This window comes from Chironomus tepperi, unplaced genomic scaffold (genome assembly GCF_022539635.2).
Source record: "Chironomus tepperi strain 1889 unplaced genomic scaffold, CSIRO-AGI_Ctep_v1 contig_364, whole genome shotgun sequence".
NCBI lineage: Eukaryota > Metazoa > Arthropoda > Insecta > Diptera > Chironomidae > Chironomus > Chironomus tepperi.
In genome coordinates this window covers 4,457,490-4,745,847 of record NW_027226486.1, presented here as the reverse complement: position 1 = coordinate 4,745,847, position 288,358 = coordinate 4,457,490, and the positions used below count along the sequence as shown (strand labels likewise).

General features: G+C 32.5%; 26 protein-coding genes and 4 long non-coding RNA genes across 39 annotated transcripts; 16 read left to right on the top strand and 14 right to left on the bottom strand.

Moving 5' to 3' along the window:
- The first annotated feature begins 4,997 nt into the window (after window positions 1–4,997).
- Window positions 4,998–10,957, top strand: LOC139095303 (ras-related C3 botulinum toxin substrate 1-like). Its single transcript, XM_070646625.1, has 7 exons — window positions 4,998–5,148; window positions 5,211–5,275; window positions 5,334–5,397; window positions 5,528–5,615; window positions 5,737–5,897; window positions 9,114–9,181; window positions 10,266–10,957. Exons 1-7 carry the CDS (start codon window positions 5,103–5,105, stop codon window positions 10,356–10,358), a joined length of 585 nt encoding a protein of 194 aa, XP_070502726.1. The 5' UTR covers window positions 4,998–5,102; the 3' UTR covers window positions 10,359–10,957.
- A 4,402-nt stretch (window positions 10,958–15,359) lies between these two features.
- On the bottom strand, window positions 15,360–33,053 carry LOC139095475 (transcription factor SPT20 homolog; the record flags this gene model as incomplete). The annotated part of the gene is made up of 11 exons (XM_070646830.1): window positions 15,360–16,116; window positions 23,665–23,820; window positions 24,113–24,139; window positions 25,694–25,710; window positions 26,510–26,605; window positions 26,693–26,765; window positions 27,310–27,417; window positions 28,209–28,306; window positions 28,436–28,604; window positions 29,719–29,762; window positions 31,529–33,053. Coding segments are annotated over 11 exons (2,499 nt in total), but the record flags the coding sequence as incomplete, so codon positions are not given.
- A 28,797-nt stretch (window positions 33,054–61,850) lies between these two features.
- On the top strand, window positions 61,851–65,197 carry LOC139095486 (uncharacterized). Its single transcript, XR_011544873.1, has 3 exons — window positions 61,851–61,962; window positions 64,731–64,985; window positions 65,062–65,197. It is a non-coding gene; the product is annotated as an uncharacterized lncRNA (long non-coding RNA).
- Window positions 62,030–71,880, bottom strand: LOC139095485 (regulator of G-protein signaling 7-like). 2 transcript variants are annotated; one of them, XM_070646839.1, is made up of 10 exons: window positions 71,866–71,880; window positions 69,590–69,938; window positions 68,838–69,041; window positions 68,543–68,777; window positions 67,648–67,871; window positions 66,460–66,521; window positions 65,776–65,880; window positions 65,627–65,708; window positions 65,145–65,188; window positions 62,030–65,083 (listed from the first exon to the last, which is right to left on the bottom strand). In XM_070646839.1, exons 2-10 carry the CDS (start codon window positions 69,788–69,790, stop codon window positions 64,759–64,761), a joined length of 1,482 nt encoding a protein of 493 aa, XP_070502940.1. In that variant the 5' UTR covers window positions 69,791–69,938; window positions 71,866–71,880; the 3' UTR covers window positions 62,030–64,758. The 2 variants fall into 2 exon arrangements, with proteins under 2 accessions (XP_070502940.1, XP_070502941.1); XM_070646840.1 differs by having other exon boundaries at window positions 69,590–69,851; window positions 71,866–71,874.
- A 4,864-nt stretch (window positions 71,881–76,744) lies between these two features.
- LOC139095474 (homeobox protein unplugged-like) lies at window positions 76,745–81,973 on the top strand. The gene is made up of 6 exons (XM_070646829.1): window positions 76,745–77,301; window positions 77,379–77,596; window positions 80,803–81,041; window positions 81,483–81,494; window positions 81,589–81,610; window positions 81,673–81,973. Exons 1-6 carry the CDS (start codon window positions 76,745–76,747, stop codon window positions 81,918–81,920), a joined length of 1,296 nt encoding a protein of 431 aa, XP_070502930.1. The 3' UTR covers window positions 81,921–81,973.
- Window positions 81,974–88,831: 6,858 nt separating this feature from the next.
- On the top strand, window positions 88,832–89,824 carry LOC139095473 (CLIP domain-containing serine protease B9-like). Its single transcript, XM_070646828.1, has one exon. The coding sequence runs from the start codon at window positions 88,832–88,834 to the stop codon at window positions 89,822–89,824; it is 993 nt and encodes a 330-aa protein (XP_070502929.1).
- Window positions 89,825–100,623: 10,799 nt separating this feature from the next.
- Window positions 100,624–127,364, bottom strand: ced-6 (PTB domain-containing adapter protein ced-6). 2 transcript variants are annotated; one of them, XM_070646531.1, is made up of 7 exons: window positions 127,089–127,364; window positions 104,341–104,864; window positions 103,581–104,097; window positions 102,926–103,273; window positions 102,294–102,394; window positions 101,683–102,144; window positions 100,624–100,700 (listed from the first exon to the last, which is right to left on the bottom strand). In XM_070646531.1, exons 2-7 carry the CDS (start codon window positions 104,647–104,649, stop codon window positions 100,638–100,640), a joined length of 1,800 nt encoding a protein of 599 aa, XP_070502632.1. In that variant the 5' UTR covers window positions 104,650–104,864; window positions 127,089–127,364; the 3' UTR covers window positions 100,624–100,637. The 2 variants fall into 2 exon arrangements, with proteins under 2 accessions (XP_070502632.1, XP_070502633.1); XM_070646532.1 differs by lacking the exon at window positions 101,683–102,144.
- LOC139095362 (uncharacterized) lies at window positions 118,297–120,067 on the top strand. Its single transcript, XR_011544863.1, has 3 exons — window positions 118,297–118,493; window positions 118,940–119,396; window positions 119,480–120,067. It is a non-coding gene; the product is annotated as an uncharacterized lncRNA (long non-coding RNA).
- A 293-nt stretch (window positions 127,365–127,657) lies between the features above and the next one.
- Window positions 127,658–129,890, top strand: LOC139095397 (protein LZIC-like). Its single transcript, XM_070646730.1, has 2 exons — window positions 127,658–127,810; window positions 127,873–129,890. The coding sequence occupies exons 1-2, from the start codon at window positions 127,725–127,727 to the stop codon at window positions 128,279–128,281; spliced, it is 495 nt and encodes a 164-aa protein (XP_070502831.1). The 5' UTR covers window positions 127,658–127,724; the 3' UTR covers window positions 128,282–129,890.
- A 45-nt stretch (window positions 129,891–129,935) lies between these two features.
- LOC139095396 (acylcarnitine hydrolase) lies at window positions 129,936–139,127 on the top strand. The gene is made up of 5 exons (XM_070646729.1): window positions 129,936–130,350; window positions 135,750–136,030; window positions 136,093–136,384; window positions 136,442–136,604; window positions 136,721–139,127. The coding sequence occupies exons 1-5, from the start codon at window positions 129,936–129,938 to the stop codon at window positions 137,457–137,459; spliced, it is 1,890 nt and encodes a 629-aa protein (XP_070502830.1). The 3' UTR covers window positions 137,460–139,127.
- LOC139095398 (uncharacterized) lies at window positions 131,340–131,834 on the bottom strand. Its single transcript, XR_011544867.1, has 3 exons — window positions 131,788–131,834; window positions 131,613–131,689; window positions 131,340–131,541 (listed from the first exon to the last, which is right to left on the bottom strand). It is a non-coding gene; the product is annotated as an uncharacterized lncRNA (long non-coding RNA).
- A 1,576-nt stretch (window positions 139,128–140,703) lies between the features above and the next one.
- On the top strand, window positions 140,704–141,808 carry 140up (RPII140-upstream gene protein). Its single transcript, XM_070646535.1, has 3 exons — window positions 140,704–141,016; window positions 141,070–141,338; window positions 141,399–141,808. The coding sequence occupies exons 1-3, from the start codon at window positions 140,746–140,748 to the stop codon at window positions 141,738–141,740; spliced, it is 882 nt and encodes a 293-aa protein (XP_070502636.1). The 5' UTR covers window positions 140,704–140,745; the 3' UTR covers window positions 141,741–141,808.
- An 87-nt stretch (window positions 141,809–141,895) lies between these two features.
- On the top strand, window positions 141,896–146,803 carry Sara (Smad anchor for receptor activation). 2 transcript variants are annotated; one of them, XM_070646534.1, is made up of 9 exons: window positions 141,896–142,241; window positions 142,534–144,375; window positions 144,737–144,970; window positions 145,034–145,142; window positions 145,208–145,242; window positions 145,304–145,372; window positions 145,469–145,607; window positions 145,736–146,399; window positions 146,529–146,803. In XM_070646534.1, exons 1-9 carry the CDS (start codon window positions 141,983–141,985, stop codon window positions 146,685–146,687), a joined length of 3,510 nt encoding a protein of 1,169 aa, XP_070502635.1. In that variant the 5' UTR covers window positions 141,896–141,982; the 3' UTR covers window positions 146,688–146,803. The 2 variants fall into 2 exon arrangements, with proteins under 2 accessions (XP_070502635.1, XP_070502634.1); XM_070646533.1 differs by having other exon boundaries at window positions 145,445–145,607.
- A 268-nt stretch (window positions 146,804–147,071) lies between these two features.
- htt (huntingtin) lies at window positions 147,072–156,847 on the bottom strand. Its single transcript, XM_070646560.1, has 7 exons — window positions 156,722–156,847; window positions 156,408–156,662; window positions 154,874–156,345; window positions 153,995–154,743; window positions 148,201–153,060; window positions 147,651–148,064; window positions 147,072–147,593 (listed from the first exon to the last, which is right to left on the bottom strand). Exons 1-7 carry the CDS (start codon window positions 156,775–156,777, stop codon window positions 147,225–147,227), a joined length of 8,175 nt encoding a protein of 2,724 aa, XP_070502661.1. The 5' UTR covers window positions 156,778–156,847; the 3' UTR covers window positions 147,072–147,224.
- A 188-nt stretch (window positions 156,848–157,035) lies between these two features.
- LOC139095387 (exosome complex component RRP43-like) lies at window positions 157,036–158,016 on the top strand. Its single transcript, XM_070646718.1, has 2 exons — window positions 157,036–157,142; window positions 157,194–158,016. The coding sequence occupies exons 1-2, from the start codon at window positions 157,120–157,122 to the stop codon at window positions 157,978–157,980; spliced, it is 810 nt and encodes a 269-aa protein (XP_070502819.1). The 5' UTR covers window positions 157,036–157,119; the 3' UTR covers window positions 157,981–158,016.
- Window positions 158,017–158,058: 42 nt separating this feature from the next.
- Window positions 158,059–159,173, top strand: LOC139095394 (mitochondrial GTPase 1). The gene is made up of 2 exons (XM_070646726.1): window positions 158,059–158,179; window positions 158,243–159,173. Exons 1-2 carry the CDS (start codon window positions 158,101–158,103, stop codon window positions 159,130–159,132), a joined length of 969 nt encoding a protein of 322 aa, XP_070502827.1. The 5' UTR covers window positions 158,059–158,100; the 3' UTR covers window positions 159,133–159,173.
- A 146-nt stretch (window positions 159,174–159,319) lies between these two features.
- RIOK1 (RIO kinase 1) lies at window positions 159,320–161,009 on the bottom strand. The gene is made up of 2 exons (XM_070646670.1): window positions 160,873–161,009; window positions 159,320–160,813 (listed from the first exon to the last, which is right to left on the bottom strand). The coding sequence occupies exons 1-2, from the start codon at window positions 160,954–160,956 to the stop codon at window positions 159,350–159,352; spliced, it is 1,548 nt and encodes a 515-aa protein (XP_070502771.1). The 5' UTR covers window positions 160,957–161,009; the 3' UTR covers window positions 159,320–159,349.
- A 104-nt stretch (window positions 161,010–161,113) lies between these two features.
- Window positions 161,114–161,882, bottom strand: LOC139095424 (uncharacterized). Its single transcript, XR_011544869.1, has 4 exons — window positions 161,750–161,882; window positions 161,597–161,680; window positions 161,403–161,529; window positions 161,114–161,321 (listed from the first exon to the last, which is right to left on the bottom strand). It is a non-coding gene; the product is annotated as an uncharacterized lncRNA (long non-coding RNA).
- An 853-nt stretch (window positions 161,883–162,735) lies between these two features.
- Window positions 162,736–193,094, bottom strand: LOC139095292 (uncharacterized). Its single transcript, XM_070646596.1, has 5 exons — window positions 192,914–193,094; window positions 166,671–166,837; window positions 165,939–166,155; window positions 165,524–165,865; window positions 162,736–165,463 (listed from the first exon to the last, which is right to left on the bottom strand). The coding sequence occupies exons 1-5, from the start codon at window positions 192,942–192,944 to the stop codon at window positions 163,218–163,220; spliced, it is 3,003 nt and encodes a 1,000-aa protein (XP_070502697.1). The 5' UTR covers window positions 192,945–193,094; the 3' UTR covers window positions 162,736–163,217.
- Window positions 166,997–169,498, bottom strand: dtr (defective transmitter release). Its single transcript, XM_070646777.1, has one exon. It carries the CDS (start codon window positions 169,496–169,498, stop codon window positions 166,997–166,999), a length of 2,502 nt encoding a protein of 833 aa, XP_070502878.1.
- A 21,686-nt stretch (window positions 193,095–214,780) lies between the features above and the next one.
- LOC139095403 (inactive CLIP domain-containing serine protease A3-like) lies at window positions 214,781–217,364 on the bottom strand. The gene is made up of 11 exons (XM_070646742.1): window positions 217,200–217,364; window positions 217,020–217,123; window positions 216,654–216,720; window positions 216,499–216,591; window positions 216,407–216,433; window positions 216,223–216,349; window positions 215,954–216,165; window positions 215,785–215,820; window positions 215,540–215,681; window positions 215,229–215,341; window positions 214,781–215,169 (listed from the first exon to the last, which is right to left on the bottom strand). The coding sequence occupies exons 1-11, from the start codon at window positions 217,327–217,329 to the stop codon at window positions 215,078–215,080; spliced, it is 1,143 nt and encodes a 380-aa protein (XP_070502843.1). The 5' UTR covers window positions 217,330–217,364; the 3' UTR covers window positions 214,781–215,077.
- A 916-nt stretch (window positions 217,365–218,280) lies between these two features.
- LOC139095480 (probable pseudouridine-5'-phosphatase) lies at window positions 218,281–221,671 on the bottom strand. The gene is made up of 2 exons (XM_070646835.1): window positions 221,317–221,671; window positions 218,281–219,058 (listed from the first exon to the last, which is right to left on the bottom strand). Exons 1-2 carry the CDS (start codon window positions 221,465–221,467, stop codon window positions 218,415–218,417), a joined length of 795 nt encoding a protein of 264 aa, XP_070502936.1. The 5' UTR covers window positions 221,468–221,671; the 3' UTR covers window positions 218,281–218,414.
- An 857-nt stretch (window positions 221,672–222,528) lies between these two features.
- LOC139095477 (protein sine oculis-like) lies at window positions 222,529–231,457 on the top strand. Its single transcript, XM_070646833.1, has 7 exons — window positions 222,529–223,335; window positions 223,416–223,504; window positions 223,573–223,729; window positions 224,907–224,982; window positions 225,058–225,116; window positions 229,916–230,064; window positions 230,128–231,457. The coding sequence occupies exons 1-7, from the start codon at window positions 223,058–223,060 to the stop codon at window positions 230,220–230,222; spliced, it is 903 nt and encodes a 300-aa protein (XP_070502934.1). The 5' UTR covers window positions 222,529–223,057; the 3' UTR covers window positions 230,223–231,457.
- On the bottom strand, window positions 231,446–233,024 carry LOC139095476 (zinc finger protein 81-like). The gene is made up of 3 exons (XM_070646832.1): window positions 232,841–233,024; window positions 232,193–232,775; window positions 231,446–231,886 (listed from the first exon to the last, which is right to left on the bottom strand). The coding sequence occupies exons 1-3, from the start codon at window positions 232,977–232,979 to the stop codon at window positions 231,475–231,477; spliced, it is 1,134 nt and encodes a 377-aa protein (XP_070502933.1). The 5' UTR covers window positions 232,980–233,024; the 3' UTR covers window positions 231,446–231,474.
- Window positions 233,025–233,164: 140 nt separating this feature from the next.
- Window positions 233,165–234,226, bottom strand: RpL18A (ribosomal protein L18A). Its single transcript, XM_070646546.1, has 3 exons — window positions 234,148–234,226; window positions 233,519–233,875; window positions 233,165–233,454 (listed from the first exon to the last, which is right to left on the bottom strand). The coding sequence occupies exons 1-3, from the start codon at window positions 234,163–234,165 to the stop codon at window positions 233,296–233,298; spliced, it is 534 nt and encodes a 177-aa protein (XP_070502647.1). The 5' UTR covers window positions 234,166–234,226; the 3' UTR covers window positions 233,165–233,295.
- Window positions 234,227–237,870: 3,644 nt separating this feature from the next.
- Window positions 237,871–272,770, bottom strand: cora (erythrocyte membrane protein band 4.1 like coracle). Of its 5 annotated transcripts, none has more exons than XM_070646735.1 (14): window positions 272,643–272,770; window positions 252,525–253,363; window positions 251,512–251,870; window positions 251,094–251,227; window positions 250,590–250,685; window positions 245,472–245,562; window positions 245,317–245,408; window positions 242,682–245,066; window positions 241,883–242,242; window positions 240,919–241,140; window positions 240,584–240,697; window positions 240,029–240,157; window positions 239,834–239,944; window positions 237,871–238,644 (listed from the first exon to the last, which is right to left on the bottom strand). In XM_070646735.1, exons 2-14 carry the CDS (start codon window positions 253,259–253,261, stop codon window positions 238,579–238,581), a joined length of 4,896 nt encoding a protein of 1,631 aa, XP_070502836.1. In that variant the 5' UTR covers window positions 253,262–253,363; window positions 272,643–272,770; the 3' UTR covers window positions 237,871–238,578. The 5 variants fall into 5 exon arrangements, with proteins under 5 accessions (XP_070502836.1, XP_070502834.1, XP_070502838.1 ...); XM_070646733.1 differs by lacking the exon at window positions 272,643–272,770 and adding an exon at window positions 271,990–272,243; XM_070646737.1 differs by lacking the exons at window positions 240,584–240,697; window positions 272,643–272,770 and adding an exon at window positions 271,990–272,243.
- On the top strand, window positions 260,223–276,124 carry LOC139095402 (SCY1-like protein 2). 3 transcript variants are annotated; one of them, XM_070646740.1, is made up of 4 exons: window positions 260,223–260,241; window positions 272,924–273,063; window positions 273,448–274,280; window positions 274,379–276,124. In XM_070646740.1, the coding sequence occupies exons 2-4, from the start codon at window positions 272,928–272,930 to the stop codon at window positions 275,942–275,944; spliced, it is 2,535 nt and encodes an 844-aa protein (XP_070502841.1). In that variant the 5' UTR covers window positions 260,223–260,241; window positions 272,924–272,927; the 3' UTR covers window positions 275,945–276,124. The 3 variants fall into 3 exon arrangements, with proteins under 3 accessions (XP_070502841.1, XP_070502840.1, XP_070502842.1); XM_070646739.1 differs by lacking the exon at window positions 260,223–260,241 and adding an exon at window positions 270,394–270,840; XM_070646741.1 differs by lacking the exon at window positions 260,223–260,241 and adding an exon at window positions 272,851–272,863.
- Window positions 276,125–277,030: 906 nt separating this feature from the next.
- LOC139095484 (uncharacterized) lies at window positions 277,031–278,342 on the top strand. The gene is made up of 2 exons (XM_070646838.1): window positions 277,031–278,039; window positions 278,095–278,342. Exons 1-2 carry the CDS (start codon window positions 277,041–277,043, stop codon window positions 278,314–278,316), a joined length of 1,221 nt encoding a protein of 406 aa, XP_070502939.1. The 5' UTR covers window positions 277,031–277,040; the 3' UTR covers window positions 278,317–278,342.
- An 847-nt stretch (window positions 278,343–279,189) lies between these two features.
- On the top strand, window positions 279,190–281,533 carry LOC139095487 (cyclin-dependent kinase 20). The gene is made up of 7 exons (XM_070646841.1): window positions 279,190–279,334; window positions 279,398–279,456; window positions 279,520–279,711; window positions 280,060–280,299; window positions 280,948–281,051; window positions 281,163–281,286; window positions 281,405–281,533. Exons 1-7 carry the CDS (start codon window positions 279,190–279,192, stop codon window positions 281,429–281,431), a joined length of 891 nt encoding a protein of 296 aa, XP_070502942.1. The 3' UTR covers window positions 281,432–281,533.
- A 2,490-nt stretch (window positions 281,534–284,023) lies between these two features.
- On the top strand, window positions 284,024–284,773 carry LOC139095488 (late cornified envelope protein 5A-like). Its single transcript, XM_070646842.1, has 2 exons — window positions 284,024–284,339; window positions 284,463–284,773. The coding sequence occupies exons 1-2, from the start codon at window positions 284,097–284,099 to the stop codon at window positions 284,745–284,747; spliced, it is 528 nt and encodes a 175-aa protein (XP_070502943.1). The 5' UTR covers window positions 284,024–284,096; the 3' UTR covers window positions 284,748–284,773.
- The last annotated feature ends 3,585 nt before the right edge of the window (window positions 284,774–288,358 follow it).

The following is a 288,358-nucleotide window of genomic DNA, read 5'->3' as shown; positions in this document are numbered from 1 at the left end:
AATATACATGAGAAATTATATTATTCTTGATGAAAATGAGGAAAATCTTAAATTTAAAAATAAGAATGAGGAAAAATTGTATTTTGAGTATGGAACAAAAAATCGGGAGGTTGATGACACCTAAGGCGAATTTACTTACATGTAAGGCATTGATTTGTTTTAAATTGAGAACAAATGTGTTGATTTTTAGGTTAAAATATGCTTTTGTAGAGTAATCAGGAACGAGCTTGACTCAAATTTAGAGTGGTAACTCAAAGGTTGACGGTTCGAAACCTACAATTCCAGGTTTGTACTTTTTAAGAATATTAGATGCTTTGACTGCATATTTTACAAAGATCACGATGAAATTGGAGCTGTAAGTAACGTTAAATTAAGAAATGGAGCGGAAACTTGTAGTGTAATGTGTAGAATCCGGAACAAGAGCTTCAGGTTCATCTTACCAAATTAGTATTGATAGAAATTGAATAGAACTGATCTAAAGATATCACGTTATGCCAATCGAAGAGCAAAATTGACACTGTCTCTATGGACAGCTTAAATTGGATTGAAATATTTAGTTTGAGATTTTAAGCACTATCCCTATAGGTCTGATGCCTCAATACTTAAAGTGACATCTGGTAACTTTCTGGATGGAAAGAGATCTCGAAGTAGACTAAAAAGCTCATGGGATTGCTGTGTGAGCAACGATGTAAAAGAGCTGGGAATTGGAAACTGGCAGAAGTTATCTAAAGACAGATCAAGCTTTCGAAAAATTCTAATTGTGACAATGGGCCCCCGTGCGCATTTAGGAAGTAAGTAAGTAATCCCTGTAGGTAGTTCATGGTTATCTCCTAAATATTATTAAATTTCATTTATTCAAACATTCAGTACTCGAAGTCGACTGATATTCTACATTGAAAAATGGTCAAAATTTGATTTAAGAATCAATAATTGCATGCAGGATGGCTAAAGAATTCTTGGAAGGAAGCTGTTGATAGACACAGTGTAGCACATGTTATTTACAATTGGCCAAGAGCAGCCAGCAATAGAGCCAGCCAGTTTTAGACTTCAATTCAGAAATGCCATAGATCACAAATGAATCTACTCTAAATTCTCCATACATTCCATACCATCCAGACTAATTGAAACTCCTGGAAAAAACTCATTAAATAAACCTCCGCTAAAAAGGAACACACAAAGTGTATAGAATTACATGCGGCTTAATATTCTGCTCTTTTCATATTTTTCTTTTTACATAAACGCATTAAAAGGATTCACTGAATGAATAAGAAGAGACTTTTATCACATCATAAAGAGGTGACAAGCAGATTAATTACACATGTACTTGACAAATTTTCGACTTGTGTCTTTTGTATGAACAGATTTATGCCTTGATATCAAAAAAGATTAAGATGATGTTCTTAAAAATTAATTCAAGCATTAAATTTATGATATGTGAACGTAAGATGTGTCACGTGGAGTACTTTCTCTCAATCTTATCGTATTATTAAGTGTAAATCTCATTTTCAAATTAATCGAATTGAAGGTATTAGTTGGAAGTTAGAAACAATTTTGTGAGTTGAAGTGGATTGTTCATGCAGTTGGTAACTGATTGTGTTTTTGAGTTGATGATTGATGACTATTTACTGGTAGTCGAAGGTTCGAATCCCATCAAATGTGTTTTCGTGTGATAAAATATTGGCAGTAATGAGTTCGAATCTCATATTGAGTGTGTTTTCGTTCTGATAAGATAACATATCGTATGATTTTACTCAAGCAATATGCCAGTGAATATCATTTGAAGGTTAGACAGAGCTCGAAGCATATGAATCCTAATATGGGTGATTGTGTTGTGGACTGTAGGATACTGGATTAGGGTTTCTGAAAAACGGCATTTTTAAAAGACGGCCGTTTCCGTTTTTTCCGAAAAACGGCCGTTAACGGATCCGTTTTTTTAATGGTAGCGAAACAATACGTTGCATTCAAATTGAAGTTCTTTTTGATTTGCACATGAAAAATTTACTTCTAAAAGTGTTCGGTAGGCCAAAAAATTGACGAACCTTAATTTTCTTAGTTTAAATTATAAATTAAAAAATTTTTTTTAAGACAAAAGATTAATTAAATTTTTGAAAAATTTCATAAAATTTCAAAAAATTCAGAAAAAAGTCATATAAAAAACGGAAAAACGGTTAGCAAAAAACGGACGTTTTCCGTTTTTATTTTTTAAAAAAAACGGCCCGTTTTCCGTTTTCGTTAACTGTCGTTAACGATCGTTAGCCTAGAAGTTAGTATCGATAGAACTAGAGTTGTAAAACAGGCACCTGTGACAGACAAAAGAACCGTACAATTTCTTGATTATTTGTATGAATTTGTAATAAAACCCATACAAATTATTCAGAATTTGTACCTGTTTTGCAATTCTGGATAGAACTATGAAACACACTAGAATCCAAATGAGTCATTTGAACTCAGGTTGCTTCCGCTGAAGACCCAAACCTTAGCAAATACACATTACTGTGTATTACAAACAAGTTAATAAACAATATAATGATATAATGAATTTTCCTTAGAAAATCCACAAGCCTAGTCAAAAAATCTGAAAAGTTCATTAATAATTACAACCACGAAATATATCTATAGAAACACTTTTTATCTCAATTATTTTGCCAACTTCCCATCAATAAATAAAATAAGAAGATATGAAAGATGTGATGAAGTATAAAGGCATATATTGGAGGTAGCATATGAAGCATATATGTAGGAGGGGTTGGAAAAATGACAAATGTGTGAAAATTCATTCGTTAAAATGCGATAAGGCATGAAAAGAAATCCCTCAAATATGTTTTGAGTAAAACATCTTAATATAATAATATACATCCCGTAATTTATATCATCATCATCATCAAAATAATACCTAACATTAATCGAGGCATGAAATTTGTTCCTCCTTATATCCTTGCTTCCTATATCAATTTCAATTTTCTTTACCTCGTGAATTTCATGAGTGATGAAAAAGTGCTTAAAGGAACATAAAAAAAAAAATCTTTTACTATGACAACAATTTTCATTCGTCAGTGATTTAGACTTTTCATAATCTCTTTGCCTGTGAATTTTTCGTCACTTATTTAAAGCTATAAAACATTTCTTTTTATGCTCAATCGAATGTGCCACTTAACATGAAGAATTTTTCACTTCTTGGTACAGTAATTTTTGCTTCCTTTTCTTATGCTTGCTCGATTTTTTGAGCATTCGGGGTTGAGGCTGTTGAGTGAGCTGATTTGATACTTAATAATCTTGTAATTGTATTCATTTGTAACTTTTGGTATGAGAAATATTCGGATTTTTGCCTCTTTTTTACTGAAGTCACTTTTGATGCGAAATTTTTTTGCATCTTTTTCTTACTGAAGTCACCAAGGATGCAGAATTTTTTTTTTGCATCCTTTTTTACTGAAGTCACTTTTGATGCGAAATTTATTTGCATCTATTGTAACTTTTGATGCAAAAATTTGTTTGCATCTTTTTTCACAGAAGTCACTTTTGAAGCAAAAAATCTTTTGCCTCAATTCTCAATCACTTCCATATAAACTCCAAACACTCTCTGATTAAGCATGTTCCTCTTACAAACCTACAACATTATTCCTTCCCCTAAATTTATCCAATAATAAAAATAATGACATACATTGTTGCACTTGTTAATGTGAATTGACATAAAAATAACTTTTAAGGACGGATATTTACATAATCTAAATAAATTATGGAGTGGATTTATTTTTAAATGATGAAAAATTCTGCATAATTTTGAATCATTATTATTTTTTAACAAAAAAATTCAAGATTATAAGTACAACATTTAAAAAACAAATGATATGAACATCTTTAATGATTATTGTATCTAAATTTCTGTTGCTAAGATATATATGCCAAGTGATTTGAGCTATGAAAAATACACTTGAAGGATTTCTTGTAAATCAAATAAAGCAGAAATACAAATATATATGTAGATTAAATTATTTGAAAAGATACTGGTGGTAATTACTTAAAGTTGGAAAGATAATTTGAAGAATGAAGATGAAAAGGTCAGCAGATGAATTATTGGTATAGCTTGGATCAGTGTTTTCCAAACTTTAGTTCTGTGTTGCACCACAGCACATCTTGGTGGTAAGCCACGACTAAATACTGCACAACAAATACAGTTTATGACATTTATACATAGTAAAGATGAATACTATTGTGTCGCGGCACACAGCTTGGACAGTACAAGCTTAAACTGTCGAGATAAGGATTAAGCATGAGAATATGTTCAAATCCGTAGCCAGAAAGGTTTTTTTCATTTTTCAGAAAATCATTCAAATTTTTGTAATAAATTTACTTTTGAGTTTTTGGATCAAAACCCAAGAAAATCCTCCCATTTATAGGAGGGTACAAAAACCCAAAATCTCCAAACCATTATATATTTCCTTCTATCACCTTGTGTTTCCGTGAATACTGAGCGTCAATAATATGCATATAGCTTAATAAGCCTTGCTAGAAAAGCACTCAACATTGAAAAGACAGAAAAAAGTGCCCCCAAGACGGATTGATTCTAACATCGAGTCTGATTTGCCAATATATGACCCCACGCTAGAGTCACGCTTGTCTGTGGACACTTTCTCATGCCATGTGTCTTTTATATTGATTCTCTTATTTGTCAAGCAAAATTATTGGAAATGGGATCTATTCTTTCTAAATATGCCTATTACATACTTCATGCCTAGCTCCTAATTATGAGCGAATTTCACTCAAATTGAACAAATTTCATGATTCTTACGAACTCCAATAAGAATCTCATCATCGCCAATACATCCAATAAGAATCCCTCCACAACTCATATCACCGTCCCATTCCAATTTCCAGTACTGCACACAATCCAATTCACTAACGCATAACATCCAAATCTGTTTATGTTTTCATTCCATCTCGCTCGCACACAGCCGTTTTCCCACGGATCATGCATCACAAAACCGAACTGAATTGAATCGAACAATATTTCTGACTAGTCACAAATAAAGGAGTAGCTAAAAAAGAAGTTTTTTACAATATTTTATTGAAATTTTGTATTTTTTGTCAAATAGTAAATTATCCAAATGTCCGGTAGGCCAATTAAATGTGTAGTTGTTGGTGATGGAACAGGTAAATGATGAATAAAGCATCAAAATAGCATTTAAAATTGATAATTTTATTGGTTCCTACAGTTGGAAAAACATGTATGCTAATATCACTCACAACTGATAGTTTTCCATCGGAATATGTGCCGACAGTAAGTCATAATCATTAAAATTCCCAAATTTTCTAATACCTAACATGTGAATCCTTAGGTCTTTGACAATTATAGTCTACCAACAGTCGTGGATGGCGTTCAAGTTAGCATAGGATTATGGGGTAAAAAAATTACTTTTTTTTCTAATACTTTATGACTCACAGTCGAGAAAAAAAATCACTTCCAATTTTTTTTTTCCATTCCATCATCGCTGCAAAAATAAAAACAACAATACCTTATGAATCAAAACAGACACAGCAGGTCAAGAGGACTACGATCGATTAAGACCTTTGAGTTATCCCCAAACAGACGTTTTTCTCATTTGTTTCTCCGTTGCAAGGTACGGATATGATATACATTAGACCAAAATATGATGAAAAACATGAAAAAAATGTTTATATTTAGATGAAGATAAAAGTGACTTATGCCGCATTTCCATATCCATTAATTTCATTTTTTAGCCCTTCCTCATTCGAGAATGTTACATCAAAATGGTATCCAGAACTGAAACATCATTGTCCAGAAGCACCAATTATTCTCGTTGGTACCAAAATAGATTTAAGAGATGATAGGGAAACGTTAAGTGCATTGGCTGAGCAGGGACTGTCGCCTTGTAAAAGAGGTATGTATGATAGTGTCGTGGGGCGGGGATGTGTACCTGCAGTGTTGAATAATGAACATAGAGGCCTTTAGAGTGTGTTTTATTGGTAGACACCCAACCATGCATCTACATTTATGGGTGCATATCCTAGTGCAGTGTTGTGCAACCTAAGTGTCGCGGCACACCTTGTTGGTGAACCATGATCGAAACCGCACGTCCAGAAAATGTGCCGTGGCTCACAGTTTGGACAGCATTTGTGCAACCTCAGTGCCACGGCACACCTTGGTGGTAAGCCACGATCAAAACCGCACGTCCAGAAAATTTGCCGTGGCTCACAGTTTGGACAGCACTGCTCTAAGGTAGATGTTGATAAAGGTGGTAAGGGTGGGTGTATACCAAGAATTCGGACCCAGGCGTACTTATCAACAGTGTGTATCTAAGTGAAAAATCCATACCCGAGCAGCACAATTCAGTCGCTAGAGTGCCACATCTACGGCAAGCCTTACGGGTGCCCAGACTACTGCATAATTAAAAACGAGTATTGGGAGATTTCCTCAATATACTGCTCGGTCCAACAACTGTCCATATACCCACACCTAGCTACAACACTGCATGTATCATCAATTATAACTCTACAGGAAGTGACAATTTATTCTGTGAAATCTTTTGTGTATAAAAAGTGACTCAATCTTCACATCTGAATGAGAAAATACAAAATTGTTAAGTGATTACTGTGAAATAGACTATAAATAATCAGCAATAGTATCTGACAGAACCAGAATTATTATGAAAATATTTACATCACAAGTTTTATTGAAATTTTTAAATAAGAATCTGATTACGTGATGAAGATTTTAATCATTTTTAGCGCATATTTGTCTATAAAATGGCAATGAAAATTAATATGGATTGATAGCTGGAATGGCTCATGGGGAGGTATCAACATTCATAACTACAAAAACAACAACACGTTTTTGGGATATAATTGGTAGACAATTTGGCTTTGATGTGAAAAGGTGAAGACATAAAAATGGATTTATTTTTGGGTTGTGTTGAAGGTGGAGTGATTTGGTATGGATTCCATATTGTGTTTTGACTACTGGATTGTTTTGAAAGAATGACCTAAATCCTACTGGAATATTGTAGTTTTGAAGCTGAAAATGTGGAAATAATTTCAAAGTTGGTCTGAAAATGTTTAAAAATTCAAGAATTTTAATTAGCATGTTCGAGACATTGAAATGTTTACTTTGAAATGGCAATGAGTAAATCTGGCATTTTTTTGAAGATGGACCGAATCAACACAGTACATTATTGGAATATACATACTTATTTCGCTGGCTGTGACTGATCATCTGTGATCCATGACCTCTCTAGGTTGGCTTTTAAGGTGGACTGACTCTATTGCTGGTTTTGACCTTTTGCCAATTACCTTTACAAATTAAATGGATGACACACGACGTAAAAAGTCAAATAATCTGAACTAGACTTTGAATCATGAGTCTTGTCTTAGAATACCAGAATTCACAGTAATCTGGATCCAGATCATAAGACAAGTTAGGGCCTGGAGCCAGATTTTCAGTCGAGTCATGGCAAAAAGCTTTCCGAAATTGGAATTTGATTAGGATAAATACAGTCAGACTCATAATTAGAACCAAAATTGCAATCAACTGGATCCAACCAACTCGAGAAATTTTGAAGCTTTTTTTTCAATTCCTCAAATTTTTCATGTCGATTATGACCAAATTGAGGGTTCCCTAAACCGAGATCGAGACCGAGACTTCCTGGGTAGTCTCGTTCTAGATGTCGATCCCGTGGTAGTCTCAGTCTAGGTCGGTCTCGGTTTGAGGTCAGACTCGGATTAGGTCAGTCTCGGTCAAGGTCACTCATGTCTCGAGAATTTGTTGACACATAAACTTCGGGAAACTTTAAGTCATCGAACTTTATAAATGCTCATCACTTCATCAGCCAGAAATTCACTCATTTCTTTCACTAAGGTCATTCATTGCTCGGCAACAAAAAAAGTGAAGCTTCATCAAAATTTTGAAAATATCACACAATTTTCTCATGCCATTCAAATACCCCAAAAGTCGACTCCGAATTATTAAGTCAAACAAGACACAAATAATCTATAAATGCTCATCATTCACCAATTCATCAGCTTCAATAAAAAAGATTGATGACATAAACTTCTAAGCTTACATTTCCTCAGACAGGTTCTATAAATTATCATCAGAATGTAAATTAATATTCCATCTATAGATTTGCAACAAAAAAAGTGAAGCTTTGTAGACGTTGAGTCATAGTGAATAAAAATTGAAATGAAAATATTGAAGTTTAGTGTTTTTGAGTCGAGTCGAGTCGACTCAAGTCGACTTCAACCATATCGACTTCGAGCTCTGGAAAATATTGCTTGTAAAATATCAGCAAACTCATTCATGGCTGAATAAGAATGAAATTTATGCGTAAAAAGATTTTGAAAAGGAACTGAAGCGTTGAGTATTGAATTGTTTTGTTATGGAATGACAGTTTTTGTGGCTTGAAGGAAGTAGTGGATGAGATGGAAACAGATGGAAATATTTTGACAAAATTAAAATTTCTTTTGAAACTTTAAAATTTCAAAATTTGTTGAAAATCTCAAAATTTGTTGAAAAGTTCAAAATTTGTTGATAAATCTCAAATTTTGTTTAAAATTTCAAAATTTGTTGAAAATTTCAAAATTTGTTAAAAATCTCAAATTTTGTTGAAAATTTCAAAATCTGTTTAGAATTTCAAAATTTGTTAAAAATCTTAAAAATTTTTATAAATCTTAAAAAATTTGAAAATTCTTAAAAAAATTTTAAAAGTCAAAAAAATTGAAAATCAACTTTAATTTAAAAATAGAAAACCAGAAACTCAAATCAATTTCCAAAAAAATCTTCCAACTCAAAAAGCATTTCCAGAAACCTCAAAAATTCTCAATTTGACTACCCGCAGCTTCCACATTCAATCCACAATGTATAAAAAATAAAGAAAATATTTCTTGATAAGACTATAAAAAGAAAACGAATTAATTAAACATGAGCAGTCGTGATGTTAATTAGTTTCAATTAAATTTATAACCCACTCTATCAACTCTGTAGCTAGAAAGTAATCACTTGATGTTTTCATTCACAGTCATACATTATTGACTTTAAAATATCATCCACACTATCAGTTTCTAATCAATTTGTGCTGTTTTTCTTCTTTATTTACTTCCAGAACAAGGACAAAAATTAGCTAATAAAATTCGTGCTGTAAAATATATGGAATGTTCAGCGTTGACTCAAGTAAGTTTTGCATTCAATTCATAAAATGGAATGAAGTTTTTTAAAAAGGAAGTCGTTTATTAAAAGTAATATTTGCAATTCTTAATTTAAGTAGTACAAGTTATGTCGTTTCTTATTATGCTCTAATTGTTGAGATGGTCTTGGGTATCCATACAATGAGATTCATGCAAGTTTTATGTCATGAGAATATGATTTGACTTTAGTTATTTCGTTGACTATACAGATCAATTGTGATCTATGGCCACCTTAGATGGCAGTTGAATCTAGCTCTATAGCAGATTATCACTTAAGCTACCCGGAATACACTATCTTACCCTGCCGTGGGTTGACAGGGCTATCCTTGGATACCCTACCTATACCTTTTCGGATTGAGTAGAATAGATATGTGCTACACCCGTAGCGTCATATGCAATTTACGAACATACCTTAAAATAGTAGAATAATAAATCAGTCATGACTCTACTCACTGTATCCTTTACAAACTAACATCAGTATCACATGGTTGCATCACTTAGGAATATTTTCAATTCAATTATTTTCATCCCAAGCTTATCCAATCAAGGTTGATTAAATAAATCAACAAAAATTTAATTTCTTCATTTTCAATGATATGGGCAGGTATATGCGCAACTACATAATACTCAAATTTGTAATAATACAAATTCAACCCTTTTCTTTTGCAAAATTACCTGAATGTTTATCACATTCCGGAATCTCTCATGCTTTCTTCAAGAAAAACAATGTATGTGACCCCATATTATTTTAATCCATCATAACAATAGAAAAACATTCCGTCTTTAGGTCGTCAGATCAATATCACAACCCCTTAAAATAGTGGTGTGCAACCTGCGTGCCACGGCACATTTTAATTGAATTCCATGTTCAAAACTGCACACAGCATATGATTTATGGTTTTACAAAGATATTTGGTGACTCACTTGTGTGACGCTGCACAAAGGTTGCGCAACACTGACTTAAAATAAAACAGTCGTCTACATCGAGACCCTCATATTATATCCAACAAACTACTTAACATTATTCTTACAACATTTTCTCATAAAATTACCATTTTTTTGTATTTTAGAGAGGACTTAAGCAAGTATTTGACGAAGCAGTTCGAGCCGTTCTTCGACCAGAGCCCATAAAGAGAAGACAAAGAAAATGCATTGTTATGTAAAAAAAAGAAACAAAAAAAGAAAGAAAGAAATTCTTTAAGTCAAAGCCAAGTCCCAAATAGAATCATCAAATGAATACTCATCGTAGAAATTATTCAGCATATTCAGCATAAAAGGCATTCAAACAACCAAAAAAAAAAAAACTAAATGGATGAATAAGAATCTCCAATTTTGATATAAAAATGAAGTCTTTTTTTATATATACCAAGAAAGAACCTACAGCAGTAACATTTTATACACTTACTATATAATTTAGTTAGCTTTTTTAGACAGCGACTTTTTTAGGACAAGAAAGGAATGATTTTTTTTTTGTTAGATATTAAAAAAATTTTATATAGTCAGCAATATTGCATATTTTATTGATTAACAAGTTTTTTTTAATGATTATCATTATTACCGAGCAAACTTGATGCCATAAGCCATTGAACATTTAATCAAAATGCATTTCAGACAGTGTTTTTTAATTAAGCTCAAAAGATATAAGGTCTGGGATGTCCTTTTAATGGTATGGAAATAGGAGAGACTTTTTTGTTGGAATATCTATCAAGTTTAAAGATCTGATCAATCACAATTTGAACAATGTTGATCATTTGGATACTCTTGGAATGTGATGAATGCTTGTAGATGCACAGATGCTATCTTGCTAGTGACCTTCAATATAGAGACATGAATAACACATCTACCACATCTGGATCGTCTGTTTCTAGGCTGTAAATTAACTATCAAACTAAGATAGTCCGGGTTGCACAAGTTTGAGACAATTTTGAATGGATATCTTGCTTTGTTGAACTTAGACACATAGGCTGATCTCGAAGTCGACTCGAACAAGGTTCGAGTCGACTAAATAAATTTTGTGCTTATCCATACAAAATCCACAGTTTGAGACAAAAGTACACAGTTTAAACATTCTGTCAGAATTGACAGAACTGTTGCCAAGTTGTTCAGGTTACACATCCAATAATGACTGTGGAGCAAATGATTGTCATACTAACCAAGGATCGAATTAGGCTCGGATTTTGAATAAGAAGTCGATTTGATTTTCTCGATATTCATGGACACCCATGAAGGATGTAAGAACATGTAAGGACAAACACATGACATTTTGATAGAGTCCGTGGATTATCGACAATATACCCAAATAATCTCAAATTATTCACTATAATCTGCAAAATCAGATCGAAAATCACTCACAAAAAATACTCAAATTATAAATCATCACTAAATAAATTACAATACTCGGTTCGTAAATTGATCTGTTAATCCACAGGACTCATAAAATCTCATCCCAAAAATCCTCTCATTATTTCCATATCCACATCACTTAAAGGACATACCAGAGCAAAAAAATTATTATCATCACTATTAAAACATAATTATGTATTGACTATCATTAATTAATCATTAATTAGCTTAATAATTTAAAAATTTTATGTTTTTCTCATAAAAACATTTTTTATCATTTATACACTGAGAGAAAAATTTCAAAAAGAAAGACATTGTAAGGAATTGTAAAGGAATTGTAGAGGAATTTTTAAGACATATAAAATGAATTTTTTGAGTTTTTATAAAATTGTGAAAAAAATAAATTGGCAACGAAGAAAATTTTTGAAATTTAATTTAAATCGAAGTAAAAATTGAGATTTAAACAAAACCTTTTTAATGAAAAATTCCAATTTTTTTATTTGAAAAGATTGTAAAAGTTCTAATTTTTACGAATTTTAATTTAAAAAAATTAAAAAAATTGAAAAAATTTGTGAAAATTTCAATTTTTACAAAATTTTATTACCTTACAGTTGAATTTTATAAAAATTGAAATCTGAAAAATTGTACTAAAAAATTTAAATTAAGTAATTTGTATCAATTAAATTGTATATTTTCCTCTTTTTCCTCCAATATTGTCTAACAAGGAACCTACCTGTGACAAGCTATCCTTTATAGACTATTATAAAATTGATTAAAATTATATGTCGATCTTAAAAGAAAGTTTTGATACCAATGAATTGCTCTCGGTGTATAGGAATTGAAATAAAAGAAGAAAAAAGATTGTTTTGCTTAGAAAAAAAAACATCGCATATCGTCAAAAAGGCCATAATTAGAAGTTATTCATATTAGATAAGACAAAGAAATTGTAAAAAAAATACTGAAAAAAACTTTGAGTTTTTAAAAATGAAGAATTTTTTGTCATTTTATAAAAATTTAAAATTTGACAATTCAAGAACTTCCAAAACTCAAAGCAAAAGAAAAGTGAAAATCTGAAAAAGTGAAAAAAAGATTTTTAAAAAGAGATATAAAAATTTCGATTAAGTACCAATCCTGTTACCACAAAGACACCCAAAAGTAAAAAAATGAATTTTCATATTTTTTTCTGAGATTAAATTTTTATGTACTTCGGAATGATTAACAAGTTCTTATGAATTATTCTACATATTTCAAATGAAACATTTTCTCAATTACGTATGATGTGAAGGCTCAATTAACAAAATTATTTTTAATCATTAACATCATCTTTTATCATATTAATTTTTAAACAAAATAAAAATGGAAGCTATTAATCAAATAATTATATTAATACGTATGGAATTTGTGAATTTTTGAAGTTGAAGTTTGAAATTTTTTTAAAGTTTTCTTAAAATTTTGAAAATATTAAACTTTTTTAAATTTTTTAAAGTTTTAAATAAAAAATTAAATTTTTAAATCTTCAAAAACTGAAAATTTTTAAATATCAAAACTTAAATTTTTAAAATGAAATTAAATTTTAAAATTTAAAAAATTAAATTTTGAAATTCAAAAAATTAGAAATTTTCAAATTTTATTCCTAAAATTTAAATTTTCAAATTTCAAAAGAATCTTTAAACCGAACTCAAATTCAAATCACAAATTCCACCTCTTCAAGACTTTTCTTGACTTTTTTATCACTATCATTTAATAATTTAAATTAAAAAGTGAAATTATCATATTTTTGTGTCATGAACTAAAAAAAAGATTTTTTGGAAAGAAAATTTTTAAAGAAATTTTTAAAAACATATTTATTATTTTATAAAAAACTTAAAAGCAGCTATGAATGTTGACTTTATTCTTTTATGAGGCATTTAAATAGGCTTTCGGCTGTTTTTTTATGAAAATTTTAATTTCTTCTAGTGCCATTTTCTAAATTTTTCATGCCATAATCTTTAAATTCAACTCATTTAAATTCTAATTGAGGTTCAGGTTTAGTGTGCAAAAATTCAAATTGAACAAAAATTTGACGAAAATTTCTTCTTTATAATTTTTAAAAGTTTGAAATTTCTAAATTTAAAAAATTTGAATTTAACAATTTATTAACCTGCAAACTCAAAAAGCCAACAAATTCAAAGATTTTTCGACCAAAATTCATTTAATTCTTAAGCCATAAACTCATTCAATCATCTTTTCAACTTCCAGACTTTGTAAACTTAGGGATTTTTTTAAACTATACATTTTCCCCAAAACTTTCCAAGTCTGAATTATTGAAATACAAAAGAACAATAACTAACTTAGTTTCTTACATACTAATACTCTCTTTCGCTATTAATGCATTTACAATCTGTTATTAATTACTTTTTTTTATTACATTTTAACTTTTTCTTTTTGAATAAGAAATGCTTTGTATCAATCCTATTATAATGAAAATGATGAAAAAAAGATGAAATCTAAATTAAAATATGACAAAAAAATACTAACAACTGCTATCTAATTAGAATGTTTATTGTGAAATAGAAAGAAAAAAGTGGAATGGAAAAAAATTAAAGGACGAAAAAGTACGTTTTTAACAAAAATAAAAAAAATATATAAAAAAATTGAGATTTTTATTTTAAAATGCTTTCTTTTCAGATTTGTGAATTTTTATATAAAATAAATTCAACATTTTAAAAAAATTGATTTAAAAGTGTAGAAAAAAATTTTCCTTTAAAAAAAAGTAAGAAAATTAGAAATTTGTGAAACAAAAATTCGAATTTTTACAATTACAATTTTTTAATTTAAATTTATATTTTTAAGGTTTTTAAAAAAATTTTTCGATTTTTAAAATTTTTTGAAATTTAAATTTTTCAATTTTTAAATCTCTTTTTATTATAATTTTTGATTTCCTATCATTTTTACAAAAGTGAAAATCATCACTAATCAAAGAATAAGGTTAGAAGCATAAATATTATTTCAACATTCGACAAAAAAAACCTATCAATAAATGTATCAAAGCATTCAAACCCTCAATCAATCAAGATCATCTAAATTTTGATTTCAAATTTATATATTTTATATTTTTATTTCATGAAAAAATGCAAATTTATTTATTCATTTTTTCAACATTTTAAATTTTTAATAATTCTAGATTTCATATTTTTACTTTTTATTTGTAGAACTAAATTCATAAGAATTAATCAACCATTTCCTTTTATAATAATCCAAGTTTATTTTCAATAATATCTACAGCATACATCTTAAATATTTAAATTATTAAATGCAAGTAAATGAAGAGATTTTTCAGGGGATTTGTAACTTGGATTGGTTTACTTGAGAATCAATCTTTGTTTAGAATCTAAGTAGACTTCAACTTTAAATTACTTAAAATCCAATCCAAATTTTAGTTAATGATTTCCCTTATTCAAACTACACAATCTTGGAAACCATAAAGTCAGGCCAGTGTGAATGTGGCTTTAGGTCAGATTTAATGAAATCCAGCCTTTAACCAGAATCAAGCCGGCCCTAGGTCAACTTAAATCTGTTCTAAGATTGAATTTCATTGGATCTAGCCTAAATTCAAAGTCACGCTGGCCAGAATGTATAATTCCGAATAATAAATCTTGAATGGGACTCGAACTGGCATGTCCTACGATTTCTAGTCACATTTTTTAAATCCTCCTATCACTGAGCAATCGAGGATTGTTCGACCATATGACAAAATGTCATATATAAATCACATCTTCTGTATCCCTTTCTACTGCTTCCAAGAATATTTAAAACTAATTATATGCTGCCTAACATTCACCTAAAATCCAAAATATGTTACAAATCCCCTCAAAAAAATTCCTTCATCATTATTCAAGCTGATTTTTCAATAATTATTTTCAAGCATTTTAGCCTCAATAAATTTTTATCATCTAATATTTTCATATCAGAACAACAAAAAGTTCTTAGCAAAAATTATCAATTGTATACTTCATTACTACACATCAACTCATCTATTAATTTAAACTTTCCTGATCTAATTCATAATCTTCTGTCAAATCAAATAAATCATCAAGACTTTTCACTGCCGGAAAAGTTGAAAATTATTTTGTCCATTTATGTCCTCATCAAATAAAAGCAATAAAATTGTAGAAATTGGAAGGGCTGTTAATGACGATGGAACTTAATATTCAGCTGAAGTGAGCTTTTTCCTACCAAAAAAGCCGTTCAACATATTTCCTTCCAATTGATTCGCGCTGCTGACTCAATCGACGTTTCCTTGAACAAATTTTAATCTGGATAATGCGTCGTGTCATGAACATCTGAAAGATTTGTGTTAGGTATGCAGGGAAAGAGAAATTGCACAGAAATAGAAACAAGAATTAAGTAAGTTTAGAAGCATCTAAATGGTATTGGATGGAAGGCTTTTCCACTATAGGCAATGATACGTTTCTTCTTAGCAGGAGAGCATACGGACATGATGATGCATTCCGATGGAAGGGATAAGGATGTGGTCAACGTGTAGGGCTTGGAGCGCCAATTTAAGGTTTTTGACTTATAGTATCCGCTTGAAAACATCTGCTGGATTTATGATGATGTGGTGATGGAAAGATGGAGAAGATAAGATGGAAAGTTAGTGGAAAATTAATGGGGAACTAAAGAAATGAGAAAGATGTAGAGGAAGAAGATTTATTTGTGAGATATAATTAATATTATTTAGTTTGAACTGACAAGGAGTATGAATAATTATATTGATTGAGTATACTCAGATCCGTAAACTTTGAGTATACTCAGATCCGTATACTCAGATCCGTATACTCAAATCTGTATACTCAGATCAGTATACTCAGATCAGTATACTCAGAAAACTCAGATCACTAGATACTCCAATCCGTATACTCAGATCAGCATACTCAGATCCGTATACTCAGTCTACTCTGAGTATCCTCAGACAGTATAATAGCAGATTAAGGTAGTGAAACCACTTTAATAATGAAACACTTTAGCGACTAAATTGTGCTCCTCGGACAAAGTATTTACTAAGCTGCTGTTAAATTTAATTTATTACTCAATAATACCTAATAATACAGCATTAATGCTTCTAATGACCAACTTTTAGGAACTTCAACTGGTAAAACTCTATCTATTAAGCTTTAGTGTAGCCTTACTAAGTACAAATCATCTAGAATTAGTCCGAGTGGCACACGACGACAAGTTTCAATCTTTCGCCGCCAAGATAGGTCAAAGGCAGTCGACACTGTGTTGTCAGAATACCTCTAAGTCATTTCAGCCAGCTGCCGTCAACTCAGCGACCTGTCTGTGCTCTAGCGACTCCACTGCATGACTCAGACCTGTTCAAACTTCAAACTATCCTCAATACTCACAAATCCATCCTCCCTCACTCCATCTCATAGAATAAAGGTCTTCAAAAAGTTCTTCAAACAAAATATAAAAGCACTCAAGTACAATTTTTTTTGTCCTAATTAATTAAACTAAAAACTTCATACTATGTGGCTGCGAGCCGCCAAAAGTTTTATTAATCGACTTACGTGACAATAAGGGTTTATTATTCATACTTTTAAAGAAAAAGTTAATGTAAGCGAGCGATGTGTCGAGAATTTTATTTTTTTATTATACTTTATACTTTTTTTAAATTATTGCTCTGTGTCACTCAACACTATGAAGTAGGAACGATGAGTATTCTAAAGCAGCATTACGACACACAAAATACTAAAATTATTCTCCTTATAAATAATTAAAAATTATTAAAAGTAATTTTTATCACATGCATGTCGAAATATAGGTATGGTGTGCGACGGTGTTGTGGATGGCAGGGGTGACATGTTGTAGGCATTACTTCTTGGCACATATTTCTGTATTACTGTCTTAAATAGCCATCTACATAATGTAGTGGTGGGCAACCTGTGTGACGCCGCTCAGCTTTGTTGCACATGACGGCACACAGTGCATGACAATCACACAGTGCATGACATTCACACAGTGCATGACAGTCACACAGTGCATGACAGTCACACAGTGCATGACAGTCACACAGTGCATGACAGTCACACAGTACATGACAGTCACACAGTGCATGACAGTCACACAGTGCATGACAGTCACACAGTGCATGACAGTCACACAGTGCATGACAGTCACACAGTGCATGACAGTCACACAGTGCATGACAGTCACACAGTACATGACAGTCACACAGTGCATGACAGTCACACAGTGCATGACAGTCACACAATGCATGACAGTCAAACAATGCATGACAGTCACACAGTGTTTGACAGTCACACAGTGCATGACAGTCACACAGTGCATGACAGTCACACAGTGCATGACGTCACACAGTGCATGACAGTCAACAACACTCGTGCCGCATCACGCTGATTACCCACCACTGACATAATGTATAGCACTAAGACTTTTTGGATTTCATGTGTAGCGTGATTAAGCCAAATCCAATTTTCAGCTAGCTCTGATTTTTAGTTCTGTTTGTTTTTTTGTATTTTGTGTATAAATAAGAAGCGGAAAATTTTTGTTTGCTGACTTTCAAGTGCTGTAATAACTGAAATTGACTGTTTTGACTACATTACTGTCATGGTGCAAACACTTTTGAGCATTTTGCACCTTGACGACTACAAAAAATAATAATAAAATGCGGTTCCTTATTTGAAATTTTTTCTGCAATTTTTTTTATTCATTTTTGAACATTTTTATGACGTTTTTTGTGTGACAATTAAAGTTTTTTCATTTTTTATAGGTTTATGTATTATTAATTATAATATATTGTGTGTTTGCTATGTGTATGATGTTCAGATACATGCTTCTATTATTATTTTCGAACAAGTTTTCATTTTTTCGTATAAATTTTTCAATTCTTTTCAGTAAATAATTTTATATTTTAAATTTTTTATCGTTTATTTGTATTATACTTCAATGGACACTTTTGTTTTCTTTATGTTTAAGTTTAGGTATGTTGAGAACTTTTTTATTTAATTTTTTTTCTTGGTACTTTTGTGTATGAAGAAACAGTTTTTCACGTGTATTAGGAGTAAAGCATGTGTATTTGGGGAAGTTTTCATTGACGATTCGAGTCTCAGTTTCGAGATTGAGACCAAAACCGAGACTCAAAGAAAATTCTTCTCAGTCTTGGTACCGAAAACCCTTAGAAAATTGTTGATCGGACAGTGATTCAATATAGTTAGTGGACCATTTTGTGAACTCATGACGTGCTCTTTTTGTTTGTTAGGCACATCCTAGTGCCAAGGTTTAGCGATGTATACATCAGAACATGAATCAACAGTCAATAGCCTTGGAATTGTTTGGCCTATCAGACTATGGCTTAATAGGAATCAGAGCTGTTCTAGAGTATAGTTTGAAATTAATGGGTTCCCTTGTATTGGTATCCTAAGGCCATCTTCTCATTAATCTTAGTCTTTGACGAATTGATCTTCCGCGGCCGAGATCAAGACAGAGATCGACACCGTCAACATGAATTCTTCGAATCCTCGATTTCTATAAATTTCGAGACAGAGAATGGGATGTCTTGGTTTTGATCATACACTAACAGGCAAAAAGATCGATTTTAGATACAATTATGGTGTTTGTCTAACATGAAAGGAAACTCTTTGTCTGATAGGGATATTGTCAGCCTAATCATTTTTCAATCATCAATAAAACTTTATAGTCTTCCATAAAATATTCCCAAACACACACGCCTTGATATAGAATTGTTAAATTTGAAGCATTAAATTGGTCGAAAAAAGAGATTACCAAAATATTCACTGATTCTGCTGTGTTTGTGACAGAGAAAACTAACTGGGACAAGACACAAATCTATCTATACTTTTAAGAAATACTTTACTCACTTTGACTCTACAATTTATTTTTTTAAAAAAGTTCAACAAAACATGTGGATATGGTATCAAATTTATGATGATGAAGAGAAATGAGCAAAAATGAGTTAAATGACCCTTTGGGTACCAATGAGTATTCCTTAATTTATTGAATAAAATTTAACCCTAAAATTAAATACACTCAATAGAAAATAACAACTGATGCTCTTAAATTTTTTTAAACATTTTCATCAATTTTATTGGAAAAAACAACACATTTTAATAGAACTGATCAGCTCAGCTTCTACAACAAAAAAGCAGAATTTTTTATAAAATTTAAGCTAGTTGAGAACAAATTTAATTGAATTTAATCCAATTTTATTCATTGCATAATGTGTCATTGTGCTGTAATTTACTTCCTTTTTATCAAAACATTCTCATTTTATAGTCAAAAACACACAAAATCTACAAGTAAGTAATTCCTTTTTACTTCTTCTAAATTGTTTTATGTGAATTTTTCATCATTTTTAATAAGTTTAAATGTGTTTTGCATCCTAGCCTAATTTTTTATGATAATTTGGAGTGATTTTTGAAGTTTTGTAGGTTTTTGAACTCATTTTGAAGATTTTTTTCAAATCATTAACTTCAAAATGTTTGAAAAAAATCAAAATTCAAAAAATCACAAAAAAGTCAAAATTTTTTCCCAAAACGACCGATCCAAGAAGTTTTGACTCAACAAATCTTCAAATTCACCCAAAATCAACCAGAAAATCTTTATTCACATTTTATTTTATTCATCAAATTTTGAGGTGTGAAAATTTTTTAAAAATATTTTATTGGATAGATTTTGATAGACAAAATTGAATAAAATTTGAAAAAATTGATTTTTGAACTTGTTTATAATTTCATTGTATGAAAATTGTTTTAAAATTTATTTGATTTTTGTGAATAGATCGACATGGAAAAATAAGGAATCAACAAATTTGTTCAATTGAAAAATTATTGATTGAAAATCAATTTGCTAGATTTATTGACAATTTAGTTGCAAATATTAGAAAATTGTCACATTTTGAAAGGACAAAATAAAAAAAAAAATAGATTTGAAATCTTAAAATTATTGAAACTTTTTTCAAATTTTTGAATTTTTTAAATTTTTAAAAAAAAAATTTTCAAATTTCTTCAAATTTTTGAATTTATTCAAATTTTTAATTTTTGAATTTTATTCCAATTTTTCAAAATTTTCAAAACAAATTTTTCCAAATCTTTTTTTTGAATTTTTGAAATCTTCAAACTTTTGAAATTTAAACTTTTGAAATTTTTGAATTTTTAATCAAATTTTCACATCTCATTTGGAATGCATTAATTATGGTCACCAACATTTCCGTCGCTACTTTATTGTTCATCATAGTTTTTGAACTTTTTATATTCATTATTATAATGTTTTCGTTAATATCTCATTTAAAAAATCAAAATAAAAATCTTCAACTTTTCTCTAATTTTACTTTATCTTTGAAACTTTCATATCGATTTGATTCCATTTGCTTATTTCAATTTGTATCTTTAAGGTATGTAGTATGTGAACATATGTACTTTTTTACGTAGATTTGAAAATGTTTTTGTGGACACTTTTGAAGTGATTGGAAAACTTTTTGAATTAAAATAAATTAATTTTCTTCAAATTTAAAATAAATTTTAAATTTCAATTTCTTTTAAATTTTAAAATTTTAAATTTTAAATTCTTTTAAATCTCAAATCTCAAATCTTTTTTTTAAATTTGAAAATTTCAAAGTTTTTTTTTTCAATTTTTAAATTTAAATTCAAAAATCTCTCAAACTCTTCAAAAATGCTTTGTTTTTAATTATTTTTATTGAATTTCTTTGTTTTTACTCTTTTTTAAAAAATTTCAATATATTTTTTAAATTTTTGTCTCTCTTTTAATAATAATGGCAAGTATAAATGTTTTATTATTCAAATTTCATATTATCTCATCATCATAATCATAACTACAATTATCATTATAATAATCATCATGTGCTGTGTCTGTGTAAATAAGTGCTTAATAATTATATATGCAAATTATTAGAATTAAGATATAGAGAGTTAATTAAGGAGATATTTGCAGTTGTTTTTTGATTCTTATTTCAATTATCAATTTTTTATTATTTTTTCAAATATTTTCTATAAATTTTTTACTTTTATGCTTGCATGAAAAATAATTAATTATTGTAAATTTATGCAAAAAATAAAGATTTTTTTTAGAAGTGTTGCTCACTACCTAAACTGTTTGCTGCTATAGCTAGATTACCAGTGGATTCGCCAGTTGGAAGTGGACTCTGTGGATATTAATTTTAAAATTTTTTTTTTTTTTTTTTTCTTTTTTATACAACAAAATTTCAACAAAAGTTTCTCGAGAATACAAAGGCTGATTAAAAAAATCCAATCAAATTATAAATAAAATTGAAAATTTATTAAAAAATCTACAAAAAATAAAAAAAAAGTCAAAAAGAGGAAAACAGAGAAAGAAAAATCAAGAAAAGAAGAGAAAGTAAAGTCAGTAAAATTTTTCTACAAAAATTATTCTCAGTTTCAAAAGTTGAGGATGAAATTTTTTGGATTATTATTCAGAGCTGGTATCAAAAAGATGTTAGATTATGAAAAAACACTCATAGAAAAATTATTGGAATTTGTATGGTTTTGTGAAAAATCGTGGAATTTTGCAAGAAAATTGACAAATTTACTCGTTTGAATTTTTGATATTATTTAAAAAAATTCAAATTATTTCTATGAGTGTATGGAATTGGTAATGACATGGGATCATTACACTGGTTCGGTATTAATCAAACTTGCAAACTTTCAGACTAAACAAAACTTCTACTTCAAAAACATTTAGTTTACTTAGTATCAAGCTTAAATGATCAATTATGAGAAATTTATGAATTTCATTAAAGATTTGATGAAGTTAATCAAAATCGAATTTTTCAAGTTGTCAAATATTGTCGAATTTTTCAAGTTACCTAATTCAAAATTTTCAAATTTATTTCCCTATTTTCAAAATTAATTTCGAAATTATCCCCGAATTTAGTTTCAAATCTTGGAATTTTCAAACTTAATTTCGAAATTAGTTTTGAATTTTCGAAAAAATTTTCAAACTATTCAAATTTTTGAATTTTTGAATTTAGTTTTAAACTTTTGAATTATCGAATTTAATTTCAAATTTTTGATCTAATTTTAAATTTTAGAATTTTAGAAATTTCAAACTTATTTTTGAAATTTTCGAAATTATTTTCAGAGATTTTTAAAATTTCTTTTGAAAGCGAATTGATGCAAATTAGCTTCAAATGTCAATGAATTCACAAGAAAACTTCACTAATAGCTCATGCAGCCAGCTCTGTTAATCCAACACAAAAACCCTTTTCACATCCTCATCCAAAAAATGAGTATCAAACATAAGCCAAACTAATCAAAAAACATAAAAATCCATCTAGAGAAAAAAAATCCACACAGAAATGCTCAACTTAATATTTCAACTTACAAATAAAAAATATTCATAAATGAATAAACCAAATTGAACTTAAGTTAAGAAAAATATTGAAATTCTCAATAGAACGTATAAAGATATTCCTACAAGAAAATCATAAAATAATTAAAAGAAGAAAGAAAAAAGGAAAGAAAAATTATAAAAAATAAATAAAAAGTTTTTTTTTAATTTTCTTGTGATTTTTTTTTCTTTTGTTCAAATTCAAATTCATAATTAATTTCAAAGCGGAAGCTTTAAAAGCTCAAATTAATTTAATATTTTTTTGTTTTATTTTCAAAATGCCAAGAAAATTTGAAGCTGAGAGACATGAAAATGTCAAATGTGTCTTCAATTTTGAATATAGAATAGACAAAATTTGGATTTATGGACCTTAGTTCCTCAAATTATCCTCAAGACAAACTCTTGAATTTGTAAAATTTCTTCCTAGAAAATTTAAAGAATTTGTTAAAAATTTTCAATTTTTTGAAAAATCTTGTAGAAATTTAAGTTGCCCCCCCAAACCCCAATTTTCATACCCCTCAGCTCAGCAATATTTATAAGTTTTTTTTTGCATAATTTTAATATATATTTTGATCATGCGAATAATGAATAAGTAAAAAAAAATTATTATCTAAATCTAATGGTGTGAGATATGGAAGTACAACAGTAGTAGAGTAGATTTTAATTAATTTTGGGATATAGGAGGAGAAGTAGAAGGCAAAAAAAAATTTATTTGTTTTCTCAAAACTCGTTGATGTTTACCTGACTTGGTGGCGTTATTGGAACCGGATGTTCAATATTCTTCAAATATTCTTTATCATCAAAGATTTTCTTGTCGCCACCGCCTGGCCTATGCTTCACATTATCTAATGATCCAATTTTTGGCTCTGCCTTCACGTCGATCTTTTGATTAACAATCTGAAAAATTAGAAGAAAATTTGTTAATATTGAGGAAATTTCAGTCACGAAAAACTTTTTGGATATGCTGCAAAAATTCAAGTTTTTTTCACTTTTGTCGTGCTTAAAATTTTGATAGTGCTCAAAACTATTCAAAAATGTGATGTGCAAAGTGCAAAGAATTTAATTTTAATGCTCAATTATGCAAAGTTCTTCAAGTGCTGAATTTGAAAAACAAACTTCCGTTCTTTCACCAAACTTTAAAAAATTTGTTTTAAGTGTTTTTCATGCTTTTCAACTTTTTTTTACTTACGCTCGATTTTGCTCGTTCTTCACGTGCCTTAAATTATATGAATTTTTCATATGTTAAAGTTATGAATAAGAAACTAAATGATTATTAAATATTATAAGAATATTATAAGAAAATTATGAGAAAATAATGAACGATATTGTGTCATATGATGGAATTGAAAGTTAGGGAATATCCAATATTTTGATTACATTTTGAATATTATTTTGAGTAGTTAAAGATTAGTTTGCGACTAGATTTGAAAAGTTTTTAGTTAAAACAAACAAAATGATTTCATTTTTGTGTTTAATGCTTCTAAAGATCACTTAAACAGGAAATTTCAGTATTTATAGATTTATCAAGTTTATGCAGCTTTTTCGGAAACATAATCAGAGAGAAGATTCCAATGATAAGCTTTCTTGAAGTATTCACACTAAACTAAGTTTTATGTAACGGGGTTCCACTTTTGAAACGCACACGGAGTGAGGAATAGGAAAATAGTGTCTTTGGGCAGGCCTTGACTCTGGCATCGAGACTAATTTGACAAAATCCAGTTTATGCTAATATTACGCTGACCTAAAGATACTATTTTCTGATTTTTTCAAGTCGTTTGCTTTTCTGAAATGGGTTTACCAGTGATTGAAGTCAACTGGACATTAATGTGGAATCAAGTCGACTTTTCCATACAAAAAAGATGATTTAGTTCAGAAGCAGATGTTATAGATCTAAATTTGTTTGGAAAAATGTCCTGTAATTTTTTGAGCACACCAAAGGTAGGGGTGAGGAAAATATTAGTTTCCAATTATTCAGGCTATAGGATCGGTCAAACCACAGGGTAACACAATAAAAATTATCAAAAATCATTCAAAAAATTCAAGAATATGAGAATTTGATTGTTTTAGTCCATACTACAGTTGAAGATAAGCTTAAAGATGAGTAAAGAAATTCCAACAATCATTTGAGGAGCTCTGGGATTTTTTGAGAGTTTTGAGAGTTTCCACGACTTGGTTTGTATGAAGGTTCTCAAATTTTTTTTATATGACACAGTTTTGAGTTAATAAAAATCAAATAATTTCATCATATGACACATTAGTTAAAACAAAAGATTATTATAACAAATGAGATAATAACGCAAATATAAACAGAAGCACTTGAAAGTAGAAGCAATCATTTTCAGCCAAAATAATTAATATTACGGAAAATTTTCTGGATATTTTTGAGATGGCAAAGAATGAGAATTTACAAATCATGTTAAGTTAAGACATCTAGTAGATCTAGCTTGCCATCATCAAAAAAGTCCTCATCATGCACGAATCAAATCAAATAAAAATAATTTTCAGCTCTCATCTACGAACATGCTTCTTAGACTTAATTTTCATCAATGTTAGTTTACACATGAATGTTTTTTGGATTATCAAGCATACAAAAGTAGTTTTTGGCATTGACTTTTCAAATTTTTATTTCATGCTAATTAGGCATAAACAATATTCAATTGTTTAGTTCTTCTTGATTTTCTTGATTAAATATGATATTTTCATATGCAACAATTTATGGCAATTGAGTCGATTTATGTCATGAAATGAAATTTTATAATAATTTACTTACTTTAATGTCTCCTCCACCTGCAGAAAAGAAGGAAATTAAAGACAAAAAATAAAATGGGTTAACATCCGTTCGTGGTAAATGAAGTTCCGAGCGAAACAAATGAAGAAGCATTTGTCACAGATTCAATAATGCTTAGCAAGAGTTCGTTGTAGGCACCAAATAGAAGTTGCTTCAATTTTGCATTTATATGAATAAAACACCGAGCCACATGAATGCCACGAAGTAACCATATGGAGCCACATCAATGCCACAAGATTGCCATATCCATGCCACATGAATCCATGTATTTGTTAAATGGATGCCACATTATTGCCTTATTCATGGTACACGGATGTCATAAGTAACACACGGAGCCATGTGGATTCCACATGTTTGCCATATAAATGGCACATGGAACCAGATAAATGACACATGGAACCACATGAGTAACACATGAAACCACATGGACACCACACGGATGACAAACAGAGCCATAAGGTTACCGTTAGCATGACACAATGAGCTACGTGGATGTCACTTTGATACCACATGAATGACACTTGGAGCCACATGGTTTCCATAAGGATGACACACGAAGTCACATGCTTTCATGGTTTCCATAAGGATGACAATTGGAGCCACGTAGGTGCCACATGAATCCATATGGAAGAGCCACTTGGTTGTCACATCAAGCCATTTGGATGCTAGACCGAGCCACTTGGATGTCACACCGATTCACTTGGATGTCACATTGATGCCACTAAGATGTCACATGAATCCAACACTCAGCCTTCTTCTTTTCTGTGTCACTCGGAACGATAAATCAATTAATCATACCTGGCACGTATCCCAAATTGTCTTTTGATCCCACTTTTGGTTTTGCCTTTTCCTTGAAATCTGTTTTAATCTCAACGATGCGCTTGTCGCCTCCGCCTTTATATCAAAATGTTGGGTATTTTTCAAGGGAAATTAAAGGCAATTAATTAATTCATATCAAGAACACCATTTTTGTGCACGTACCTGGCTTATGAGCAGCATTTTCTAAAGAACCAATTTTTGATTTTGCATTCCATTGTAGTTTCTGGCTGACAATCTTAAAAATGAAGAAGAAATAAATACATAAAAATTTATAGCAAATTTCTTGTGATTGACATGCCCACATTTTTTTATACAGCTTGTGTTCTTATTTGCAATAAATCTCGTCATAAATTGACTTATTCATGCGTAACGAGCTTCATTTTTGGATTCAAATTTATGAGTAAATTGTGATCGGTTGTTTGGGGATTATTGGCAGTTTGGAACTGATTTATTGGAGTTAAGGTAGGAATTTGAAGGTTTATGAGGGAAATTTGATGAATTTTTGAAAAATAATTTGAAGAAAATCATCTTAAATTAGTCGTTACGGTGCTTTTGGGGTACCTTCATGTCTTGTCGACAATGAGACTACATAGCAGTACCCAACCGACTCATTGTGCTGCTCGGGACATCAATAATTCCCAAAAAAGTCAACTTGTAGACCAATTAAGGCAAATAATCACATTACATATTCTTAATCATCAGGCACTACCGTAAGATTGTGAGAATTACAATTTATCGTTACTACCTGACCTTAAGTGCTATTCCTATCAATTCCTTACCTTTTTATCGCCGCCTCGAGGTGTATAGGTGTCATTCTTTGCTTCAATTCTAGGTCCTGCTTTGAAGTCCAATTTCTTTGATTCAATTTTAATTTGACCACCACCTAGGTAAGATAAGATAAGGAGAAAGTTTATACAGAAGCTTGAAATGTCAAGTTTGGTATCTACACTCGTAAAAATGATAAATTACTGCTGTATGTACATGCTTACAAACTGCAATATTTTGTTTTTATCAAAACAATAAATTTTGGTATGATTATATAACTTCTGAGTATTAAAACATTTACGGACTTGTAGTGTCGGAACAGTGAGGAAATCTGGGATATCGAGCCATATCTAGGCGAATCTGCCAATACAAGAGTAAGGGCTCTGTGGCTGAGTGGTTAGGTAACAGACCAAAAATCTGTATCACTCTTTTGTAAGTACGTGGGTTTGATTCCCACCTAGCTTTAGTGATAGTCGTTGCGAAGTGCCTCAAGTTTTATGTAGACTTGCTGGACGTTGTTGATAGCTTGGAATTTTTGATGGTGATGTTTGGAGAATGTCCATATGAATTTTTGGAATATTCAAGATTATGACATTTTTTTGGGATTTGAAGTCAATGAATTTTGACATTAATCAGGTTATCAAAACCTGGAAGGCACACGACAAAAACTCGTTCATGCGATTTGAGTTGACCTCAGGCAGAATTTTATAAATTTGGCACAAAAAGTCATGAAGGCAAATGCCGGAGGTTTGATCATCACGTGTTCTATTCGGGAAAGTCTCTCGTTTTTTTACAATTTTTAAAGTTATTCCAATTAAAACTTGTGAGATAGATTTCAACTTGTCTGAGCTTTGCAATTTTAAGCTTATTTTAAGCACCTACATAAACTAGAATCACTCACCATAGCTAGGAGTTTGTGTTGGGCATTTTCCAAAGATCGAATTTTGGATGTAACCTTCTTGAGGTTTGGTGATGGTGCATTTCCAACTTCAATTTTGTTCATTGGAATTTCTGTTGATCACAAGAATAAGTTCACAATTAATCACTCATAATCCATAATCGACAAAAATACGTTATAACTAGTTAATATCTAGTTCCAACGCATTTTCATCCACTTCACATTAAAATTTCAAAACATACTTTTAATTAGAGGCTCTGGTGGCTCCTCTGGACTAGCTTTCAGTGATAGTCGTTGCTTAGAAGTGCTTCTCGATCTAGTTTTAGGTGTAATACTTGCTGGACGTTGTTGATAGCTTGGAATTTTTGATGGTGATTTCAATGGGGAGTTTGGAGAATGTCCATTTTTATCCTGAGTTTTTGGATGAAATTTGAAGTAAGTAATGGCATTTTTGGGGTTGAAAGGAGTTGAATTTTAAAGATTAATCAAAAAGATGAATTTAAATGCTTTCAAAAAATCAATTTTTGCTTGTCAAAGCACACTAGGGTAATCTTACGAACCCGAAAGTTACAAAGCGTAAAAAAGGCCAAAAATCCGATATCAAGTCTACTTAAATCTGGCCTCAGACCGAATTTTATAGAATCTGACCTGAGACCAGAGTCAAACTAGCTTTATATAGGATTCTTGGTCATTTCTAAGTCGTGCACTTTTCGGAGAAGTCACCGTCGAAAATTTCATAATTTTTATAGTTCTTCCAATTAAAATTTGTATGATTTAGAGTGAAAATTTTCAACTTTTTTTCAATCTCCAAAAAACTCTAAAAACTTCCACTCAAAAATCTCACTTTAAATTTTGAAAAATTCCAAAAAGTCCGCACCTTTTTCCAGAAACTTGAAACTTTAACAAATAATTTTGAATTTCCAATAATATTCCACTTAACAATAAACAATTTTTTTGTGCCTTAATTTCAGAACCTTTTTATTCTTTTTAAATGAAAATTTCACTTCTTTTTTCGATTGCTTGGATTTTCTCTTTCTATGAGTTTCTTTAAGCATTTAAAATGACAAATTGTAAGCAATCACGACAACTTTCTATGCTTAATATTATTATTTTGTGGATATAATAATTTTTTGTGACTTGCTCGATCAATAAATACAAATAAACTGACAAAATTAAGTTCCATCCAATAATAAGATCATAAAAAAAAGGTTCTCGATCATTTATGGATGGAATTATCGAGCAGTTTCGTGACTAAGTCTATTGCTGAATCTTACATTAAATTCAAATTCAGACAATTGATGGATGTTCCTCAAAAAAAAATTTTTTTCAACCACACCCGACTATGTGTGCCTTTGCGACGCAAGTAAATTAAGCAGAACAATTCAAGCGTCAAATTACACTCAAAATTATTATTTTTTTTTCTACTCGATAGTCTTGAAGATCACTTTTTTTTGTTGATGTGATGAATGTCAAATGCAGACTGAATGAGCAGTCACAAAAAAATTATTATTATTATTTCACTCACCTTCTCTTGTGTACTCTCATCTACACCACTATCGTTATCACCTTCTAGAAAATAAATAAAAACATTGTTGTTAATGTGCAATCTAGTTGTAGATGTTATATATCTAGGGGCTATTTGGATGTTATGTAGCTTTGAGTTATGTTGCTGTTTAACATGCTATTTGATGATTCGAGGTAGCAATGCTGATGTACGATTTAATACATTTTAGTACGGATAATTTCGGGAAAAAATGGAAAATTTTGCATCATGAGTTCATCGGCAAACCTTGAATACTCTTCTCCCTGGCGTGATTCTGACGTGAAACTGGATTTCACTGAATCCACTAGAGAATCATTGTGTGTCGTGAAGTCAGTGAAATTCGGCTCCACGACAGCATCACGCCGACTTTTACTATGATTATAGATACTATGATTTGTCTTTTCTACGTTGTGAATCATTCGAGTGGCTTAGTAACATCCACGAAAAAATCAAATGTCTGTGTTGCTTTGTATCAGACACTTGAAATAGCAACTGAGACCATGACATTGTAGCGTAGGTAAACTGCATAGATGAAACATGTGCTAGAGCACCCTTTTTAAATACACCTAAGGCGACTGCCTATGCTACAACTGCATAACCTTACTACTGCCAACAAATCGATCGGCACATTCTGAAATGTTGCCACAATTGACTGCCACTTGATTAAAAGTATACTGCCGCCTCGTCACCGTGGTGACAACATTTCAATATATGCTGATCGGGAAATGATCATCATGGAAAAGACACAGCAGTTTAACGTTATCATGATGATTTGTCGTCAATCAGCAACGACGTTGCAAAGCGCTAGGGATTATGTTGCACTATTTGAGTAAGTCAACATTCTAATTGGTGACTAGTTATATTTTGGTATGCAACAAAGGATAGTCTAGGGATTTCTTGGTCTAACTCAGTGATAAACAGCCATGAACAACCATGAACATCTTCGAACATCTATGAACAACCATTTTTGATGCCATGGCACGCTTTAGACTTCAAAATTTTCCGTAATTTACAGATTGCTCAACATAGACTCTAGTTGCCTACATAAATGGTAAAAGCTGTCCATTATACAGTTAAGCACCTTCCCAAAGGTATCTAGACAACTCTAACCCTCCCCCATTCATTAACCGCTACTTAACATCCAAACTACCTCCAAAACAAGATAAGATATCTCCAAAAAAAAAATATTTCGTTGTATGATAAACTCTTGTTGCAGTCTTGTTGTTATTTGCTGAAAACATAAATCGATTACATTATGTTTTAATGGTTCGTAAAATCGGACGATAAAGAACGAATACAATAAAAAGATAAAAGAATTAACGAGAAATTTTTTCGTATCATTTAGTGACCGACATTTAAATATGAAAAATGCTTTTTTTATTCACACGCAAATAAAATTTGTTGAATTTTTATTTGCTCAGCAAATTTGCATGCCGATTTATGGCTTGTTTATTGTTTGTCAAGGTTAAATATGGGAGGATTTTGGTTGAAAAATGTTTAGAGAAGGTGTCTAGATTTGTTGATATAGTTCTGAGAACTTAATGGAAATAATTGAGTTTGTTCTTAGTGACCAGGTCAAGATTTGGACACTCTAGGCCAAGGCATTTGAGGCTGAGTCACAATTGCACCACTAGACAATAGAGTAGTCAGGTAGAATGACCATACAACAGTTGTGAGCAACCTATGTGCCGCGACACACTAGTGTGACACAAAATCATTTGAAAATGTCATGAACCTTATGCCGTACCCGGCTTATGACTCTACCTAGCCCACTTCCCATACCCAAACTTACTTGCTGATCGACTATCCTTAATTCCAACTTTCATACTCGAATTTTTACTCAGATCCAAATCAATTGACTTCTTCTTCTCGTCCATAACATTCTTCACACTTTCATTTTCAATTCTCTTTTCAGGCACTTTCTGTGGAGCAGGAGCTGCAATCAAATTAGGCTTCATAAATGGCAAATGATCCTGAATACTCGGTTGAATGTGACCGTCTTGATTAGGTCGATGTACATTTTGTTGTTGTTGTTGTTGTACATGCTGCTGATGTTGTTGCTTGATATTTTGTGATGGCATTTGTACAGGTGGTGGAGACGGTTGATGTTGTTGCTGTACGGGTGGTGGAGGCATTTTTGGTCTATGCATATCCTCGGGCGATTGACGTTGATGTGCAGACGGTGGTGGAACATTACTCATTGGCCGTTGACCTCTATCATAATCATTTGTGTCACGCACATAATCATTGTGTTGTCGATTACTATCGGCTTGTGAAGGCGGTCGATAAGGCTGTTGCTGTGGTGGATTTGGTGACATTCTTGGTTCAGGCGAGACTGATTGATTTGAGCCCAGTGCTGATTGTGGACGGGATGGAATTGATTGGACACTTTCACGTCTTTTCATGTCTGCTTGCTGTTGATGATGTACTTGTTGAGGAACTGGAACTGGAGCTGGGACGGGCTGTTGGACTGGAACTGTTTGTGGAGCTGGAGCTGCTTGTGGAACTGGCTGTGGTCTCATTTGTGGCTGTACATTCTCTTTACCACTCATTGGTCTTGTGTCATATGTCTCGACTGGTTTATGTCCATTTTTACTCTGTGGAGTTGTCATTCGTCCCACAACGACATCATCGTCATCATCATCCATAGACAATGAATGTGGCTCATTATTATTATTATTTGTGGCTGTTGTGAATGTCTTTTCTCGATTTATTTCAGCCATCATGTTTGTCGGTGGATGTGACATTGGCTGATTTTGATGTTGTGGATTTCTTTGCTGCTGAATCTTCTGTTCAGGCACAACAGCTGGTCTCTGAGGAGGCTGTTGACGATATTGTTGCTGTTGTGGTGGCTGTTGCTGTTCCAAAGACGATTGACTTACAAATGTCTGTCTGGGTGGCTGTTGATAGCCTTGCTGAGCGCCAGGAGGTGGCGCAGGACGATATTGTTGTTGTTGTTGCTGCTGCTGCTGTCCCTGTTGTGATTGTATATGTGATGGTGGCAAATTACGAATATTTGATTGCTGTTGTGGATGTTGTGGCTGTTGATTATTCAACGGTCTAATGTTTGGTACTAATGGCGGTCTAATTCCAGGTGGTTGATTTGGATAATTTGATTGCGATTGCGGTTGCTGACCAGATGATGGTCGATAATTTTGTTGTTGCTGTTGCTGTGGCTGATAATTAGGTGCTTGTTGGATATTTTGTTTATTTATGTTAGGAGGATTTTGTGGACGGATATTTTGATGCTGTCCGGTGACTCCTTGATTATTTGGATTTTTTGGTATTCCCGGATCAGGTTGAGAACGTGTCTGTATGATTTTTATTTGGTTTGGATTATTGGATTGATTATTTTATTAAAAATTTAACAGCATAAAATCGATCTAATTGAATTACAGCCTAGCCTATACAGTAAGTTTTATGTGCAAAGTTGATGAATATTTCAAGACATGGAAATGCTTTCTGACATTCAATGCCTCAATTATTTACAGGAAATTTACAAAATATCTATTAAATTGGAATTGTACTAAGGAATAGTCATGCTACATAGTGAATTGAGGATCATAAATCTGATTTAGATGCTTCAGAGTAGCATGAGCCGGTCAATTTATGTCAGAGTTTCCACTCCTTCGATATATTCTCTTAATATGATGTATATTGCGTGATTCAAGCTAATTACAAGCTTTAAAGCAAAACGTGCTGGATAGTATATAAAATGAAAGTGATTATTAAAAAAAAACTTAGATCAGAGTTGCTATTTGGATTGATTTGTGTAGTTGATCTGCTTAGAATTAGAAGCTTCATCCTAGATTCATACTAGATATTTATACCTTGATTATCAGGCAGACTGCATTAGTAAATCAGGCTTTAGTTATGAACTTGGAATTTGTGATGAAATTGTAATTATAATCAGATAAACAGTCTGACTAATTGCAGCATCTTCTACCTGACGATACTAGGTTCTGCATGTATCAGACTTTATGTTTTGAATCGCATTGTCTAATGCACTGAAATTCTATGTGCCGTATTTCAGTCTTAGAACTGTATTTCTGGTCTGAAGTTAGGTTTACCAAAACTGCAGACAAAAGATCAGCAGCATTTGACGAACTATAAGAACCGGCGAAAAATACAGGCCTGTCATCTAAAATGTGGAAAATGCAAGCTTCGGTACTTGGCCAAACCTCCATGAAGTAAAAAAGGCAACGTTACAATACCTTAGCGACTCCATTATGATGCTCGAGTATGAAAATATAAATTTTGAGATATCTACACTCAAATTGTCCCAATATAATCAAAGACACTTCCACCAAATCAAAATAATCATTCCAAATAGCAACCCTGACCTTCAAATTAAATCTCTAAAAAAAATTTAATTTTCCATAAAACTAATTTATGTAGTCCACAATAGATTTTATCAAATTATTAATTAAAATCTAGAGCGAAAAAAATGTTTGTCGAACTATAAATTTTAGCAAATTGAGCTGAATAAAAATGTTGTTTAAGGATCATTAACTGCGATTGTTTCTGAATTGAGTAATATAATAAAGTTGTATGCATGTTAGAGTCGAGAATTTAATGTAAAAATGAGAAAAGAATTTTAAGCTGAGTTTTTTATGTGTTTTTGAAAAGTTTCGAGTGTAAAGTTGATGGAATTATTGGAAATGAAGGGTTTTTGTGGAGGTTTTTGGATAAATTGGAGGAAAATTCAAGAACCAAGTAGATTTTAATAAGTTTTTTAAGGCAGATGATGATTAAAGCCACAATAATAAGACCTAACCTCAAAATCCATTAAAATCTGCACTTCATTCGATCAGAAAACTCAAATTTCCATCGATTCACATCAATTAATGATCAATTAAGTGAAAGTAAACAGCCTTACCAAAGTTCTTCGACCTTTTTTCATGATAAATGAACAAAATTGCAGTTCTTCTTTCTCTGCCATTAATTAACTTAATCCGTCAATAGAATTTCCTAGGCTTTTAGGCCATTCACCCATAAAGTCATCAATGGACTATTTCAATAAGTTCAATAACAGCCACAATTCCACATACAAAGTATTTCACATACAAAGAATACCATAAACAATGAAAAAGTACTAAAGAAGTCAAATTAGTATTCAAAATGATAGCTTAATGCATTAGAATTATACTTTATGTATGGCAGAATAATTAATTGCATGTCATGCTATTGACACCAAGTTTGTTGCGCTGAATCATTGAACAATGAATTGGCATAAATTATTTAGGATGTGAAAATTTGTTTTTTTTTTAATATTTGAGGATGTTTAAGAGTTTATTGGGGAATTTAGTGAGAATCATGCTTTACACCCTTAATCAAAACTGTTGAATTTAAGTTAAATCTAGTCAAAAGTTGACTGTAGCTTGAATCCGAAGCGACAAAAAGGAAAACGAATCTATATGGATTTCATTCGGGTTCTTAATATGCTCTGAACTCAAAATGGTTGCTGAATTGGCAGTATTGGCCCATGCATGGGCTTATAGCAAAAGGAATAAGAAGGATTTAAGGGCTGTATATCATTAAGAGTGTAGTAATATAAGGAATAAAGAAGGTTTATAATTTAAATAGATCACTTTGTATTATAGTTTGGTATCGAAAACTCAAGTCCAGAATACAGCGATAGAACCCTAACAGACAATGGCATGTTCATGGTCATGCTCACAACTGATCTATACCCAGCGAAGTAAATAAGTAAGTACTTTGTCATATTGTCGAGTATCCCTCGATAATTCAGCGGTAGGCTAATCGGAAACTTCATGGCTAGTTCAGGTCCCACTCTGATTGATTCGGATCATACTTTTTCTATCAGATTTTTTTCAAATCAATAATTTAGATTCTAGAAAAACTTTGCATATTAAAGCTCTGACTACTGTTAATTTCCTGGAATCACTCCTAAAATCGTCATGATTCAACCTTTAAGAGATTTCTTAAATCTTATGCAAGAATAATCTATAAATTACTAGCTTTCATTCAATTTTCATTAATTTAAATTTAAAGTTTTCAATTTCACAAAAATAAGGAACCTAAAATATGTAAAATTGTCCATAAATCTTCAAGAATAACTGCTTCTTCCTCAGCAAAGTTTGCAGCATTTATAGTAATTCACATTTATAAGTGGTTCAAGAACTTTCTGCAATTGTTCACCCCAAAACTTTATCTACAAAAACTTCATTTCCAGCAATTTATCAACCTTAAAACAAAATATATTCTCAAGCTTCTCAGCAAAAGCTCTCAAATGATTATTTAGCCTATAGAAAATGAAAATTCAATCAAATTCAACTGGTTCCGTTATAAATAAACCAAGTTGTTGTACATGTGTTTTCAATTATTGCTCTCAAGAGTCCTCACAGTTCCAATTATCGAGAGCAAAATTAGAAGCAGAATAAAGAATAATAAAATTTTGAAAAAATGCCAAAAAAGGTTTCATCTTACCGTTAATGGATCCATTTTTATTTAATTTATTTTTATCGATTTTTTGGGGATTTTTTTTTAAAAAGTTCAATAACTTTTTTGTGTTCCTACGTTGAGGATTGATTTTTTTTATGCCTAATTTTCAGAGATTTTATTATTAATCGATGGATTATCGATGTATAGGATATAAAATGTGCTAAACTAATGTCTACAATTATCGTAAATTTATCAACATTTATTACATTCAGACAGTAATGCACACACGATATAAATCATATTCATACACAACATTGCAGGTCGGCAATAAAAAAATTCTTATTTTTTATGATTCCAGCACTAAATTTGAGCTTTTTTTTTATTTTCTCTCCCACTTGTGCCACTTGAATATTTCACACTGCATTAAATGAGCATGTTTAAGCTACAAATATGCATTCTCATGTTTATGAATATGATGATGGCAGCTAGCTTGCTTATGTTAAATGACTATTATTATCTGTAAATTGAAAGCACTATTCCGTTAGTCATTCAATTTTATTTGATTTCAGGATGTGATTAGGTTGATGACTTGATTTGTGGACGTATTTAAAAGATTGAGGAAAAATGGAAAGGTCCGTGTCATAGGCATATTTAGAAATTTCAAATTTTCAAAGCATTTTCTTCTGGTTGCAAAGTGGTTGAAGGCTTAAGCTAGATGGATAAGTCAATAGCCAAGCTTCACTTGCATTAGTTTGAAGATTTAAGCTAGCAGATAGGCTCACTTTTCCACTGTTCTTCAACTCAAATGTGACAGTCAGTGTTACGTCTATGAGTCAATATCAAGTAAGGTTTCCAGAAGTCTCAGTTTTGAGAAATCTAGAGACCGAAACCAAGAGCGACCCAGAAATTTTCGAAAGATGGATTTTATGCATTCCATATATCTAGGGAAGTTTTAAGATCTTTCTCGAAAAACCCCAGGAAATTGTATGATTTTTTCCAAAAAGGAGATGTTTTTGATCTTCAAAAAACACACCTGAGCCCATAATATGCCCTTGTCTTGAAAATCGAGACATCATGAATCAATGATGGCGATTGGTTCAAAAAAATTGTCAAAAAATTTGTTTTCTTACTTTTTGATCGTAGATCTTAATTAGACAAGTAGAAAAGGCAACTATAAAGGCAACAAAGTCTTTAAATCCGATTTTGTAGATAGCAAAACTAGTATGAGTGAAAAATTTGAAGGTTGGCCACCACTGGCAAAGGTGCAACGATGAAGCCAAGTTTTAGACGCCAACTGTAAGAAGCCATGGATATACAGATGATCTGTCCGGCCAGCTATTTTAGAAATAAGTTAATAAGATGTCCATAAGAACATTTTGTAAGAAAAAGAGTTTAAAAATTATAGTAATGAGGTTCGAGCTTTCGAACACCCCATCACCTTAGGTCTCTGTTACATGCCTGTCCGATGTAACATATCATTGAAACTTCCACATCATTATTCCAAATTAACAAAAGTGTCCACAATTCAAGTCACCAACCTACATACACAATATTTTAATTCACATTAGACATTAACACTGAAAATTATTTTTAAGCCTGTCTGATTTTATCAAGCTCTTCCGTAAAACTTTCAATAAAATCCGCAAAAAACTTTTCCGTCCGCTTCACAGCTTATTCAACACTAAAAAATTTTTAATATTTTTTTCGCGCGCGAATTTTCGGTTATCAGTTTCTTTTCATCCAACCACTCCGGTGTGCTTTCAAAGTAAATCTGTGCTACTCACACAAAAAGTTTTTCTTTCCAAACAAATTATTAATGCATACTGCTTATTTTTGTGGTTTTGAGAGTCCCCATTGATCAAGCATAATTTGGCATGAAAAAGACAAGGCATTATTAACTGAAGGAACTAAAAGAGGCAATGCTATATTATGACCTATTTTGTAAAGCAAGCTATGATAATACTCATAACATAATGCTTTTCAATATGTTTGATCAATGACTGAATGTGGATGAAAAGGAATATAAACTATTTATTTATTACTTTCGTTTCTGTGCCTCTTTTTTTTTGGTTTCGGTTTAGGCAAATTTTTGTTGCTTGTTGTGGAAAATGTTTTGAGCATGAATTTTTTTGAAAGGAAATTGTGTCGTGGAAAGATGGGTGAGTAGGCTGACTTGTAACTTGACTGGAATAACTGAAGTGGGAGAAAAAGTTGATGAAGTTTTAACAAGTTTCAGTGTTTTGATGAATTAATGTCGTTTTAGCAGGAATCATGGATTTTTAAGTGACTTTGAGGATTGCATTTGAATTGGGGTATTGGAAATGTAATTCTTAAATCCTCAAAATTTGTTGCTTGATAGGGTTGACTATTCAGGGAGTAATTCTCCCTAATTGTTTATAAACCTATTAAAACTTCTCGTCTGGATCTCACAAATATGCAAGGTATAGTAGATTTACAACCTGCTGTATCTCCGAAATTAAACTGTACAAACAAACGTCCATCAGGACTGGATTAACGATAATATGACAGGATTGGTCACCAGCTTTGGAAAATAAATGCCAGAGCTCAAAGTCGGCACGGAATTTGTATGAAAAAGTCGATTTTAATGGGCTTGACTCCAAAAAAAGTTAAAGTCGAATTTGATCTCTGAATATTAAAGATAATGACGTAAACGGGATGGAAGCACAAACTTATTTCGGTGCCCTTAGTTGGAATCCACATGGAAAACTCAACCTTGACTAGGAATCCCACAAAAAATCGCCATATTCACTCAATTTCCCATACATGTCACTAACTTTATCTTCTTTTCTTTCTATTCTTCATTCTCCTATCAAGTGATAGCTATTATGTCAACCAATCATGTCGTTGTCATCGACTTTGACTTATTGTTGAAATATTATTCGTAACTAAGTCTATTTGCATGAAAACAAGAAGCTCATTTGACATTGAATAAAGTAGATAGATGGAAGGTAAGGTAAGGAACTGATAGCAAATTTGTGTATTTTAAAATGAAATTTCGTTTCATTTCATTTTCGGCAGTGAGCTTTTTCGAAAAGGAAATGATGGCGCATTGTGAAGATTTGGGTTGGAAAAGCTTGGGAAAGGCTTTAAATTGCGTTTTTTGAGGAAAAGTCATTAAAAAAGTCTTTGTTTAGTTTTAAATTGAGAATGAATATGTTGGATTGTTGCTGTAAGTTAGACATTGTTGTTTTGATTCGAATTCCCGAGAGGCACTAATGGCACTATTGGATTTATTAAAGAGCTACCAAATTGCTTTTGGCTTTAAAATGCCTTTAAAAATGTCAGAAGCTTTGTAAAGTCAAGGGCAATATCCTGAAAAGCATACTGTGTTAGCTAGGGCACAACTGCGGCTCCTTGTGAACAATAAGACGTGAAGCTGCCCTGACAGCTTGATTTTTACGAATATGCGGTTTGCTGCATTGCACTATGGGCCAGAATTAAAAATTCTTTCAAAAATTATTTCTGTTGCTTTTATGATAGTCCCTATATTACTCTATATAATGGTAGTCAAAATAGTTTCCAACTCAACAGCATGTAGGAGAAATAGCACTTTGAATTTAGTATGTCGCCCATTTTCAAGTATCATTCAAATTGATCTCACCGATTACTGTTTTGATGAATCTTTTGAAACTTTTTTGTTTATTAGCTTAATATAGATACTTAATTTTGAGATATAAAAATTTTTCCCAGGTATCGGAAAATTATGTGAAAAACTTAATTTTTCTTGAAAACCACGTGGTCACAATACTTCCGTTTGTCTAGCTCATTCCTTGTGGAATTTTATATTCCTAATTGTTCTTTATATTAAAGATGTTATAATAATCTACAACTTTTGTCAACATATTGCATAGTTTTGTCCAAGTTCTGATAGTGAAAAAATAGCTTTTTCCCAAAAAAACTTCAATTTTTGGACAAAAATCGCTCTAGCGCTTCAGCGCTATAGATGGTAGTGGAATTTTATTTCAGATTTTGAAAGCTCTCTATTACTACTATCAAACAAAGCAATAAAATAAGAGTGCGTTCTCTTGGCAAAAGGCACTTTTTTGGCTCTGAAAGTCACATGTCACGCACTTCTCATATAGAAAAAAATTCATAAAAATTTTGAATTCAAATTAAATTTATTAATTATAGTCTAGATCGATAGATTTATTCAAGGCGCATATTTTGAGTATAAATATGTTATGTTTTGGTCCAGTTTTATGGGCAAAATTTCAAAATTTCGATTTTTACTAAAATTTTTGAGAAAAAAATAACTTTTTTTCTCGAACTCAATGAAACTTGTTCAAATTTTTTTTAAAAGTTGTATTTTTATGTGTATAACAACTTTTGTTCTGCAAGTTCTTATAAATATTTGATTTTCGGCCTGAAATTTTGAAAAAGACTTAAAAAAATCCAAATTTTTGGGTATTTTTTGAACAAATGTTACGAAATCTTATCAAATATCAATTTTTAAGATGACATTATTGACTAACTTTATGTTTTCGAGGATGATCTTTCATTTAAAATACTATCATATAACTATCCATTACTACCACAACTAGCAATAAATTAGTTAATACTACAATAATAAATGAATTCAGAAAGTTTTAAAGTCATCTGAATAGTCTTAGCTATTTAAAAGTGAATTTGAATATTTTGATCTTCTTGCTCGAACTACTTAATGTCATTTTTTAGAACATTTTTATAAAAACCTATATGTTTCTCATCGGAAAATGAAAGATCATCCTCGAAAACATAAAGTTAGTCAATAATGTCATCTTAAAAATTGATATTTGATAAGATTTCGTAACATTTGTTCAAAAAATACCCAAAAATTTGGATTTTTTTTAGTTTTTTCAAAATTTCAGGCCGAAAATCAAATATTTATAAGAACTTGCAGAACAAAAGTTGTTATACACATAAAAATACAACTTTTAAAAAAAATTTGAACAAGTTTCATTGAGTTCGAAAAAAAAGTTATTTTTTTCTCAAAAATTTTAGTAAAAATCGAAATTTTGAAATTTTGCCCATAAAACTGGACCAAAACATAACATATTTATACTCAAAATATGCGCCTTGAATAAATCTATCGATCTAGACTATAATTAATAAATTTAATTTGAATCCAAAATTTTTATGAATATTTTTCTATATATGACATGTGACTTTCAGAGCCAAAAAAGTGCCTTTTGCCAAGAGAACGCACTCTTATTTTATTGCTTTGTTTGATAGTAGTAATAGAGAGCTTTCAAAATCTGAAATAAAATTCCACACCATCTATAGCGCTGAAGCGCTAGAGCGATTTTTGTCCAAAAATTGAAGTTTTTTTGGGAAAAAGCTATTTTTTCTATCAGAACTTGGACAAAACTATGCAATATGTTGACAAAAGTTGTAGATTATTATAACATCTTTAATATAAAGAACAATTAGGAATATAAAATTCCACACAATGAGCTAGACAAACGGAAGTATTGTGACCACGTGGTTTTCAAGAAAAATTTTTTCACATAATTTTCCGATACCTGGGAAAAATTTTTATATCTCAAAATTAAGTATCTATATTAAGCTAATAAACAAAAAAGTTTCAAAAAGATTCATCAAAACAGTAATCGGTGAGATCAATTTGAATGATACTTGAAAATGGGCGACATACTAAATTCAAAGTGCTATTTCTCCTACATGCTGTTGAGTTGGAAACTATTTTGACTACCATTATATAGAGTAATATAGGGACTATCATAAAAGCAACAGAAATAATTTTTGAAAGAATTTTTAATTCTGGCCCATAGTGCATTGTACTGCTTGAGTACATTTGTCAAAAGCGGGGAATTCTTCATTTGTGTTGCTCGGAATTGTAGAATTGCAATTTAGTTTTTAGAAAATTACAGGATATCATGTCTAACCCTACCTATTACTACACGAAACTATTATGACATCGGAAGTACTATTGTTCTTGCTTCTTTAAACATTATTATGCAAAAACCTTCAAATTACCATCAATTTGGTCACAGACATAAACAAATATAGTCATTTTTTTACGAATTTTTGCGGACATAAAGCCAAAGTATTCATTAAAATTAAGGCATCAAAGCAACTCTATAACCCAAAATTTTTGTAACAACAAACACGAGGATCACCATCAATCAAAATGTGATAAAAGTAATCACGAAACTGATAGTTTCTTAAAATAATATTATTCAACTTTCTATAAAAGCAGCTATAATAACAGTAACTTACTAGTCTGCCTTTATATTCTTATTTTCCCAAGCAAAAGTATTACGTTTTAGAAAATTTTCGGCTATTCTTCGTTGTCACAAGCTATGGATTTATATTTTTATTCAATCATTATACATCGATTATTATACAGAATAGGAAAAAGTTTCGTCAGTATTTATATCCTTCTATTTATATTCTTTATTCATTCAACAATGAATATTAATGCACCATCCAATTAGCAATAGAAAAAGGGAAATGAGCAACAAGAAGAAATTAAACAATTTGAATGTAAATTGGGTTTGGAGGAGGAAGAGAAATTTGATGTTGATGCTACTGAAGGTTGAGGGCAGGCAATAACAGATTGGAAAGTTCTAGAGTGATTCAAGTGAAGAAGGGTCTGTTAGGGAGGTTCTCTTTTTTAACCACAAATGGAAGCAGGCTCCATGTGGATGCCAATTAGCGGCCATATGAATGTCACATAAAAAGTAAATTGCAGCCATATGAAACCGACTCCAAGTGGCATCCAATTGATACCAAATGGGACTTTATTTCACATGATTCAAAGGTCGTAATTTGTTATATATTGGACATCACATGGAGGTAGCAAAGCTTCTAAAGCTTCGTGTCGGAGCCTTTTTCATTTTTTGTCGCTCGGATAAAGCTCCGCTACTTTTTTGTTTTAACGGCAAGACATGTAGCCTGGATGGCAATGACGGCTAATATCGACCTATTTTTATGACAATAAATGCTCTGATTCAGTGGGGCCGAAGGCTTTCAATTCCTGTATTTAAATACGTAGATTGTCAGTTTTGTACATATCTTCCAAAGCTGAATGCCTGGATTATATCTCTGTGGATCTACAATTTTAGACAAACACAAAAAACTACGGATAACCACATTGAGTCACTCGGTATAGCCATTGACCTTACTAAACAACTTCCATTGAGCTTCTTCGTAAAAAAATCACCAAAATATGCCCCACAAAAAAATCTAAAGGCTATCATTAGCATAAACGAAATGTCAGCACCTTGAAATTTCTTGCCTTCGTTTCGTCCAATCCTTCCTTTCCTTGCCTTCAACGACACCAAAAATTATTTCATTTCTTCTATTTTGTTTTTTGCCGTCAACAAAACAAAAAAGTTTCTTTTTCAAGGTTTTTTATGACAAAAGAAATAGAAATGTCATAAATTTGAAGACTTTACTTGTGCCTTCAATCCATACATGTAAAGTCATACGATGAATGAATATTTCCATATGCTGGCACATGCCGAAAAACAAGGAAAATTTCAATATATTTTGCATATCCATGTATGACTTGCCTATTGTACGTAAAATTAAGGCATCTAATTTAAATCAGACAGCTAGCAGGGACAACGATATTCCTAACTTTCACAAACTTTTACTTTTCTTTAGTTTTACTCTTTATTTTTGACTCTAATAATGTTTAATGTTTTATTCCTAATAATGTTCCTACTTAGCAAAAGATAACACGCATGATTTATTGTTAAGTTGAATGAAATAAAGAAATTTCTCGTGACACGTAAATCAATATTAAGTATGCCCATAAAAAAAAACATACAACAAACAAGAAAGGGTTTTTCCGTTTACTCGCATATTTGTTTTTCTGGTTCCATTTAAGGAATATCATAATTATAATTATGCGGACTAAACATTGCAAGGTGAGGATACTTTTTGGGATGGAGATTGAGATTTGGTTCAAGTCGGGCCGAAGTGGACTTGAATTTTAAATTGAATAAATTGGATTTTCCATAAAAATTTGAATCGATTTCTAGTTCTGGTCCAGACAATTGGAATATCAGAGTGAAATTTGGAGTATCTCATATATATGCGATTCAGCCAAAGTGAGAGAAAGAACACAATGGTCAAATTGCTAAGCATTTGAAAAAATTTACGAAATTACGATTCATCATAAGACATTCTCTAAAACTTAATACTTGCTGACCAAAAAAGTGGGTTGTATGTAAGACCAATAAACTGAGATTTTCACAATCATGAATAGCAAGATGTGGTATTCCACACTTATCTATAACGCTACTGATCTATGTCAACTTATCAGTACCAAAAGTTCATGTTCATTCTACAATCTCGGAATTAAATTACGGTTCCAATCTCGGAGGCCTTTCAAGAATAGACTTCAAAAAAGCTTACCCGAAAGTTGTTGAAAAGGCGAGAAATGTCTATGTCGGATGGACTCTAAGATTGGATTCATTGATTTTCAAAAAACGCCATTATCTGGACCTCATTTTTCACCTTTTGTGACTTTTAGGTTATTCAGGTTATTAAGGATGTTTACTAAATATTATTGCAGACTGGCATTTACTGCCAAAAAATAGGTCAAAGCAGCTATTGTTGTGCCATAAAGAAACACTTTCATTGTTTTGACGTTCAGCCATCAACTCGTCAACATAAGAATGCTATTACAACTACATTTTGCAGCTCATAGCCATAATTACCCCTAAATACCCCAAATCTCCTCAAAGTACATCCACCTTGCAACAATTTGTTTATTTCTTCCTTTACACATCTCCATTAATACCACATTACAACTAGGTAGTTGTAACAATAAATTGTCCTAATATCACAAACACAGCACATTATAACGACTTCATATTCCATTCAAGTTAATTAAAAATGCCAACTAACGCCATCATCATCCATTCAGTTTTTGAGGCCTCTTCTTATTAATAAATTAAACATCATGACACGTTCTATGTGTCATTCTCAGTTTTTTGACGGAATGGCACCGTGACATGAAAATGAAAAGCTCTTCTTTGTACTTAAAAAAAAGCTCAAAAAAGCTATAAAATTTAATAAAATTTCTTTATAGCTTGTATGTCGGGGTTATTAACGAGTGCAAGAACCTGACGATAATTAAAACTATAAATTGTGTATGAGAGGACATGCAATAATGTAAGCGTGAAAAATCCCCACAAATATGACTTTTAATTTTAATCCACAATTCGTGATTTATACTGCAAAACATGCTTATCATAATGTCTGGCTTGATAGATGAATCAAAGTCAACAATTTAAGGTCTGAATGGCTAAATAGCAATTAAAGCTTCTAAAATATTTCGTCAATGACCGAGATATTGTCATGCAGATTTCATCGCATTCATTCATAAAGGTCATGATCGGGTGTCTGATGAATATTTATATAATTTGGTCTGTCGGCGCACACAGTGCCTTAAAATCCGAATAAAAAAGCTCAAATTTCTTCTTTTTTACAAAAAAGCTGCGGCGGTTCTTTTTCGGGTGGCAAACAAAACACATGAAACAATAGCAACAACAGCAGTGTACGACGGTGAAAGAAGAAGAAGGAAGGAAGGGAAATGAAAACGGCAGGCAAAGGAAAGATTGAATTTAGTTGAAAAGAGGGAAAAATCAATAAAATGTAATTATTGTGACGTTGTTTATTTCTTTTGATGTGAATTTATATATATTTTTTATTTTGTTTTAAAACGCATTGGCACTGCATGAAGTTGATGGTGGAGTTTTTGTTCGCTGGTTGTTAGAAAATTTGTTTTTAGTGCATCAAGATTGAGTGTTCATGTGTCAACACTAATGTAGCCCTGAATGAAGGTTTTTGTTGTAGATTGAAGTGACTAGACACAGTAAATCGTAGAATTTGTAGGAATCGAACCACACGACTTGCCTGCAACCTTAAAGAATTGAATTCAAGTAACTTAAAAACAGAGATTTAAGAGAATTTTATTGAATTGACAGATCTAGACATTGGCTGGTATTTTATCAGAATCACTCTGTTTCGAATGAAAAACTGTCAGAAATTATTTAAAGACAGATCCAGTTTCCAACGAACTCTACGTTGTGGTAATGGGACCTCGTGCGCCTTTACCAAGAAATCAAAATTAATCTTTTTCGACACATCGGCAAGCTTTAAGAGGCACACGTTGTACATAGAAAAGGAAAAATATCTGGAGTTCAGCCTGGTGTGCCGGTGATCTCGACCGAATATCAAAGTCACCTGGATACATTGAAATTTAAACTCAAGCCAAAGTCGGACATACCTTAAACCAAATTTTTGGTTTTTTCTTTATCGTGTTCATACGTCCTATGTACTACGATACCAGAGTGGACGACTTGGCATAATCATTAGTAGACCGTAAGATCGGGTGGGTACGACAAAGTCCTTTAAAAGTAGAGCAACATCAAAATCACTTTTTCCATGCAATTCATGGAATCCATAATAATTGGACTGAGTACCATATCAACTCCAGATATTTAATGAAATGTTGAACCTCTTTCTCAAGTTCAACGATCTCCGAATCAGTCTTCACTCTCCTAATTCTTGACATTGATTCCTTTTATCTTCCCCTGCCTATCCATTTCAACAATCTCAAAAACCGTCTACATCAAAGTACATCAACAAATGTCAAGAATCATAAGAACTTTGTCGCCTTCCTTCCTTCCTTCCTTTATTTCTAGACATTTTATTATTATTCCTCAAAAACACGTCTACGTCTGTGAAAATTCAACTTTAGAAGCTCGTAAATTTCTGATGACATTTTATACTAAAATGTTAATTAATTCTTACTTTGTACCTAATTTTAATATCCAATTGTAGGAAAGTTCAAATAATTTCTAGCACACGCTTGTGTGATGTTTAACTTCCCGTGGCTATTAAAAAATACACCCTAACAATCCAAATGTCATCACAATTTTTAAAATATTCATCAGCATGTCTTTATTATGAAATTTCAAAGTAATTAAGGCATTACTTCCAACTTTAGAATTCGTAAAATGTCAAAATGCATTTAGTCTTCAATCAAAGTCAATGCATCATGTATTTTTTGCGTAGTGAATCGATTTTTATCTATGAATTATTAATCATTTTATCAAGGTTAAAAGCAACGTGCCACCATGTTGACAAACAATTTCGTTTACATTCGAGAAAGAACCGCTGAGTTAATTATAGCCACCGAAAAATGAATTAAAAGGAAAATGATTTAAATTAAATATTTAGGGGACAAGACAGTTAAATTTGGAGGGAAGAAGGTGTTAATTCCTTGAAAATTTGAAATTAGGAATGAAGTGTGTGGTAATTTATGTATGGTAATTGGCTAAATGGCCTCTAAATTTGTTCAATACTTGAATGGCTTGGTTATTTTCTTCCTTATGCCTTGAATATGATTCAGTTGGTTAAATATGGTCGAAAATCAATAGAATGTAGGTTCAAATCCCATTGTTGAGAATTCAATCTAGCAAGCATGTTCTCAAGACCAGAGTAAGGTAATAGAAACACTCACAAGCATGCTCATCTAGTGCTTTTAAGGTGAGCAAGCTCTTTGTCTGTTAGGGATTCGAACTTTAATTAGAATTATAATTGATGTACACGCATTACTAGTCCAACTGCAGTTTCTCGATGATTAACGAAGCCGGGTGAATGATCTGTTAAATGTCACTTGCATGAATTGAAGGCTTATTCAAGTGGACTCGATTCCATTCTCGGTCACGTTTCCGATTTCCGAAAATTTAATTTCCTGACCCGGTTCTTGAGTACGAGAACATTTGACAACATTTGACTGTCCGGATCATTATCTATCAGTATGTACAATAACATAACGACAATATTGCACTTGATATTGAAAATTGACACAATAAAGCCAGTTTTAATTTCCATCTATAGGATATCCAGGATTACAATTAATCTATCAAGCCATTATGTTAAGTAACTAAATGAGAACCACATCACATGACCCCATTATAAATAATTCATAATAAATTTTCCACTTTCAATCCTTTTACGTTCCGTCTCTATTCTCCCTGAATGAATTACGATATTTTGCCCATAAAATCACCATCACCAAAACATTTTGTTGATAAGCAATTAACATAACACTCAAAAAAACATAGTTACAAGTTAAAAGCGCCATTAACGATTTTTGATTTTTTTCTAATGTGTGCTAGCGAAACTAAAGGATTTTTCATACATAAAAGGCAAAATGTGTTGGAACTAAAGGAAAATAAAAAATGAATAATAGATTGAGGTCAGTTATCGACATGGTCTTGAATCACAGCCCGGTGTACATTATTATTCACATATAAAATTCACAATTGCACATATTTTCACATTATTAAAGGAACAGAGAGGAACAAATACCTTAATTTAAGTCACTTGACACTTAACTTGCGGTGCTCTTATAGAAACACAACAAAACGATTCAACGAGCTAGAAGGAACTGCTTTTGAGTAGCAATGCTTTCCTTTTTTTGAGGACAATGACAGGAAACTACTGACTCTAACGTATTTTTATGAAAAAAAAGCTCTGTCGCATGCGCATGTGCTGTATAACCATCCTGATGACTCATAGAATTTTCGAGATTTCCCCAACTTTAGTTTTTGTTTACAAAATGTAAAATGTAAACAGAAATTTGACACGAGGGTTGATTTTAGAGTTTATCATACAGCAGTTGGAGGTACTTTCTATTGTTCCTGTAACATTAAGCCTGCACATCCAAAAACTCACCTAAAAAGAGACAAAAAAGAAAATTTTCATTCAATAATTTCCCATAAAAATCACAAAATAAATATTTTCATGTCACACACATAGTAAACAGAGAGAGCGCAACATGAGTGCAACATAGAGACAACGCAACATGTCATTGACTAACTCTCACGCATGCGCAATATGTATTGTGTAAGCAATAAGCTACGATAGCATAATCAGTTGCTCCATAGATGGAAACACCATCCGACAACAACAAAATAAATATTTTTAAATACTTCCTTATAAGTCACAGAATTTATAGACACAACATAATATACATTTTTTTATTGATTTCTTCTCTTTCTCTTCGACGGCAGCGATGATGGAAATCCATTTTGGCAATATCATATTTCAAGCTCGCATTCGAATGTCTTTGAGGCTTTAGACGATGAAAAAGTGAAAGTCTTAATAGAATTAATATGGAAACTTGTAATTCCTTGTGCCAGTCGTGAATTTTCACTGCTTTCATTTTCAGCATTCAGCATAGCAAAAATGAAAAACGAAGAAATTGATTCGATTAATTTTTCGCATTTCTTTCTGACTTGAATAAAATTCATTTCTTATTTATTGACTTTAATGCTTGCTTCCAACGCATTTGTCGATTAGTTGTGGCAATAAAGTATGAATGTTGTTTTTCATGTTCAGAGATGTGATTTTGTTGAGGTAATTTGATGCTTTAGATGGAGATGTGGATGCATTTATAGTTAATAAGTGGAGAGTAGCGGCATTATTTGCTGGTTAGAGAGACTTTAATTGATTGTTACTGGGTGGCAGACTGGCTGCTTTTTCAGATTAATGGATTGTAGCTTGATGTTTTTGAATTTTAACGGTTTTCTAATTTTTGAATTAGGTATAACGGTTTTTGAGATTCTTCAATATTTCTTTGAATTGTAAAGATTTTCAAAGTTTTGAATTTTAACGGTTTTCGAAATTTTGAATTTTAATGGATTTTGACATTTTTGAACAATTTTATGAATTCTGACTGGTTTTCAAAATTTTGAATTCTAACGGTTTTTGAAATTTTTTAACAATTTTGCGAATTTTGGCTGATTTTCAAAATTTTGAATTCTAACGGTTTTTGTTATTTTAGAACAATTTTGCGAATTTTGGCTGATTTTCAAAATTTTGAATTTTAACGGATATTGACATTTTTGAACAATTTTGCAAATTTTGACTGATTTTCAAAATTTTGAATTTTAACGGATTTTGACATTTTTAAACAATTTTATGAATTTTGACTGATTTTCAAAATTTGAATTTTAACCGATTTTGAAATTTTGAATATTTTTATGAATTTCAGTCAATTTTTCAAATTTTAAATTTTAACGGTTTTCAAAAATTTGAATTTTAACGGTTTTTTTACATTTTGAATTATTCTAATCCAAATCTACAACCCTGTCAGCTCCCATTCATTCAACATTCGTCACTATCTTTTATGTGCGTATATTATGATTTCCATTTTCAAAGCTCTCAAAAACTTTGTGTATGTTTTTTTCTTTTTTGTTCGAGTGACTGCAGCCACAAATATACATTTATTTACCAATCGATCTATACTCATCGACATTCGGCATTACAAAAGACACGTTATCTAATTTGAAAAACGATCAATGGATTTTTACTTAATATTATTTTTTTAGCTCTCACTCCCTAAAATGTATGTCTATAAATAAATCACGCAAACACAACAAAGTTCTGCATGAGAATTATTTTATTTTTTATTTTTGTTTCTTTTACTCGTCATTCGAAATAAAATGATCAGCCTTGACCTTTGTTGTATTCCCGGTTGGTGCCATGAGGAACTGTGTGTTTTCGATATTGTAAGCATTTAGTGAGTCATCTCATGGGAAATGTATCAATTTGGATGAGTTATGGTGTGGGTTAGTTACTTGAAGAGTCAGAAGGGATTTGAGAGGCCAAAGTTGGACTTGGAAGGTGACATGGAGCTTCAGAGTAAGTCAAAATGACAATTTGTCAGAACAAAATTTGGAACAAAAAATGAAGGAATGGCGTAGAGGTTAGAGGGTCGGACAACCAATCCTAACAACCCGGGTTCGATTCCCAAGAAAAGTCAAGTCGGAATTTTGAGTTCAAAAGTTTTTCTGCTGTTTTAGTCGCATCAAATGCACGATTATAGAGTTCGATTCCAACGAATGTCAAGTTGATTTTTGGATGCTTTTTCGCTGTTTTAAAGTTACGAGCAACCGATCCCTACGACCAGAGTTCGATCCCAGAGAAAGCTCAAGTTGAGCATTGGATGCTTTTTCAGCTGTTCTACCCACATCAACTGCAGTATGTGTGCTTCGCAATCCACACATTGTGGCTATGCACATGCCCTGTCTCATGCAATTATGAGAATATCAATTTATTCATCTTCTTTAAAAGACAACCCAAACAACGTCATAAAAAAATTACATAATCTTGTTTATGTCATTTCCATTTACTGTAAATTTTCTTGTTCCTAATAAATTATATCATCAAGTTTTTCTTCTTTAAAGCAATCAATGCTTGTTATGAACTTTTAATGTAATATTTATGAACTTTCACGAGACATATTTTGCAATCTATTTTATGTATGTATTCTGCATTAATCATCATAAATTGACACGAAAGTCGGCAATCATAATTAAGGTTGGAATGGAAGTTTGCAAGGTTTTAGCTTTTATGTTGCTTTTTATTGAGAAAATTTAGGAAAATCTCTCTATTTAGCATTAAAATTGAGTTTGGAAATTCCGACAGCAGGCCGGTATGACTCTGGCATGGTGCCGAATTCGGTTTAACTGGCCAAGTCAGAGTCATGCCTGACTAAGATCGGAATTTGGTTGATTAACCGATTTATGCTATTTCAAGTCATGAACTAGACTTCAACTTGCTTAAGAATTTTTGTACACTCGTGCTAGAAGCTCGTGCCATTCTGAGGACGTTGTGCTACTCAAAATAAAATTCAATGAATCAATCATTCATTATCCTACTTGAAGAACACAATTAATTGAGGAACTTTTCCACGAAATTGATTGTGGAATATTAGAACAGATAAGCGTGTGGCAATTAATTTTTTGGTTCTGTCAATCTTTTAAAAAGTCAGTGGTCATCTAGATGACTTACACGTTAAAATGATCAAGCATTCATGCCTGTGACCAAAATATGATTTGCTCAGACCAGAAACTCTCACTTAGTACAACGCTCTAATCACTTGAGGATTGCCGGAATTTCGCTGCATGCTCTCACTCAGTGTCCAATTTAGTTTAAACCCGATACCATGCCAGATTCACACCGTCCTGATGCCGGATTTTTGATCGATTACCTAACTTTTGCTATTTGGGTCTGGAACTTCTTATTCGAATTCGACAAAATTCAGCTCAATTTAGAATTATGATTCTCTAGGGACATGTCGTTTGCTTTTCAAATGGAGCTTACATTTTCAGACAACATCAAGTTTATCTCAAATCTGACAATGGGTATGATTTGGAATATGCTTTCACGATATCCAGGTCCCACAAAATTTTCGGAACGGAAGGCACGTCGAGAAATTTCCCACAAATTCCCGTTTTTATTTTCTGGACAGTAAAAGTTTACTTGATAGTTCATGGAACTCCCAATTTTGTCCAAACTTTCCCTTACAGAGTTTGCAGAATCTTATAAGTTTCTTTGATTTCTAAGCTATAAAATCCCAATTTCCCATTCATTCACGTCTAACAAGTCAGACAAATTTAACAAAATTATACAAATAATCACTTCTTATCCAAAACAAAAGTCCTGATCACATGATATATTCTTAGCACATGTACAAATTCTAAAGTGCGATAACTTGATATTTTAAAGAAGTCATTAAAAGTTTTTGAACCTCAAAGGCGGTGGCGGTATTTTCTTAAGTACTCGACAATTTATTAATGATCAATTACTGTGTTTTAGGTATATCCAAACAAATATAAGAATTAAGGCTTCAGATTAATATAGTCATTTGGAGGATTGAGTTGATTTTGGATAGATTCTCGACATTTGTGTCACAAAACGAACAAAATGTCTAAATATCCATCATATTTCGACAATTTCACAAAAGTTCCATTTTACTTAATGGAATTCCTTCAAATTGAAGTCCAAATCACCTCAAAAGACAGCCTAACATTAAAGGAACGGACACAAAAAATCTGCAAAAAAATCTACTACTGGACATTAGTAATCAGCATGATATTTTCAATCACATTAAGTGCTAAAGCATTAATATTCTGTGACCCATATGACATGCAAAAATTCACGCTAGGCATCAATTTGTCAATATCTATGACGACGGTTATGGTAAAGGCAATTATGCTCTATACCAATGCAAGTCATATTATTGAAATTGCAGACGATCTCAAACGAGGCTATACGAATCAGGAACAACTTAAATATGACATAGAAAAATATACAAATAAGGTCAAAATATTCAATAAAATTTATTCTGGATTTTGGGCAACGCCATTTATCATCCAATTCACATTAGTGCTTGTGATACTTGCCGTGACTGGACAGAAGACATTTCCATTTTTCATCGAATTTCCTAGATTTTTTCAGTCACAAAATAACTTTGTGTATCCAATTTTGTATATTTTTGTGGTCTGGTCACTGTCGTCGCCAGCACTGATCATGGTGTCCTTTGACTTGGCATTTTTTAATATTTTAACAGCCATTTCAATGGAATTTGACATTCTGACGGAAGATGCAAGGAACTTGAAGAATTTATTGAAGTCTGAGATTTTTAATCAGCTACAGAAGATCATCGACAGGCAGAATCGACTTTTTGAGATCGCATTAAGGCTTGAGGACTCCTTTACATTCTCAAATCTTTATTATTTCCTTATGGCATCGATCATCATTTGCCTGTTTGCCTTTATTGTCTCAACATCCAATGACATTACACAAGTCATTTTAATGGGAAGCATGTGTGTATCCACAATTTATCAGCTGTATCTACAATGTAGCTATGGACAGCTTTTGACAGATGCGAGTGGTGGATTTTGGATGGGATATACGATTGTGGATGGGAGGATTTTGAGGATGCAAAGTTGAGACGAATGATTATATTAATATTGATGAGGACAAGAAAGCCAGCAAGTGTTACTTATATGAAGTTTGGACATTTGACTAAGCAGCAGTTTACTAATGTGAGTATTTAAGATTGTTAATTGAGTCAAGAGTATGAAAATTATCATAACTGGTCTACAGGCATCATTTTTATGCTCTAAATTGCACAGTAATGTATTTTATTGTTTTATTTTTACAGGCGATATGGCGTGCATATTCATACTTTACGTTGTGTCAACAGATTTATTCTAAAGTTTGAATATTTTAAGAAATTTTGAAGACTGTCTTATGAGATAAAGGAAATTTTTGCATTTTGGATGAATTTGTGAATTTTTGGTATGAAATCAACTTCTTAATATGCGGAACCGACATTGGAATATGATTTTTTATATGAAATTATGTACCCTTTTGAATTTAGTATTGTTATTGAGTACTATGCATATCATGCCTAACTTGACGGCTTTTGTGAACCCTTTCTATCAAAGCTCGATGTCTACTCAGATTTTGTATAGATTTTGAAGTCGAGTTCAAGCTTTAATTTAATAATAAATTAAGCTTTAGATCTTTAGTATCTGGGCCCTAAAGAACTTGTCAAAGTCAAGAACCCTTTATACCCAGCATCAAGTCAGAGTAACGCTGAAGTGAAGTCAGATTTTTGACTGATTAATCGATTTGGGTTTACTTAAAATTTTGACTGACACGTAAACAGACTGAAGAGAAATGGTACAATTTAGCATGTCCTCAATTACTATAATCATCTCATAATTAATATTGCTGGTTGATGAAAAGTCATGAAAAATGATTTCATTAGAATTAATTTTTGTTTGCATGCAAAAGACAAACAAAAAAAAGTCATTAAAATTCTCGCATCTATCCTGGTAATTCGATATTCATAGCTTTGACCCAATGAATATTTAAATGCAATTTTCATTTTTAAAAATGGGACATAAGATAAATATTATTGTCAAATTGCTTTCTGGATCCAGTTTAAGGTGTGACATAATTTTGGTGGATTTAGCTTAAAGGCAGGGGGCTGATTTGTTCGGTTATGGAACGGTACAGTACAAGTATATCACCCGTATGGTATTTTGGTTGGGCACCTGGTATGGCAAAGAGGTACACTTGTTCTTTGTCATTTAAGCTATTTGAATCCTGTAAATTTTTGGATTGAAGTGGAACAGAAACAACTTAAAAAATTGCCATTTGAGAATGTACCAAGTATGGTTCAATAATGATCCATACTCTTACATACAAGAAAAGTTCTAGATTCAATCAATTAGTTGCCTTTTAAAGCCCAAGTTCGCTATTCCACTTCTGCCACTAATAAATATTAAATATCATACATTTCATCCAAAACTCATCAACAAGTCCCATCAACTCACTCATAAATTACACATCCATTTGAGCTCTAATCTTTCATTCATTAATTGTGAAAATATTTTTTTTTATGTGACCAAAAACTAAAAATTGTCATGAGCGAATGTGCCTCGAGTCAACAAAGTATTTGATATCAACAAAAATAAAGTGTATGTGGGCATTCGCACACGATAAACAGAAGCTTGAATTGAATTGTTCTTTATTGACTTTGATCGATGAAATGAGGGGAAGTTGATAATTGAGAAATTGTTGTCTGTGAGGGGGGTCGTGGGTCAGTGATGTCTAATTGTGTTATGGAGCTGCAGGAGGCTTAATCTGGGGGGACCTCTTATAATGGGGTTTTAAGCTTGTCTTTTGACAGGGATGAATCCAGATACTGGAAATATGGGAATGGGGACCGTTTACTTATTACGTAACACTCTAGGAGAGATAGGACGAGACTAGAATGGACAAAAGTCAATTTTGCACGTTACATAAACGAACCCCAAAAGAGCTTGTAGACTTAAAAACTCGTAGCATGATAATGCCCAAAATGGGGTCAATTGACCCCGGACATTCACTTTGATTACTCCCCTGCACTATGACATACCAGAAGAATGGACCCTGTGTCTCTGTATAGCTCTACATACAGACCCAGATGACATAAAACATTAACAGTCCTAAATTCTCAATATTGGACATACCGACATACGTCATTTATGCACTCTCCCCACTTTATTTTTGTGACCATTTCTATTTATGTCATGATGCGCTCAAATCGTCATTCCTACTCTCAATTTCTCTTTTAAGCACATTTTGATTGTTTTATTTATTTCTACTTCTACAAAATTTCTGTACAGTATACAATCTATGTCTGTGAACTATTTGGCATGCGAATATATTTTTTTTGAAATGTCATGTTGCAATAATTCATAAATTATGTAACATGCTGAATTTTTTATGATTTATTTTCACAAAAAAGGGTTGACACACAATAAAAAAAATAATCATTTCCCATTGCTTCCATTTATCGATTTTATTCCTGAAATGAGGTTCATTATACCGGCAATTTTTCATTTCTACTGTAAACAGCTGTTCATAATGTGCATGCAGATAATTGCTGATTTTTAGCTACTGATATGGATTGTTTTGAATTATTAATTAAATGAGCGGGATCGTCGTTAAACAAAAGGTATTTTTATGGTAAACAATGTCATTTGGTCATTTGTTGAATGGTCGAGGGTGAGCTTCAACTTAATGAGGATTTGTAATTAGAGGGTTTGTGGTGAAGGAAGTGATTTTTGGGGATATGACCAGGAAGAGAATTTGAAGCAGGAGCGTACTTAGAAGTGGGTCTATCTCCATCTTCCTCTATGGACCTACTGGCTCCCCTTTAAAGCTAAGCCCTCAATTTAAAGCCAAGTCAATTCTCAAGTTTTCTCATCAAGTTTTATGCTGAATATCGTAATTGATTCAAATCGACTTAACCTCCGAGTCATATCGGCCTTAAGCTGAATTTTGATCGATCAACTGATTTGTGTTAGTCGGGACTATTTTGAACTATTCGAGGATTTTCCTATATGCTTCATATTTTGCTCTTTCTAGTATTTACATCCGAATTTCCCTTAAATTCTGCATATTAACATCACATACAAACTTATCCAATCCATAAAAGTTTACATTAAAAAACATAAAAAGCAATTTATTCTCGTTTAGTTAAATAAAAAAAGTAAAAATGGAAATAATTTAAAAACTTTGTTTATTCTTCTGTTGACTTCTTTTCAACTTCATTAGTTTCTTCTTTTTGCAACAATTTGTGTGACAATTTCTTAGTTTTTGTTGTGTTGCGGGGATTTTCCCTTGTGGAAGAATTTTCGTGGTTTTTTTAAAAGTTGCATTCGAAATTTGACTTATAGGAATGTAGGGTTCATCCAAGATACAAATTGTAAACCTGCAGTCTTGGACGAACTTTAAGGTACAGTCGAACACTGCAGGCCTGACTTGCTAAGAAGTGCCGGCCAGTGGTTCTTGGTTAAACCCTTCACAAATGTAAGACAGACTGTAAATCAGGCTGTCAGTGGATCATCATAGTCAATAGAGATTTTAATACAATTTTCTGGATTTATTTAGGCAATTCCTTGAAAATCTCTAATTCAGCAGAAGCCAGAATATATACATGGGTAACTAAGCATGTGCATTTATATTTACATGTTGCCATTAATAAGTGAGTTGATTACCTTTTGTTACCACTACAACGGGTACAATTTGAGAATTTATAGGTTTCGTCAAACTTTGGGTTGTCCCCATGTTAGTTTAAAAATCGGAATAGGAAATTCAAGGCTTCTTGGGATTATAAATTTTGAAAAAATCCTGAAAGAGTAATAGTAAGAATGTCATCTTCATGATGATGAAGATTGTTAAGCCTTAAAAAAATAAAAATCGTAATTTGTGTATTTTTTTCAGAAAAAGTGTTGGTTGAATAGGTATGAATGCATAGCCAAACATGTGACTTGGCAGAGAGCCATACTGTATCAGAGTAATAACCTTCCCCGAGCAGCACAATATGATGAACTGCGTGTCCTAACGAATACATTGTGCTGTTCGGGTTCTTTTACCGTCTAAAAAGTACCTAGCCACTATTTGCGTGTAGCAAACTAGAAACAGCGAAAAAGCAACCGAATCCGACTAGACTTTTCCTTGGATCGAACCCGGGTCGTAAGAATGATAGCCCAACGCTCTTACTACAACGCTGCTGCTGCTTTTTTGCTGTCAAGCTTCATGTAGCCTAATTAAACAAAATTAAAGATATCTTATCCTAATTTCGACCCGCATATCATGACCGTCATCAAGACGTCCTGACGAGTCTCTTCAACTCCATTCCCATGACTTGTCGCTACAAAAAATTTACCCAAAATTCCCCATAAGGATTCTCACATTCGTCCTTAGTAACTTAATGACATACAAAAGAATGAGCACATTAAATAACAACACAACGACGAGAATCCTCACTCATTCCTCATTCGTTCACAGAAAGAAATTTTTCATATTAAAAGTGAAGAATAAAATATTGAAATTATCACTGGATATTGATCAAACAATCTTCTTTTTTTTGCGGTATAGTTTTGAAAATAATAAACAAATTTTAAGCAACATTTTACATGATCATCCATAACAATTACTATATCCTACCCATCAATAGTCATGAGTGAGAAATAAAAAAAGGCAAACACGAATAGAATGGAAGTAAAATTCAGATTTTTATGTTAGTGGAGCTCACATGTGAAATTTAGTCATATATTTTATGAATGGCAGGTATTATAGCATTACAACTGGCACGTGCTAAGGTTGGATGGAAGTGTTGAGCATTTGTATGGAAATGAAAAATGGAAATTGATGGATATTACTAGATAATGAATGGATTCTTATTCTAAAAATAAGGAAGAAGGTTCTGCCATGTCACGGGAATTAAAGATTGGTGCTGATTGATAAGATCCGGAATTGAAAATTAAAATGTAATTTTTTTGAGCTTATTGGTTATTGATTTGCTGTAAATGATGTGGGAGTTGATGGAATTCAAATCAATTGTTTTCAATAAGAGACACAAGCGATATTGCACATAAGTGGCACTAGTGATTGAATCCAAATTGTAATTTGTGATTTTATTGCTTATAGCGAGTCTTATTGAGTTATGGGAGACAAATTCAGTAATTCAAGGGTGAATTTATGGAAATAATTCAGGAAGACTGTTTTATGGCTTGATCAAATGGTATTTCAAGTGTTATTTAAGGATAGTTTCCCTGAAGGCTTCCCTGCCACTTACTCTTATGAACAAATATCCCTAAGGAGCTTAACCGACTGAGTATTAATGATACTTTTACGGAATTGTGACGGTTGTTGCAACTAACAACAAAAACATCTAACAATCCGAGTAGCAAGGTGCAGCGAGACTCTTTAAGTGCCATAAAATTTCATAAACAATACCAAACATCACGATGCGGCATACCGATGAGGATACCGTTACGTGTTGCCATCAGAAGCAATATTAGAGCATCCGAACGACATAACAGCGCCCTAGTGACGTAGTGGCATCCTAGTGACATCCTAGCGACAACCCTGTGCTGCTCGCGTACCATTAAGTTGCCGGTAGACATTTTAACGTCAAGACGATGATCTGTTGACTAAACATTGACTCAAGAGCCATCACATTGCCGTCAGGGACCACCAACAACATTTTTAACTTTTTTCGGTTTAATTTCACGACGGAAAAGTTTTGGAGTGACTATCTTGTGCCTCTCAAAAATTACATAACAATAATTCAACCTAATAAATCCAAAATATCCAGCCATCACCTCAAAAAATTCAATTCAAATAAATGCACAAAAATTTCCATAAATTCAATCTCATCCCAAACATATGTCCCATAAATTTCTCACAACAAAAATCTAATTGAGTCAATTTATGCAGTCCCCTAATTCAATCTCTGGCAACCTTCACATATAAATAAATGAATAATTTTTTTTAATGTTCTCATTTCATCTAATTTTCTCTTCGTGATATTCATCTTTTATTGCAAATAATAAGAAAAATCGCAGTACACATTCAAAAAATAATTTTTCATTTTGGCAAAACCACTTCAGAGTCAACAGTGAGAAATGAAATGAAGGGGTTCAATTTAAATGATGTCTTTTGATGTTTGACTTTGGGGATCATTTGCTTGCTTTAATGTTAGATTAGATTGAAGCAAACTACGATTGTTATTAAATTATGAGTATTCCTATTCCTTCATAGTCTGGTATAACCCTATTCCAGTGTAAACAAAGTCTGAGATAGCCTTAATCTGGTGCAACTGTAGTCTATATCTCCCGTAATCTGGACTTCTCCTAATGCAGATCAAACATATTCTTAACTATCATTAGTCTAGAGTGTACTAAGGCTAGGGTATTCCTGAACTGGTGCAACTAAAGTCTGATGTACCACCTATCTAGATCAATCACTTTTAAGTTGGTCTAAACCCAGTTTAAGGCAAAACTGCAACACTGGTTTAGAGTCCCTCTAATCGAGTAGATTAAAGTTGCTTTAATCTAGAGTTCTCAATAGCCAGAAGCAAACCTATTTTTGAGTACCTATATTCATGGGTAATTCTAATATTAGTCTGCCCAAACATGCTTGGGGAATCAATCAATCTTATTGATTGAGTATACTCAAGAGCAAGCTAATTTTGTTGAGTGTACTCATTGTCTATTAGGGCTTACTTCTAGAACCTAAGCCCCTGAACCCTTACTTACCAAAACTATCACTAATTTAATTCATTTGATAGTCTGGAATCTTGGATTTTTCAACCATTTTGCTATTAAATTGTCAAATCTATCAAGCATCTCACATCATTCATATCCGACCCCCAAAAAAAGATTAAATCCTTCTTATTTTCACGTTTTTGTATGTAAATAAATAGATACACGCTCTCAATTGAAACAAAAACTGTAACGAAATTTCGGTGAACGCGGGACGATAATGATGACTAATATTAGAATCGAAAAGTAAGAAAAAAAATTTTGTCGTCTGACGATCGTCGTGAGAGTTTTATAATTATAAATATCGCAAAAAAAAGAGAAATGTAAATATAGAAAAAATAAAAATAATAAATAAGTGACTTTTCCTTCAAAGTAATTGAACCATTTGACATTTTTTTGTGTTGTTTTTGTTGTTGTTATTTTTGGGATGTTAATAGTCGTCGTTGTGTGTGACTTGGAAATAATTAATAAAATTCATCATTGAAATTCAATGAGGGAAGGAAATCAAGTTTATATGTAAATAAAGGAATTAAAGCTTAGCTTAGAGGTGGGGCTCGGAAGCTTCACGAAGAAGGAAAAATTCCTAATCTCAATTGAATTTCAAAGACTTTTTCTGTACAAACCTGGAAAATTCTTCGGTCTTGGACAGCTCTGAGCTCTTGCTTTATGCTGATACGTAGATTCAAATGACGACGCCATATTTTTATCTCACAGAGATGCAGAAAAAAAAACTTTTTACGGAACTTTTGGAAGATTTCCTCTCAAATTATTTAAATCTTTATTTTCCCAAACTTTTGAGCTTTTTTCCTTCTCAATAATCCACTTCACTGTCTATCTTTTATGTCCTTTAAATTTTTCTGTTATCAATTTAATGATAAAATATATTTTTAATGCACAACAATCTTCTCCGATGCTGCACGCTGCTTAATTTTTCACACCGAACTAATTTTCGCTTTGGCAAAAAATAAGAAACTTTTTTTTTCTTTTCTACTGTTATCGCCAGCACACATAGAGTATGTGATGTGTAAGAGAGGAAATGAGATGAGAGCAACTGTTGTGTGATTGTTGTGTGACATCAACTGTTGCTCTGTTGACATGTGGCATTAAAAGCTGTTTATATTGAGTGAGTGAGAGAAAATTTTATGTGTATGGAATATTGAGGAAGCTTTATGGGATTTCTATGACGACCGATGGTGTTGGTGATGCAGGGTTGGATAACCTGTGTGCTGCGGAACGCTAGAGTGGCCACAAAAAATGAGAAAATTCCATAAAGCGTTTATTGTGTGCGGTTTCGGCCTAGACTTATGACTAAGATGTGGCGCGACGACAAAAGGTTGTGCACCCCTGCAGTAAAGGCTGTAAAGTTAAGGTTCGCATAAAAAAGAAAATATTTTTATAACATTTTATCATTTTTCATCAATTTTTTTTTTGTATCTTGATTTATTCCTTCATCTAGAATAATATATAACATCAAATGTTTCATTTATTCATTCTCAATTTTTTTTTTTTTTTGTCTTATTAACTTACTATCTCTTTTATGTCATTTTTTAAAATTTGTAAATTATCAACCATTTTTATCGCGACTTTATTTTTCATGGAATTTTTTTTATTTATTTTCTTTAAATTTATCTCAATATATTTCATGTTTTTATTCTTTGTTGCCTCTCATTCATTTCATCAAATTTGTTCAGGAAAATTGTACTTGGGTCGATGATATTGAGAGCTTTTTGAGGTGATTTGCAGTTTTGTTGAAGATATTTTGGAATTTTTTGAAACTAACCGGAAGGGATATGAAGAATAAATAGCTGAAAATCCGATTTCAAGCAAGAGTGAAGTCAGGGCCTGAAGACTTGATTTTCAGCCAATTCCTCACCGTACTAAGCTACAAACAGAGCTCGAAGTCGAGTCGAGTCGATCAGAAAAAAAAGAGTCGACTTCAACCATATCGACATCAAGCAACTAAAAAAATTGTTAAGAAACCACATTCAGTATTATTAGAGAATTATTGTTCTGATAAGGACTTTTTTGGGTGGGGATTTTTTTGAGTTAAACTCAATTTTTTTATCACAAATTTTTATTTTGCACTGTTATTTTAATGCAAAGGGTTCATGTAGAGTAGTGTTTCTCTATATTTTCAAAGCTTAATAAAGGAAACCCCTCTTTAAGAGTAATTTTGGTAATGCCACCATGATTTTCACGGCACAAATGAAGGTTTTAATCATATACTGAGGTCAGTATCTCATTTTCCCCTGGATACACTAGGATAAGCCACTTACCCTTGCTCCAGCCCTATCACACCTTATTCTAACTTCTATAAATTACCTAGGGCTGGAACACAGGTAGAGTAAGTAGGATAGTCCTCCATACCCGGAAATCGTAGGATAACCTGGATGTGAAACAATATCCCGGGTAGGATAAGAACTCGACCCCAGGAATTTGAGAAGCTCTGACACTTGATTAGACTTGGCACAATCTCAGTGAGAATTGTCTCCAAAAGGGTTAATAGTTAGAATTCATTAAAAAAATTTCAATTTTTCAATTTTATTCCACTTCAACATGATAGAATAATTCCTGTCTCCTTGACACCATCACCGATAGCTCCCAGCCCAAAGCTCTCAATCATCATCAAGGTACAATTTATACTTTCAAAAAATTCAGCCACAAATCAACCAGTTAAAGCTGCTATTTTTCTCTATTATTATTATCTACATACATTCAAAAAATCTTTTTTTTTGTGTGTGTATTTTTTAACTTTTTTTAATAAGTTTTTTTTTGTCTGTTTTTGTTTCAACTTTATGTTTTATTGATGGGATTCCTTTCGATTTTTTTTTTTTGTTTATTTTTGAAGATTTAATACCTTTTTTTTGTTCCATGGACTTTTTGTTTATCGAGGGTGTTGGAACTAAGGGGATTATTGATGACTCTTTTGGAACTTAATATTAAGCAGGCAAAAAGCGTGATCTTAAGAGCAAACTAACAAGCAGAGCTTGAACAACGCTCAAGAGCATGCTTATTTAGTATATTCAAGGTGAGCTCTCGACAAAATGCTTTTTGCCTGCTAGGAAATGGAATTGGAAGGAGATTGAATAGTTAACCTCCCACCAGGAGCGTACTCAGGAGGAGAAGCAGGAGAAATTCTTCAATTTTCTAGGGTCTTTTGGTGGAAAAATAAAAACCCTACTTAATTTTGTCGATCACCCCTTCAACTAATTCCTAGCCCCTGCCTCCACCATGGGTGGGGAGAATGGAATGGTATAATATGGGGGAATAGAAATCATCAATCCATTCTCATTTTGAAAATAAATTAAATTTCCGAAACCAATCGACATTCGGTTTATAAAGAAAGCATAAAGAGTGGTTATGTCATTTGTGTCATATTTCCACGGGGCGCCAAGTAGCTTTGCTAAGCCACAATTTACAGAATTCTAAGGTCTAAATTTTAGTTCTTATGACTTTGGGGTTTGTTTATAAAGAGTATTCATTATACCAACTAGAAATGCATTTTGAGTATCTAGAAATTGTCATAACTTTGGCTTTATATAGGTTGGGATCTTTAAGTTCCTACTCCTGGATGTTGTAGTTTAGACAAAAATGAGATCAAAGCAGTTAATTTTTGCAATTTTCTTCAATTTTGTCAAAATAGTCAAAATTTAGTCCATAAGCACATTTAACCATGGAATTCATAAGTATTTGACTATGGAGTTATCATATCATAAAAAGAATGGCATTAATAATTTGCTGAATGGAATTAAACAATTTTTTTGAAAAATCCCATTTTTAAATTCAAAAAACTATAAAAAATTCTCCAACTTGCCATTTGTAATCTCAAAATATTCTAATCATTCCCTCAAAATCATCCATGATTTATAATATCATTTTTAAACTTCCGCGTGGAATACGGAATGTCTTTTTTTGTAAATTGTAAATTGTCATTTTAAAAATTTGAAATTCTTTTAAAAATTATAACTAAAAGTATGACTTGATTGAAATTCTTCATAAATTGTATGCGTTCAAAATTTGTGTGTGTGTATGTGTGTTTTGAATGTGTTGATGTATCATATTTACTAAATTTTTAATGTATGCAATATGATTTATTTTATTTTTATTTTTTTCATTGATTTTACCCGTGACACAAAGTGGATCTCATAAATTTACGATCGACATTTTATCGTTGAATTTTCCCAAAGAGATTTGGAATTGATTTGACTTTTTTCTTCGATCCGTTTAAGCATTCCTTATAAATATCAGATCTTAAATATCGTGGATAGCTGTCATTTTTCATTAATAAATAAATATGCTCAGCGGCAACATCAAAACAGAAGAAACTCGGTCCATTTGTGAGTGCTGCTTTTGCTAATTCAACGGATTTTGAATCAACATTTACGGGACATGGTGAGTCTTGTGCTAAAAATTCATCAAATATCTTCTTGGCTGCTTCCTTTACTTGTGATTGTGGTAATGATTTTAGGTTTTGTATCGCCTCCCAGAATCTACAAATTGAGGAAATTTGTAAGGATTTAAATTGATGAAAATAGAAAATTCTTGACTTACTTCAAATTTTCTCCGCTAAATTCTTTATCCAAAAACTTTGCAAACTGTGTATCGAATGGGAAAATGAGATTATATTAAGTATGAGTGTCATATCCAATTATTAATATGGTAGAAAATTGAAGAAGACACAACTTGGTTAGCTAGTAACAACTGCTCCATAAGCCGACTATGTGACCAGGCTCAACAAACTCTCACGGAGCTGCTTATGACGTAATCTTACTGTTTGAAGCATTCAAGGGTGTTTTGAGCATCATTTCCAGTGCATATGACTCGAAAAAGGACAAGTAAAAATTCACCCATGCCGAGTCTCGAACCCATGACTGCTGGGTCGGTCTAAAGCAGTGAAATCCAAAATTACGAATCCACTACGCTATTGACCCACTTCTCCTCATATTCCCCAATCTAACCAAATCTCTACTTATTCAATTCTAACCAAGTTGCCCTTTCCTCTCAAAATCATCCTCAATCTCAACAAATCTTACCTGTTCCCTTCCCGCAGGATCCTTCAACAACTCACGTAAGCTAAAGCCCCAACGTTTGACTCGTTTCAACGAAATCTCTTTGCTGTAATAAATTTATTCATAAATATTGAATTAGTTTGAAGTCTAATAAAATATGTAAATCAACTCACTTCATTTCCCAGAATTCTGTACTATCGGTCGTCCATGGATTTGGATATTCAGGTGGCGTTAAGAAGGGATCATATTCCCGATATTGTTCGAAGTATGAAATGTAACTAAAAGGAGAGGAAGAAAGGAAAGATTGTTAGAAATGTTGAGATGGGTTTGGGTGATTCCTTAGCAGCACAACGGAGGTTGTAAGGGTGCTGCTATGTTGTCGTGTGTAGGCAAGACGTGGACACAACCCGATCGGCACAAGTTCTTCATTATAGCCAAGTGACGGACATATGACATTCAAATGGCAAGGTTTATGGCAACTATCATGGAAATTGCCACTTGGAGCTATATACAGCCACTTGGTTGCCATTAATGATTTGTGCTGATCGGGAATGATCCAGCAATTAACCACATCGTGCTGCTCGGTATTTGAATTATTTTTGGGAGGCTTAGACACTTTGGGAACTGATTGACATTGTACCACAGTGTTGTTCAAACTATGTGCCGCGACACATGTCGTGTTACGTTTGTGGCTTACTACCAAGACGTGCCGTGATACAACCACGCTTCCACAACACTGTTTAAGCTGAAGAAGTAAATGGAATTGCCTCCAAAATTCTCCATCACTTCTCAACATTCTTAAATAATGAAAATCATTCTTCCCAGAAGTATCTAAGCCTCAATCCTCCATAACTTACGATTCAGCAACTTTGGATATTTTTATAGTCCGACGTTCAAGTTTCAATTTCAGCATTTGAACCTAAAATTAGAATAGAATAGTCAAGGGTTTTAGTTTTATGATGACAAAAAATTTACTTTTTATGTGCGTTAACAAAACATTAAAAAAGCAAGAACTTTAAGGCAGAATGAATAAATTAAAATTTCATGTGCTATACAGGTTTGTGTGGGGCTTAATATCATGTAGAGAAATGGCATGTTTATCAATTTTTTTTTTGAGCTCTTATTTTAGCTGAGGAAAAAAAATACCAAGAAGTTGTCTTGTTAATAAGTTATTGACATTTTCGTAATTAGAGTGTGGGAGCACAAAAGGCTGGGCATTTATTTCTATAGAATAAAGCATAAAGCATTTGATACTGAAAAAATAATAGAAGGATTTCGAGGAAGGATGTATTAATATGGAAATAATGTGAACTATGCACATGAGCTATGACTTGGCTATGACATAATGCTTTGGGTATTGTTAGAATTGTTCTAGAATGCAATGGATGTCACCTTAGTGACCAGATTGGAAGATGTTTGAGTATTTGAGATCGAATATTGATGGAATCACAGTTAAATTGGTCATAAATATCTATAACATGCTTAAATAAGGGTCAGACACTTCAAAAGTACGGTACTTGAATTACTGGACCTTGATGGAACATTGGAGTGTCTATAGTGACTGATCATTGTGCTAGACATAGAGCATGTTAGTTCAGATGTGACTTGGCATCATATTCAGAAGTTAGTGCAATGTAATCCAAACTGTGTGTCACGGCACACTAGTGTGATGCCAAAATTTCTTATTCCGTGTGGTTCCGGACGCGGCTGACCACATAAGTATGCTGTGACATAGAAAAGTTTGGACAACACTGGTTTAGTGCATCAAGTTCCGAATTCTCTAAAGCATAATGGCACAAATCTGTTAAAAATCCGAAATTCGGCAACAGACTGGCGTGACTGACTTGATTCCGTTGATAAAATCTGACTTTACCTTTGACAGAGTCACGCAATCCTGTTGCCAAATTTTGGATCGATTAACCATCCTGTGCTGTTCGGGCAAGTATATACACACATCACCTCTTACTTCCATTCAACTTCCACACAACTTGCAAGCAACAACAGCACACAACATGTGCATCTCAACAAATACACAAAATACTTACATGACGAGTTAATTGCTCGACGGATAGATTATTATGAACACGTGTTGAACCCGAACTGCCCGAACCAAGCGATGATCCACCTTTCCTGTATGCTTTTTTAATATCAACTTCAGTCGTATTAATACTATTGGGCATTGGTCGGAAGACATCCCAAAATGCCCGCTCCTGTGAGTCTAATACTTTACGTTCTAATTTATCACGTTTCTTATCAACTTTACTTTGTGCTGCAAAAGGAGGAGAGAATTGAAATATGACAATTAATAAAATATGATTGGCAATTTACACATAATTAATATTTATGGGCACACAAAAATTATAAAAGCCATTAAGTTGTGAATTTTACACCTTTGATGATGCCAAAATTACTGTCAAATAATGACTTTAATGATGTATCAAGTGACAATTAGGGGAAGTGGTGGGCAACCTGTGTGATGTGGCATGCCGTTTCTGGGTGTTAAGTGCCATGAGTCGCATGTCGTGGCTTACTATCATGATATGCCGTTGCACAGACAATTAGGCTACTTCCTGTGTGCCGCGGCATGCCGTGTGCTGGATGCTGGAAATGTCTGAGACGCATGTGTGGCTGCGGCACAGACAATTAGAGCACTCGTGTGCTGCGGCATGTCAAAAGTGCCATGATTTGCATGTCGTGTGTAGCGTCGGTCGTAACCTACTATCAAGGTGTGTAGTTGCACAAAACAGGTTGCCTATCACTGCCGTTAGGGAATCATTAAGGCAGTGGTGCGCAACATGTGTGCCGCGACATACCATATGATGTTGAAAGTGTCACAAGCTACATGCCCTGTGTTTTTTAATCCATGGCTTATTATCAAGGTGTGCCATGACACATCATAGGTCGCCCACCACTGCATTAACCAAATCAAGTCACACATACCTTCTGCCTGCATAAATATAAATTCCCACTTTCGACTAAACATTTTCTGTAATTTTGCGAGATTTTCAGCCTCATAATCAGCCAATTCCAAACGAGTTTTATTTTGCATTGTACGTTTACAAAGATAGACAGCATAATCGGTGTTTTCTGGTTCGAAGCAATTTGATGGCCAGAAATAAGGTGTTTGAAATCGATAGAATGTATTGTCATTTTTGACCGTCAGATAGTGATCGTCCTACATTAATGTCATGTTAATTACATTATCATGATATAAAAATAAGAAGTCACGACTTACGATTGGAAATAAATAACCATGTGATGCTAATAAGTATGCGAGATGTAATGCTTCTTGGGCGTCATCAACATCAAGATTTTTTAATATCCAACTTATTAGGTCAGCACCACTGAAAACTGATGGGATTTTTGACATAAATGCCTTAACGGTTCGTACAGTCACACCGCCATTTTCCGCTTGCATTCTCTCAATGATTGCTTCCATCTAAAAATAAAATATTCATGTTAATTACATTCATGATTTGTCGTAATTATGATATTTCCTTTTTTTGGGGAATCGTTCATAAATGATGTGTGTTGATGAATGGGATTTTTAAGGGATTTAGTCATAAAAATGGGCCTAAATCAGCCACTGCGTAGCTGTCAAAATCGCCATTGCGTCACGACGTCAATGCGACCACATAGCGACGTCATGCCGTCAACGTGACTACGTAGCAACGTCATGCCGTCAACGCGACTACGTAGCAACGTCATGCCGTCAACGCGACTACGTAGCAACGTCATCCCGTCATTGCAACCACGTAGCGACGTCATGCCATCATTGCGACCAGGTAGCGACGTCATGCCGTCAACATGACGACGTAGCGACACCTTAGCAACAACATTGTGTTGCTCATGAATTTCACAACACTTTACAACATTACACATCATTCGTGAACAATCCCACGTCATTTTTTATATTCCATGTACTGTGTCTATAAATAAAACACCATGAATATTTATGGAAACGGATGACGATTCCATTTGACTTACTTTCTTATATACTAATATATTCGGTGCCATTTGGTCAGAATTATTCTCAGTATTTGATGATGATGATGATGTACTATTACCCGCTACCGTACCCGATGATGTCGACGTTTGATTTGATGTTGTCGATGCCATTTGTTTCTTCTTCGGAGTCGCTACACAATTTGATGTCTTATCCTCCGAAGTGGTCGAAATTGTGACCATTTTCTTCGTGTTTTCTGTTTTACTGTCACCCAGCTCGATATGATTGTCGCTTCGTTCTAAACTTTTAGTTAAAATTTTTATAACAAATAAAAATATGTTTTTTTTTTGCTTCTATTTCTAGTCTATTTTATGTGATTTTTATGTTGTTCTGGATGTTAGATTATAGGGGGTATAAAAAAAGTTGTTAGCAGGAAGAAAGAAGAAAGAAAATTTTTGTAGAATGAGTTAGGAAAAGTTTATTGAGAGGTGAGAGATAGATTGTGAATGCATTTTTATGGATTGGATTGATTCTTATGGAATAGTGGAAGATTAAACTGGTTATGGATCGTTCTTTATTACGGTATAGAATAATGAACTGTTTTTAAAATGAGGAATGGAATTTTCAGAATTTCCACTGTGTAAATCAGGTCAACCATCCCTAACCATCAGGTTTAAGAGGAGAGTCCTGAAATATTAACAGAACAGCTCCTATATAAGTGTGGATATAAACAAACTGCAAGCTAATACAATCAAGAAATAGAATCCAAGTCACATTATTCATTTCAGTAAAACTTGAAATCGACTCGGATTTTGTATGAAAGACTTGATTTGAATCGACTCGATTCCATATAATACAGTAATTGATCTGGATCTCTGATTTCTAGTATTGACTGTAGAGCAAATTTTGAGTAGATTGGCCTGAAAGCAATGATCGAGGTCATTTTGATGATTTTGTTTAGTAAAAAAGGCTGATACAGCAAAAGATGTGTATAGAATCCTGAGAACTCGGTTGGTACTCTAGTTAATAACCCTTGTTCGAATCTCATTAAGTCGAACTTTAGCTTATAAACTTGTTAATCTAAATGGTATGAATCCCATTCTAACGGCCTGATGGGGCCTATTTCTTTCATTTTTTGTCTTTAAAATGGTCCAAAAACAGTCATTAAGTTGCTTTCAGGGTAAATTTGGTGTATTGCCATACATTTTGAAACAGACCTGAAGATTCTGGCACATGACACATTAGTATAGTGATGGGAAACCTGTAGTCGTGGCCTGTGGAGCTGCAATGGCTAATATGCCATCTTTGATACAAAAATTTGCATTAGTATGTCGCAGAGCATAGGTTGAGAAGTACAGCATATGAAGTACCTTACTCAAGAATTGAGAATCATTGAAGGATACTCGACAATAATTTATGTGTAGTCTTGCATCAAAACGAAATATTTTGACTACCCTTTCATGTCTACAGCACTCAAAAATACATAATATAGTCAAAGCACCAATAACTATGACTCACAACAGGCTTAAAACTAATAAAAATCCACCAAACATAGCAACATGACCACCATTAAGTAGACATCAACCCATGTTATAAAGTTTCATGTCTTTAACTGATGTGCTGTACGAATGCCCAACCCAATTTCTATTCCATCCATGAAAGGTGAACTAAGGTTCAAGGCCGAGCCAATACATTTAATGACATTTTGATTTCCAATGCTATTAAATTTTTTTATATCGAAAATTTGTCGAATTGTCGAATTTGACAAAGTGACGTATATCCACTGAGAATCAATCCAAAAAAAAATTGTGCAAAATTTAAGACATGATAAAAAAAAGGCAGGAAGTTTAAAAGAAAGTCTCATGAGATGAATATTTTATGTCACATCCACATTTTAGATTTTGTGTGTATTTTTACACCTGACTGACTATCGTAGATAAGAAGATTATTCGCACTATGGATATAGACTAATGTAGTTTCAAGTGTAATTGACCCTAATCTCTAAACTGAATCTAAAGCTATGAATTGCAATTAAATTGTGAAAAAAAAAACTGGGAAAAAAAACTTTTTTTTTCTCCTTGCTGTGTCGTCTTTTTTCCTTCCTTTCCTGATTTATCGATTTTTTTTTCAACTTCGCCACAAATGAACAAAAAAAAATTTTCTTTTTTTATGGCACTTAGTCATCCATTACATTAATCCACTGATAATCTTCTCATCGTTTTAATCCATCAATTAAAAATTTTAATAGACTTAATTAAGTGGCTAAACTATATCCGAACACAAAAAATGATGAAATTTCAGTTTTCACTATCTGTACCTGCTTCGTCGAGCTTTTTTCACTTTATGAGAAAAAAAGTTTTTTGCTTCTGCTTCTTACGAATTGAGGCTTTTTTTCTGTTCATTTCCAATTTTTCTCTCACATCGCGAGCAAAAAACAATGTTTTTGAGAGAAAATTGTGGAAAATTGGATATTGCGCATGTCACGTGATGTACAGTGCTGGACTATAACAAGTGATAACTCAATTGACTGGAATTTCTATGGAAAAATGTATCACATAAAGTGATATTCAATTTTTTTTTTTGTATTTATTTTGATATATATGAAATGTTCAGCATACACAACAACATTCACATGTGCTTGTTGGATGAAAAAAATTTTGAGGCGGCAAACTGTGACATGTCAAAAGGGAATTGGAAATGATGAATATCTTGCAATTTTTAAATGTTGTGGAATTTTTATGATTTTTTATTATTAAATATAGAGCTAGAGTTGGAAGTATTTCTACTAATTATGCTTCACAGAATAAGGGTTCTTGACAAATGTATCTAATTATGAGTTTTTAAAAGACGGAAAAACATCAAGTAAGGATTGTTTGGTCGGTATTGGGATGCAAATAATGATTAATGGACTGGATGTGTGCTAATGAATTATTCATTAGTTTTTGGAGTTTTAAAGGGATTTTTGGCAAAAAATGGGCAATAGAGCTCGAAGTCGATCAAATTTTATATGAAGTGAAGTCATTTTTAACTTCTGAAAAGCTATAGACTAGATTAACTCAATAATTTTTGTGCCAAATTGGCACTTTACTTACTTACTTCAGCTGATACATGTACAGATCAATTTTGATCCAAAAAATTCGTTATCAGATCCAGAGCTGTACGATATTTGCGTTACAAGACTGTTAATAATTATCTAGGCAAGTTAGAGTTCAGTTAAGCCACCGCACTATGATTTTCAATCCCGGAACTGATTTGCATGTAATCCCAAGATCGATCTCGGGATTCTGTCACTGTAACTCCAAGACTAATGATCATGTCCACTTAACCAACCAACAAACAGAGAAACTCAATAAAAAGCATTTAAAAACCCTACACGGCACTCAGACCTAGATCTTCAGTTTATGGTACCACTTCTTCAAAGATATTACTGTCTGTAGCCTACGAAGGGAAGCTATGAGCTGTGTTTCCCTACCTGTAATTCAAAAGGACAAATTAATAATTTTTCTAAGTTGAGATTCGAACACATGAACGATAAGAGTTCAATTATTAAGTCACAAAGGACGAAACCATCAACGCAAATCAAGCAAGGGATTTTTGCCAACAAATAGTCAAAAGAGCTCAAAATCGAGTCATTTTAAATGAATTCGAGCTGATTTAAATCGCTTTTTCCATAAAAATCTAAGTCACACTTCGAGCTCTGATTACAAGTTAACGACTTCTGACTGATATTTAATGGGATGCTTCCACAAATTTAGAATGGTTATTTGTAAAGATCCTTATTGCTAGAGTTCGACTCTAAATTTAACTCGTGGTACACAGAGTAACTTGCCCCAAAAATGTCAAGACTGCATGTTTTTGAAGTATATAAAGTACGACCAGTGCGACCAAAAAATCAAATTTAATCCACAAATCTACAAATTCTCAACAAACTTGAACCTGAATTATTCCACTCAAGAACTGCCAGCCACATGATTCCATCTCAACTCAGCTTTTCCGATAATCCCCATTTTATCCACAAGTACTCTTCACTTCCTTCTTTTCACCTCTATTTGTCATATTTAATGTTCTTCTTTCATGTTTTTATTCATCCTCACACATACTTTTCTGTCTTCTTCTTGATCCAGCTATTAAACAAGCCTTCTATGTAGCAAATATGATACATTTCTTTTTTTTCTCTTTAACGGCAAATTATAAAGTCTTTAATTTATTCACAAATTTGCGACCATATGAAAATGAGAGGATTTTTATGCAGTTTACTGCCATTAATTTTCGCACAACAAAATTTACTTTGAAGCGTAAATTTCTCTTTCCACACATGTTTCAGTTTGCATTCCTTACTCTTTTTTTTTTTCATGCGGTACGGAAAGTCAAAGTGAATCTGGATGAAGGAACTAAAATTATTATTTCTTATTTTTCACTCATCACATGCATGTGTCATCGATATCATTAATGTCTTGAAAATCATAATTTCTTGTGCTGGTTTTTATTAATTTTTTTTTTTTTTTGATGATGTTGTTGTGGGGGCTGTAAATGAGACCACACACAGAATAATTGTGTGAGAAATGGTGATGGAATCATAATTCACATTAATTACAAAGTATCAATTTTCATGACTTTTTAAGAGGATTTTTTGCTTGGAATGAAATTTTTGAGGTTATGATACTCATTTTTGAGGTTATGTTTGCATATTTTTAGGTTATATCTTCAAATTTTGAAGTTGTATTAAAGAATTTTAAGGTTATACTGTTGAATTTTGATAGGGCCTCTAAAATTTTGACATGTGTTGAGGTTATACTAAAAAATCAGATTGAAAATTTATGAATTACTTATTAAAATTTGAGGTTATGGAGCTTATTATGGAAGTAAGTTTTAAAATTTACTGTAATTTTGACAATTTTTGTGGTTATGCTATTATATTTTGAGGTTATGTTGACATATTTGTTGGTTATATGTCTAAATTTGAAGGTTATACTACTGAATTTTCATATTGTCCCTAAAATTTACTTCAATTTTGATAAAATTTGAGGTTATACTACTAAATTGTGAGGTTAAGTTGATATATTTACTGGTTACATGACTATACTGCTTAGCATTGGCATTTTCACTGAAATTTATAGGTTATGTTGTCTAAAATTGAAGATTATGTTACTGAATTTTGAGGTTATGATATATTAGAGGTAATGCTACTAAAATTGAAGGTTATGTGTCAAATTCAGAGGTTATGTCTCCAAATGTAGAGTTTATGCTACATGACTATGAGATTTATCATCTAACTTTCAGGTTATGTTGCTAAATTTTAGATTTTTACCCCAAATTTTGAAGATAAGTTTGGAAAATTTGAGGTTATGTTCCAGAACTTTAAAATCTTTATGCCCAAATACAATGAAATCCTCACAATCTACATCTTACACCACCAAAAAAAACCCACAATCAACATTGTATATCACCAATAAATAAAAAGCGATAAATTTTTTATTCACAAAAAAAACTTTAATTAAATATTCAATCCAGCAACAAATGCAATAAATTTATATTCAGACAAACACATAAATACAGTCATAAAAAGGTCAAGAAAATGTGCATAGCTTAGCACTAAATCTTAAACTCAATTAAGAAAATTTTCCTTCTTTTTCTTGCGTTTCCACTAAAACCTTTCTTCATATCATTAAATTGTTGCCAGAATAATTGCTAGAAAGTCACAAAAAACGAGTATTCGATAAACAGAAGAAGTGAAGAAGAAGGAAACAAAATCTTTTTTCGTCATGAATCTTCTTCAAACTTGCTGTGTAATAGAGACTTTTACACACAGTCGCAGATCGACCAATCATGAACAGAGAGGAGGAGCCAAAGCAGTTCTGGTCGATGGTTGATGTTCAGGGGTTGCAGAAAATTTTTTTGTAATTTGAGGATGTTCTTTGAAATGTTATGTCGGTGTTGGAAAATTGGATTATTTTATTAATCGTAAGGAATTGAACCCTAATAGGTCTCTTATCGCAAATTGTGCAACCAATAATACTGGCAATAATATAAGGATTTCTAACATTACTTATGCTTCGGAATTTCAAATTTTTTGATTACCAGGACTAGTAAGTAGGCAGTTCTAATAAGTGACTTACGTTTGACTTCTATCTTGAGTAGCACAGTAGTCGCTAGGACACTGCTAAGTTATTGCGTTGACGACGAGAACATGGAGGTCCCTTGTGGCATCGTTAAGACCATTTTTGACTCATTTTAAGGCAAAGAATGTCCGTTTAACGTTTGTACTTAGAATTTTTACAAACTAGGTGACAGAGCCGTCAATAAAGTCAGATGGAATATCTTTTGTGAAACCTAAGCTCAGATATGAACATGGTGGTAGGGGTTGCAGTAAATAAGTCAGTCAGCAAGCGCATATCCGATAATCAATCCCCTTGCGAACTTTATTTTGACCTGAGATCAGATTTCATCAAATCTAATCTGGATCTTGAGTCATTCTAGCCTGATTCTGGATATTTGGTATTTTCTTCTTCGTTTGCCTTCCAAAATAGTGCAATAGACTCCACGGACAGTCAGCATTTTTGTGCATATTGCTACGACCACCGAAGTAAGTAAGTAAGTAAGTTTATATTGCTCATGGCTTCGTGATTGTACATTGCATCACTTTAGCGGTTCCTTATTACTTATATAGTATCCTAAAGCTACTAACCGTCACTAGTAAAGTAGCAAATTCTCAAATATTTAAGCAATATTACATTAAAATCCATCCACAAAAATTCATTAATCTACTTGCTCTTTTTCATTTCAATTCAATTCATCAATCCTTATTTAAAATTCCCATTCCGACATCCCTGAATCACGCATGCTGAGCATAATAAAAGTTTATGGGCTGGCAAGCATAATGCATGTCATTTTTGTTAAATACATCGCCCGTTGTGGAAGTTTCTTTCTATTTTGTCTCTCTCTCTTCTATATTCCCTCCGTTATATTATTTTTTTTTTTTTTGACTATAATTGTTTCATATTTGCTTCTTCAGTATAATTTCGGTAGTCATCGATAGCACTCGCATTTCTAACACGTATTAGAAGAATAGAAGGAATAAAGGAAAGACACAAAAAGTATTGAATTTAATTAAATTACGAGTCGCGTGGATCAAAATATTGTGAAAAAAATAATTATTTATGTGATTTTTGGCACTAAAAAAAATTGGAACTAAAAAAATGGATGAAAATTGTGAAAAGTCAAGTGACAAAACGACATCACCGGATACGCTAATTGAGGCAAAATTATCAAGAATTCCAAAAGCATTTTCAATTGAAAATTTAATAGCAAAAAAGTCAAACCATCCCGAATTAGAAAATGACTGTCCATCGGCACCGGACGTAAATTATCAACAACATCGAATCCCACCAATAGCATTTCCGCAAAATTTTCCATTCTATAATCCATGGGCGGCTAATTACTTAATGTCACACACAAATGTATCGCAACAAAATTTATTACTCAATGCCAGTGCCTGCGTTGTCAATTCTCAACAGTTGTATCAACTTCAAAATGATAAATTGGTCAATTTTGTGGACAATGCACAGTCACAGTCGCAGTCGAAAGAAAAATTTACGGAAATGCTCTTTAATCCATTGACTAATTTACCACATGACCAAAATAATCTTGCAACATATCAACAATTACTTCATCAACATCCCGACCATGCAAACATATTTAGCAGTAAACTTAAGGATGCTAATTTCATTAATGAATTTTATACAAATTATTTCATGTTGGAAAATAATCGAATTATGAATTTAACAATTAATAGTGATAATAATAATGTGGTAATGAAAAGGACCAAAAAAGTTTAAGTAATGAGAACTGTGGAAGTAATAATAATAATAATTTAAGTGGAAATAATGATAATTCAAATAATAGTGATTATGATAATAATGTCAATGATAGTCATAATAAAATGATGATGATGGATAGGAATGGATTGTATTATGAGGAAGATTCATCATATAGTGATTTAAGTGTAACAATGTCACCTGAACAGATACAAAATAGTGGACAAGATAAAGGTAATGAGAGACTTAGATTGATAGATAGAATAAAGATAAGATCGGTCTCTTTGAAATGTTGCAATTACTGCGACGAGGTAGCAGTATACTAAGAACCAAGTAGAAAAATTTGGCGAAAACAACTGGTTCTATTTGCCTTGGTGGCTACATTTCAAAGAGTGTCGATCGGGTTGAAATCCGTCGAAGACGAAAAGATACTGTGATCTATGATTTGTTGTAATCCTTTTAAATTTTAGAATCTAAAAGTGATTTTTTAAATTTAAAGCTTGTGGGAAGGTCCTTCGAGTTGATTAGTTGCTTTACTACAAAGATGTTAACATCTGTTATCCATCTCCGCTCTCAAATCGTGTCTAAAAAGGTGGCTCTAACGCTGGCTATTTTTTGTCAAATTTAAATATAAATTACCCGAAAAGCACAATCGATCCAATTGGGAAATGGATCCAAAATTCGACACCAATTTGGCGTGATTCTGACAAAGTTTCAGAGCAATGGACACTTCATGCAGTGGTACTTCAGTCACAAGTTTCAAATGTTTTCCTTCAATTCTTCTCGTCTCTCAAGCATATAAAAAAGCATAAGAAATCTGAATTTTTGCGACAGAAAAAACACCGACGAAGATTTTACAATTGTGAATTCAATTAAGAAATTGCATTAAAACTTTAATTTTGATGCAAAAAGTTCTTATTTGGTCCGTATAGAATCAGATTGGATTTCTCAACTGGTGGCAGCGGTAAAAGAATTTTGTACACAAAAGTGATAGTCGACTATCAATGTTAAGATTTTTGAAATCCAAGCTCGTCTTCAAGCTCTGTTTAGAATTGAAAAGTTAATTTTGTACGCATAAAAACTATCCATATTTACTCAACAATTTGAAATTAACGTAATTGATTACTAATTTACTAATTTGCTTATTGTCTCTTAAGAATTCATATAACTAAATGCAATGATATTGAAATCCTTAGAACTGTGATTTTCGAAATTACCAAAAAAGGAAAAATTTCATGAAAATTTGGATTTTAAATTCTAAAACTTGATCAGATCTGGAATTATTTTACAGATTCTGGTAATCAATTTTCCCACATTCTGTTCCAAAGATTGAAACTCATCCTGACTGAATTTTTTCTTCCTGACTAAAACTTAAATTCAGCATCAAGATCACATCTCATAGAATCCATAAAAACCCCTTTTAAAAATCCCAAAATCCCATAAATCTCAAAATCCAGCTTACTACATTAAAAACTGTTAACAAGCACAAGAAAGACATTAAACCCCAAAGATATAAAAAAGCCTTTATTTACAATGACGCAATGAATTGACACAAAAAAAGATGCTCATTGGAAGACTGGAATTGAATTTTATTTTTTTGGGCTTGCTAGACAAGATTTTAATCAACCTAAATATTTTTTTCTTCAATTCTTCTCGTCTCTCAAGCATCAGAGAACATTATTAGACATAAAAAGATCGTTTCTTGTCTTTCCATTAAACGAGCCTGTTGACATGAAAAGGGATGGAATTGGTTAAAAAAGGCGATGAAAATTGAAATAAAAACAAGAAACATAATTTGATGAATCTACAAAAAAATAAGCTGTAATTGTGAAATATCATCCATTCATGTACTTTACCAGCTCATTCATTCATGTATGACTGACGATGATATTGCTAATGTTACTACATTTACAATTGTTGAAAGCTGGATCAGCATAATTATCATTTTATTTTTTTAATTCATCATTTTCACACGCCATTCAGCAGTTTGGCTCGTGATTCGTTGTCTCTCTGTTTTCTTTGTTGTTACTGGATGTAGAGTTATTGAATGTAATTAATTTTTGACATGATATATTGAAATGTTGTAGATGAATAATTGATATGAAATTAATTTAATTTGTTGCGATATGTTGTTTTGGGGATGATCATCGATGATGCAAATTAAGAAAGTGATGGATGGTAGTTATCTTGGACGAAAGTGATTATTATCATGTTTTGATTCATGGATCAGATAATCGTCAGCATAATCTATTGATTTAGCCCTAGACCGGCATGATTCTGGAATCTTATCAATTCCGACTCTAGGTCTGAGGAAACTGACCTCAGTTCAGTCATGTTGCCTTATTGTGTTGACAATCTAGTCACGAATAGGGATTCCCTTAAATTGCACCCGAGTCCTTAACTTAGACAGCAGATATCTTTATAAAAGCTACGCAACTACTGTATTTCCAACTTCTAATATACCTCCGAATAGCACAATGCGATGAACTGCATTTATTGCAGTAAAATTCAGTCGCTATCCCTAACAGACAAAGAGCATTCTCTCATGGTTCAGAAATACAACTAGGGTACCTAAAAGCAGTCTCTTTGCCTGTTAGAGTATTAAGTCGTTTGGGCAACTTGGTGTCTTACCATTAAAATGACGGCATAGCGGTGCTTTTGGGAACACGGTGTACTGTTCGGATAAAGCATCAAAGAATTTAAACCGAGTAGAACAGGCTACAATTAGTCTACTGTATGTCTAGTTGTAACCTTGATATTTCATAGCAAGTTGCAGCACTGCTAAGTCAATGACCAAACATAACGTCGAATAATCGCAGCCTGTTTCACTCGGGTTATTAACAATTTGTTATAATTATAGTTAAAGTATGGAACATCCTGAAGATTCAATCCTCTTATCTAGTAACTTGCTATTTGCTTGCAATGCCCTAAAATTCAAAATCATCCAATATTCAAAAACAAACATTTGCCAAACTACTTACCGACAGTACCAACTTTAATTGCAATCAATTTCCGTGGGAAAGTGAGAATAATCCTCAAACTAGCTAATAAACCAGCATGATAACTCCGAAGATTGACTCCCTGCTTCTTCATTCAGTTACATAACTCTTTATAATCCTCACTAAATCTCTCTCTTTGCATTTTTCAACTTCCTTGTGTCAAAAAAAAAAAAAAACAATTTCTCTTCCTTGACTTTTGTACATCCTGTAATCATAACAATAGCAACAAAGGGATGATGATGCGAAAAAAAAAAATTAATCCTTATTTAATCTCTCAATTTATTGCAACCACATAATTGCTACAACACCAATCGGTTACCCTAACAATCACAAAGTCATTTAAGTCCATAAAGCAGCTTAGCTTAAAATATGAAATATTTGATGTTGGTGGGAAAATCAATTAATTTATGCAATTGCATGTTCAATTCCTTTATATCCTAGATTTATGTAATACGGAATCAGAATGCTCTGATAACGACGAGACATGTGATGATGACGAGGAAAATATGGAAAATTCGAGTGAAAATGGACAAAAGTCAGGAGCTAAATCAAGAAGACGACGAACGGCATTTACGAGTGAACAGCTGTTGGAATTAGAAAGAGAATTTCATGCTAAAAAGTATTTGAGTTTAACGGAACGAAGTCAGATTGCGACAAGCTTGAAATTGAGTGAAGTGCAGGTGAGGAATTGATTTTTTTGACTGTTTTGGGGATTGAATTTCCTGAAAGGCATACGGCGTAGATCGAGAAGCAGGAAATGCGTTTCTGGTTTGACGTGACTCTGGCTCTGGCTCAGGCTCAGGCTCTGGCTCTGGCTCTGGCTCTGGCTCTGGCTCTGGCTCTGGCTCTGGCTCTGGCTCTGGCTCTGGCTCTGGCTCTGGCTCTGGCTCTGGCTCTGGCTCTGGCTCTGGCTCTGGCTCTGGCTCTGGCTCTGGCTCTGGCTCTGGCTGGCTCTGGCTCTGGCTCTGGCTCTGGCTCTAGATTCGATAAATTCGATCACATACCAGAGTCATGTCGGTCTGAATCTATGCGTTTGTCTTCCGAATTTGTATTTTATGTCCCAAATTATATATATCCTGTACTAATGTCAACATCTTTCCATTTTTTCCTTTTAATTCCAGATCAAAATTTGGGTAAGTTCAATAATCATTTCCTAATTCCTTCTCATTCTCAATCTCATAACCTCAATTATTTTATCTCTTTTCATTCTTCATTCAACCACATCAGTTCCAAAACAGACGAGCAAAATGTAAGTTCAAATCCCAAACTTCACCAATTCCTCAAAATTAACCTCAATTTCTCCAATTACAGGGAAGCGAGTAAAAGCCGGTCTCACATCACACAACATGGGAAATCGAGGAACACAATCGACGGGAAATAAAATTGTTGTGCCTATTCCTGTTCATGTTAATCGATTTGCGATACGCCATCAGCATCAAACAATGGAAAAGTTGAGTTTGTGTGGACCAAAGCCGGAATTGAGGAAGGCATCAAATGTTGATAGCAGTTGCTTTGAGAGTTTTAAGATACAGAAGGCGACAGCGAAGCAGTTTTCGTAGAATTAAGAGTTGGTTGGTGTTTGGTTAGAGAGGAAGCTGGAGTGTTGGACTATATAAAGGGGATTCTGTCAATGTGAGAGTAAGGTCTGATGTGGCGAGTGGATATTAAGCTGTATCACTCTCTTTATGAGGTCATTGGTTCATTCCCATCAGAAGTCAATCTCTGTCATGTTCAGGATTCCCACAGTGTCTGATTACCCAAAAAGCATAAGTCGGTTAATCGATACAAAATTCCAGACTGGCGTGGCTGTGAGTGGTGCCGAATTCAATCCGTATCCGGCACAAAGCCAGAGTTAAGCCGACCAAGAGCCGGAATTTGGGTCTATTAACCGATTTATGCATTTTGGAATACAAAGAGGTTCTTACCCAGAGTGGCAAAACAGCCACCTGTGACAGACAAAAATATACAAGAAATTTGTATGGTTTTGTGAGAAAAATCACTCAAATTATCAAGAATTTCAACAATTTTTGCCTGTCACAAGTGCCTGTTTTGCAACTCTGTTCTTACCTAACCTCAAAAAAATTCAAATTTTCTTTAATTTCTCAAAAAAATTGTCAATTTAAGTATAAAATTCAGAATCTATAAATTGAATTTGATGTGTCTTTATTGTGTAAATTACATACAAATTAATTAAATTAAATGCAACATCAAAGCAATAACAAGAAACACTTTAATTTACGGATGGAAGATTTAGGAATAAAATTTATATTTTAAAATAATAAAAATTAGACTGTAAAAAATTGTAAAAATTCTTCACACTTTCACTTTCTGTAAAAATTCATTATATCCTTCATAAAAAGTGTTTTTAAGGAATAAAAAGGACAAAAAAATTCTATATTTCTGAAGTACAACATGGAAAGAATCATAAGTGTGTCCGATTTTATTTTCTGTGTTTTTAACTTTTCGTTCTCACCCCTCAATTTGTCTTCATCAATTGCAATTTGCTGTTGTTAAAGGAAACAATAATTATCCAATTGGATTCGCTTCTTGAAAAATGCGATTGCCTTTTTTTTTGTATGTTTTGTATGCACAAGGGTGACAATTCATGTATCGTTAATCTAATTTTTAAAATGTGCTAACAATTTTTGATTTCTTGACACTTTTTACAGGGTGATTGAGTTGATTTGATTGACATTTTGGCAGCAGTTAAGTGAGTTGTCCTTCAAAATTTGTCATTGCGATGTTCAGAATAGGAAAACATGATATTTATAGAATTGCGATGATATGTTATGTTTATACTAGACATACTTACTTTTACGCTGGTCATACAGTTCAATTGCAATCCATTTACCTTCCTTTAAGGACAGTTCACTTCCATTCCATAATTCCCAATCTTTTTTCAAATTGAGTCAATGAGTATTATCGAAATTTCTATTGTTTGAATCCGATTAATCTCCTCCCTGAATAATAAGTGAACAGCGCCTTAGATGTTTCTTCTAATGCTGGCTCTTTCGCCTGATTCTTCTGTCAATACCATATTTCGGATGACAAATGCAATGTACTGCTAAACCTTGGTTCTCGTTAATCAGTTTTGCATGTTCCTTTTTTTTCCTTAGGTTGTCGTTGATAGTTTTAATCCGGTTCTTACTTATGTATAGGTACAGCCTTTAGATTCTTATGCAATTAAGTGATTGGGGGCTTGCTACCTCCAACGCACCCTATATGATAAAACCAAGAGCTTCATTAGATTTTGTGCAACTATGTAACTTAAATTGACGGCCTACACCGCTAACTTTTTGAAGAAGCTAGGATGGATCTAGGTTTCAAGGTTTGCCCATAGTCCATAGTCTATAATGTAACAGTCGAAGTTGTATACGTCGTAAGTTGACATAAAGTCCGTAGCCAGTCGACGTAGTTTTAGTTTCTAGCGACTATATTGTGCCACTATAGAACATTAAAGTGAAACTTAGATAGAATTGTTTAACTATAGAACAAAATTTAACAAATGCGCCTTATGTACTCATACCTTAACCTCAAAAAATTCAACAAACAAAATTCTTCACACACAGATTCCTCGATTACAAGCAATTTCATGCCATCTCAATTGTAACTGTAACGTGTGTATGGACGCTCATTTATTTCCTTAAATGAATGAGACTTCATGACACATTCAGTAAAAGGTGCAATTAGAAACGCATTTTTAACAATTTTTGTGTGCATAGAAAGTCTCTTTGACACATAAAATTCTTGTCTTCTTCCGCAAAAGCAGGCAACAAACGAGACAGACGAGAATAATTTTTCAAAAAAAAAGGCCCATTTAAAGGATTTGTCTTTGTAATAATTTTTCAAAGGTGCTACACGCCCAGAAATTTTTATTTTTTCGACTGCCTTAAAATTTAAATTCTTTATTTTTATGCTGTTCATCACCCTTTAAATCAGATGGCAACAAAAAGAGACTTTTAATTTGTTTTTATTCAATTTAATGCAATTAACCCTCATAATAATAAAAATGGATGTGATTTAAATCTTTTTGTCATTATTCATAATTTTTTGTTCCTGCATATGTGCAATAAAAATGTTATGTTAACATTTATGATCAACTTTTTTGGGTGTGAATGATCAATTTTAAGTTTAAATGTTTTATAAATTAATGATATTAATATTTTTGTTTGTAATTTTTATTGAATTTTGTGGATGGAGAAATTTTGATGATTTTGCAATTTTTGAAATGTTATTGTAATGAGACATGGGAATTTGATGGGATTTCCGAGTAAATATTTAGTCGTTTAATTTGTTTAAATAATTTATGATTCTTTTGGCATTAAAGTTTAATTGAAAAAGAGATTATTGAACAATTTCTTAAAATGTCAATATAAACTTGAAGGTTTTAGTTATTTTACTCATTTTTAAAAGATTCTACTAGATTTACGCATGCAAAATTCAACAACCCTGATCAGAAAATGTGGAATTTAACAGCTCCGAACGGCACAATGCCGTAAACCGCTTTTTTCATCATAAAAGTAGGTCTAAAATTGCCAGGCTAATTTGCGTCTTGCAATTAATAAGTCGACACCGCTGCGCCCTAGCGAGAACGGTGTGCTGTTTGAGAACATCAAGCTCTTCTTCAAAATAGGCAGCTAGCCCGAACAGTACGATGCTGTATTTTCCGTTTTGCTTTAAAAATAAGTCATAATCAGCCATCACAATGCCGCCAGGGACACTTCACGTGTGAGCGTTAATAAGTCAACGCAGCGGTGTCTTAGCAAAGTCAGTCTGTTGTTCGGGAGCAGTATAAAGTTAACCAAAGAGCAACACAATGGTACTTCTAACAAAGACCACAATGCTAGTCGTCATGTACCATAAAAATAAGTATGGCTAACCTAACGAGCAGTATTCGCACGGTAGATTTCATTTCGCTTAGACAAATGAATATTAGGAATCAGCCGTCATTTACAGTCATGATATTCTTCCATTTTGTCGTCAATAAGGCAACTTAGCGGTGAACTGTCGACTCCATTGTGCTGCTTGAGATAAGTTTCAATCAATATGTTGCAGACTGGAAGTCTATTCAAACATGACATATTTTCATTGGATCACACCGTGACAAAGCAACATAAAGTATACAAAACAACAAAATCCTTTTTATACTTCCTATCTTCAAGCTCCGAGAGACTTCTAAAACAGACTCCCAGAGTAAATCCTTTATGTAACTCAAACAATAAACCCCGCAATCCCTTTAAAAAATCACAATTTTAATTAAAACTTTCATAAATCTCACTTTACAGTGTGCATTATCCCTGAAAAATCCCATGAGATTTTCAAAAGCATCACCGAAATCCCCGTAGATAAACCTCATTAGACTCACCATGAAATGAAAAACCAACAAACAAATTTTCCTCTCAATATGTTCAATTAAGGAACACAAGATCATGCAGCACACACAGAGAGTTTATTTTTATTTTTATGACACCATAATTTGCTGACTTTTTAAAATAAGAATCTCGTCTATAAATTTTCCCCTAATTGCATTCAATCACCCTTCACGTATATCCACATACATACACAGAATATTCAGGCTGAATAAGGACGTTAATTTCTTGTCATTTAATTTTTTACAATAACTAATGACTTCTGTATGAATTTTTATTTCTATTCTCTGTTGTTACTGCTGTTTGAAACACGCCCATGACTTTTTTTTCATTTCATTTTTAATTTCTCACTTTAACTGTTCTGCTTGCCGTACTGAAAGAGATTTTTATGTGATCCGTTTTTCTGCTGATGGTGATGATTGTGATGAGAAGTAAGTAAAAAAAGTCAAAAGAATAAGTTTTCTTTTTATGATTCTTGTTCTGCTACCCTTCAATCTTTATGAAGTTCTGAAAGAAAGCCAACACATGTTTTTAGACATTATCTTCTTTTTGTTAAGATTTCTTTTGATCGATGCTCATTAGGATGATGGAAATATTTCAACAAATTAGCCTTTATAATTTTTGTGCTGATAATTTTAGATCAATTTTTTTGGATGTATTTTGAAAAAATTGTTGACATTGTTTATTTTTAGGAATTGACAGAGTTGGTTTTTAGGTTTCCATAATATGAAGATTCAATGATTGGTTGCGTAAAGATCATCTGTACCCAAGAAACACAAACTATGAATAAAATGCTATTAATAAAAGAGGTTTAGCAGGAGCCTTAAAAAATTCATGGTGAAGGCTTTTTTATTTGTGTCGCTCAATAATTCATGGCTTCTTTCAGTTAATGTCTAATACTGGCTCCATCGCTGACTATCCCTTTTCAATTACTAATACCAAATGCTTCATTGTCTCTATAAACAGCTTCTGTTCAAGAATTCTTTAGCAACCCTCGTGCTTTTTTGCAATCTACAAAATCCAATCCGGTATGCTTTAGGTTCTTACTTTGGAACTTAAAGCTGACGGCTTGATAAGCATGCTAGACAACCGTATGTGAAGATGGGTATCACGGCTAGCTTGTATTCGTAGGCAAGCAACCTTCCATACTAGGATTTTGAAATCAAGATTTGAAAATTAATAGGTTTCGAACTGACGACCTTCAAGTTTTGAGTCTGATCAAATTTGTATCAAACGCCTTGCCGATTACTTTCACGGAGACACTTAACTGCTTACAGACTAAAGTAGCGCTTCTCAAACTATGTCTTTAAAGCATCTAAACTTCTGAAATAGTTATATGGCTTGCTGTATTGCACTAACTTATTCACACCAACCAATCGCCTTTCCACTTGGAGCACTTAGTTGCTTACAAACTAAAGCTCGTCCTTACTAGATTCTTGCAGCTTATTGTTGTATTATTGCACAGGCTATTGCATCTATATCTTACTTCACTTATAGCATCAACTCTGTCATTTCATTCAACTTTCTATCTTTCACTCTTCTCAGATTTATTTTTGGTAATTGGCAATCAATCATATTTATCCATAAACAATTTGTCATTATGACAAACACCCGTATTACGGGCTAACAAGGAATTAGGAGAAGTACTTGAGACCTTTTAATTACCCAATCCATCAAAAGTCAAAAAGTATTTTTTGACAATTTCTTTTGTCCAAAAAATTTTTGGATGTAATCAAATTCTAGGAACGGTAATTTCAATTTATTTTGTCTCTTAACAACTTCATCAATATGCATTCATTCATGAATAAAACTAACAGAATTGTTATATGAAAAATGTCCAAATATTGACGCAGCCTGAATGTATAATTTCGATTGATCAATTCGAGACTCGAGTGAGAGAGTCACAATTAAAATGTTGAAGTCCGGTAGTGTCGGAAAAAGATGAATTAACAATCGAATATTTTGAATAAATCATAGATGGAGGTCTGAATTCGACGAAAATTATCATTTATTGTTATTAGATTGTTGTCGCGAGCATTTTAAGTCAATCGATTTTAATTCAATAGAAAATCGTCTGGAGACAAATTTCCTAGAACAATCGCTGTCGGAATTGCTTTTAGGAATAAGAAGGAAATTTGAGAATATTATTGCTGGTTTGCAGGTCATTAATATGCTAATGATTAATGTTATTAATGAATTTTTGTCAATTTTATGAATGAGTTTTGTGGGTGGGTCAGTTGTTAATGTGTACACATGTTTGCTGAGACGTCTAGCAGGCAAAGCGATTGCTTTTAAGAATGAGCATGCTTTTCCAGTACATTTTAGGTGAGCAAGCTCTCAAGAGCATGCTTTTTCATGTTAGGGGACGCTGTTATTGTCCAGTGTTGCTCTGAGACATTATTCTACATAACAACTTACTTACTTACTTGACTGACCATCTAGATCAACTGTGATCTATGGCAGATCTCAGATGACGTGTTAAGCTGGCTTCCATCTGCTAATCAACAATATGTAACAACTATGTGCTTAAACAACGTTCACGGTGTCATCAGGATGCCTTAACGTCTTGTCGTCAACAAGCCCAACGTCTACTTTAATTCTAGAGACTGCATTGTGCTGCGCGGATTGTCCAAAAGTAAGGCCATCAATACTAAGTTACCAAAAGTTTGAGAACTAAGCCTTAAAAGCGACAACAACATATTTGCGATCTTTGCTCGGTTGTAGTTGATGCAGAGTTGCAAAACAGGCATCTGTGACAGGCAAAAACCGTAAAAATTTTGATAATTTGTATGGTTTTGTTAGAATATTCATACAAATTATCAAGAATTTGTACGGTTTTTGCATGTCAGAGGTGCCTATTTTGCAACTCTGAGTTGACGACTAATTGTATTATAGATCCTCAATTATACCTCATGACTCATCTGATAATCTAGGGAATTACGTATATATTAATTCATTGAGCCTTAATCTCTCATTCTCTTCAACTCTCAATAAACTGTTTAGTCTGCGATTTAATTAAGTTTAAATCTATAGAGCAACTCAATCATCTTATCAGTTCCATTCAATACTTACTGCAGTTCGTAAACAGCATCTCGTTAGTCATGTTATTTAAAATATTATTCCTTATCGCTTTGAGTTCCAAAATCGTCTTTAGTGCTCAAATTGCGTCAATAATCATTCAAGAACATTTCGATCAATGTGGTGTCATGAGTGCATCAGCTGGTCTGATACAAGGTGGATATTACTCAAAACAGGATCAATTTCCATGGATTGCAATTATTTCTATCAAAAATGAGTCTAATGATAGCTGGGATCAAAATGGATCAGGAAGTTTAATATCAAGACGGCATGTGCTAGTTAAATCTCGTTATATTTCGACACTTGATGAAAATGAGCAGTATGTGCCTATATCCACAGAAAATATTCAAATTCTCCTTGGAACTACAAAATACGATGATTTGAGTCAGGAAGGATCTGTTAAGGTTGGAGTATCAAAGATCAGATTATATCCACATGCCAGAAGAATCGCAAGAGGCTTCAGTGTCTTTAATTTTGCAATTCTTACTTTAGCTGACGATGTGACCTTCAGTGACTTTATCAAGCCAGTCTGCTTATGGAATAATCAACTTAATTCCAAAATGCATCCTGGACAACAAATGATGGCTGTTGGATATGGAAGGGATTTAACAGGACAAATCAGTAAGACAAGGAAGCACGTGCCAGTTCAAGTAACAAGCTCTAACGAATGCGCAACAGAATATGAAGATGTGTTAACTCAAACCAAGGAATCGAGATTCTTCTGTGTTAAGGAAATTATGAAGGATCATGGACCATGCAAATTTGACACTCAACTTTACGTAAAAATTGAAGCAACTTGGTATTTGAGAGGAGAAATGATTTCATCAAGGATAGATGTTGATACTCTGCAGTGTTATACTTCATATCCAATTGCTGTTGAGGATGTTGCACCTTATTTTGATTGGATTGGTGAGGAAATTAAAGATGAACTTACAGAAATTTTCGTCGGATCTCAAAAGAATGAAATTATTGAATTAATTGATGTAGAAAATGTTGTTAAATATGAAGTTAATTGATACTTTGAGGAGATGTATTTTGGAACAGAATGCTTGTTAGTTACTGATAAGTTTAATTAAAGAACTTCCAAAAGGATTTGATTATTTATAATGTTGTTTATTCTTTGGAATTTAAAAACAGAGTAATGTTTGTAGGAAAGGGCTAACAACTATGAAAGGGGAAAATCAACTAATTGTTGTTGTTATCAATATTATTTGAATTTTAAATGACGGTTGATATATTTTCTACAATAAATTGGGATTTTTTGAATAAATTTTACAAAAACTAAGGTTGCTGATTAATTTTTGCAGATTAATGCTTTGTGGAATACACGGCCGATTTCACTAAAGTGGTTTATCCTCATTTTCAGATAATCCACTCCAGTTTTTTGGAAATATCTCCAACATTTTAAGAGTTTTCAAAGATATACTATGTGATACTTGTAGAGCATACTTAAGCCTATATTTTCGTATATTTGGAATTTGGGGTTCTCAATTTTTGACAAATTTATCGCAATGATTCCGATAAATCTACTAGATTTGACTGAAAAATTGAATAATTAATACATGTTAAGGATCAACGAAATTCAAAATATGTAGAATTGTCACGGCTGGGTCACATTATTATAAACTAAAAACAAAATTAAAGTAACTCTTAAATTGCTTGAGATATTTCCAAAAAACTGAAGTGGATAATCCAAAATCGAGGATAATCCACTTTAGTGAAACAGGCCGACAGATTTTCGATCAAAATCTGGTCAAATCTAGCAAAATACTCACAGTGGACTAACTAAAATATTATTATGGCTACATAAAGCCTAATAACCCAGATTCCACTCTGAAACGTATTATTATTTGTTTTATTCATCAAAAAATCCCCAAACTGATAAGTAACAACTCAATATTATTCACCGCTCTAGTTAAAAAACAAACTAATTAATCATCCCATGTTTTTTTATACTGCATCGATTCACACCATACTCTATCAACTAATTGCAATTAATTCACATCACACAACCTAGTCGCATCAAAATTCATTAATTCAATCGTTTCACGCTTTTTTACTTCTTCTCAGTTCAGTAAATCAATTTCCATCCAACACATAAAGTGATTTCACTTGAATGCCGCTTGTATTTTTTTATAAGCAAAAAAGAAGAGAATTTTGCCGCTAATTAATTATGCAATCCAAGTGACATTATGATGAAGAGATCTTTTAAGTTGAAATGAATTAACATCCTGAACATATGCAAATAAAAAGATTTTCTGCTTCTTATTTAGCTACATCTTTATTATTCTTTTGTGTCTTGATTATTATTTTGTGGTTGTTTAGAGTTTTGAGTGTGATAAAGATTGAGTATGAAATGAGATTCATGTCTTTTGGTCTAAAACGCTTGTTATAAGGTGTGGTGTCGAAGTGGAATCTGGAACAAAGTTGCAAAACAGGCTGTGACAGGCAAAAACCGAACAAATTCTTGATAATTTGTGTGGTTTTTTTGACAAAATAATTCGTACAGTTCTGCCAGTCACAGGTGCCTGTTTTGCAACTCTGATCTGGGATATCGAGCCATATGAAGCAGAAACGTAGCCCGAACTTTGACATATCGAGCAAGGTTGCTCATCAAACTCTCCCATCATCTGATATGGAGATGAACCTATCATTTAGAGGAGAAGCCCCCCAATGTGTGAGAGTAGTTAGCTAACAGACTACTTATCTGCTGTCCTATAAATTGTGAGGACATGAGTTTGGTTACCATCAGAATCGTTAAAATTAGGCATCGCTCCGCGAGTCACGTAGCATATTTCGAGTAGCACTTTGTGACGGCATTGTGCGCCTCGGGGAGTTGTCCGCACCTACATCAAACAGTAATTATCAAGCACAAAAAGGTGTTAATAACAGAATTACCATTCAGTCTTCTTACTTGTCAATTTTCAGCACCAAAATCAATTCCAACTTCCAAATTCTTAAGTAAATCCACAAAACATCTCATTTTGACACTCCACAATCACATCATAATTCTCTCCAAAAATAAGATGTGCCAAAAAAGAATAAGAAGCAATTGTTTATTCATTTTGTTACGCAAAATAATTAAGACTTGAAAATAATGCAAGGAAAAGTTTTTCGATGTGGAAAATTTCCTTTTGTTCAGCTGAAATAACAACAAAAGAGAACTAAAAAGAAATCAGAAGCGAGCTGATGTTTGTGATTGTAACAAAGCATGAAATGACACTAAACTAACTGAAACTTTATGCTTGTTTGGAATGCAAACAAATAATTAAAATGTAATGTGGAAATTTGCAGATTCTGAGGAACTGGATGTCTACTGGATGTAGATTTTCGGAAACTTTGCAGCCTTAAATTCCAAATTCCAGCATCTTTAAGTCCACAAGCACTCAAATTCACATCAATTTTCATGACCAAAATATCCACATCCCTAAAAACCTTAATTTATCCACAAATTGCCACATTTTCACAAACATTCACTGCTTAACGTTCCTTAAATCCACTCGACAAAAATGGGAATCTGCTTTGCTGTACATATTTTTGTATCATGTTTCTGATTTTTCTCATTTTCATCTTTCGACGCCCACAATTTTCACAACATAAAACTTCCACTCAATGGATGGATGCTGAAAGCAAACGGACGGAATTCTCTTTTTTATGAGACTCTCGTGGTGACTAAAAATGGAAACAAATTAAGTGAAATTTTCTGTATTTAGGGAGAATGAGATTAAAAAATATTTGTTTGAGCTGATTTTAGGGATTTTGGATGGCAGGATGGGTGTTTTTGGGTGACTGGGAATCTTAACTCTAACATATACCATAGACCTTAACCGTAAAGGTGTCATGGTAGGAAACATGCTCTTGGTACGTGTCTTAGTGAGGTTAACTAAGACCAATATTTGCAAAAAGCTTCAAATCTGCTCCTGGAAGGAAGCATTCGTTAGAACAGTATTGCATTTGGTATTGACAATTGGCAGGCGGAAGCCGGCGATAGAACCAGCTTTAGGCAACATCTGAGAAGAGCAAAGTGTAACAAAACTTCATCCCGGACCACACTCAGAATGCTCAATCTTATTGGTAGAGTTTAGTCATGAGTACATTCATTTAGTTCAGCATTCTATTGTCTGTTAGGGTACTTTGTAACTAGATCGGTAAAAGGACCAAAAAAACCAAGTAAATATCACAGGCTATCCAATACATTGAGATCAAGAGCTGCGTAAAGGCCTTTTGCTTCTAATAATTGTTTAAGGCGTAAGAATGCGACAAACAACTTGTGACGTGACCAAAAAATATCTAACTAACTCAATCTGAGATTGAACTTAGAATCAATGATTCAATGTGCTTTAAGAGTAATGCTGTAGCCTGGTGTTGTCCAAACTATGTGCATCGATACCATATAAATGCAATAAATCGCATGTCGTGTGCAGTTTCGTGTGTCGTGATGTAAAACAGTTTGGACAATACTGCCATACCCGGCACAAGTTCCTCACTAGTTGATAAATGAGTAAAATCGCACAACTTAAGAACTTCTACAAATGCGCTTCAATCCACCCTAACCTCAATTTCTATATCCACTAAAACAATTTTCCCAGCAACAACATCACAATAAAGCAATGATAATGATGATGATAAAAATGATCTTGCCAAAAAAGAGAAAGTGAAATAAATAAAAAAATAAAAAAGTCATTCAGTCATCGACCAAAGTTCCTCGCACTTTAACACCACCCACAAATAAAAAAAATATTATAGCAGAATTTTTTGTAGTTTTTTATTACTTTATACTTAGTCATTTGCTTTAAGGGATATGATGGAAAGTGACGATGCCAAGGGAATATGCTAGATGACATTGAGGTCAATATTGAGCACAATAGTAACTTGTACATGATTTTTTTATCGATTGTGGTGACTTTTTTATGACTTTTAATGCTGAGCATGCAGTTCCAATGTATATACAATTTAAAAGCCATAAATCATTGAGAGGATGAGACACAATGAGCTGTGCACATTGAAGATTCTTGGTGAGCGTATGTGGTTGCAGAATTTTATTAATAACTTCCTTAGAACCACACCCAGAAAATAGTGAATAAATTATAAAGGAATTAGATTTTCATTTCTCCTTTCTTCTTTTTTTGTTGTTGTGTGTCATTCAATGGATAGAATGTCATTTTATCGAGATTTTTAAAAAATAAGCATTAATAAGAAGAAGAAGTTCTTAATGGATAAATCTATTGTGAATTTAGTCAATGATACTTATTCATGAATGAATTAATTTATGAATACAGATGACATCAGAAAATTGGTTGATTCTCGGTGGAGTTTGTTTGACATGTATCATGGGATTTTGGGTATAATGAAGAGCAATTTGCAGATGTAGAATAATTTCTTCAATTTTAAAGACTAAAAGGAAAGTGACATAGACAACACAAGACTTGATTTAACTGTCATTTGGAAGCCACACGCAGTTTAGGGTCTGTTAGGAGTTTAGCAGCTTTAAATCCGTCCTTTCGTCTATTACTTGTCGCTCGAATTGCCTTAAAAACAACTATCAGGTTTTATGAGCGATAAACAGATTCATTATTCAGTAAATCATAATATATTCAGGTCCTTTTCAGTAAAAACCCACTCCACGGTGAGAATTTACAGCTCTAGTGTCTTTCTATTTTGCAGGAAACATCATTCATGATCCGTTCTTACATCTCAAGTTGCCTAATTCTTGGTTTCCGTTATTAAATTGCACTTAAGAAGCCAAAGTATCTAAACTTCCGAAAAATCACTAGACTGATGGCAGACGAATATGCTATCGAGAGCTTGCTGTCCTATAAATATGCTAGCTAAGCATGCTAGTGAGCGTTATCTCACTTTGCTCTGCTCATGAGAGTACGCTCTTTGCCTGCTAGGGTGAGATTTGAACCCGGGAGTTTAAATTCAATATTAAGTTTCGTGATCCACACCTTGCTAAGTGAGCTATCAATGCACTGTTGTTTCTTATTATTGAGTAACTTTTTAATGGTTTTGGTTAATGAGGTAATAGACTGGCAGAAGGTTTCGAAGAATAGAGCCAGTTTTAGATAAGCTGAATTGACTCAATTGAAGCCAAGCAAAAAAGTGGAGTAAATAAAGAAGGAGAATTCTAGGACCTGCCTAAGATGAAGAATTGTCAACAATCTCATGCACAGGGCTCAATGTCGTCTCGGATTCTTTCAGGAATTTTGTGTGAAAAAGTCGACTTGACTCCATAATAGGAAATTCTTAGGTTGTAAAGTAGCCTAAGTCACGTATGAACATTTCGTGAGATGCTTGGACCTAGATTTGAGCGTGAAGCTATGAATTATAAGATTTGAGCTGCAAATGTCAAAAAATCTCAAAAACGCAAATATCCAAGCGACAGCGTCTAACAAAGCATGTCCAAAATGTTTATGAAAATTTATGAGACAATAGAGATCACAAATCAAAATTCAGTTACAGATTTCGCTCAAATTAAGCATTTAATCCTTGAAAAAAGAAGTATTCCTCACCCTTCCTATGCCATCCAGTTCCTCTCTATGTCATTCGCTTTCATGATTTAATTTTCAATTCACTAAAAATCATTTCAGTTACGCCTCTCATAAAATCATTTCCAAAAAAAATAAAATGACATGGAAATAACATTTAACAAACACATTTCATAATTCCTCTCTATTGCTGCTCATACTGATGTCTATTGTTGTGAAAATTAATATTTCATCTCTAAAAATTTTGTTACTGCATGTTACTTTATGATTGCTATATGTTTTTATGTCGCACGAGACTTATGAATAAATTTTCAATGCAATTTTTTTGGGTTTTGCGTTTTGAGGGTTGAATTTTGTGACAAGATTCTTCATTATTCACCCCTACTTTTAACTTCTTGGGATATGGATATGAATATCTACATCATAAATGTATTTCAATTGTTGTGAATCTAAAAGGATGTGGAAAATCAAAAGCAAATTAATTTTTAAGTAAAGTGAGCATTAAGTTTGGAATAAAAATTGTTATCGTTGATGTGGCTTTTGTATTATGAATGACTAAATGAGTAAGTAAACAATATGAACGGTGGCTAGGGGTGGTGATTTTTAGGTTTAGTGAAGTGAGGATGAGTTGGGATTTTGTTATTAATAGTTAGTAAATTTGGAGATTATTGTCAATTTGGATGAAAATTGAATTGAGATATTTAACGGTTAAAATAGATTTGAATTTTTTTAAGATGCGAAAAATTCAAAAATTTTGTGATTTAAAAGCCGCAAAAATTCAAAATTCAACAGCGTTTTGCTTCCAAAAGATGCAAAAATTCAAACTTTAACAGATTTTTCTATTCTAAAGACGCAAAAATCCAAATTTTAATGATTTTTTTTTCTGAAGATGCAAAAATTGAAACTTCAACGACTTTTCTTTTGCTGAAGATGCAAAAATCCAGAATTTAACGACTTTTTTAAAGATGCAAAAATTTCAAAATTCAACTATGCAACGAAAGATGCAAGATTTTTAAAGATGCAAAAATTCAAAAAGATGCGAAAATTTCAAACCCTCAAAAAATCCGCTAAATTCCCAAAAAGTTTCAATCCCCTGAATATTTCCATAATTGATTCTAAACGATGACAATGTCGTTAAATTTTCTTCCGAATAATCATTGACAAAAAAAGGAAATAAATGGAAAATTTTCCTCGCTAATGCTTCAATCACTGACAATAAAGAAAGAAACAATTTTTAAAGTCCATACAACAGCATTAAAAATGGAAATTAATGAATATCTATGAAGTATAATTTACCAAAATGATAAAATATAAATGATGTTTACAGAATTATCAAATTAGAGGGTTTTCGTTACACAATAGCGCATGAAATGTAGCACAACATGATACTTAAACCGCAGATAATGAAGGGGAAATTTTTATTCAGCAGAAATTGTCAACCTTCTCTAAAAAAAAAACTATCAAATTAATGACAACAGTCGTAACTTAACAACTTAAATTATGAATTTTGAGGTTGTTTAATTAAACTACAGCAGTCGTTTAGTGTACACGCTTCATGGCAAGCTTTTTAATGACCGGTAATTTAAAAATAATTTCAATTAATAATTCAATACTCAATAAGATGGTTTTAAATGTCTTTTTTGTAGACCTGAAATCAATATCTGTCGATTATTAGTTAGTTGTGTAATTGCGTGCGTCAATTGGATGTAATGATGATGGGTAATGAGATTTGTGTTTATGGCTGACTCATTAGGGGGCGTTCACTTATTTAATTACGTTAAAAAATTGTTAAAAAAGCTAGTTTTTAGTTTGTTGTGTTTCAAAATTTCCATTTAGAATTTAACAAGTGTAGAGGATTAAGGAAGCCAAAGTCTGAATCCGAAGCTGACCAAATGCCAAGTCCATATCAGTTAATACCTTCTCGGGGTACCATGTTATCATTAAATAAACCAATGACAACCCTAGATTAAAAGTCTGTCCAAACTCTGCCTGAAGAATGGCAACACCACAATCAGGATAGGAAGGGTAAGATTTCAAAGCTACCACCTCGGAACACAACATGCTCAAAGCAAGCAACAGAATGCAAACAGGGATGAACTAACAACAACGACGCCTTTATATCCTAAAATCACTAGACTCGCCGAGAAACCAAAAATTCTTGATTCCTAGACCAAAACATCCAGGTCAAAATTTGTTTAGACGAGGGATTCTCTTGCAATCATGGGCCAGGTCTCGAAATCAGGACTTCAGGAAGCCCTACGAAGAATATTCTTCATTACAATATTCAGTAGCAGTTGAATAAAATTCAAAAATCTATCAACTGTCAAAAAATGTTTGAATTTTTATGAAGACATTTCTCAAAAAATAACGAGAATGTTTTTACTGACAGCATTTGGCTTTATACTTTGACTGAATTGGATGATCCCTATGGAAAATTAATCATTTATCTTAGTTAACAATAAGATGCTCTTCCTGCAACATTAAAATAAATGTTTAAAAGCTAATATTGGACAAGTTGTTTAGAACTTTATGAAGTCCATGTATGTGAAAGGTTCAAATCCTATTAAATGATTCAAATTATGCGAGTATTAGAGATTCCAAATGAATTTTTGTATTTTTATAGACATTTTTTTATTAACTTTTTTTTTGTAAATTATTCAAAAAATATATATATTTATATAAATTACATTTCTTTTTCATTTTCATGGAATTTTTCACTTTTCTATTTCAGATTTATACACAGAAGAATTCTTTTTTTATTTTCTGCAAAAAATGTACAGAAATTAATAAAAAAAAATCGTATTTTTCATATCGCATTTGTTGTCTTATAAGCAGCACCATTCTTAATTACACATGAATTTTGATTCTTATTTTATTTTTTGTTGCTTATTCTATTACTGATTTTCTACCTCTTTTTTTTTTTGTTTTGATAATAGATGATTAATTAGAAGAATCAATAGAATTATTTACAAGAGTAATGTTATGTACAGGAGATGTGAAGTGTTGACTTGTTGATATGCAGGAATTGATTTATTGATGGGTTATATTGATGTAGGAATCTCAAGTAGCACGATGTGACTCAGTGTGAAATGGTCCATTATAACAGCAATTAAAGCACTTTCCCGTCAATTTGAAGTTTTGTCATCAACATAGGGATATGTCATTACCCTGGCGAATGTTTTGTGCCACTTGAGAATGTCTGGGAACTAAGTTGAGTTTTGAGGTTAGATTGTCTCATTGTTATTAAAATTAAGATTTGTTCGAAAATTGAGATTGATTCTGTCTTAAATCATTCGAGAATTATTGAATTCAAGCTTTATACTTCAAAAAAAGTATACATTCGAGTCAAAAGTGAGGTTATGTTCATTGAAACTCCAAAAACCACGAAGATCCTCAAGCCTTAAGTCAACAAACCTTCTCACCTCCTGCACTTGTCCCTAACAATATAATTTTTTCTTACAAAATCGTCCCTACAGACGAAATGAACATTCTAATTAGAAATTACGAAAAAATGGAACAAAATACATAAATTGCATTAAAAATAACTTTCTACAAGCAATAATAGAAATATGAATAAGTAGCTATCAATAGACAAACTCTAAAAGTCATCTCATCTGTAGGAAAACTGTCTTAAATTTACAATAAACTTTTTTTTTAACTTCCACTTCTCATAAAATTTAATAATTGTGTATAAAAATATTGTTTTTTTTTTCAGCAATAATAATTGTCAATAATGTATAATAATAATCATAAAAATAATAACGAAGTATAATTCATTTTTTTTATATCACCATTCATTTAATTATATTTTCTCATTTCATAAATGTAGATTAGAATTTTTTGGGGAGGCTGTTCGTAAGTTAGGTAGTATTTTAGGGTTTTCGACCAGATGTGGGCATTCCTGCGTTGTACACGGGACACATTGCAAGCCTAGATTGGAACCGTACATGACATAAGGTTCACGACACACCTTTGTGGTAAGCTGGATCAAAACCATAAAAGATATACGGCTCACGGCATATCTTGATGGTAAGTTGGATCAGAACCATACAAGACATACGGTTCACAACACACCATGGTGGCAAACTGGATCAGAACCATACAAGATATACGGTTCATGGAACATCTTGGTTGCAAGCCTTGATCGGAACCTTACACAGCATGCGGTTATCGGGACACCTTGGTGACAAGACCCGACGTTAGTGTACCGCGACACAAAGGATGCCTTGCACTGGTCAAAACCATTTCTATACCACATAACCTACAATCATCTCCTCCTCCTTTTTCGAAAGAAGTAAATAGATGCAAAAATTACATAAAAATTATTAACTTAATTAATAAGGAAATATGTGACATTCGTTATGACTTCTATGTAATGTTGTGGATTATGCATTTTTGTTTGAGGATATTTCGCGATTGACAGATAACAGAAAAATTGTTTATTTAACAACACATAATATTAACAGAATTTAAAGATCAGCAAGTGCCAATGACCTTTTGAGATTAAAAAACATTCGAGACATGTTGGATATAATGAATCTTATCAGCTGGATTTGAATAGTCTGGAAACTTCTGAGCAGTTGCTAATTGAATAAGCAGCAACTTCCACTATATTTTAAAGACCTCAATTTAGCAATTATAATGCAAGCTTTAGTTCCAAAATTCATGACTAAACTGTCATTCATCGTTATTACAAGGCCATACCAATTAGTAACTAGATATCGGCATGAATAATAAAGCTTGTAATTTATTATTGCCAAAAAGGGATCTCCAAAATCAGACGTTAAATTGGAAAATGTGCTAATTTCGTAACTACTCAATTCAATGAACATACTAAACAGCTTTTGACAAATATCAAAAATTGTACACCTTTAGCATTAAAATAATTCGATTTATGCAGAGATGGATATTGATGAGGACATAGAGCATGCTCTGAGCATATTCACAAGATTTCTACAATTTTGCTATAAAATTTCAAATTTTACAAAACCGTTATTTTTTAAATTTCAAAAATACGTTAAAATTTCACGAAAAATTCCATCAATTTCCACCTCTGCTCACCTTATGCTCCATTTAATTATGCATTTTATATCCATTACTGTTTACAATAACTTTATATACTCTGTATTCATAAGACTTTTCATCAAAAAATCTTATTTAAATTCATATTTTTTAACAACAATGACAAAAGAAATTTAAAAAAAAAGACAAAAAAAATGGCATTTGTAATGCATTGCAGTTTAACAATTTTTCTTATTTTTTGCATATAAAAAGAGAGAATTTTCTTACTATATTGATTAATCAATTTATAAGAATTTTTGTGGAAGATCTCAGACTTCGTTTATTTGGCTAATGGATCGAAGCTTTCAATACTGAAATCGTCAATATTGATGCCATTCTTCATCTAGAAAGGAAAATAAGAAAAAAGAAGAATTTTATTAGTTGAATGTCATCAAAATAATATTTGAGGATTTAATTAACATTAGTTGAGTAAAGAATCTGTTGTTTAAGTGATTTTAAGTGCTGATTAGTTGATGATGATATTTAAAGTTAATTATATTTCATAATTTTTAGTCAAAATATTTTGTTGCTTTTAAATTTTTTTAACGGATTTTGAAATTTCAAATATTACAAATTTTGTTATAAAAATTTCAAATCTTCTAAAATCGTTAGAAATTGCTATAAAAATTTAAATCTTACAAAATTGCCAAAATTTGCTATAAAAGTTCAAATCAAATCTTACAAAACCGTTAATTTTCTAAAAAAAATTGAAAATTTTACTAAACAGTTGATTTACTATAAAATTTCAAATCCGTAAATTTGCTACAAATTTTTCAAATCTTACAAAACCGTTAAAACTTGCTATAAAAATTTGAAATCCTACAAAATTATTAAATTTTACTATAAAAAGTTCAAATCTTATAAATCCGTTAATTTGCTATTAAATTTTCAAATCTTACAAAACCGTTAATTGACAAAAAAATTACAAATCTAACAAAGCTGCTCTAAAATTTCAAACTTTACAAAGCCGTTACTATTCAAATTCCGAAAATACGTTAAAATTACACTTTTTCAAAAATCATTAAAATTCAACAGATTCTTTACCCCAGCAACAGTAAAGCAAAAAGCAATTATTTAGATCTATTTAACAGACATAAAAAAGCCAAATGTACAATCAAATACAAGCGAGGACACACAAAACAAAAAAAAAATCTAATACACAACATTTATGACAGACAATAAAAAAACGACGGTGATGGTTAGACTGCAATTGTGTGTGAATTTGAGTTGAATGGTTAGTTAGCCCGATACATAAAAAAATAGAGTTACACGTAATGGAAATGACTGTTTTTTTTGATGCTTGATTGTGGTTTTTTTTAGTTTACCTTCATCGATCTCGACTGCTGACTACTTAAGTGCTCTGTATCCTTTTGATGGCCGTTTTGAAAAAGTTTATTCGAAAATTCATGAATTGATGATGATTTATCAATTTTAAATTCACTAAATGCAGCAATTGCAAAGTCTTGAAATGGATCATTCATTGACATTTCAGTCTTTTTCTCTACTTTCTCAATAGCTTCATGTCCATTTGATGGAAAATCATTTTTAAATACATCATAACGATTATTTTTGCTTGACATAAACATTTCAGTTGGCTTTTGGAATAATTTTGTTGTCGACGGAGCTTTTTTGGGTGAGTCAAGGAATGGATTTTTTGCCGAGTCTGTCTCACACTCAAAGTTATTTGAAATACTTTCTTGATTAATTGTCGCATCAAAATGATCCATTCTAAATGCTGATAAATCCTTAACAATATTACGAGATTCTTCATTCATTCCATTACAGTCCTGATTTATATATTTTTTATCACAATTTCAATATCGAATTTTATATATTTATTTTGTGTATTTGAGAGCATGTAGATATATGGTGGGTATAGAGTAAGAAGTTACTTATAATTTAGTTATACAATTTTTAATTAAATTATTATACTTACACTCAATGGCTTTGATGAAATTGGTGCGAATGGATCTGAACCGAATAAATCATGTGCTCCATTTGTTCGTCTTGGTGTTGCTACCTTCGGTGGTGGTGCCACTAAAATTATAATAATAATAAAAATTCAATTATTAATGTTTTGTTACAAATATGTCAGGAGTGGTGTGTTGTACACGACTTTTGACTGCAAGGTCTCAAGTATCAGGGAGTCTACTCATAACGACACAAAAGTCGTATAATATGCACGACTATTGACAACATAGTCTCAATTATCAAAGGTTATATGCTCATATAATACTTTTTTAATACGAATCCAGCAAGAATTTAATGACGCAATAGACAATTTCCTAATATCACTTGCTTATTGCGTCATTTAAATCAAGAATCACGAAAAAAACACTGCTTGATCTTTAAAGGTCAATAAACAAGTCGTATGATGCGTATAGCCATTAAAAACCAGATTAAACTGGAAATGCATTCCATAATTTGATTTCAAAACCTTTTGTATTTTTTGAGCACTCAAGAAACACTTTCTGACTCATGAACTATGAGTCATATGCAGTCTAATACCAAAACAAGAGCTTCATGCTGTTCAAAAATGCCGAATAATAAAAGAAAAAGTTTTCTTACATAAAGGTGGCGGTGATGTTGGATCATTTGTCATTGTTTTCGTCGTACCATCAGTAAAATGTCCCGAACTAAACAACTGCTGTACATTTCCATTCATTTTTGGTTCGAAACCAAATAAATCATTTGATACTTTTGATCCATTCGTTGTTATTACATTCTCTTCAGCACGTGGATCAAATTCTGAATCGGAATCGGAATCAAGTAAATTGAGTCCTTCAAGTTTTGTTCCAATTGTTGGTTTGAGAGCATCATTGGTAATTTGATTACGCGGTGGCACAATTGGTGCAAATGTATTTTTCGGTGATGTTTCAATGAGTAATTGATCATCGTTCTGCGATACGTCAATGCCTAAAAAGAAAAGAAGAATTTAAATTGATTAAAGCGTATTTTCCCAAAAATATTGTCCGGAAATAGCTGACGAAGAAATCAAATTTGGAAAAATAACCGTCAAAAAATATTTAAAAAAATAACCGTCAAAAAATATTTGAAAATAAAAAATCAAATTTTTTGAAAAATAGCGGTTGAAAAACAAATGCTTTGGACTGCTTTGGACATTATGCAGGCATACCGTCATCATTCTCGCCAGCATTGCTCTTGAAAATATTCCATCACATTTGTTTTTATTTTTAACAACAAAAAAATTCTTATCACATACCAAGGTCTGGCGTTTTATTTCCGTCGCTAGCTGTTGTTTCTGTGACCTGCACTTCGCATATATCTCGTACGCCTAAACGTAACAGCAATTTATCCAGATCTGGCTTCGATAGAATTTCAGACACCTCACGTAATCGCTTACGATAAGTATCAACAGTTCCCTCAAGTATCTTATTGTGTGATTGAAGCTTCGAGATTTCAAATTGCTTTCCACTATCACTCATATAGCGACGATAAGCTAAATCAAATGCCTGTCCAATCGTCAATGTAATGTCGGATGCGAGTTTATTCGAGATGAATACAAAACATTCATGAGATTCTTCCGCTGTTCCAGTCACGCTTCCAACTGATGACGATGATGATGTATTTATGCTCGTTGAATCGCCGTTTGTGTTTGCTTGTACTGATGTGCCCATTTTGGCAATGAAACTGAAAAATTTCTTAACTCCTTTCTCGTCAGCACAGTAGCTGATTTTGTGGAGTGGAAATTGATGTAGGATGTTGTTTGTTCTCGGCTCCTAAAAATTCAAATGAGAGAATTAAAATTTGAAATTTAAAAAAATTTAAAAATTTAACGGAAATTTCAAATTCAAAAACTTAACGGAAATTCAAAATTTGAAAATTTAATATCCAGGAAACAACATTCAAATTCAAAATGACCGTTATTTACGACCAGATATTAGCTTCCTCAATTTCAAGAGACTGCAGTTACATCTGTCTGCCGACAGCTGCATATAATTATTTAATTACATTATAATTACCTGAATTGCAACACCATCAATACTGATCGTGATTTCAACTTTCTTCATCTTAACATTATTTCCGCCTTCGGCTTTCTTAATTTGTTGCGTAAATTGTAATCTCCTAATTGCCTCCTTAACAACTTCAATCCCTTTCGGCTGATCAACGGGCGTATTACCCAAAAACTTGACTAGATATGCGACATGTCCATTTGTTAACGAGTCAGGTGCATGCAACCAATTACGTTGTCCATTCTTTGCATTTTTCGTCTCCGTCTTTGTGTCACTACTCTCACTATTGCTCTTATTCCAAAACTTTAATGTTGACATTTTTTCGTCTTACTTTTCACTTTTCGTAGCTTTTTATGCTAATTTTACTTATTTGTATGTGACTTGCTAATTTTATATTTATTTATTTACAAAAAAGTTGTGAAAAAAAATTGCAAATTTTAAAAATAATAATTCAGTTGAGTTTCTCCGTTCTTGAAAAAATTAATTAATTATTGCTGTGCTCTTTCCACGTCTTAACTGTGATGAATACAAATCTATAATGAGAAAGAAATTTCATTGAGTTAGTTGAGAATGTAAAATAAAAAAACTCCCACAAAAAAAATAGGCACAATAAAGATTGCAAAGTAAATAATAAAAAAAAAATGAGAATTAAAAATAGCCCAACAGCCTACATATTATTTACAAGTTCTAGAATTAACCAGCATATAAGAAAAAATAAATTATATACGCAGTGATAAGACAATATAGCTGCAGACAGAAGCGGCTGTGTGAAATTGACAGCAGACATGCTGATAATGTCATTGTGTGTATTGAAGTTCTTTGTTAGAAAAATGAATGTTGAATGAAATTAATGAATTGAGTTTTGGAGGAATTAAACGCTGTTTATAAATATATATGCTAATTTAGAATTTGAATTCTTGCAATTCTGTAAATTGCAAATTTTATTAGTTTTGTAAAATTTGAATTTTAACGGCTTTGTAAAATTTGAATTTTTTTATTTTGTAGAATTTGAATTCTAGCAATCTAGTAAGATTTGAATTTTAGCGGTTTTGTTAAATTTGAATTCAAAGATTTTGTAAACTTTGAATCTGAGCAATTTTATAAAATTGAATTTTAACAGTTTTGAAAGATTTAAAATTCAGTGATTTTGTAGAATTTGAATCTAAGCAGTTTTGTAAAATTTAAATTTTGACGACTTTGTAGAATTTGAATCTAAGCAGCATATTTAAATGTGGTCATACAGAAAACTTCGAAACAAAACTAACACCATCAATTTTTCCATTGTTGTAAAATACTAATGATGGTTTGAAATTTCAAAAATTTAACGGTCACTTTTTCATATGAATATATATATATTGCTAAGCAGTTTTGTTAAATTTGAATTTTAGCCATTTTGTAAAATTTGAATTTCAACTGTTCTGTAAAATTTGAATTCACTGATTTTGTAGAATTTGAATTCAAGCAGGTTAGTAGAGTTTGAGTTTTACCAGTTTTGTTAAACCTGATTTACAGCAATTTTGCATTAATTAACTAAATTAGGTATATTTAATACAAACAACTTGAACTTGAATGACGACATCAACAAAACAGAATTTAAGTCACATTTTTGGGGGTTTCCAATCAACAACGCAAACAATACGACAATTCCATTCTCAAACCTTATCAAAACAATTCATTGTAACTTAAACCTTATATTAGCAGATTTACAATTCATTGAGAAATATAAGGGAGGAATTCCTACTTCCTGCCAAACCGCAAACAAAGTCCCGACCAGATTAGATAGCCTAACCTTCCGAGACTTATAATGCTAATTTGCATTTTTTGCAACAACGCAATAATCATCAAGATTATTAATTGCTTCGTGGCACTGTTATGACTTGACTGGAAATATGATACAGATAAGATGCACTGGCACTGACACTAAAAATATTAACTACGTAATTTACTCTTTTTACATATTTTGCGATTTTACTCAAAACAGCTGTTTCTGAATAATTTTTGAGTCATCATCATCTGGACCTTATCAAAAGAAGTTCATTCCGACGAAATTTGAACGCGCAATTAAAATATTCGGAAATTGCTCATTAAAAAGATCCCCAAAAGACTATTTTTTTATGTGTTTTGTGACGCCTACGCATGGATTATTATTGTTATTATGATTGAGTGATTCACTGTTTTAAAAACAGATGATTTAAAAGCATGAATGAATTTTTATGGGAATTTTGACTTCATTCTTTCAAAAAAAGGAATTTTTAAATGGCAATTCTGATGTTTGAATACTTATTAATTGCTGTATATTTTCAAGCAAAATATAATTACGCAGAAACAATGCATTGATGAATAGTAATTGTTTTTATAAACTGTTAATCAACTAGCTTAGAGCTGTCTACTAACGTCAAAATATATTCAGTAGTTTTAGATATTAGAACTAGAAGCAGAGTTGCAGAACAGACACCTGTGACAGTCAAAAACCGTACAAATTCTTCCTACTTAATATCAGTTGAAAAACAGGCACCTTTGAAATTTTAGAACCGTACAAATTCTTTATATTTAATATCAGGCATCTGAGACAGGCAAAAACCATACAAAATTCTTGATATTAAGTACATAAGTATTAATATTAAGTACGACGAATTTGTACGGTTTTTGTATGTCCCAAGTGCCTGTTTTGCAACTCTTTAGATTAGAAGAAGCTTTACAGGCACACGTGAAGGCGCAAATGTAATTTCTAATGGAATGTTTTGTTAAGTGCCAATAAATTTAAATGATGATTTTCTTTATTACTGACTTTTAGTGTGCCTGAATATTCAGTAATTTCAATAATTCAGTAATTTGATTAAGTAGATACATGATTTATTTTCTTTGTTCGATTATGTATTGAGAGAGATATTCATAGATTCTGAAACGGAGCTGGAATTGAGCTTGGATTTGGTTTGGGATATTCGATTCGACTCTCGGAGGTTCCTAGTCACAAAAACACTTTGGAAAAGCACAGGATGTTCACTAGGAGCCAGGACATCGCTGTTTTAAGGAAAAGGTGCGAATTTGGCTTGCTTCACCGTAAAAATGGGTCGAAATGATTATGGTGTTATCAGGAAAACTTCGCAGCTTACCGTTAATATGACGAAATAGTAGACGAAATGATGCCGACATAAACATGCTGAACTCTTCGAGTCCCATGCTTTCTTTTTAATAATTCCATACGAATTAATAATATTTTACGCAGCATCTGTTTAGTACAACATGACTCAAACTATGCATTGTGACCAGTATTACGTATGTTATTGTAAATTTGCAATATTGATAGCATGCGATAGAATCAGGCGCTTTCTGAAGGAGGTCATGAATCACAATTGATGTGTACGGTCAGCGTATCAAGTTTGGTTTGAGATACTCTACTCAATCTCAAATGTGTCTCCAGAAGTCTAGTATACAAAGTAGAAGTCTAGGTCAAGTTTGTGGCCTACTGAAACATTTAAGAACCACTGACTTAGTATCTTCATTATGGCTGATTATAGCTTCTATAAACCCAATAAAATGACTATTAATATTCAGCATTAGAATGATAAGCTAACCCTTGGAAATATGCACTTGTTCACTGTTGTTCACTACGAAACCGGAACCTTATCACTTCTCAATATTGCACACACGTGTTGACACACATAGCCATCCACTATCTTTCCCCTAAACAGTCCAGTTAATCGATCAATCTTCACATTATGTAATAGCTGTTAACTTACTCCACGAAAATGCACCGAATATCGGAAAAATACCGACTATTCGGAAATGATTCTTCACATTCTGCCTGCTTCCTCTATGTAACGTTTATTACCCACATATATTGGTATGTAAAGTATATAATTTTTTTCATTGAGAAAGTTTTTATCAAAGTTATCTAATCATGGACGTTGACCCTTTATTTCTTTTCAATTTCATTTCTTCTTCTCTTTCTTTAAAATCACGACACAAACGTTATGCTGCTTTTATTTTCAATAATACCCGACACACCGACAAAAACAAAAAATTGCTTGTTTTTATTATTATAGGCGCAAAAAAACGCAATAGAAAGTTTCTGTGCCTCAATATTTCTTCTCTGTGGCGTTTGTTTCATGTGTTGATTTATTTTTATTTCGTCGTCTCTTTTAATGCCTTTTCCGTCTTTTTTTATGTGTTGAGTAGCACTACCCGAGATACTATGGGGATGTCATTTGGTTGTGGTGTAGTAATAATGTGACAAAAATGTGTTTTATGGCTGGAAGGTGAAATTGGAAGAAATGTTATGAAATTTTGGGTAGATGCGGAACTGGTTCATCACATGGACTACTTAAGAGTCGCATGGATATCCAAAATTGCCATTTTAGACCAAAATATACCAAAATCTCATTTTTAATGGACGTCACTAGTGGCATACCCTTGTGATCACTCCTTATCTTGAGCAATTGCCATCAGAAAGTTATCCACCATTCTCACACGCAACCTATCCAACACCCATCAACATCATAACCATCTCGGGACAATAACATACTTTATTCAAGATTAAGTAATACCATAATGAATGAGATCTATATTGAAGGATGTTTGAGGACGTTTGGATTGGATTATTCTTATTATACTCGATTATTCCATAAAAGCAAACATAAAGCAAATCTCCAAATTGAAAAAGATTGTTAAAGACAAACAAAAAGTAAACTTTTAATGCACATTTGTACAGCATGACTTTATTTTCTTAGCATTTGAAAGAAGCAAAAAAATCAGGGATTGGCAATGACTTATCGACATTTCAATATATCCATCGATATTTACTTGAGAATCTACATTATTACAGTCAATAATTCCAGGAACTTTTAACGACAACTGCTGAATATGAAAAGTTATTGAATTTCCTTGAAAACAACAATCTTGTCTTTTACTGCTGACACTTTTAGCACATTTTCTCTTAAAACAACTACTTAAATACTGTTTTATAGCCGACAATACTGGATATGTGTGAGATTACTTAATCTCCATGCTTAAATATTATCGAAGTTTCTCTCTTTAATGCCTGTGTATTTTGATTTTAATCATTATACGGATTTTATTCATTATTTAGCAATTATTTGGCTAAATTGGCAACAAAAAAACGTTTTTTTGTAATGTGAAACCTCGTCAGTGAAGCTTATTAGCTAAATTTCTAATTGAGATTGAAGAAGTTGTGGAAAATTAAGCTTGAATTTTTAATTTATTTGACGGTCGGCGTCAAGTTTTTAATCAAAATTTGTGGTACTTTTGAGGGTCTTTAGCTAGCGATTTGGATACTTCCTTGGATGTGCTGATGAACTGTGATCCATGACCTCTCATTAAAGCAATTAGTATAAATGATATTCTAAAGCTATTAGAACTTCTATTTAAGCATCCTATGATCGTAAAGTTTATGGATTTCTTGAATTTTCGAGAATGCTTCAGTTCTGTACAATTGAATTTCTAGCTAGGCTCTTGCTGTATTTCATGATTTAGCTTTTTTAAGAATTCTAGTCAGAGATAATTACAACTTAAATTTAGATATTATTCAGACATTATTGAAACTGATGAGATATTCATTAAGGAAGCTTGTTATTGCTTTTTGTAGACGGTCAATTCCCAAATTCGGGTCTTTACTTGAGTCAGAGTATATCAATGCAAAGTACCTAACCACAATTTGAGTATCGCGAATCACACAAGCAGTTGACGTAGCCAGAACAGTGAAAATGCACTCAAATTCAACTATACCTTCTCTGGGATTGAATCCGGGTCGTTAAAATCGATTGGCCTACACTCTAGACACTCTTACCCCAACAGGCAGAGGACATGCTCTCATGGTACAAAAATACCACTACGGTACCTTAAAGCAGACTACGGTATCTAACAGCATGGTACCTAACAGCAGACTATGGTACCTAACAGCAGTCTCTTTGCATGTTAGGGTACCACACTGCTGCTTCTACGCCCTTGCATACTACATACTTTGAGATTTCTAATATCAGTTGTTATCCACTAAAGTCTCTTCAATCTTCAATAACAAACAAAAATCTCATTAATTTCCTACATATAACATTTAATTTACCCAAGAAACTAGTTTATAGTCAATCCAATTTAATGATTCAGACTTTGCTTATAATAAACATCAATTAATGATGGATAATACCAACACATGGTCAAATTAGTCAGCCGGTGCTGATGAAAGGCAAACTTTCTTGAAGCTTAAGCTTAATGGCTTAAATATTTAGAGTAAGCAAAAGCTGCTGTTTGCCTAAGAAATATGTAAATTGGACTTTATCCATCCATTATTTGTGATAAAATGCGCTTAACCGGCTGATATTTGGATTGGACTGGATTTTGGAATTGAATTTATACATAATTAAAGAATGGATGATGGAGTGCAAGCTGTAAACATTTCAATACATCAAAAATTTTGTATTTTATGCTCAACATTTGAAAGTTTTATGATGTTGAATTATCCACATATCAAAACATTACGTCATCAATTGCATCTGGTATTTTATTATAGCTTCATTGGAATCAAGCAGTAAATCATATACATCACGTATATTGCATCTGTAACATAATTTTCTTCTAATGCTACTTAGGATGAAAATGTTATGTATTCACAACATTATACAATATTGGATAGATAATAGAAGTAATATTAGCTTAAGTGATGAAACAATCGGAGTGGAAATATTATTCATAGACCAAATATATTTCTTAATATCCACAAAACCATTTTAATGTGTCTCAATATTGTGAACTGAATAATTTACAATTTATTTATCTGTATTTCCCAGGCATTGCATATTATTTTGAGTATCAAAAAAAAAAATGGTTATTTTTATGCTTTTTGCTGTTGTTATGCTAGTTACTAGTGACTTAACTAGTTTGTGGTCAACAGTGACTAACGATAGCGCATTTCTGCTTCGACAGCATGAGGTTGAGTTGCATGTAATGTTGCACAGCCTTGTATAGACGAACAATAGGAGTATAGACAGACAAGAAAGCAAATAAGACAGATAGACTGACCTATGGGCAGACAGACATTCAACGAGACAGTTTAAAAAAGCGAATTTCTGCTTCTATAGCTTGTTTTTGATTTAGATTCATGCTGCACAGCCTTGTACATACGAACAATACGATTATAAACAGACTAACATGCAAGACAGATAGTCTGACCCATGGACATACAGACACTCAAAGTAACGACTTATAGGACAGCATTTCTGCATCAACAGCTTGAGTTTAAATTAGATTCATGCTGCACAGCCTTGTACAGATGAACACTAGGACTAAGACAGACTAGCATGGAAGACAGTCTGACCCATGGACATACAGACACTCAAAGTAACGACTTATAGGACAGCATTTCTGCATCAACAGCTTGAGTTTAAATTAGATTCATGCTGCACAGCCTTGCGCAGACTAACAATAGGACATACAGGCTAGCATCCATGACTGCTACCTGACAGATACCCAAAGTGACGCCAACAAACTCATTTGCCCCATGAGAATCAGCACAAACAACGACCAGCAACAATAAGCAGTAAATAAAATGAAATAAAATAAAATTAAAAATGCAATACTTTTGTGAATTGCGAGAATTGAGGTTTGTTTCCATGAGATAAAAAATAAGCAAGGCAAATAACCAGAAAGAGCAAAACAGCAGCAGTAACAAGAAAATGCAATAAAATGAGAAGAGAAGAAAAATGCGAGCCAGTATTGACACACGAGAATCCAAAAGTGACGTAAACATTAATGAATTTTTTTTTATCTTTTTTATAAACGCTATTTCGCTTAGCATTTTTTACATGAATGTATGTGCTTAACACTTAAACAGTAACCAGCTGTAGCAGCAAGTCACATTCTAAAAGTTGATTTTCTTTGTGTTTTATTTATTTTTTTTACTTCTCGCGTCTTTTCACTTCAACAAAAAAAAATATTTGGCTTATTGAACACTGCATGAACCATGAAAACATTCAGTGCCAATCTTTTTGTGTCATCCACAAAGTCGAGTAGATGCCATTTGTCGCACAATACACGAGTATATGAATGGACAATCATGTAAGAATAGGAAAATGAGTTATGAAGTAAATTAAAATTCTTGTTGAGAAAAGATCGAGGAAGTGATGGAACTTTTGTTCGATGATATGTGGGACGCATATGAAATTTTTGAGACCTTCTAGAATAGCTTTGAGTAATTACAATGTTTGAGATTTTTGAATAGTTTGGAATAATTTAAAAATATTAATCTAATGTCTGCCTGAACAGCACAAGTCGATTCGAAATCCCGGTACCAGGTCGGTGTGACTCTGGCATGATGCCAGATTCATACCGAATCCAGCACAATGTCATGATTCAATTTGAATCCAGCACCATGCCATCATTCAGTTTCAATCCAGCTTCATGCCATGATTCAGTTTCAATCCAGCTCCAAGCTATGATTCAGTTTGAATCCACGATGCGTTGATTCAGTTTGAATACAACATGCATATAAGAGTCACACCTGATTGATGTTGGATTTTTGATCGATAAACCTATTTGTGCTATTCGGGTTAAGGCATGCAACGTCTAATTGCTTAAATACTAAAGTGATCATCAAGTGACACAGCCGGACAAAATGCAAACTTAGAATCATCTGCGACAAGAGTAAATCTAGTATGACACACTACATGTAGTTACCAATCTGAGACTGATTATCAATTTCCAACGATATTTATAAATATTTCACCATAATGCGCCATAGATTAATTAAAATCAATATAAATATTATTGAAAAAATCTTCCAAGAAACCTTATCGCACAAGCTGTCATAATTCATTAAAATTACAATGCCTGGACATTAATCCTAACAATATTAATCATCGACAATTAAGCCAATTATTGTAATACAAAATTCCAGCTACTAAACAAGTTTAATCGTCGAAAAAACCCAAACCTTAAAAAAAATCTCGTAGAATTTCCCAAAGGGGACAATTGCACATATTCAATGTCAATTTGTAGGTTATTCTTATCTCATTCAATCAATGCCTATCCATTTGATAACACGAAAAAAAGCTTGTATGATAATAACATGATGTGAACAAAAAGGAACAATTTCAACAAAATTGACGTAAACTTAATGAGAATGAGAAAAAAATGGCACATCAATTTAAAAAGTGAATAAACTAAGCTTGCTGTGTGCCTCAATTAAATGAATGTCATTCCAACTGGTTAGCTAGAAAAGATTTTTTCGTGTGATTATGTAACGCATAGCTGTTGAGAATAAAGAGATCGTTAGTGAATGAGAAAGATTTCTCATATAACAAGTTACTGACTGAATAGGAAGGTGTTTTGCTGATTTGAGCATTTTCTAAATATAATTAAGACTCATTTTGAAGTGTTAATTTTTTGGGAGACGGGAATTTATAATTTGAAGTAGGAATTACCCATGGATGCTAAGTGTGCATGTTTATCTGAGAACGAGATCTCTTAATTTAATAAAGGATGTTCTAAATGAGAGGTTGAAGACTTATCAAGTGGCTAAAGATCTAAACCCATCCACTTGCCTGCCGTACTGATCAATTGTGATCTATGACCTCCCTCAGATGACGCCTTAAGCTGACTCTATCGCTGGAATACCAAATACAACACTGTTTCTATCGACAACTTCCTTCCAGAAGCTCTTTGGTCTACCAAAAGCTAAAATCCCTCAACCAAACCAAAAAAAGACCCCAAGAACCCAATTACTTGACACTGACAGCAACAAAGACTCAAAAATGAATTTTAAATTACCTCTTTTGACATCCATTTACACACAAATTAGTGGAAACAGCATTAACTGCCCCGTTCAATTTAACCAAGCCCCCAAAACTATAAATAAGCAGCCTTCAATTAAGCAACTTTTTTTTCGCTACATTTTATGGGAAAAAATGCATAAAAATCTCATCCTATTTATCCAAAAACGTTTGAGCTGCTTAAGGTTACCATGCAAAAAAAAGTCAAAAACAACTGCTGTTTTTCTTTCAATTTCATTCCGTGCATTAAATGTCAAACCTAATCGTGATAGCAAATGTGTTTATCTAAAAAATAAATAATGTTGTGTATACAAAATAGAAGTAATTATTATGAAACATCATGCATTATAAAAGCTTACTTGTGCACATTACAGTAAAATGCGATAAGCATCTTTCGTCTGTTGCTTCATTCTAATTGCAAATAATCACATAGGTAAGCAAAATTAATATTAAGCGAAATTGTTTATTTTTTTTTTTTGCATTATAAATTTAGCATTTCAAGTGGAGACAAAATATATATTGCGCTTAAATTCCTCCATAGTCATTACTATTCTTTGTATCGTGCATCTTTACTGGGATCGTTTAGGTATGATGTCATCTATTGAAATCGATAATTATATACGAGAGCTGGAAGTCGAGTCGAATTTTTGAAATAGACTCGACTATAGTCAACTAGAGTCGATTAGATCGACTATAGTCAACTAGAGTCGATTAGAGAGCTTACTAAAGTCGACTAGAGCCAACTACAGTCGACTAGAGCCAACTACAGTCGACTAGAGCCAACTACAGTCGACTAGAGCCAACCAGAGTCAACTAGAACCAACTAGAGTCGAATAGAATCAACCAAAGTCGACTAGAGCCAACTAGAGTCGACTAGAGTCAACCAAAGTCGACTAGAGCCAACTAGAGTCGACTAGAGTCAACTAAACTCTTAAATTGAGCAACAGTGTTTCTAGAACTTTTAATTGCAACGATTTTATCCTTAACAATAAATCTTAAATCTATATTATGTATCTATTACGCCTGCATAGCTAACAGTTTAAGTACCTCATTTAAGATCAACCCTAATACCTAGTTTCATTATTATTTTCGATAGAAAAATAAAAATTTAAATATTTTTTTTATGAATATCAATTTGTAAGGGAGAATCTGTTGGGAATGCATTAAAACATCACGTAATTTAAAAGACCTGTTTTGTACTTAGTCAAGAGAGAGAAAAAAAGCATATAAAATATAATCAATTTAAATACATTTAGAAGTAAAAAGAGTATTTGAACTGCCAATATCACACACTAGAGCGTGCAATAATGAAGGTCACATTTTGCGATTCGAATGCATGCCTTCAATCATTTCATTTGTTTAACATCAAGCGGTGACTGCAAATTTATTGGCGTATTAAATCTTTTTTAATTAGTGGAATTGACAATTGACAATCAATTGAAGAATTATAAATGAACCGATAAGCCATAACATACATAATTGCGAACCAATTAATCTGTTTCCACTTTACTGTTAGCTTTATGGTCTAGTAGGTGTGGGGAATTTGATTTTTTATTATGCAGCTATTCATAATGGTCTAAATATGCACAATGATGACACAACAACAATGTTTCATAGTTTATGACCTGCTGACTTTGAAGATTAGAGGTTTTGCGTAGGTAATCACATATTCTGATCAGCATAATCACGTAGTAGATATGTTGAAACAGGAAGGAGTCTTATCTGAATGATCATGTGGATGTGACAATGTCTGGATGAAGAATAGAATTGGATTTTTGGTCAGCGGTGTTGCATGGGTTTCGGGTGACTAGACTCCTATGTACATCAAGCCAGGAAGTTTGTAATTCAATATGAACCACATCCTCTCTTACAAACTGTTATTTCATTCTAAACCATACACAGCAATAGAACATCATCAATAGAAGAACCACGACAAAGTCAAGTTACCTCAAAGTAATCCATGAGTTTGCAAATATTCTTTTTCAAGATTTATCCAGAACTAAAAAGCAATGAAGTCATCAACTTTACATAAAATGAAGCTAATTTACCTTCAATTCTTTATTCATACATCTTTTTGCGGTTTCTCAAACTTGAATGTATTAAGTCGTAAGCATCTCAATATGGACGGTCGTTTTTGTATAACTTTATTATGTCATTGGGACTCGAACCCGGATTTTCCATATGTAGAGAGAAAATATAACATTTTTATTAGCATGTCAACCGCATACAGCATATCCCAACAGACTTACATAATTATAAGCCATATGTCACTGACACCGCAATGCAATTTAATTGACATTTTGTTATAAATTTCTTGGATTAAATGTTGATGTGCTAATTACTTTTACAGACATTTTCACCGAAATTACGTCTCGCCCCAATAAGCAAACACCAAAATTCTACCAAAAACATTCACTAAACCATTAACTGACCATGGATATTTGTGTCTCTTTCTATTATATCGGTGAATAGCCGGAAATTGAAATGTCCATATTTGTACAGTGTACACAGACACACAAGGTACTCATATTAATATGAAGAAAGTGAAATTTTTTTATTTTCCATCGTCTTCCTCTTGCCTTCATGTCATAGCATATGTTAATTTACCGATTAAGGCATTTCTATGTTTTATTTCTGTCTCTGTCTAGCTTGATGACCATACTCGGTACACAAATATTGGATGTGTTGATTTGTCATTTCGCATATATTGACCATAACATCAGTTACAACAACAAAATGCGTGTAAAATTATAGAAAACAAAACTGCGCGATGAGAAGTGACTCTTTTAAATCCAAAACGAGTTTTGATCTTCTAAATAAAAATATTAAATGAGAGACTTAATGGATTGACTCGATTTAACTAGATACATTTACATATGTTTACAGATTTGAAATGTTTTAGCGCATTTTGTGTTAATTAAATTACAATTGCGGAAGTTTAAAGCTTTATTATGTATTTTATGATAAAGAATTTTAAGGACAAAGGCCTCTGCTAATTTACGGAATATTTTTCTCAATTATTCAATTAAACAATAAGAAAAACCTTACCGCTTCGTAAAAATCAAAGAAATTTTAAACAGGAAATTGTTATTAAGACACATATGAATCAAAAAAAATGCCGATATTACCACTCATACAGTTCAAATTATTTACGACCTGAGTCATTAACAAATTTTCATCATTTGGCAGACATAATGCCTCAATTGATGGCATTCAATAGCTTTAAAATGCTGCTAAGTAAACAACATAACTCTGAGAACAATAACATCTAGAAAAATGTCAACTTTGGAATCGGGGGATGATGATAAGTGATGATTATTTGAGTATTTCTGGTCTGTAACTTATTAAACCCAATAATTGAAAAATTAGAATAGAATATAATGTAGGATTTGGTTATAGTAAAATCGGCACTGATCAAATTGATCAACCGTGGGATCGTCAAGATCAGATTCGGATATGAAACTAACAATGCCCAAATAGCGCTGTTTGTGTATTGAAGACTTACATAGCTTTACATCCTGGTTCTGAACCACACCGATCTACTAATGCAGTGGTCAAGACTCATCCTCATTTGTTAAGATCAATACGCTGATCAAAGAACTCTTGGAAAGAAGCTGTCGATAGAGATAGTGTCAGACTTGGAATTGGTAATTGGCAAGCGGTAGTCAGCAATAGAGCAAACTTCAAGCGTTGACTAAGGGAGGCCATGGATCACACTTGATATGTATTACCATCGAAGTAAGTAAGTAAGTAAGCAGCGATACGCCCTAGCATAGATCTGAATCTCAATGATCTGAATTAGAAGGTTTTTCAAGTTCATCCTTGCATTAAACCTCACAAGTGAACGACCCCGGCTTAAGTAATTTAAATATATTTTTATTAATATTCGCAAAAAAAAAAAATAAAGCTGAGATAAATATTGAAAAGTTGTGTCGAGAAAGAACTCATCATTAGTTATAAATACTAACAAAAAACAGGTTTTTTTCTTCTTTTTTTACATAATGACCGGTAATTTAGTGAAAAGAAGAAAATTTCTTTTTAATTCCTCTACATTCCCACCTCACATGGGTTTTTACAAACTGTTGATAAATAAATTACATTAATTATAGTTCTATTTGTTATTACTGTATGCGCATATAACCCACGTAATTGTCATGATGATAAAGGTTGTTGTTGTTGATACATGTTTACCTGTATCTTTGGATGTATATGTGTGCGTGTATTAAGAGAAATTTCATAATCACTTTTCTTCAATTTCATGATTTCCAAATGACATTCAACTTTACAGAAACGTGTATGCTCCGGACCGCAAAACGATATCCTAATGTAATTTTCAACATCCAACAAGATATTCAAGTCAAATTTATTAAACAAAAGTTGCAGGTGAGAAATTCATTAAAATGCCTGATCCAGAGTTGCAAAAACCGTACAAATTCTTTATAATTTGTATTGTTTTGTGAAAAAAGACCTGTGCCTGTTTTGCAACTCTGATCTAATCCGATGTCAGGTTTGTTTAATTGTTTGTATAAGAAGAAATTGCAATAAATTATAAATCATTAGCTGACAATGCCGAAGCTTCATATTGTGTTAATTTTTCGTTTGAAAAACTAATAAAAAGCCCCGATTTCTTCTTCATCTTATACATTTGTTATTGTCAGCATTTTATTGATCAAAAAATTAACTCATTTCTCAGAATTCACGGATCAAAAGAAGTCAGTGAATGTAAAGATATGGGGGACTGTATAGAAGTCTGGGCAAAACCCAGACACGAATAATAAATTGAATCATATATTAATTTTTTTAAAATACATTTTCAAATCTTGTTTTAGTTCACGTTGAGTCTTCACATGCTACTATCAAAAAATAAACAAAGAAGAATTGAGTATCAGGACCTTTTAATACTTTTAAATACATAAATTGCTTAGTCAATATTTTTTTTAAGAATAATATACAATAATATAATCATCACAAATCAATCTTCGTTTCGTCCACATCATCATCATAATAGCGAACATGTAAGATCATTTTGAAAGTCAAATACAGTTCATAATGTAAGGTACAAGCCATTCAACGGTCGTTAATTGTATGTATTCATAAAATTTAGAAGCAATAAGCACACCTTTCAATACCCCAATGCTGACTATTATTATTCATATGCTTAAGCAGTTACCAACAATAATAATGGACATACGCTGTGATGTAATTTTTCTTTAACTAAATTTTAGGTTGTTAAAATGAGAATGGCACTGGAATTGAGATGAATGATACGAGATATCAGTTTTATTGGTGAGTAATTTTGTTTTTTACTGGGTTAGTGGCTCGTGGAGTGATCAGGAGTTGTGGACTAACTTAATTTCTTTGAATTGTAGGAGAATTTTGGATTTTGAATCTTATGAGTCATTGTATATTGTATGAAATTGAGCTAAAGACATCTACCCGAGCGGCACTATGCAGCAAACCGGATTAGAGGACATAAAAATGGATCGGAATTAGTCAAAAGAGTACCTTCAGGACAGAATTTCGTCTAGCCTTTAATTTAGTGACGTGGTAATTGCCTGGCGCAAACAGTGTGCTGTTCGGGCTAAGAGTTGACTGATTTAGACTCTCGACTAGTGGTGGGCAACCTGTTTGATGCCAAATTATTTTGGAAATGCAATAAACCATATGCCGTGTGAGGTTTTGGTCGGATTTACCAACAGAGTGTGCCGCGAACTTTAAAAGGTCGTCTCCAATGCTCTAGACTAGTACCAGTTCAAATCCTAACCTCAAAACAAATCATAGTTCGATTCCTATTCATCATAGCTTCATCTCAACTTAATTTTCTCAAAACAAAATCTAATTTTTAGCCTAGAAATTTCCATTGAGTCATCGAGATCCATTTTATTACCACAAAAATTCAATGTTAAACCGCTTCTGAATTAATAAACGAACGGCAAAAATAACATTCATTGAGAAAACTAGTAGTTTTTTTGTTATCTCAGCAGAAACCTCTGATATTAAACATACATAAAATATTTACAATAAATCGTAAACAGAAAAAAGATCAGCGGTGTTTCCTTCAAGGTTAATAATATGTTCTTATACTCGTACAGACTTAAAAATAGTTGGAGAACTAAACAAAAAAGGCACAAGAGAATCTATAAGAATTAGGTACTGTAAAATAAAGTCATGAACAAGAAGAAAACAAATAAAGATGAAAAGAAGTCAGCAATAAGGAAGATTGTTCTCGTCTGTTGCAAAAAAAGAAGACCAAAGTCTGCGCGAAGGTGATAATGTGCGATTTGAGATTTCAATAAAAAAAAGTGGAATCAACAGTTATGTTCTATTCAAAAAAATAAGAAAATCGAGAACAAACTAGTATAGACGTGGCCAGTAGTGACCGAAGGTAGCGCATTTTACTCGCACAGAACCAAAACATTGAATATTATGATTTAGTAACACAATTCTATCATAAAACATCATGAATTATCAAAAAAGTATGAAAAAGAATCAAAAAAGCACGAGAAATTCGAAATCTCTTTCAGGGTTACGTAATTACGTACGTAAAACGTAAGGAAATATTTGAAAAAAGTTATATTAATTAACCTTCCGGTGCAGCAATCAATTTGGTCTTTTGGCAGTCGTCTATCTAGACCAAATCACACATATTAACCAAAAAACCGCATCAAAATAGCTTAATTGGAGGAGGAGTTGAGAATCAGATGGACAGACAGACAAAAGTGGACAATAGCTTCATTTCTCTTTGGAAAAATGCTATAAAAATTATAGAAATTACCGTTCTGATTCGTCACAATCAACAGTTTAATGTAAAATTGCAAAAGATGATGATAATAATGAGATTCCAACAATCTTTTATATGTAAAGTGTCGATTGTTTGTCATGGAAATAAAAGAGTTTTTTCTTCATAAGTTAAAGAATGACATTGGCACCAAATTAATGTGTCTTTTATGTCACATAGTAATAATAATTATGTGTGTGTACCTTTTTAAGTCCATTCAGTCGTCATTGTGTAATTCAAACAATACCCAAAAGAAAAAGAAAAAAACATTCTATGAATATAAAAAAAAAAAACACTTGAATCATGATAAACTTGAGACTGAAAGTATCATGTACATAGGTTCAATTACAATATAAAAGACAAAACGTGTGCTTCAAACAATCTCAAAATGTAAGTTCTCATTATTATTATGCACGGTGCTATTATCAACAATAAACAATCATATTTTTTTTTCCTGACATACTATTCAAAATTTAACACAATTTTTTGGCATCAATTTTAAGTTGAGAAATGAAGTTTTTTAAGCTGTTTATGATTGGAAGGCTTTATGAGCTATGTAGAAGTCATTGTATGTAACATGGATTATAATTGGTATCAAGCCTAACCTTCATTGATTAACTAGTATGAATCTTAGCACTAACTTGTCTAGGGATTCCAGAAGTCTCGGTATCTACGAATTTTTGAGAACAAGACCGAGACAACAAGGAAATTCTTCGGATTCTAGGTCTCGAAGACCAAAAATTGGAACTCTAGAACTCTACAAATCTCGAAATCGACACATAGAAGTCTTAGACTGGACGAGTATCGAGACCGACAATTGGAAGTATTGGTCTCGGTCTAGAGACTCAATTACAAGATCAAAGTCATTGAGGATCCCGAAATACCAATCTTAACTAATATTATAAAGAGAATGCAGATATAGTGACATTTCTACGAGCTAATCTCTTGAGACTGGCAGGTCAAATATGCAGAAGACCAAGAGATGCAACAGTTCTTAAAGTAACAACTGCAGACTTTGTGGATGGCAAGAATTAGGAGGAAAACCGACGAATTCTTGGATTGTGTGTCGCAAAGGAAGGTTGAGTCATTAATATCCCGAATGGCCACAAGTTTTCGTACGATAGACCTGTCTTTAGATATTCCCTACGCGCGGCAATGAGCCCTCTTGTGCCTTAGCCATGGATGTGAGTTAGTAATTCTATGAAGAACTGATAATAGCAATTTAGTCAAAGTAAGTCGAATCTAATTGAAGATTTAAGTCTCGAAGTCATTTTCAAACAGTTTATTTAGTCTCTGAGTTCACAACGCTCTAAGTTCTGTTACTGTTACAGAGATTAACCAGATAATCCCTTGAAAATCAAGACATCATAACTGAACAACTCCCAATTCCCATTGTCTTGGAACATTACAATCTGGAACTAATTCGTAAGCCCATTTATATTGACTATCCCTTTCTTTTGTGCCTTTACACATTTCACAACGTGCTAATGCATATTATTAAAAAATATTTCATGATAACTACAATTGTGTGTATTTTCATTACACCTCCTATTAAAGCTTTCTTTTCTCTCGATTTGAACTAAATTGAACCGTACATTTTCATAGTAAATACGCGAGCAGAATATTAAATTTGTTCGTCTTCTTAATATAAATAAAAATAAAAATGAAATAAATTAAAAAAAATATATAAAATTGTCTCATGCGAATTTAATTGTTTTTTATGGCTCATTATGTGTGCCGCACAAACAAATAATCACTTTATGGTGAGTATTTTGAAAGTGATTATTGCACGATGCTTTTATTGACCCTCGTGACACATTTATATTTAAATTTATAGCAAAATATATGCAAAAAAAAAAAACAATTTAATCTGATGAAATAAGTCGAGAATCACGGAGAAAAAGGTTGCATCTAGGTACAGGGGCGGAGCTTGACCGTTTTTTTTTGATTTTTTTTAAAAAAGCAAACAAAAAATTTAAAATTTTAAAATACGTTACAAAATTAATAGATTTCTAATCATCGTAGGGAGGCCCCCCTGGCTACACCCCTGTCTAGGTATGTACTTTCCATCAAATTATCAATTGATGATTTTGTCTATAATGCAATGTAATTGAACTTTCAAATCAGATAGAACATGTAGTTGTGGATTTCACATGAATAAATTGAATAAAAAATATGGAAATTTTTGGTTTATATTTTAATGCAATTTATGAGATGGAATTGAGCTGTCTTATTGAAATTTACATGCGGTATATTCTCACAGTATGTAGATAAAAATTACTGTGATTTATGTAGTTCCGAGAAATCTGTTAACTCTTTTTATTTATCTTATCTTGACACTGTAATTTGGTATGAATTGTGATGCTGTAAACGCTTTCATATTTGAGGTTGTGGATGTCACTTGAAGTAAGTGAAATGTTAGACAATAGAGATTATTTTGGGCCTGGCAGCGAAATAGAAAACAGTCAGGAATTTTAAATTGTGAAATTTAAATTTTTGACAGCCGTTAAAGTTTAACTTTGAAAAAAATTCGAATTTGAATGTTTTTAAATGGTTATATTTAAATTTTTTGGAGCCGTTACAGTTTATATTTAAAAAAATCTTTAAATTCGAATTGTTGTAAACCGTTGAAATTCGAATTTCAAAAAATATTTAAATTTGAATTTTAAAACACCGTTAAGATTCAAATTTTCGAAAATTGCAGAAATTCGAAATTTTGAAATCGTTTTCAATTTTAAAATTTTTGAGAAATTTTTAAAAATGCAAATTTTTTAATGAAGTTAATATCAGAGCTAGAAGTCAACTTCATTCAAAAATCCAAGCCAACTTCGAGCTCTAAAAAATATTTGTAGTACTTTACATGCCTCAAAGATTAGAGTTCAAGTAATTCAATAATATCAGTTCAATACTTTAATACACCAAGCTATTTTAAATAACTAATACATAAATCAACTCGAAAATGCCTCAAGTTTTCACTTTTAAACTACAAATCAAACCTATCATCACTGGAATTTCATCATGACATGCCAAGATTGTCTATCATTACTTTTTTTTCCATCTTAAACATTATTTCCGTATATTTTACACAGAAATTTTTAGTATATAACGCAAAATTGTTGCCATCATTATGCTCTACACTAAAGCCTACTTAAAATTTTTATTAAAGTACAATATGAAGCGACATTCATGAAGTAGAAAAACATATATTGACACTGATTACAGCACATAATATACAGTGCAAAAAGGAACGAAAACAATCTCCATTAAATGGACCGTCATATATATTCATCAAGTTAATTCAATAAATAAGAAAATTATGTTTATTCAATGGCATGAAATTTGTACAAAAAAGTATGAAATAGAAGTAAACAAGTAAAGATCCACCGTAGGCGAATATGCAGGTATTGGTCACCACAGCTATGAACTGTATGTGGCTCAAGGTTACTACAATATTATTGCAATGTCATTAGGATGATCAGTCATGGGAAAGCTTTATCAATCAGATTAGAATTTTTACAGCTTTTTTAACTGTGTCAATAAAGTTGTTTTTAATCAGCGCTTACTTTCCACAACAATACAAAAAGCAAAGCTAGCTGTTCCCACAGAAAATGCCAGAAATTTTCGTATAACTGCAATGCATGGTCGAATTGGAAGTAAATAACTTTTTTTTTTTTTTTGCTAATATGCAAAATGTAAATGCCTGACTGCAAACTTCCGTATTTACTTCACATGCAAGCCACTCTTTTTTTTGGACTATTTATTTTTCCTATATAGCAGTTCATTTGTCTTGACTTTGTCGTTGCTGACATTCCGGAGTTCCATTCCTCTAAATTCATAGCTGGACGAGAGACACAAGCTTGCTATACTGCTGTTGGCTGGAATTCACAAGATAAAATACGTCTTGGTGCCCTAAGACCAAAATGGCACAGGACAGTAACGAAGGAATGCCAGTTAGATGTCAAAACTGAGAATTTGTACAAGCTTTTGGATTCGGCCAGCAAAAGAGTCAGATGGAAAGCATTTTGCAGCAACCTAGGCTTCAAGTCAAAACATGTTTCCGACCAGAGTTGCAGAACAGGCACCTGAGATAGGCAAAAACCGTACAAATTATAGTTGACTGATTTGCAACTCTGCATACGACCCTCAACTTGACCGTCAACATTCTCGCAATCAATTAAATGACTTTTACGACTTTTAGAACGTTTATCAACAGAATCAGCCGAGGTTGTTGATATGAGACATGTAAACATCAAGTCTCTATACCCAAAATGGTAAAAAGACAATCAAAATGTGCACGTACAGAAGTAAAATTACTTATTGTTATGATGACGAACAATAAAACCATAAAAAAGATATATTTCGTCCGTTATCAAACCATGAAATTATTGTCATAGCAAGAGTCTTCTCTCTTTTTTTTTTGTGTACATTATTTTCCATGTCATACAGTATCTGATTATCATTATTATTATTTATCATCATTACATACATGAGTGTATATGAATGGATGGATGTGCTCTGTGTACGTTGATGTATATAGACATGTACGTATGTAGATGACGAGGCTGATCTTTAAGGTTTTCATTGACGGAAATGTAAAATTTATGAAAATTAATGTTACAATATCGTTATTTACATTTTGAATGGCTATATATGTACAAGCCAGCACTTATCTAATGAATGAAATTCAAGATAAGATCGAAAAAATTACTTTTTTTTTTTGTTTGTGCACTCCACAGATGTTTTAACTCACAGATCTACTTTGCTCTATTTTTTTCAATAGCAATTTAAACTTGTTCCCATTTTCCCTTTGCATTATTTTACTTAGAAGTGAAGGTAATGAACTATTTCAATCACATTGGAATGTGCAGTTTAATATCTCGACTTTGTATTTAATCTTAATTACCGTTAAATTTCATGCAAAAATTTAAATTAATATTGTTTACTAATCTGGTGTTTAATTCGATGTGCAGTTTGTATTGAATGTCATTAAATAATGTGCAGTTGAAATCTTAATTACCGTTAAATTTCAAAAAATTTTATTAAAGTTTTAATTCGATGTGCAGTTTGTATTGAATGTCATTAAATAATGTTGAAAGGTGTCATTAAAGTCGTTAAAATTTCAAATTAATAGCTTAGAAAATTTGAATTTTACAAAACCGTTAAAATTTACATGAACTTTACAGAGCCATTAAGATTTAAATTTTACAATACCGTTAAAATTCAAATCTTATAAAACCATTAAAAATTCAAACTAAATTCAAATATTACAAAACCGTTAAGATTTGAATCTTAATTAACCGTAAAAAATTCATGACCAGCTGCAATGTACAGAGCATTAATTACAGTACTTCCTCTGCAAGTTCACGTTGTTCTCTCATTAAGAGTCAGAGTGATTCAACATGCTTTGACTTGACCAAACGACTTGAATAAGCAAATACATAGCAAAACTTTCTAATCTAAATTTCCATGACTGTAAACTTTTTTTTTTGTTCATTCATTTTCTTCTTTCGTATTTTGAGGAACAATTATGTTTTTCGCATTTTTATGCCATTTTCGATTTATTGTCACTTTGTGTGAAATGTAGAGTCAGTGAAATCTTAATGACAATTTTTTCTTCAACATTGTGTCACATTTTTTCATATTGCAAAATTTCTACTCGGTATGGATGAATTAAGGCCACGTGTGTGCAATTTCATGAGAACCTTTATATTCAATTCAGTGTACTTATCATTACTACTTTTTTGCTTGCTTGCCTGATGATCATCTGCCTTGCAATTAATTAAATATTTTTTTTATAGGCCTAAATTGTGCTGTATTCTGTTTAAAATATTAGATTGTTAACTTTCATAAGTACCGGTGCAACTTTCCGTTCAAATCTACTCGAAAAATGTATATAAAATTATATCCACAATAAAAAAAATACACAGCTAAATGCCATAAACTCTTTTTTTGTTGTGTAGATCGACTAGCTACGATCGACGAGGAAAAAAAAAATAACAAACATCCAGCAACAACACAAAATTGCTATGAAATCAACTTTGGAGATTTGCTACTAATACACACATGGCTATAACACTATCACGACACATCGAAAATTGCCATCAAAAGCCAGCTTTTTTTTCCTTTCTCATCTTAATTAACAATGTTACGGGATTGTCGTTTAAATATTATTGTGGATGAAATTTACATTCATTACTCACCGTCGGTACAATAGCTGCGAAATATATCTGCTCAATTTTTTTATATGTTAATTTTCCTTCTTTTTTTTAATATTCACGATAAGAATTTTTTGTTAAGTTCTCTTGCGAAATAATATTGAATTAATGTAAAATAAAACTGATCTCAAAAATGCAAGAAACAGCACAATAACACTAACACATTTATGCCTTGTTTTTTTCTTCTCTTGATTCTTCTATTTAACAATATACTTTTTTTTATAGAAACAGAAAATTCCACGAACGTTTTAACCGAGCTCAGAAGACTGACTGAAAATGTAAAGTGAATTGCGAGAGATACAGAATACATACCTTAATTTCAGGGGGAATTTTGATTTAGTGAAAAATGTCTCTGTGGATCTTCCTTCTTTTACTTCTTTTCCAAAGCTGTTCACTTCTATTGCACTTAATTCACAGCACTAACAACTTATTTATCACTAATTAATGTAATTAACATATTTTTTCAAAATTATTTTTAAGGTTCAGTTTGTTGACAAACAATTTACTAACGGTTTTTAAAAATTCAAATTTCCAAGAAAAAATTACCGAATTTCGCGACAAACAAGAAGTAAACAAAACAATTTTGCCGACAGAAAAATAATCCAATTAACGTTATTAGCGATGGATCAAGAAGCTCTATTGATTAAAAACCTTGAAAATCAGCTTAAGCGATTGATAAACGAGATTGCAGACTTGGAAGAGACAAAGTAAGCGTTGAATTTAAAATTAACATAAAATCTAAAAATAATTAATTTAATAAAATCAACAGGAATGAAATGGAACTATTAGAGTATCAGGAGATGAAAGCAGAGTTTTTAGACCAAAGCAAGGAATTCACAGAGACATTAGAACGAATGAATAAGGGAGATTTAAGTGTTAATAGTAAAGTTACAGTACTTAAGTATGAACTTCGAAATATTATTGCCAAATCCTTCAATACATTAGAGATAATTAAGATTTTTGGATATAAACTTGAAGATGAGCTTGAGAAGCAACTGTATTCATTAAACGAGGACTATAAGCTCAAGAGAATCGGCAAAGATGAAATGGAAGTAAAAAGACTAGAAATTTTGAATAAATTAAAGCATCAAAATGAGCATAAACTTACTAAGGAAGACTTAGACTTCTTGGAATCCAAATCACGACAGGAATTATCCCAACTTGATTCCCTTGAATAAATCAACTTGACATGCATCTTTCCAAAAAAATATCCATACAGAGGCGATTATTTTACTACAATTAACTATCTTGATTTTCTAAATGTTAAATAAATTATGTGATTTATGCTGTAATTTACAAGAACTAAAGGCACACATTAATTGAATCCAATTTTGTAAATTCAAAAATAATTGCTCTTTCAAAAAGCACAGCATGCCTTGATTAATGGCTTTTTAAAGACTTGGCAGCTTTCCTTTCACACCTTCAAAGCTTTTTTATGTTTTTGAGACATTTGAGGAAAAACTTTAAAGTGGCATATAAAATATGTGGAAATTCCCATCGTCATGCTTTCATTCCATTTTTTTAAAATATTTTTTTATATCAAACACAACAAAACACTAATATTAAGAAAAATCGAAATGAAAACTATCACCAAACATATAAAACAAGGAAAGGTTGGTGTGCAGGATAGAATTGATATGTGCCATAACGCATTTGAGAATTTATATAAGCTATGAGAGACATATTTTTATTATATTTAACTGAGAAGATTTTCATATGTAATTGTAAATTTAATTTATAAATTTTATGCTTAATACTGACTATTTAGTGGCAATAATGTTCACAAAATCAATGATCTTGCTGTAAATATGAACATTTCTCGAGCAACATAATGCGACGAACCTCATTTTTTGTCGTAATTAGCTGTCACGCAACAGTCACGGCAACTTCGTATCCTGTCGTTAATACAGCGACGCAAAGATGTCCAGCGAACATGCTGTGCTGTTCGGATTAGCAATCAAAGCTTCTTACTGATGGTGACTGTCGATTTAATTCAAACAAGAAGCTTCTGTCTATCAAGCACATGACAGCAAAGACAAACTATATCGAAGACGTCGTAATCAGCTGTCTCGGAGCAATCAGAGCAACTTGACGTCCGATCGTGAATATGGCGGCATAGCAGTGCCCAGCGAACATGATGTGCTGTTTGGATTCGCATTACATGCTTCTTACTGATTGTGATCGTCGATCTAACCCAAACGAAGAGCTTGTATGTTCAGCGAACATGTTGTGCTGTTCGGATTCACAACCAGACCTTTTTACTAATCGTAACTATCGATGAAACCTAAACAACCAGCTTCTATCTTTCTAAACACATGCTTAGACACATCAAAGACAAACTGCATCCAAAGAAAACCCAAACTTGAAGCTCAAAAGAATATATCACATCGACTACAGCAAAAGGAATTGAGAGGGTTGTTTATGAATTGGAATAATTTGCATAATTCGCTTGTATAGCTCAGCTAAAAAAGGAAAAGAAAAGAAAATCTACTCAAACAACAAAACGATGGAAATGAACAGAGAACATAAAGTTATGTTGGAGGGTTTTTCCAAGCAGCACAGCAAAAAAAAAAACATTTTTTTGTGGTGAATTTTTTCAAAACACCACCAGTTCATTTCGAGCGCAAACATTGAGGAGAGATGTCGAGAAAGAAAGTTTGCTGTTTAATAAATATTTTATTATTAATAATTTGAGAAAAGGAATTTTTGTGATTATAAGGATATACCCAAATATAAGAAAGAAAATAAAGCAAGCAAGAAATTTTGTGTGATGTATTCAGTTAATAAGTTATTTTAATTCGTACCAAAGGAAATAAGTAATTTGTGGAAAAAATGATATTTTCGCGAATATTATGGTGTTGCTGTATTTTAATTTTCCAAGTGATGTGTCGAGATCCACCAACGGTAAAGATTCCGAATCAAGGAATGATATCCGGAATGCTTATGAAAATGTATCGAACTCAAAGGATTGTGGCATATATGGGAATTCCATATGCACATCCACCAATTTTAGGATTAAGATTTGCACCGCCAGTCGTCGAACAATTACCCAGTTGGGATGGTGTTAAAAATGGCTCAATGGGCCCACCAAATTGTTATCAAAATACAAATAATCCACAACCAAAGCACACTCAAGTGCTGAATAAATTACTTAATAAAGTTATGGACATGGATGATATGATGAGTGATATTGCTAGTGATCAGTTCAGTGAGGATTGTTTATATTTAAATATTTTTGTACCAGATGGTAAGTAGACTCTCTTCGGGGAAAAAAATCAATGCTCGGATCTATTTATTTGTCAAAAAATGAACTTTCTTTGTCTGTCTTGAATTTTGCGCGTATTTTGAGATTTTGATCTAATAGAGCTTTTGTAATCAGTTTGTCTGATTGTAGATGTAGCTCGTACTCTGAAGATCTTCTTGATTTATAGAATAAATCACTTTACAATGTAAAAGATGTTTATTGTTTGACAATTGAAAACAGACTAAATATTTCAAAAAAGGGGTTTGAAACTATGAAAGCGGAATAAATACAATTTAAATATTAAACGACCGTTGGAATATTTTCATCAAATTTGGGAGATTTTATTTCTGAACCTGAAGTTCTATTGGACCCTGTATTTTGGATATCCTTTAACCAAGTAACCTGAAATTAGGAATGCAATGCTCACTTAAATCAGAGAATGCGCTTCAAATCTCCTAATTGCCGGTTCTTCGCTGCTATTCATTTCTTCGATACCATTTTTGACTGCCAACTGGATTCTCGACTTCCATTCACTAAAAAAATTTATATCCAACGAAAAAAAATAAGGGAATGAATAATTTTACATTGGTATGTACATAATATAAATAAAAATACGAAAAGCAGTAGTAGAACTTTGGCATAAAAACAATAAAGCATTCACATTTACTAAAACAGGGAAGGTAAAAAAAAGAAGGAACAATTTCGGTGTATATAGCGTGCACTTTAAATACACAATTGTATCCAGAAAATCCTGAACGGAAAATATAGTGCATATAATATTTTCATTCAATTTTTTTGTTCCTTTACATAACCCAATGCCTTAGTTAACGCTCTGTGATTTGAAGCCACCCAAAACAGAATACAATGAAAAATATTCTAATTGTTTTTGTATTTAAATTTATTTTCATGCCTTGCTTCAAAAAAAATATTTTATGGAAAAATCGATTTGGTTAAAGTTTTTTCGTTAGGAACAAGAAATGTATATCTGTCAATGGTGCTGAAAATCAGACAAAAGTTCTTCATTATTTCGTGATTATTTTATTTTCACATTGAAGCACAAAATAAGGAACATTGAACGATGAAAGTAAAAGTTTCTCTCCTATTTTCCATAAAAGAATAGCTGCATGCATGAACTTTTCTCTCATTTACTCGTCAGCAATGAAAAGGACATATGTCATAGACGGTCGTTTAGTTCTTATGTGTGGAATATAAATTGGAATCAGAAAAATGTACATTAATGAACAGATTGATATATAGTTACTTACTTCGCTGGTCGGACGGATCAATTGATCCATGATCTGTCGAGACGTCTCTTAAAGCTGATTCTATTGATGGGTTCCGTCTGCCAATTAAGATTGATATATTTTGGAGGTTATTTAGGATTTTTGATGAATTGGAAATTTGATCCGGTAGATTTTCTGTTGATCCTTGCTTACTTACTAAAACTATGCTCCGACTTCAAGTCTAGGTTGCTACAAAATGCTTTTAAATATCCAATAAACTTTATTGCTATTCCTGAAGACCGAATCATGTCAAAGCTTGTTCAAATTTTCAGTTTTGATAGTATCTAAAAGGGATTCCTTCATAATATCGTCCATGTTTCACTGTAGAGGCTCAGACAAACGGAAACACAACATGCAGTTGTAAATGAGCTCTATTCTATAATTAAGCTCCTATACATAGCTATCAAACAAAAAAAATTCAAAAGTTTTTATCAAACCAGTGACTGGTGATGATAGCACTTCACGTCAGTTTAACGTTTTGCAGTCAGTAAGCAGTTCCATAAATGGGATATTAGGGACTATCAACGATGAAAATAATTTTTGTTTCATTTCTGTCCCATAGTGCCAGTTCTATCGATTATGTTCCAGAAGTTTTCCCAACTAATATCCACCTCAACCAAACCTCAAAACAATCACTTCCATCCAACACAAACTCAAAAAATTGTTCAGATTCCAAAAGAAATTCCCCAGCCAACCTCTAATTCTGACTTCAAGGATATTCCTCAAATCAACATTGATTGATTGAAATGTATCGTGAAAAGTAGCTGCAGATCAAAGTCAAGATAATATCATACTTTACTGCCACTTTAGCATTAGAATCTTACAGAGTCTAGAGGTATTTCAGCAGTAGCTTAATACTTCATCATTCAAATTTGCTTGATTAATATAACTCGAGTATAATTTCCTCTGTGATTTATTATCGAATGGTCGATAATAAGCCATTGCTTCTTACACTACAGAAAGGAAACGAAATTTTTTTTTTGAGGAAAAGTGGATTTTGAAGGATATTCCGAATTGTTTTTCCATACTATATTGCTTAATATTCACCTTCACAGAGCCTGCTTCACACATTCCTATCGTAAATCATGAAAAATATAAAAATTCGATATTTATAATATAAATATGAATTTCGGGTATTGCTGGGTGTAACTTAAAAAGGATTCATAAAAATTTGAATATCGAACATAACAAACTGAAAAATGCAAGTATATTGACTTAGTTACACTCAGACGTTCGTGAAAAATGACAGTTAATGGAAAGTTCGGTGCATGAAATGAGGGAGGATAGCTACTAATTGTGTATTTTTTGGAGGTATAACCTTAGATTGTTAGAATTTAATTGTAATTTTGGGTTGATTCAGTTATGATGTTTTGGGGGTAAGGATGGATAGATGATCCGAGTAAAACAATGCGGCGAATTGGACTCTTTGCCGTAAATTGGACAGTGTCGTCAGGGCATCCTCGTGTTTTCCCGTTAATGCAGCAACTTAGTGGTACCCTTCCGAAAACCTTGAGCTTTTCGAATGCGAATCTAACATTTGACCATCCGTCACACCCACATTCCCTATCCCAGCTACCCAAAATCCATACCTACACCTCCCATACCCAATAAATCACAACGCACAACTTGACGTCACTTTAGAAATTGATTTTTATTCCATGCTCGTCTTTTTTTCCTCACCATGCTTTCATTTATTGCTCCCTCCTATCTCAGGCTCAAACTATATACATAAACTTGTATGTCTGTATTGTTTTATATTCATTCCTTTTTTTTTGTCAATGAACTCAATTTTACCGAACTTTTTATTTCCATAGTTTGAGTCAAGAATGAAATAGAAAATCGCGATAAAGAAGGATAGAACTTCTAAATTGATTTTATATCATAGCTGCACATCGCGACCACATAGTGAATAGAAAAATTTTAGATTGTTGAATGCTATCTACAAACAAAAATCAGGAAAAAGGAATGGAAAGAAAAAAAACTTTATTGCTTTAGTACTTCTTATTGATGCACTTTCGCGTGTCGAATGGTATAGTGTGTAAATTATATGTTTTTAAAAATTCACATTTACATTTTAATGGTGCACTGTGATCGATCTTTGATGCTAGTGAGAATTGCGTCACATAAAAGCGAAATTAGTAATTAAACAATTTTTTCGCTGGAAATTGTAATTGTTTTCTTTGTGACTTTTGCTATTTGGACTTATTTTTATGCAGCAAATACGTAATTTGTGATAAGAAAAACAATTGGATTGACTATGTCTGGCGCCTTATATCAATCTAATTTGTTCGATTGATTACTGGGGGTCATTGTTATTAAACCAGCTGATTTGTTATTTATATAGTTTGATTGATAGGCAATCAGCTGAGGAGATAAGAGTTTTGACGCATAATCATGTAAATAAGACATAAAAATCAATTTGTTGATTCAAGCAAGCTTACAAAATTGTTAAAATTTGTTCTTCAAAGATTCAAATTTTAAAAATCCGTTAAATTTTTAAACTCTCTTAAATACAATCAAAATTGCTTTTTAATGAATTCTTCAGAATTCTTATCAACATCTGCATATGAATGTGAACCAGTAACCCACATTAATATCACCAATGACTTCTCAAACTATTTACTTTATAATTTTCACTGTTTTAAAACTATCGCAACAACAACAACGCGGGACACCATAAAAAGGGTAATAGAAGGAACACACAGCGTGGCAAGTTCAAAGAAAAAATAAGCAAGGATTTTTCCTTTACCTTTGCGTGTTTCTCGTGTTTTCTCAAACTTAAAGTCGTAATAATGTTCTTTCTTTTCTTTTTCTTCAATTTCTTACATTAAACGGTCAAGTAAAGACTTTAAACGAGTGAACATTCCAATGTGTGCTATAGCCAATGTGGTAGGAACATAAAAGGTTCATTAACCGTTAATATCGTAACATTGTAGCATGCCAAGGAGTCTATTTATATAAAAGTTTTCTTCTTTGTCGTCTCACGATTGAGTTTTTAAGTTGTGCTTTATGTGGCTTTTTATGGTCCCAATAACTGTGAAATTTCGACCATTAATCCTTAAAATTTCTTCACATTACTCATTTTATTTGTGTCTTGAATGCCAGAGCTTGGCTAATTAAACCATATATTCAAGTTCTAAATTGCTCAGTTTCTGTACGATGGAATAATTGGCTCAACGAAATCATGACACGCACTTGATATTTGCCGTTGAGTTGCTAACTTCTTAATTGCTATGGAATAGACTATTTTTTATTATTGTTACTTGCCACTCGACCGCCTTCCTTCTTCTCCATAATTTTTGTTCACTTCAAAGCATTGGATATAGGGTAGGAAAGTTGTGCATGTATCGTGTGTCGTATATATGTCACTGGGCCATAAATTTTCAAAAACGTGGAACTAATTTAAGTTTTAGCAAAGTTTCTTGTTTTGTTAGAAAAGGAAATGATTATTGGGGGGGTTCAGATTGTCTGGGCAGTTGAGTTTGAGTGGCTGACAGGAGCTTGTATCAAAGGATATAAAGGAAATACTGAAATTAACTAAAATAATGAATTTTTGAAAAGATTTTCTGTTTTTCTTAAAAAGTTACAAAAATATAGCTTTTACTAATGCAGTAACATCTGATTGAGATCACTTATCATCTTAGATAAGCCATAAACTTATTACCGAATCAATTCCTATTAGATTTGATGATAAATTCTTAAAAATTCAAATTTAACCTAAATCATCAAAACATCCAGTTGAACTTTTAAATGTTCAATTATTTTAATCAACCATTTATCTCTAACCTTAACACAGTAACTCTTGAAGTACATTTAATAGCCCTAAATAATCGCTTGAGTCACCAAAACAAAATCCCAACAAAAAATGACTCATTAACTTGAAACACACCACAATTAAGTTTTAACTCTTACACTCGAATAACTGTAGCAGTTAAAATATAAAGTGGAACAAACGGAAGTTAAGAAAATTACAAATGTCCTTTCCTAACTTTTGTTTTGTTTTTTTTTTTTTTCTACAAAATATATAGAGTCGAGAGCAGAACTTTTAATTACTAATAAATAGCTATAACTGGGTGAAATTAAATGACTAATAAACACAAATATGCTTGGTCATTTCAGCCTCTCCACCTTCAGATGGTTTTGCCGTTATTGCATACCTTCATTCCGGTGATTTCTCAAATGGAAGTCCATTTGAAATTAATCCATTTCAGTTAGTTTTTAAGCAGAAAGTTATTGTTGTTACTATTGCATTTCGGTTGAATATTCTTGGATTCTTTACGACACTTGATGGTGAATCACCTGGAAATTATGGCCTTATGGATCAGTCAGCAGCTCTCCTATGGATCAAGCGGAACATTAAGGCATTTGGTGGAAATGAAGACAACATCACATTGATGGGGGTAAGTTTTGATCACAATTTGGAATTTGAACTATTTCCTAACATATTTATGTCTATATCCAGCATGGATCAGGTGCCACATCCGTTTGCGCTCATCTAACATCCAAAGAATGGTCAAAAGATCTCTTTCATAAAGCAGTCATTATGAGTGGAACATCACTTCTATATGATAATGACTACAGCACTTCTGTTAGACCGGCAATGTATTACTCAAGAGCTGTCGATAAAGTATCGCACGCATTCTCTTGTTTTCGTCGACCGACATCATCGTTAATGGATTGTTTAAGACGTGTTGATGCAAAGATTCTTGTTGAGAATACACAAGATCAAAGATGGGGACCAATTGTTGATGAGGGTATGTCATGTAGCTACTTCAGCATCAATAATACTAAAATGACCTCCCATTTTACAGGCTTGAGCAACCAAACAATGTCATTCATAGCTGATCGGCCAGAAAATCTAATTGAGCAAGGATTTTTGCGTAAAATTCCAATTTTAATTGGATTTACTGACATGGAAGATGCGTACGATTTATTTGCTGAAGACATGGTTACAAAAGGAATTGACTTGGATATGTATGTAGACCTCAATGCATAAATTAGATTTACTTTATTCAAATTAATTAGATTTTTAATGCTGATAATTTATATCCATTTCCCTTATTTCCTTTTTTTGCACGCATGTATATTAGGTATAACACGATGATTAATGATGTTGTTGCAAGTGACTTCTCAAAATACGAGAATAATGAAACGATGTGTGCTGGAAACAATCAAATCGTTGTGGAAGCTGTCAATTTTTTATATCGACCATATCCACCGACAGAAGATAAAATAACATTAAGGAATTTGTATTTGACGTTCTTAAATGATCGAAAGTATTATGCACCTTCAATCTTAATGGCTGCACAAATGTCAAGATTAACTGACACATATGTCTACAGATTTGATTTAAAACCACGTACAATGATTGATATACCCGATGATGTTGGTGTGCCACACGGTTTTGAGCAAATTTTCCTTTGGGGCTTGCCGTATTGGACATCAAATAATGACGTTCATTGGGATAATGCTGATAAACGTGTCTCAGACATCATCATGACACTATGGGCTAATTTTTGTAAATTTACAAATCCAACACAAGTTGGTGTGTACATAAAATGGGATAAATTTACACAAGAGGATCCCGGTATTCTTATTATCGATAAGTCATTCAATATGAGTGACTTCAAATCACTTAATTATCGTGCTGTTCAATTTTGGAATGATTATTATCCAACTGTATTGAATTTTGCTGCTGGTTGTTGTAATATGAGTGATTCAGCAAATTATTTGAATATACCATCATTCTATAATCCAACTGCCTTTACAATATGCCTTTTAGGACAATTGTTTATTGTCATTCATTTAAGCATATCGATAGCTGTTTGAATAAGTTGTTAACTCTTTTAAATGTTTATATTATTTTTTAATGTGATTGTGTTTTGGGGAAGTTGAGGTTAATTCATAATTTCCCGTGAAATTCTTCATTAATCCTCAATCTCCCCCAAATTTATCATATTAAAATTGATTAATGTATAAATAATTCGATTTAGTCTAATCATTGAGTCACTAACAATCAAAATAAATAAAACGAAATGCCTTAAGTTCGTAGATAATAGACAGAAATTGATTAATACGTCAAAGAAACGAGTGATCATGATGATAATGTATAAAAGAGCTGTAAGAGAGCATGAAAAGTTTATATTCTGATGTTTTTCAAGGTAAGCGATAGAATGTGTATGTAAATATATAGAAATGGTCTTGAATACTTAAGAGGGTTGTATTCTATGATAAGATAATAGATGTAATAAAGTTTTCAGTGTCCTTTTGATACTCAAGAAAGGAATAATAGTAAATAATAATAATAAAGTAAAGCATAAATGTTAATATAATACTCCTCAAAATAAATCAGCGGATTCCATAAAAATTAGCGTAATATTTTTAAGTAAAGTTGTGAAAATTGGCATATAATGGACAAAAGTAAGAGAAACAACAAAATTTTCATTTCTAAAAAGGAAATGTACATAATACTAGCGTGATAAATTTCTTTTTGTGCTTGATAATTTACTGCGAAATTTAGGTCATTACACCGGTTCTTTTTTATATGTATATCGCACTCTTTTCCCTTTATTTTTCTTTCTTTTGAGTAGCAAAAAAATTATAATGAAAAACTATTTGTATATGTATAAAATATATTTATATGAAGAAAAAATGTATAGCTAAAGTAAAGATGAAGTTGACAAAGCGCATTATTAAAGCTTAGAATCAGTAAATTTGTTTTTATGAAAGATCCAGAAAATATTTTCAAAAAATCTTAGCTTTTCCTCAATTTTGACTTTTTTCTACTAGTTTCCATGTTCTACATTTTAAAACTTCTAACTTTACCTCAATTACTACTCCAGATGTCTGGTTTTTAAATGCTTTCAATACAGTCTTCAGATTTAATTACAATTTTTCCCAAATTTGTAAATTTTTGAAATTTTCAGTGAATTATTAGTGTTTTTGAGTTTTCTCCATATTGTTACTGTTTAACTAACTTTGCTAATGACTTTTCACCAGTTTAATGCTGGTTACCACATTTAAAAACCTAAAAATTTCAAAAAACTATTTTTTGTACTTTCACAATGTTTACTAAGTCAACAAAATTGCGACTCAGCCAGCCAGTCAAACTCAAAACTGATCAAACTAGACCTAATTCACACATAAACTACCAGATTTAAAATGTGAAGCATGAACTACCCTGAAAATATTTAGTATGTTAACACGACACGTAAAATGGAATAAAGGAACGGAAAAGAAAATTGTTTAAGGAATGAGTGAACGATATCATTCGCTAAGATACGACAAAAAAACAACTTTGATATAAAGGCAAGGGTGGAAATGAAATTCTTTTAATATTAAAAGTAGTTAGAGTCAAATATAAAAATGCTCTAATTTATATTTTCAATAAAAAGAGTTATTTCTTGATAATGGAGCATTTCCATTTTAAGAAAATATAAAAATTGTAGCTTATTAAAAGAAATTATATATATTTCATAGAATTAATTGAATTTTATCCTGTCGTTATTTTTTATGTTTATGTCATTAAGTCATTAGCTTATAAGTTGCACTTAATTGTAAACTTTACATTTTAAAAAAAGCTCTCTTATAATAAATACCTAAATCTAATGTGTAAATAAATGAAAGAAAAGTAATTTGATGAAAGATTTCGTGTTGAAAATTATTTTTTCATTTCTATTTTCAGAATTAAAAGCTTCGAAATTGAGGTTTACATTTGAGTGGAAATGTTATTACTCTTGATTGACACTTGCATTTTAGATTTGCTGCAATAAGTTAAAAAGTTGTATAAAACCGTTAAAATTTAAAAATTCAAATTCAATTTCAACTGTCAAAATTCAAATTTGTTCAATCTAAAGTGAGTTTGAATGGTTTTCAAACACTTCTATGATTTTCATCAATAAAATTTCAACGATTTTTAAATTCAAAAAACCATACAATTCCAGATCAATTTAAATTTTAACCGTTAAAACCTTACAACAGCTAATTTTACAGAAATTAAATTTTCCAATTTTCTAGCAATTTCCAGAAGCAAGGCAACAACAAAATTTCTCTGCAGTTCTATTTTCATCCGAATGACTTCACCCAACTTCCAGCTCTGTCACGCAACATTCACTCTTTCATTAAGCTAGTTAATAACACTTTATGTAAATTTCTTCGCGATTATTTGAATTAAATAAATGTTCAGTATGAAGGTATGACGCCATTTACTTTATTAACAACGTCGGTATTAATTAAATCATCTGGTTCGATATTGTTCGCAGAAAATTTCGTGGGTCGATGTGAATGTCAAGTAAAAATCCTTGGAATTTATTATAATATAACTAAATAAGCACTTGTGGACAACGGAATTCTGACGCAAATTGTTTCTGTTCTATATTCAAGGCTGAATGTCCTATATCGTTATTTAGAAAATCTTGAAAATAATATTATTATTAAATAACAATTTTTGGTCGTTATAAAAGAAAATGCTCGTGCCGTTTTTATACAAATAGCTTCCTAAATTTATTAAGACTTTCTAGTGCCACTTCTTATGAATCTAATTTGATAAAGTTTCTTCTTGAGTTGCCTGTTCCTTTCGCAGTATTTTCTCGATTTCCTTTTGCTGTTGGAGATTGTATGTGTTGATAGTCTTGTTCATTTCTTTCCTCACAGCTTGTCTCTCAATGTCTCGGTAAACGCCTTCCTTAAGTTTCGCTCTGGAAGTACAATTTGATAGAATTATGTAATTAATGATTTTAATCCTTTTTGACAGATAGTTAAGGTTAGAATATGTTTTATTCAAGGTTCTTCACACAGCAATCATGTAATTTTCATTAATTATACCGGCTTACAGTTAAATTACTCAAATTTCACAAAAAATTTTGTCAAATTCCTTCAATTTAACTTTTTGACTTACCTATCCATGCTTTGTCGAAAATGCACGAATCCTATGATAGAAACACTTGCTATACAGCATGCAGCAAATGAAGCTTTTGCTGTCATAGACATTTTAACTATTAATTTAATAAAAATTCGTGGAGCAAAAAATTCCTTTTGTTTGTAAACAAACTCTCTTTACGGCGCTTACCAAACCCTGAACGTGCGGCTGTTCTGGATCTTAAAAAAGTGAATTTAAATGTTTTCTAAAGTACTGAGATACGTGAGATTTCCAGCGTATGGATTGGCAATCGCGGGACCCATTGATGCTGTAATTGATCAAGATGTCATCGATCCAGAGATTAAAACATCCAAAAGTTTTCAAAGATATAAGGAAATCGACACAGAAACTGGATTAGACAGATTAAAGATGATGTTTCAATTAGATGAGTATGACAGCATATCTCCTGAGCTTCATTCAATTTATAATGCTGGATTCTTAGGATTATTCACTGGAATGTGTTATGGAGGTAATTTAATTAATTTTTTATTGAAACTTTTAACTGGAAGTTGTTCCTTTTAGGATTTCTTGGATCCAAAAATGCATACATGGAGTTTATGGAAAGGAATCAAGCAACAGCATTTGCTTCTCATATAGACGCTAAAAAGAAGATCCAGGAATCAGTAGTGATGAATTTCTTTAAAGGCGGCTGGAAGTTTGGTTGGAGGATGGGAGTTTTTGCTACTATGTATGTCGGCATTTCCACAACTATATCCGTTTATAGAAATAAATTCACAATCTTTGAGTATATTATCGGTGGAATGGCCACTGGAGCCATATATAAATGGAAGGTAGGCACAGACTATAACTATTTACTGATATCTTGTAATGTACTGTACAATATTTTCCAGATGGGTCCAAAAGGAATGGTTGCAGGAGGTGCAGTTGGAGGTGGTTTAGGCTTAATTGCAGGAGCATTTTCAATTGGTCTTTTAAAAATGACAGGAACGACGATGGAGGAAGTGAGATATTGGCAATATAAATGGAAAAATGAACGTACCAATGCATATAAAGAAGGTTTTCATATGCAACTTGAAGGAACTGATTTATCATTCAAACACAAAATGTTAGAGGAGCATGATCAAAAAGTAGGCACAACAAGGATAAACCTAGCTGATTTTGAAAAGGATGCCGAGGAATCAAAGGAACCAGAATCAAAAGACCCAAAAACAGAAGTGAAAGTAGCCAAATAGAATAATTAATTAAAGTAGAATGTTGAATAAAATAAATTAAATTAATTTATAGAAATTCTGAAAAATAACGATCAAAATATTTTTAAATCAAAGTTTTTCAAGTTACTCATAACGGTCGTTTAAAATTTAAATCTCTATTTTCAGTATACCCCGTTTGTAAAATCGCGAAAATTTTATAAAAAAATCTTTATAATCAAATGTCTAGTTTAGTGCTTTAATTAATTATTTAAAATATCCTTGAGATGGGAGATAATAAACAGCTATATATATTTGATATTGATAGTGCATTAGATAGGCTAGAAAATGAGGAAAATGAGAATCAAGAAACTTTTCCAATTATTAATACAGAAACACAAAGTCAAATACAAAATAATGAAATTACAAAGCAACAACAAGAGCATAATCAAGACAGTGTATTACAGCAGGAGAGCGAAAAGGAGGAGAACGGGAATGTATCGACGTCAACAATAATTTATGAAGATTTATCAATCGACAATAAAGGTAAGTTGTTTTTGTGCAGTAATTCTTAATGTTAAAGTACACATCAAGTCAACAAAAAACACCCAGAGATTGACGTCTGCTGTAATCAATCACTGGATGATGTTCGTATGTACTCTTCAGAACCATACAAATTATTTCAATATTGAAAACATTTATATGGTTTTGAGACACTTAATTTGTATGGTTCTGAGAATCGATTAATGAAATTTAACGTCAATCTCCGGCAGTGACTAGAGATGATTTTCGACACAACATATTTACTTCTTTTGTTTCCTCAATTGCGTCGTTACAGAGTTATCGGAATCAACTTTGTTATCGTCAAAAAATGAAAGTAAAGTTAATGATGAAACTAGCACAGCAAAATATCAAATAAATGATGAAATGGAGAGCAGATCATTTAATCTTCTTGAAAATTATCAATCAATTAGTATGGATGATAAAATCACGGCAACATCGAGTATAATATTGACAAGTTCATCAGCAACAGACACAACGAGCAGCAGTAGTAATAGTAATGATATTCAAAGCGAAGATGATGAGATAAGAAAAAGTGATCAAATTCCTCTTAATGTTTCTCAATTCGACACAGATGACTCATCGAAACGACTAATTAGTGAGGAATCGTCAAATCGTCATGAATGTGAATTTGATAATGATGATGAAGATGGACCGGATCAGCCAGTTACGTCAGATTTAACACTAACTAAAACTGTTGAACCAACTGAATACGATCCTGAACCTGAAGAATTGGAACTGGATAAACCAGAACTGGAAGTAAAAGAAATTAAGGAAAATGAGGAAGTGAATGTAGTGCACGAGCCTGTCGTACAAGAAAAAATTGTAGAAGAGCCAATTGACATTAAAGAAATGTCACATAATTTTGAATCAACTATGGACGATATTTCCGACGCAGAACTTGAATCTTTAGAACAGGAATTGGACGACCTATTAGCAGCTTCCTTAATTGATGGAAGTTTAGAAAAAATTCAGGAAGAAGAAGTTGTCGTGAAACTTGCGGAATCTGTTGAAAAAACTCTTGAAATTCAGGAGAAAAAGAGCCCAGATGTTGTTGAGGAAGTTGACAATAAGCAAGCCGAAAAGCCAACAGAAATTATTGAGGTTCAGGAAGATAGTAAGGAAGTAGAAATTGAGACTAAAGAAAATATCAAAGAAACTGACGACGGTGCCAAAGTCATTGAAACTGACGAAATTATTCAGCCTACAAATGATCCACAAGAACCAATCGAAATTGAACATCAAGACTCAGAAATATCGGAAGCACAAGAAGCTGTAGAAAAAGCTCCGAAAGTAGAAATTGTCGATCCAGATCCAGTACTGTCAACAAGTTCTACAGACGAGTCAGCATCAATTCAATGCTTACCATCACAATCAAATGAAGACTTTTCCGTAAATGAATCAAATTCAACAGGAAGTTTAACATCGCAACCAGATTTAGGAAAAGTTCCACCATATTGGATACCTGATAATATGACAAATCAGTGCATGCAATGTGACCAAAAGTTCTCGTTAATTAAAAGGCGACATCATTGTCGAGCTTGTGGCTTACTTTTATGTTCGGCATGTTGCAATGAAAAGTTTTTCCTTCATTATTTACAATCAGAAGGCAGGATATGTAGTCCATGTCATGAAATTCTCCTTAAAGCCCAACAAAACCAACAAAGTCAACCAAAACATCCAAATCCAGCTAATCCAAGTGAATATTGTAGTACATTACCCGTACAGCAGCAAATTGATGCAAGTTCACCGCCATTGACTGTTATGGTACCTAGAAGTGGTGTACTTAAACGTCCAACAGGCAATCCACGATCATCAGCTGAACGTAAAAGTGTTATGTTTAGTGACGGAATCAGACCGGGAACTGATTTAGATGAAGAATTCGGTACATCTGCATCACGCTCATCTTATGAAAAACCAAAATTTAATTTACCATCCATTAATGAGAAGAACAATAGCTATATACCTGAACCGGCAAATGAATTACCACCAATTTTAATAAAAGAAAGTGAATACAAGTACGTTGACAATAATTTGTTACTACTTCAACGTCTCAGGCAAGAGGAATTAAAATTTGCAATTACAAAAAACTTTTATGTTACTGTTAAAATTGTCACATGTAAGTATAGGCTTGGTTTTATGCTTCAGATGTTGAGAAAATTGATTATTGTTCTAACGTATTTTTCAAATTTGAATGTTTAACGGTAATTTGGAATTTGAATTTTAAAACCGTACAAATTTTCAACGAAACTGTTATAAGGTTTTGAGCAATTTTTAATCTTCAAATCTAAATCAGTACAAATTCATACTCAAGAAAGCTAACTGTTGAAAGGTTTTGAAGTGAAAATAGAAGCTTCAAATTAAATTTACCACAAAATCATCCAACCCACATTTTTCTCAGTAATCTTCAAACAAACGATAAAGCTACTTCATGTTCTACTAATCATATTTTCTCTTTACATTCATTCTCGTTTTCATAGTAATTTGTTGTACCAACAAAACTGTTATAAATTTTTCAACATCAGGCTTATTGGCCGTACGACAGGATGAGATAATGATTTTATTGGAACTTAATGATGACATGAAATGTTTACCGAAGGAAGTATTTTTACATTTGAATGAAATTTACAGCAAAGCTGATAAGAGTAATGTGATTATTAAAGAGTATGGTTATAGTCAGGCAATATCTAACAATTTCTTGGGAGCTTTTGGAGGTAAAAATTTTTTGATATTGCGTGGGAAGCTCTTAATTTAATTATATTTACTTATGTCCGCAGGTTTTCTTTACATCAGACCGACATTTCAGTGTTTGCAGAGTTTAACGCTACCTGAAAGTCCGTACTTGATAGGATTGCTTGTTCATAAGTGGGAAGTTCCGTGGATGAGGTATTAAATTGTTAAAATTATTAATTAATTTAATTATAAATTTTGTTACTGATTATTTTTTGCAGACTGTTTCCACTTAGATTAATTTTACGATTAGGAGGTAATAATGATAAGGATTTAATGTATTTTGCCATGATTTCTAATGCGTTGACTATTTACAGCACTTTACCGTTATTATCCAACACCAATTTTATCAAATATCAACCGTGAACCTGTTTTTGCGGAAATCGGTAAATCTTGATTAATTTAATTTAATTCTTTAGTCCTAAAGCTAATTGTGTCATTTTATTCCTCACTTGCAGGAAATACGATTATGAACTTTTTAGTCGATTTTAGAAATTTTTCTTATACAATTGAAATTACAAAGGGTCTTAACATACATATGGAAGAGAAAAAGACCTCAGTTTTTATTCCACGTAACCGATTTGATCAAATCATGAAGGTTTTAAATAATTCAACAGATCAGTAAGTATTTTTATTAAATAACGGTCAATTTTTATTTGAATATTTCAAAAATTTAGTTTTGAATTTCAAAACACCGTTAAAATTTGAATTCCAAATTACCGTTAATAAACCTTTCTATTTATTTCCAGTCTTTTAGCATTTGGAGCTGATTTTAGCAGACAAGCCGACGGTCACTTAGTGTGCATACAGAATATCGACGCTGGTTCATCAGAATCGCTATCATATTCAACACAAGCAATTAATATTCAAGGTCAAAGTAGAATTAGAACTGGAGCTAGTTTCCTCATTCTTAATGGTGCATTAAAGCAAAGTAGCGGCTTAAAGGGCAAATGTAGTATTGTTGAGGACGGTTTAATGATACAAATCTTTTCAACAAAAATGCAAAGTATTCGCGATGCACTGAAAAATATGAAAAATATTGAGATTCCTTGCGGACCGATAGATGACGATCAAAAGGAGGTCGAGGAAATTGTATCAATTGAATGGGTTGATGATGATTTAAGTTTTAATCTCGGTGTAACGTCGCCAATTGATGACTTATCATTTGAGGGAAAGGAGAGTATACGAACGAGACTTGACATAACGAGTCAAAGTCATACAAAAGTATTGAGATGGTGTGAAGTATTCTTATTGGAATCGGATGATGCTCCTGTTACTGACGATCATTTAAATTATTCAAAATTGTCTGAACCTATTGCTAAAGCTTGTGGAAATGCTTTGCTTCCATTCTTAGATTTAATGGCTGTCAATCAATTAAGAAGAATTGGTATTCGTGTCACATTAGGTGAAAATGTAAGTTCCTATAAATTTCTAACGGTTTATTTAATTTTGAAATTTAAATCTGCGATAAAAATTTGAATTTTTGAAAACCGTTAAAATTTAAATTTTAAAAATATAATTTAATTTCCATTCAATTTCCAGATTAAGTACTTGGCTGGATCTAACAAGCTTTTATTCTCGCCAATCTATATGAACGCATTAGATAATGAACTGATTTCTGTTATTCATCGACAAGCTAGTAATTTATCTCGTGACTCTAACATAACAATGGAATTAATATTTTATATTCTGAACAAATAGTCTACTATTTACTCTCATCTGGTATTCATTCAATTGTTGCTAGCTAAAATTATCCTATAATAAAAAAAAGTATATATCTATTGAAAATGTGAAAATTGATGGCGTTTATAATCAAATTAAGGTTTTTTTTTTACTTTAGGAAATTTAATAATTTTCTAGCAAATTGTAGAAAAAAGTCAAGCAGGCAGCTTTACTGTACAATCTGTGTTTTCAAACTTAACAGCCGTGGAATTTTCAAAAAAAAAAATTGACTGTTTACTTTTAAATTATTTTTGACCGTTAATTTTTCAAATATTTTTTGGCCGTTAAACTGAACGAAGTTTTTCTGTAATTTACTGAACTGTACCGGACTACCAAAATAAGCACAGCAATGCTTTTGAAGATAATAAAATAAACTTCATTTATTTAAATAAATTTTGTCACATTTTAATCTGTGACGGAATAATATTATTAAAATTATTATAACGACTGTATAATTCAAAGCATAGTCATAATCCGCATAATATAAAGGTATAACTTTAATTAAATATCAATACTTTATAGATTTTTCAATAAACCTTGGAATAAACTTTCATTAAACATTTTTGTTGGCGAGGATGATGACTGCATACGAGAAAGTCTAAAAGCGTCACGAAAAGCTACTTGCTGTTTATTCGATAAACGTCCATAAAAGTCTTTAGCACTAACAATAAATAGTCGATTTAATTGTGTAATTGAAATGTCGTCGTCGAGGATGATTGGGAAGAGTTTAAGGAGGTGCTGATTTAAGGTTGATGACATGAAGATTAGAGACAGGAACTGCATGGATTTCTTATGGTGTGGATAGTTGAGGAAGTTTGGAAGTGAACAGATCAGCCATTCTTGAAGAAGTGGAAGGAATGATGAGTCGATTGCTGTTCTGAAAACCTGGAAGTAGATAAATTTGTTAATCAAGGAATTGATGGATTTATGTCCATAACTTACTTGATGAATAATAATTGCGATTGTATTCGTATTCGACTGATTCAAAATCAGCAGTTCCTTAATAATTTTCGTCAAAATTTCATTCGGTGATAGCAAGTCTTTCAGGATCTGCCCTAATACCCTTCCAAAGATCTCAGCTTCATCTTGCGTTGAGTTTCTAATTTTTCCAAATAATATATCAATTTTTTCTGTGTATTGCATCACAATTTCCGGCTCATCTTGCACAATTCCATTTGATTTTTCGGTATTTTCAAGTTGCTCTAAAGATCCAATATACATGCAGGTGACTAAAAGCTTCAAGCCACCCAAAGCGAAGTTTTTGTTCTCATTTTTAATCAAATCAATTGAAAGCTTCTCAATCTTTTCTCTGAAGAGTCTGTTTTCGGGGTCTACTATGATGATACGCTCGAGACCCTATGACATATGAATGAAAATTTAACGGTTAAAATAAATTTAAAATTTAGCGGTCAAAAAAAATTTGAATTTTAATAGGAGAATAAAATTCAAAATAAAAATAACCGTTACAAGCATAAAAACCAGTAATACTTACATTAATGATCGTGTAATATAAATCGATGTCATTTGACCTTTTCAGCACGTTATTAGCTGATATAATTGTGTCTATTAAAAGCTCATTACAGTCGCCGAACTTGAGAGTATTTTCAATAACATAAAAGTTCAAAGACCAGACAAGCTTATCATGCTTAGGTGTCGATGACGTAGCTGAACACTCATAAACAATTCCATTTTTATTCGTATAATTCACAATTGCTGTTCGCAATAGCTTAATCTCATCATTAATACCCCCAATTGTTGTATTTGTTTTATGTAAAGCTTCAAACAGGCACAAAAGTCCATGCAATGTCGCGTTCCTTACAAACATGTGATTACATCCAAGATACTTATTAATAATAGCAATCAGCTGCTGGATTTCACTAAGTGAAGGAACCAGCACAGCAGATGATCGACATAAAAGGTAGACAATGTATTGATGAGATATCGTATCCTCAGTACAGATGGACTCATGCATAGCCAACATCTTCTTATTAATCCAACGGAATTGATCATTATTGTCAAGCACATCAATCAATTTAGCAAGTTGTGGTAAAATTAAAGCTGAATGTTCATCAATCATTTGCGTCATGATATCATAAACTAAATGTAAAGCACTTTTGTAGTCAATGCCAAACTTTTCAGCATGTACGTATGTAAGATTCTTAATAAGGTAGCTAGTCTTCTTCAATGGAACTTCATTTGTCATATTCCATGTATAATTTAATGAGAACTGATTCATGTCGTAAGAATCAGTCATGATTACGTTGTTATGTCCATCGACTCTCTCCAGGTTCGGCTGATAAAAGACATTCAATTTTGAGCTTAAAAGCTCCTGGATGTGATGAAGCTTTTTGACCCCAATGACATCAATTTTAGACCAATTTTCAGGATGTCGATTAATATGTGCGAAATTGGACCTGCTTATAATATCATTGGATGTATGTCGATAGCATGTCAGTAGTAAATCAATGTTCGTCTGCAGGCACAGCTGTTTAATATAAAACTGTTCCTCAGCTTCCTGCATGTCATTAAACTGATTCAGCATCACCAAAAGTGTCATAAAAATCTCCTCAAATTCCTGCCGCTGCGTAAATCCATAACGATTAATTCTCCTTACGTATCGTTCGAGTAAGTCACTGTCACTAAGATATTCTATTGGAATCTGCTTCAGCTTAAGTTTCGTCTTATCCAGCAAGTCATCACCCGATCGATAACTCAAAAGTATCTCATATGGAGTCACGGTAAATTGATAAAATTTATTCATCCGCAGGACATAGCGTGACATGTCGAGTGACAATTCTATTAAATATTTAGCATGTGACGAAATGAAAATCGATCGAAATTCACCGTCTGTGTACGATTCCTGAAGTTTGGCTATGAAAATTGCCTGCTTGAATACTTCAATTTGAGATTTTGTTGCTTCATTTTCAAGCTCATCGAATAACTGCGGATGTTGATATCTAGCTTTGAAGTCTGTGTTGATTAGGGATGTCTGCAATAGATTGTAGATCCAAGTGATCAAGTTGTCATCGACTTCCTTAACATTTACTATTTCATTCATAATTATTGACTGAATGGCCATAACAAGGATGTCCTTATGTTCTACGTCATTAAGCTTGTTGATCATAACTTGAAGGAATTTCAGCAGTGCTTCACAAATTGATGGTTTAAGGACATTATCAGTGATGAACTTTTCGACGTATTTAGCTTCGACATAGATTAATGCTGTGTCATGTAGAGTCCTTATTGAGTCCATAAGCTTAAGCAGTATTTTGGCTACCTGAACAACCTTCTCATTGTCCAAATTCTCATCCAACAGACTTCCAATGTAATTTACAGCAACTCTCAGCAAAGGCGATACTTTCATGTAATTAAGGTGTGGATTAATTTGGATGCAATCAATTCTGAAGTTTTTTAGCATTTTCTCAAAGCTGACTTGGATGATTGACGACAGTAAGTCAATATTAAAGCTTTCATGGCTGAATAGTGCTGATAACTTTGATTCTGACTTAATTTCATACAAAACTTCCGCAATTCTTAATGATTTTCCAGAATTTGAGGCTAAAGTTCCTTCAACTTCCTTTAACAGCCAATTTTCGTCGATAATCTTGGTCATTTCTGCAAAATCGACATCAATTTTCTCATCCTTCTTCAAAAACTTAATTAAGTCATTAATCGTGACCATAAGAATCATAAACTTCTTGTCCAACTTAAAGTCGACCAGCTTTGCCTTCATCCTTTCCAGCTCATCTGTTGATATTTTGGGATTTTCATCAGCATTAATTATCATTTTATTCTTAATCAGACTAAGTTTCTTGACAATCACAAATTGAAGAACTTTTGACTCATTGTTCGATGCAAATGAGATCAGGAAGATTAAGGAATCAATAAGGCAGCTATCATGAACATTTTCGAGTATAAATTTGAGTCTATTTGTTGATATTTTTACGACTGTAAGTTTACGTATAACAATTCTTGACATTTCTTCGTCCTCAAGTAGGCTTTGCAGTAATCCATCATGTGAATATTTAAGTAGAATCTCAATTTTGTGCGTATCCTTAAAGAATTTCATGATTTCATTGCTTTCCCAGTCGCTGACTTGTTTACGTTCATCGAAGAGATTTTTATGGAACTGACTAAGCATTTTGGGTTTGTTGATAGGAATTGTGGAAGTACCAAGTGACTCGTCAATGTCAATCGATGTTATATCCAGCAATAGGAAGAAATGCATCACTGACTTTAAGGTTATGTCACGTGAACTTTCGAGAGTTAATTTGATATCCAGCAGCTCCGTCAATTGATGCTTTAAGGTTGCATATTTGTCGAATTTCAGGAATTGAATGAATTTGTTCAATTTCTGGATGTTGACATTCTCACTTCCGACAAGACAGTTGATGAAGTTTAAATGAGAATTAAGGAACTTCATGATTGCATCCCCGCCATTTTCCTGCTTCTGATGATACAGCCTTATATGATTAATTAAGTAAATTTCCTCAGCTATATTAATGACGTTATTTTGCAGGCAAATCAGCACATCCAATGAATTATCATTCTGAGAATCCAGCAACTTCCAGTAATGTCCAATTATTGTCTTAAAGTTCTTGCTTTCTAACAGAATATTCCTAGCTATTGAGGATATAAAAGAACTTTCAATAGCTGAGTCTTCCTTTAGATTTTGGACCAAATTTTGATACAGCTCATTCTGATCAATCTGTATGTCTGACTCTACAACCTTAATTTTCATCATAATCCACTCAAAACAGACTTGAATTTCACTGAAATGGATGAACTTCATCAACATGCTTATTGCCACTTCCCTTTGTGCATTAATGTCCTTAAAATATGCTTCAATTATTTCTGGTTCACAATTTGCAGGAATCTTGTTGCTGTGAAAGAATAAGTCAATAATTAAGACTTTTAAGGCATTCACGCCACTTTTCTTAGTGACTTTATTCGCAGATGCAAGCATGTTGTCGATAATGTTGATAACTTTTGGCATGGTCAATATTTTCTTGTCCTTTAGCTTTGTCAAATGAATTAAAAATTCGACAATTTTTGGTGCCAGAATTTCACTGTCAACTACACATCCATCCTCAATGTAGTCAACCTGCTTCATCACAATGTCCACAAAAACCTTTTTTGCATCCAATTTCATGTAATTTATGTTAAATTCTAATAATTGGCATAGCATGTCGAGAACTTTTGTCTGCAGAACTGCATTAGACTTAGTGAACAGCCTCAGTGACTGAATGACCAAAGGATCAAAAAGTTTAATTAAATTATCAGAATTTTGTGTCACCAAAACGGAATCGAATGTTGAAAAAGTCTCAAACTTCTCAAAAACAGTTTTTGTGTCCGAAATGACAGCAGCATTGGACAGCTCATCGATATCACTTTTTCTGTTGTGGTAGTTCCTTTGGAATAAGAATTTCAACAGCACTTTAGTTGTCATGATAGAATCTTCAGGCTGGAATCCAATAAGATGATTTAAATATCCAACAATTTCCTCAATCAGCTCATTATCACTTTTAGCCATCATCCTTGATTCCAATAAAATTTGCAGATTAATCATTGCAAAATGCAGCAACTGTCTAAGCTTAATTTCAGCATCAGGATTAATAGTCATTCGATATGATTCATATGAACTTTTCAGCACTAAGTAGAATTTAAGATAAAAATGATCACTGCTGAAATGTCCATAATTATTAACAAATGGATGTTCCTTAGATGATATGAAGAGATCGCCCATAGTCTTAGGAATTATCACTAATTTCATGTTACTAATTAAATGCGTATATATGTTGAGAATTTTCATTAAATGTTTAAGAAATTCGTTGTTGTTGTCCTTAACTTTGCCTGTATTTAAGCACTCATGTGCTATTAAGGCCGATATGATTTCCAGCATATCACATTGACATGAAATGTCGAGTGCCATACCTGGATTTTTATTAATAAAGCTCAATAAGATATTCAGGATATTAAATTCCTTCCATACACCAGCATAACTTGATGGACCAAATTTTCTTATAAGAATTTTAATTGCATGAATTGTTCCAAATTGCTGATTTTTGTCCTTTAAATCCATCAACATGTTACTCAGTTCATAAAGTATCGTCGACAGCTTCAACTCAATGTACGGTTTATGTCCATTCGATAAATCAATGCTTAAAGCTTCAGATTTGATTAAATTTTCCTCAATAAACTTCTTTATTGAACTCTTATCCTCATTTTGATGACTATTTTGGTTGTGTGAATTCAGATATGAAATCCAATCTGACAATGACTCACTTGAATGATTTCTTACGCGAAAATCATTATCCTTGATCAGAATAAACAATTGTTGACGAATTAGTCTCTGTGGAAGATAAATAGAATGGAAGATAATATTAGCATATTTAAGTAAGTAATGGCTTTGCTGATAAAGCAGCAATAATGTCTAAATTTGATAAAAATCAATAAATTAATTTGAATTTTTAACGGTTAAAATAATTTTGAATTTTACAAGAATTTGGTGATTTTCGTTAAAAGTTCAAAATATTTTTAACCGTTTAAACTTCAGTAACCATTGCATTTTTCCATTCATCAAAAAATTCCTCAAAAAAAGCAAAAATGTTATCAGACATTCCAAATTTTAAGTGCATTGTCATTGGAGATGTCCGTACAGGCAAAAGCTCACTAATTCGCAACTTTGTCTCAAAAATGACGCACGAAATCAACACCGACAATTCATACAATGTCTTATTTTCATCAAATTTTGGATCAATTGCATTTAACATCCGTGACACAGATGGTGAGGAAGCAACTGGAAATGTCAGAGATTCATTCTTCAAAAATATAGACTGTGCATTAATATTATTTGACGTAACAACACCAAACAGTTATGACAATGTATTCCATTGGTACCGTCGGATAAATGCATTTAATGGGAAAATACCAATCGTGCTATGCGGAAACAATGCACAGTCAAAGTCAAGAAGAATTTCCTGCGACAAGTCAAAACAAGATTGGGAGCCAAGAATGAAGTATTTCGAGATCAACAAGGAAGAGTCGTCGGTAAATGAAGTCTTTCAATTCCTAGCTCAAAAGCTGTTCAGAGAAGGAACAATGTTAAAATTATCAAAAGTAGAATCGGAAGCAGATATAAGCTTGAATTCTTTACATAATTTGATGGAAAAGACATTGGAAAATCAAACGGAAGTAACTGAATAAAGGATGTTTGTGTTGCTATGATTAAAGTATTAAATAAATCTCAGGATTAAAATTAATCTCGAGATTAAAATAAATCTCACCTCATACGAATCAGCTCGATCACCACCAATAATACTACCCAGCATCTCAATATTTATTTTAGTTATCACATCACAGTACTTGCATTGCACCAACCAATATTTGTTGCATGAAATCATCAATAATTTATTTAGTACGTTCTCAATTTCTGATTCATTCATCACAGGCAGCATGAGATTTATGCAATTTTCCCATGCAACGAGAGTCTGCTTTACAACCGAATTAATCTCATCTCTAGTTCCATTTAATAAATGGTCGATAAGTGTGCTAAATGCTAAAGAATTTCTCACATGTTCATTTCTGTCAATGACTTTGTCATAGTCGAGATTTCGTTCCAAAACAGATTTAATAAAAGTGCCAATAATTGTGTAGACATTAGCTCTCAATACTGGATCTCCATGTGAAGCATATAACAGCACATCAACGACATATTGACAATCTTTATCATCTGGCATTTTTAAAGTTGTTTCCATCTTTGGAGCTAATCTCTTTGAGTCACTTCCTTCAGATCTTGACAGTAACTGACATAATTCTCGATTTATCTTCTTGGTGCTTTCATCACGATCCTTAGTCTTTTCTTCATACATTCGGTTCTTTAGTGAAATTAGTCCTTGATCATCTAAATTATTATTTAATGGTGAAAAATAATCCAGGAATGTAGCGGTTGTGCATTCACCAAAGTGGTCATCTTTGATTTCTAGGAAATTTTGAGGGTCAGTGGATGTCGACTGTACTGCTTCCGGTTGAATACCTAGATGAGAGAAAATAATTTTAAAAAGCCGTTAGAATTCAAATTTTACAAAACTTTTAAAATTCAAATTTTACAAAAACGTTCAAAATTCAAATTTTTGAAAACCGTTAAAAACTCCTTCTTTACTCACCACTTTTCTTCTTTTTATCTTCTTCCTCCAATCGTATATCCTCATCTATTAAAAAACTTAACAAGCTCTCAACCATCATTGACTCGTCAGTAAAGTCTTTTGATAATTTCATTAACAGCACATCCTTTCTAAGTTCAACACATACACTAATCACAGATAATGCGAGATTTTTAATTGAAACTCGAATAATTTGGTCACTAATTAATGACTTTGGAGTTCCATCAAGTAGGAACTTTGATGATATTAATCGAACAATATAGTCAATCACACATTGATCATATAATGAGCCAATATAAAGCTCTTTTGAGTCAATAATAGCTGTTTCTGTTGTATCGACTGTCAGTTCCAGTGTATCATCTTCAATTGCCATTTCTCCAGTTTCTGGCAATGTTTGAGAATCAAAGACATCGATGCTGTCATCTTTCATATTAGTTAAGGAAAGATCCAATGACTTTTCATCAGCACTTTCGCTTATTTTTGATTGATGAACTGGCGAGTCTGTCGATGACTTTCTGAAGAACTTTGTGACTGCATCTGTATTCGAATGTGTCAAAATTGTATTGAAAAATGAATTAATCGAGTCTGTTGACTTTATAGACATTGTTTCCGCAGCTCCAATGACATTTTGAAAAGCATTTGGTGACGATGATGTAGGAACACTTGCATCAAAGTCTGTGGATTTAAAGGAATCACCTTCAACGTCACTAAAATCTCCAATTGACTTGTTAGGCGTAGAATGCATAGAGTAATGAGGAACTTGAAGGAAGCTATCTTGCATTTTAATGGTTTCAGCACTTGACTTTCTCGAGTCATAGGATGAACTTAAAATTGCTGTATGTCTTGATAAAAGCATCTCTTTGTGGACCATTTTGTCATCATCACAAAGAATATCTTTCATTTCACTGTTGGATATACTTGAAACTAGAATTGAATTGACAACTTCCAAATTAGCATTAATTAAGGAATGATTTGTTTCATTTTTAAGGAAGTTTAGACACGTTTCGAGGATTTCAATAACTTTCTGATGTTGATCATTTGATTCAACTAAATGAGGCACAAGAAGTCGCAATAATCCCAAAGTTCCTAGTACTGGATTATGATTTTCGTGATTTTTTGATAAATTCTCCTGTGCTCTAATTATGACTGTTTTAATCACAAACACCTTTTTGCTTGAATATTCCAAGATGGTCACAATACATTGTGCGGCACACCTTCTTTTAATTGCACATTCAACAGACAAATTGTCAATAAAAAGTTCCGTTAGTTTTATGACTTCATAGTCGCTAAGACAATTAAGAAGATTCATTGAGAATGCCTTAATAAATTCCACAAATGTTTCAATCACTAATGCTTCTCTCCTCTTTCCTATCTCAAGCATACATGGAACTAAGTTTTGTGCATAAACTTTCCTCTTCCTATGCTTAATATGATGACAATAATGTGAAAATAAATTCAGACATATCCTCAGCGATCTAAATAATAAATTTACATAATTAATCATTCATGAGTCATAATGATATGCAATTTATGTTACCGTTCATTTCCGTTTTTCTTTATTTCATGATACAGTTCAATCATTATTATCGTCAATTGATGATTTTTCTCGCAATATCTGATGATTCTGTTAAGATTCTCTTCAGCACTAATTCTGACATTTGAGTCATTATCCTCACAGAATAAAAGTAATACTTGTATTGCATTCTTTAGATACGTACAGTAATTTGAGTTGTTGACTAATGAGCTTAATGATTGATAAATTTGATCAAATTTCTGAATTTTCTCCTTAGAACTGGAAAAATCATTAAAAAACATAAAAATCGAGTTAACTCAAGTGATTCTTCAACATACCTGCATTCGGTGTTTTTTAATTTATCAATTGCTTTCTGAAATGTTAGCTTATCCATTGCTTAACATGAAATAATTAATAAATTTTATATTTTGAAAATTCAGTGCTCGATGTAAACAAAAAAACTCAGGGCTTACGACTATCAAGTATGACAGCCTGATGTATTCAACATTGCTGAATGGCGCATTGAATACCAATGATCGAATCTCATCAACTGTGGCTTAATTATACTGCAAATTGTCACATAAACAATATTAAAAATATAACGGTTTTGAGAAATTTAAAAAATGTTGCTTCGATAATTGACAGACCGACAAAAAAAGAACAAAACTCACACATAGAAAAGTGCAAAAAACATCAACAAAACAAATTTGTAGGCTAATATTCAATTTAATTAAAAATGTCGCAAGAAGAACTGTACAAGTAAGTCACAATTCATCTTGCCTAATACCTTAACTAACAATCTATTTGTAGAGCTATAAATCCAGTAAAATTCTTGAAGAATCACCTCGAAAAAGGCATAAGACCGGATGGACGAGATTTATTGGAATTTCGATCAACTATAATTAACAAGAATTCAATTAAGAATACGGAAGGATCAGCTTTGGTAAAAATTGGAAATACGACAGTCATTTGTGGCATTAAAGCAGAACTAGCTGAACCAGATAATATTGATCCAAATATTGGATATATTGTGCCAAATATTGAATTAAACAAATTATGTTCACCAAAATATCGTGCAATTGGCGTATCCAATGATTCTCAAGTTCTCAGTCAAACACTCTTCAACATATTCGTTAGTTCCGAATGTCTCGATCCTAATGATTTGTGTATAGCAAAAGGACGACTTGTCTGGATCCTTTATTGCGATTTAATATGCCTTGATGACAGTGGATCTGTGCTGGATGTTGCTGTCCTTGCTCTAAGCAGTGCATTAAAGACAGTCCGATTACCAAAAGTTGAATATGACATGGACACAAAAATAATCAAAGTAGATGACAAAATCAGAACTCCATTAAATCTTAAATGCATGCCTGTTGCCAGTACCTTTATGAGTTTTGAGGAATATTTAACAGCAGATCCTACAGACGATGAGGAACAAATTGCTAATTCCTTAATAACAATATCAACGTGCGATGGAAAGTTTAATTATATTCATCAGCCTGGCGGTAATATCCTTGAACCAGGAAAGTTCGACAATTTAGTTAAGCATGCCACAAACAGAGAGAAATACATAAAATCCCTTCTTAATGCTATTTAAGAGCTTATTAAAATAAACGTATTTTTGGAATTTAAATTTCTGTTTATTTATTCAATGAGTTTATTTCAGTTCAGTTTAGTTTGATTCATTTCAGTTTATTTATAAGTTCAAGTCAGAAATATGGCTCATAAATTTAGGCAAAGTTATCAGATAATTAATAAACAATTAATACAATGGTATCCAGGACATATGGCAAAAGGTACGATGTAATTACTAGCATTAATATGAACAATTGTCAGCACTAAATTAATTAACTTTTCAGGTGCAAAACAAATGCAGCAGAAGTTAAAAGGCGTTGATTGCATTATTGAAGTCCATGACGCAAGAATACCGATATCCGGAAGAAATAATGACTTACATTATTCATTACTAACAGCAAAACCTAGTATTTTAGTGCTTAATAAGAAGGATCATATCCCAGAAGACTTAAAACCAAAGATACTCGATACCCTAAAAATACAGCGTAACATCCCAACACAGCCGACATATTTCACAAATTGTAAAGATCAGAGATGTTCTGGAATCAAGAAAATCATCCCTAAAGCTATACAGCTGATTCAAGATTCTAATAGATTTAATCGGCAAACTGTAAAAGAGCATTCAATAATGATAATGGGAGTTCCGAATGTTGGAAAATCTTCACTAATTAATGTCCTTAGAAATCGACATTTGAATAAGAAAGCAGCATCGCGAGTTGGTGCTGTTGCTGGAATAACTCGAAGTGTTTTAACAAAAATTAAAATTTGCGAAGATCCATTAATTTATTTATTGGATACGCCAGGAATTCTCATGCCTAATATTAAGAACATAGAAATGGGTATGAAATTAGCACTTTGTTCATGCTTTCAAGATCACTTAGTTGGAGAAGAGAATATTGCTGATTATCTGCTTTATTGGCTAAATAAAAATCAAAATTTTAGTTATTTAGAAACAATGGGATTGGAGGAACCGACAGACGATATCACATATGCCTTACTGTCGTGTGCTCGAAAGTATGATAAGAAAATAGCACTAAAGAATTATAGTGACAATGTTGTTGAGGAAAGACCAAATTTACTGGCTGCTGCCAATCATTTTATTAAAGCATTTAGGACTGGTGAATTTGGGAAGGTATTATTGGACAATAATTACTTGAAATATGGTGAAGATTGAGGAACAAGATAAAATAGAATTTATTAAATGACAAATTAAAACATTTGAATGGTTTTAACGGTTTGAAATTTGAATTTGAGAGCCCTACAAATTCTGGAAAAAAAATCAAATTTTAACCGTTAAAACAATACAACAGCAATTTCTTAAAATTCATGAAAAATAATTCATAATATTTTTATTACAGGATAGCACTTGGACATAAATTAATTTAAATAATTTACTTCTTCTTATTTAATCTCTCCTTCCTTTTCTTTACATGCTTAGGAACTTTATTTTCCCTTTTTGTTGCTTTATCATCACGAAGTGCCTTCTTTCGTGCCTTTTTCTCTTCAGCTGTCTCGTTCTTGTTCCTTCCACTGGATTTTGTTTTATTTTCCTCACTTGGTTCCTCCTCGTCGCTATTGTCCTCACTTTCTGAACCTTCATTTTCGCTATTTTCTTCAAGAATTTCTGGATTTTCAGCTACTTTTAAGTTTGAGTCCAGCCCAGTTACTTTTGAGTAGATTAATTCTTCACGATTTTCCGGTTGATCCTTTTTCTTTCCAAAAACATCACGTTCGACGTCATAGACATCACTCAATGTCTTAGGAATGAAGGACTTTTTGAATACTTCCTCATCAATCTTTTCCTGTTCTGTTAATTCATCGATATTACGATTAGCTATTTTCTCTGAAATAGCTTCTAAGCATGTTTCCATATTATCTTCTTTTATCGTTGGATCTGTAACAAAATCAAACAGTTCCTTCACAGTCATTGTTGATACGCCTTTTCGTCTAAAGAAATCTGAGATGTTTGTGCAATCTTTTCTTAAGAAATCAAATGAATGTGGATGCTCTTGCTCGACTGATTGTGACACATCAATGATAACAACTGAGTCATTGTGATAAAGGATATTAAATTCTGATAAATCAGCATGAACTAATTTCACAATATTGTATAAACGCCAGATTAAAATCACGCAATCTCTGTACAGTTCACGAGCTTTTGATGTTGACAAGTCGACATCCTTTAGTTTTGGTGCTGGATATCCATCTTTACCCATAAAAGTCATTACTAGAACGTGAGATTTGAGTAGAACTGGTTCAGGAACTGGAAGTCCATTTTTATGCATACGGAATAAATTTCTCATTTCCTTTTCAGCCCATGTACGGACCATTTTTCGTGGATTACTTTTGCAGTAGCCGTGTCTGAATCTAAATTCTCCTGTCACGTACTTATCACGATCTTTGAACACTAAGATTGATGTTTTGTAGATCTTAATAGCAAATTCATCACCGAATTTATTGGTACAATGATAAACATTAGCTTCCTTTCCTGTTGAAATACATCCATTGATTTCATTGATAAATCCACGATTGAGTAATTTGAACAAAATCATTCTAGTTCTGGGATCCATGACTTGTTCAGCAGTTGCTCTGTCCTGCTTATCTTTAATTCGATTTTTATCGCTGTTTGATTTTCCTTCATATTTATCTACGCTGATTTTATTGGAATATTTTCTAAAGAGATTTGTGGACGACTGGAACTTTGATGTATTTGTAGAATTTGATGAATTTTGTGCATTAGCACTTTGGCCAATTGTGTTAATCTTATTTCTAGCTTCATCGTAATCAAATTTACAGTAATCATAATCTTCGTCGTCGCTATAATCATCCTCCAAATACATTTGATCCTCAAAATCCTGAAAAATTTGTGAATTTACTTGTAAATTGACTTTTTGCACAATTACTGACATTTTACCTCAATTAACTCATTGGTTCCATTTCCTTCATGCTCTTGCTTAAAATTTTTAAGCTGGCTTGGATGTAGCTCCTCGATTTCCATTTTAACTCTGTAAAATATTATTCACTTTGACTATTTTGTTTATTTTTTGCAAACACGTGTATGGACTGTAACTTTTCATGAAAAATTTGAATTTCAAGAAACCGTTAAAGAAATGTTAAATTTGTTGGATTTCCAAAAACTCATTATTTATGTTCCATATTAACTGATTTTATTTAGAGTACATTTAACAATAAACAGAACTTTTATAATACATTTCTAATCATTTATTCAAGAGACTGTTGACTGTTTCCGCATCGTCAATTTACAAGATTCTGAACCAGTAAAAACCAGTAAATAATCATGGTGCAGGCCGGCTGTTATATCCAAATGATGATGTATGTCTGAGATTTGAGTTCCCAACGCGTCTGGAAGTTATAATGAAGAGAAATTGAGAATAAAAGGCTTAATTCTGAAAAATAGGAAGGTTAAGAAGAACTGGATCTTACACTCTGGATCCAGGATACGCTAACAGGTCTCGTTTCTTGCCAGACGCAACTCTCGGAATATAGTAAATCTGCTCGTCCCGTGCCTCATCATCAAACCTTTCCGGCTGGTCCTTATTTATCATAAAGTCTAAATTTTATACACAAAAAGTCAAAATTAATCATCAACTTCCAATAAAACCTAGCCTGATCCTTACTTTTAAACCTGTTGACATTATTTCTTTTATCATAAGCTGAGTCCTCTACAACAATTAATGACAGCGGCTGAGAATCAGTGTCAACTAAAAAAGATCCAGAAAATTCAAAATTTTTAAGAATTTTCATAAGCATCGTTTTAAAAGTAGTAGAACCTATATTAATTTCATGAGGCACCCCACTGTTCACAACATCACCGAATGAGCAATTGACAATCACCAATACTACAAGTAATTGTACTAGAATTAATCTATTTCTCTCCGTGTTAGTCATCTTGACTGGATATCAAACAATACTAACGATTATCTCAAGAATCCAGTGCATTTTATACAGAAATTCCAAAGGATGCTGAGTAGATACGATATGTCAAGTGCATGCATGACAATTGAGATAAAGGAAAGGATTCAATGTGATGTGATTCATCTGTAATTGCGCAATAGAACTCGAATAATGTTACAAGACTGGTTTTAAGAAAAATAATCATTTTTATTCATATAATATCATTTAAATTTGATACATTTATTCCATTAGAGTACAAAAGGCAGAGTCTGGGTTTTTTTTTGTTTAAGGATTGATTAATTGTGGAAAATAAATACGGATATTTGATAGGTAATCAGGATTTGAGAGTAAAATTTGTGTGCAAATTATTGTTTTGAACTTAATATTAAGTGCGTGAGTTGGATTTAATTTATTTAAGTCATTCTTTACGGCAGTGTAAATTTACATTCATTTTTAGGTTATAAAATTCTAAATATTTTATTTTTTATGTTGAAGTTCCTGGATATTTGATTCTTATGGATTTTAAATATGATTTAATGCAATATTTATTGTCATTATACTAAAATTTAAGGATGAATTTTATAGATTTCTTTCTTTTAATTTCTAACATATTTTTAAATTTCAAAATGTGGGGAAAAAATTGTCAAATTTCTTTCAATTCAAATTTTTAACGTATATTTTGTGTTCAAAAAAAAAATTCCATTCAAATTTTTAACGTATTCAAAATGTACCAAAACGTTTATTCAAATTTTTAACGTATTTTTTGTATTCATAATGTGACCAAAAAACTATTCAAAATTTCTCAAATTCAAATTTTTAACGTATTTTCTTATTTTAAAATTTATTATGAATTTCTAAGGTTTCTAACGTATTTTTCGTTCAAAAAGTACCAAATTTGAATTTTTAACGAACCTTTTTCGTTCAAAAGATTTAAATTTGAATTTCCAACGTATATTTTCATTGCAATCTGTTCTTAAAATTCAAATTTTATCAATTTTACATTGCTTCTTCCACAAAAATTAAAACGATATAGATTATTAAGTCATATTATATTTGAAACTATATACAAAAGTTGAATTAAGATAAAAAAGATTTATTTTGAGTAAATAAAGTCCTACGGCAAGATATATTATTAATAATAATAATTATAAGCTGGCATCTTAGAAGAAATAAAAAAATTTATAAAAAAAATGTTGATAGATAGAGGACAAAATCCCTTTGATAAGACACAAAAAATATGTTAAATTCTATCACATTGCAGTCGCACATACTCATTCACATTCGCAGAGACATTAAATGCATACACATAATTTCTAAGTTTTTTTTTGACATAAATTCACACAATTAAGTGTTGGACTTCTTTACTGTTCTGCCGAAATCCTCAATTGCTTCTACTTCCGGGTATTCATGATCGCCATTTGTGTCATAATATTGATAGTCATAGCTTACATCTTTATCTTCTTTTTTTGGCTTTGCCGTTGATGTTGATTTAGGTATTGATCTTGTCGTTGTTCTAACTGTTGTTGTTGTTGTTGTCTGTTGAGTTGTTGATGGTGGAAGTGTTGGCTTTGAGAATGGACGCGGACTTGATGTCTCTGAATATTGTTCGTATGATTTACCAAAAATCTTCTGTTTCTCCTTTTCAGCTCTAAGTTGATTGCCACTAGCGAAAATATTTTGTGAATGTTCAGTTTTAAGGAACTCATCTTCATCACTATTCTGGATGTAATTCCTGACTGTTGGTGCGAATGTCGTTGATGTCAGATAGAATTGGAACAGTGTATTCTTCACAAGTGTTGATGACAATGCGGAAGTTCTCACAGGTGCTGATGGTTGAACTGAAGTTCTTGCAGGTGTTGATGGTTGAGCTGATGTTCTCACAGGTGCTGATGATGTTCTTGCAGGTGCTGATGGTTGAGCTGATGTTCTCACAGGTGCTGCCGATGGAGCTGACGTTCTCACAGGTGCTGATGACGTAACTGATGTTTTTGTTGTTCTTGCTTTATTTTTAAATAAATCTTTTTCATATAAATCAGGTCTATAGAGTCCATCATCTTCTTCGCCAAGAGCTAATGGTCTCGGTGTGGTGCTTGTTGAGAAATAATTGGCGTATCTCGAGGTGGTCGTTTGACTGTTAAAATGATTATTGTTATATTGCTGTGGAATTGGAGTTAATGTTGTTGCTGCGGTTCTCGCCTGACTGTTAAATTGATTATTATTGTTGTATTGCTGTTGAATTGGTGCTGATGTTGTTGTTGTTGTTCCAACTGTTGGAGCATTAGTGATAATTTGTGAATAATATTTATTTGGATTTGAAATTTTTTCAATTTTCGTGTCTAAAGGTTTCTTGCTGTATGTGTTTGGCTTAAATGTTGTTGGATTGTAATTTTCTTTTGGTACGAGTGTTGAGAACTTCTTATGATTTCGTGACTCTGATCTTGATGTGATTTGTGGACGGATTTCTGGTGCTGGTGTCTTTTTCTGTTGCTGTTGTGCTGCTAATGAGAAGCCACGTGGAGATAAGTTTTGGTTTTGATATTGATCGGATTGGTAATATTGTTGTGGATTGAATGTTGTTGGCTTATTTTCATCAAATCCAGTCGTTGTCTGTCTTGATGCATATGTTTTGTTGTTTTGCTTCACGAAGTTGCTTCGTGTTGGTTCCAAATTAATGTTTTCAATACCAGATTGATCTGAACCCTTTGTCTCGTATTTTGGATTGTAGAATTGTGTCGTTGGATTCTGTGGTTCAACGAACTCATACTTCTGTGTCTTAAAATTGAATTTTTGTTGTGAGACTTTTGTCTTTTGTTCATTTCCCAATTGATTAGCTCTGTTAAATTGTTGAGGCGTGACAGGTGTCGTTGTCGAGGGCGTCTGAGTTGTTGCCGCTGTTGGTTGGAAATTATTTAAGTTTCCATTTGAAGCTTGTAACGCGAGTCTCTGTTCTGGGCTCAATTGACTGGGAATAATAACACGTTGTGGAATTGCACCGAAATTATTTTGCGAGAATGAATCGAAATTGTATTGTGGAACGGCTGGTGGAGGTGCAAATGTTGATGAAGTTGTAGTTGTAGATGATGCCAATGGAACGACATTAAGCGGTTGTGAAGCACTCTTCAATTTTGTGGTTTGAACTTTCTGTTTGATTTTTGGTACATCAAAGAATGTCTCGTCTGTGGTTCTTGCCAAATTTGGAGCATTTGTTGATGAATATGTAGTCGTTTGCCTTGATTGCTGTGATTGATAGTTATTTGATGCTTGCAATTGTGTCACATTTTGTCTCTGACTAACAATTGGCTGTACAACAATTGGAGTATTTGTGAATGTCGTTCTTGTGTTTTGTTCCAATGGCACTCGTTGTGTAGTCGTTGACGGTGACTGGAAATTGTTATTACGTACAGGTGCCGAGGTTACTGCGTTTACATTATTTGAGCCACGGAACTTGCTTCTGCCACGTTGACGTCCACGCACTTTTTGTTTGGCTGGTGACTTTGTTGCTTTCTCAAATTCATCTTCGAAATCTTCTTTGCCATTATTTTTATTGTTATAAAAGTGTGAGCTTTGTGACTGCTTAAATATTTCGTCATCTATTTATAATTGAAAATAAAGGTTATAAAATACCTTATGTAAGCCATAAAAATTGTTACCATTTGATGAGGCTCTTGCCCTATTAAAGTAATCGTTAGCATTTTGTGGTCGATACGTTGATATTACTGCCTTATCATCGATAAAATGTTTTGGCTGGAAAGTTGGCTTATAAGTTGACACGAATTCTCGTGTTGTACTACTTTCATAATAGCTTCGTGGCGCGGAAGTGCTTGTTGGTCTGACAGTTGTAGAAGTTGTAGTGGAAGTTGTTGTTGGGAAGGTATAAGGAGTAGTACGTTGAGTTGTTCTGAATGTTGTTGTTTGAACAGTTGTTGTAGGTTTAGGCTGATTCTGAATTGAATTCTGATTTGACACATACTGCTTGCTTCTGCGTGCATCACCTGAAAAAGTACAAAATTCAATTAGATTTATTCATATATTTACCATACAAAAATCATTGAAGCTAATGCAAACTTGATTCAGCATGTTGTAGATGGAATATTGATTCATCCTCATCAGCACGATTTGATTTCTTGCTTTCAAAATTTGCTCCTATACGATAAAGGTCAAAATTGTCTGCTCCATAGAAGATTGTTGCTGCCTCACAATCTACATCGCCCCAGTCTGCACAAATTTGAGCTTCCTGATCAAATGCTGTTCCATTTGGACACAAGAAGCGGAAATCTTGGATCTAGATAAGATAAATTATTGATTGTTTAATGGTTCCTTGACTAATTTCAATTGTTTTGAAAGTTTGTAGGCAAAAGACGCAAAAATAAATCGAAAAGATGCGAAAATTTCAAATTTAAAGTGACAGTTAATTTGCAATTAAGCAAATATCAAATCCATTCCGGAATATTCATCAGCATTTATCCTCTCCGTATGTACTTTACATTGAATAGATTAAAAATGTCAAGCATCAAATGAAATATAACAAATAAAAAGTAAATAGCTAAAAGATTGAGATTGAAAAGGTCATAAAACAAGAGGGGAACTCTTCTTCTTTTTTTCTATTTAAATCCACATCAAGTAAAAGTGGATCTGCTGATGACATTAAACATGTGACATAAAATGGGCGTCTATTGTTCGAATTGAAGACGTTATAAAAGTTACATAAACATTCAGTTAACGTCGTCATCAATTCTCATTGTTTCCTATATGTTATTCAATGTCTTCCTTATTACTTTTTAAATCAATTTTACTTACTCCAACTCCTGCAACTTTCACACAAATATGAAACATTTGACAATTTGTCTCAGGATCAGCATAATATCCGCCAAGAATTTTATCGCGACATGAGAAGCTAGTGTGAGGCATATGTTGTAGACTGTACTTCGGTTGACCTTGACATAATGCCAAATTACTGAAGTGTCCTGTAATGGATATAAAAAAAATGATGATTGCTAATTGATTAATTGTCCATATAAAATTGAAATGTCAAGTGATCAAGCATGATATGAGAAATAAATGACCATAAAATCGTTAATTTAACATCTCAAATATAATTTATTTATGTCAATCACAAGGAGAAACTACAAAGGCATATTAATTTCTTCAAGAGACTTAATGACCCCATCAATTAAATTTTCAGCATTTTTATGAACTTCAGATATCTCAATATGTGAGAATTGGAGGACTTCAACGTCATTGTCATCATCAACTGATGATTGTTCCTGTAAATCTAATCTCGTCACGGTTAATATTCCATCAAGATTTGGTAACACTTCAAGACTATCATCTTTTTCAACTTCTTCTCTACACAGTGCCTCAATCTCTTTTAATTGACGTACGTCACTCTCATTCACCAATTTTCGATCAACAGCTTCATCATACAGTTGCATTAATTTATCATTTTCATTTATGAAGCATAATTGCATTGCATCTGTCTTCTGCTCATTACATAATTCCAAAACTTTAGTAAAATCACCAGAATGTTGGCATGTATCATCTTCAGCGAAAGTTTCAGTGATACAATCAGATAATTGTGGTAATTGATAATCAATGGAATCGTAATTTTGCTGCGATACATCCTCATCGAACCATAACATACTTTCCATTTCATTTGAGTCATTTATCGTAATATCACGAACTGAAATTTCTTCGATTCTCGTTTGCTTTATTAATGGATTCGTTTTTGTTGTCTTTTTTGGAGGCTCTTCGATTTTTGGTGTGACTTCGTCGGGTTTTGGAGGAATTGACTCAGAATTCGATGAAATCTCTTCGATTTTTGGTGAAACTTGTTCAGAATTCGATGAATTCTCCTCAATTTTTGGAGAGATTTCCTCAGATGTTGATGATATTTCTATGATTTTCGGTGGACCAGCCTTTTCAGGTTCATCAACTATTATAGGATAGTCTACAAACTCTTCAGAACAATTGACAATTTTCAGAGAGATTTGACCAAGTTTAGGTCTGAACTGTTCGAATTTTGGAACAGTTTGCTGACATATCTCTTCAACTTTAGAGTCACTTTCAGGATTAATTTCTTCAATCTTTGGAGCACTTTTGTCAGTTTCCACATTATCAAATTTAGAATCGAACTTGTAAGCAAATTCATAGATTTTTGGAGCTTCATCGTTTAACTTCAAGGCAATCGGTTCTATTTTGGGCGTAAATTTGTTAATTGCTGTAGCGACGTCTTGGATGCTTGGTGCTGAATCAACAGACATATCTTCAGCATTATCAGCTATATCTATACTTTGTTCATCAGATTTTGCAGCAACTTCATCAACTTTTGAGGCTGATTCATCATTTTGTGGACTTAATTCCTCAATTAAAGCAGAACCTTCTTTAATATTTGAGTCCATATTTTCATCATTTTGATTCTCATCAGGTTTGATTTCTTCAATCAACATCTTCTTAACAGTATCCTTCTTAGCCCCAAAGCCGTTTCCATCAATTCCTTTACCCATTTGCAGAATATTCAGCAGCTTATCTTGATCAGTACTAATATTGAGCATTTTTGTCATTTCGTCTTTCTTTTGTTTGATTTTTTCATCCTTAATCACTTCCTCAATCATTTTCTTCGGGTCATTGAGGAATTGAGGTCTTATCATCTTTGCATCCCCAGCTGCATTTGTATTATTGTAATACAAATCAAGTTCATTCTGCTGCTGATCATACAAATCTATCAATTCTTTTTGATTGCCTTCATATATATCCATTACACTTTCCTCACTCCTTCCGACGACATTGTCTGTTCCCTCATTGTTGTTATTTTCGTCATTTCCATTCTCTTCTTTTTCGTCATCACTAGAATCGACCATTATCGTTTCACCTCGTGTCATACAAAGTAGAGCATTTACCGACTTCCTAACTTTTCGTCTCTCCTCACGATTCCATTGTTCATGTTCACGCTTTTCAGCTGCAAAACCTCCACGTTTCCATGCCTCGGCACATGCACGATCTCGTGGAAAGACAGGACGAGAATCTAAGTATGTTAATGACTTACATTCAAGAATCATTGTTTTACGATAATTTGTAACGTTACTAAGGACCGGATTTCCAGTCATTGTAAGGACATGTAAGGATGGCATTTCACTTAGAATCTTAATGACCATCATGTCATCGATTTTATTGAACGAAAGGTCGAGTATCGATAAATGTTCACATTTCTTCAAAACTTCGAGGCCATCAATGTTTCGTAGCTGGTTGTGGGATATATTGAGGGTGTTCAAAACAGGCAAGACATTCGAACAGCAATTCTCTAAAGTCTTGATGTAATTATGTGAAAGCACAAGCGTATCCAATTCACGGCAATTTTCTAAATTCTCAATTTTTGAAATTAAATTATTTTGCAAGAACAGCGATTTTAAGTTCGGTTGATTACTTAAACCTTCAATTTTACTTATGGCATTACTTTCCAACCATAAGCACTTTAATCCCGTATATTCATCAAGATTTTCAATTTTTGGATATCCTTGAAAATGCAAATAGAGAACATCATTCAATCTCGGTGTCGTATATAATTTATTTCTCTTGCATTGATCCAATATTGCCTTCTTGGTCATTCGACGATCCTCACGATCACTCATTTTTTGCGTATAATTGTTATTGACTCTAATTCCTCTTAATGTTCACTTTTTGTTTTTTCGATTTTTTTTGTGTGGAATCTTTCAGTAATGACTTGAAAGAACGTTTAATTGAAACTAAAACAAATATTGAAATGCACGAAATAATGTCTTTTAGAGAAGTGAAGAGAAGTTGATGAAGGAAATCGATAGAATATGTTTTAAATGGAATGGTTTGTAAGTGATGTGAATGGGAAGTTGTTATTGGGTTGTTGATTTAAGGTTTAGAGTGCTTGGGAAGGATATTCCTAATTTATAGCTAAGAATGAAGATTTGTAAACTGAATTGATCACTTTGATCCTTTCTGAAGTCAATTAAATTGTTGAATTGTCTAAAATTGACTTAAAATTGACTCAAAATGCATAAAGTTCAAAATTCAAAATTTTGAGTTCCAAATCAAATTCAATTTCAAAACTTTAAGTTAAATTACTTAAAATTTAGAAGCTGAATATCATTCTTATACTTTTTTGCCACTCTTTTAAATGACATTGCAGATAAAACTGTTAAAGAAATGCTTATGGCAGTGCAAAATTATCAAAAAACTTTTCTAAGTGAGGAAATTTTTGTAAAGAACCAACCCGAGTGGACAAAAAATAATTAAAACTAGTTATTGGTTAGGCATTGACTTGCCACTAACTAGTTATAAAGTACTTTTGTCCACTCGCGCAACAAATTTTTGGAATTTTAAATTTTTTGGAAGAAAACAACTAAAATTGATTCAATTCCACCCAACTTAATCATAAATCAAACAGCCAAGCCAACCCGAACCCTTCAATACCAATCTAAACCGTCACATCACTTACAAATTCCCAAAAACTTACGATGCACAAAATAAATTTCTTCGATCAAACAAATTATTTTTTCTTTTAAAAATTCCTTCCTATTGTCATGACAATCTATGATTATTATTATTATTATTCGTATGTTATTTCACATAAAGAAATGTATGCATAAAGTGTGAATCAACACTAAGGTGTGTTGGTATTGAAAAACAAATTGTTTGTGATATTTATAACGAGCAGCACGTATCCTGGTTCGATGGAGACCTTTAGCATTAAATAGAATTGTCTATTAAACGAAGAATGCAGTTTTGAGAAAGGAATTTGAATAATTAATATAAAATTAGATCCGCATCGTGGCTCATATTTATTTCACGATCTCATGCTTCATCTTCCTCAATATGGCTTAAATTTATTAAGCAATTAAGACTTCTTCTGACATATTTGGATGCTATTATGTCGTGTCTGTGATTGATTTAGCTTTGCAAATAACTGATTTACTGCAAAATGGTTAATTACTTTAGCGTGAAATTCTAAGCAGGTCGGTCAATGTTCTCATTATTTCACATCATACTAAATGCCTTTTAAAAGCTCATTTAAAAGTTTAAACATCAACAACAATTAACAACATTATTGTGTATGAAAACCTTTAACATAAATCATCAATGAACCGCATGTCGACCAAAAACCAACACTTAATATTGTGTTGCTGTTTGTTGCTTCATATTTCACACGCAAAAAAATATTATTTATTATTTATTTCTGATGCTATTGAATTACAAGAGATGACTAATAATGCCTATATAAGATAATGCCTTGTTGTTGCTTATGAAAAGCATTTAATCGATGTTAAATTAAAAAATCATCTGCCCGTGAGCAAGAATCTTTAGTTTTTTTCATTCATACAAGTTGTTATATCAGATTTTCTAATTCATGAACCTTATGTCCTTGTAACAGTTTTATTTTCATCATCTTCATACTTAGTTCCATCTCTTTCACTCACATTATTTATTGTTTATATTTAAATTATGGAAGTGCACCTTTTGAAATTGATCTGTAAACTATGTGCAAGCATTTGCAAGGTACAAAACAAATTTTGTATGTGAATTTGCATTTATTTCTACATAGGCAGACTATAAATTGCATATAAAATCAAATCACAATGATTAATGGCATGTCCAAACGAGAGAATACAAATGACGATAGTTTTTATTATTAAATTCATCATTTGAACAGGAATCGTGTGACTTGAAATAGGTATTATGTTAAAGATTTGTTTTGAATGAATTAGTCTTGGGTGTCTGTTTTGTGGGAAATATATGTATGTGGTTTTTGCGGTGCAGGATGAGTTTATTGAATCAATTTTATATTATTTTGAAATTTTATGTTAGGTATTTGTGGTGCAGTTTGAGTTTATTGCGTTATTTTGTAATTTCATTGTATTTTGCAACGAAGTTAGACATTTTGGAGAGTTTAAGTTGAATTTCTTTATATTAATGAGCTTATATGTTCTGAATCTTATTGTTTTAAATTCTTGCCACTTTTTTGAGCCAAATTGCATTCAAATTTGATAAGTAAATGCTTTTAGTAGTGAATAATTATCAAAAAACTTTTCGAAGTGAGAAAATTTTTTGCAACTTCAAAATTCAAATCTCAAAAATTCGTTAAAATTTACAATTTTGAAAAAAGCTTTCAAGCCCTCAATTTGATCAGTTTTTCTTACTTATTTGCCAATTCAATTCATACAAATATTAATTAAAGGGAGAATAAACTTGAAAAATAGCAAAAAAATTGCATTCAGTAACTTTATACCACATTAAATATATGTCATTTATGGCACATTATACCTAACAAAATGCAATTTATGAAATCATAGGTAATTACTTACACAAGGGTAAAATATATTAACTAAATAATTGCAACGAATCGTGCCTGAAGCTATCCATAATGCATTTTTAAAACAAACTCTTACAAAACACGTGTCAAGTATTCATGAATGAGACATCATAAAACTGAAGATAACAAAGTAAAAAAATGCAAGAGTTAATTAATTAACTCAATTCTATGCGTTTCCCATCCTCATCAACATCTCTGCTGCCTCTTTTATCGCCTCGTCATTTCTCATTTCTTTTATACCCAGTGACACAGATTACACAATTTAATTGTTCCACGTCTCGCAAATGAAGACGAGACAGTCAACTTCCATCAGAGATTAAGAGACTTCGACTCGATTTTTTTCCCACACACGTGAGATTATTTTATGTGTGGTATTTCTTCTTATGCTTCTGTTATTGCCATATTCATAGTTAATCTCATAATTTGTTATTTTTATGACTCAAAAAGCGATGAGAGAAATTTTTTACTTTTTGACTTCTAATGAACATTTAATTGACATGGTGAGACAGACTGTGTGGAGATCGTGTTTGCACTAGTACGATTATGTTTTTTTTTGATGAGCTTCACGTACGGCATTTCTTTAATTCAATTTTGGAATCTTGAACTTTTAAGATGAAACATGAATCTTGATTGATTCATTGGCATTTTTGATGGAAGAATGTGAAAAAGGGCAGGAAGAAGGTTTAAAATGTATTTTTTTGTCTCAGTTATGTCTGCAAATAGTATGAGAACTTTGAAAGGTATTAATTATGAAATGAACATCAACTATTTTTGGAATGTCTAAGCTAACTTGATTCATTGAAAATTTTTGTTTTGAATTTCAACGACTTTCTGATTTTTGAAAACTTTTGAACTCGCAAAAATTCCTCCACTTCGAAAAGTTTTTCGTCATTTTTAAATTAATTAGCCAATATTATCAATTGAAATGTGTTCAATATTGATTAAAAAAGTGGCAAAAACAATCTCAACATAACAAAGACATCGTAAGTCTGCATAATTCATCAAAATATTTAATAACATCAAAATACGCATAAAAAATTCAATTTATAAAAGCTTTTTTTACATTAATTTATAAATTTGTAATGCGATTCCCAATGTGAATGACAGTGCATAAAATCCATAAAAATGGAAATATTTAACAAGATTTTGTTACGATTGAGTCATGTTTTATAGTTGTCAGTGGAAGAAGAAGAAGAAACATTTATTATAACTTAATGCTGTACACAAAAAAAATTTCGGGGAGGTAAAGGTTTTTTTCTCATGAAAACGACACTGCCGCATTGCTACTCATTGAAGGTGTCATTATTCATGTCATTTGATCACTAGCAACAAAGGAAGTACTGAATAAACTAACTAACATGATGTAATGTCGATTGATTGCTTTCTTGCGATAATTTTTCGTACTATTTTTTTGTTTTGTTTTGATGGAAAGTTTTGACTATTATTATTTAATGCTTCTAAAAATGAATTGAAAATGAGGTAGGAAGTCAAGAAGAGAAAGAGAGAAGTGAAGTAGTTCATAAGTGAGTGCATTTTTTTTCTCATGATTAATAGACTAGAAAATATTATTTATTGCTCGTCTTTACTGCTCGCAGTCTTTCGAGAAACAATAAAGCAATTGATAGCATGTATTTATCATACAGCATTTGTTATGCAATGTCTTACATTTATCACTAAATTAAATGAAATGAACTTTTGTGGAAAAAAAGTTCAAAACTCGATGTGATGATGAATGGAATTCATTAGGCCTTTTTGAATGCAGATACCAGCATTTAGTAGAAAGTTGCTTGTGGTGACTTCTGAAGGCTTATGATTAATATGTGCCGAAGGTTTTCATTAACTTATCGGACATTACATTGTTTTACTTAATTGTAGAATATATTTCACTGTGGCAAGCATGAGAAATGTCTTGCTGACCTGCTGACTGGTTTATAAGTTATTGCTGTTAAACTGATAATCGTGTGTTAATTAATTTAAGTATTTATGAAGTTTATTAATCAAGAAGAGTGAATGGCTTATTCAAAAGTTAAGGAAAAGTTGTTCTCTGCGTCATTGAGGCAAAGTTGTTCTCTGCATCATTGATGTAAAGTTGTTCTCTGCATCATTGAGGCAAAATTGTTCTCTGCATCATTGTCACAAAGTTGTTCTCTGCATCATTGAGGCAAAGTTATTCTCTGTATCATTTTCACAAAGTTGTTCTCTGCATCATTGAGGCAAAATTGTTCTCTGCTTCATTGATGCAAAGCAATTCTCGGCTTCATTGATGCAAAGTTGTTTTCTGGATTATTGATTCAAAAATGTTAAATTGATGCAAAAAAATCAGGGACAGTCTCACATTAAGACGCAAAAAATTGTTCAATAATTCAAAATTGATGCGAAATAATCCATTAATATTTATAACTTATTTTTGCAAAATTGATACCTTGAAACTCAACTCTAAAACCTCAATCATCAACAATCTAAATTTTATGTACACTATATAATTATTACACAACTAAACATCAATCTTTCCTTAATACCTTTCAATATAAATAAGAAAAAAAAAATAATTCAACTCTATAAAAATCTTTTTTCTTCTTCAACATAATTAACACTTCTTTCTTAATTAACTTCCACGCATTTCTGTTTATTTTGCAACATTGTTCGTTACTTCACATATTTAATGAAAGGAAGAAAACGAAACCTTTATAAACTAAATTGAAAAAAACTCTTTTTTTTGCCTCATCGACAATTTGATTCTTCCGCTATTTTGCATAAATTGCATGCAAGACAATACTTTCATTTTCATGTTAAAGTACTTTTCTGACATTAATTGTGTGACTGTCGTCATCATGTCTAAACCTTTCACACCGGGTTTCTTGTTGTTTTTTTCTTTGTACGACGCGGTGTGATTTTATTACACTTATAACATGAACGGAATAACAAAATAAAGTTTGACCTGGTGAGGAACAGCAACAACAACAATAAAATAGAAGAAGAGGATAATGAAAGAGAAAATTATGTCATCAGGCCACAATAGAATTGGAAAAAAATGGGAAATGATTTTTATTAGAGCAACACATAATTTAGAGCCTCCATTCAATTGCATAATGCATTCAACGTCTCAATTTTTTGCCCATCTTAAGACCTTCTATGAAGAAATTTAAAGATTCAATCGCTTACTTTATAATGGACTGTGCAGCATAAAAGAAAGAGAAATAAACATTGTAATGATGCCGATTGGTATCACTTGCGAACATAAATTTTGCAGCTGATGCGACACATTTTTTTTTATACAGTAGCAGCAATGAAAAGAGACAAAAGAAAGACTGGAGGATTTAAATGCGACAATTAAACGTCTCGAGGAGATGAGAATCGCGAAAAAATGTTATGCAATTCTTTAAATCATCTCATTTTATCTAATTATATATTTTTACGTCTGTTTGTCCCAATTTAGGTTGTATCTGATCTTGCTGTTGTTGATGGTGATAATTGCAATAATGATGATGATTATCTGATGTAAGTTTGCAGACTTAAAATGTTTACAGCTTGTTTTGAGGAATCTGAAAGAATTTTTGTGATTTCTGAGCTTTGTATGTATTTTCGATGTCTTTGTTAGCTTAACTGCATGATACATGACAGTTTCTGTTGAATCTGCTGAACAGCTCAATAAAATAAGTCACTTAACAATCTAAAAGATGTTTATTGTTTGAAAATTGTAAACAAACTAAATATTCCAAAAAAAGGACTTGCAACTATGAAAGACAATCAACTAATTGAAGTTGCAACTACAATTTAAATATTAAACGACCGTTATTATATCCTCTTAAGACTCAAAACTTTCAAATACCATAAAAATCATCCGAAAATCATAATCGCAATCCAATTACATTACATAACCATTAAAAATCAAAGACCTTAGCCAATTTCCAGTCATTAATAGATCATTAAACTCAGTAAACTATCATAGCAACCTAATATCAATGTCTTTTCACTTTATAATCATCCATAAACGGTCCATTATAATTAAGACTATAATCCTCTTATTACAGCCAGTAGAGCATCAACAAACGATTAATTCCAATTAATTTTTTTTTCTGTAAATGTCTAATCAAAATGTGATTTGTGATGAAGGATTGTTGCAGCATCGATAGACATGTAAGTTATAATTTGTAACCATTTAATTAATTTGTTTGTGTGATTTGATGTGATTTACCTTGAAAATTCTTAAATCAAGTCATAATTCTTCGGTAAAAGTAGTTTTCAGATGTGATTTGGATTAGGGATGTACTTGAAAGGGGCATGGAAGGAGCATGCACACAACAATTGAACATGCTCTAGCATATTGATCGAGTATACTCAAGAAGAAGCTCATCAACGTTGTTTCTTAAGATTGAATGGAGAAATGAGTTAAAGATCCAGTAAAATTGAACTCAAGACATTGTTGCTAAGTAGGTTAACCCTCCTAACCTTAACCCACCCGCCATGCATACGCCACTGTCTTAACCCATCACTTGAACTAAATATTTCATTCATATGTTGCAGAATAAGCAGCATAGAAGTGAAAAATTGCTCAATAATATTTCTTTCTATTTTTTTCATCATGAATACATACATCCAAATAGGTAGTATGCGATGGGAGCATTCGAATTCATAAATCATTGCATAAATTACAATTTTTACAATTGTTTGAGATGAATGGAATAACAAGATTTCAAAGTTGAACGAGTTAAAGTGCTTCTCTTGTGTTTGACTAAGATGAAAATGTGAAAAATGCATTCATATATTTATTAAAGTAAGCGATTTCATGTCAGGTTGTTGAGGAATGAATTAATATTCTTTTTGTGTATTTCCATTCAACCGCATTCGTCAATTTTTTTCATTCAATGGCTTTAATTAAAAAAATCTTATAATTTAATATTTCATATTTAGGTTGTTACAAAATGTTATACTAAGGATGCATGATTTATGTTCTTAGCTTAAAGTTTAATGTAGTTTAGAAGAACAAAAGAAATGATGTTCATGCTTGGTGAACTTTATGATTTTTTATGGTGTAAGATTCACTCTTGCATTGAATTTTAGGAGATGGAAGTGCTTTAAAGACATCATTAGAAGTCAGTTTGGCATTAGCATGCAATAATTAAAATGATTTATGAATAATTAGTGATGAGAGGTTATTATGGAATTGAGGTGACTTGGTGTAAGTCAAAATCAGTCGAGATGTCTAAGTTATGGATAGGAAGCATGTCGGTTTATAGTCTTGACCACTTCTTGATGCAAATCTATAAGCAGAATAATTAAGGGATTGGAGAAGTCGACGTCTGACTCCGAAGCTAACCAAATCTCAAGTGTATGCTTGATCTCGTGATATTAGGATAGAGTTAAAGCTTATCCAAAGCACCTTGTCTGACGGATGACAGTCTCACAATCAGACTGAGCAAGCCTTACAACTGACTATTTCCTAAATCAACTTTTTCAATGAAAGCAACTAAAGAAAAACAGAACTGCCGAGAAATTTGACATTCCATGTCATTCGATAATGGAAAGAATGTCAGTTAGGTGTGCGGACTGACTAGATGACAAAGCCAGCAACAGTGTCACATGGAAAAGTCATTTGTTGTAACTTTAACTTTACATAGAAACATGATTACAGTAATCCAGTCTGATAATCAACTTCACACCACTTCTTCAGTTCGCAAGATTCACAACCATGACACGATTAATATTTCCTGCAATTTTCTCTCTAATACCTGATTAATAATTCCTCTAATTTAATAATAATTTACTAATTAAGCTAAATAAAACTATCTTAAATGGAATCTAATTGCCCTCGAGTAATTTTACAAATTAGTAGACCAATTTCATCGGCATAAAGCAACATAGTAAGCGAAAAGAAACATGAAGTAACAAGCAACACTTGCTGAATAAGCAAAAAGGAAGCGGTTTCAATAATAATGAAGAAACTGACAGTCGATCTAGTTTAAATCGAAGATCAATTAGCTAAAAAATAATGTTTTCATCTTTTGCTTACAAATTAACTCGTAAAACTTCCTCATTTCAGCATTACTTTGATGTTTTCATTAATTTACATGCCCAAGACATTCCACGATTAATGCACTTTGAACTCATTAGGAATGGAATGGCGAATTAAATTAGTAATTATAGTAAATTTATTGATTTTTTTCTTGTTTTATTACACCTTGATGAACCATACGAAGAAAAAATATTAATCAAGGATTTGCGGGCATGTGCAGTTTATTTGCCAACACTTGAGGTCAGTGGTAGGCAACCTTTATTGTGGCGTGGCATACTTTTGTAGAAAGCCACAACCAAAACCGTTCAACACGTGCGACACACGAACAATGTGCGACACACGACACACGAACATGTGCGACACACGAACAACGTGCGACACACAAATGTGCATGTCGCATCATAATAATGTGTTCACTAATGCGGTTCACTAATGTGTCACTGGTCGCGGTACACTAATGTGCTGTGGTTCACTAATGTGCCGCGGTACACAAATGTGTCCTGTCACACTAATGTGTCGCGGTAAACTAATGTGCTATGGTAAACTAATGTGTCGCGTTAGACTAATGTGTCCTGCCATACTATTGTGTCGCGACAAAATATTGTGTTGCATATTAATAAGCATATTAATGTATCGCGGCATATCAATATGTCGCGACACACCAATGTGACATGGCATTTCCCACTAATGTGCCGCATCACAAATGTAGCCCATCACTGCTTTAGCTGAAAGAAGTACAAAATTATGTATTTTCAAGTCAAATGTCAGAAGGCACAACTAATAATTTCTGTTACTTTTTTCATCCACTTTGCAGTCTGCTTTTTTTATTATTATTTTGACGTGAATAAAATGTCTTGCTACCTTCGTCACTATATATGCATAAGAGATAAATATATCTCTAGTGGCAATTGGGAATCGACTGTAAGAGATTCATATTCAATGATGTAATTGAAAGTGCTGTATGCTTATGGGAAATAAGAAGAAATAAAAAGAAGCATAGGCTAGGATTGAAGATGAAGAAAAAGAAGAAGTTAGAGCATTAAATGGCAACAAGAGATTCACAATATTTGTGTCAATAACATTTTATTTTTATGCTTATTTCCATTGTTTATTTAGCCATCAAAAGACATTTATTTCGAGCAACCTGAATATGCCATTCACTCACGCGCATTCTCAATAATATGTTTAAGCTATACATCGAGTGAGTAGACACAATTATCGACATATATATATTTTTTTGATTCTTTAATAAATGTAATTTGCTTCGACTTATTGGCTCAATTGGGCTGTATGTGCTGCTGCTTATTGAGCGATTCATGCTTCACAAAGCGCTACGGGGATTCTTACAATTCACACGTTATTATGCACAGCTCATTTTTTTTTGCACAAAACAATTTCATAATGGATCGTCACTGACATTGAATGGAAGCCCATTTCCAGTCATTTCTTAATTTTTTTCGAAAATTGGCGCAATTTTTTTCACGCAGAAAATTTTTTACTTAATTAAATTAGAAATGCGTATTAACCTATCGAATGTGTGTACGAAATTGGCAATTTATGATCAGCGCACAGCAGGACATACATGAGTTGTACATCGTGTTGAACAGCCTGGGAAACAAGGAGTTATGTTGCTCAACCACATATCACATTGACCAGTGTTGTTCAACCTGTCGTAGTGTGCCGCGATACACTAGTGTGACATAGAAATACCATGACTCGCTTGTCGTGTGCAATTTCGGATGTCGTTTACCAAAAAGGTGTGACATGGCACAAAAAACGCTTTGACAACATTGACATGGACTAAGGGTTATGCAGGAACAAGAATGAAACTTTTATAGTTAGGCTGTCGATTTTCAATGGTCATAGTCTGATTTACTGAGGTTCGTTCTAACTCCTGACTTGTTATTCAAGCCAAATACTGAAGTATCTAATCTTCTGAAGAAGCACAATTTTGGAAATGGAAAGGATTCGAACCCGCGCCTGTCGAGTTATTAAACAACGCCAAGCACCTTCCCAATTACTCTACACAGACACTTAACTTCTAAGTCATCAAATTGTCATAAAGCTATGATATTGCAACCAAATGATATCCATCCTCATAATGCATTACTTAGCGTAATTATGAAATTTCAATATAATACATCAAGGCACTACCAAACTCCACCAGATTCCCCTCACTTTTTTGTCTTTTATTTATATCACTAGGTGCGTGAATTAATTTAATTTATTTTATAATCTCACAAAATCCAAACAATTCCGAACAATGATAACAAAAGAATTACCCCGAGGATTCAAATCCACTTTATATTCGAGGCTTTATACTTTTGTTTTATTTCAATAAGAATTGCCTTGCAAAAATGCATGAACTTTAAAGATAATTTCGTGTGGCATTTTAATGAGTCTGACATTTCTTCAGCAACAATGACATATTCAAAAATACTTTATGTTAAGCTTCTTTGGAGTCATTCTGATCACAGCTTGATTAATTAAGTTGAATGTGTCTATTGACTATTTATCATGTGCAAATTAATCAATTTTCGCACTAAGCTCCCGTGTTTGATGATGTGACGAGAAACCGCGAAGTGGTACTTAAGCTTAGCCTGAAGCAGTCGATGGATTCAATTTACGCATATCGCAAAGCACGAGAGTCTTTGGGAATGGAAGACAATTGGATGTGATTTACATCAGTGGTGGGCAATCTGTGTGCCGCGGGACTCTAGCGTAGCATTCTGGTGCAGTTGTGGACAACTTGAATGCCACGGCAAACTAGTGTGCCTCCAAAACTTATTGGAACCGTATATCGTGTACGGTTTTAGTAGGCGCATACCACAAATGAGTGCCGCCACTGATTCACAACAAAAAATTGAATTTTCTGGCTTCCTAACTCCATGTCCATAAAAAGTCAATTTCTATAGAGTGCAAGCTACCCATCACCATATAACTGCTAGACGCTACAATTGAAAGCTACAAAGACTCCCAATGTTGTAGCCGAAATGACCAAAATTTACATAATCTTCTATATTATTTCGTGGATGCAAAGCAATAAAAGAAGAAGTGAATATATACAATTGCCAGTGTCTGTCATCTTTAATCGTTTCCCATCAATTACAACAAGCAAATTATCATTTCAAGTAACAAAAATATACTTCGTAAGCTCATTGCCTGTATGAAAAAAATTCGTCATGCCACTATACATATTTCATAACCTTTACTTCTTTCACTATCAAAATTGTATGATTCGTGAGTGTTAAAAAGAAGATTATCATGATGAAAACATATTTTTTATGTCATGCCACATCAAGTACCTAAAAATGATGAAAACAGCCACACCGATTAATTATTAAGGTTTTATGCTTGCTACTGGACATCATTGTTCGTTGAATTTCCTCTTATAAAATATTATAATAAGAGTAGCATAAATTTCCATCATGTCGACACACGAAGATGAATATAATTTTACTTTAATTGCATCTCTTGACTTGCTGGAAGCTGATCTTTCTCAAATAGTAAGGTATAGTGTATCGAGAGATGCATAAAGTCATTATCATATAACTTGAATCATGGTTATGTTTATTTTATTTTTTCATATTTGCTGCACTTTAGGCTTTACAGAAACTGGTTGTGAAGTTAATGGAGTTAGATTCTATCCAATACATTCAGTTACTGCTTTGTAATAAAATTGTTGATAATAAATCAACTGACTTTTAATATTTAAATTGTATTTGCAAACTGGAATTAGTTGTGCTCCTCTTTTGAGGTTGTTAGTCCCCTCAGTAGAAAAACTTAGTTTGTTTACAATCTTCAAATAATAAATATTCTTATTTATTTACATTCCAGGTCTCATTTACTCGATAAGGACTAATAAGTTCCTTCATTTACAAGTTAAATCTGTGATTTCAACAAGAATGATCAAGATTTCATCGAAATATTAGAGAATATTACGGATTTCAAAGCATTAATCAATTATGATCCAGTAAATCTTCCAGAAGATCCAAAGACTAGCATTCAAATCAGACAATGAAGCATTAATGCTCTGCATTACATTTCTACATCAAATTACATCAATTAAGCTGCAAATTTATCTCATCCACCACCAGTATCGCCACTTTATTAAGTCATTAAGCTGCAATTCATATAATTACTTAGTAACCCAGTAAGTAACTTGAATCCAACTATAAATTCCTGCATATTGAGATAAAAAAAACTGCAACATTTTATTGCCATGCATTTTTACATTAAAAGCCGCTAAAAACAGATTTAATTGTTGAATCTATATGACATTATACCATCCACGATTGCGGTTGCATATCGTTTATGCATTTCTTCATCACAATTACATAAGAATTGCATTTTTTTTCAACGTGCGATACGGTAGATTATTTTATGAAGCTGCAACTCCTTTTACATTAAAATAATTTACTGTTATTCTGTTGAAATTGAAATATGATCAAGTAGGAAGACGTGAAACTAATAAGTTTTGCTGCCCAACGTATTTTAATTGACATAAGGAAGCTTTATGGAGTGCCTTGGTATGTAATTTTGATTTCCTTTGATTGACATTATATATAATTGATTGAACTATAGATAGATGTGGTCAAACATAATAACAAGCTTTGGTACTATCCAAAAATTAATTTTTTGCATCTCTTGACCGCTAAGTATCAATATTTATACTTCCAATATTCTCGATCTTATTAAAAAATTGAATTGGCACTAAAAAATTGTTATTCAGAAGTAAAATGATTCATTGACTTGACATGTCGGTTCACAAGTTCAATGATTTAATTTTGCTTATTATGAGCACATTGTTGTCTTGAATGATGCATTATAAAACTGATCAAGACGGTAAATTTTGAAGGATGTTGATTTAATAGCTTTTTTGACTTCAAATCAATTGATGTTCTGTGTTACTCACATGAGAAATATTTTTATTAGATTTATGGGTTGAAAAGATCATGGATTTGTTTACTAAAATTGGGGATAATGATGGAAGTGATGAAGGTGAGGTGAAGAAAAATGTTAATTTTTTTTGGATGATGATGATTTATCATAAACGATATAGAGTTGTAGTTTGATGAGTTTAATGTTTTTGGTGAGGATGCTGTAGACATAGTCAACGGAGGGTTCAAATGGGTCAGGATCAGAATTCGTGACGATGTGGTACGGTACGGCATGGCACGGTACGTTACGCCAAAAGTATACCACTTGTACGGTACAGTGGTACACATCGTATGACAAAATGGAACCTTTACCGATGATACAGTATAGTTGTAAGATGGCACTCTATTGGTGCACTAAAGGAACTGTACAGGTGCATCTGTGATAAGGGAAAATGGTGTAACATTGGTTGGATACAGGCATATCACTTTGCGATACCAGATGTACCATTGTATCACAATGATGTTGTACATATACCAAAATATGCCATGCTTTACCGTACCGTATAATCACCGAATAAATCCGCCTCTTAATTCCATCCATCGTATAAAGTTCAACTCCTATCAGATACCAAACTGTCAATCACTAGAAATCATGACGTTTCCATGACAAGGATTCACCCAATGTTCATGACATTATGCAAAAGATCATCTATGTGGTCAAAAGACATGACAGCCATATGGCCAAACTAAGCCTAAAATCCTATGCCTGACTAAATATTCGACCAATTTTCCCACGACATCATCATATGAATCTTCTTTTATGTGATTTATTTGCTAAAAAAATTCATGCGATATAATCAAGCAAAATAATTTACACATCAATGCTCGCATGACTTGCCAAATATTTCATTTCACACATTACAAAAAATCCTCAAATGTTATCAAAACAAAAACATCCAAAAAATCTCTTCGCATATTTCGATATTTAAATTTTAATTGTTGTGGCAATCAAAAAAATCGTAATTCACAATACAGGCCTAGCTCTAACAATGAATGAATATTATTTGTGTTATGATAAATTTTCTCATCCGTGACCCTAATCTCGGCGCAAATCTCACATCAAAAACTTACATCAATCGAGTTCGAAGATGAAATAAACTGCAATAACATCACGTTTTGTTACTTTATTTAATAACAATTCAAAAAATATATATTGTTGGAATTGATTGGAGAAAGATGAAATATTCCTTTATGAAGTTTCTATTCATCATCAAGTCCAAATCATTACAAAATTGATGCTTGGTGACGGTTCAAAAGAAATGCTTTTTCTTTCTTCATCGCTTTGGAGTCGTTTAGGAATTAAGTTAAGATTGAGACGTTCGAGACTTGTCATATTGAAAAAATACTCTTCATCCGTGGTAGACAACCTTTTTTGTGCCATGGGAACAACTTGATAGTAAGGCTAAACTAAATCCGAACACGACATACGGTTTATGACAAGTGTTGCTGCGACATGCACTTCGGGCAACAATGCTCTATATAATGATTGAGAGAATATCATTCTCTGGTGACAATCGAACCCACGTACTCAAGAACAAGAGCGATGCAGATGTCCAGTCTGTTGTCTAACTACTCGACCATCTAGACGTTCGGAACCATACTACTTCTATGATTCTAGAGAAAAAAGTATTCTTCCCGAAAACATAGTCCAAGTGGGACTCGAACTCTCATAGTCACAACAACCCCGATACAAAAATCCGGTATGTTCGGAACCTTACTACTTCTAAGGTTCTAGAGAGAAAAACACAATTACCCACAACATAGCCCGAATGAGATTCGAACCCACGTCTTACGATTTTCTGTCGTGTGCTCCTACCACTGAGCTACCGGGGGTTGTTAGGGAGCGTGGCACAAAACATACTTAAACCTTCTTTCTCTATCCAGAACTCATTAGACAGCTGCTTTGATTGACCACATATTGCATTGATTACCCCAAATTGCACTATTTTCACCCACCAAACTGATTGATGTCCTGCCCCACAGCTATAGTTTCCCTCTAACTAGACATCATTTCCAAACAATCCCATCATTGATCTCAATCGAGTATTTATCGCACATTTCAAATTTCTTTGTGATGTAATTCAAAGAGTTGCAATTCTTCACACTTGTCAAGCATTCAATTAGATCTTTGTCAGGCATTTAATCAGTAACAATATGCCGATCAACAATCGTTAATATTGTGAAAAGAAGAAACTCTTTCGATTCATTATCGCGAATAATAAAAATTGACTCTAAATGATCATTTTACCAAATATAGCAATTCAGCCTTTTGAATTTCAATTCGAAAACAATTTTTTAATGCTGCTCTGCAATTTTAAGGCTTTAAAGACGAGAGAATCATTATTAAGATGTCATTTGTGCGGCAACAGGGGAAAGGGGAATCGATTAATGGCATGAAGATATATTACTTATGTTTAAAAATGAGACTTTCCATTTCAATGAGCACACGTTAGTAAGCTAAATGCTTTTTCTTCTTCTAAGTGAAGAGAATGGATGTCCCTTGTGGGGAAATTTTGTTACTGAATGCATTATAGATGCGAATTTTGGGTTACTGAACGCACTGATGATGTGACTTTTGTTACTGAATGCAGAATTCAAGCTAGTTTTGTTACTGAACGCACAATTGACGCGACTTTTAGACACTGAATGCACAATTGAAGCAAATTTTGTTACTGAATGCACAATTGATGCGATTTTAGTTACTGAATACACAATTCACGTGACTTTTTTTACTGAACGGATAATTGACGCGAGTTTTGTTACTGAATGCACAATTGACGGAACTTTTGTTACTGAACGCACAATTGAAGCAATTTTAGTTATTGAATGCACAAATGATGCGACTTTTGTTACTGAATGCACAATTGACGCGACTTTTGTTACTGAATGCACTTTTGAAGCAATTCTTAATCGCAAAACTATTTAGTTCCTCAAATACTTTTTGACAAATCTCACCACAAAGGATGGGAGCCAAAGTCGATAGTCGCATGCATGCTGTGCCGTGCCATGTCGTTCGATTTATATGCGGAAATGAGAATATGAGAAATAAACGAAAGTGAAAGGGCTTTACCGTCGCAATTTAACCTTTTCATTCAACTTTATTTTCCTCTCCTCTTCTTTCTAACATTTGTCCTACATTTTAGTCATCTTCAACTAGTGCAACAATGCAGCAGAGCGACAGACATAAGGAAATGATTCTCAAGAATTAAAAAAAGTGATGATTCGGTCCACAAGATGAATCATTAAAGTCTCATTTTCAATTCAATTCTCATTTTTTTCATGCATGGATATGACATTGAAGTGTCATCGTCAGCTATGAGAAATACATTATAGTTTTTTAGGATGCAATGTACACGAACTTATTGAACTCAACCATAATTGGCTTTAAAATGGATCCAATTACACGTTTTGTGCTGAATATTTTTTTTCCAAACAATTTCATAATAATTTGCATTTTTTTTAGTTCCATAATTTAATTTAATCGTCAAAATTCTTCTTATTGGATAGTTGATGACCAACTGGTTGTGGATGAGTATTTTTTGTGAACGTGTCTCTCGATACATCATGTTTAAAATATCAAATAGAAGCCAAGCCTAATCTGTGGGAAATTTTTTTTTTGTTGATCATGTGGCTTTTGTCTATGATCATGTTATGTCATTTGTATTGGAATTAAGCAGGTGCTGCTCAGACAATGATGATTTTAGTTGGGTGAAGTTGAAATTTGATCTGTTTTTTGATAAAATTTTGAGGATGGAATGGAATTTGGTTGCAAATTTGAGATTTGAAGCTTCATGAAATTTTGATATGTCATATTGGATTTGATAGGATTCGAACCTTGATCACATGCCTTTTTCTCTCAGTTGAACCTAATTTGAAGAAATGTTCTGGTTTCATTTTGGATATTTGTCATACTTATTTATCCACATTTTTGGATACGGTGGTGTGGTACGTGGTATGGTTGTGTGACACGTGGTATGGTGGTGTGGTACGTGGTATGGTGGCATGGCACCACTAGTGTGTGATTGGTACTGGGCAGGCACACCACGTTGCTATACCATGTCGTACCACAATATAAAGCCATTCTTCACTATAAATAGCTATCACATCCTCACTGAATACCAAATCTGCACTAATTTGCATATTAACTCTCATTTGCATCTCAAATATTCCTCAAACTGCACAAAAACTGAAGATCCGTAGAAGATCTTTTTTTCTAGTAAGCATAAAAGGTCACAAACAGCATCTCATGTGCTATTTTATGCAAATTCTTATTTTTTAAATTGCATCATCTCGATTTAAAACAATTTTTTCGTGTGCTATGTAAGTGCAATGCCTGTTTAACTTCTCTACATTTGAAGGGCAATAGTTGAGTTAATAAAAAAAATTAAAATTTCCATTGTAATTTTATATAGTTTCAATGCACAAAATAAATAAGATTGAAAAATCTTGTGCTTGTGCACACAAAAAAAATTACGATGCGATGGAATGTGCAGGCATTTAAGTCTTTTGATCTTGAAGAGATGAAATATCTTTTATTCGCTCAATTGAACATAAAATGGATGAATTTAAAATTTGTTTGTGCTGAAAATTGGAGTGAATCGATGAAAATTGCTTTGATTTTGAATTGTTGGATGTGATGAATTGAGAAGGTTAAGATGTAAATTGTGTGTAAGATTAGGCAGTATGTTCGAGTAGCTACTGACAGGTCTGTTGGTGATGAATGGATGTGGTTAATGAATGTGACCGGAAATTGTAAGTTTTGTGGGTTTGAATCCTAATCAAGTGGAAGTTGTAAGATCTCATAAAGTGAAGTGATTGAAGCATATGAGCGGAAGTTGAAGGTTTGTAGGTTCGAATCCTAATCTTGAAGATCTAAGAACACATGGAGAGGAGCTGTTCATAGAGATAGTATTGCATTTTGAATCGGTAATTAGCAGACGGAAGCCAGCAAAAGAATCAGCTTAAGGAGACGCCTAATGATCTGGACAACAAGCAAAGGAAAGAATAGGAAGCAATGGTTTGAATCCTAAGCTAAGCTTAGTTAGAACAACAACTACTAATTCATATGAAGTCTCAATTAGTCATCATTAAATCTGTAGACACCATTAAGATTCATAGACAGCCTTAATTTGCATAATTCTAAGCATTAATTATTCAGCTACTTAAAGCAGCACTAATCCATTCAAATAAGAATAAATCAATTAAATAATTTCTATATTAGCACCTTAAATCCCATACCAAACTATCAATTACCAATTTTCGCAGCCATTCCCAGAATCTTTAATTTTCATTGCACACAACAGACATCATTACTACGCAAAAAATAAGCAATAATAATCGCAAAGGTTTTTTGAGCCTACTTGATTTTATAATAATTCACATTCAATATTGTGTCATTTAAATTATTTTGTACTTGAAGTTCCATCCACCACAAATGATGCAATGATGGAACTGCTTTGATGACATAAGTTTTCGTGGAAAAATTATTGCGATTTTGAAATTTTTTTTTCTTTAAAATTTATTAACAAGATTTTTTCACTTTGATATGGAAAGGTTATTTATGGGGACAATTGTGATCGTCTTCGTTTGATATGGATGGTATTTATGAAGTTATTATGATGAAGTGGTAATGAGATTGTTACTGTTGATTTGAGAAAAATTGTTATAATTATTTGATTGTCAACAGAATTTCAGAGCGACCGTACAACCATGTGACCATATGACATGCAACTATGTGACCATGTGACATATGATACTATTACATATGGATTGTAAAAATTTATAATCAAAAAGAGGTTTGAAACCTTCATCCCTTTGAATACGCTTTGTGACCATATGATCATGTGACATATGACCATATGACAGTTGTATGTCACTCAACATTGAGTAAAAAGTATTGTAATTTCTTTAAATCTGATGAATTTGGTGCTGTCCAAACTTACTCTATCCAAGCCAATAATCAAGAAGAATTCAATATTTTTTTAAATGCTAAGTCCATGACTTTTGCATCCAAAATATTCAAAATTAATGAGATATTCAAGAAATGACAAATTAAATTTCAATTTCGCTTCCAAATCCATTAAAATTCCATGCTCATTGTTACCATACAAATCAAAATATATTTTTGCCTCTTTAACCCTCAGCTAATAGGATTAGCAGTTCAGCAAATCCCAAAAGAAATGAAGCTTATTAAATCATTGTTAATTTATTGGCAGTCATTATTGATGTACCTAACATTTTTTTATGATGCTCACTCGAAGCTATTTACTATTTAATGAGATATTTAATTTAATAATATGCAGCAATGCTGAACAAATAAATCAAGTCCGGGTTCATCATTTTTATGCTCTTCTTCTTTAAAGTCATTTAAATATTTTGTGCTTATTTCCAATCCCATCAACATGAAATGAATTTGCAAAATTACAAAGAATTTGCTTATATGCAATGTCCAAATAGACAGGGATGGACAATCTTGTTTGTGACATGGCACATGTTGGTGAAAAGCCACGACACATGTTGGTGACAAGCTACGACACATGTTGGTGACAAGCCACGACACATGTTGGTGACAAGCAACGACAAATCTTGGTGGTAAGCCACGATCAAAGCATGCGATTCAAGCCACATGGCTAGTGAGTCGCACCACACAGGTTGCCCACCACTGAAATAGTCAAATCATGTTAGTGCCATTAAGCTGTTTAACTTTATTTTCGTGAGTACAATTCCCAAAAGGTGAATGAATCTCTATCTGATATCCCAATCACTTTTATGTCATAATTGACGGCTTTCACTTCAACGTGAGGATCAGAACTGAAAACCATTCAAATATTGCCATTTAAAACCCATCCTTTACTCAAACAACAAAGTGTAATTAACATTTTCGTGAATTTTTGAAGATGGGAACAGCAAAAAGATCAGATTTTGGATTGATTTGGGTAGGAATTGCTAAAGGCGCGTGTATTTAATCTGCAATCATTAAATGAGGACCTTTGGATGAACTTTAAGTAAATTTTTCGTAAATAATCATGTGAGGTGCAATTTATTTTCAGAGAAATCTGTGGGAAAGTTAGTGCTGAAGAATTTCGAGATTTCCTGTCAATTATGGACCGTCATAAGTGTCAAGATTTATTAAGGCCTTTAGATTTGATTGACATTTTTCTAGCAATAAATCAAGCATTTTTGAAATCATGAAGCGACATTCTTTAATATTTCATATTGTTCATTGTAGTGTTGAAGTTGGATGAGTTTTGGGTATTGGAACGGATGTATGGGAATCTGTCGATGTGCGATTTATGTGTCTGTAGACTGAATGGTTAAGTAAGTTAGCCGGAAATCAGTAATTTTGAGTTTTGGAGACATGGGATCGATTCTCATCAATGATTGACATCTTATGGCAGTGTTGTCTAAACTGTGTGTCGTGACACAGTTGTGTGACACCCAATTTTTTGAAAAATGACATGAACCACATGTGACACATGAAAAGCCTTTTGTTGTAACCTAAGCTCCCTATAGGATCATTGTTGCATTAAGTAAGTAAGTAAGGAAGCAATTAGGCTTATGTACATCACTTACAGTGATTACTGCACTTGGTATAAGAAATGGCAAGTGGTAGCCAGCGATAGAGCCAGCTTCAAGCGATTCCTGTGGAAGGTCATGGATCACAACTGATCCGGACGACCAGCGAAGTAAGTAAGTAAGTACATCACTTACAGAGCAAGATTCAACCTGCCTTTAGCCATCATCATCCATAAATTGTCATCATTCAGCACTAAATACCTCGACAAAATTTATAAATTAAGATTTAAAGTTCCAGATACTCTATTTGTTGAAAATCATTGACCATAAATTTTGTCCCACTTATATGCAGTATATAGGCTGCCATGTCTGGCTGTTGATCTTATCTCTCAAAATTTATTATTTCCATATTTTGATGCATCAAAAAATTCTCAACAAGAAGCTTCCACTCTCAATTTTCAATTTTCACGGTCTTGTTAGATAACATTTTACACATCTCTCAAATGTTTTGGAAATAGAAGGTACAAAAAAAAATTCCCATGCCGATGAATTGCATCAAAATATAAAAAATTTCCAAAGTTCATCAAAGCCATGCGATCTTTTTTTCTTATGCTCGTGTGTCTGGCAATTGTTTCTTCTCTCAGCCAATCTAACATTTTACACTCATCATGAAATTCAATTTTTTTTTTCTTAATTTTCAGCAGTAAAACAATTTTTCAAACTTGATTTTCTAATACTTTTGTGAGAAAATGAGACGTACAAGAAGAAGGTTAGGGTGGGCTTGCAAAAAAAAGAAGAATAAAAATAACAAAAAAAACTTTATTTGGTAATTTTTTTGTAAAATACGTATAGATTGCGATAGTCTTGTGGAAAACAATTGAATATTTTTTTTTGAATGAAAGAAGGCAATCATCATGTTACAGTTTACAAGCCCAACATGTGCAGTAGAAGTAGAAAAAAAATAACTTTTCATTTCTTTCTGGTTAATTGTTTTTTAGTTCCGATCATCGTATGTTCATAATTTAGTTTTAATTTGAGGCTGGTCGAAGGGAAATTTGAAGTTCAACTTTGAATGACGGAGTTGAACTCGGAAGTTGACTGAAGTGAAGAATCGTGGTTAACAAGTTTTTGAGTTCATGATCAGATTTTCTTAATGGTTTTTTGCTGGGATTTTCGAAATGTTTCGTGAAATTTCTCTTCAAAACAAGAACTTGATGGATTTAATGGAACAAAATATGAGTTTTCAAATTCAAAGCCAACTTTAGTGTTGAATTTTGATGTTTGCAATCAAATTTAATAAAGTTTCTAGCATTTTCCAATAGATTTTCTCATTTTCTATCATTCTCAGTTGATAAAGACTACTTAAGATGCTTATTGTACATTATTAGTTCATCTAATAGTTAGAAAACATTCAATCTGCTTGAATTCCACCATTTATTTGTGATTTAACAAAATTTATTGCTTCTATTTTAACGTTCATTTGACATTTGAATAATATTCATTGTTCATAGTTGTAAACCCTTTTTCATACAATAGTTGAGTTTGGTTTTATACTTCGAAGAATAAACATCGTACATTAACAATCGTACAATAGCTTAAGTCTTGTCTAATCATTTCATTTAAAGTTCTAGTTAAATTGAATTAAATCAAAAAGAATCAATTTTTTTTAGAATCTTCAGATTTACTATTAATTAAGCTTTGTTTTGAAGAGATTTTTATCCTGGATCAATAGAAATACTTCCCAGGATCAAGATTCAATTAAATTAGCACAATCCAATAGATTCAAACAACACTCTTCAATTCATTTTCCCTCACAACTTCTGACTGATTTCAAAAATTCCAATGACATAAATTAGTGCATAAATTATGCAAACAATCCTCATCAATCCACTCTCATTCAAATCTATTCCACATTTTATAATTAATTTTCCACAATTAATAGGAGTGGATTTAAATTAAATTACGAAAAAAGCTCTTGATGATGATGAGATTATGTGGACATAACAAAAGGAGGGAAGTCAAGACAAAACTAATTCTTGTTGATGAGCACTAATGGTAATTGTATCTCAATTATAGATCCATCAACAAGTGCTTCAAATTGCACAATCATTGTATGTCAAATCGAATTTCATTACTAAATCGTTAAATTAGAGATGTTACGGGCCAATGGGTTATATAGCATGGATGAGAACTTTTTATGGCAAATGCTATTATATAATTAGTTATGGTTACTTACCGACAATCAGAACAATCCATAAAATATTCATCTTGATGAGGAAATTTTTTTTCTTATTTTTCTTGAATTTTTTTCAAATTTTTTCACTGATTTTAAATTTTTTTTTCAATTATAGAATTTCATCCACTAAATATTCATAATTCTATTTATGATTCTTAATTCTTTAATTCACAACTCTCTTTTTTATGTCACAAAATTTGATATTTTTCTTTTATTTTTCACCAAAAATTCTGCAAATATAAATTAAAAATTCACAAACCAAAAAATTATTATTTTTTAGATACAAAACTCACGAGAAGACGAAATGATGAGGCACAACTTTACCGCAAAGCAGCCGAAATGAAAATGAAATTGTAAAGATCTCAATGTTTAATGTAATAAAAATGAAAGGAAGAGTTTTTTTGAAGCTGAGAGCTCAAGACGAAAAAAATAGCAACATATAATGAATATAAGAAGGTTTTAAGCGGAGGTCTCTGTGTAGTGTATTGTGTGTGCACAGGCTCGAAGATGTAAATGAATGCAACGTACGAAGAAATATATAAATGCTATGTTGAATGTGTCGTTAGAAAATCGGCAAAATACCAATACACAATAGTGTTGATTCGCGTAAAAATGTTAGAAGAGAAGCTGAAGCATTAACAAAAATTGGCAAAAAATTCCAGCCATTCACATCTCCAAGGGGAAGATTATAATGAGTTTATTAAATTTAGATTTATGCAATACAAGATTGCTATGTTTGAGGGTGCTTATAGTCTTTCTAAGAGTGGTCATGTGCAGCCAAGGGCGACAAAAAGCACCAGTTGTGTCCACGAAGAGTATTAAGGTGCATCAAATGACGCAAAGTGCATCAAATTGCTTCTATAAGCATCCATATGCGTCATTAGATATCAATGAACATCAAGAGCCTTTTGATTGGGTCCAGAAATGTCAAAGGTCGATTAGAGGTGTCCCAAGGCCATTAAAGACAATCAATTACATTTGGAATCATCCTAAATTATCAGATTTTGTCCCACAAACCCAAAGAGACAACGAGTATGATCACATGGTACCATGATGTCAACAGTGTGTTCGTAAAAAGCTTAGAAATGCCAAAAAAAATGACCACCAAAGTTCAAGACCATATAAAGACGTCCAAGAATTTGGTCATCGGTTCTTTAAGCGGTGATTAGCTGTTTGACATTAAGAAAATATTAGTTTTGAGCAGATTAGTCATCTATCGATTTGCTATCAAAGGCCAAAATGTATCACTGGCATTGCATTTGCTTATGCAGCAAATTTTGCTCCTTCCCAACTATTACCTATACAAGCTTGTGATTACAAATTGCCTTTCGCTTTTGTCTTTGCCTATTTATCTAGTGTCTGTTCCTAGGCAGTGTATTTGTCTAGAAAATGCCTTTAGCTAGGTAAGCTTTATTGCTTATGAATAGACGTGCCTTTACGTTGATATTGCATATAATGAGACAGAAGCTGCCATGATAGCACCTGACAACTCTAGCCCGAACATACAAAGAGCATGCTCATAAATGTGTTCACAAACTGAGCTTACTCAACTATAATGATTGAGTATACTAATAAGCACGCTCATTTAGGTGAGTATGTCTGTTGTCTGTTAGAGTCTGATCTGGTTTCGAGACTTAATTGTCACTTACCCGCTCTACATCATTCATGATCACCCCCTGCCAAGCAATGCTGTTGCTGTTTTTATGTGAGAATTCAAAAATCATTTTCTTATGTCTCAATGTCTACATGTGTAACAATTTCATGGCTCGTTGAATTCTTGAAAAAAAAAAAGATATTTTAATTATAGTTGGTATTGTGTCTTACGCCTTTGTATCTTAATTGCATTAGTAGCTTCAAAATCAGTATATTCTGACATTTTAACAAAAATGGACCTCACGAGCTTCAAATCATGATAAATCAATCTTCGTTTAGAATCTTTTGAGGCTAAATTATTGTTTGTTTCTTAAAATATTCTAAAATTAACCAGCATGCATGATGAATCAGAAAATTTAATTTTCAGCAAAAAGGAAATCCTTCATAAATTTTAATTAAATTAATTTGTGTATTGGACGGCATTTTTTGCTCGCTTAATTATTAATTTCTGTAAGATGACACTGTAGATAAATTTTTGATCACTTTGACACGTTAATAACCTGTCATTAAAGTATGTTATGCAATTTTTAAAGGAAGGAATGTGACAAAGATGAATTTTTTGTTTTTGTACAAAATGATGTATTGTGGATGTGATTTTTGGCTATTACTTTCCCTTTTAATTTAATGAATCATTCTCGATTCACGATTTTTATTTGGTGGAATGTAATTTTTGATAAATTGCTTCATTGGACTGAACATCTTCATGCTGTGCGTATCAAAAATATGCTTGGACTTATGGTTTACTATCAACTTTGAAGCATAACATGCTCTAATGCGAACAATTTATAGATAAAAGCCAATTTGAATGCTTCTTAAACTACAAAAAGCCGTTAATTTTTGAACTTAGTTTGAAAAAATCAAAATAGTTCAAAGTTTGAACTTCAGAAAGTAAACAAAAAAATTAAATTAGTTAGCAATTTAGAGCAAGCCATGATTTCTGGAAACTAGTAAACGACAATTTGGTGAGTGCTGGATTCTAATTAACGACACCTTAGTGAGTATAGAATCATAATTAGTCACAACTGACACAAATTCATCAAACAAAATTCAATTCTTTGACAAACATTAATTCACTTTCCTAAGATACTAAAATACTTCCTCCTTTCTGAATACAAAACTCTTTTACAAAGCCTTACTATGTAAAGCATGCGATATTATCTCATTGAACAGACTTGCGTATATTTCAATAGAAGTTATGGAATATAATAAAAATCCCCGTCCTATTCAATCCATTTGAATGACATAAGGAAAAGTCATAATCAACTGTCCAACATATTAATCATCGACCTAAAGACGAGCGCATATTTTTATCTAAATATTTAATTATTTATCTCAAAATATTTTTTTCAATAATAAAATAATAATAATAAATTTCCTTTCAAAATTTCCTTCATAAACAGCCTTTCAACTTGTCATAATCTCATTCCTCGCCTTCTTCAACGCCGCACAGTATCTCGCGCTATTTTATTTCTTTATTTAAACAGCAACCTTTAATTGGCATTGCATTTTTTTTTTGTTTTGTTTAGAGAAGTTCTCATATAATAATATAATAACACAGCCAACAAATTCATATACATAAATTTTTATTTAATTCCACTTTTTTTATTCCTCTTCTTGTTTTTGGGGTTAGTTTTTAAATGACGTTTAAGTTTTAGAGAGTCTAGAGCAGCAGAATACGCTACATAATGACTTTTTGCTTGGCAAGTTGGTTGACTGGATGATGATTGAGATCTAGACAATCAGACATCGTAGAGCGTTCATGTTTGAATCATCAACTCTGCTACATCTAGCTATTCCTCTGTTGATCGAGCTCCAAATGCAAAACAATCCCTAAACACGTTAATTAATGATTTTTCAATTCATAAACAAAAAATAGCTTTCAAAAAATTCAAATTTTAAAAATCCGTTACAAAATTCAAATTCCAAAAAACGGTTAAATAACAGCCATCACTCCCAAATCCCCCCTAAGCTATTTTTTTTTTGCTGTTGTTTTGTTACATCAATCGCGCGCTATGTGATGGTAGTTTTTGCACTGTTCGTCTGATGTAAATGCAAAGTGATTGTTTGTGAGCTGCCTGGCAAGTCGCATAGAGTCATGAGTTTCAAATTATGAGAAGTTTGTCTTGACATTAGACTGTACATATTTTCATATATAAAAAGAGTTTAAATATTTTAGAGAGAGAGAGAATCTTCTGCACGAATTCGTGTCGTCGAATTTTGATGCTGCAACAGTTGTGGTTGGTTGTGGATGGATATGCAGCGAGAAAGAGAAGTGAAAATAGTCTTTCTTCTTTCCGTTTAGCTAACAATTCATTTTCATAGTCTAAATTCCATTTAAAAGCACATAAATACCATTTTTGACGGCATTTTACTAATGTCATGTTGATTTCTGTTCATAGGAAAGGTGTAGCATGGCTGGGTGGGAGGTGTGGGAACTTCTGTCTCGACTTTTATGTGTCGCTTGATGAAAAAGGAAATTTAAGTAGCTTTTTGAAGGTTGAATGACTTAAGCGCTGTTCTTTAGGTTCAAGTTTAACGACAATTTAGTCCTGACTTCCTTTATTTGCAATTCAGACTCAATAAAATTAAAATAATTTAAGCATTTCAGCACTACCCTTAAAAAGCAACTTGAACCTGATCTGTTTGTGAACTTTAAAATTCATACAAGGAATTCATATTACGTTCATTAATAAATATTGCAAATAAATCAATGTATGAACTAACTGTCTAAAGTAACATGAGATTGACACTTAAATTTGATTGATATACGGGGCAAATCGATGTGTATGTAGAATGTCACAGTGACAAGTTCATGGGTAGAGTGTGCGGAGCTGTGGAAAGGGAATTGGATTTCCTTAAAGCTTATTGTTAATTGGATCAAAATTATGAATTTATATGACTAATTTTCATGGATTTTCCTAATTTGCAGCATTGACTTAAGCATTCTGGCATGGAAGGGAATCGAACTTACTTCATTAGAGCAAGTTTTAGTATTTGGAACCTTACTCCAACTAATGTTCTTGAGAAAAACTACATTTTGCCATAATTTAGTCTGAGTGGGATTCGAACTCATGACATATCAATTAAATATCAAGTGTTCTTACCTACTGAGCTCCCGGGAGATCTCAGAGAGTGTGACATAATGCTTACTTGAACAATCTTTCTCTTTACTAGCGATAGGCAACCTTTTTCGGGTATGGTTGCGGCTCACAGGTTGCCAACCAAACGCAAATTGCACAGCTCAACTCTATTTTGGATCAAGACACAAAATCCAACATTCAGAATCAAAATTGAATTCTTTCATTCCTTTTTGACTCAAAATGAGAATTTGCCTTAAAATTTGCATAAAAAGACAAGTAGACACTATAAACTAAACATAGCCATGCTTCATCATCATTAATAGCTTCAAAAAAATCCGCAATCATCATCTCTAGCATGCTTTATACATTTTCAATGTTGAAATATAAATTCTTTTCTATTGAAATCTCAGCGGGAAGAGCGAAAATTGTTTTGATGATAAATGACCGCATAATACTTAAGTCGACCTTAAACGAAGACACGGTCTGATCCTATTATCTTGCAAATTTTTTTTGTTAAATATTTTCATTATTCATTTAAAAAAACCTTAAACAAAAAATTTGAAAACGAGCCATAAAATGGAAGTGGAAAATTTCGCGTTAAAATGATTCATTCAAATTTCACGGAAAATAATGACACAAGGAATTGTGATTAAGTTACTGTTGAAATTGTAAAAACCAGTAGCAAAAATCCATTATCTATAAACTAATTTAAAGTTAGTCATAAATTGACTCAATTTTCTTTTTGTCTGACTATAAAAGAAATGTTGAAAGTCCTCGACTTTATGGAGTGACTTCAGCGCATTTTTGCCCCAAAAATCAGTATTTTGCAAACTTTGAATTGAATTTTTAGGTATAATAATATTTGTAACTGTCATTCAATATTTAAATTTTCGAGTGAAATTTCTCATTCGCAGCCAACTTCAGGTATGTTTACAAATCAAATTTGAATTAAATTAGGAATAATTACATGATCTAAGCAGGAATTAAGACTATTTGATGCTAATGGCAGTCGACCTTCCGACCGACCGACTGAAAAAAGTGTATTGTTTGCCTTTATTTATTCCAAAACACGTTAAAAAACCTGTAATTAAAAATTTCCCAAGAATTTTACACAAAAATAAATTAATTTTTTTTTCTCCTTTAAACCGCAAAATAGATTAAAAAAATTGCAATTTTTTCATTATCAGTCATGTCACGACTTCACGACAATATATACTCTAGCATCTACATTATATTCCAAATTTCATTCAGTTTGTGACTTTAGGTCGTTCATAAAAGGTTTAAAAAAGCAAAAATTCATAAAAAAATGAAAACTTTCAGAAAATTCTTGTTCCTTGGTTTCTTGTTGCTTAGCATTACTGGTAATTTGTATAATATATTCAAATTCTAAAGACATAATCAGTGAAAAAAGTGAATTTATTTAGCATTAACAAAAGCACAAGAGGATCCTGCTGAAGAAGCATCAGAACCAGTTGCATCAGAAGAAGCACCAGTTGATGCTGAAGTAACTGATCCATTAGATGAAGATAAAAAAAAGAAACCAGCAAGTTCACGATCAGGTGGCGGTGTTGTCGATGAAATTTTGTCATTTATGAAAGAAACTTGCGACAAAATCATTAAATTCATCAGTGGAAAGACTGACAGTGAAGGAGGTGTTGATGCAAAGTCAGATAACTCTTCAGACGCTGCCGAAAGTGAAGAAGCAGCTGATGCCAGTTCATCGGAAGCTAGTGATGAAGATGCTGTATCAAAAGTAAGCAAAAAAGGAAAGAAACTTCTTGATAAAGTCGTCAAGAGTCATAAGAAACCCAAAGAGTCGGAGGAAAGTCCTGAAGAATGAGTAAATTAGTTTTTTTGTCTAAAAGTTCAGTTTTATCTACATAAAATAGAATTTAAAAAATAAAATAAAATGTGTCGGTTCTAGTGACTTCAAATAAACTTTTAGTGAAACAAAAATAAATTGTTATGACATTGCCAGAAAGGCACACAGTGTGGTAAAGTTGGAAAATAGTGTCAAACTCAAAGTCGACTCGGATTTTGTATGAAAAAGTGGACTTAAGTCTTTCCGACATCGTATAAAATTCAAATAGCATGTAGTAAGATTATAACGAATCCAAATTAAATCCAGAGTCACACCTGGTTAAGGACATCATTTTCCGACTTTTTCCGTTGTGTGTCTTTTGAGTGAGTGATTTAAGACCCGAAGGATTCCGTGTAGCCTGTAGTTGTTAACGAACTTTATAGGTACAGTCGAAAACTGCAGGTTACTCATCTATAACGCAGTAAATGTAGGCTTGCAGTTCTTGGAATCCTTGTTCCGATTCCAATTTAAAACATTACATCCGAAACCCGGATAGCGCAAGGCGAATAATCGATTCAGAATCTGGCACCATGTCGACGTGATTCTACCATGATGATGGATTTAGCCCACCATGAATCCAGAATCGATTCAGAGTCACGTCTGTCCTAAGCCGAATTTTTGTTCGATTTACCGATTTGTACTAATAAAGCCTAAAGAATCTCTCTCTTCTCTTAGAACATCCATTATTCTAAAAGACTGAGAGTCTAGAACTGTTTAAGACAGTGTTGTCCTAATTGTTTGCCGCGGCAATTTTTTGGAAGTTCCACGACCCGCTTGCTGTGGACAGTTTCGGTCATGGCTTACTTCCAAAGTGTTCCGTGGCACAAAACAGTTCGAACAACACTAGTCTAAGGCAGTAAACGTCACTTAATACATTTCTTGTTTCTGCATATGTTTCTTAAGAAAATTATTCAAATTCTTCCTCTAATAACATACATGAATCACTCTCAAGAAGACAATGAATATGCAAGAATCCCAATTGTAATATCCAATTAACATTTCAATAAAAATTATGGAACCGACCTTAATATGATGATGCTGTTTTTATTTCACTCTCAATTTTTATTCTGCAACGGTGACCGAAACAAACAAAAAAAAGAGTAACAAACATTCAACATTGTGCTTACTATTAAAAGCTAATTGGCTTTTTAATTAAAGTCATTTTAATGGCTTGAATTAGGCGCGAGAAGTGCAATTGAATTTCAATTCTCATGATTCGTTCCACGGGAACTGAATCTTACTTTTTTTTGTGTTGTTTTCTTTACTGTGACTGCAGAATTTTGTAATCCGATTCCATGTGACTTTAAACTTCAGTTCCATTTATTTTCACTTTTTATACTTCTTGCTCTTTCAGCTTATCTTGCTAGTGCCGTGAAAATGTTCTTAATTCACAATACAAAGCCACATACCATCGAGTCTGCCTTATTTCTCTTTCTTTTCTACTTCATAAAATATGTTGCAAATCCCAAATGCAATTATGGGCAATTTACAGCTCTACAAAATGTATACAAGAAATAAGCCAAATGAACTTTAATTGATTAATGGTAAAATCATGAGAAGAAGTCTTACACACTTTTTTTTTTTTGAGCTATGATGTTTATTTATTTTTATTTCATCTTAAGAGTGCATGGAAAAAGATTACGAAAATGGCACGATGTGGAACAAAAGAACCCAAAAAAAGCTGTGAACGCAATGACGGTAATTTTATTTATTCAACACGTTGTTTAATGTCTACAGCATAATTGTTCAAGAAATAATTTCGGTGGTAATTGCTATGGAAATTAGTGTGAAGATATATGGAGTTAGGTGGAATTTAGTGCAGTTTTTGTATGAAAAATTGTGGACTTTATTTTTTGGTGACATACTTGATTGTTGTACAATTAAATTGTTATTTTTTAGTAAGGTAGCTTCGTGACGCACGTGTATGTTTATTTCAGGTTAAATAGTATTTATTTTCTAGACTTTTCAGAAGCATTGTCTGAGGAATAGGATAGTTTTGATTTTTTTGTGTAAAAAATTCAAAATTTTATCGCGGATTTGATTTTTCTGACTCGAAAAGCCTACAAAATTGTAGAATTATGTTCAAAGCAGAAGATGGCTTTGACGCCTAAACTTCCACCGTTGGCTAGCCTCATGCTGTCTTTAGCTAAGCCTAAAAGTCAAATAGCATGCTTTCGTGATACAAAAATACTCCTAAAATACCTGAAATGTCTATTTGTCTGCTACTGTAACTATAAAAATTGACTCAGAACCAAAAACATTCGATAAACTTGCAGATTAACATAGATTTTGAAGAACATTTGTTTTATACTCAACTAATCAGCTTGAGCGTAGTGTAAGAGACTTACCAAATATCCAGGCACAGTCATTTATATTAATTACAACCTAAATATCCCAATTAATTACGTTTATACGAAACTTCCAGGTGGATCAGGGCTCGAATGTTAACACTGGCTAAAGATTCTTAGATATAGTAACCAACATAAATCCATAACATCGGAACCTAAATACCACATATTCTATTTGGTTACAGTCAGAACTATGAGGTCCTTTTTCAATGTGTCATCCCGAGCGACTTAACACAGTCAATGGAGGACTAATTTAGCAAATGGAAAGTTAATGTCCACTTAATGATTAGTTCTGTCGCATATTTGTCCACTTGAAATGCTCCTACCTTGTTTTTCAGATCTAATGACAAAGTAACCAACATAAATCCATACTATCAACATCCACAGCATACTAAACACTCACATTTATTGTATGCATAAAAATCCACTTTAATGCTGTTCATTACACATAAAAAGAAATAACTAATTGCGACTGAATTGCATTTTATGTGAATTGCAATTTATGAGTAGAAGATGACTGAGAAGCCCACGAATTGAATAAGAAATCGTACACAGCATACCAAGCTTTGTTGTAAATAATTCAATTAATGTGTATGTCAGGGTATAAAATATAAAAAAAAGCAGTAAATATAAACGCAATACGTCGTGACATGACATTTTGAAATACATAAAAAATATAAAATTCGTAAGGGAATATGTCAATGAATTCAAAAATAATTCTACTTACCTCAGTTTGTAATGTTGAGGTGGAACATTATTCAGGTATGAAAATGTCTCAATCGCAATACATCGTCACTATCTTTCACATTCCAATCAATTTTTATGAGGCATTTAAGTCACATAATAATAAACATCATCTTAGTCATCCTCATCATCATCCATTGAGTTGACGATTGTGTAAAATTGTTGCTGTAAATCATTCATTCCTTTCCATTTACACGTGATAATGTAATTAAGAAATATTTTGTTATTATTGATTTCTTTCATGTTGTGTGACTTGAGAGCCTCTTGAGAGATGAGATGAAAATTGCGCTCATTATCACACGTGATGTGGATGAATTGGCTATTAATTAGGGATTTCAATACCGGACCAAAATCTCAATCCCGGGATTACGGTATTGGGAAATTCTCAATCCCGGGATCCCGGGATCCCGGGATCAATACTGATATTATAATTTACTCAAAATCCGGTATCAAATTATGCTCAAAACGGTTCAAAACAACTGAAACTAACTAAATTTGAATTAAATTGAGGTTGAATTGCCATTTAAAATGAATCTAATTCAAAAACTGACTTCTTTAGCTCTACTTTAAATAAGTTTCAAGTTCATATTGATTCATATGTAAAGACAGATTCCAGGCTTTCATATTCGGGGCTAATTCCGAATAGGATTTTCAATACCGATATTAAAATCTTTCCAATATCGGTATTGAATATCAATATTTCATACAAATCAGTTCCGCTATTCAAAACCCTAATCCCGACAAATTTTAACGTCTCTAATGATATGAACTGAAAAATTGATGTTAATCAGTTGAGAAATAACTAATCTAATGAAAACGACGATGATTTGTTTTTGGATCAGTATCCGTCTTGTACCAGTCTTGAATAAGTGCAACAAGATATTGTAGAATAAATTGTGAATAAAGATTTTTAATCAAAAAGTAGAGCAAATTGAAAATTTTAAGCTAAGGTTTAACTTTATTTGGCAAAAAAAATTCAATTTTAAATTTGAATATTGAATGAAAAAAATTGAAAATCCTAAGATTATCTCAATACCGTAATACCGGAATACCGAAATTTCAATCCCGGGATTTCGGTATTGGAAAATCGAGCCGAATCCCGGGATCCCGGTATTCGGGATCCCGGGATTGAAAACCCTACTATTAATACGGTAATTAAATTGGTTATTATCTGCTTATTGCTGATTTTTTTGTGAGATAATCCGAACAACATTACAAGGCAAACCACACGGTAGTCAGAGCAACATTGCGTCTTGTCGTCAACACGGCAACGAAGCGTACAACGTTGTGTTGTTCGGGATAAGTCACCAAGTATGAAGATGACATGCAACTTAAATACCTTGTTGATTCTCATTAAACCCTGCAGCACTTCTTCACAGCATCATCCTCCTGCAGTTGCAACCTTGAACAACAAGGTTATAATCTGAAATCAAACTATTAAATTGGTTTGTAAGCCCCCATCGATGTTCGACCCCCTATGCTAGCAGGAGATTTGCTGATCATGGAATCAGTGACACTGCGGCATGAAGTAAAGGTATATAAAGCATGCTGGGGTGTATGTAGATAGATTTTGCTGTTGATTATGGAGAGATGCTGCTTGTAATGAGAATTTGGATATTTTGCAAAAAATAGACTTGATAAGCAGATTCAGATCATTGAGATCGAGAGCTGCGATATAGCGTTTCAGGCAAATAATTGGTTGACGAGTAAGAGTGCGCCAGAGCAGACTTACCAGAAGGATTAGAACATCTGCTTTGATAACATTACTACCTATCACAGGAAGGCTCTGAGCTGCATATGCACTTCATAACATTTGAAGAAGGACAAATGCAAAGCTTTACTACCGAGTCTCGAATCTTTGATCGCAGGGTTGTTAGATCAGTTAGATATCGAAGTACTAAACCATTTCGCAATCAAGACACTTCAATTTTCATGTAAATACTAGCAAAACATTAGGTCAATACAGCATAAATCACCCCAGACCACATCATTTAAATACTTTCACAGCTTACTACGTAAACTTCTATTACAAAATATTTGTTACGATAATTTTTTTGTTTAAACTGAGGTTAAAGCATAATTCTGAAAAATTAAGAGAAATTTTATGTAAGCTAAAGCTAAAGCCTGCGAATAAAAATAATACAGCACTATTACCACCGACAATCCATTTCACATGGCAACAAAATGGGTAGATGAAGAGATAAATAAACGTTTTTTTGTAGGTATACATTTAAATTCACATAATCGTCTCATATTTCATCGTCGAAAAATATTCATGATAAAACTTCTATCCAGTGGCGAATTGCTACCTTATGCTTATTATCTGCCTTAATGACTGCGGTAAATTATAATATTTTTGAATCATTCTCCGCCGCTGCAGCAAATATTCATTTTTAATCGATTCAATTTCTGTTCCTACAACTGTTTCGTCTATCTTATTTCATTCATTTACTTAAGATTTTCGATGCAAAAAATTAGAAAAAGTTGTTTTTGAAAGTTGAATGCAAAATGAGCATGAAAATGTACTTACATCTCTAAAAAAAGAGCAGCAGGATTAAATTTGAATTATGAAAAAAAAAATGCAATAACAGATATATTTATTATGCCATCTGTACGAGTCAGTCGACACTAATTTAACATAACTCTTACTCATGTGTCTCAAATCATCTACTTGGCATTCCCAGCTTACCATTTCAATCATTCCATTTATCTATCTCTTTTTTCAATTCGCTATTATTTTTTTGTTTTTTAATTCCATTAACTTAAACAACAGCTATTGATGATGATGATGTGATTTAGTACAGAAAAAAAAAACACTTGAAAATATTAACCTGAAATAGATATGTACGTATATCTCTCACTATAATGTCGATTAATAGATGTTGAACATTAACTTTATAGTGAACGTAATGTTATAAATGGATAAATTAATTTATGATTATATCCAATTTAAATTACATAATTTGTTGAGATCTTTTAATAATATTAACAAAGTAAATGAAATGATCAAGTACGTGAGATTGTTTTGAATGATTATTTGAGCTTCGAATTGATTAAGTTGTTTGATTTTATAGATCTGAAAATTTTAACGTATTTTTGAATATTTAAATTTTGAAATATAAAATGTTGAATTTTTGATAACACGTGGCTTCACTTCGAAAAGTTTTTTGTAGATTTTTCTGTCAAATTAGCTGATTTGGTGTCACATTTTTGATAGAATGTATAGAAAAAAGTGACAAGCATCAGATGGAGCAGTCATAGGTGTCAGAACTGTTAATGCATTGCCTTAAAAATCACAAAAATCATTCAAAATAGGTTCAAAATCAGCCAACTTCATGTCTTACTGTGAAAACGGTAAGATTCACAATCGACAAACTGTAAACTCAACATCAATTCACCAAAAACCACAGCTACAAAAAGAAAGATGGGCTAAGGTAGACTTATAGACCTCTTTCATACAATTATCACAATGAGCTTTTCATGACTAATCTCAGCATGGTGTCCAACAACATTTCAGACAGTATAAATTGAAAGTAAATAAAAAGAGTTCAATTGTACAGCATGAAGCATGTACATATAGAGAGTCAATACATGAGATATTCATTTAAGCTTAAAACCATAAAATGCAATATGGTTTTATAATTCCAGGTCGTCGAATGGTCGAAAGTTCAGTCATAATAGCAATTTGTTTATGTCGGAAGAAGCATGAACAAAAAAATGTTGAAAAAAAGTATTTATAGCTGGTGTATACATGAACATAAATTGATTAATTAGAAAAAAATGACAGGAAAGGGATGGCTGGGTCTTTTTTAATGTCTTTCAAGTGATTTTATGAGGTCTTTTATGCAATCGTCAAATGTTTTTAAAATGCCACATTAGAGATCATTTATGTTGGAATTAATTAAAAGGGGTGTTGATTCTTCAAGTGTTGTTGTCTGAGTTAGGCTTGTCTGGGACAATGATATTTATTATCTAAGACTTCACTTCTTTATGTTCAGAACGACAGATATCTAGGCAGATTTCAAAATTCACAGACATTTCCAGACTGGCCTAGACCAGTGGTCGATAACCGTTTTTCTAAACAGAACCAAGCTTCGACCAAAACCGCACAATTTGTACGGTTCTATTAAGGAATTTCAAACATCTTTGGTAGCACACTAGCGCGGCACATAGGTTGCCCACTACTGTCCTAGTCATTGTCTCGATACTCGGAGTATTGCATTGTGCTGCTCGGGATTGTCTTTTGTCTTTGCTCAAGATAGCGGCAAGGATTGCTTAAGGTTAGATAACAATAAAACAACATTTGTTTATTTAGATTAGACCAGCCATTTGAGCAAGAACAACTCTGGATCCTCTTTTCATTCAAATTCATTAACCTATCACTGACTTGACTTTGAATAACTCCATTTACCCATAAATGGATTAAAGTTCCATTACAGAACAAAAACATTCCACAAAAGTCTTTGTTTTCCCATCATCAAAATTTGCATCGCTCGACTTAAGCTTAAAGAATCAATAGGAAGGAAAGAAAGAAAAATATATTTCCAATAAAATACGTCAAAAATACCATAATTAATTTGCATAACCCGACTTGTAATAAACATTATTAAAAGACCACTTACTATCGTCATTATTATTATTGCATTTGCCGATATAGACCCACTTAGAAGAGAGTAATGAGGACTATATATATAAGACAGAAACTTTCTAGGCACGATTTTCTTTTTCCAATTTTGTAATTCATCAAAACACTTTTTTGGCACCAACGCCCAGGTGTATATGAGTGTCCAATAACAATATGTAATAATTTCTTTCAATGATTTATTTGTGCTCAAAAAAAAAAATTGCGCACACATTATATTGTGATTATGAAAGCATTTCTTCAATCTACATCTGAGATGAGAAAAAGAGGCTTGTATCGACAGTGAGTCTAATGCGATTCCACAATATATCACGAGATTATATGGAACGAATGAGACTCGAATAAGGTCTATAAAATAAAGCTCATCTTCTTGCTGACATTTTGAAGATAAAGAGGAATGGGAGTTGTTCATAAATGACGTCTGATAGTACACTATATGATGCTTAAGTCTGACTTTGTGGATGTCAATAAGTCACATAGGCGTACTAAGAAGTGGACGAAGGTGTTGATCGAGACAATATTGCACATGGAATCAGGAATTTGCATGCGGTAGCCTCTATGGCCATGAATCACAATTGATCTGTACGACCAGAGAGTGATCGGCCTCTATTGGGAATCGAACCCACTTTCTCATCTTCCGATCAGTTGTCCAGCCACTCGGTCTCAAATATCTCACCATCACACTGGCAGATTCTATAATATATGGTTCGATACCCCAGATTCCACTTGACGTCCTTACCCCAGACACAACATACATCACTTGCAACCGAACCAGGAACAATCCACTTGTAATAATTCACAATGCATCATACTTTAGGTAACTTTATGGCTGATTTTTCATCTCAGGAAATTAATTTTGACTAATTTTTTGATTGACTCTCCAGCCACAATAATGATGTACTTGAAATACGATACAGGGCGTGCATAACAAGTGACAGACATTCCAGCTTTCCTTTGATGAAGATGCGGTACATATCATCACTTGAAATATGTCGTGATTTATGCTCCAACTTCATGTTAAACGCAGAAAAATTTAATTAAATTTATTACTTAACTTATGCCTGACATGACGGTTCATCTCTTTTGGGGCTTTCTTTTTGTATTAGCTGAAGGAGCGTTGAGATTTTTTTTCTCCATCTTCTGGGTACGAATTGAAAGTCATTAACCCGCAGTGCTCCCGCGTCTCGATTTCATGACTTATGGAGTAATGAGCAAAAATTTTGTTGTCTTCATGTGGGAATTATCAAAAAAAAAAACGTAATAATAATAATTTTTGCATGCGCAAATTGCGATAGTGCCAGTGTATGGTGAAAAAAGATTGCAATTTGACGATAAAAACAATGTTGAAGTATGCAATCATTCCATTAAAAGTCATAGTCATCATAGTCTCTGTCAGGGAATTTAATTTTAATAGGAAAGTTTCACTTATTCAATAAAGTCAAACAAAAATTTTTTCATTGAGAAATTTTAAAATAGCACTTCACGACTTTACATACCTTACTGCTGAACGCTATAAAAATCTGTTTCACACCAACGCATTGAATTGATGTTGACGTATTTTTTAATAGTTTACGCTGGAATTTTAAGCGATTAATATGGTAACTTGATCGATTTGGATAGTGAGTAATTGAAAGTTGTTAAAGCTGTCTTTTAAAGTATCTGGAACTTCCTTAAAAGTATCAAATTGAGACTAAATTGAATTTATTGACTGCAATTTCTAATGTTGTTGTTAATACTACTGAAGGGAGAAAAACTACGTCAAACAAATTCCAATCTAAAATACCCATTACAAATTCAAATCTAAAATCACCGTTAAATTAAAAAACTCAATTTTCCCATACAAAAATGCGCCTAAATTCACCTCCAACCTCAATTAACCCACAAAAATTTTTCGCGCTCTTCTTATTCACCACATTATCCATCATTTTCAATATTTCATCTCTTTCCGAATTCGTCACGCATATACAAAAAAAAATATCATCCTCTTTCAAATTGCTCTTTCAACGCCAATAAACAAAAGGGCAACAAGCCATTCAACTTAGTTGAGCGACATGACTGCATAAAAGAGGGATTTGCCGAGAAATTTTCACTTTCATGATGTTGTAGGAAAGACTTTCCACACTCATGTATGGATACATCTCTTCTTTGATTGATCTGATGCGAGAACAATAATAATTATTTGTAGTTGAACTATCATCATTAAGTGATTTGATTTTAATTTCATTGACTCTTCCCCATTATGGAGAGTGAGTGCTTGATGCACGATGCTAGCACCTTTTGTGTACAGTACTAGTTTTTTGATCGTACAAATTGCGTAATTATTTACTTTTCGACATGCATGTGGATATAATAAATCATCATATGATGTCAGATGTGAAAGAAGCTTATAGTTTTGTATAATTCCGATAGATCACATTTGATGCAGAGGTGATGCTTTGGTGATTTGTGTGAATATGGAAAAGTCGAAGTCTAAACCAGTTAAGATACGTCTATGACCAAGATATTGTCCCGAATAGCACATCGTGTCTGATAGGGTACTATTGCGTCGAATTATTAGTGACCAGACGGCGTCGTTACAGCGGATTGTGGGGGATTCTGTGTCCGAGAGTCCCGAACGGCATGGTACACCAAATTTCATTGTTAACCAGCAAAATGAGCCAAAAACAGCCGTCATGGTGCCTTCAAGAAACTTCTGCGTCTTGCCGTTTACATGGTGAAGTAGTGGTGCCTTTGCAAATGGACTGTTTCAAATTTTGTTGGAATTTACTCGACTTTTCCGAAATAAAACACGAGTTGACTTCAAACTCTGCTCAATTTACCAACTCTGCATCAATGTATCGCCTATTTTCTGTTATTGTCCATTTCAATGTTGCTGTTGCCTCGCAATAAACACTTTAAAACGAAGAAATTATCATCATTAATACAAAATTTACATCACTTTATATGCACAAAATGCAAGCAATATAGACATGTGAGACATGTAAGGAAATTTATGGACTCGCGAGGCGATTTCTTTATTTCTATTGGAATTATTATTAAAATGACGTAATTACAATAAAATGTATGGGAACGTCATATGTGACGAAAGATGTTAATTGATTTTTAAATAGATGCAGTACAGTTTATGAAAGATCAACATGATTTTAATTTGATTGCAAAATGTCAAAAAAATTTAAAAAGAATTTATTTGCTATTGGAAAATGTCAAGCATTTAGAAAGGGAAACAGCAATATCGAGCTTTATGAGAAGAAATTAATCTTCAATCAAAAATTATTTCCTTCATGGATTATTAAACAATGGAATAATCGAATAAGAACTTTATTATTCATTTTTCATCAAAAAAGCCAGCACATCCAATACAAAGTATAAAATGTATATCGACAGCTGAAAGACAATGGAAAAAGTCGTGATGGCATTTTCAGTTGTAAATTTATAAAAAATGACACATTTTTTCAAAAGAAAAATAAGAAATAAAAATGTACAATCGTTATTCTTTATAGGCAGCGAAAGAAATCGATAATATGCTTCACATATTTGATAAATTAATCGCGATTTTGTTGCAATTTGCTATTGATTGTCTGTATTTATTTCCATTTTCACTGATGGTGAAAGGAATGAAATAATTTGAGTTTCATGAGATTTTAATCTACAAAGTAGCATCATTTTGTTAGATGCAAAAGGGCTAAATTACATGGTATCGTGACGCGATCACAGTCGTACAAGTCATAAACTCTGTGTGATATTAAATAGGCTGTTAAGTATTGAATTATTGAGGGAAATTTCACATTGTTAGGTATTTGCTGATGCTTTATATTGAAAATATTCATGTTTGTCATTTTTGGAAGCTGGAAAGTGATATTGTTGCTGATTTCACTTACTTGCTTGCTTGGTTAGTGCGTATTTGAGCTAATTGTCTCATTCTAAGTTGGATCTATCATTAAACAGCTTCTACGAGCTTTTATTTATAACTCAATCATCTTTGTTGATTCCAATTCATCAAAAACCTCCTTAAATAGCTGATGATTCACCGATCTAGCTCTTAATTCACTTAAATTTATTTATCTACATTTTAAACACAAATTTTCAATGCTTTAATGATGAAATTGTTTACATTTTTAATAAGTTCAAAATTTGAACCTAAAAATTTTGGATTGCAAATTTCGAAATTTAACGGTTTTCAATAGTCATTGACACTTTTAGAGCTTCCACAAGCTTGTATTTATTGATTGGAAAGTCTAATTTGAACCTTAACAATCTCATAACCTCAAAAACATTTCAAACTTCTGTTTTCATATCAAATATTCCAATAATTTCTTCTCAATGTCTCTGTTGTGCATTTCTCTAATGTAAATTTACTTGCACATGAAGAAAAATTGCTTGTTATAGCCTGCAATAGGTTTGTATAATAAAAATTTATTATATTTGCCTGATAATCAACTACATTCAATATTGTACACCTTTATTATATTTTCTAATGCATCCGCATAACAATTCTACAAGTTGTAATAGATCTGCAAAGCGTGTGAATGAGTATAAGGCATATCCATCTGTATTTGGAGATACCAGAGGAATGAGAATCCAAAAGGAAGATTCATTTAAAGTACAAAAGCAAGCAATGAAATTATTTGCAATCAATAGTAAACACGAAAAAGGCATTTAATATGAAGTATGTGGCATATTGTTATTATTATATAAGTTTAATGCTACGAATTATCAAGCAGAATAGCTTTAAGTGATGATGATGAAGATGATTGTCGAAATTTATGACATGTTTTTCAAATTATTAACCCCTGACATTTCCTGACTTGCCAAAAAAATACACAATTTTCATTCCCACACATGCGGTAGTTGCATAGGCATACATAACCGATTAATTGGACACTCCGTATTACATTTGTACTACTCATGAAACAGAAAAAAAAAGCTTTTTACGGAAATTCCATCTCTAAACTTTTTTTTAAGCCGTACAATGGTGCATGCCCATGCAATTATAGTAAAAACATTCATTTGATCGTCCAATATAGGAGGCGGAACCGAGCGGATGCGGATTAAAGGGTCAAGTGTGAAATGTTAGATGATGGAATATTCGAGCGCATGCAAAAATTACCTCGGATAGCTTTCAAAAAATATTGTATATATATGCAGGATTTATAGGGAAAATTATAGCAGGTGACAATCACGTTTAACTTTCAAACTCGAAAGTCGTGGATGTTTCATAAAATGTTGATGGATATACCGAAAAGTCGTGAACAACTATCGTTAAATTCTGTTATCTAGTGCAAATGCAGAAGTTGTGTCTAGATCGTGATTCACATAAAATTGATAACAATTTACCTGACAACGGTAAGCCTTGAAACAGTTGAACTGTAAAAATGACTGGACAAAGCTGTATTACCCAGCACATTTTTGGCTTTAAAGCAGTTCCAATAAATAATGAAATTCCTTAAATTTCATGACAGACGTAAAATGATCTTGAAAAAGCAGCGTAAATGCCGATCTAACAATTAAATGTTAAACTTACAATATATTTAATATCATGATGAGGATCATCTTTTAATAGTCTTTAAAGCACGAAAAATACTTCAAAAAAGAATTATGAGAAGTAGATGAGATCAATAAGATTTTTAAATACTGCAAGGTAATTTTGACACTGAGATAAATTAATTTATTAATAAATGTGTAACTGATCTTGTTGAGTGATGTATGAATGATGGCATGAGTCAGGCTTGAGGAATTTCATGGGTGGTTTCTGGTAAAGTAGACGCATCAACACTTTGGTTGATTCTGGTTGGTTTTTTGAATAAGGTTGATTTTGGCGTTATACTCCTGTAGAGAGCAATGTTCTGAATTTGTCAGAAGGCTAATCCAGAATGCATAAAAACCGTTAGAACAAGTCATTAGCTAGACATTAACTAGTCATAACGTATTTTTGTCCACTTTGGAATATTCATTTAAATGATCTGCTGAATATTGAGCAGTGAATTCCTATATTGATCCATTTGCCCCTAAGCCTGGTGCAACCATAGTTTGGAATAGAATATCTCGATCGACCTTGATTGGAACCATACAAATTTTAAAGTTCCAGTGAAAAATGTTCTCTTTCGTCCAACCGTTGGCACTTAAAAGTGCAAATTCTGATTGGGATTCGAACCTATGCCTTTCATATTGAGATTCGAACCTAATCTTCATTAAGATCAAGTGCTCTTACCTACTGAGCTATCGGGCGCTATTTGTGAGCATGGCATAAAGCACATTTAAGTCTTCCTCCTAACCTAAAAGCGGTATCATTGCCTGTTTAGGTTACACTGTTCTGATTGTACAGCTACATGCTAACGTTGTATTGGACAAAGCTGCAAATTCAAGAGCAAAGTTCCAGATCGACTGAAATCGACTCGATTCCATATAATCGAACACTGTCCAACAGTATTAAGTATCCAACAAGAACTTATCTTCCATCAGGATACATGATTCATCTTGACTATAATTCTGAATATGAATATAATTCATACACATTATTTACATCCGTAAATCCCACGCTCTAATGATCGAATAATACTAATGGTCATCCTTTATGTAAAAATCAAACATTAATAGACTTTGACAACTTAAAGCCTTTTCATCAGCATAAAGTTCTTCCTCAAAAAACTCAATTCAAGTCAAAATATATCAAATCTGATTGATCAGCTATAGGATTTAATGCGATCATCATTAAATTAATAATGAAAAATCATAAATGGACGCTGAGATTCTCGATTCATTCAAATATAAAGGAAATCAAGTATGATGATCGCATGCAATTATGTTACAGTTGCTGTGTAAAAACCAGTTAACCTTGATACAGCATTTAATACACTTAGAACTGGATTTGTTGTAATAACAAAACATAAGAAGACTAACATACAGGTCAAGGTTGCTTAATGTATGCGCACGGCACATGTGAACTTCTATATTACTGCCACCTTATTTTTCAATTGATCTCAAATAGGAAGCAATGTTTGTTTAAAGAAAAGATGTATAGATGTTATTTGAAGGCACATGAAAGAAGAGTGAAGTACCACAATTATTATACACAATTATGGTAACAAGATCGTGACTATGATGATCTAAATTTAATATTATTTATTTTCTTCACCATCAACATCATCGGTTACTCATATGTGAAATACATGCATGCGATATAGATGAAATGTTTTGTAATGATGAATGTTACATGCTGTTTTCAATTAAATGTGATGAAGGATGATCGTGTAGTGCTGGATGTCGATGTGCTAGGGGCAAAATATGTATTATGAATAATTTCATAACATTGGACAAGTTTGGAACTTGACAAAAAGTTGTGAACAAATTGAGGAATTTTCCCATCATTATTTTGGTGATTAAGTCTTAATTCTTTGTTGGTTTTACCAGATACAGCTTGACAATTCATCATTGAGTGATAATGTTTTGATAGTTTTATTGAATAAGTTAACAACAACAAATTATAAATGGCTTTGAAAAATGATTTTATTTCAAAATGGAGATATTTAACAATTTTTTTTTAACAGATTATCCATCCCAGTGAACAAAGAGCAAGATCAATGTCTGAAATCTGGACAGTTATCAATCATAGATGTTGATCTTTGAAGATTACAATTGCGAATCAAAATAAATGGATATGAATATCTTAGGATATTGTCATTTGAGGTATTTGGTATTTTAATGGGCTAATGTTCAAAGTCAACTCTGATTATGTGCGAAGAAGTCGACTCCATATAAAATTTAACTCAACTTCAAGTGCTGATATTAAAAACTAATAAACTTGAATAACAATAATCAGAATACATCATAAAAGTTCTATTATGGCTGAATTGTTGTTGTCTGTATCCAATTTATGTAGTTTGTGATGTTCATGTAAACTCCTGGAACATTTGAACTGCCACATCCAATTCCTATGATAAGAATTTGTCATGAATTTTACTCATCCATCTCAAGTTAGCTAATAACTTACCCCATGCAACAAGACCAGCAATGTACCATTGTCTATTGACGAAGCACATTAAACCAGAACCTCCATCACCAGTGCATGCATCTCGTCCAGGAATACCACCCGCGCATAAGAAGCTATAATTTCCAAGAGAATAAGATTTGTTTTATGTAACTAGCAAAACTCGAAGTCGACTCGGAATTTATATGAAGTTGAGTCAACCAGAAAAGATCTTTCCGTACAAAATCTGAATCGACTTCAAACTCTGCTAATCAGTGAATGTCCACTTCATGTCTAATTCTAAGTTAGAAATAGAATTCGTCTCTATATCTTACCTAGTTGGATCTAACACAAATCCTGTACCAAGTCTAGTTGATCTCAGTAAAGTTTGGCAAGTTGCTTGATCAACTATTGGTAATTCAACATGCTGCATAACTGTTGGTGTGATGCCAGATGCAAATGCCTTCTCGCCATATCCTGCAAGTTAGAAGAAACGGTTAAAGCATCTGATCAAACCTTCTTTTCAGAATTAGAGGATCCTATGTGTCAAAGCAAAGTTGATGATTCACTGATACGTTACCTGCAACCCAGCATCTACCACCTGTGATGTAATTTGCTGTAAATATTGAAATCAATTATTTAAAGCTTAATATTTCAAAATGTTGGAAAACTCGACTCAAATTGACTCGATTTCACATAAAATTCTAGTGGACTTCGAGCTTCATCTGTATCAAAATTATCTGACTTACTCGATAAACATCCAGTCGTTATTGTAGGTGTTTGACCCAAAGGTACATTTGGACTGACACGCAAAATTGCAACACTATTTGCCACCGATTGTGAATTAAATTGAGGATGAATGAAGAGTCTTATTACATTAAATTCAAGAGGAGTTATCGGTTCTGTAGTTGGTTGTAGATTCCATTCTCCTAACCTCACTTTAAGACTTGTTGGTGATAAACTGGAAAATTGAAATGTTTTGGTTGAATAGAGCTAAGAGCTTCAAATGGGATCTTACGAATAATTTGAAACTTTATGAGCAACGGTTAGGATGTGCTGATGATCAATCAATACTCCTGATCCAACATAAATGTTTGTAAACTGTTGAAAGATTAGAGCAAACCATGGATAGCTTCCGTATGGAGCTACATTTTTATAGGAATTAAAATTGATATTAATCTCTAGCTAAGTTCCAGACTCACCTTGACCGAATGTAGTTGATGGTGCGCCTATTGTCATTATGAAAATTTCATTATATTAAAATACAGAAGAGGATTAATGATCAGTTCCTTACCTTGCATAGGTGGAAACCTTAAACCACATTGATAACCTGAAGTTAAACAACACAGCTCCAATCCAGTCTGACATGCACTTTGTGATACAGCAACTAATGTCAAAGATTAAATTGTAATCAAAATTAAGCATTTAAATATTTTTTAAGGATATTACTTGTTGGGATTCCTGTTGATGCTGGGGTTGTTGACGCTCCAGTGCTTGTTGACCCACCGTTGCCGCCCTTAATTTTGAAATTGATTAGTTTGGATAGAATTCAACCTTTTGTGGAACAAGCTGCGACAAGTCGATCGAATGTCTAGTTCAGTGTTGCCCAAACTGTGCGCCGCGGTACACTAATGTGCCGCAAATAATATGAATGTACTGTTTCGATGGTAGGTAACCATCAAAGTGTGTCGTGTCGCAAACAAGTTTAGACAGCACTGATCTAGTTATATGCTAGACATTTCATGGCATATTGCCAGCTTTATCGACTAATCACAGCCAGTTCCACTCAAATTCAGTTCTCATTAATATTCTTACATTTATAATTCGAATATCAATCAATCCTGATCCATCACTCGGTAATGAATTTATAGATCCATTAATTCGACTGCAATATCCGCTGACAACACAAATGCATGGATCTGGTCATTTAAAGAACATATATTTCATTAATTTACGCATTTTTGCAGCTATAAAGATAACAAATTGACACATTACTGTTCATTATAGTCGGCGTTGCACTCCCACTCGTAGATCCACTTCCAGTTCCACTAAATACCAATTGACTTTTACAAAACTGCAGATTTATGAGCACATAAATCACAAAGATAATATTTCCAACTTCCATTTTTATTAATACTTGATAACACTTCCAAATCGCAAAATAAACTGAACGTTACCAATTCCTACACACTTTATTATGTTATGTTTCTAGTAAAATCATTCATGTGAGAAGTAATTTAATGCAATTTATTTGATGTTCTGAAAATTACACAAGTTTTTGTTGCTTTTGGTTATTTTGATGACTATCAAAAATGTGTAAAACCTTCCACATGATCAGATTAGTGTTGATAATTGGGTGACTAAGTTGAACTGGATTATGGAGCGGCTGGGTATTTGATTAGGACGAAAGGATTCTGTAAGTGAAATTCATCATAATATTTAGATCAGGGAGATTCATGACTCATAACGCTGCTGATATGCATGCACGGTATGCTTGTCTGTTCGGGGTAAAGATTCGTCAGATCACTGCACTCAAACCTAACCTTGAACTTTTATTTATAGTGCTATCTGAGCATCACTTCTTTTAAGACATTACTGTCTGTAACCAACAATAGATTCTACTACCAGTTTCCTGTAAAAAGGTATTACCTGCGAATAGGCATTTCCATGTTACAAGCAATATTGACTAAGTAAACATAGTTAGGCTATGAGCTTTGGATCTATATATGACAATTAAGGCTCACTGATCGAAATCACTACGGCACTCGGCCCAATTACAGAGTAACAGAGTCAGATGGAAGGCCTTTTGTTATAACCTAGGCTCCAAGTCGAAGAATGGTTCCAGTAAGTAAGTAAGTACGACACTCGGCCATCTCCTAATTATCCGTAACTGACTAGACTGATTAGACCAAACTGCCGATTCCTGTCGATGTTTCTATATTCACAATTCTCTAGTCAGACTAGGAAATACGACATGTGCTATAGTGGTAAACAATCCAATATCCTGTAAAAACATTGCCAAAACCTTAAAAAGTCGAATAAAAATAGAACCAAATTTTTTTAGACGTAGTCATACTACATATGTATTTATTATACTTCTAAAAAGATTTCACTATAAAAAGACTACAACAGTCCTTACATACTAAATGTTATAATTACAATAAAATAAGCACGCGTACAGAATTAATTAAATTTTATAGAGATTCAGCCTTACTCCTCATTTATGTCAGCAAACGGCGGTAATCCAAATTCTTCCGGTTTGAAATGCAATAAACTTTTAAGAACAACTGTTGCATCTTCTTTCTGTTTTTCTGTTACATGTGAGTCAGGAACCATTACAACTTGCATGCCTGCTAATTTAGCTGCCCGACATCCATTTGGTGCATCTTCAAAGACTAAACAGTCTTCGGGCTTAATATTACCGGGGAAACGTTGGCAGGCAACTAAGAATATATCAGGTGCTGGTTTTCCTTGCTTGACATCGGGATCCGTTGAGCCACAAACTTTGTGATGGAATAACTTGAACAATGCTGGATAATTTGATGTCTTAACAACGACACTTTCCTGTGATGAGCTTGTGGCTAAGCAAAATGGAACGTTGTTGTTGTGGAAATGTCTGACAATGCGTTCAGCACCATTCATCAAATTACAATTTCCAAGATTATCAAGGCATGATTGACTAAATTGTTTCTGAAATTCATCAACTGTGCATGGCAATCCAAGTTCTTCAACTGCAATTTCACATGTTCGTCTTTCCGTTGTACCCAAAATTCTCATTCTCACTTCCCATGGGTATGGCTTTCCGTATGAGGCTGCCAAATCACGAATAATTTTCTCGTAGATTTGCTCTGTCTCTGTAAAGTAAACAAGAATTGAGGAATGCTCATTAAAATTCAATGATGTAAATAGTAAACAGCATGTAATCATCACTGAAAGTATGAAGGAATAGTAAATAAGCGAAAGTGGGTGTAGATTGATATGATTTATTGTGGTAGGTCAATGCAAATAAACACAGAAAATTTGCTTAATTGAGTGCTTCATAATGAGATTAAGAGCAAGAACTTTACTAATAAGCAATTCCATTCACAACAAAATCAATTGCATTTGCGTCATACTGTCAATCGAATTGTTTATTGTCACGCATTTATTATCACTAGAGGACTTCCATTGAGGAAGAATGAATCTTTATAGTAAACAATAAATCAGTTGGATGCATGCAGTAGAGTCGTGATGATAATTGTGTAAGAGTGCTAATGACTAAGTGCATCAAAAGACATAAAGGAGGCAAAATTAGACTTGTAAATCATCTGGCGCAATAACAAAAAGAAATTAAATTATTCAGACCGGAGAAAAAAATCTGCCGGATTGCAAACTGCATCATGTATTTCGCGAGTGATATTCAAATTAGGACTTTGGACTGTCGGTCGATTAGTCAGCAGCGTGTGTACGATATAAAGGAATTTACACGATGTAAGCTTGTGCCGCGTTTTTTTTTGAGATTTGAGTAAATATTTGTATAATCATGAGATTGTTAATCATAGTAAACAGTCAATATCATTAAAAAAGAGTTTTTTTGCAGATTGTCAACATAAATAAGCAGTGAATCAGCCATGTCAAGTAAATATGATAATATGGAAAAATGGCTTTGTCCTTGGCTGAATTTTTCATTTTATGAAAATGTGTTTTCCGCATGTTTTCTTCTCATTTTCATTTTCACGAGATGAGAATGTGATTTTTTTTTCTTCTTTCTTCTATGCTTACTTTCTGATCTCAAAAGAAAGGATGACATTGACCCTGACTAGAATCTTCGCAGAGTAATGATGATTCTAGGTTGGATTTTTCTTATTTGATACGCAGTTGAGATTGAAATTATTAGTCTGGCATAGATATAAAGTAATTCATGTCAAGTTTATCAAATTTATATCTTCGAAAAATGTCTGATAATTAAACATTAATGTTTCTCTGGCTTTTTATGTACAAACCTTGAGATTTATCAAGGAAATTCTTTTCTTTTCGGTTTTTGCGACGATTTTTTTTCGCGAAATTTATCTTCGCAGTGATAATATTCAGCTATCATCATCGCGGAACGAAGAAAATTGTGAAATTATTGTGTAGGTAACACGCTTTGTGACTAATTTAAGGGAATTTGGGTTATGATAGGTTATGTGTTGTTCGGAGTATGAATGGGATTGTTTTGGTTTTGATTGAAGTAGGCTAGAAAGGAATTTGGACAGAGAATTAATGATTCTTGCTGGAATTTCATTGAATCTTATTCACTTGGTTACATTTGGGTTCTGCATGGATTCAATTCGCCTACTTTGTTCACTTTTGATTCAATTATTAATGCTTCCTTAAATCTTAAACTAGAAATCCTCATTAAAGCTCAAAATTCCTTAAAGAATCTCTAAACATCCCATTGCATGATCAAGATCAAAGCCATATATGGCCATGATCTTCTTTGTTACTATGTACCAAAGTACAACCAAAATCATCCAATCCTCAACTTCACATCTCATCATTTCCACTTGATCATTTTCACCTAACTAAATATTATTTTTTTGATAGTTTTGTTATCACACCACTTATATAGGCATGAGGTGTTCACAAGATGATTTCCTTATCTAGATATTCTCATACGTCAACATGTTTTCCCACCGATAACGCTGATCACAGCATGCATGGCTGATTTTGAGTGGTAAGTAAACAAATTTAATTAATTTTCTTTATGATTCTTACTGATTGCTTGTTTACTTGTTTACTGCTTAAGATTGGTGTAAAGTTCGTGTTTTCAGTTAGGCGATCTACAGCTTGTGATTTTCTTTTCTACTTCTTGTTTGGCTGAATTTCAATTTTTCGTGTAATTTTTCTAGCGTTTTGTTTTAAAATTCTCAATTTTTCCTTTTTATCTCAAATTATGAATTAAAAATGTTAAATTTGAATGCTTAAAGCTAATCTGACTGATTTATACCTAATCTTCAGCTATACCATACCACTTAATCTTGAATTTACAAGTACCGATCATTTACTATTATTCTTAACTTCCACTACATTTAAAGAACTTCAAAATCATCACATAACATCCCAATTTCTATGAAAATTTCTCACAACTTACCCAATAATAAGCCGTCCATGTCGAATATGACATGACTAACTTTATGGTATTTTGCGATTTGATTGATAATTGTCATCTTTACTGTATGACTTTTTAGAACACTTTGAATCTTTACTTTATGATTTCTTATAACACTTTGAATTAAAAACATTTTGATCTTGTTGCTTTTATACTTTTTTTATTCTGTACTATGAGATAAATTTCAATTAGAGCTGCGCACTAGACTTTATGTCTGTATTGGTGAGAAGGACTATATAGAGGATTAAGTGATGAAAAATATTGTTTATCTATACGGAAGTTTAGTAAATAAAACTTTTTTTTTTCTTTTCGGGATGGAAATTTATGTTATGTATGGATATTAACACATGCAAAGATACCGAGATAATCAAATTAAATGGTTTAAAATAACTTTGTGACTGTTATTATTGTTTGAACTAAATTCACACACTTATTGAGTTTGATATTGTTTACTGTGATCACGAGATTATTGAATGGGCAACTGGATTCACTTTTCTTTTGTTTTGAATGCTATTAAGCGTGTATTTAATTAATTAATTTGAATAATACTAATATTTGGAGCTTGCTTAGATTTTGTTTACCTTTTTTCGCAAAACAGCTGATTCATAGTTTGAATTTTAAAAAGTCGTTACACTTTTTAGCAAGAAATGTTTACGCAATATTGATGAAATTGCTTAATTTAATTGAAAATTGATGATATTTGATAATTAAAGCATTGAAAATTACAAATTTGCTAGCAAATCAATCACAATTCACAATCCACAGGCCATTCATGAATTTTGATAAGAGAAACAATAAAAAAATTGAATAATATTTATATTACAGTATTAAATAACATATGTGAGAGCTTCTCTCACGCATACAACAGAACCTTACTCTCTCATCTCTCTTACCGAGTGTCCACGTCATATTATCCAAATCTAAATATTTCACAATAATCTTAATTTCACCTTGTAAATTAATAATATTTTAAAATAATCTATAATTAAGTCATTGATTTTTGGCAATAACTCCAACATCTTCTTGTTCCTTCCGTCAACAAATATCTTATTTAACACATTAATTTTGTTCACTTCGGGTATTAATACACGACACCCCACACTCATATTCAATATAGTATATATCGTCGGTTTATGATATTGATGCTTCATGCCATGCTTTATTCTTACTCATTCAATTTCCTTCTTTCGGACCGTAAACATCGTATTGTTTATAGCACGCGATCAATTTTTAAAAATCAAATTTTTAGTGGATGTGTGAAAAAAGGAATAAGTGAAGGTTGTGTGTGAATCACGGATGATCATTATCAATATTTAGATTGTATTACGCTCAGAAAAAAGAAAGAAATGAAAAATCAATTAAAGAAAGTAAAATAAAAAAAAAAGAATTTTTATTGAATAATAATTTGAAAGAATGCCAAAATCTTTCTTCAGAAAAAAAAAATGAAAAGAAATTATCTTATGTTTGAACCCATAAAATGTATCTTTTAATCTAAAAATAAGTTATGAAAGTTATATATCAGGTTTGAATAAAGAAAAATACCACAAAAAAAGTGTGATCGAAAGTGAGAATATAACGAAATTTTAAGTGGACACATCAATTATATCCTTAATTGTTGGAGCGCTTGACGTCCGGAGAGATTATCGTTTAAAAAAGTCCATAAAAACCACAAAAAGTAAACAAAATAATTAATAATCTAGTTTAAAGTGATAATGATTAAGTAATGAATGATCGTTTTATGGAAAATAATTGCAATTTAAATAATCAAATTTTATTGGCAAGTCATAACGTACAAAATACAGCAATGAAAGGTGATGAAAGTGATGATTCAATTCCATCATTTGGTTTCACTCAAGAGCAAGTTGCCTGTGTTTGTGAAGTCTTACAGCAAGCTGGTAATGTGGAACGTCTTGGACGATTTCTATGGTCACTTCCACAATGTGAGAAAATTCAATTAAATGAGTCGGTTTTGAAAGCGAAGGCGGTTGTTGCATTTCACAGGTAAGATTGACAGCTTCCTTGAATTCATCACAGCGTGTACTAATTATAATAAATTATTATTCATTCTGACATACTCAAAGGGGACATTTTAAGGAACTGTATAGAATATTGGAAAGTCAAACATTTTCAATATGCAATCATCAAAAATTACAGACACTGTGGCTAAAAGGTGAATGTCCAAAATGTTGAATTAATTAAATTAACAAAAAAACTAATCCTAAAATCAATTAAAATTAGCGCACTATGTGGAAGCTGAAAAACTTCGTGGACGACCATTGGGTGCTGTTGGTAAATATCGTGTACGCAGGAAATTCCCATTACCACGAACCATCTGGGATGGTGAAGAGACAAGTTATTGCTTTAAGGAGAAGTCACGATCAGTGCTAAGAGATTGGTAAGGTTTCAAATTTTTTTTTCATTTCCTTATTGGATGAAGTTTAATGTCTTGTCAGAATGATTTCGTCGCGTAATAAATTATCGTGTGATTTACATTGTCTCTAAGATGAGATTTGTTTCAAATTTCAAATATTGTCGATTTGGCATGGATTGGAAGCTCTTCAAGTTCAATTGTTCGAGAAAATTATTAGTCATCTCTACTCATGTGTAGATTCTTCTTTATTTATCTAAGGTGTAACTTATTTGAGAATTTCTATAGTTGTAATGGATGTAAAAACAAACTTTGCAGCTTCCTTTTGAAGTCAAGAGAGAAGTCTTTAGTTTGTGTAATCTTCTTTATAAAGTTTCTTCTAAAGTTTGATAATTATATGGCTTTATGCTCTAATATAAACCGTTTCTTCTTGTACTATTGCTCATCGTCAATGATTCGTAGTAATTTCTATAGTTTGTTGCATGTCCCAGCTACTAATGATGAGAAAAGTGCTTGAGATTCAGATAGAAAGTATGAAAGTCTGTAGTTCTGGTTCTAGCATAGATTTAGAGCTGGATGTTGTATGATTCACAAAGCTTAGGATAGCTACCGAGTTTGGGCAGGGTTAGTCAAATGGGCTGGGCATCGCATTCAAACCTATATCTACAGTTTAAAGTGGTTTTATCTTTTGATTAAGGTTTTTCTTGAATTTTGAAAACTTTCGAAATTTGATTACATAGTTAGCCATCAAAATTGACAAAACCACATTATAGACTAGAACATTCTTGCGATTGTATTAATGCAGAGGTGCTTAATGCAATGCTAATGCATTAAATAACTTATAAATGAATTTAATTAATCATGATGTTTATTCTTCGAAATTCAAACAGGGGCTTACTTTTGAATGAAAAGGGGTTTTCAACTATATACAATAAATAATATTCAAATCTTAAATGAACGTTGAAACCGACATTGATGGCAAAATCATGCTTAATCCTCAGAAATGAAAGACAATTATCAATTTTTGACTATAACTTCTAAATTAATTCAATTTTTACATGAATAAATCCCAAAACATCTAAACTTCATTCAATGTCACAATAAATGTCCAAAATTCCCATCAAGTCATACCCTGAAGCCTTAAAAAAACTTGAAACAAACAGCACAATTTAATCCAATCTAAATCCATTATTCATCTCAATAGGTATACGCACAACCCTTACCCGTCGCCAAGAGAGAAAAGAGAATTGGCGGAAGCAACTGGTCTCACTACAACTCAGGTAAGTTTCAAAAAAAATACTAAAAAAATCTCCTCTTACAAATTAGTAGTGATTAACTTCTTTTCCAAACAAAAGGTTTCAAATTGGTTCAAAAACCGACGGCAAAGAGATCGAGCAGCAGAACATAGTAAAGAGTAAGTAATTGCAATTATTTCCTTATTCATCATTGATGAAAAAAAAGGTTCTCAAACCCTCGCGCTCTCGTTCTCATTCCCAATTTAAATTAATTAAGATACAATTCATAAAAAAAAAAATAAAATAATCATTTGCAATGTTTTCTTATTAAGATATGTATCATAAATGAGGGGTTGCACAAAACTCATTTGAGTGCCGACGCTCAGGCATCATGATATGTGTATAATGAATACGAAAAAGAAGAAGGAATGATGAAAAAAAAACTATCCCTTCATGCGTAAAATTTTTAATTCTGTGATCTGATTTTTTGACAAGTTACCAGGTAGATTTGTTGTCCTTTTTCTAGCTCCTGAAGGATATGTTGAAAGAAATTTATCAAGTAGCATGTAAAATTTCTCTTTTTTATCCTCAACATCACAATAATAATAAAAATCTAATGATGGATTTGGGATTTTTGATGAAATGTTCATCAATATAGATTATAATTGATCTTTTTTGTGCATTTTTGCGTACTTAATGCATTTATATGTACACTTTGGGCAGGTTGGCTGGATCATTGTTATTATGTGTATTGTAAATGTTCTCATATTTCTTGTTGTACAAATTCTAATGAAATCTACTTGAATTCCTTCTTTTTACCAAAATTTGCGGATTCATCGTAAAATTTTTTCGTTCTTTTAAATGACTCATTCTTATTTTTGTCTCGATTTTGACACTTATCTTATTGTTTATATTGTTACTACAGCAATTAAATGGCTTTTTGTGGCTGTTTCATTAAGACTGATAATTGATCTGGATGTTTTACTGGATCTTTTTGCTAAAAATATAAATTTATGGATTTTTATTAAAATTTCTACCTTTTTAACGATTACATCACTGTTAACTTAATTAATAATCACCAAGTTATTGAATTTAACATTTTAATCCACATAAAACTACTTAAATCCTTCAAAATGTCTCTTAAACAATTAAATTGGCGCTAAAATAAAACTTTTTACGACAAAAACGTGCTAAAAATATGACATAAATGCTAAAAAAATTCAAATTTTAGAAAGTCGTTAAAATATCAAATATCAATCGTAAATTATATTCCAATTTTATTAAGATTAGGATTACAAAAACTCATCAATATCATTTTTATTATTTTAAAATTAATTGATTTTGATGGTAAAATGATCTTTAAATCGATGAATATCGATAGCTTAAACGTGAAATCATCAAAAAAATTAACAATCAATGATAATCAAATCGAAAATCGTAAATAGTTCCTCAATAAAGCACTGATCATGTCTGAAAAAATGCACTTTTTAATGATCACATGCATGTGCCTTGTTTACTGTCTATTTAACAAATATTTGAGGAATAAAAAATTGAAAAGAAAGTTTTTTGATTTGGATAAAACAGATCCATATGTACAGCATATGTTTTCGCACAATTCACAATAACTGCAGCAGAATTTGCGTCTGAAATAATTATGAGATTATCGATTTTTGATTGTTTATGTTGTTGGAATTTACTTTTCTAAGAAGATAAAGGAGATCCTTAAAAGGAATAAGAATTGAGACAATGTATGGCAGCAGCATAATTACTTGTTTTTTTGTATATATTTCTTTGATGTAAAAGAGCAAAAATGACAGAGAGAATTAAGGGGAGAGTGAGTTGGAATGACTAAAAACATGTGTGTATATCTTTCACATGCTGTTTATTCTTATCCTGCTCTCTGGGGCATCGACAAAACAGAAAAAAAAACCTAAATATAATGTACAGTATATGAACAGCAGAGAAAAACCAACAACGTTGTTGTGTACAGTCGATCAATGTTGAGAATTTAAGGGGATATCAGGTTTCCTTTCGTTATATTCACTGACTGTGTACAGTCGTTCAATTTATTATTCAACCGAAAGTATCAGATGACATTCTATCGCTGAATCGCTGATGGAAATAAACATAAAAAAAAATATATATATTATTTTATACACATTCTTACATATATACACATGAAATGACTGTATTCATACAGTTTTATTGTCTCTCCTATATCTCTTCTCTTAACAGGCATATTCATTCTTCATCTTGGGGAGGGAAATGATTCATATTCATTATTGAAATGAGCTCTGATTAACATTCTGATGTCTATCTTTCATAATAAATTTTAAACTTCTTTCTTTGCCTTTTTTAAAAAGACATTCCATATACTTTTTTATATATTTAATTCTCATCTTAATCTTATTGTCTTTATCTACAAGATATTAATATTTTATTGAGATGGATTTTATGAATTGACCCCATTGAGACGATATCAAATAACACTTTTTTTTTTCTTTTCTCTCCTTCACTCTGTTTGACGACGATTTCTTATGGCAATTTTTAAGGCAAAATACATTTTCTTTTCGTTCTTCTTATTCCTCTATTTAATGGGGGTCTATGGTTTTAATATGAATTTATGCACCCTATAATAATTTAGTTTGAAATGAGAACTAGGGGGAACTAGGTAACAAATTGATATCTAAGGTTTGACTCGGGCAGAGCTGTCAGTTAGATTTGATCATTTGGAAAGGTCTGGATGTATCATGGTGCCCCTCGTCTAGACATTGGCTAGACTAAGAAATGCTTGGATTGAAGTCAAAAAGTAGCTAGCTATGACTTGCATAGCTAAGCAACAAATTTGGACAGGTATAGCTCCCGATGTGTGCAAATAAGGGTTTTTGTTAAAAAAAAATATCCAAATAAATGTTTCGATTTCGAAATACTCGGACGACATGCAAAGTTTCAGCTTGAAATTCAAATCAGGAATCAGACAAACATTGTGTCTTATCGTTAATATGGCGATGTAATGATTCCCTAGCGAACACGTTGTGTTATTCGAGAATTATTGAGATCAAGGGATCAAGTCGTAGTTAAATAATTTTGAATGGATCGATTTTTTACTATGAATGCAAAAATTCAGAGGATAGTTGACATTTCTGTCTTGAAAATCCCATTCGAATTGAAGAATATTGTCCAAAAATGGAGTTTTTCTCAAAAATCCCTCTGGTTATGCCCATTCCAGAATATCACAAATTTAATCCCCTCTCGATAACCCTGATTGCTAGATAACCACTATGTGAATCAGTGTTGTCCAAAAGGTGCTGCGACACGTTAATATGTCACCCAAACCTTTTTGAAATGTCACATACCGTGTGTGGTCGTGGCTTACTACTTAAGTGTGCTGTGACACGACGTAACACAAAAACATTTGGACAACATTGCACTTAAAGAAGCACTGCCTTGGAACAATTGATTAGATAAAATGTCCATTACCGTCCATTTAAAATTGTTTCTAAAAACTCAATATTGATTGAATTGTTTGAAGCTTGAAGAGTTTAAAACAATTATTCAAACCACAGACCCCCAAGTATTTCAATATTATATTTTCCTTTTACCATCCATCCATCCATTCTTTTTTTTATGAAATTGTAGTAGATGTTAGTAATGATGACAATGACAATGATGTCGATGATGGTACAGGTTGTAGATAAATGAAATATCAAGCACAAGTAAATGAACAATTTAATATTGTATGTCACATACTTTTTTTTATTCTCTTCCTATTGATGATAATAAGGAAGACGATCTGTGTCTCTTGTGCATTAAGAAAATCAACAATAAAGAATAATAGAGAACAAAAGAAGAAGAAGAATGGTGAAAGGAGGATAAAAATGACAAGTCAAGTAACCAAATTCTTTCTTTCTATGTCTTCTTCAATGAATTTCGACAAACAATGCACAAATTATATTGTCATAAAAGCTGTAACAATGGCAAAGAATAGACTTATCCTTTTCGTAAAACAAATATTGCATTTTATGGGCTTTCTTGAGTGTGTTTATAAGGATGTCGGAAGGAGCATTTGAAGATATTTTTTGTTTATTTTAAATAAATCCGTTGAAATTTATTTTGAATATTTCGTTAAATTTGATTTATTTGAAAAATTTGAATATTTTTCAGTTTATTTTACAGACAAACTTCGCCCCAAAATCGCCCCAAACAAAACTAATAAATCCGTTGAAATTTATTTTGAATTTTTCAGCTTTGAAATTTCCGTTGAATTCAATTTTGAATTTTTCGTTGAAATTAATTTTGAAATTTGAAACATTTGAATGGTTTTCAATATAATTGTATGGTTTTCAATGATTTCAAATTTGAAATTTCCGTTAAATTGTGTTTACCTTTGAAAATCAAAATAATTCTTTCAAATTAAGTGAAAATAATTAAATTAACCACAAAGCCATGCCATACCTTCAAAGCAAATCTATATTGAGACACAAGAAATCTATATTTGTATAGAAACGTAAAGAATTAATTACTTTTTTGTATAAAATATAATTTTTCCCATAGATTTCGGTTTATGCTGAAAATTTTTTTACGGATCTATTAATAACAGTCGATAGATATTATAGGCAAAGCGTGTGGATATTAAATGAAATTAATCGAAAATAAATTAAACGTTTATGCTGAAAATTTTTTTACGGATCTATTAATAACAGTCGATAGATATTATAGGCAAAGCGTGTGGATATTAAATGAAATTAATTTGATAACTTGAAAATAAATTAAGAGAGATTTAAAGCCAAAAATACTAAATTTAGCATTTAAAAAGGCAATCAGATGAAGGAGAACAATTTATTGTCAATTTGGTCTGGATGTGCTGTATTTAATGACACTGTTTACCTAACGAGATCGTTTTGAGTGGTTAAAATGCAAATTGAGAACCTTTTGATGTTCATTTTCAACAAAATATTAATTTTCTTTCAACTTCCAGAACTGGAGACAAGCACCTGGATTCATCAAGTGATTCCGAAATGGACATGCCAGGAATGATGATGGGACCGAACTCTCAAGGCTCAAAACTCTCACACAATCCGAATGCCAGTCTATCGCACAATATCTTATTACAGCAAAGTCAGTTAGGTAAGTTATGATCTCATTTCCAATTGCCCTGAACTATCAATTAATTTATTAATTATCACACAGGACAAATACCACAAAGTTATTCAACGTCAGGCAATCACAACTTACACAACACGCTACATCCCTACGATGCGATGGATGCATATCAGAGCTTATGATTTTAGAATTGAAAAAAAAATTTTAATCGGAAAATAGCAGGCCATGAAAAGTCATGGAAGTAAAATTTTTGAGAGCTTAGAATCAACAAAAGAAGACTAGACTAAACTTTGGGATTTTTTTGCAACTTTAAAAATGTATTAGATGAGCTGGCAGACAGTAATGTTTCCTTCTTCATAGTCATTCATATAAAAATTCTTAAAAAAAAACTCTTTTTGTATTATGTATACATTGATAGGATATTATAGTTAGGTAGAATCACGGAGGGATCTTTTATATTGGAATGGATTTTTGATATGGTTGAGTTTGGCATTGAGAATAGTTTCGAATATCATTGGAAATCCGATGGGTTTTGTCGAGTTTCTTGAAGAGTATTGTTTATTGGGGGTTTTTCAGTCTTGTGCAACTGATTTTTCTAGCAATTTATGTGGATATTCAAATGTTAGTAATAGTGGCTAGCTATAGGACTTAAAGGTTATCGAATTACTTGCCTGAAGTTAGATTTTTCACGAAATTTGTCAAAATTTCATTTGAATGAATTTTATTTACCGAATTTGTTGCTGTTGGGAGTAATTCTAATGAATTCACTGCCTACATGTTAGGTTCTGTCGTAAATACAATCAACAAATTGTAAATTTGAGTTTTTACAGTGAAATGAATCTCAAAATTTAGAATTTTTACTCAAATATATCATTAAGAAGGTCTTAAAACCTGAGTAAACCAATATCAAATTTTACTGCAAATAAACCAACGGGAAATTGTCTATTTACATGCAACAATCTGAAGAAATCTCAAAAGATTCCATGTCAATTAACAAACTCAAAATAAGCATTGAAATCACCGATAGTAACAGGCTGTAATTGATTATCATCACACGTTGATATTTGTGGAACTTGAAAGTTCTGGAAACTAGACTTACAGTCGACTGATCACAACCTGTTCAACTCATTTGGAATCATAAAGACATAAAGCACAGTCAAATCCATTCCAATAAGCATAAATCTCCTCTGTATTCTAAATTCTAGACGAATGTTTGGATTCAATAGCCATCTGAATTGTGTGTAATCGTACGAAATATTTAAATGCAGTATATAAATTAAATTATTAATAGAACAGGGTATTTTTTTTGTTGTTAGGATAGATGGCGGTGATAATTGATTTAGTAAATATTTGTAGACAAAAACTGAAAGAAAAATCATAAATTAGTGAATAAAACTAGATGAAATAAGAATTTAAATATATGTCATTTTTTATTTAAAACACATTTGGATAATTTATTGGTTCCATTCGGTTTGTATGAAGATCTTCATGATAAAATTTCAGGTGACTTTCAAGCTCGTTATTTGTCATAAAGCATGTCCCGCACAACTGACAAACGAATCGCTTTGGAACTTCTACAGTTTGTACATTTTCATCACCATGAGCAGCACGGATATGCGCATTTAGATTGTATCGTTGTGTATATCTTCGATTACAGATTGCACATACGAATTGCTTCTCACCATGTCCACGCATGTGACGATTGAGCTTTGATCTTGAATAGAATCGACTTGAACAGATGTCACATGCAAAATTCTTGTTGCTTCCATCACCATGGGTCATTAAGTGAAGTCTGAGAATGACTAGAGTGCCGAAGTTTGCTCCGCATACTTGACAAATGTATGGTCTGGAATTGACAAAATATTTGTGTCAATTTTGTAATTTAATCAATCATTGAGTACTGCTGAATTTTGAAATAAGTATTTTAAAACCATACAAATGTTTTTAATGCTTGAATATGCTTTAAAATTCAATTTTCAAATATTTGTTCAAGTAGAACAGTTCAAATGTTTTAAATAAAACAATTCAATTCCAAACTCAACAAACATTTGCAAGGTTTCAAATTTATATTTTCACAATTCAAATCCAAAATTTCCGTTAAATTTACAAAACATTTGTATGGTTCTTAAACACAAATCAACGTCAAATTCACCTCAATTTAAGATGTGCCGTCGTAAAATGCCTGAGAACTGACTGCTTAGTCGTAAAACTATCACCGCACATATCACAAATAACACGTCGATTAGCATTATAATGAATTCGCATATGACTTCTTAAGCATATAGCCGTTTTATAAAATTTATGACACAAATTACACTGATAGTTCCGTTCAGATGTATGAAATGTTTTGTGGAATGAAAGTTTAGATCTGGTTTTAAAGATTTTTTCACAATTTGGATAATCACATGGGTAAATTTCTTTTGGTGACCTTAAGATTCTCGGTCGATAATAAGTGCTTACAGCAGGTCTGTCATCTTCTGATATCAAAATATAATCATTTGCATTATAATTAAGAGTTTCAAGTTCTTCATCCTTTTCAGTTTCTATATCGTCTTCATCCTCAATTTTAATCTTTTGGAACATACTTATCCCGTCATCAGGCTTGTCTAAAAGTATTTTCAGTTCCATTTGAAGTTTCATTGCTTTCACAGAATATTCATCATAATTTTGTAGTTTAATTAAACACATTTGACATACAACAGATGAACGGCTTATCTCAACATTTGATATTTGACCTACAATAATTATGTCTTATTAGAAACATAATCAACTGATGTCATTGACTTTTATTAAGTCTTACCGATTAAATCCTTTAATTTCTTTTTGGAATAATTTGACTTTCCACGAAGGATATTCACATGAAATCGTGTATATTGTTTGCATATAAAGCAACATTCTTTGGTACATGGAAGAGATCTATTTAACTTAATTAATGACATTTTTAATGCCGAAAATCGTTAATACGATTAAATTATTTTTGTTATCTATTGAAATATTCAGTAATTCAAAGTTCATTTCATTTCAGTTTAAAATTCAAATTTATTCTGACAGTTATGCAACATAAGAGATTTAAGCGCAATGTTTATGCTGAAAAATAGAACCAAAAAAAAAAAAAGCAGTAAGCTTATAGATGGAAAAATTCATTTTTATCTTATTTATTCACATCAATTGTTTAACAAACCATAGATATCAAATGGTTTTTCATCGCCTGGAAAATCATGATTTCCACTTAATATACTCGAGCAATGCAATAGTTTAATTGAAGTGGGTGGTTGGGCGAGTGATAGAGAACAATTGTCGGTATCTCTTGTGGTGATATCTTTGTACAAGTGGGAACCTGATCTTTGAATCGTGGAATTGCTTGATGAGCGTACGACGTGTCTTGATGGCGGCTACCTTTTCAATTTTGATGACCTAAAAGAAGTAAGTCAGACATCAGTAAAGCTATAATTAACTAAGTATAGAGCATGAATCTTACTTGGATTGAATGGGCACGAGCACGATGACGTGAAGCCATGTCTGAATAACATTGTGTTACTGCACCACCAACAGTCAAGTCACGATATTCACGGTACATGTTGTGTGTTCCTGAACGTGAATCATAACGAAGCCAAATGCCGAAATTCTTAATTTTCAATGGTGTCTTTTCGTACTTGCGCTTAACACTGACGATTTCACCTGTGGCTTTCTTGAATTTACGCAATTGACGTAAGAAATACCAGAAACGACTCTTAGCGACAATATGATCTGGAGCGAAGATATTCATCTTGAATAATGGAGGATTTGGATCCTTTTCTGATGGCAATTTTCTGCCAATGATCTCATACTCCTTGAGCTAAAATTAAAGAAAAAGACATTATTAGTGATAATCAGTTCATACTTAATAATCCAGTGAGTTAAATTAGGTTCAATTTTGTTAATGAATTTTTCTTTCGCAAAATCCAGCGTGTTTGGTACACACAAAAATAATAATTGAAAAAAAATCACTAAACACTTTGAAAAAGTCAAATTAAATGCATTTCTTGGATAGATATCAAGTTTATCTACACACAAATCACAAAATTGAACTTAATATAGTGTAATTAAGTAACTAAAATCGATATTTACTACTCCTTTAGCCTTCATGATGGTTATTCCTCGAGTTTCGACGAGCAAAAAGAATGAAGTTAGCGCCGAATTGCGTGAAGTTGGCTCTGAGTTCAAATTTTTGAATTTTCGACGACCGTTAATTTTTAGACGAATTTTTTTCGACGGATTTTAAACATGTGATTGAGTTTTGAGGGAAATTGATGAAAATGCCTGAAAATTTAATTAAGGAAAATTCGGAAAAATTCAGATTTTACGATTTTCTCATTTTTTTATTATGTGAAAGCAATAGAATCAATATAATTCAATAATAATAAATGTTTTCTCATGCATTTTAGCGGTGATTTCAAAATATATAGACTTCTTTTACTACATATCTCATATATTATTGTTTTTTTCATCAAAGTTAACCCATATTTATCTCGTTCTGAACCCGCGCTATCGAAATTGTGAAATCAAAGACTAAATAATACAAAAAAAGATGATTTTTTAATAAGTTTGACAATAAAAATGCAATGATTTATGCTTTAATTAATTAAAAATAGTTTTTATGTCAACAACAATTTGATTTTTCTTCTTTAAAAAGCATCTGAAAATATGTAAGCTACATGAAGATCTGATTTCTAGTGCAAAATATTAGAAATTACATCCAATTTTTTTTTTATTTTTTTTTCAAGCTTAATACTCGAAAAAAACTTAAGTTTTTAGGTTCCTTTCGCATTTATTCCAAAAAAGCTCATAATTAAATATTATTAAAAAATATAATTACTCAAAAAACCATCATTCTTCATTATTAAATACATAAAATAGTACGTTACAATGTCAATTTTATTTTTTTATATACTCTTTAGCTGAAAGCTCCATTAATGCGAGAGCACACATCAAATTGGTAAAATTTTGGATATTATTAATAATCATTTCTCACAAGTAAGGCAGTTTTTTTATGTTCTTTAGGTTTTGGGTGCATTTTTTTCGGAAGCAATGAATACGTAGAGCTTGAAATTGACTCGAGAGTCCCCTAACAGGCAACGAGCATGCTCTCGAAAGCTTGCTCAACTTACATATAGTTCCTCTGCTCTTGAGAACACGCTAATTGCCTGCCAGGGATCGAGTCAACTTGCAAACTGCTTTGTTGTCTGTACTGGATGGTTTGAATTTGATTTAACGCTGGTTTATGTTAAGAAAAATCAAGTTAGTAGAAGATATACGTCTTTCATTAGAATATCCTTTCGGTGAAAAGAGATATTTATAAAATCAGTATAACTTATGGGGCGTGAAACACACGGTTCCGACCGGACAATCGCATCTAAATGGCATCCAAATGACTACCAAGGGCATGTAAGTGGCAATTTTTAAGTAAACTGCCAAGAAAATTTCCATTTTGATGACATTTGGCCCTCACCAGACTGCCATGGGATTATAATTAAGAATGCTCAATTTTCATGATAATGTTCCTTGTCTGTTCGGGATTGTGATTGACTATGAAGAAGTCAAATCACTTTCGTAGTGAATATCGAAAAACTGTTGGATTTATTATGGAGTTTTTGGTTTAATTAATAGAAGATTTTTGAAGACTTCCAATATTACTGGAAATTTTCTGGAAATCCATGGAAAATTCCAAATCTCATTCAATTTGTTGTCAATTCTTCCATTATTCGATAGTTCTAAAGCTTATATATTTTACTGGAAGTTCATTGGAATTTTTAGAAAGTTCCCAGTCAGTTGCTGATTGGAATGAGAAAAGCTTCAATAATGATGACAACTTGTTGGAATCTTAAAAATTGGAAGCTTTTTTGTCGATTTTGTTGGAAATACCAGGATGAATTTTTTAAATTCTTGATGGAAATTTATTGGAAAACTTCCATTGCCACTGGAATTTCAAACTTCCTACCAACACTCCAACAGTAATTTCAAATTTCGATAATTCTTTAATTTTTTATGATTTTTCTCATGATTAATTTACCCGACAAAGCTCCTAAAAAAATGCACCACAGTCATCCAACAAATGGATAATTTCAAACATGTTTTTTTTTGTATGTCACGGTTTGATTAAAATTTATTCTTTAATATTTTTCTCTTTTTTTTATTCATAAACTTATGTTTTTGAGATGCCGGAAGAAAAAAAAACTCTTTTTTATGATTTTTTATAAGAAATAACACATTGAATTTGTTAGCTATAATATATTTTAATCATGTGTGTCGACTACCTTTCAGCAGCACTGTTTGAGATGTGGTATGCAGCACATCTTATTATAAGCATATATTCCAATTAACTGGATTTTTTTGATATAAATTTCCAATTATCAAGGGGATATAGTAAGCAGCACCAATTAAAAAAAAAAAATGTTATTTTAATTTATGTATAATTTTATGGTTCACAATGGAACATCACTATTTCTCATGTGTTTATGATTTAGGTGCTAAAACATGTGTTTTTATATAGAGAGGGCTTTACTGGATTTATAGAGATAAAGATAAAGTTAGAGCAGTGGTGAGCAACCGTTGTTGTGTTGCGCGACACATTAGTGGTATGTCACACATGGTATGTGGTTCATGGCACACCTTGAGTGATAAGCCACGACCAGAGCCACACGTGGTTTGCATTCATGTCACATGGTGTGTCGCCACCTTGGTGGCAAGCACACATGGTATGTGGTTCATGTAACACTAGTGTGTCGCGACACTGCTTAATGGCAAGCCTATGGTATATGTTTCATGTCACACTAGTGTGTCGCAACACACCTTCGTGGAAAGCCAAAAACGGTATCCGGCTCATGTCACACTAATGTGTCGCGCCACACACACGTTGCCCACCACTGGAGTTAGAGAGAAGGATGCAGTAGCAAAATTTTTCTACAAACATATGAAATTCTAATTTAACATTCAGGTAATTTTACGTGTTTGTTCTTGTATGAAATGTGATGTTGTCTATTTCAGACGTAGAATCTGTTTTCTATATTTATTACGATTTGGAAACGGTCGGTAGTATAATGTATTAAAATTGAACACTTTTTTTTTCTTTTTGTTTAGTTATTAATAATATATCATTATCATCATCAAACTACCATTAAAGTTGGGCTTGGGAAGCGCATTTTCCCTATTGTTTTGTATATGTTGATTGAATAGTTTCGGAAGCTAGTTTGATTTTTCTATTGAATTACTTTAAAATTGGAAAAAGTTTTTTAACGGTTTTGTAGAATTTGAATTATTAGATTTTATTGGAAAAGTTCGTTAAAATTTAACGGATTTTTAGAATTTGAAGTTTTTCTTGTTGGAAATTTAACGAATATTTCAAATTCAAATGTTTTTGCCAAAACGTTCGTTAAAATTTAACGAATTTGTGAAATTTAATTCTTTTTTGTTGGAAATATTCGTTAAATTTTAAAACGAAGCTTAATAATTTGAATAACACCTGAATTTACGTATTTTACACGGACTAAGCCATGGAGTAAAATGTGATTGTTAGTTTGGAAAAATTTTGTATCGAATAAGTCCACTACCAAAAAGTCATTAATTAAACTAGATATATTGGATTTTAAATGACATATTCGGAAATAAACAATCAGTAAGGACTAGAAAAATTAATAATTTAAGAATTTCCATGAAAAATTTTTTTTTCTTATTTGTTTACATTTTAACGAACTATTACTCGATTATTAATTTTTTTACGATTTTAAAAACTTTTTGGACAGGTTCCGATAAGCCACTGGCTTATCCTCGTAATCTTCATGGTTCATAGGATATTTAAATCTAAATTGTTCGTTATAAAAGCTACACGTCAAAAATGGCTATTATTAAGGAAAAATGCGCTTAATAAACAGTTTGAGGGATTGGAAAAAGACATAAATGGTCCATCAGAAATATTGGGTCACATTTAGATAGATAAAATGAAGTGTAATTAAAGAAAAAAAAACAAACATACAGTTTTAATACTTCAAAAAATAATAATAATAATAATAATAATAATAATAATAATAATAATCATGTATCTCGTCTTATTTATAATATATAGCTGTTATTGGTAAAGAAATGGACTTTCTTTTCTCGATTATTAAATTATAAATATTGTATGAAAAGTAATAATAATATTAATAATAATTATAAACAGAGAATAATTCCTTAAAATTAAGTGCAATGTAATTGACGTTATACATTTTTTTGTTTTTCTTTAGAAGAGATTAATTTAGTGTCATGTGCTGAATATGTTTTCTTTCAAAGAACGTCCCATTGCACAACATAACATTATATCCACCCTATGTACGGCTTATAATGAATAGAAAAAATTAGTTAAAGAACGAAAGTTAAAAATGACGTCAAAATATGCTTCTATGTTCCTTAAACATTATTGTAATGTAGTTGTGTAGATTTAAAAAAAAAAATGGAGAGGTTTGAAATGGTTCTGAAACATTTTTTTTCCATAAATCTTTTTTCTGCTTATAATAAACACACATTTTATTGCGTTTGCTGCTGTATTTCTATCTTTTCAACTGTCATATCTGGATTCATAGCTGTTGCTTCCTAAAATGATACAAAAGAGAATAAAATGAGATCATTCGATTAATTAAGATAGATTATTGTGGAATTTATGGAGATATATGATGTCCATATGACATTCTTATTTAATGACCACACGCAAAAATGGCGAATATTTGCAATTGCGTTTGACTTTGTAGCTGAAAATGTTTTTTTATTGACGAACTTTTTATGATCTTTTCGTGTTTTAGAATTCATTTTAGTTATGTATGGAAGTAAATTTATGGATTTGACATTGAGAATTTTGCAATTAAAAGCTTGATATTTTTAGAATTATGCAGAGACCAAAGCATCATGGGCAAAGTTTCATTTTATGGACTTTAATTCAATTTGGCAATTTTCTAATGGTTTGTTCTAATTTAGTTGCAAATTTATTCATATTACAGCTGAATTTTTGTACTATTTAGCAAAATTTTACTGAATTCAGCTGAGTTTGAGTTCTATTCAAGAACAATTTAACTGAATTCAGCAAATTTAATCAAAGTAATTTTTTTCAGCTCAATTAGAATCTTTAGTCTATTCAATTTGGCTTTCATGAATCATCTGAATTTGTAGCTGAATCCAGCACTAAAACATCTAAACTTGCAGCTGAATTCAGTACTAATTTGAACTTTGGAGTTGAATTCAATACTAAAAGATCCAAATTCAGCACAATATTGTTTTCAATTCAGCAAAATTGTATTTTGAGTTCAGCACGTCTTTCGAACTCATTCTCAAATAGCGTTTACTCAAAGATTATGCAAACTCTGCATCTCTGAATGTTTGTTTAAAACAAACTCATTATAATAACTTTTAATTAAAAATCTGCCAAAACTAACTCAAAATGCCAAATTTTCTGCCATCAAGCATAGTTATTAACACAAACTATGTGTGTTCTCTTCCATGTTTAATGTTTTCCTGTGTCAAGCAAAAATATTTCCATATTTTACACAAAAAGTTTACAAAAGTTACAATTTCCCTCTACACATGATGATATAAACTACTTTAAATAGTTTTCTTGTTTATTTTTAATTAAGAACTTCCATTTCAATTAAAATCTGTCAATTCCAAGAGTCAAGTCAATAAAATTCCATAGTCAGTCTAATAAATCAGAATCAAAATCATCTTGATTACATCAACCTTCTCAAATTCCTCATTAAAACAATATTAAGCATAGCTGTCAAAAGTTACTCACTTGAATCGCCTCAGCTAAAGCTTTATCGTGATCAATTGGATCACCATCGGATTGTATCGTTATTTTCTGTTCAACTCTCGTTTCAACAACACCATCACGTTCGGTTTTATACTGTAATTTGTACAAAAAAAATAATATGTATAGTCAGTCACACAGATATTCAACATAGAACAAATAAATAAAAGAAATTCTTACAGTAATTGTTTCGACAGTTCGTGTTTTGCTTGAAACAGTTTGCGTTGAGACGATTTCTGATTGATTATTTTGGTCGAAAACTGTCTGTTGTTCCACATTCGGTTGATTGATTTCATGATCACGAACGCCCTAAAGGAAACAGAATGTAAATTGTATTAGAAAGGGATATGCAGATAAGTGTGTAAAGATGTATCACAGTGATGGGCAAGGTTGGTCGTAGGATGGATATACCAGAACCGTATAACTTGTAAGGTTTTGGTCGACGCATCTAACAAGCAAAGAGCATATCCGAACGGTACATATTGGAATGTCATCGCCGTGGTGCCAACATTTCAATATGTGCCGACCGAGATACTTTCATGGTTCAGAAAGACCACTTCGATTTCTATTAGGGGTTGCTTTGCTTGTTAGTGGACTGACCACCAAGGTGTCACCCACCACTGCTCTATAAGGACAATATTTTCAATTCTGATGGTCAATTTGGACTCGATTAAAATTAAAATATAATTAAGCATGCCAAATTAATAACTAAAAAAATCAAGAAGCGCAACAAACCGTGAATGATTTATTTTGTATGACGTCGGGATAATAATCATCTCCTTCAATTCCATCAATTGGCGTACCGGAATCATCTGAACTTGTTGATGATACACTTTCGCGTCGATTGAACTGAACATTCAATTTTGGGTAATAAAATTAATCATGACATAAAAAATAAGGTTAATTAAATTAATAAAACACAATGTCAAACTTATAAAAAAAAAATGAGGAATTAATGTTAAATTAATGAGAAATAAAATAATAACATAAATCCATGCCTAAGCCATGCTCGAAGTTTGCATGGTTAATCTCAAAATTATAACATTAATCTCGCATCCGAGTCAACTCACTTGCTGTGGTTCGCCGGTTGTCATTGTTGTCTTAACCTCTTGTGTTATAACCTTTTGTTCCTGTCGATCAGCAATCTGTTTTGTCGTTGTTGCAACTGTCTTCTCCTCAAGCTGTTGTGTCTTTACATTTGTGCTTAAATCTTCTTTTGTTATAGCCGTACGTGTGGTGACTGCCGTGCCAGCAACATAAGAACCTGATGTATCATTACTTGGAACATCAGACTATCATGTTGACATTAATATATATATATTTTGCAAACAATATTGTTAATCGATTCACAACATCGAATGTTAATGGAAACATCGATAAATTGTTTATTTTATATATGCAGGATGAGTCATTTGTGATTAGAAAGGAAAATTAATTAACAAAAATAATTAGCAAATTATGAATTTTTGTAATTTACAGAAAATTAAAAATATTTTTTGAATTCAACGGTCATTTTAATTTTAAAAAAGCTTCAAAAATTTAAATTTGAAATGACCGTTATGAGTTTTTTTGGGCTTTTAACTGTCATTTCAATTTTGATGAAAATTCAAAATTAAAATGACTGTTATGAATTTTTTTTCTTTTACCTGTCATTTTATTTTTGAATCTTTACTATCGAATTGTTTTAGAAAATTCAAAATCAAAATGACCGTTAAAATGGCATTTTTTTCAATCTACGAAAAAATGAGCTGTCGCAAGGCATAATAAAACTTTAAAACTTTCTATCTATAACTTTATGTTCTATAAAAGAAAACGAAAAACATTACACAATTTTGGCAATAAAAAAAGGCAAAGGAAATAAAGAAAAAAATAACAAAAGAATTAAAAAACTTTCTTGCATGCAAGCATAAAAAGAAAATGGAACAAGATTCTTTGCTTTTTTTGGTCATAATAAAAAAATTTGTTAATCTAGATTCGTCCCTAGTTAGGTAAATAAATACAGCCATCCGTTCATCTTATCATCTATCATCTCACCTTATGTTCTTGCGTCGAATATGTAACTTCACCAGTTCCCAAATTTTGTACTTTTTCCTCAACATTATGCGTAACGCCATCATCACCCCGTGTAATTGTTTGTTTTGTTGTTGTTTTTACAACAGTTGGGGCATTGCTATATCTTGAACTGTATTTCTTTAAATCATCATCAATGTCAATTGGTGTACCATCGTCATCGCCTAATAAATGTTGTCCTAAGTGCTTTGTGCCTTCAAAGAATTCATCTCGTGTTATTGGAACTGTACTTTTTGTGACTGTCACATTCTTTCCGAAATGTGATGGATCGATATCGGCATAATTGAGAATAAGTTTACCGGTTACGGGATCTCTTACTGCCGTCTATAATAAATTTAATTTTTTAGTGCCAATTTCTTTTGTGAGAGAATATTTTTGGGATTGGCTGGATATTAATGAGTGGATAATGGAACAACTTAAGGCTGCACAAGTCGATGCACATCCACCCACGTTGTTCTTAAGTGTTAAGTCTCTGCCTACCAGCATTTTTGTTAGTAAAGAAGTTGAGTTTGACCGGGTAAAGCGCATTTTCCATTTGTTAAAATTTAACGGTTTTTGAAAATTCAAATTGAGTGAAAAGTTCACGGTCAAAATGAAATTTGAAGAAATAACGGTCAAAAAATATTTGAAAATTTAACGGTCAAAAAATATTTCAAAAATTAACGGTCGAACAATATTGAACCCAATCAACCCTCGGATTACCCTCTGGGAAAATGCACTCTAGATAGGTCTAGGTTAGTCCTTGTAAGGTACACAAACTTACCGCTGGATCAATTTCTCCTGTATTTGGATCTATATGACCATATTCTGTTTTTATTCTGCCAGTTACACTGTCAATTTCGCCGGTTAATGTTAATGTCTGTGTGACTGTCGTTCGTGCGCCTGAAATTCTCGGATCATCTGGATCAACTTGAACAATTTCACCTGTGATTGGATCGACCATTTTATAGACATAAATTGTACTTGAGACAATATTAATAATACGTCCTGTCTTTTCGTCAAACTCAACGGATTTTAAGTCAATATCTTGAGGTTTTCCTCTTTCGTCACGTTTTGATACCAAGAAGACACGTACAATAACAATTTTACCAGTTCTTGGATCAACTTTTCCAACTTTTGTAAATACATCACCAGTTTCACGATTTACTTCCGATACTGAATAAAATGGTTCACCATGTTCATCACGTTCGCCGGTTGCTGAATAAATTTGTCCATTTGTTGGATCAATTTTAATGACATTTGGATCCATTTTAACTTGTTTCTCAATTTCATTAGTCTTGGGATTCAAATAACCATAAATTGTTATGACATATCCAGTTTTAGGACAGACTTGTGATGATGTAAATAATTGTTCGCCTGTACGTGGATCACGTTCATTAGCAACCCAAATTTGATTTGTTTTTGGATCAAATCTAACATCCTTTGTATCATCAGCAGCTGTAATTGTCTTGCCGGATGGATCAATACGATTATTAACAATACGTAAACTAATAATACGTCCAAAGTCCTTATCTTGTTTGCCTGTTTTTGGATTAATTTGATTTTTAAGCACAACTTGTCCAGTAATCGGATCAACTTTTGCTTCCTTAATTTCGGTCTTGCCTGTTTTTGGATCAACAAACGTAACAGTGTTCTTGACCAAATCAAATTGTCCATATTTTGTGTTTATCTTGCCACTTTCAACATCCAATTGACCAGATGATGTTTCAAGTACTGTTGATTTTGGATCAAGATTACCTTTCTTATCTAATTTACCGACGACTGATACAATTTCAACTAATGGATCAATTTCATTACCAATAGCCAATAAGTGTCCTTGTGTGTTGTCTGTCTTACCAGCCTTATCTTGTACACCAATAATTGTAATTGAATCGTTTACTGGATCAACTTTCGCTTGTTTACTTACAGGCTTTCCTGTTTTTGCATCAACAGTCTTTACTTCACCATTCTTTAGATTTATTAGACCGTATTTTGTTTCAATGCAATTATTTTCAACATCCCATACACCGCGTGTCCTCTCAAGTTCACCATTAACAAGATCAACTTTATTGTCAGCATCAAGTTTACTTGTAATTGCTGTAATTTCAACAATTGGACTCTTCTCTTCAACAATACTGATAAGTTGACCCAATTCTGGATTTTGTGCATTTGTTTTGGGATCAACAACGCCTTCAATAATTTGAATATGACCAGTTTTTGGTTCAATTGTTCCTTGACGTTTAACTGCACCGCCTTTACCATCATCAGCTGTAAGTGTTGCTGCCTTACGATCAATTACACCATATCGTGTTTCAATTAATCCAGTATCTTTATCTAAAATTCCAATTGAGTGCTCAACATCACCATTGGCGATGTCGACTTTCTTTGTTTTTGGATCAAGTTTACCGACAATAACCATAATTTTGACTTTAATCTTCTTCTTTTCTTGATCGGCGGCAGCGACTGGAACTGCTGTTGTCTTCAATTCTGATGGAACAAATGTCAAGTTTGGATCGTATTTCTCACTGTTGATAAATTTAGCATTTGGATCGTCTGAAATTGGTCTGTATTTGCCTTCTGTTCCACTTGGTATATTACCAGTAGCTTGCTTGTTGTCATTTGTGGGTGAATAACTCTTGGTTGGTGAATGCTTTGTCTTATCCTTATCACCGTCAGCAACAACACCGCCAATCAATTTTGCGCGTGTCTTGGGAGATAAATTGCCTTCCTTTAACAACTTGTCACGAGATTTTGGTGACAATTCACCGCGTTGAATCTTGTCACGTGTTCTTGGTGATAATTCACCATGCTTCAACTTTTCAGCTGTTTCCTTAACATTTTCACCTGGTGCATAATTGAATGCTAATCCAGTACGACGATGATGTTCGGATGTTGGACTCAATTTTTCATTGCCCTGCATATCGCGTAATTTTGGATCTTCATCATATCGGAATCCAATGACATGCTTCTTTGATGGACTCAAATTTGGATCACTTGCTTCATCATATTCGTATGGTTTTGTGAATCCAGATGGTCTCTGTTGCTTCTTATCTTTGTCCTTTTCATTATTATCAATTGCTGCTGTATCCTTGACGGGAGTTTTTTCCTTGATTTTCTTATCTTTCTCCTTTGCGGGAGATTGTGACTTACGTCCCGATGAGAAAAAGCTCTACATACATAAGAACATGCCACACACGCAACAAGCAATATCATTTATATTTTATCGTAATTTTGTATAATTTTTGAGAATATGATATACAACATGAATATATAGTCGAAAAAAAAGGAAAAAAAAAATAAGAAGATATAAATAAAATTTACCAATTCGGAACTAAAGAAGAATATAAAACTACATAATATAGCTATAAAATGTTTATATTATACTACATTCATGCATTATCATTAAACTATCTACTTACACGTTTGAAGAAGCCACCCTTATCATCATCCTCTGGTTTACCATCCTCATTTGATTTATCCAATGATTCGTTTGGATCTTTCTCTTGTTTGCCTGTTGAGCATGAGCAGGAAATGAAATATTTTGTATCAATTTGATTGATTTTTTCTCTCTTACCATTAAGTCCTTCATCTTTTGTTGGTTTTTGTTCTTTCTCTTTTGGTTCCTTTTCTTTAACAGGCAATACGGCAACACCACCAGCTGGTTTCTGTTGTTTTATCATTAACGGATAAATAGGGAAGAAAATGGAAAATTCAGAGATTGAATTAATTAGCTGAACAGTAAAGTGATTTTCATATAACTTGAAATTAAGGGCAGAGAAAATTGAGGATTAATTCATTGCAAATTGGATTAAGAAGCGGTATTTATGAAAAAAGCACTTATTTTACATGCTATTGTAGGCTTAAATTGATTTATTATTGCATTTGTTGGACTATTTTAATCGGATCACAATTGAAACTATGCAGAACATGCTTGCTCCGGACAGCTAAGCATTATTTACATGCATAGTTTTACATTTTAATTAGGTTTTTGTTGCTTTTTTGATTAATTAAAATCTGATGTGAGAGATCCAATCAAAAATTTGAGAAATTTAATCCAACGTCAATCATGTCAAGAAATTTATTTTGAAAGACGCAAAAATGGAAAGCAATAAGCAGATAACTTTGGTTATGAATGAATCCTCTTGTTAATAGTAACTCTCAATAAAATTTCATGGGAGCTTTCACGAAAGTTGAAAGCAAAGCTAGAAGTCGATTCGAATTTCGACTTTTTCATACAAAATCCTAGTAGACTTTGAGTTTTTGTCAAATTCTTTATTTACAAACATTAGAACATACAAAATCTTAAAATTTATGAATTTTAAATAAAATTTCTGTGTCTTATTGTTGATCATCTTGTAGTTTATGGTTTAAAGAAACATAATTGATAATTTTAAAGTTAAAAACTCTATAAAATTCACAAATTTAGATTTTTTGCGCTAAAATTTGAATTCTGTACTAAAACACTGAGTACTAAGATCTTCTAACTTCAAAATTTGTACTAAAATAAGATACTAAATTGAAATGATCGAAGTAAACTTGAATTTTGTATGGAAAAGTCGACTTAGGGCTCTAATAAATTGTTTATTGAGAGTTACTTTGTCTTATCTAGGGATTTTTGATGTTTGTTGGCATTGGCATCAATATACTTATCATCACAAGTTATTCATGGAATTCAAGTAGCTATCATATGGCTTCTAAGTGGCAATTTTCTTGTCAATTGTCAGAAGAATTGCTACTTGAATGGAATGCCATGTGGCTACTACTTATATAACTGCCATGAAAAACTCGTGCCAATTCGGATATTATTTAGGAATTGTCCTTCAAAGTTCCTCGATATCAATACCACAACTTCAAGAACCCCCATTCTTATCACCATCAGATAAGAACAACAGTATAATTTTATGAAAAGTGTAAGAAGTAATTAAACAAAGCCTTTATAACAAAATCATTTCAAACATGCTGAAGTAATTACTTAATCATATCTTAATTAAGAAGAATAAAAATCATGTGCTAAATATATTAATTATTAAGTAAATATACACAAGTAAGTACAAAACACCGTTTAAAATACACAACAAAATGAGGAGAAAATTAATGTACACAAAGGAACGGAAAAAAATTAATTCAGAGACAAAAATTAATTCAAAAGCATAAAACTCGTGCCCCAAAATAACTTCACTTTTGGGAAATCACACACCAAAAAAAAAAAACCAAACCTGTCAGTAACGAAATGAAATCACACGACACAAAATATAATTTTTCAATTACCAAAAACAAAAAAAATAGGAAAAAAAGTTCTTATTTGCGTTTGAAGTGTTCATAAAGTATGTTAAAGGTACAATAATGAGGAAATGAGACGAAGGAAATGGAAGAGAGCAATTTTTTTTTTGGCCAGTATTGCGTGCACATGATACATAGTTAATGAAAGGAATATTAAATTACACAGTCGCAACAACAGTCATGTTCTAAATCCACATTTATTTACTTCAGTGCTGAGCAACCTTGTATTTTTTGCGGAACAGTATGTACTAATGTGTCTCAGCATTAAGGTTGCTCTAATGTGTTGCAACACACATGTTGCACTAATGTGCCACGGTTCACGTGTTGCATTAATGTGTCGCAACATACAGGTTGCGCTAGTGTATCGCATGACACAGATCACACTAATGTGTCCTTGCACATACGTTGCACTAGTGTGTCGCAGCACACGAGTTCCACTAATGTGCCACAGCACACATATTGCAATAGTGTGCTACTACTCTCATATTGTACTAATGTGCCACTACACAGATGTTCCTGTGTCACAGCACACAAGTTGTCCACTCCTAATTTTTCTCCATCACTGCAGCACGTTTTATAGTTTTGGCTCGAGAGCCAAAGGAAGTAAAATGTTTTTCTTCTTGCGCATATTCTAAGGATTTTATAGTCTGTTTTTATCTATTAAAGTTCTCTCTTCGTGCTGAGTGTTGCCTGAAGCTTCAATTTTGTCTTTAACATTTATAAAAAAAATTTGTTCTGTGCTTTAAAGAAGAGGAATTGAATAAAATTGAAGAAAGTATTCTCAAGATGCCTATTTTGTGGATTATGACTGTAAATTATGTTGCTTAATTGGGAAGATGTAATCTAAGTAGATGAAGGAAACTGTGTAAGGACACAGGTTGGCCACTACTGTCTTATATGGTAAATAGATGCTGATGAAGCTTTTCAACCTTAAAATTGAGCTGAATGCTTATTGAACTCCTGGTACTTGCCGTGATAGACTTCTGAAGAGATTGAACCAAGGTACCAAGGGTGTGAAACCTATCAAAAATGAGGTAAGACGCGTAGTTGCCCTGACGACACGGTGACACGCTTGTTTCGAAACATTTTACACGAAACATGCAGTTTGCCACATCGTGTCGCTCAGGATTGAGATTTATCAGTTCCACACCCCTGAACCACCCTTAAGCTTTTCCAAAAACAATCTACCAAAGCCTCCTAAGTTGCAACAACAAAAATAGTCTTATTAACGCCCAATGTGACACAACTTTAAGACTCTTAAAAGCATCTATAATCCAATTAGCACGTCTTCTTCGTGTAATTTAGTGGCAAAAAATCTCCCAATTTACATGTCTTCCTACTAACTTTTTTCATCCACAGTAATTAATTTAACAACAACAAAAATGCGTTGTTATTAACTTTGGCGCATTTCTGTCGTGCTTAACTATTTTTCATTTTTATTAGCATTTATCATGTGATGACTTTTGAGGGTTGGAGGAAAATGGAGTGTGTTTATACAAACAAAGCCTTGCCATTGCCACAAATATTTCAGTTTGTTGTTGTTGGATCAATAATGAAACTTTTGATAGTAAAAAAATAAGTTTTTAGGTATTTTCGACATCAATTTACAAGTTCTCAAATATGTTTATGTATGTTGCGGTCGAAAGTGCTCAAAAAAGGATGAATGAGGAAGGAAGAATCATGAATGTCAATGTAACATGATGACGACTCAATTCTCTTGTGCATTTGAAGTTTTCATTACAGTTATTTTGGGATATGAAGTGTATTTGACAGTGAATTATTGAAAGGAAATGTGCATACATGACTTGATCGGCATTGCTCATTTCATCTAGAAATTTGAATATGAGTTTTTTTTGGGGTTTGTTCAAGTAACTATGAAAGGAAGTATTTTTTACAGCTTTATCGATCGGATGAATAAAATAAATAACTCAATCTACCAAATTGAATTGCGAAAGGGCATAAAAGGATGTTTTCTGAAGCTTTTTTAATATGTACACACAGACACACACTCAATAAAAATAATGGCGTAAAATTCATTACTTTGTGCTTAATCGATTCGTCAATATTTTATCATTTTCCTGATAATTTTAAAGCAGTGATGGGCAACCTTGAATTTTGTGCGGTTCATGGCATTTCCAGAAATGTCATGCGACGCACAGGTTGTCGCGACACATATGTTGCAGCGACACACAAGTTGTCGTGACACATAGGTTGTCGTGACACATAGGTTGTCATGACACATAAGTAGTCGCATGACACACAAGTTACCGTGATACATAGGTTGCAGTGACACACAAGTTTCTACGACACATAGGCTGCCATGACACATAAGTAACACATAAGTAGTCGCGATACATAGGTTGTCGTGACACATAAGTTGCCGTGATACATATGTTTTTGCGACATACAGATTGCCATGCCACATAGATTGCCGCAATACATCAGGTTGTCCATCACTGATTTAAAATAACACTTTATCGCAAAAATAAATAACACTTTCATATGCATGACTGCCGATTACAGTATTTATTCATAGAATTCTGCACATGACTCATTCAAAGCTATCTAAAGTTACCAAACAAAAAATTAAAATTGAAAAATACAAACTTTATATATAAAAAAATTCTCGAGTAAGCAAAAAATCTCATTAAATAGAGAGGAAAAAAACATTCGCAAAAAGCCACTCGTGAAAATATAAAATATTCACGAGTTTCATGTAATGAACTTTTTTATTTTAGAAGCGCAAGCACTTTTTTAAAAACATCAGACACTTTTTTTGCATTTAAAAAATTTGAAGCGCAACAACTTTATTTCTGTTGTTTTTGTAGCTGTTCTGCACTTATCTGTGGACTAGGATTGGATGAAAATGTTCAGAAATTGATTTAAAGTTTTTAACGGTTTTTGTGGTTTTTGAATTTTTCTGAGATGACTAAATGTTGAAATTTTGTGAAAAAATCTCAACGGTTTTTTAAAATTTAAATTTTTCCGAGAAGATAATTGTCAAATTTTGAAATTCAATTAATAAAATTTTAAAATTGCAAAATCCGTTAAAAGTTTTTTTCAAATTTAATTCCAAGATGATCAAATTATTGTTGAAATTTTAGAATTTTAAAATTGGTTCAAATTTAAATTTTCAAAAACCGTTAAAAATTTAATTTTTTTAAGTTTCTCAGCATTTCCACCTCAACCTCAGACCACAACTATGCTATATCTCACATACCAGAAAACAGATTAATTGGAAAAAATGCATTCTATTGTAATAATTCTCCTCGTTAAAAAAAAATAAACTTTTAAATAGAGAAAAGAGTTTAATATGTAGGCAGGCACGTCATGCACCATAAAAGCAAAAAATTAAAACACACCAAAATGCATTTCACTTCATTAATTAATGTTTAAATTGTTATTTATGAACCTGATCAATAGCAATCGATCCAGAAGTCTCATATTCCCCTTCCAATGAACTTTGTGATGATGCTGAAGCCGTTCCTGTGCTAGATTCGCGCTTCAGCTAATTTTTGTTAGTATATCATATGCATGAACACATTAATATAAAATATACAAAACACGAAATGACATTAAATGTTAATTTTTATCAGGACGATTTGTTGATGTAGATGAGAATTGGGAATTTAAGGTTATGTTCGTATTGTTAATTAGCATAATTTTTGGTTGTAAGAGAAGAAGAAGAATAAGAATAAAAAAACAATATTATTTTCACGCGATTAGAAAGAAGAGTCAAAATAAATGAAAAATAAGAATTAAAAAATGAAACCGAAAGGAAACGAAATTATATCCATAAAGTATGTTTGAGTTTAGTTCCAATCACCAAAAAAGAATAACAAATTATTGAGAATTATGTACTGTATGGAATGTTAATTAATGTCTACCAAAATATATATAATGACTGATCACTCACCCTTTCCTTCTTATCCTTCTTTATTGGACTACGTGATTGACGTGGTGAATCAAGTTCTGGAATATGATCCGGTGGATGTGACATTGTGTGACGCTTATTTTCCTTCTCTTTTGGATCTTCCTTCAATGCTAAAGCTGTTTTCAATTTATAATGGAATTAGTTATCTATAGACATGTCAATCAGTGTAAATCATTGGTGGACAACCTTAGTGCCATGGCTCACACTTGTGAACCGTATACCGTGTACGGTTTTGAACGAGGCATGCCACGACCCACACTAGTGAATCGTATGTCATGTACGGTTTTGAACGAGGTATGTCACGACAAACACTAGAGAACCATTTTCTGTGTACGGTTTGTCGAGACATAGAACAAAAGGTTGACCACCACTGATTATAAATATTATTTTCTCTTATTACCATCCATACTGCGACTTGAAAGCTTCTTTCCTGTCAAGCTTCTCTCAAAGTTTGGCTGTGAACGTTCGACGGGTTGCTTCTTCGTTTCATAATGTGTACGGCCTGAATAACGATATTTTGATCCAAATCTTGGAAATAGTGATGACTTCTGGACCGGCTCGGGTGTCATAAGTCTGAAGAATGTGTGATGTTCAACGCATGATTTCCATAATTTTTTAGCTGCACGATGATTTGCAAGTTTAAAGCCAATTGTTGCTTCATATTGTTCAAATTCACCCGGACGAATTTTGATATAAAAATTATTTCGCTTGTACGATATCTTTAAGATCTTCGGCCATGCAAAACGATTAATGCGCAATCTATGTTGATGGAAAATAATATTGAAAAAAAATTTAATTTATTGTATGATAACAGCAACAAAATGTAGATAGATAAACAAGTAGATAGATGATAAAACATAATGGAAGCTAATGACATGAGTATAATGAATGACAGGCTGCTCATCATCAATTTAAAAAAAATTCCATTATGTGGGTGTGTAGAGTTCCTTTCATGAGTTTGTTATGCAATTTTCTTTTATATTCTTATTCGTGGGCTTTATTGTTGAGCTTTATGTTGAGTAAATTAAGCAAAAATATCAAATTTGTTTTGTTTACGTGAAGATTTTACGTAGATTGAACGTACGTAAAATAAAATGTGATTTTTACGTACGTAAGACTCAACGTAATTTGTACGTACGTAAGACTCTACGTATATCATACGTACGTAAAAATCCTACGTAATCTCAACAAAATTTCAATTCCTGCTTACGTAATAATCTTTAAATACTTCTAAAGTAAATATTTGCTTAACATATCAACCCAACAATCAAACAAAAATCAATTCCGAAAATAGCACGTAAATGTGTCATGTGAAATTTCATAACTTCTCATATCACACCCATAAAAACAATCTCAAATTTCCATAATTCTTGACGAGGTCATGCCCTAGTAATATATATTATGAATACTTACTTATCGCGATAAACAAGCAAGCCAGAAGCACAAACACCAAGCATTATATCAACGCCTTCAGAATCTTTGGCTGGATGTAAATCGACACCATACATAGCCAACTTTTTAGCATTCTCTAAATAATGAAGTTCGGCTTCGGCTGGTGTTTGACCTTTATGTGTTTTATGCAAATCAACAACTTTTTCCTCAAGTTCCGCTGTCTGATTTGGTGCAATTTTAAAATCTTTTAAATAACTTCGATCGCGCATCTCATTTGGATCATAATCACCAAGTTCAGATTGTACCAAATATGAGCCTAATAAGGCATGTGTAACAAAGGAACATGGTAGTCTTCCCTCAAGAATATCATTGCGTACTTGAAGGCACAAATGATAACGTGTGATGTCTTCATGCAATTGAGCAGGCTCGGGTGGATAAAATTTAACTGCAAAATCCAAAATCCATGGATCACTTCTAAAATATTTCGATAATGGACGCTCAAGATCAATCCATATGCGTGGATCTTGTTGTGTTTGTAGCAACAAACCGAAATAATCTTTCTCCGCAATATTAAGCCCAGCACACACTGAACTCAATAAATCACGTCCTTTTGCTTTACGGTCAATTGTAACATCTAATGTTGATCCATCAAGGAGTGTCACTTTTGCCAATGCTGCCCGACTCGCTGACGATGCTGCCTTCTTTTGTGGCTGCGGTGACGTCGCAACTGGCGACTTTGTTCCTGTTTCGCCTGGCATTTGAGTTTCGTTTGTTTTTTACTTTGTCGTTTTTCGTTCTTCTTCTTTTTTGATTATTTTCTTCTCGTTTCACGCTGATTTATTCGGTTGATAAGATTTTTACTGGAAGTAGAAAATGAAATGTCGATAAATTAGAAAGAGGTTGGAAATGGTTATAATTGCTAATTGCGAATAATTTTTGGTCCCTTTTCAGAACTTTTGCCGATTCTCGTAAATCAAATAGTCACGAAAAAAGGCAGCAAGTCTATAATTACGTCATGAACAAGGCAAGTTCAATGGCATTTCAATGGTTGTCTCGTGATAATTGAGGGTAAAGACATGACGCAACAATACATGCCGCTTTGTTGTATAGAAAAAATACTGGTAATTTCTCTATATCGCATGCAAGTAGGAGGTTTATGTCGAGAGTGTGGTATTTATTCTGTCGAATTCATAATTTAATTTTTGCGGATATGTGTGGTTGACTGTTCAATTTTCATTTAAAACGAGTGATATGACTTTTTATGGTTTTATGTGGGAAAATAAAGGAAATGATTATGGGAAAATTAGCGTAATTTCCGAGGTGTCAGGAATTTTCCGGAATTTTCATTGAATTTTCATTCCAATAATTTGGAAATTTAATTGATAACGCAAAGGTTACTTTGGTTTTTAGATGCGAAAAGTTACTGAACGCACTTTTGAGGCGAAATTTTACTGAAGTCACTTTTGAGGCGAAAATTTTACTGAATACACTTTGGATGCGAAATTTTACTGAATGCACTTTTGATGCGAAATTTTACTGAATACACTTTGGATGCGAAATTTTACTGAATACACTTTTGATGCGAAATTTTACTGAAGTCACTTTTGAGGCGAAAATTTTACTTTACTTAATGCACTTTAGATGCGAAAGTTTACTGAACGCACTTTTGATGTCTAATTCGATTCCTTTAATTTTTCTTCCATAAACCGCTTATCCTATCAAATAATTCATTCATTTATTGGCACTCAAATTAAATACATCGATAGCAATAGAGCATTAACATCTACAATACTCGAAAATCATTATGATCATGAATATTTCAAGTAATTGAACCTCAAAATTTCCCACTAAATAATTCACGAATCTCATTTTTTTGTCTAAACATGTAATAAAGGAAAATATTCTGGATCATCGACCTCCATACATGTTGCTCTATATCTTCACGCTATAAAAACGTGTGGAAAATCAATATGAAAATGCCTGTCAAAAGTGCCTAAAATTTCCTCGAATCACCCCCCTGTAATAACAATTTATTTAATCATAGTTCCACATACATCCACAGACACACACGATAGAAAAATAAACATTAATGACCGAGTGAAACGGCTCATACAATGTGCTGTATTACTGCCATGTCGCCAGCCTGACTACACGCTCAGCAACAATTTAGCTCGATGCTTTTTTAAACAATGTGTACATTTTCTCAGTCTATCGGCTGAGACCCGACGATTTTCCAGCAACCCCCAAAAGAAAATAGCTTTTTAGTTCCAACACCACCGACTCCCCACCCCATTGGATGTATTTTTAGAATGACTTACAACATGCAATTGGTGACAAGGAAGAATAAAAAAAATTGAATTTAAGTGGCATAGGCTCCAGTATGGGGAGACACAATGGTAAATATGCATGCAACAGAGAAAATCGTACGATTTGTGCATTTTAATTAAATTTCATTTTATTTTTTTCAATATTTTTTTGCAGCAATTAAATACACGAATTTTATCACATCGAGAAGCAATTCCAACTAAATATTGGAGTGAGTAATTGATGCCACTACTGATGATGTGGAGAAGCTGTTGGATACACAAAGTTTTTAAAAATATATGGCACAGTGCCCATCCTTAATTATTCTTCGTTTTACTTCTCATTCATTATTGTACAGCACAATTTAGTTAGACAGAGCAAAATTATAATTAGTTGCAAACTGTCCGAATAATGTCAAATTTGGCGTCTTAAAAGCCATTGAGAGAGATGCTAAAGCAATTAAATTTTTATTTTATATTCGATGACCTAATGAGCAAGTTTTTTATTTGATTGATTTTTCCATATATTTACATTTCAATGATTTTAATGCATATGAAATGAGTTTTTGATTTGACTGGAAAATCAATAATTAGTTAGTGTTATAGTTCTGGTCGTCAATGTGTCTGGTGTTAATGTTGATTGAAAAAAGGAAGTCTGTTGGAATTATCGGTTATGAATGTAAAAGCTTGACTCTTGGATAAGTATATATCATGAGGGGGTGAGGGTATCCAGGACATGGTGATTTTGAGGTCTATTCCTACCATTTGGACAAAAGGTTCTGCTTCTAAATCACATCCGTTCAACTTTTTTCATCAAAAAAGCAAAAATGCTCAAAAATCCTGAATTCAATCCAAAACAATTCTTAGAATTGACCATTGCTGTTTCAATGCTGCACAGTTGTATGAACCAGGGTATACCAATGCAATGTACCTAGTCACAATTTGTGTGTTGCGAATACACAAACCCAGTTGGTGTGACTACAAACAACGAAAAAGCACTCGAATCCGACTAAACTATTGTTGAGATCGAACCCGAGACGTTTTGGAGACACCGACTATACTTTAGCCATGATCGAACCCGAATCGTTAGGATTGGCTGGGAGACATCCACTAGAATCTCTCTGGAATCGAACCCGGGTCGTTAGGGTCAGTTGGGCGACACTCTAACCACTACGCCACTCCTGCTAGACTACCCCACTTCTGCTCATTGACCATAACAAGCCTAATACAATTTTCTTAACGAATCAACCTTTCTAGTGTAACAAATCATAATTTCTGATGAATGAACATCAGCATTCATTTTTATATTAAATTTATGGAATTGCAGTGCCCATTCAATTTTATTTGATTAAGTTATAACTACATTATTGCTCAGTAAAAAAGACGAACGAACATCATTTTCAGATAATTGACTTGGTTTTGTAGCACAATAATCATTAGAAAAAATCATAGAAATGGACAATGATCCAGCAGCGAGGAAGACGAAGAATGAATTATATTGCTTGATTATTATTTGAAAGAAAATTAACAAAAGAAAATTGCAGAAAAAGCTTCCGTTTTTATTTTTAAGTTAGAGTTAAAGACCTCATATCAGTTATTGTCATCAAAGAACTTGCACGAAAGCTTTTTTCTGGACATTATTAAGCTAATATCATAATTTAGTTTGTGGTTAACGGTTTAATGGAGTGTTGCTTTGAAATTTATACGAGCGATTATGCTGTTGATAAGCATTGTGCTAAATATTTGCCAAAAGTTTCCGTAAATAATGTTAAATGAGAATGTTTAAACGCTGAATTGAGTAATTTTTGTGAATTTATTGCAGGAACAAGGTAATTTTGAGTGTTAAGTCATATGTTAGAGGTTTTGCCAAGTTAGAATTAAGTTATTATTGAATGAAGTTGAAGACAACTTAAAATTTGCAAGCATTGTGGAGGGAGTGGGTTCGATTCTCACCAGAAACCACATTTTAACTCATTTGCTCATTTTTTACTTCCAATTTCTTTTTTTTAGGAGAAATTCGCAATATTTTTGGTATTAAAGACACACCTGTGCGTCGCAGAACCCAGAATACCCACCATCTGATCTAAAATTTAGTAAATCTTCATCAGCAATAATTAATGATTGAAAATTTGCATATCATGCATTAGTATGGAATTCTATTGATTGCGGCTATTTCCTGTCATAACAAATGATTCAACTTGATGTCATAAGTCATGAATAGAATGACTTTAAATCATTTTCAAGAAATAAAATGACTAATACCTAATTGAGTTAAATTGAAATTTAAAGCTTTTGAGATTATATTGATGCGATGCGCAAAAATGGCAGAGATGCTATTATGTGACATAATTTCTGTGATGATGGCATTGTGGTGTCATAAAGAATACGGCATTAAGACAGTGATGACCAACTTGTGTGTCGTGGCACACTAGTGCGAGCCATGAAAACCATGAACCGAATGATGTGTGCCGTAAATAAATGCAAGGAAAAATCCTTGAAAATCAAAATTATAAATAGAATTTCCTAGTGCTTTTTAGGTCAAATTTGAGAATTCAACCATTTTCGCAACTTTAAAATCACAAAACCCAGTAAACCAAAAATAGAAACATTAACATTCATTTTCCATTATTCAATCTTATCTGAACCATGTTCAGGCATAACATTAAACAATTGTCGATATCTTTCATTCATACCCATTTCAAATCACATAAACAAAATTTGAATAAATCGTCTATGGCAAAAAAAGACTCGATAACATTTTACATGACGTGAAGAAAACAACATTAGTTTGAGATTATTTAGTACGACATTATGGCATAGCAAGGCACATAACTTCTCATCGTTGGGAAAAATCTAATCAATTATTCTAAATATAATCTATTCAATGGAACAATAGAAAGACCTAAATGGGGGGTTGTTCGGTAGTGATAGTGAGATGGTTGGTAGTTAGAGAGACATATGGGTAGAATGGAGAAGATCTGGGGTCAAGTCAGAGTGATTCTAGTTTGAGATCAGATTCGGCAAAATCCGGCCAGATTTTCTAGATTATGTGCCTTCCTGGATTTTTGGACTGAAACCGCACACGACATACGATTCATGGTAATTCCAAATAAAAATTGTGATACACAGGTTGTCCATCACTGATCTGGACAGACATACAGCGTAGAAATGAGGGTCAAGCCGATGTAACTCAGGTCTGAGATTTGTTTCGGTAAGATGTGCCTTACATGCGCCTTCCTATAAATATCATGTGACTTTATGGATGTTTGGGTTTGAGTAAATATGGCGATTAAGCGTCCTGACGGCGTCGATTGTTTTGCGAGACAGTGAAGCATTTGATATTGGTAATTGACAAATGATAGCCATCGATAAAGCCAGCTTCTGATCAACACTAAAAGATATCATGGATCTGCACGTCCAGCAAAGTAAGTAAGCAACTACATAATTTACGAACGCCACCACGAAATTTCTTGTATAAAAAACTTTATCAATATGTAAAAGCTTCATTATCCATTCAAGAGTATTGACTGCAAACGTGTTAGTTTTCTCAATGATTTCATTCCATTCAAATTACTCATTTTTTCTTATTCTTCACAATTTTATATTGAAGTAAACAGAATTGTTTGTAGCTTTTGTTTTGTTTGTGTGTATCATAAAAGAACTTATGAATTCTGATCTCAGCAGTAGAATTTTTAAAAGAATTACTAACAAGGTAAAGAAGTAGCATAAATTATAAAAGAATCTCCATTTTTTGATATTAATATAACGAGTATGAGTACTGGATACGATCAAAAGTCTATCTGAGCATCTGTTTACAGTAAATTTGTTTCCCTAACATCGTCTGTGTTATGTCATATGAAAATTTTTATTTTCTTTTCACAGCTTAACTCACTCAAACTCGATTCCGAATATTTTTCAGATGAAAATCATGTGCGTGCGGTCGATACGCAAACAAGAAATTTCGGTTAATAATACGGAAAAATGTGAAATATAATTTAGATATTTTTAAATCAGCACGAATCAGCTACTGCTTCTCTCTCGCTCTTTCTTAATTCAATTTCGAATAATATTTTGATGGTCAACAGAGACTGAATTTTACTACACAAGCTACTACTATGTAATGAACGTATTAATGTATACGATAGTAACCGTAAGCACATTTTCCCTCAATTTTCATTTTTTTTCTTTTTATTGTTTTAAAATTCTTCCACATTTTTTCTTATGTTATTTTATTGTTTTCGTTATTTTTTTAGCGGAATTTTCGGAGGGGAAGTGATTTTAATTGAGATACGCTTTGTACATTCACTCTCATGCTTGGCATGTAATTATAGGTGTTAGTGAAGGGATTAGATATCTTTAGAGGTTTTACAATCTGGATTAAATTGTTAATGTTATCAAATTTTGGGATATTGCAGAAAATATTATGTATTTTTGTAATCTAGAGGGGATTTTTTGGCTGTTATCGTAGAAAATTCCCCGAATAGTCCCCGGATATTCATTTAATGTTGCAACAACAATGCAATTCTGAGTATATTTTGTGATTATTCGTTGAATGTTGATACGCAGCAAAAATGCAGCAGTGGCGTAGTGGATATAGTGTCGGACAATCAATCCTAAAGACCCGGATTCAATCCCAGGAAAGGTCTAATTGAAGTTCGGTGCTTTTTTTCTGTTGAAGCCACATTAACTCATGGCAGATACATGGTTTGCAACCACAATATATGTGATTAGAAATCTATAGAAGCTCTTCAAATACAGGTCTTCAAATCTGTATTTGAGATGGTAAAAGATCATCGAAGCTCAGTGATCATCCATAAGGCACACACTGATGATATATGCTGCAAGAAAACATATAGAAGTTATGATTAAAATCGGATCACAACTGATCTGTATGTAAGCCAACTGCATGGCTGGGTCTAGAACCTGATTCACGGCCAATTTAGCGCCGTGTGCTTTCGATGAGAATGGAAATGATCCTCCTCTGAACTACAAGTCTATAATTGAATCAAATGCTCTGCCAAGCCTTTAATGATTGCATTATCATTAGCCATTACCCTTCCTTTAGCTTAATCTTAAATCCTCATCAATTTAATTAACCAACAGTTTTGTAAATCAAATCTAATTGCAATGCGCTCTAGTCACCCACTTCTAACCACCTCCATACCCAATTTAATTTTTTTCTTCATCATTATATTCTTCTTTGTAAAATTGTAAACAAGAAAAGAATTTAAATAAAAATTGTGTTTTTGTTTCATATTTCTCTCTTTAATTTATTGAGAAAGAAAATGAGAAAAAAATTTGTGTTTTCATTCAATTGTCGTGACATTTCTAGTAAGTAAAGCGCCAAAATAACAACAACAACAACAAAAATTGGAACCATAAAGTTTAATTGGCCATGATCTGTGTCGCGGAGTACTTCCCACAACTTGCAACCGGTAAGAAAGACTTTAAATTGACTTGAGTCTCAAATTTCTTTTGTAATTTTTTAAGACTATAATTTACTTTTCTGTTATACTGTGCTTAAATATGGAGTTTAGCATAAAAATTATTGTTATTAATGTTACGGGCTATTATATTATTTATGTATATCCACACAAAATGTACAGTTGGATTGGGGGGCACTTGATAGAGAATCAGGGAAATGTAATAGAAAGAAATGAATTTAGAAATGAAAACGGCTTCATAATGGAGTTATTAATAGACATAGTGAGCAAAAAAAATATGCTAGAGTTAAATAAATTTTATATTTTATTTTCCCTCATTCTCATCTTTATGGATGCCTGCCCGCCATACCCTATAACAGTGGTGAGCAACCTTTTGTCTTTTGCGGCACTTCTTAGTAGAATGGCTCGACCAAAACCGTACATGATATATGGTTCTTGGCATTTTTGAACATTTTGTGCCGCGACACACAGGTTGTCCACCCCTGCCCTATCCTCTTTTATATTTTTTTTGCTATCCGCACTCGATTTATTCCGATATCTGAATGATTAATACCAATTGAGAATTATACTATAGTCTCTCATCGTCGATGAGTTATTGCGGTTGCTCAACTTGCTTTCATCATCATCATCATTTAAAAAGATGAAAATGGAATTGAATTTATGATTACGAAGCCACCAATTGATATCATAAAAAAAGTATACTCTGCACATAAATAACAAGAAGAACCAAAAATAACTTTGATGCGAGTAAAATGGCAACAAAAGTTGATTTTAGCGGTCAAGTGTACTAAAAAAAATAAATTTAGAATATTTTATACACATGTGCCAAAAAAAACTTATTTGAGCGTACATAAAAGTCACATACTATGTCTGTATGTGTACATTGCTGTTCACAGAAAGGAAATATGTCTTCAAAATGGTTTGAAATAAACTGTTTCCTAATTATAATGTCTAGCAAGCAAAAACTTTCAAGCATTTTTACGATTGAGTAGAGAAGTTATGTGAAAAATGGAGAAACTGAAGCGAATTGATAGTCGTGTAATGTTAGATTGGCATTTAAAGTTGGTGATATAATGATTGATTTTAATGATTTTTAACAGTTTTAAATTAATTCGAGTGATTTTAAAATTTAACGGTTTTCAAAAATTTGAAATAATCATGCTTTCACACCCTTTCTTACTGCAGAATTGGTTTTGCTATTTTTAAGCTGTTAATTGCTCACTTCTTTAGATTTATGAATGATAAATCTTTTAAAGAAACATCACGAATGCAATGAAAGCTACAAATCAATGAATCATTCAGTAATATAAACAATATTTCATCAAAATAGATTGATTAATCATAGTTTGGCACCCTTTCTTACTTCAAAATGTATTTCCGAGTATTATTACGCTAAAATTACGAATTTTGATATTAATTTGACAAATTAATAATCAACTAGATGACAGGAAAGCAATAAAAGTAAATATTAAGCCATAAAGCCATCAAAACGGGACAAATTTGATAATCTAATTTGCTAAAATGTGCTAAAAACTTTCAAACAATATCAAAATGAAACAGAATGTCGGACTTTTATTTGTGAATCCAAAATAATTCAGACGTTTTTTGTTTAAAGTAATTTCATTTATGAATAGTTTTTGTAAAAAATCTTTCTACAGCTCAATAAAATGGATCACATCATAAAAGAGAAGAATTCCAATGTTAATTCAATTAAATTCAATTTTCGCCTCATATTGTGAAGAGATCAAAACGTTTGACATAAATAATAAATTCATGTCTGAGAAAATTCTTTTGCTTGTGTAAAAAAGTCATCGTCAAATATGCAAAAATGATCTCACTATTTTTGCTTCTTTTGAGTACAAACAAATCAATTACTTGACATTTATCGGAGTTCTCATGACACATTACTTGTTTGCTTGCCCAAAAAAAAAAACACATTTCATCTTCTTGTTTCAACTAGCAAATTATGTTGTCATTTACAACTGACAAGGATTAAAAATGTTTTACAATGATTGATTTATTTATGTCAGTATAATTGCAGATGTTAGTTATGGAATAAGATGTTGTTTTGGTCTTTATGGTTTGCTGGTTTTCAATAACGTGATGACAGTTAGGGTTCATGGTCATTTGGAGGTCTAAAGAAAGGTGTAAAGACAAAATTGTAGATTAGACATTAGATCAGCGATGGGCAAACTATTTGCCGCGGGAAACTGATATGTCTTAGAGCAAGCTCAGATTTAGGACAGCCCTGCATCTTATGAAGTATCATCTATTGAGGAGGTGATTTTGAAGCTTGTTTTGAAGTTATGCATATATTTATGCATGGCAGGGGCATAGCCACCAATTTTCTTAAGTGAAGGGCGAAGAAAAAAAACCCTAAAATAGAAGAGAGGGGGTGGAACACCAAACCCAAGCCTGAATTTGCCCTTATGCATATGACAGAGATAGGTTGCACATTTAATTTAGGTCTTGTATATTAGTAATGGCAGGAGATATCAATACCCTTTCCCCCATCTTGATCTATGGTGAACAGGAGTAGTTGCAGTCTAGCATTGGGTCTTATACGTAGTCTATGATACATGACGGAGGGACCGACCCCTTCCTCCCACCATGATGCATGGTGAATTTACTACAAGATTAGATTGCAGACTAGTATTAGGTCCCGTACCTATTATTTAGTATATATTTACGTACAAATGAATCGATATTTTTCTATTTCAGTCTGGTTTCATTAAAGTTTCCAGACGTTTGATATGATTTTTTAATTAAATCTTGTTTACTTTCTTATTTCTGCTTACTTCATTGCCATTTAAATTTTAATACCATTCTGACATTCAAAAATACTTTAATTAAATTTTCAAATAAAAAGAATCTCCAACAAAAATGCATTTAAAATTAATTTAATGACTAATTCTGTTATCAAATCGACCACACCGAGTCTCCGATGTATATAAAGGAAATGATTAAATAAATTTTTTTAAAACCAACAAAGTTCATGACTTTATAGTCGTATTAAACGATCTGTTGAATATTAAAATTCATAAACAAGATCTTCAATCGGAATCTCTAACAAGACCGTCAGTAATAATCTTTAAAAAAATTAACCCACATCAAAATTTTTAATTATTTTAATATCAACAATTTGAAAGATTAAAAACTTTGTCTATCAGACACATACCACATGTGTGGATAGATGATAGAGAACTTCATACAATTTAACAAAATAATTATAATTTAAATATAAATATGAATATACTCTGTATTACCGTTACGGCATTATCACTGAAGCATGAAGCAGCAGCAGTACAAAATTTGTTTATGAAAATAATTTGCCGGTTGTTTTGTTAGAAATGTGTGTGTGACTGTTTGATAAGACGTGAAAATGTTCATTTATTTGCATGTGAATTAAAGTCAGCATGATGTACTTTCATATTAAATTTAATCATAGACACCATGCTGTGATAAATTCTGACTGACACATAAATCAAGTGTTTATTAAAGTCTAACTTATGTAAATAAAGCGTACGAACTACAATTCCAGCAAAAAAACATCTAAACACGAGAGAAATACGAGATCTTAGGTCAATTGAAAATCATTTCTTTCCTCCTCCGTTCATTTCAAAATCTCTTAAAGAGAACAAAAATCATAAAATAAAAATAAAGTGAAATATTTAAAATGTATTTTAAGTGTTCAATTATTTTGGGCGGTGGCGGCAAGCACGTTCTCAATTTTTTTTTCCTCTCCTTCTCATATTTTTTTTTATTATTTCTCCATATACGTACATGAAGTCACGATGAATTTATGTGCTATATGTGGATGAGCTAACTCAGGTGAGAAGGTAAGGCGCATTTTTTGAGGTTAAGGTTGAATTATGCCGGTTGTGTGCGATATTGGTGAATATTATTTTTCTGGAATTGAGTATTATTTAAGGGTTCTGGAAGTGGTATCAAGACCCTCTTGAAATACATGAGGTTAATTGAATAAAGCAGATGTTATGAATTTTGAATATAGGTTCTGTGAATTGAACTTAGGTAATGTTGGGGTTTCAAACTAAACAGGTGTCAGGGTGGGTTTGGTGTCAAACCCTTTTGATACATATTTTGAGGTTAAGATCGTCAGGGAGTGATTGAGTTTTGAATATCATTGAAGGGCCAGTCAATTGTCCAACAATTTAGATTATTTATTCTGAATATCGAGTACTCTTATACAGTGGTGTGTCTACTTGGGTTTGATGTCAAACATTCCCACAGGTTACCACCCTGTTTATCTCATCTTGCATCCGATTTCGACTAGAATTTCCCTGGGATCGAACCTACGACCTTTGAGTCAACTGCCCAACTTCCTAACCAACAACACCATTGCCGCTTTTTCGCTGCTTTGCCCAACACTACATTAGACCTTCGAGTCCATAGCATTGCCTTCATCTCTAAGATAACTCCATTTCATCTTCCTCAATTAAAAAAGCAGCATATTCAGACGTAGATCAGAGATGAGAATATTCATATAAATCAAAAACACGCTCCGAATTCGTGTTGCTACTTGAATAATCCTAACTGCATAGTTTCATTTTCTTCGCAGAGACTTTACCAGAAATAAGCTCCATACTGCTCCATTCTGTTCCATAATACCCAAAATATCATCTATTAATAACTAAAAATGATTAATGCTGCCATAATGAGAGCCTCGACAGATTAAACTATACGCAACAGAATTAAATTTCATCAGTAGCAGATGATAATCCGCAAAAAAAAAACACATTTGGCATTTAAAGTCAAAAACTCTCAAAAGTTCGCATGAAATGAAGTACTTGATTGAACGGAACAAATGTCTGAAACTCAATCTTACTAAGAATTGAGTAGAATTTCATAACAGATGCATCAAGCAAACAGCAGCACCCAAAAATAACTTTATGTATGACACTCGAGACACTCTTGACAATGTTCTTTAAGCATCTAGATTGATATGAAGGAATTTAATGTTAGAATCATCAGTGATCTTTCTCGTAAAATGCCAAGGTCAATTATTCTAATGGGAACGTTTATCATAATAAACACATACTTCATATATGCTCTTAAACTCAATGACACACATGATGGCTATTAATTATAGAAATAAGATTCTCTATTTTCTATGTCGGGAAAGTTTTCACATTCAATGCCTTTCGACTAAAGTGTGAAGAAAATAAATTTGTGACATTTTTTTTCTTTCTCTCGTTTTCATTTCCATTTCTGTTGTAACTGATCATCACATCACGTTTCACTTGTTGACTATTCTGTTGCCATCAACACAATCAACATGTTACCATTTATTCTGATTTTTAAACCAAATAATTGTTGTCGAATATATATTGTTTTTCGAAAGAATTGTAGAAAATGAGGAAAGGAAGAAGGAGATTGTTAGGGCATTTAGAAGCTCGTTTGGAACTGAATATTGCTTTGGTGTTGTGTATTGGTTTATGAATTGCTTGTTGATTTCTGCTTCGTAGGAAAGATTAATTGTTTGAAAATTTCTCACAAGATTTGTGTCGATCTGATAGTCTTGATGACTGATTTCTAACCCGAGATATGGACGTGATGGAATTGGTATCTTTAGGTTTGAGATCTAATTTGGGTGTTTTTAGCGTTACTAGGCTTTGGAGTCATGTTTGCGTGCTTTCACAAATGAATTTTTAAATTCAGGTGTCTTCACATTAGAGTTGCAAAGTTCAGGTGCCTATAAATTACAGTTTCAAAATCCAGGTGCCTTTACACTAGAGTTGCGAAAATTCAGGCACCTTCACACAAGAGTTTAAAAAATTCAGGTGCCTTCACACTAGAATTTCAAAATATTCAGGTGCCTTTACATTAGAGTTGCAAAATTCAGGAGCCTTTACACTAGATATTCAGATGCCTTCACACTAGTTTGAAAATTCAGGTGCCTTCACACTAGATTAACGAAATTCAGATGCATTTATACTAGAATTGCAATACTCATTTACTTCAGGCTTACGTAAGCCTTCACACTAGAATATTTCAAAATTCAGCCGGCTTTCCTTCACACAAAAAAACATTAGATTTCAAATTTCAGGCGCATCATTCTTGATCTTCTTCTTGACAATGACAATAAAGTCGTCAAATTATGAATGTTAATTGATTCAAAATTCAGATGCATTCACACTAGAATTGCATCATACTCATTTACTTCAAGCTTACGTAAGCTTGTTTTCTGAAAACAGCATCAAAATATTTCATTTATTTCTCAATCGTTCATCAAAAAGCCGGCTTTCTCGTTTTTAGAGGTCATAAAAGCACAAAAAAACATTTCTTAAATTCTTTATTTATTTCAACGGATGTATAAATTTATACATCATTCTTGATCTTCTTCTTGAGAATGACAATAAAGTCGTCAAAAAAAAATTATGAATGTTAATTGATTCTAACAAAACAGCAAAAAAAATGCGCTTGAATCATGCGAGATAATGAAATAAGACAGTAGCTTTATATTATGTACGCTCCCTAATATTACACACAAGTTTTGTGAGAGACACACGCTAATTATAGAGCGATGAAGTAATTCTGTGATTGCAATCTCATGAATGAATATAGAAAAGAATTAGCCGCGCGATGAGAAACGCGAAAATAATGCAGAATAAAACATGACAAAATAAGTTACAAAATTAAATTTACTCTCATGCTTATTATGAGTCACTTGGATGTGATTTTTGTTTTTGTTGTTTTGATTTTCGCTTTCAATTTTAATTTTTGTTTCACATATTCGTTCATCAGAAGCATAAACATACAACTATATTGAAGCGTATATCATCTCATCTTCATTCTCTTTACTTGATTATTGTTACCATTTTTTCTTCCATAATAAAGAATGAAGGGAAACGAACAAAAAAAAACTTGTTAATTTACTTTTTCTTCTTCTTGTTTTTTTGCATGACGATAGTCGCACAGAACTGGATCTTATTCGCTCACAGATTTCGATTTCGATATGATGTTCACTTTTTATTTTTTCAGTTAAAGAAGTGACGAAAGACATATACAGTGATACAAGAAATAAGAAATAATGAAGAAACGTGTGATTGTGAATATACACAGCTCGAAAGAAAAGAGCGCGCAACAACAATTGTGTCTACGAACTGACACTGATGGATCTTTAATAAAAATTAGATTAGGTAAATAAGAGTACATACATTGTTGATGGACAGTATCAAGAGAGGCTGAATAAATTGATTGGAGTCATGCGATGGCAATTTATGGCTATTTTTAACGGTGATTGAGGTTTTGAAATTTAACGATTTTGGGAAATTTGAATTTACCGGTTTCTTAGGATTTGAAATTTAACGAATTTGGACAGTATCATGAAAGGTTGAATAAATTGATTGCAGTCATGTAATGACAATTTGGAGCTATTTTTAATAGTAATTAAAATCTTAACGATTTTAAAAATTTGAAATTTTAACGGTTTTTTGAAATTTGAATACCTATTAATTTTTGAAAAAAAAAACTTGAATTTTGATTGATTTAGTAAATATTGAATCTTTGACAGCATTTAAAATTTTAAAATTTAACAAATTGACATTTTTAAAATTTAACGGTTTTTAAAATTTTGAATTTTTAATTGTCATCAAAACTTTAAATTTTCTTGTTTCTTAAGATTTAGAAATTAAACGAATTTTAATAATTTTAATTTTTTTTAGTTAAATTTTTCAAAATTTTGAAAACCGTTAAGTTTTTCAAATTTTTTAAAAATTAATATTTCCAATCTTTAAAGTCATCTGCATTCTAACCTCAATTATTCCACACTTAATATTCACGATAAGATCACAAATTCAATTAAAAACTATCCACACTATGACTATGATTACTCAATATTATTATAAACTGCTTGCAGTTAGTTTTAGTAGTCAAATACCAGTTGAGTCATCACTGTATTTATAAAAAAAATGAATTGTGTGCGATTCTTTTATTTCGTTTTTGACTTTCAACTGATCTGACTTGTGTTTCGAGCAGAGAATATTGAAGAAACTTTATTATTTTTTATATATATTTTCATCTCTTCTTCTTCCTTCACCTCTCGTTTTGCTTTTTTTTTTTTTTTTTCAATTTTCGCTTGAATTCGAATCCCATAATGCTTACTTCATTTCTTCAGACAATTGATTTGTTTGCTTATTGTTCCGTCATATTTATGCTTGGTCAAATAATCAATGTTATTGTTGGAAGATATATAGATTATTTATGCCTAAAAGGTAAATATTAAGGGTTCTCTCATTTTGGATATTATATTAAGTTTCGTTGAAAGACAGCGGAAAAAATTTACTTTTTTTTTTATTTATTTCTATTATGTCTATTACCAGGAATTCACAAATTTGTTTGCGTGATCGGACTTCTTGATGTGCTTTCATGAAATAGATGAGTTCAAATGAGCACATTGATTATTATTATGATTACTATGGTAGTAGATGTAAAAGCATTTAGGAGCTTCAAATTAATTGTTCAACTTCCACAGGTCATAATTTTTTTGAAAAATTAATGGTAGATTGGACGTGGCTGATAAATTAATTATTATGAGGGCTAGTAAGTATTTTTTAGGTAGTTTTTGAGTCATTTGTCGATGTTTGTGGTAAGTTCTTATAGATTTGCAAAATTCAAAAATAAGTTTCGTTAAAATTTCAAAAAATTTTCGTTAAAATTCAAATTTGAAAAAACCGTTAAAATTCAAATCTAAAATGACCATTCAATTACAAAATTTCAATTTATATATAATTTAAAATCTAAAATGACCAAATTAAGAATTGCAAAATTTGCTACATTAAAAATTCAAATGTTGAAAAAACCGTTAAATTCATTTAAAATTTAAAAATTTCGTTAAAAATTTTTGTTAAAATTTCAAATTTGAAAAAAAATTTCAAAAATTCATCAAAATTACTTTCGTTAAAATTTTAAAATTAAATAAACCGTTAAAGATTCAAATCTAAAATGATTGTTAAATTTCGAAATTCATTTTAAATAGAATTGTCTAAAAATCAGTTTTAACTATTCAAAAATGCTAAATTTGACCTTTTTAATCCATCAAAAGTGTCAAACGCTCTTCAATTATTATTCCCAATCCCAAATTCCCCTACGAAAACTTAATTGAAAATAATACAACAAGCTCTCGTGTCTTTCTGTCTCATTTATCAAAAATAAAATTGAATAACAATAAAAATAATTTCACCAATTTCCACAAACTGTAAATAAGCTAGACAACATCACACGAAACTCTCTAATGACGACATCGTTTACTCATAATTCCAACAAACATTAATGACACCGAAACTGGTTAAATGTAAGGTGGTTGAAAACAAGTGTGGCATATACATCATTATTGTATGCATTTTTATGCTCATTTTCATTTCCTCAATCTACGATAAAATTCTTTTTCGTCATCTATTCGAAATGTAAATGAGAGTCGAATGCCATGCACGAAGACTCGCGCGCTCCCCAAAAACAGAAAAATGATGTCATCATAAAAAATATTTTGTTTTCTTACTATTTTAACTGAATAACAAGAAGAAGAGTTGAGTCATAAATGTATGTGTAGTTCTGTATACTTCATGTTGACTTCTTTTTCATTCCAAACATTACGACAGCAATAAGAAGCAGCAAAAAAATAACAATTTTTATGAGTAAGAAAGCACAAAATGCGGAAAAACTGGGTTACTCTCTCATCCGATTTTATAATTAATTCTGTATGGGTCAATTGTCCATTGTTATCTCCCTATAAGTTTTCAGTTGCATTTATAATGAATAGAAAAGAGATTCCAACTGATTTTTTTTTAATTAAAATTGAGCACCTCACATTGTGAGATTTGTTACTATTATCAATAAATTGAACATACTTTTTTTACAGGCAGCATTAAACCTCAAACTCGATACGATTCATTCATATGATAATTAATCGAGTTAAACGAACATTTTTTAATGTATCAGAATGTTGTATCTGTGTTTGTATGGTCACATTGGTAGATTCTTATAAGATTCTTACTTAATATTGTGTGACATTTACAGACAGTTTTGTTTCTCTTTTGTGCAATTATCAGGGATTTAAAGAACTCAACAAATTATCATGAAGATAGAGGAATTTGTTTTTAATGTAATTAAGTGGATTAACTTTGATTCTGGTTCTTTTTTAATTAAGGTATTTTTGTATCACATGCTGTTGATAGAGAGGGTAATGCACTCGGAATCATTGAAAGCAGTAGCCAATTTCAGATACAAACTAATGGAGGCCATGGATCACAATTGATCTGTACAGCCAGCAAATAAAAAGTGGAATTTGGGGTAACCAAGAATCATATGTAAGCAAAACTGTCAGTACAATGGTAGGGTCTCTGTGGTCTAACGGTTAGGCAACATACTAGACAACTGTTGTCCTCTTAAGCGAAGACGTCGGTTCGATTCCCAGAGATTCTGACTTTGTAGATGGTTAAAGAACCCATGGACGACCAAAGAACCCTTGGAAGGTAGCTGTCGATAATTGGCAGACGGAAGCCAGCTTCCAGCATCATGTGTCATCTGAAGGAGGCCATAGATGACAATTGATCTGTACAACCAGAGAAGTAAGTAAGTAAGACCAACCCAAAGCATGCATGTAAAACCCCTTTTTGCCAGTTCATTATCAAAGTTCGATAAAAAATCCAATGTCACACTGATAACACCTCAACATAAATCCACTTGAGATAAGAATATACCATGCATTTTCCCAAAAAATAACAACACTTTACGGGTTAAAATGCCAAACAAAACTTCAATCACCATGAAAATTCGTTAAAATCTCCAACCGTAAACTTTTTTATTTGCTAATTTATTCCAATCAAATTAATTTTAGAACGCAACAATGCGCTCCATTCATTAATCACTTGTCAATTTAACATCCACTTGCTTCTTCCTATATTTTGTATGAGAAATTCTCGCATATTTTTCCAAAGCCCATAGTCGAAAGCATATCATTTTATCTATGTATGTTAATGTACACTCAAATCGTTTATATACGTGACACAGTGGGTCACAAAAATAAACTTTTGTCGTATAGGAAGAAGCAAGTGCTTTCGAGAGTAACGGAGTGGAGTCGAGGAAAACACAGTAACATTTTCATTTTGTTTTTTTTTCGGTATATATGAAAGAAAATGCGATAATTTTAGGCGAAAATCAATAATTTTTTTCCAACACAATTCACTTTGCTTTCCACCATTTTTGTGTATGTATATATAGAAGGTGGCTTAAGCGGAATGAGATATTAAATTACGTTATTTTATTCTGACCGATTGTGGAAGTTTTGTAATATAATATTTATAGGCAAAGTAGGACTTTTTTTTTTATTATTTCAGTTCCTTCCGTTTTTTCACAAAATCAACACTCCTTTTTAAAAAAAAAATTGCATTCATGTGGAACTAGTGAGGAGATTTAAGATCGATAAAAAGTGTATAGTTTTTAAGCGAAAGCTTAAGAATTACTGTATTATTTAGGCGGGGCCGCTTCGTAGGTATCATAAGAAGTCAATACACAGAGAGAGAGAATATAAAAAAGTGTACACATCACATCATATCCACATACGAATGAACATAAAATACATTAAAAGAACTTCTTTTTCACACTCATTTCTTCAATTCCCGTTTTTTTTTTTTCAAACAATTTCTTTAAACTTCCTTTGATTATTCTCTATTTTTTTATCAACTTTCTTTCTAATGTTGAATCACCTTTTCCTTTACTTACATTTCACAAAAACAATGATTTTTAACTTTTTTTTCGCCACTTGTTTATGACTGTATCTTTTTATCTCTTGTTTTAACAGAAAACGATAATTTAATGTGTGTGATATGATAAGACTATGACTGCAACTTTGATAATGAAATATTTCCTCTATTTATTTTTTGTTTAAACTTCTTTTAAATATTCTTTTATTATTAATTTCCACGAACGCGATGGAAAAACGTTCCGAATCCGATGAAAATATTTCTCAGACTGACTCAAATAAAAAACTTCTACTGAGCGAGCGAGTTTTTCTCTTCTTTTACTTCATTTCATTTTATTTTTAATACACGAACACAGTTTTGGACGACTTTTGGATGTATAAGCACAGCATTTAGAAGCTATCGTTAAAAGAACCACTTGCAATTTTTTTTTAATCTATAAATTGAAAGCATTTTCTTTTTATAGACGATGATTTTTTTATTGCAATTCGAATGGGAAGTTATCAGAAACAACTTCTTATCACTGCATTCTGTGTAAATGGCAATTCCAATGAACTTTACGATTGTGTTATCGACGACAAAGCTTGCACAATTTTGTGTTTAGTAAGCTTTGGTTTGTTGTTAAATTTATTTATTAATGATTTTAACCATTTAATTCAAGTTTTCGTTAATTACCTTTATGTGTAGCACAAACTATTGTGGCTTATGTCAATTATTAACATTAATTTAATACTTTCTGTCACTGTTTTCGTTCTTAATTTAAACATAAATACTTTTCCGACACTAAACCAATTTTTTATGCTCTTGTACTAAATTATACAATTTTGTGTACTAAACGTAACGGTCGAAAAATATTCAAACTTGTTGAAATTACACGGGTAGTCAAAAGTTATAGAGTTAGTCATATAAACAGATTACAATTAAGTTTTTCATCAGTAAATCTTAAATTATTGCAGATTAATGGATGTACTCAACACATTCAATAAATTATACTCAAGTGTGAGTACAACAGTGTCACAGTTGTCCAATCATTTGCCGGGAAATCCATTAACTAGAGAATATGAGGTTGAAAATCAAATTTGTTCTGCTGGAATAGGTAAGAAAAACATATCACGGATAAAAACAAGTAGATACGTCATCCTGCATAAATGTCTGTAGCGAATTTCAGGCCTATGAATCATTAATTAGATTCACTGGATGTTTGTTTGTTTATATGGAAGTTCTTGTGTGATTTTGACTAGCTGTACAAAGTTGCAATTTGTAGATAAGAAATTTTACTGTAATTTACCATATTGCGAGCTGAAAAGTGTCCTTATCAGTGACTTTAATGCTTATTTACACTTTCTATTGCCGTACATAACAATTTCTTATCTAACATTACAATCCAGCCGGTCATAATGCACAGAAAATTCACAATTTACTAGTCTGCAATTTCTATTAAGTCATTACTCATTACTGAAAAAAATTGTACATTCAACAGGACTATTATGGCGAGTATACAAAGGAACGAAAAAGTCAACGAAGCAAGAAGCTTCAATTTTCGTGTTCGAAAAGAAGCAGCTGGAGAAATTTGGCAGTAAAGATGATAGAGATCAAATAATGGAAATCCTGAAGAAAGGAGTTGTCCAATTGACCAAAATAAGACATCCACATATCCTTACAATGCAACATCCTCTGGAAGAATCAAGAGATTCACTTGCCTTTGCAACTGAACCAGTTTTTGCTAGTTTAGCGAATGTCCTTGGAAATACATCCAATTTGGCAAATCCAAATAGCTTTAGTTCACATAAGCTGCATGATGTGGATACAAAATATGGTCTCATACAAATATGTGAAGGTCTTGGATTTCTACACTCAGATGTCAAACTTTTACATCGAAATATCTGCCCGGAATCGATTATAATTAATCAGCAAGGTGCATGGAAGATATTTGGCTTCGATTATTGCATTTTAAATCAAAATCCACATGATGCAAAGCCATTTTGGCCTTTCCACGAATACAATTCATCATGGCATGCACTTTGTCAGCCGAGTTTAGAATATATGGCACCAGAATGTGCTTTAATTAGCAACTATTCGGTAGAAAGTGATGTCTTTTCACTTGGTGTGCTAATTTATGCTATTTACTCGTCCGGTGGCAAACCAATCAAAATGTTTGGTAAAGATTATCAGACTTTCCGCAAATATGCTCAAGAATTAAAGCAAGGAAAGTATCCACTATTGACTTGCATACCAGAAGGTCTTCAGAATGAAGTTAAGATGATGCTGAATGCGACACCTGAATTAAGGATCAATTTGCACGAATTTACAAAGGTAAGTTGATCATTTTTAACGGTTTTTCACAATTCAAATCAATTTGAACCGGATCAATCTAATTCAAATATTTTTTGACCGTTATTTTTCAATTTTAGATTGCATTTTTCGACGATATTGGAGTCAAAACGCTTCACTACTTGGACCAACTCTTTCAATGGGATAATTTACAAAAATCTAAATTTTATAAAGGCCTTCCGCAAGTCATTCAGAAACTTCCACATCGCATTAATGTCTATCGAATTCTTCCATGTCTCGTAAAGGAATTCGTCAATCCGCCAATGATACCCTTTGTGCTACCAAATGTCTTACTTATTGCTGAAAATTGTAGCAATCAAGAATATGTAAAGCACGTCCTTGTGCATTTAAAACCAGTCATGAAAATTACCGAACCCATACAAATTTTACTAATTTTTATGCAAAAAATGGACTTACTGCTTAAATTAACGCCTGCTGAAGATGTCAAAACGGATGTATTGCCAATGCTGTATCGTGCATTGGAATCAGATGCTCAACAAATTCAAGAATTATGTTTAAGTATTTTGCCAACATTTGCATCACTTGTTGACTATCCGTCAATGAAGAATCACTTACTGCCAAGAATTAAGAAATTATGTGTATCTACTCAACTGATTAGTGTTAAAGTTAATTGCTTATTGTGTATTGGAAAGCTACTTGAGCATCTCGATAAATGGCTTGTTATGGATGAAGTTATACCATTTTTACCACAAATTCCATCACGCGAACCTGCCGTCATCATGGCAATATTGGGCATCTACAAACTAGCACTAACACACAGCAAACTTGGATTAACGAAAGAATCGCTTGCTAATAAAGTTATTCCATTTTTAGTTCCACTATCAATTGAGAATGGCTTGTCATTGAATCAATTTAATTCAATTATGGTGTTAGTAAAGGACATGATACAGCGTGTCGAAAGTGAACATCGAACGAAATTGGAACAATTGACGAATATTCAAAAGGAATCAAATGCATTGAAATTTCAATCACAGACACAACTTGTGCCGAATGCAAAATCGCCAGTTAAGTCACAATCGGATGATGTCTTCTCGAATCTTGGTCTCGAACAGTTCCTTAATGAAATGGATGAAAATAGCGGTAATGATTCAAATGCCGGCAACAACAACAACAACTCAATGTCAACAAGTTCTAGTTCCATGAGCTTACAAGAGAAACAAAGATTAACACAACAACAGGAACTTAATCAGAGACTACAGTCTCAGCCATCAATTGCGCCAAAACAAGCTCCACTTAAAATAGCAAATAAACCAAAAGACTTGACGACATCATTGATGGATAATCAGCTCAATCAGCTTAAATTGACACATAATACGTCGAATAATAACAATACATGGTTTAGTCCAACAACTACATGGAATACATCACCACAAAACAACAACAATACAATGCCAACATCAGCATCTGCTCAGTTTAATCCAGCATCGAAAAAGGACGACGATTGGGGTGCATTTGATGACTTACTTCCGAACAGCAACAAGAAGAAAGTGGCAATGAATCAAATGAAAACAAGTAACAGTCAGCCTGTAAATTTGATGCATTTATCTAATAATAGCAATAGTTCGATGACTAATCGGAAGAAAAATGAGCTATCGGCGGATGACATCATGGAGTTTCTGAAGTAAAACCTGTGCAATCTACATTTGATGAAATATTATTAATATTTTTAATAATCATTCCATATTTCTACACTATTGTATTTTTTTGATTAAAAATATTTATATTACTAATGTATTTACGTTGTATATTTGCTGTCATCATGGGGGGTAAATGTGCTTTAATTAAATTATTTTATCTGTGACTAATGACTTATTTGTTTTTATGAAATTTATGTAGAATATTCACTTATGGATCTTTTTTATGTGATGTTTTAAGTACGTAATCTATTACGTACGTATTTTGGTTACGTAGAGTATTTACGTACGTATTTTGGTTACGTAGTGTATTTACGTACGTTTTTAGTTGCGTATTGTATTTACGTACGTTTTTGGTTACGTAGAGTATTTACGTACGTTTTTTGGTTAAGTACGTATTTTAGACACATAGTGTTTACCTACGTTTATTAGTAGAAAAGAGATTTTACGTACGTATTTAGCTAACGTCAAATTTTATGCGAGTATTTTAGTTATACGAACGTATTTTATTTATTTAAAATTTCTAGTATTTTACGTATTTAGGTTACGTAAATCTTTTACGTACGTGTTTAAGTTACGTAGATCATTTACGTACGTATTTTAGAAACGTAGATCATTTACGTACGTATTTTAGTTACGTAAATCATTTACGTACGTATTTTTGCTACGTAGACTATTTACGTACGCTTCACTTAATTCGAATAATATTTAGCATCCTTAAAAAATTACCCCTGACCGCAGCAAATCAATGCATGTTATAACTATTAATTACAAATTAATAGATAGAATATTATAAAAAAAAATCAGAGATTATCATTAAATTAGACAAAAAAATTATAATATAACTAAATCTCTAATAAATTCATTGTAAAGCAAAACCCAAAATGTGAGCACCTTCATCCTGCACATTTCAGCAACTAGTGGAAGCCATTACGTGATATATTTAAACTAGCTATGCGTGACTATTTGAACAATTTTATGAAAATTTAATGAGAGGGTTTAGTGCTATTTAAAGTGATGATCAGGAACGTCGTGCACCATTTTAATTTAAATTTTCAGCACCTTAAGACTTGACATAATTGGATAAATGGATCAGAAAGATAAAGCTGAGTCACTCTCAGCATGCACATTGCTGTTCCAATTATTTGGTCTGCAGTACTTCTCACTGTCATCAAAAAATCAGCTCCTGCCAACCAGCAAGCTTTTGATGCACAAAATCATTTTCGGATGTGTTCTGCTGTATGTCTTAATAGAAATCATCGGAATTGCTGTCGTCATTAAGGTTGAGCAGAAGGAACTTACAAATGATTCCAAGAACAGCACCAAGACACAAATGAGTCTGCTGGTTCATTATGGATCTTATAGCTTCATGACTTTTGTGATACTTACGTCCGCTCTGCATGCCTGGTTTAATTCCGTTAAAGCAATGAAAATTTTCAATCAACTCGAAAAGATCCAGAAAATATTTGAGGACAAGACTGGATGTGTGCCTAAATATGATGTTTTTATCAAGAAATTCAAGACTGTGACTGTACTTTTCTTGGTCCTTTTCGGATCCATGACTGTCGCTACTTTAGGATTTATTTATTATCATAACAAGTCGACAATCTTTTATTGGGCATTGCTGGTTGTTCTGCCTTACTTTGTGATGGGTGTGACTTACTTGAGGTTCTGTTTCTACATTGAAATCATCAATATCAATCTACAGACTGTATTTGATGTCCTGAAACGAGCTTTTGATCTGAAACAAATCATGAAAGTTGAGGAAGTCCAGGAGTTCCATGCAGACTTGATGTTCATCACTAAACCTGAAAATGAGACAATATTCGACACTGTTGTGGTTCTGAAAAGGATTTATGGACTTTTGTATGAGACATCAACATGGGTCAATGAAGTTTCGGGCGTTTCATCGATCCTGCAGATTCTTGTATTCATTATTGGCAATAGCTCAGCTGGATATAAAATATTTCTCATTTCATCAGGCTTAATGCCTATCGGTAGAATTGCAGTTCCAATCTACACAATGATATTTACGTACGGAACACTAGCAATGATTGTCGTTTATGCCTGCACATGTTATGATACTGTAATCATGATTTAGTTCCATAATTCTACAAATTATTAAATGTTTTCTATTACAGAGTCACGCACTATTGTCCTTATTACTTCAATTTGAATTCAACCAGTATGAGAGACAACAACAGTATGCAGTGTCTGATGTTATCACTGAATTTGCATCACAAATGACTCAGCAGCCTATAAAATATACATTTTGTGGATATTTTAATATTGAAAGATCATTTTTGGCACAAATTGTGCTTACTATTTTGACTTATCAGATTATATTGACGCAGCTGAATTAAGGATTGGGTTGGGATTGACATGGTTAGCTGGGTGTGATAGATTATAAGGATATCACAGAGTGTGTGTTATCTCAAATTTCGAGTTTTTCGACATCAGACTGTCTGTTCGAACAAAACGACCTCAACTTATTTTTCAAATAAAAATTTACGTTACGAAGAAAAGTTTTTTTAACCGTCAAAAAAATTTGAACTTTTCTTCGACAAAAAATTTTTTTTTAAAATTAACGGTCGTTTTTGAGATAGCCACACTCTTGGACATCATAAGAATTGGAAGTCGTTCAGTGTAATTTTAAGGACATTTTGTGAATTTTTATCATATCGAACATTTTTTACAACAATCCCTGATTGACACAAATTATGCATGGCATCTGAGTGACTGCTATATGGGGTTGGAGGTATTGCAGTCAGAACATCATCATTAACATAAATTCCAACACCTTTTCCTGCACCATTTATGTAAATTTTAATTAAAACTCAATTTTAATTAAAAAAATACACATCAAATACACATCAAAAAGCACCAATTTAATTAATTTCAACAATCATCAATAAACAGCACTCATCATAAAATAAAATCAACCACAGTCATTTATGTTGTGTGAAAATCATATAAATTGAAAATCAAGCTTTATGCTTCATATATAAAAAAAAAAAAACAATAAAAATTGACGAAGTGTAATAACAATAAAGTGTCATTGTCTCTCGTTTTTTCATCCATAATAAAAAACAACAGGTGCTTATGCATGCAGTCATGCATTACATTCGAGTCAGCCTTGTTTGAACCAATCAAGTTACCATGGAAATGAAATTTTTTCGAAATTAAAGTTGATAAATAAACAAAAAACAAAAAAACCATTTCGAAATTGTGTAAAAATGAATGAATACATACCAAATAGGTATAAGATCCTGCAGAAAATTGGCGAAGGTGTTCATGGTGTTGTGCTTAAAGCGATCGATACTCATAGTAATGATAAAGTTGTTGCCATAAAAAAAGTCTCGCTGAGAACGAAATTCGGAGGTAACTTTGATGGATTTTTTGGGAATTTTGATCAATTTTGACTAGTTTTGTCAATATTTTCAGGAATATCACCAAATACACTGAGAGAAATCAAATCCTTGCAACATGCTGACTGTGAATTTGTACGTTTCAAGTCCATACTAGACAAAAAATACCCAAAATTTTAAATTTCCCTCAAATTTCAGATAATAAACTTAATCGACATGTATCCTGACTTGTCAGGCTTAGCACTTGTCTTTGATTACATGCCACATACTCTATATTCGAAGCTGAAAGATGAAGACAATCCATTATCTCGACAGCAAATTCAATCATACACAAGAATGCTACTGACTGGACTAGCTTATTTGCATGATGAACTTAAAATTATGCATAGGGTAAGTGATGTTGTTTTGGGATATCCAATCAATTTTGATTGTTTGTGCTGAAGAGTCTCGAGTAGCACAAATCGGTTAACCTATCTAAATTCTGGACCCAAACGGCGTGACTCTGACTTGATGCCGGATTCGGATTAAATCTGTCACTTTGCCCTAATCACACCGTCCTTGTGTCGGATTGTGGATCGATTAACCTACTTGTGCTTTTGAGGAGCAAGGCAGCTTGTATGTAGAAGCTTCCAGTGAGCTGCTTTGCTTAAATGCCAGCCTTCCACCCTTCAGCATCACCCATGTCCAAAAAACCCACAAACCATCCATCACTAATCATTCCATTTCTCCCTTTTCCAGGACATAAAGCCTGCCAACTTACTTATCAACGAACATGACGTCCTACGAATCGCCGACTTTGGTCTTGCAAGACTGTTCAATCCAGAAGATAATAGGAAGTGTTATTCTCCACAAGTGGCCACAAGATGGTATCGAGCTCCAGAGATTCTTTGGGGTGCCCAAATTTATGGATGTAAAATTGACATTTGGGGTGCTGGGCTGGTGTTTGCTGAAATGTTAAGGGGGATACCTTTGTTTGCGGTGAGTTTTTTTTTTGAGGTTATGTTGAGGTTACGTTTAGAATTGATCAGAATTCGAAGGCGACTCTTACTTACTACTTCGATGACCGTACAGATCAGCTGTGATCCATGGCCTCCCTCAGATGTCGCCTAAAGCTGGTTCTATAACCGGCTTCCGCCTGCCAATTGCCAATACCAAATGTAATGTCTATTGACAGCTTCCTTCCAGGAGTTATTCGGTTTACCACAAAATCGACTCGGATTTTGTATGGAACAGTCGACTTGGCTCCATTTGGTACTTGAGTAGGCTTTGAAATCTGGAATACATGGAAAGAAAGATCAGAAGAGTCAGAGGGAAGGGGTGGGGTTGATTTTGGGGTCAAAGCCATTTGGTTCCATCTGGAGCTCTGGAATGTATGTAAAAGGCGGGGTTGGAATCAGAAGGGAGGGGATGGAATATTTTAGTGTCAAAGCTGTTTGGTTCCGAAGCCATTCGAGCCCTTAAGTGACTCTGTAATGACAAAGTTCATGACATCTATTCAGTGAGAAGGTCTGGAGACAAGAAGGGAGGTGGTTGGGGGGGTGATTTTAGGTCAAAGCTGCTTAATTCCTAAACTGTCCGAGCTATTGAGTGCCCTAATAATACCAAAACTCATCAAATCCATTTCAGGGCAACACCGACATCGAGCAGTTAGCATTAGTAATCAGAACATTAGGAAATCCAACGGATACATGGCCAGAAGTAACAAGTCTACCAGATTATAACAAGATAAGGTAAATAATTTATGCAATTTTCCATACTATACATCCTCATAATTTACATAAATTTCCCATTTCTCATTCCTATGCTGCTCAACATCCAACATACAAAAAAAATGATTAAAGATTTCCGAATAGCAGACGCGAGGAATGGCTTGATATATTTCCAAGTTGTACGACAAAAGAGGAAATTGGACTTGTTGATGCACTTGTTAAATATAATCCTAAACAGCGCTTAACAGCTGCTCAAGTGAGTTCAAATCAATTCCACTTGATATTGCTACATTGGATATGACACAATGTTGATAATGACTGTATCCCACTTAAATACTTAGTTCCATAATGTCATATTTTATATTTCATTTCAGGCACTTCATCACGACTACTTTAAATGATGGAGGAAGGGATGAATTGTCGAGGAGCTGTGATTGCTTTTTCCCATTTTGTCCGTAAGCTCGACTTACGGATTTGTGATCATAACAACAGCATCCTTAATTTATTTATCATAAATGAAACAAAATGAAATTTCCTATTGCTTGCTGGAACGGAAATGTGTACGTTATGAAATTATTGTGCTGGAAGGGGGGTCTGAGGATTGAATAAAGTTGATTTGATTGAATTTTTGCAAAAATTTATGTACTTTTTTGAATTTTTTTCCATAGGGTACTATTGCCTGCCAAATTGCAAACTATTCAGTTTGAAATTTTCAAGAAAATTTAATTATTTAAACCTAGGACCCCCACATTTTTCAAATCGAGGACCCCCTTGTTCCATTCACCATGAGCTGTTTCTAGGTTTTTTGTCATGATATTTATCTTTAGCGGACTTTTGCCTGCCAAATAGTAAACAATTACCAGAGAATATTCCATAAAACCCAATTATTGAAACCGAGGACCCCCATTCATCTAGAGCTGCATCATGATTCTAATTGACTATTTCATCCTCAATGAACTTTTGCCTACAAAATTGTAAATAATCCAGTTCAAATTCCCAGAAAATCCAATTATCCAAACCATGGACCCCCCAGCAATCTAAAGCTTTCTTTTTTTGCAAACATTCCATATTGCAGATATATACAATAAACTTTTCCTGCTGATCTCACAACGTGAATGTACACAAGCTTTCATTGAATCATGATGTTTTATTTTTTCTGTTATTTGTGACTTTAACTTTTGCATGTTGTGCAGTTTATGACGCGCTTTTACTGACTGATTTTGAGTGATTAAATTTTGTTATGTATCAGATATTATGGATGGTTTGAGTTTAATATGTTTTTGATAGGTTGGAGGAGGTTTTGTGGCGATGTAATTGATTGAAATTCGTGGAATGAAGAATTGAGGATTGATTTTTTAGTTTTGTTGGACTGAATTGCTGTGCTGGATGTAAAAAATTCTATGAAAAATGCTGGATGTGACAACTGGTGGATGTGGAATAGCTTAGATATTACCAAAATCAGCATGAAGCTCACAAAATATGAAATCCAACCACAATATTCATATGAATCCACAAGTCATGGTCGATGATTCGACGTTTCTTCTGCATATTGACCCAGGCTGAGAAACTAGACTGTTTTGATACTGCAGTATCTATCAAATAACTGTGGATGGTTTGAGTTTAATATGTTTTTGATAGGTTGGACCGCTTAATACTGCAGTAATTCGTGGATATCAAGAACTGTTGATATCGCCTGGTTTTGTTCAGCTGGATATTGAAGGTAAGATGTCAAAATAACATAAATTAACCTTGATAGCACTGTAATGGCTGCTTTTTTGGAAGAAACTTGTCACAGCATTGCTCAATAACAAGTAGTTTGAGTATTGAGGAAAGATTGTTTACAAATTGTTTAACTTCCGAGTGAAACAGGGTGTGAATTATAGAGATTTGTACATAAATTGTTCAACTTCCAGGTGGAATAGGACTCGAATGTATGTATTTTATGATTTTTCGACTGTTTGTCATATGGACTGAGTTCATTATGGATTATTTTTGTTGTCCAGGTTAATAATACTAAGAAAAAGCTCTTCCTGCCACTTTATTTCCAGTTCCTTCATCAAATTTTTGTATTTTTGATAACATTTTCATCAATTTCAAGCAAAAAATGTCGATTTAGATGAGAAATATGAAGATTAGTCATATCTAGGCTTGAGGAACATGGATAGAGGACTAATTTGCAGATAGAGCATAATAACAGTTCATCCAAAGCAGAAACAACATGATCAAAAGCATGTTTTTTAGAAAAGCTCATCAGAATCGTCAATTTGGGTAAGACTAAAGAAGATTGGTTATATATAGACATAAAAAACCTGTGAAATGCCTAAATATCATGAAGATTGACATATTCTGTCGATAGAACATAAGAACAGCTTATTAACAGCAGGCAAAACATGAACAAAACCATAGTTTAAAGAAGAATCAACAAAATTCATCAAAAAACCAAAATTACAGCTAAAAATCATCAAAATTCAGCTCTAGAATAATGCACTCACACATCACACACATCAGTAACATTTTTTACTCCATGACTTTCATTCCATAACATCCCAAGAAAAACAGGAGAGATGAAAAATTTAATAAATAGGAGAAAATACTTGTACAATATAAAAATATTTCCCTTGAGAATCAGAGATCGTAAAAATTTTTCCTTTCAGCATTTTTTTTACCTCCTTCATAAATTATTTCACATCCTCTTTATTTGATTTACGACTTTACGATGAATAGAAAATTGTGTAATATGAGATGTAATGTCTGTTCTCGTATGTATGTCCAAATATACGAATTATTCATTTTTAATGACTTGATTAATTAGAATGTTCAGGATATGTAGACTTTTCAGCACATAGACGTAAAAATTCACCATAAATTATTCATTTTGGTATTAAAATTTGTAATTTTTTCAGATTTTTTTTTTCGTCTCAGCAAACATTGAAATTTCATTAAATCTGAATTTTTCTCAGTTTCATTCTTGACGTCAAACAATTCGGATCGTAAAAAAATATTGTGTCTAAATTATTTGTTAAAAAATCATCAAGTGGAAGTCCAGTCAATTATAATCAAATCAAAATGTGTGATCCATGTGAACAAATGTGCTGCTCACCATGCTGTGATCCTTGCAGTCCACCATCTTGCTGTGATCCATGCTGTCCACCATCTTGTTCATTGATGTGTCCACCGGACTGCTTGCCAATGTGCCCGCCATGCCCATCACCATGCTCACCATGTCCGCCAATGTGTTCACCATGCCCATCACCATGCTCACCATGCTCACCATGCCCACCAGCTTGTGACCCGTGCTGCCCACCAAAGGTAAGAAAAGTTGAATTTTTCATGGCTTGCTTGGATTGAAAATTCAAAAATTTCAAATTTTTCCGTTAAATTCCTCATCAAATTTTTGAATCCTTACTAATTTCCAATCCTCAACCCTTCCAGCGCTGCAAAAGCCGAGAACTCAGAGGAGGTGTCCTCTTGACCAACTGTGACTGTGTCAAACGAAACGGACTTCAATTAGACTGTCCACGTACTGAATGTAAAGGAAGACCATGCTGCACCGTTAAGCCATGGCCATTGTGCTGTCCATCGAAATACACTTGGCGATACTCAAATGTTACAATGGGGAAACCAACAAATCCACCAAGACCTGGTTGTAAGCCAAGGGGTAATGGAACCTGTAATCCTTGTGTTGCTAGTTTTGATCCATGCTGTAATGACTGTTGAATATGTTTTTTATGAAGGAAACTTTTTGGATGTGAATAAAATTATTTTGTAGAGAAATTTGGGGTTTTTTTGGAAATTTTTTTGGGTTTCAGATTCTGGGGATGTTGTTGAACAAGACAACATGGTCGTTATGGTGTTGCTACGTCACTGTGTTACCAAAGTTGCTCTGGCAGCACCGAACTTGGAGATTTACGGCGAAAAATGTGGTTCGTCGCATTGTGCAGACTCAGTCTTCAATATTCGTCAGGATCTACATCATCTACTCTTGATTTATCCTTACAGCTACTCGTCCACTGCATAATTACATCAATTTCCAATTAAAAACTTTTGCATCCTGTAAATTATGCAACTCATTTCATTCAATTAACAATATTGACATAAATCCTTCAAAGTTCTCAAGTCATACATGCATATAAGCTGCTTCATCAATATCATTCCTTATGTCACGTCTCGCATTCCTTATTACCGAGAAATCAGCACCAGCAAAACGATTAAATTTATTTCCTATTAAATGTGATTATAATGTAATTGGATGTATGAAACAGGAAAATCCATTAATATTATATGAAGTGATTATTGGAAGTAAGAATCAGCATACACGTGACTCAAGCTGTTTTAATAAGCTTCGTAAAATTTCTGCTTTTTAAGATTTTTGTTATGTATGTAAATATGTAACTTGAGAGTCTTGCTGCGATAAATATGATTTTTTGTGGCATGGAACGTATTTTTTTTAGAGATTCTAATGGATGCAAATTAGTTATACGACTGTTTATAGATTAGTGGACATTAGGATTGTGTTTATGGACGATGTTTTGGGCAAATTTGAATGAAGTTCTTGATAGAGTCTGATATATTTCTAATAACGCATTTTAAAATATCAGCTGATGTAGCTTAGTGGATACAGTGACGAGCTTCTGCACAAACATGACCTCGGTTCGATTCCCGAGACTGATGGATTACTACGACTGTTTTAGCTGGCTTCATGCCAAAGCCAAGTCTGCTTATGGTCGTATTTTCAGCCATTTCTACGCCATGTGCCTTTTTGAGTGATAGAAATAGACTGAAAATAGCCGACCGAATGTCTAGTTATAAATATGATATGAGAGTCACTTGCCATGAATTGCAAACATGTTGTGCTGTTCGGTAGCAAAGAACGTTCATAATTTCACATTCTAGGATTATAAGCCTTCTGTACATTCGCCTGCCTATTGAAAATAAAAGAAAGAAAAACATAAATGTTTAATTTCGGTGCTAGGTTTTAATCCCAGAAAATATAATCCCAGACGTCACTTCAAAATATAAGTCCAGAACATAATGCCAGGAGTAATTGTATGTGGCATTATAATCTGCACGTGTAGTTCATAAGGCCACATACATTTGCTCCTGGACTTATGTTTGTTCAGTGCAATTATAAGTCCAGGTACAATTACTCCTGGGATTATTATCTCTTCGTGCAATTTAAGCCCAGAAAATTTTTCAATTCTGGACTTATTATCCTGATGTGTATTTGAAGCTTTTGATTTTTTTCCTTGAAAAATCTTATTAAAATTTACGAAAAAAGTTATTTTTTAAATCTTACTTACTTCGCTGGCCGTACAGATCAAGTGTGATCCATGGCCTCCCTCAGTCGGTTCATGAAGCTGGCTCTATCGCTGGCTACCGCTTGCCAATTTCCAATTCCAAGTGTGACACTATCTCTATCGACAGCTTCCTTCCATGAGTTCTTTGGCCTGCCACGCGATCTCTTGCCATCTAAAAAGTTGGATTTAAATACCTTTACCAATGGAGCATCAACAGGCCTTCTGATAACGTGTCCAACCCACCTAAGTCTATTCACTTTAATGCGTCTCACAATATCAGCTTCATGGAAAAGCCGATACAATTCTTAATTGCTCCTGCTCCGGAAGAGGTCACCCACTCTTTTTGGTCCAAATATTGATCTAAGCACCTTTCTCTCAAAAATGCCTATTGCATTTTCGTTTTTTAAATCTTAACACTTTTTAATTGAGTTTTTCCTTCTTACTTCCTTGGCTGGGGTGCAAGAGGGCCCATTGCCGGGAATAGGGAATTGCTTAATTACTTACTGCAACCATGTTCCAATGTGGAGCTTAGGTTACAACAGAAGGCTTTCCATCTGACTCTGTTGCTGGCTCTGTCACCTAGTTTGTACAAATTCTCTATCCGAAGGTTGAGCTGACATTCTTTCATTATTGTTCTGCGCCAAGGAGCTTTTGGAGCTCCTGGTCGCTTTTTCCCTTGTGGATTCCATCCAAGGACTGTGGAACAAACTTGTGTTTCTGTCTCAGCAATTACATTTTTCTTCCGAAGCGTATGCCCTTTCCAACGGTATTCCCTCATCTGTATCTCCTAGTTGACCTGCTTTTTGCAGAACCTTATCGTTCGAAGGCCAGTTCGGGATATTAAGTACTTTAGCGTCCTTTTCAGCACATCCAATTCAGGAATTTTTCGGTGTTCTTGCCATCCACAATGTCTGCAGTTGTTACTTTAAGAGCTGGGGCATCATTTGGACTTCTGCATGCATGACCTGTCCATCTCGATTAGTACGTAAAACTGTCACTATATCTCCTCCTGGAATAGCACATCCTTCACAGGACCATAAATCGCTCGTAGTGCGCGTCTCTCAAAGAGAGTAGTGCGTTCTCATCAGTTTGTGTTGAGTTCCAGATTTCTGAGCAATATAGTGCAATGACCAGGATAAGCGTCTGATGTAGCTTTGGTTCCTCTTGCGCACTTCGATTGTGACGTCTGTTGTATTGTATACAAAGGATCCGAGGTATTTGAACCAGAAGTCGAAGTCGGAGTTAGTCGACTAAAGCCGACTAAAGAATTTCAGAATTTTTTCTTAGTCGACAAAAGCCGCGACTAAGATCGACTAAAATGAAATTTTACTCTTGTGAAGTATACGAGATTTCATTTGAAAATTTCATTATTTTTTTATTTCAATATTGAGATATTCTCTTTGGCTAAGTAAGCCTACAAGAAGGCAGATTTGTTTGCCTTTGCATAGGTAATGCGTAGACAAAGTCAAATTCTACCATGATACAGTTAGGCACCTATCCACAGGCACAACTCGCCTTAAAAGCGTTAAGTGACAAAGGAACGACCCCTAAATTAATTAATCCATTAAATTAGTTAATCGGAATTTAAAATTAGACAATTAAAAAGTGTTAAGATTTAAAAAATAACTTTTTTCGTAAATTTTAATAAGATTTTTCAAGGAAAAAAATCAAAAGCATCAAATACACATCAGGATAATAAGTCCAGAATTGAAAAATTTTCTGGGCTTAAATTGCACGAAGAGATAATAATCCCAGGAGTAATTGTACCTGGACTTATAATTGCACTGAACAAACATAAGTCCAGGAGCAAATGTATGTGGCCTTATGAACTACACGTGCAGATTATAATGCCACATACAATTACTCCTGGCATTATGTTCTGGACTTATATTTTGGTTGTGTATTAATTTTGTATCTGGGATTATAATTTCTGGGATTAAAACCCAGCATCTTTAATTTCCACCAAAAAAGTACAAAAGAACTCACATCCATCCCCAAAAAAAAAAATCCACAATAAACAAAAAAAAAAGC

Excerpts from the sequence above, each read along its gene's own strand:
- LOC139095487 (XM_070646841.1), top strand. The coding sequence starts at position 279,190 with ATGAATGAATACATACCAAATAGGTATAAGATCCTGCAGAAAATTGGC. Across the intron at positions 281,052-281,162 it reads CCAGATTATAACAAGATAAG|ATTTCCGAATAGCAGACGCG; the intron begins GTAAATAATTTA and ends AAATGATTAAAG. Across the intron at positions 281,287-281,404 it reads AGCGCTTAACAGCTGCTCAA|GCACTTCATCACGACTACTT; the intron begins GTGAGTTCAAAT and ends ATTTCATTTCAG.
- RpL18A (XM_070646546.1), bottom strand. Across the intron at positions 233,455-233,518 it reads CTCGTGCCCATTCAATCCAA|GTCATCAAAATTGAAAAGGT; the intron begins GTAAGATTCATG and ends TACTTCTTTTAG.
- LOC139095485 (XM_070646839.1), bottom strand. The coding sequence starts at position 69,790 with ATGGTCACAATTTCGACCACTTCGGAGGATAAGACATCAAATTGTGTA. Across the intron at positions 65,881-66,459 it reads ATATCCAAAGTTGCTGAATC|TTACATTTCATACTTCGAAC; the intron begins GTAAGTTATGGA and ends CTCTCCTTTTAG. Across the intron at positions 65,189-65,626 it reads ATCCTGCGGGAAGGGAACAG|TTTGCAAAGTTTTTGGATAA; the intron begins GTAAGATTTGTT and ends TTCGATACACAG.
- LOC139095473 (XM_070646828.1), top strand. The coding sequence starts at position 88,832 with ATGTTATTTAAAATATTATTCCTTATCGCTTTGAGTTCCAAAATCGTC.
- LOC139095387 (XM_070646718.1), top strand. The coding sequence starts at position 157,120 with ATGTCGCAAGAAGAACTGTACAA. Across the intron at positions 157,143-157,193 it reads TCGCAAGAAGAACTGTACAA|AGCTATAAATCCAGTAAAAT; the intron begins GTAAGTCACAAT and ends ATCTATTTGTAG.
- LOC139095488 (XM_070646842.1), top strand. The coding sequence starts at position 284,097 with ATGTGTGATCCATGTGAACAAATGTGCTGCTCACCATGCTGTGATCCT. Across the intron at positions 284,340-284,462 it reads ACCCGTGCTGCCCACCAAAG|CGCTGCAAAAGCCGAGAACT; the intron begins GTAAGAAAAGTT and ends CAACCCTTCCAG.
- LOC139095394 (XM_070646726.1), top strand. The coding sequence starts at position 158,101 with ATGGCTCATAAATTTAGGCAAAGTTATCAGATAATTAATAAACAATTA. Across the intron at positions 158,180-158,242 it reads TCCAGGACATATGGCAAAAG|GTGCAAAACAAATGCAGCAG; the intron begins GTACGATGTAAT and ends TTAACTTTTCAG.
- htt (XM_070646560.1), bottom strand. The coding sequence starts at position 156,777 with ATGGATAAGCTAACATTTCAGAAAGCAATTGATAAATTAAAAAACACC. Across the intron at positions 156,346-156,407 it reads AAGAAAAACGGAAATGAACG|ATCGCTGAGGATATGTCTGA; the intron begins GTAACATAAATT and ends TTTATTATTTAG. Across the intron at positions 154,744-154,873 it reads AGATAAAAAGAAGAAAAGTG|GTATTCAACCGGAAGCAGTA; the intron begins GTGAGTAAAGAA and ends TCTCTCATCTAG.
- LOC139095403 (XM_070646742.1), bottom strand. The coding sequence starts at position 217,329 with ATGGAAGTTGGAAATATTATCTTTGTGATTTATGTGCTCATAAATCTG. Across the intron at positions 216,434-216,498 it reads AAGGTTTCCACCTATGCAAG|GCGCACCATCAACTACATTC; the intron begins GTAAGGAACTGA and ends TAATGACAATAG. Across the intron at positions 216,350-216,406 it reads ATCAACTACATTCGGTCAAG|CTCCATACGGAAGCTATCCA; the intron begins GTGAGTCTGGAA and ends ATAAAAATGTAG.
- LOC139095303 (XM_070646625.1), top strand. The coding sequence starts at position 5,103 with ATGTCCGGTAGGCCAATTAAATGTGTAGTTGTTGGTGATGGAACAG. Across the intron at positions 5,276-5,333 it reads CATCGGAATATGTGCCGACA|GTCTTTGACAATTATAGTCT; the intron begins GTAAGTCATAAT and ends GTGAATCCTTAG. Across the intron at positions 5,898-9,113 it reads ACTGTCGCCTTGTAAAAGAG|AACAAGGACAAAAATTAGCT; the intron begins GTATGTATGATA and ends ATTTACTTCCAG.
- LOC139095484 (XM_070646838.1), top strand. The coding sequence starts at position 277,041 with ATGGATCAGAAAGATAAAGCTGAGTCACTCTCAGCATGCACATTGCTG. Across the intron at positions 278,040-278,094 it reads CCTGCACATGTTATGATACT|AGTCACGCACTATTGTCCTT; the intron begins GTAATCATGATT and ends TTTCTATTACAG.
- 140up (XM_070646535.1), top strand. The coding sequence starts at position 140,746 with ATGTTTTCTAAAGTACTGAGATACGTGAGATTTCCAGCGTATGGATTG. Across the intron at positions 141,017-141,069 it reads CACTGGAATGTGTTATGGAG|GATTTCTTGGATCCAAAAAT; the intron begins GTAATTTAATTA and ends TGTTCCTTTTAG. Across the intron at positions 141,339-141,398 it reads GAGCCATATATAAATGGAAG|ATGGGTCCAAAAGGAATGGT; the intron begins GTAGGCACAGAC and ends AATATTTTCCAG.
- ced-6 (XM_070646531.1), bottom strand. The coding sequence starts at position 104,649 with ATGTCAACATTAAAGTTTTGGAATAAGAGCAATAGTGAGAGTAGTGAC. Across the intron at positions 103,274-103,580 it reads AAATAAAACGCCAGACCTTG|GCATTGACGTATCGCAGAAC; the intron begins GTATGTGATAAG and ends TTTTCTTTTTAG. Across the intron at positions 100,701-101,682 it reads AGCAGTCGAGATCGATGAAG|ATGAAGAATGGCATCAATAT; the intron begins GTAAACTAAAAA and ends TTTCCTTTCTAG.
- dtr (XM_070646777.1), bottom strand. The coding sequence starts at position 169,498 with ATGAGTGATCGTGAGGATCGTCGAATGACCAAGAAGGCAATATTGGAT.
- cora (XM_070646735.1), bottom strand. The coding sequence starts at position 253,261 with ATGCCAGGCGAAACAGGAACAAAGTCGCCAGTTGCGACGTCACCGCAG. Across the intron at positions 245,563-250,589 it reads GATCGATTGCTATTGATCAG|AAACCAGCTGGTGGTGTTGC; the intron begins GTTCATAAATAA and ends ATAAAACAACAG. Across the intron at positions 238,645-239,833 it reads CTTTAGCTGAGGCGATTCAA|GAAGCAACAGCTATGAATCC; the intron begins GTGAGTAACTTT and ends GTATCATTTTAG.
- LOC139095480 (XM_070646835.1), bottom strand. The coding sequence starts at position 221,467 with ATGTTTTTAATTCAAAGTGTTATAAGAAATCATAAAGTAAAGATTCAA. Across the intron at positions 219,059-221,316 it reads CATGGACGGCTTATTATTGG|AGACAGAGCAAATCTACGAG; the intron begins GTAAGTTGTGAG and ends TTTACTTTACAG.
- LOC139095402 (XM_070646739.1), top strand. The coding sequence starts at position 270,809 with ATGACAATTGATCTGTACAACCAGAGAAGTAA. Across the intron at positions 270,841-272,923 it reads CTGTACAACCAGAGAAGTAA|ATTAATGGATGTACTCAACA; the intron begins GTAAGTAAGACC and ends AAATTATTGCAG. Across the intron at positions 274,281-274,378 it reads ATTTGCACGAATTTACAAAG|ATTGCATTTTTCGACGATAT; the intron begins GTAAGTTGATCA and ends TTTCAATTTTAG.
- RIOK1 (XM_070646670.1), bottom strand. The coding sequence starts at position 160,956 with ATGGAAATCGAGGAGCTACATCCAAGCCAGCTTAAAAATTTTAAGCAA. Across the intron at positions 160,814-160,872 it reads GAACCAATGAGTTAATTGAG|GATTTTGAGGATCAAATGTA; the intron begins GTAAAATGTCAG and ends CAAATTTTTCAG.
- LOC139095396 (XM_070646729.1), top strand. The coding sequence starts at position 129,936 with ATGATATTTTCGCGAATATTATGGTGTTGCTGTATTTTAATTTTCCAA. Across the intron at positions 136,031-136,092 it reads ACAACATCACATTGATGGGG|CATGGATCAGGTGCCACATC; the intron begins GTAAGTTTTGAT and ends GTCTATATCCAG. Across the intron at positions 136,605-136,720 it reads AAAGGAATTGACTTGGATAT|GTATAACACGATGATTAATG; the intron begins GTATGTAGACCT and ends CATGTATATTAG.
- LOC139095397 (XM_070646730.1), top strand. The coding sequence starts at position 127,725 with ATGGATCAAGAAGCTCTATTGATTAAAAACCTTGAAAATCAGCTTAAG. Across the intron at positions 127,811-127,872 it reads GCAGACTTGGAAGAGACAAA|GAATGAAATGGAACTATTAG; the intron begins GTAAGCGTTGAA and ends TAAAATCAACAG.
- Sara (XM_070646533.1), top strand. The coding sequence starts at position 141,983 with ATGGGAGATAATAAACAGCTATATATATTTGATATTGATAGTGCATTA. Across the intron at positions 142,242-142,533 it reads TTTATCAATCGACAATAAAG|AGTTATCGGAATCAACTTTG; the intron begins GTAAGTTGTTTT and ends GCGTCGTTACAG. Across the intron at positions 145,608-145,735 it reads TTAAATAATTCAACAGATCA|TCTTTTAGCATTTGGAGCTG; the intron begins GTAAGTATTTTT and ends ATTTATTTCCAG.
- LOC139095476 (XM_070646832.1), bottom strand. The coding sequence starts at position 232,979 with ATGTCATTAATTAAGTTAAATAGATCTCTTCCATGTACCAAAGAATGT. Across the intron at positions 232,776-232,840 it reads GAAATTAAAGGATTTAATCG|GTCAAATATCAAATGTTGAG; the intron begins GTAAGACTTAAT and ends TAATTATTGTAG. Across the intron at positions 231,887-232,192 it reads ACGGCACATCTTAAATTGAG|ACCATACATTTGTCAAGTAT; the intron begins GTGAATTTGACG and ends TGTCAATTCCAG.
- LOC139095292 (XM_070646596.1), bottom strand. The coding sequence starts at position 192,944 with ATGAATATTTTATGGATTGTTCTGATTGTCG. Across the intron at positions 165,866-165,938 it reads TCTACAACATGCTGAATCAA|GTGATGCACGCAGAAGCAAG; the intron begins GTTTGCATTAGC and ends GTACTTTTTCAG. Across the intron at positions 165,464-165,523 it reads GGCAAGAGCCTCATCAAATG|ATGACGAAATATTTAAGCAG; the intron begins GTAACAATTTTT and ends AATTATAAATAG.
- LOC139095474 (XM_070646829.1), top strand. The coding sequence starts at position 76,745 with ATGGATGAAAATTGTGAAAAGTCAAGTGACAAAACGACATCACCGGAT. Across the intron at positions 77,302-77,378 it reads TTTTATACAAATTATTTCAT|TTTAAGTAATGAGAACTGTG; the intron begins GTTGGAAAATAA and ends GGACCAAAAAAG. Across the intron at positions 81,611-81,672 it reads CCAAAACAGACGAGCAAAAT|GGAAGCGAGTAAAAGCCGGT; the intron begins GTAAGTTCAAAT and ends CTCCAATTACAG.
- LOC139095477 (XM_070646833.1), top strand. The coding sequence starts at position 223,058 with ATGAATGATCGTTTTATGGAAAATAATTGCAATTTAAATAATCAAATT. Across the intron at positions 224,983-225,057 it reads CTGGTCTCACTACAACTCAG|GTTTCAAATTGGTTCAAAAA; the intron begins GTAAGTTTCAAA and ends TCCAAACAAAAG. Across the intron at positions 230,065-230,127 it reads ATTACAGCAAAGTCAGTTAG|GACAAATACCACAAAGTTAT; the intron begins GTAAGTTATGAT and ends ATTATCACACAG.